At 43.8% G+C, this 220,737-nt stretch overlaps 3 protein-coding genes across 5 annotated transcripts; 1 reads left to right on the forward strand and 2 right to left on the reverse strand.

Moving 5' to 3' along the window:
- Positions 1-16,977: 16,977 nt before the first annotated feature.
- LOC115202090 (RING finger protein 24) lies at positions 16,978-85,970 on the forward strand. Of its 3 annotated transcripts, XM_029765974.1 has the most exons (7): positions 16,978-17,468; positions 45,844-45,993; positions 53,770-53,812; positions 54,498-54,539; positions 63,351-63,430; positions 65,772-65,965; positions 85,933-85,970. In XM_029765974.1, exons 2-6 carry the CDS (start codon positions 45,851-45,853, stop codon positions 65,914-65,916), a joined length of 453 nt encoding a protein of 150 aa, XP_029621834.1. In that variant the 5' UTR covers positions 16,978-17,468; positions 45,844-45,850; the 3' UTR covers positions 65,917-65,965; positions 85,933-85,970. The 3 variants fall into 3 exon arrangements, with proteins under 3 accessions (XP_029621834.1, XP_029621833.1, XP_029621835.1); XM_029765973.1 differs by lacking the exon at positions 85,933-85,970 and having other exon boundaries at positions 65,772-71,164; XM_029765975.1 differs by lacking the exons at positions 16,978-17,468; positions 85,933-85,970 and adding an exon at positions 28,770-28,960 and having other exon boundaries at positions 65,772-71,164.
- Positions 84,774-184,932, reverse strand: LOC115202089 (F-box only protein 41). The gene is made up of 14 exons (XM_029765972.1): positions 184,592-184,932; positions 150,870-151,737; positions 150,209-150,438; positions 116,952-117,168; positions 107,842-107,915; positions 101,904-102,301; positions 99,134-99,381; positions 98,671-98,786; positions 97,565-97,717; positions 92,239-92,334; positions 92,033-92,151; positions 87,718-87,876; positions 87,231-87,346; positions 84,774-85,894 (listed from the first exon to the last, which is right to left on the reverse strand). The coding sequence occupies exons 2-14, from the start codon at positions 151,461-151,463 to the stop codon at positions 85,832-85,834; spliced, it is 2,583 nt and encodes an 860-aa protein (XP_029621832.1). The 5' UTR covers positions 151,464-151,737; positions 184,592-184,932; the 3' UTR covers positions 84,774-85,831.
- Positions 184,933-207,083: 22,151 nt separating this feature from the next.
- On the reverse strand, positions 207,084-210,851 carry LOC115202093 (early growth response protein 2b-like). The gene is made up of 2 exons (XM_029765977.1): positions 210,275-210,851; positions 207,084-210,033 (listed from the first exon to the last, which is right to left on the reverse strand). The coding sequence occupies exons 1-2, from the start codon at positions 210,429-210,431 to the stop codon at positions 208,718-208,720; spliced, it is 1,473 nt and encodes a 490-aa protein (XP_029621837.1). The 5' UTR covers positions 210,432-210,851; the 3' UTR covers positions 207,084-208,717.
- Between the last annotated feature and the right edge of the window lie 9,886 nt (positions 210,852-220,737).

Consider the following 220,737-nt stretch of genomic DNA (forward strand, 5'->3'; position numbering starts at 1 on the left):
CCATTTTCGGGTGTTTTGTGGCTGTTACCCATAGACAGGCTAGAAATATTTTAACAATTAAAGGTTTTTGTTAAGCTTGTTTTAAATTGTCACCCTGTGTTGCACACAACAAGCTTGTCACAGGTGGATTTATGGATGATTTATTAAGATGAATTCGTCAACCTTGTTACACAGGTTGACGTTTATTGTCATGAATCTTCCCCTGGAGGCAGAACTGAGCGATTTCCACTAGCTGGGCCAGCTGCAAAGTCAAAATTGGTTTAAAAATGTTTTTATATCATTATTGTACAAATTAATGAAAACAAAAATGTGCTTTTTGGTATTAATTTAAGGTTAGGATTAGGCTTTTGGGTTAGCAGAGTGGTTAAGGTTAGGGTTAAGGTTAGGGTTAGGTTTAAAATCAGATTTTATAATTTTGGGGCTGTGCCAGCTAGTGACAACTCTGCAGAGATGCCTTCAGGGCAAGATTCATGACAACAAATTCCAACCTGCCACTGTTAAGGTCAACCCTGTTTCTTTATTTGGCGCTTAATAGGCACTTACTATAGTCATTTTTTTACTTTACCTCTTGAGATGGTCAAACAAAAAATATTAAGTTGAACATGTGCCCTTTATGACATAATATTTTTCACCAAGTTGCGCTACTCAAAAGACACCTAATTGGGAATCTGTAACTTTCTCCCTCATCGTTATTGACGATTCTTTCATGATGATCCATAATCATGGTAGCATCCACATTAATGTAGAAGTGTTCAGAAACATAATCTATTCTTATTTACAGTAAATGTGACTCCAAAATGACACAATACATTATTTACCATTCATTTCTATTGGGATCAACATAATCCGAAACATCCAACAAGTTTGAAGAGTCACAAACTTGTGCTAGGAGTATGGGACCTACTAAACGTTTGACTAAATGTAATACACTATAAATGTTTTTCTAGAGTTTGGGACTCTAATGTTCTATCTCTCAGAAATGTTCATCTTGTATTCTTTTGAACTTAACAACATGAATTTGTGAATTTAGAGTACTATATAGGTAGAGAGCATTGAACAGAACAAGACTATGTCAATAACAACATTTGGACAAAAATGCAGATACAACCTTACTCTAGATTTGTCCAAATACTTATGGCACCTTCAAATGGGGGCTATAGTAGATACATAAAGTGTCTTCATTTCTAAATAGTAAAACAGATATTATGTATGAAAATAGCCTTGAATAAAAAGGTGATATTCTGTACTTTCGCCTCATACAAAACAAAATGCTGGAGTATAGAGCCAATTTAAAAGTTTAAGCTTCACTGTCTGAATAAATACGTAGACGGTTGTATGTATTGTGATCATTGATGCATTACAAAAAAAAAGTATAATAATAGAACTAGAGTCAAGGTTGGTCGTCTCGCTTTTGTAGTGTGTGGTTTTTACACTTGTTTTTCAGTACTAGAATAGTATTTATTTATGAGTGCATCGATATGAATTCTTTATGCTATATTCCAATTAGCTGACGCCATGAGACAGCATTCAATTGTACTTCAAAGCCCATATGCATTTAAAGGTAATTAATACAGAATACAGATATTACAATGAAAACATTCAAATAATTGCATGCCTTTACCAATTTTTTTATTTTATTTTTTTTACCAGATAAGTTGACTGACAACATGTTCTAATTTACAGCAATGACCTGGGGAATTCATCCTTTGTCAAGATAATCCATCCACCTGACAGGTGTGGCATATCAAGAAGCTGATTAAACAGCATGATCATTACACAGCTGTACCTTGTGCTGGGGGCAATAAAAGGACACTCTAAAATGTGCAGTTTTGTCACACAATACAATGCCACTGTGTATCAAGTTTTGAGGGAGCATGCAATTGGCATGCTGACTGCAGAAATGTCCACCAGAAGTGTGCTCTTCACAGATGAATCCCGGTTTCAACTGTGCCAGGCAGATGGCAGACAGCATGGTGTTGTGTGGGCGGGCGGTTTGCTGATGTCAACATTGTGAACAGTGCCCTATGGTGGTGGTGGGGTTATGGTATGGGCAGGCATAAGCTACGGACAACGAACACAATTGAGGCCCATTGTCATGCCATTCATTCGCCGCCATCACCCATGTTTCAGCATGATAATGCACGGCCCCATGACGCAAGGATGTGTACACAATTCCTGGAAGCTGAAAATATCCCAGTTCTTCCATGGCCTGCATACTCACCAGACATGTCACCCATTGAGCATGTTTGGGAGGCTCTGGATCGACGTGTACGACAGCGTGTTCCAGTTCCCACCAATATCCAGCAACTTTGCACAACCATTGAAGAGGAGTGGGACAACATTCCACGGGCCACAATCAACAGCCTTTATATCTGTATCATGTGAAATCCATAGATTAAGGCCTAATAAATGTATTTCAGTTGAATGATTTCCTTATATGAACTGTAACTCAGTAAAATCTTTGAAATTGTTGCATGTTGCGTTTATATTCACGCCTGCTACATTAGGTTAGTGTCCTGGCCTGCTCTCTAAATGAATCCAAAATTGCATCATATTCCCTATGTAGTGCACTACTTTTGACCAGGACCAAAAAGAGTGCACTATATAGGGAATAGGGTACCGGTGGGATCAAACCATTTGGCTTTCTTATCTTTTGCACTACTCTGTAAACCTGCCTCTCTCGCACAGGACATTTCTGATCCCTAGGCCCATGGGCACCCCTACAATTAACACATACCACTACTTTCCCCAATGCTACACATTCCTTTGTCTTATGTCCTTCTGCACACTTCTCACACCTAGGAACCTCCCTCCTACACACTGCTGCCACATGCCCATAAGCTCGACACCTGTAACAACGTAATGTATTCGACACAAAATCTCGTACAGGATAACTTATATATCCTAACATCACTTTGTCGGGCAAAGACTCAACTTCAAAACTCAAAAGAACAGACAATGACTCTTCTGTTTCTCCACTCATACCACCCTGTCTGCGTCTCACCAAACAACGAGCATCACAAACACCGGGAATCTTCCCCTTTAATTGGTCAGCTTTCCCATTTGCCGCTACTCCAGTAATCACTCCTTTCAACGGCGCCCTTTCTTGAGAGCAAAACTATTCACATGTCCTGCCTCTGGTGAAAGCACTGCAGCTTTCCTCCTGGCACTGCAGCCTTCCTCCTGGTTCACTGAGCTTGTGCAGCAGGCATGTGCACAGATAGGGGTAATACATGGACTGTTGTCAAACACATTAAACATATGGAAACAACGTTTGACTCCGTTCCATTTATTCCATTCCAGCCATTACAATGAGTCAGTCCTCCTATAGCTACTCCCACCAGCCACCTCTGGTATATATATCTTTTTTTTTTATACTGTTTTCGTCATTGTTGTTCTGAACCCCCTGCTCGCAAGTCATTGTGACTTCATCAAGTTCGCCACCCCCCACCCACATTGGTTGCGCATGCTGGTCTGCCCTGTCTAACCACCAAATACTAAATATCCTCACGAGCCATTAGCCAGCCAGACATATACAGTATCATAAGTTAGAAGACTATGAATATTATATTATTGAAAAGCGTTGAAGATAAATCATCAATGTCAATGATCAGCTGATAGCCCACCCTCTTTTCCCGATGTCAGTCATGTCTTGAGGAGGCACTGTAAACTAGCTTGCTTGTAATTTGTGATGCTGAGTGAGTGTGTTGTTGCAGAAATAACAGGCCTACGCTATGTTACATTTTTTTTAATTTTTTTTTAACATTTTGAGCACCTGCCCCTTGAAAGGTCTGTACACCGCACTGGTGTGAAAGCTGCACAGTGGGGGGCACAAGCTACGTAACACTGCGGCACTGTCCCTTTCAGAGCGAAGGACAATGAGGAGTTGGTATGCACATGACAGGCCGACAGGCTGACTACTGCCTCTTAGAAAACACATCCCTTACATCTTTTACAATTTACAGGAAGCAGAACGAGAGATGCATTCATATTTGAATCGTGCATACAGAAATGGGCTGTATAATACTATAGCTGTGAATACTATTTATTCTAAACTGTGCTTTGCTATATCATCTTTCTGTTGTGAGTGTGTTGTTGTGGGTTTGTTTTTGTTTTCCCCAATTATTTTAGAAGATGCTGAGTATACTGTAACTTATGACACATTACCGGAATTACAATTGCATTAAAACCTGACCTGTGAGGTACGGTTTTCAACAGTAGAGGGCAATAGAGATTCATATATGGTGGAAACCACTAACTCGTCAATTATTTTGCTGTCTCTCAAGACAAGGGACAGACTATGGAAACATAACTCAACACTAAATATCCAGGCGTATTTGATGGAATGCATTGTAAAGGTTGGCGGTAAGTTCCCTAAACGAGACAAGAAATGCTTCTCTAGAAGGCAACGATTGAGCACACATTCCAAAAGAGCACCAAGGTTACAGCAAAGTAAGTAAACAGAGAGAAAAAACACACATAGAATGATTGATATTTGCGTCGACCTCTGACCTTAATAAAAAAAAAAGAGTAATTAATATGAAATACATTTTATGGCTTAGGGGCATACACTTGTGGTGGTTTCTTAATAAGTGCTATGAATCCTTGTCGGTAATCAGCTCCATAGCAGAAGTTGGGTCTTCCGTGACCTTTTGACTCTCTGGAGGGCTGATGTGTATGCATGTTTAGTTAGATCAGATGAGATTGTGCTGAGCTGGAACAAAACATGTACATACACCAAGGTTATTAAGCTTAAACTAAAACTGAAACTGAAACTAATCATGAAAAAACAATTGAGTAAACTAAACTAAAATTATTAATAATAATTTGCTTGTGCATCACTATCCCTTGCTATCCCTAGCTAACAGGGAAAAAACGGCTAAGTAGCTAACTTGATTCTTCTTACATGTACTACTAAAGTTAAAAAGCTTTAGATTGGTGTAAACATGGGTGAGAGAGAGTTTCCTTCCACCATATTTTTTTTACACCAGTCTCTGCGCCGTTCCTTTTAAATCCAAGTCACATTGAGATTGACTTTATATAATTTAAACCTAACCTATGACCTGACCCTGACCTTTTGTATTACTGCCCGCCAATTGCACACTGACCCCTGAGGAATAACAAAGACTGTCTTGGAGATACCAAGTAACCTACCCAGGGAACACAACATGTATTTTCAGCATCTTTTCAACCAAAAATGATGATTGTCAACGTCTTTTGCTCATAGGGAACAAGTTCTGACGTTCATTGTGAAATGCGCTAGTTATGTGTGTTCTGTTCTCTAGACTGCGTTCTGTAGTGTTATGTAGCCTGGCTGTGAATGTGATGCAGAGCAATGTCGACTGGACTTTGTTATCTAATTGATCGCCCGAGCCAAGAGGGAGTTACACTGAGTATACAAAACATGAAGAACTTACTCCATGACATAGACTGACCAGGTGAATCCAGGTGAAAGGTATTATCCCTTGTTGATGTCACTTGTTAAATATACTTCAGTCAGTGTAGATGAAGGGGAGGAGACAGGTTAAAGAAGGATTTTTAAGCCTTGAGACAAGTGAGACATGGATTGTGTATGTGTGCCATTCAGAGGGTGAATGGGCATGACAAAAGGTAGTATGGTAGTAGGTGCCAGGCACACCGGTCTGTGTCAAGAACTGCAACGTTGCTGGGTTTTCACGCTCAACAGTTTCCTGTGTGCATTAAGAATGGCCCAGCACCCAAAGGCCATCCAGCCAACTTGACACAACCGGGGGAAGCATTGGAGTCAAAATGAGCCAGCATCCCTGTGGAACGCTTTCGACGCCTTGTAGAGTCCATGCCCCGACGAATTGAGGCTGTTCAATATTAAGGTGTTCCTAATGTTTGATAAGTGAAATAGTTTTGCTTCCAAACCATTTAATTTAATATATTAAAAAGCAGCTTGTCTGCGGTTGAAATGGTGTGGGCATACCACAAGAGCAGAATGATGTGGGCGTGTTCCAATCATAAAAAATATGAATGCGCGTAGGCCACTGATTGGCCAGCTCATCCCTATGGAGATCACTGCTTACTCAAAACAGGCCTGAAAAGAATTCCTTACTGTCACATCCTGACCAGCAGAGGGAGCAATTGGATTAGTTTTGGTCAGGATGTGGCAGGGTTTTTGTGTGTGTGAATGGTTGTGTTGGTGATTTGGACTCCCAATTGAAGGCAGGTATGTTGAGTTGCCTTTGATTGGGAGTCCTATATAGGAGTGTGTGTTTTTCTTTGGGGTTGTGGGTAATTGTTGCTTGTTTAGTGTGGTTGCACCTGACAGGACTGTTGGCTGTCAGTTTCCTTGTTTTTGTTCTTGTATAGTGTTCGTTCTGATTAAATTGAAGGATGAATACTAACTCTGCTGCATTTTGGTCCATTTCTGAAGACAGCTGTGACACTTACTTACTTTGAATCTAGTATACATTGCTAGTACACTTCCATCAGCCCAGTGAGTGATGTCACACGTTCTTTCTTAAAGTAAGTGTAAAGTGAAAATCTCCTTTTTAAAAGTTAATGTTCTGTTGACTCATACCCAGATAATGTAGTTGACTCATCCTATACTAGTCTTTGTGTCCAAAGGGTCCAAATATGGTTTGTTTACTAAATGTACTTCATGGCCAAGTAGTCCTAGGGATGAGTATCATGTGAACATCACCCTTACCAGATATGCGTGTTTATCTAGAACAAACCTATTTTGGGCTAAGTGTGTGTGTACGTGTCCCTCCTCTGTGTGTGTATGTGCGTGTGTACATGTGCATGCGTGTGTCATGCATCATAAATTTGCCAAATGTCTTTTTCACCTCTCTGCACAAGATGCACATTTTGGGGAGTAAAACACTGATATAGCCTGTTCTATTGTTTTATTAACATTTTATAATGTTTGGGCCGTGTATGTGCAAACTTCTCGAATAAAAGCCAGATGGGAAAAACACAGAGTAGATGTCAACAATACACTTCTATGAAAAAAATGGGACATAATAGCTAACATTAGCCTGGAATGATGAAGTGCAAAATGCTCTCCTATTCTAGCTGGAAGAATCCTTCTATTAAGCCTGTACCAGGTAGCAGGCTTCCTCTTCGCCCGCCCCACTCATGCCCGGTTATGTCAGGGGGGCCGGTGCCAGTCTAGCACCCAGTGTGCCACACTCAATGGGCCTTTGTGGACACTGCCATCCTTCCCTCCTGACCAACCCCCGCTGTCCATTCAGGACGGTCACATCGCACGCCCATTCCGTGCCTGCCGTGCTTCGTCTCACAATGTGTCCCTGTCACGGGCGCCTCGTTGGCATGCACAGGCCGTGGTGTTCGTCTGGAACGGGCGCGCTCCTTGACGCATGTCACAGGATGAGGGAAACAAGGGATACAGGGTGGTGATGACTGCTTCCTGAATCTGTTGGGAACTCATTCAAATCCTCTTATCAGAGTCTGGGAAGATTCCTCACTACGGAAGTTAGCGGGAAATTCAATGACATCATCCCCTTAATAACGATGAGGTGAGATGAGATAAGATGAGATGGTAAACAAAAATAAGACCCTCAAGAAAATCCACAAATTCACAATTGAGAGCATCCTGTCGGGCTGTATCACCGTCTGGTACGGCAACTGCACTGTCCGCAACCAGCCGCAGGGCTCTCCAGAGGGTGGTGCCGATGCCGTCAGCGCAGTACATCACCAGGGGAACACTGCCTGCCCTCCAGGACATCAACATCACCTGGTGTCACAGGAAGGCCAAGAAGATCATCAACGACCTCAGCCACCCGAGCCACGACCTGTTCACCCTGCTACCATCTAGAGGGCGGAGACAGTACAGGTGCATCAAAGCTGTGACCGAGAGACTGAAAAACAGCTTTTATCTCCAGGCCATCAGTCTGTTAAATAGTCACCACATGCCGGCCTCCGACCTGTACCCTGCCTTGACACTTAGTCTTTTACTTGTAATATTTTTATATTTAACCTTTATTTAAATAGGCAAGTCAGTTAAGAACAAATTCTTATTTACATTGACAGCCGACCAAAAGGCAAAAGGCCTCCTGCGGGGATGGGACAAAACACACATCACGACAAGAGAGACACCACAACACTACATAAAGAGAGACCTAAGACAACAACATAGCATGGCAGCAACAGATGACAACACAGCATGGTAGCAACATGACAACAACATGGTAGCAACACAACATGGCAGCAACACATGACAACACAGCATGTTAGCAACATGACAACAACATGGTAGCAACACAACATGGCAACAACACATGACAACACAGCATGTTAGCAACACAACATGACAACAACATGGTATCAACACAACATGGCAGCAGCCCAACATGGTAGCAGCACAAAACATGGTACAAACATTACAGGGCACATACAACAGCACAAAGGGAAAGAAGGTAGAGGCCGGCATGTGGTGACTATTTAACAGACTGATGGCCTGGAGATAAAAGCTGTTTTTCAGTCTCTCGGTCACAGCTTTGATGCACCTGTACTGTCTCCGCCCTCTAGATGGTAGCAGGGTGAACAGGTCGTGGCTCGGGTGGCTGAGGTCGTTGATGATCTTCTTGGCCTTCCTGTGACACCAGGTGATGTTGATGTCCTGGAGGGCAGGCAGTGTTCCCCTGGTGATGTACTGCGCTGACGGCATCGGCACCACCCTCTAGAGACAACAACACATCACACAAAGCAGCCTCAACTGTCAGTAAGAGTGTCCATGATTGAGTCTTTGAATGAAGAGATAAAACTGTCCTGTTTGAGTGTTTGTTGCAGCTCGTTCCAGTCGCTAGCTGCAGCGAACTGAAAAGAGGAGCGACCCAGGGATGTGTGTGCTTTGGGGACCTTTAACAGAATGTGACTGGCAGAACGAGTGTTGTATGTGGAGGATGAGGGCTGCAGTAGGTATTTCAGATAGGGGGTGTGAGGCCTAAGAGTGTTTTATAAATCAGCATCAACCAGTGGGTCTTGTGACGGGTATACGGAGATGATCAGTTTACAGAGGAGTATAGACAGGCAGTGGCTGCTGTCTCAGCCATTGCCTGTCACCAAGGGTGTACCTAAAGGCTCAATCCTAGGCCCCACGCTCTTCTCAATTTACATCAACAACATAGCTCCTATAACATCAACAACATGTTACCTATAAGGAGCATCTGTGGCAAATCTGATGGCCGAATGATAAAGAACATCTAGCCGCTTGAGAGCACCCTTACCTACCGATCTGTAAATTACGTCTCCGTAATCTAGCATGGGTAAGATGGTCATCTGAATCAGGGTTAGTTTGGCAGCTGGGGTAAAAGAGGAGCGATTACAATAGAGGAAACAGGCAGAAGGTAGCCTAGGGGTTAGAGAATTGGGCCAGTAACCAAAAGGTTGCTAGATTGAATCCCCGAGCTGACAAGGTAAAAATCAGTCGTTCTGCCCCTGAACAAGGCAGTTAACCCACTGTTCCTAGACCGTCATTGTAAATAAGAATTTGTTCTTAACTGACTTGCCTGGTTAACTTAAATAAATAAATAAAAAAACAAGTCTAGATTTAACCTTAGCCTGCAGCTTTGATGTGTACTGAGAGAAGGACAGTGTACCGTCTAGCCATACACCCAAGTACTTGTACGAGGTAACAACCTCAAGCTCTAAACCCTCAGAGGTAGTAATCACACCTGTGGAGAGAGAGGCATTATTCTTACCAAACCACATGACCTTTGTTTTGGAGGTGTTCAGAACACGGTTAAAGGCTAAGGGCAGATAAAGCTTGTTGGACACAAAGTAATCTTTGTTGTAGAGTGTTTAACACAAAATCCGGGGAGGGGCCAGCTGAGTATAAGACTGTAACATCTGCATATAAATAGATGAGAGAGCTTCTTACCGCCTGAGCTATGTTGTTGATGTAAATTGAGAAGAGCATGGGGCCTAGGATCGAACCTTGGGGTACTACCTTGGTAACAGGCAGTGGCTGAGACAGCAGATGTTCTGACTTTATACACTGCACTCTTTGAGAGAGGAAGTTAGCAAACCAGGCCAAAGATCCCTCAGAGACACCAATACTCCTTAGCGTCCCACAAGAATGGAATGGTTTACCGTATCAAAGGCTTTGGCCAAGTCAATAAAAACAGCAGCACAACATTGCTTAGAATCAAGGGCAATTGTGGCATCATTGATGATCTTTAAGGAAATCAGATTGCATACCGGAGAGAATACTATAGACATCAAGAAAGCCAGTCAGTTGATTATTGACAATTTTTTTCCAACACTTTTGATAAAAAGGGCAAAATAGAAATTGGCCTATAACAGTTAGGATCAGCTTGATCTCCCCCTTTAAATAAAGGACGCACCATGGCTGCTTTCCAAGCAATGGGAACCTCCCCAGAGAGGAGAGACAGGTTATAAAGGTCATAGATAGGCTTGGCGATGATAGGGGCAACAACCTCGAAGAAGAAAGGGTCTAAACCATCTGACAGATGTTTTTTGGGGGGGGTCAAGTTTAAGGAGCTCTTTTAGCACCTCGGACTCAGTGACCGCCTGCAGGGAGAAACTTTGTAGCAGGGCAGGGGAAAAAGAGGGAGGGGCATCAGGCTAGTCGCATTAGAAGGGGTGGGAGATGAGGAAATGTTGGATGGGCAAGGAGGCATGGCTGAGTCAAATAGGAATCCTGACTTAATGAAGTGGTGATTAAAGAGCTCAGCCATGTTTTCCTTGTCAGTAACAATCACATCATCAACATTAAGGGACATGGGAAGCTGTGAGGAGGAGGGTTTATTCTCCAGGTCTTTAACCGTTTTCAAGGACTTCTTGGGGTTAGACCCATAGAGAGACAACTGCTCCTTAAAGTAACTAACTTTTGCCTTATTTTTCATTTGGCTGAACGAGAGCCAGTCAGCCTGAGTATGCGTGTGCCGAGCCTTTCGCCAAATGGAATTCTTGAGGTGGAGTAATTCTGCAAGATCACGGTCAAACCAGGGTCTGAACCTGTTTTTAATTCTCATTTTCTTTATGGGGGCGTGTTTGTTAACAATACCACTGAAAATATACCTTGTCACTGTTACTAGCTGGCTATCATCCTGTACTCTACCCTGCACCTTAGAGACTGCTGCCCTATGTACATAGTCATTGAACACTGGTCACTTTAATAATGTTTACATACTGTTTTACCCACTTCATATGTATATACTGTATTCTAGTCAAGGATCATCCTAAATATCTACTGCTGTACAAACCTTTCTTTTCTATTCATATACTGTCCTTACACACCATTATATACATATACACATACACATACATACACACACATACATACACATACACATACACACACCCACACATACACATACAGTGCATTTGGAAAGTATTCAGATCACTTCTTTTTCCACATTTTGTTACATTACAGCCTTATTCTAAAATTGATTTAAAAAAATTATTTCCTCTTTAATCTACATACAATACCCCAAAATGACAAAGCAAAAACTGTTTTTTAGACATTTTTGCAAATGTATTTAAAAAAAAAATAAAAAAACTTTACTCAGTAGTTTGTTGAAGCACCTTTGGCATCGATTACAGCCTCAAGTCTTCTTGGGTTTGACGCTACAAGCTTGGCACACCTGTATTTGGGAAGTTTCTCCCATTCTTCTCTGCAGATCCTCTCAAGCTCTGTCAGGTTGGAGGGGAGCGTCACTGCACAGCTATTTTCAGGTTTCTCCTGAGAAGTTCGATTGGGTTCAAGTCCCGGCTCTGGCTGGGCCACTCAAGGACATTTCAGAAACTTGATGACGAAGCCACTCCTGCGTTGTCTTGGCTGTGTGCTTAGGGTCATTGTCCTGTTGGAAGGTAAAACTAGCCCAAGTCTGAGGTCCTGAGCGCTCTGGAGCAGGTTTCCATCAAGGATCTCTCTGTACTTTGCTCCGTTCATCTTTCCCTCGATCCTGACCAGTCCCTGCCGCTGAAAAACATCCCCACAGCATGATTCTGCCACCACCATGCTTCACCGTAGGGGTGGTGCAAGTTTTACTCCAGATGTGACGCTCGGCATTCAGGCCAAAGAGTTTCATCACACCAGAGAATCTTGCTTCTCATGGTCTGAGAGTCCTTTCGGTGGTTTTTGGCAAACCCCAAGCGGGTTGTCATGTGCCTCTTGCCGTCTGGCCACTCTACCATAAAGGCCTGATTGGTGGAGTGCTGTAGAGATGGTTGTCCTTCTGTAAGGTTCTCCCATCTCCACAGAGGAACTCTGGAGCTCTGTCAGAGTGACCATCGGGTTTTTGGTCACCTCCCTGACCAAGCCTCTTCTCCCCCGAATGCTCAGTTTGGCCAGGCGACCAGCTCTAGGAAAAGTCTTGGTGGTTCCAAACTTCTTCCCTTTAAGAATGATGGAGGCCACTGTGTTCTTGGGAATCTTCAATGCTGCAGACATTTTTTGCTACCCTTCCCCAGATCTGTGCCTCAACACAATCCTGTCTCGGAGCTCAATGGACAATTCCTTCGACCTCATGGCTTCGTTTTTGCTCTGACATGCACTGTCAACAGTGGGACCTTATACAGACAGGTGTGCGCCTTTCCACATAATGTCCTATTCATTGAATTTACCACAGGTGGATTCCAATCAAGTTGTAGAAACATCTCAAGGATGATCAGTGGAAACAGGATGCACCTGAGCTCAATTTTGAGACTCATAACAAAGGGTCTGAATACTTATGGAAATAAGGTATTTCTGTTTTTTATTTTTAATACATTTGCAAAAATATCTAAACATGTTTTTGCTTTGTCCTTTTGAGGTATTGCGTGGAGAATGATGAGGAAAATTATATAATTTAATCAATTTTAGACTAAGGCTGTAATGTAACAACATGTGGAAAAAGTCAAGGGGTCTGAATACTTTCCGAATGCACCGGACTCTAACATTGCTCATTCTGGTATTTCTTAATTTCATTATTAAATATTTTGGGGTTTGTGTGTATTGTTTTCTATTGTTAGGTATTACTGCACTGTTCGAGCTAGAAACAAAAGCAAGATTTCGCTGCACCTGCGATAACATCTGCAAAACATGTGTACGAGACCAATACCATCTGATTTGATTTGAAAAATAGTTTTGTTTCCTTTTGGTCCAGTTTTGCTTTTTATTGTTCTAGAATCTAGACTAGTCATCATCACCAGACAGTGTTTGACTGTAGAGAAATATCAGGTTGTGATATCTTAACCACTATCTCAGCTCATTCACTGAGACTGAGATCCCAATGATGACATTGTTAATGTGCAGTCAATAAGTGGGTGACTAAATAAATAATGCTCAATAGAATCTCAATAGAATTATTTCTTGCCAAGTATGTTGCATCAACTTCTATAGGCATATAAATGTAAATAACAAACATACTATGATCGATTAATCTCTATAATAAAATAGTCTGCATGTGAATGCATGCATTTTTTTTTTTTTAAATGGCGCCGGAGGGGAGGGCTGCCGTTTTATTGGCTCAGAACCAACTATGCTATTTTGTTTGTTTTTTCGCATTGGTCGTAAATTGTTTTGTACATAATGTTGCTGCTACTGTCTCTTATGACCGAAAAGAGCTTCTGGACATCAGAACTGGGATTGCTCACCTCAAATTGGACGAAGAGTTCTTCTTCAATGAGTCGGACGGGAGGGATATACTACTACAGACCCAGATCCCCGTGATTCGCTCGAAAAAGAAATGGCGGTTTCGCGGAAAGAGATCAGGGTGCCTTGTGAGGATCAGGCGATGAGTGGCTTATCTTCCCTTTCCTTCCATCCTGCTAGCTAACGTTCAATGGCTGGAAAATAAATGGGATTAACTGAAAACACATATCCTACCAACAGGACATTAAAAACGGTAATATCTTATGTTTCACAGAGTCGTGGCTGAACGACGACATCAAGAACATACAGCTGGCGGGTTATACACACTATCGGCAGGACAGAACAGCAGCCTCTGGTAAGACACGGGCGGGGGCCTTTGCATATATGTAAACAATAGCTGGTGCACAAAATCTAAGGAAGTCTCAAGGTTTTGCTCGTCTGAGGTAGAGTATCTCATGATAAGCTGTAGACCACACAATCTACCAAGAGAGTTTTCATCTGTATTTTTCGTAGTTGTCGACATACCACCACAGACCGAGGCTGGCACGAAAACCACACTCAATGAGCTTTATTCCGCCATAAGCAAACAGGAAAACGCTCATCCAGAGGCGTCCTAGTGGCCGGGGACTTTAATGCAGGGAAACTTAAATCAGTTTTACCTAATTTCTATCAGCATGTTAAATGTCCACACACAGAAACGCGTACAGCTTTCAAGGAGCGGCACTCTAACCCTGAAGCTTATAGGAAATCCTGCTATGCCCTCCGACAAACCATCAAACAGGCAAAACGTCAATACAGGACTAAGATAGAATCATACTACACTGGCTCTGATGCTCGTCGGATGTGGCAGGGCTTGCAAACTATTACAGACTACAAAGGGAAGCACAGCCGAGGGCTGCCCAGTGACACGAGCCTACCAGACGAGCTAAATAACTTCTATGCTCGCTTCGAGGCAAGTAACACTGAAACATGCATATGAGCATCAGCTGTTCCAGACGACTGTGTGATCACGCTCTCTGCAGCCGATGTGAGTAAGACCTTTAAACAGGTCAACATTCACAAGGTCGCTGGGCCAGGCGGATTACCAGGACGTGTACTCCGACCATGCTCTGACCAACTGGCAAGTGTCTTCACAGACATTTTCAACTTCTCCCTGTCTGAGTCTGTAATACCTACATGTTTCAAGCAGACCACCATAGTCCCTGTGCCCAAGAACACTAAGGTAGCCTGCCTAAATGACTACCGACCCGTAGCACTCATGTATGTAGCCATGAAATGCTTTGAAAGGCTGGTCATAGCTCACATCAACACCATTATCCCAGAAACCCTAGACCCACTCCAATTTGCATACTGCACCAACAGATCCACAGATGATGCAATCTCTATTGCACTCCACACTGCCCTTTCCCACCTGGACAAAAGGAACACCTATGTGAGAATGCTATTCATTGACTACAGCTCAGCGTTCAACACCATAGTGCCCTCAAAGCTCATCACTAAGCTAAGGACCCTGGGACTAAACACCTCCCTCTGTAACTGGATCCTGGACTTTCTGACGGACCGGCGCCAAGGTGGTAAGGGTAGGTAACAACATATCTGCCACGCTAATCCTCAACAGGTGGGCCTCTCAGGGGTGCGTGCTCAGTCCACTCCTGTACTCCCTGTTCACTCATGACTGCACGGCCTGGCACGACTTCAACACCATCATTAAGTTTGCTGATGACACAACAGTGGCAGGCCTGATCACCGACAACAATGAGACAGCCTGTAGGGAGATCAGAGACCTGACCGTGTGGTGCATGGATAACAACCTCTCCCTCAACGTGATGAAGACAAAGGAGATGATTGTGGACTAGAGGAAAGGGAAGACCGAGCACACCCCCATTCTCATCGACGGGGTTGTAGTGGAGCAGGTTGAGAGCTTTAAGTTCCTTGGCGTCCACATCACCAACAAACTAACATGGTCCAAGCACACCAAGACAGTCGTGAAGAGGGCATGACAAAACCTATTCCCCCTCAGGAGACTGAAAAGATTTGGCATGGGTCCTCAGATCCTCAAAAGGTTTAACAGCTGCACCATCTAGAGCATCCTGACGGGTTGCATCACTGCCTGGTATGGCAACTGCTCGGCCTCCGATCGCAAGGCACTACAGAGTACATCACCGGGGCCAAGCTTCCTGCCATCCAGGACCTCTATACCAGGCGGTGTCAGAGGAAGGCCATAAAAATGGTCAAAGACTCCAGCACCCCTAGTCATAGACTGTTCTATCTGCTACTGCACGGCAAGCGGTACCAGAGCACCAAGTCTATGTCCAAGAAGCTTCTAAACAGCTTCTACCCCCAAGCTATAAGAATCCTGAACAGCTAATCAAATGGCTACCCAGACTATTGGATTAGTTGCATACCTATACCCCCTGTATATAGCCCCGCTATTGTTATTTACTGCTGCTCTTTAATGATTTGTTATTCTTATCTCTTACTTTTTGGAAGGTATTTTCTTAAAACTGTATTGTTGGTTAGGGGCTTGTAAGTAAGCATTTCACTCTACATCTGTTGTATTTGGCGCATGTGACAAATACAATTTGATTTCCACCCAGGTGGTAATACCATTATTATCATCATCATCATAATGTCAAAAATGTTCAATCCCGACGCCAGCCAGGCAGACTCTATACTCCTCTGTAAACTGGTCATCTCTGTATACCCGTCGCAAGACCCACTGGTTGATGTTTATTTAAAACACCCTCTTAGGCCTCACACCCCCCTATCTGAGATATCTACTGCAGCCCTCATCCTCCACATAACACCCGTTCTGCCAGTCACATTCTGTTAAAGGTCCCCAAAGCACACACATCCCTGGGTCGCTCCTCTTTTCAGTTCGCTGTAGCTAGTGACTGGAATGAGCTACAACAAACACTCAAACTGGACAGTTTTATCTCCATCTCTTCATTCAAAGACTCAATCATGGACACTCTTACTGACAGTTGTGGCTGCTTTGTGTGATGTATTGTTGTCTCTACCTTCTTGCCCTTTGTGCTGTGCCCAATAATGTTTGTACCATGTTTTGTGCCGCTACCATGTTGTTATGTTGTGTTGACATGTGTTGCTGCCTTGCTATGTTGTTGTCTTAGGTCTCTCTTTGTGTAGTGTTGTCTCTCTTATTGTGATGTGTGTTTTGTCCTTTATCTATATTGTATTTATTTTTAATCCCAGGCCCCGTCCCCGCATGAGGCCTTTAGCCTTTTGGTAAGCCTTATTTTGGTAAATAAGAATTTGTTCATAACTGACTTGCCTAGTTAAATAAAGCTTTAATAACAAAAAGGGGGGAAGAGTTCTCCCATCTCTGATGCCAGCCAGGAAAAACACAGCAAACTACGTGAGCAATGCATCAATTCCTCCTTCCAACCAGAACACAGAAACCCCCCGTATACACTGTACACGACTCTGTCTCCGTTAAACGGGCTAAGAGGAGGGACTACGAGCACTACGTGCTTGAAGAACCGTTCAAAATTGACCACGAGAATATTGTACACCTGGAAATCAACACGTATAGTCGTCTGAGGAGCAGCGGTTGCCTTTAAAAAAAAAAATCGGTTTCATTTATCGTGATGTCCGCTTCGCAGTTTTTTGTCTGTTACAGTGTTGATAAATATTGCTACATAGCTAGCCAGCGAGACCATACCGAGCAAACCGGAGTCAACCACCAACATTTCGAGTTGAATGAAGACGCTTTGCACGGGCTGTAGCCTATCCCGTGTAGATAACACATTGTTGTAGCTAGTTATCTGAAGGGCAGCGTCTTTGTTTGTTTTATTGGCCTGCTATTTCTCTCATTGGTATTGGTGAAGAAGAGAGGTATCGAGGACGGTATTGATTGGTAAGTGTCCTAATATTTGTGTTGCTTTGCAGCGTCAAACGTGACTGTATACGGGCTTGTATGTTAATAGGCGTGGTTGCAGTTGGGATATCGTTGTAAAAATCGAGCTAGTTTATTTGTCTGATGTGTGTGTGTGTATATATATATATATATATAAATATGATGGGGATTATTAAACCTTGACCATTTAATCGGTTTCTGAAAATCCCCCCCTTCCGCTGACGATGGACGAGCAAAAATGCATTTAGGCCCTTTATTATCAGCTGTGCTTTGGCGTACGTCTCGTTGGCAAAAAGATGTGATCATATTTTCAGAACAACAGTAAAATGTGAAACTCAAGTCAATATTGTATAAGTCGATACAGTCAACGTTGTTGATAAGCAGGTGTAGTAGTCGTTAGGCCTAGCTCGTGATAAACTGCTTATTCAATTATTTTGTACATCAGACAGACTGATTTAGCGAATTGTGCATTTTCTATGCAGTTTCACTTTTAAAACGCATTGGCTCTTGGTTCAGCAAACCTGAAAGTGAAGTTACAAATTTTTCACACGCAATAGAACGTTCTAGACCTGCTCCTATTCGAAGTGCTGCTGGCTGGCGTTTTCTCGACCATGCATGTGCTTAGTAAAGTGCTAACGTTATATAAACAAAATAGTAACGACAGACAACACCCTAACCAAAAGCGAAAAAAATCTCTACCCTGTTGACGTAGACTAAGTTGTTAAACAGAATTGCATATTATTACAGGGTTGGTGTCATCAGTGGATGGGAAGAAAGGGTTTAGGTAATGCATTAACCCTTACCTGCCGGCACAGACTGCTGTTTAGTTTTTATTTTATGTAACCTTTATTTAACTAGGGGAGTCAGTTAAGAACACGTTCTTATTTACAATGACGGCCTACCCCGGCCAAACCTAAACGATGCTGGCCCAATTGTGCGCCGCACAATGGGACTCCCAATCACGGCCGGATGTGATACAGCCTGGAATCGAACCAGGGACTGTATTGACGCCTCTTGCACTGAGATGCAGTAACTTAGACCGCTGCGCCTCTCGGGAGCCCACTCGGGAGTTTGAGGATCGCCTTTAGCTATTGCACATTCAGCATCTACTCTTCCTGGGGTCCACATACAACTGTTATGGCTATAAACCTGCTATAGACCTCACTGGCTTCTGACTCAAGATGCTCTGCATGTGTCATGCCATGTGCACACAGATTGTTGAATAGCTAAAGGCTTAACTCTGTATTCTCTGTGCCTCAGATTCAGTCCCTTGTGAAAATGTAGTTTTTTTACAGTTCCACTGTAAACCAAGTGTTTCACAGTGCCCCACCCCCCTCCCCTTATGGGAAAGGCTATTAAGAAGTAATCCGATACTTTTTTATTGTGCGCAATGTTCAAAGATGTCAGTTAGCCTTTTCTACATCTTGGCTGCTGAGGGACGAATGAACAATAGAAAGAACACCCACCCTCGGAGAGTCAGAGTGGAGAGCCAACTGCATAATTTCTCTCAAGGACCTCAAATATGAAATCAAAGGTGTCATGTTCATTAGGGCACAGAACGGAAAAAGGTTTGAAAACGTTTTGGAACGAAAAATGATTGTTTCTCATTGGACAACTCCTGTTTCATTCTGTTTCCATCCGTTTGGTGCCTAATGAACATGACTAAGGACTCTAAAGCCATAGGAAGGTGACGCCCCCCAAATGCATACCCCGTTTTCCAAACCTGTCAGTCACTGGAGCGGTACAGTAGATGACCGGCCTCATGCTGCGCTCGCTAATCCCAAATTACGTAATTCTGCTATTAGGAGCAGGGGTGAAAGTAAGGCAGTTTAAATAAATAGTTTGGGTATGCCATACCGGTCAAATATGAGCCTATCAAAATTAATACAACATGTCTAAAAAAAACTATAGGCTATTACACCATTATTTAACATGACTGCATGTCAGCCGCATGAAAAAATGTGCGAATTGACCTGAAACTGGGGCGTATACGCTGACCGAGGCGCGCATGGACAACGGTGGATGGATGATGCGTCAGTTCAGGCTACAAGTGTAGGCCTATTGACAATCGCAGCGTTTCATTACACGTAGGTGTTTTGTGACTGTCTCTTTCCATTCATTAAATAGCGGGTGCGCCGCGCGTTATTGGCGTTTAGATGCTGAAATTATTTTTTGAGTGAACGAATGATCGATTGTTTGACAATCGGATGAAAACGTCATGACTGGTTGTGTTTATGCCACATTAAAAGGCATAGGCGGCGTGCCCATAAGGCTAGGGAAATTCAAGTTTTCCCTAAAGTAAATTTAATTAAATTGCCAAAATGTATATAATTACCATACTCCTGTCTATACAGAAATAAATAAAAATCATTCAAAATAGGCTACCACACCAGAAAGCATGATTTGGCCACAGAGGATCACTAGCTTTTTTTAAAACAACCTGTGGATTGTTTTAAATCGCGTATCCTACCGTCGGAAGGGCCCGCAATTTGGGCAGCGTGCGCTGCAAATACCAAATAGGGGATTGTTACGTTGCAACTGTCAGTGAAAAGCAGAGAGAAACAGCCAGGCATATTGCAATATTTTAAAATACAATCGCCGGGAAAAATGTTTGGAAAGCAAATGGCTATTGCTGTAAAGAAATGACAATGAAAAGACTCCTATCTTTTAGTTCTAAAAATGATGAATTGAGCGAACAGTAGCCTATCTTATTGGCACCAGCGGAGAACATCGGCCATATCCCCGGTAAGTGCGCATATTCACTGTCTTTGTCATTGGGTCAGTGCCACTTTTGGACAATAGTTTCCTCCAGGTTAGCTGGACGTCATATTGTATTTGTTTCCCCTTTTCGTAGGCCGATTTATATGGATCCGACATCGTTTTTATTGATCTGTTTGTCAGTGTCAGCAGAGAAGGCCACCCTGTCATTTTTGTAGTATTATCACCACTGGTTAGGCTTAACAACTCGGCATCTGACCGTAATTGAACATTACATGAGACTTTCTTGAGGTCTGTCACTGTAAGGGTAAATGCTCCTGCAACCTATTACATAACTGATTGTGAATGTAGTGAAGTTTCATGATGGTCCGTTGGACCATGTACATGCTAAAAGAATGTAGATATTTAGTCAAACTCTAGCCATAATAAGCTACTTAGCTATTGCTCTCAAAATCAAGGTAGCCAAAGCCTGTTTGTTTTAAATAAAAGTAATTGCAGTAGGCTTGGGCGATACCCCGGTATATGATATATTTTGAAATACTGGTATGATTTTAAATACCGTTTAAAAATAACATTTGGGTTGGGGGCACCTGGGGGCTGCAGGGGTGCGTGCTACGCCACCGCTTATAACATATATTAAGTATAACTATAAGAAATCTAAGATATGTCAACTAAATTAGATCCAGCTCAGGGCTCCAGCTTTGCATTTAGTTTGCGAAGTGCCCTAATGTCATGATCAAGCTTCTTGCTTACAGCAGAGACATTCTTGCCTGAGTACCAGTCTCTTTAACTAACGTTCCGCTCCTTGCCTATCCTTGTCATTGCCAAAGAGACTGGCCTTTCTGTCATCTTCAGATATGAACATTATATCATTAATGAGCTCGAGGAGAACAGAGTTATTGATACTGATTCGATAAACCTCACAGCTATCCTCCAAATATTGGATGATAAGCAACTGTTTTTTATTTGTACAAGTCTGTCAAAAGTCGCTAGCTCATGTAAAATTCTCAAAGTAAATATATACTGCAATTCCAATCACACAACCTCTTTGCTTTGATTTTAAGACTCAAAGTGCAACAACTTGCCTAGCTAGCAGCTAAATGTTTTATTTTTGACTTTGTTATAATTCAAATTCTATTTGAGGCGCCACATGTTGTCATGGAAAATATTAATGTTATTTCTAACAACCAATGATCAACTATGCCATAACTCCAGCTGCATATTGAATGTTGAGATTGCCAAAAGGCCTGTATCTTTGGCAATGACATGGAGTGGTCGTGGCCGGCTGCGACACAGCCTAGGATCGAACCCGGGTCTGTAGTGACACCTCAAGAACTGTGATACAGTGCCTTATACTGCTGCGCTACTCGGGAGGCCCTTTATTTTATAAAATGTCGCCCCGTGTGATGGTTAACTTTGCTATTATGCTCATAGCAACATAGGGAAAGGCGGCAATTCTACGGTGCACTGAAGATTGTTTCAGAACCGAGGACAGCGACCGTATTCAACGTGGGAGAAATAATATTAGATTTATTGGAATATCTACATAGAATATCTACATAGGTAGAATATCTACATAGGTGTAAAGAGGGCCATTATCTGTCCAGTGTCTGTTCTTTTGCCCATCTTAATCTTTTCTTTTTATTGGTCAGTCTGAAATATGGCTTTTTCTTTGCAACTCTGCCTAGAAGGCCAGCATCCCGGAGTCACCTCTTCACTGTTGATGTTGAGACTGGTGTTTTGCGGGTACTATTTAATGAAGCTGCCAATTGAGGACTTGTGAAGAGTCTGTTTCTCAAACTAGACACTCTAATGTACTTGTCTTCTTGCTCAGTTGTGCACCGGGGCCTCCCACTCCTCTTTCTGTTCTGGTTAGAGCCAGTTTGCCCTGTTCTGTGAAGGGAGTAGTACACAGCGTTGTACGAGATCTTCAGTTTCTTGGCAATTTCTCGCATGGAATAGCCATAATTTCTCAGAACAAGAATAGACTGACGAGTTTCAGAAGAAAGGTCTTTGTTTCTAGCCATTTTGAGCCTGTAATCAAACCCACAAATGCTGATGCTCCAGATACTCAACTAGTCTAAAGAAGGCATGTTTTATTGCTTCTTTAAATCAGAACAACAGTTTTCAGATGTGCTAACATAATTGCAAAAGGGTTTTCTAATGATCAATTAGCCTTTTAAAATGATAAACTTGGATTAGCTAACACAACGTGCCATTGGAACACAGGCCCATTATCAGCAACCATCACACCGATGTCGAAATCTGCCATTTCCAGCTACAATAGTCATTTACAACATTAACAATGTCTACACTATCTTTGATTAGTTTGATGTTATTTTAATGGACAAAAAATGTGCTTTTCTTTCAAAAACATGGACCTTTCTAAATGACCCCAAACTTTTGAACGGTAGAACGCCGCAGCCCGTCTGGTGTTCAACCTTCCCAAGTTCTCTCACGTCACCCCGCTCCTCCGCTCTCTCCACTGGCTTCCAGTTGAAGCTCGCATCCGCTACAAGACCATGGTGCTTGCCTACGGAGCTGTGAGGGGAACGGCACCTCCGTACCGTCAGGCTCTGATCAGGCCCTACACCCAAACAAGGGCACTGCGTTCATCCACCTCTGGCCTGCTCGCCTCCCTACCTCTGAGGAAGCACAGTTCCCGCTCAGCCCAGTCAAAACTGTTCGCCGCTCTGGCACCCCAATGGTGGAACAAGCTCCCTCACGATGCCAGGACAGCGGAGTCAATCACCACCTTCCGGAGACACCTGAAACCCCACCTCTTTAAGGAATACCTGGGATAGGATAAAGTAATCCTTCTAACCCCCCCCCCTTTAAAAGATTTAGATGCACTATTGTAAAGTGGTTGTTCTACTGGATATTATAGGTGAATGCACCAATTTGTAAGTCGCTCTGGATAAGAGCGTCTGCTAAATGACTTAAATGTAAATGTATATATATTTTTTTATCTCTGGTTAAAAATGTAGCTTTGACGTTAGTTCTAGTACGCGATTACTCATGCCCATCCCTAATCTTGACTGTTCCAAATCAACGGAGTGGAGAAACAATAGACACAACATCATTCAGTTGGGTAACCCCATTCTCCAGTCGTAATCAAGGAAGTTGGGCAGCAGCTTAATAACAGTGTTACCATTTAGCATCCTATCGTACACATGATGCACCGCTGTCATCACAGCGATTTTACAATTCCCTTTTTTGATGCAACCAAGCTTACTTAACGGTTAAGCAGCCACAGATGTGAGGCAGTCATCTCATAGGCCTTTTATAGCAGTTGGACGATGAAATCAGCCCCAAGGAATGAATGGTCTTCCTCTCTAACACACACACACACACATCCCCTGGCTTGGCTTAGTGCTGGGTAGTATTGCCCAATGAACGTGCAATAGTATTATGCCACGTGCCTCAGATGCAATTTCTGTTCTGAGACACAGTTTTGTCTAATGTCGTCAGTCTCTTGTCATTCGTCTGTCTTGTCAGGGCGGCAGGTAGCCTAGTGGTTAAGAGCGTTGGGCCAGTAACCGAATGCCGACTAGGTGAAAAATATGTTGCTGTGCCCCTGAGCCAGGCACTTAACCCTAATTGCTCCTGTAAGTCGCTCTGGATAAGAGCGTCTGCTAAATTATTAAAATGTCAAACGTATTTCAGGAAGTACTAGCCTTAACTTATTTGACATGTTGGAATGTCTTCTTTGTGATGGAATTGTAGCGAGGAGGTCCCGTAATGGGCAAGCACAAACACAATTAGGGCCTTGGTCAAAAGGCCTACATCAAAACATTAATTTCCTCAGTGTTGACTTGTAGTCTAATCCTGATTTAAGCCTGGTTTGAAAATGTGAACATTTTAATTAATTTCCATTTTAGCTTTCTTAGGGCTCGTTTTTGAGGTCATTTGTGCCAGCCAGTGGCTTGCTGTGTATGCCAACATCTGGACGATGCTCAAGGACAAGGTGGTCGTGCCTTTGAGAGTGCTGCTGAGCCAGGGCTTTGCTTCATTAGACATTGTGTCATGTTCAGTCCCATCTGTCCACCACGGGTAATCAATTAGGCATCTTTATCCCACGAGTTCGGTGGAGTGTGTGCGCGTGCACATGTGCAACTATTCTTAGGTGTAGAGATGTTGATGCCTTGTTTATATCCGTTCTTGTCTCGCTCTTTGTATTTGTATAGTAGGCGCTTGACTCGTCCGATCACGTTAATGCTATGCTATATATATATTCAGAAGTTCAGCCAACAAAAGCATTGATATTGAGTCGTTGTGTTGGATTTGTGTTTGTGTTTTGGCTTTGCCAAGCATTGCCAAGTTGTTGTCGGGCCTTGGTCTGCCCACTCACTCGTCACATGACCACAGGTTTTATTTAGCGACACGGACTCTGTTTTCAGCAGGGCAGGGCTCTTGTTTCTATCATCTGATTGAAATAAAATGCAAGTAGACCATTAGCAGAACATCTACATAAGCCTAGTATTGTGTTTACTGAATCTGACCCACGTGATTTGGTCAATTATATCCTCAAACGAAAAGCCTATGTCTAAGAACTAACATAGTAGGCTAATTGGGATGAAAAGTAGCCCACGTTTAGCCTAAAGTTAGAAAATGTTCAATTATAGCGAAAAGGTGGCTGGGTTGCGGCCTGAGTGACCGTTTAAACTCCCATTTAGAAACATAGGAGAGTTTGATCCCCTGGCTTTGAACAAGTCACCCAATAGTCAGTCAATTATTATGTGTGCGTATGCAAGTGGGCAGATGCCCAAACAGGACGTGTAAACCATGTGTATGGGTGTAAGGTGCGAAACTAGGGGCAACCACCAAAAAGTAGGGCTGTTTTAAAAATGGCCCATGTTTATGAGACGACACAGAGAGAGAGGCCTAAGAAGAGAGCAATTCCTCCCTGAAAATGTAGGCCTAGTGCTGGATTGCAGGAGTGAGGAGGAAGAGGGGGGGCTACATGTGACAGCTGCGCGTGTCAGTTCCCCGCTTGTTTGTACCAGCTTGTGTTACTGTCTGAGCCCACCGAAGAAGAACGAGCAAAGCGAAGAGGGAGAGGTGGAGAGAAGTGTTTGACTGCTGGCCATAGACAGGAGGGAGAGTGTGAAAAATAAATGCCGAAAGGTATGAAAAAACACCTTATTTTCGTTTTTGAAGATGACAAATATGGGCCTTATGGCTCTATATCCCTTGTCATTATCGGTGTCTCACAAAACTACAGATATGAAAGCCAACGTCAGTCATGAAGGTGGGTTATATGCCATTTTTTTGCGTCTCAACTGCCTCTAATAAAAGTCACTGCCATTGTCGGTCTTGCATCCAGGTCAGTGTCCCACCTTAAGACGGGCCTCAGTCTCTTGCCCATCTGGCTCTAAAGCCATTGAATCTGAGTTGGTGTCAGTGAGGCTGATCCCACTGCACAGCCCAAGATCAGTCCTCTGGGTAAAGTGGATTAATTAGCCGCAGGAGCAACACTGTTGCCCTGGGTCAGGGGTTAGAAGATTAATCCTGCTGCCCGGCTCACACGCAGGGAATTTAGACTGTCTGCCATGCAGTTCTGGTCTCGTATTCATAAAGCATCTCAGAGTAGGAGTGCTGATCTAGGATCAGTTTTGCCTTCCATTCTAATGAATAGGATCTGATCCATGATCATGGGTCCTAGTGATGGGGGGGAAAAAATAGATTGTTTCGTATCGGGATATTATTTTTGATGTAACATTTTGACAATAGTGCAATATTATGTTTGCGGTAGTTGGCTGTACCTGCATCAGAACGCAGTATATTTCGTTTTCAGCACTGATCAAAACTTGTTTTCTCATGTCTCTCTCTTGTCCCTCTGCAGCAGACATATGGTGAGCAATATGTTTGGGACATCGAGTCGCAATAAGATCACAGTATTGAATCGCAATACATATAGAATTGTGAGAATTGGAATATTTATCGGATCGGCACCGAAGTATCATGATAATATTGTATCTTTAGGTCCCTGGCAATTCCCAACCCTAAAGGGTCCTGATCCTAGATCAGCACTCCTAATCTGAGATGCTCAAGAAGGCCCCTGAAGAACACAGTACAGTGGTCTATGGTTTCAACAGCCTCGGTTCTGTTGTTGCAAGGTTTCTACTAAAAGTCACTCTAGCAATGTTTTCCCAAAACCAACTGACCTTTGCGATCTCTAAGAATGCATTGGTCTGTTGATGTGACCCACTTGGCATGTCCCCTGGTTTCATTCTGGGAAATAAGGCATCTGCCCTCCGTATCCTGACATTTGATACCAGATACCAAAGGACATGGCATACGAGGGTGCAGTGAGATACCCGATGGGTTGGACGATACTTTTCTTGTCGATCATCTTGGAACGGGGACATGGCAATGGGCACAGTCGACATGGCTGAATTTTAGAGAACATTTTTAGAGGCCCCCATCTTGGCGGTGTAGAGACACTTTTTTTTCTCCCCCCGCCAATTTCCTGTCGTTCTAATACTTTCTCCATGGAGCTGAGAACTTTTTGCAGTTTTAAAGCACATTTTCAGTAATTCTGGACATTTTGCCATTGATATGACAGAAAATGTTGCCATTTTAAAGCAAGTTTCCTGAAATTCTATACACTTTGCCATGGCTAATTGTGTGTTATTTTGCTCAAACATAATAACAAAATCAATACTGCTAAATTCATTGTTTTCCTCATTTTCAATTCTCCCTGTCTAGTTTTTATTTAGGTGATTTGTTAGTTCTCAAAGATTATAGTATAAAAAATATATATATACTGTATATAGATCCATCATTGTTTCTACATACTTTATCTAGTTTGTCATTTAAGTTTACACTGAAACATATTTTTTAATTTTATTTTTTAATACAGCGGCCCGAAAAAACGCTGGCAAAAAAAATTATAATAATTGCCAGGAACATCCCTGAGGTTGACCTTGTTCGCTCCTATCGAAGATCATTCTCTACCCACCGACCACCACATCTACATCTCTGGAACTAAAGTTACTGTCTGACCTAGTTTATTGCAGAACTTGGCATCAACTGTGCAGAAAAACAAGCATTCTTTTTTTCGCAACACCCATTTCAGCACCTGAGGGAACAGCACTGTTCTGCTTCCTCCCCGGATCACTGTGACGCCTATTTATCTCTATTGCGCTGTCTCTCCCCCTCGGTGAACAAAACCAACCACTCATATTGTCCCGCTGGCTAAAAGAGAACAAAGTGGAGTTTTTCTAAGGTTTCCACTTTAGAAAGGGCCTAAATGACAGATGTATAGGATGTGTCCCCAGGTAAGCTTTGTGAGTCTTCTGCATTAGGGCTGACTTGACTGGGTCGGTTCGCAGATTAGCTCACCACTGTTGTCACAATGACTAGGAACAATTACATATACTTTTAGCCTAAGCTGTAATGATTCCAACTACTTCTAAAGCCCTGATAATGCTACTGCCCCCATGTTGGGATTTTGTGCTACAAGCTCAATTAAACAATAGCTGACTGATATGTGTGTGTGGTTGTGGTGAGTCATGACGGGCAGTGTTTTGAACAGCCCCAAGTCTGACTGCTGCCGCGTATGGAGCTCTGCCTTCTGCCCGAGGCCTCTGGTTTGGTGTTGCCTTTTGGCATATTATGTTTCAAATGTGCAAATCATGGCTGGCTGTAGCTGCCAGTGGAAATTTCCACTTCAGAATCAGATAGCGGCCTTTGTTTCGGGTGCAGGGGGCTTGCCACACGCCCTCTGTAAATTGGCTGGTGGTGTTGCGAAACACTGCAAACAGTCAGCTATTTTAATACAAAAGGGGGGGGGGGGGATGTCATACAAAAGCATGTGTTCTGAACCAAAACTATAAAACTGGAGTTTGTATAACTGCTTTTTAAACTTGATTTCTCAAGGAAGATGTAATCCTCAACAAAGAGGGTGAAAGCCTGATTTAGTGTGAACATGTTACACTACTGTCTATGACAGTTAGTGAACTACTGTAGTGACTTTTTGATTGCTGATGTTCCTTCATAATGTTTCAACTTACCATGTTTGGTGAATCTCTTCCTCCATTGAGCGTAATCTAACCACCATGAAGACCTTTTACAATAGGATACCTTAACAAATACAAATGAAAACATTTTGTGATCTTGTGCTTCCTAGTCATGCAGTAGTGACTGTCAGTTTCCCTTAAATCCCGGATAATGGTGTTGCGACGGAGAAGAATTCCTCAAATGAATCTGTGGGTGGAGGTTCAAAGGTTAAGTTGATCATCAGGACATGTGATTTGTCCGCTAGCAACACTAGTATTGATCAAACATTCTGTAAGAGATCTTCAGGGAAAAACCCCAGCTCAATGTGTTTTGTCTGAATGTCACATTCAGGTTATTGACGATGGGGGGTTGGAAAATGGATGTTGTGTCTAGATAAGCCACTGACTTACCCCCCTTTGGACCATTCCTGTCTCTTAGTATTAGACCCTGTCCAATGCAATGGAAAATTACTGGAATGATGCAAAGAGGATTCTTCTTTCACTTTCTGACTATCTACTTGGCTGCTATCTGGTGGGAGGGACTTCCAGGCAACACTAATTTTAGGTCCAGTGTAAGGCAATGTGCTCTGCTCTGGGGTTCCTTAGTTTGCTGGAACAGCACGGCTCAGAGTGGATATGGTATTACGGCCCCATGCCGGCTTGTAATGTGATTTGAGAAAGCCACAGGCTATTCAAGGGAGAAAATGAGGGTAATTTTGTTAGAGCCTTTCAAAGGGTATCTCGGCTTGTGGAGTATTCAGACAGATTGAGGTATGAAAGCAATGATTTTAACACTTGTGTCAAATTTAGCCATTACATTTATTGCTGGGGTGGAGACAGGCAACCAGGAATGCGCACTTAAGATAGCTCCTTCATGGCTGTATGAATTGAATACCTGTAATGTGGAGATAACCAACAGTTTAAATGGTACAGCTTGCCAGTAAACCCCACGTATACCACCACTACCCTCCAAAAATAAGGACATTAACTTGCACAATAATCCCCAGGCTACCCACATGGTACCTAACATCCTACCATTTGGGCGGTTACTCTGGTGCAATCCAGGAACCAGCGGGCAGATCCATGTGACAGACGCATGGAGGCAACGAGGGGAAAACTACTGAGGCCTCACCCTGAGGTCACCCAGTCCCAGCCAGGGTAATCAGATCCCTTATCACTGGGCAGACTCTAGTCAAGTGTTTCTCATACTAGTCCTTGTCCTGGGAGCCTCAGGCGATCCACATATGCAATCTATTCCAGTACGAACACACCTGATTCAGCTGGTCAACAAGCCATCATCATCAAGCCCTTCACTAGTTGGATCATGTGTGCAAGCGGTGGAATCGATCACATGTGGGAAACTGTCAAAGCGCCCAAGGACATGTTTAAGAAACACTACTTTAACTAGAGAAACTGCCTTCCCTCAGTGGTGGTATTATTAAGGTTCTTGTTTCCCCGCACCCAAAACATGTCTGACTGGGACTGTGTGTTCAGTCTGTGATATAAGAAACGCACCGTCTTTGCATGTGTATTTGTGTAGGCAAACCACTGTGTGAATATTGGAACTTTTGCTCAGGTCAAGGCTTTGGGATTGGTCATATCCTTCAGTGTTGTCTGACTAGACTAAATTGTGATCAATAGAGCAGGCTAGTTTTATTGAAAAACAATTTGATATTAACTAGGCTTTGGCTACTGTATGTGTTGGCATTAGCTAGGCTAGGCATTGTTTAGGTTAACCTCTCTGGGATATGTGGGACGGTAGCGTCCCACTCGACAACAGCCAGTGAAATTGCAGGGCGCCAAATTCAAAACAACAAATCTCATAATTAAAATTCCTCAAACATATAAGTATTATACACCATTTTAAAGATAAACTTCTCGTTAATCCAACCACAGTGTCCGATTTCAAAAAGGCTTTACAGCGAAAGCACACCAAACGATTGTTAGGTCAGCGCCTAGTCACAAAAAAACATACAGCCATTTTCCAGCCAAAGAGAGGAGTCACTAAAAGCAGAAATAGAGATAAAATGAATCACTAACCTTTGATGATCTTCATCAGATGGCACTCATAGGACTTCATGTTACACAATACATGTATGTTTTGCTCGATTAAGTTCATATTTATATCCAAAAATCTCAGTTTACATTGGCGCGTTATGTTCAGTAATGTTTTGCCTCTAAAAAACATCCGGTGATTTTGCAGAGAGCCACATCAATTTACAGAAATACTCATCATAAACTTTGACTAAAGATACAAGTGTTATACATAGGATTATAGATACACTTCTCCTTAATGCAACCGCTGTGTCAGATTTCAAAGTCCAGACGAAAAGTCCAGACGAAAAGTAAAAAAAGTTCTATTACAGTTTGTAGAAACATGTCAAACGATGTGTATATAATCAATCTTTAGGATGTTTTATCAAAAATCTTCAGTAATATTCCAACCGGACAATTCCTTTGTCTTCAGAAAGGAAAGACAACAGAGCTCGTGCTCACTGCTGTGCGCGTGACAGAGCTCATGGCCTACTGCCAGACACCTGATACAATCAGCTCTCATTCTCTCCCCATTCACAGTAGAAGCCTGAAACAACATTCTAAAGACTGTTGACATCTAGTGGAAGCCTTAGAAAGTGCAATACGACCCCATAGACACTGTATATTGGATAGGCAATCACTTGAAAAACTACAAACCTCAGATTTCCCACTTCCTGGTTGGATTTTTTCTCAGGTTTTTGCCTGCCATATGAGTTCTGTTATACTCACAGACGTCATTCAAACAGTTTTAGAAACTTCAGAGTGTTTTCTATCCAAATCTACTAATTATATGCATATTCCAGCTTTTGGGCCTGAGTAGCAGGCAGTTTACTCTGGGCACGCTTTTCATCCGGACGTGAAAATACTGCCCCCTACCCCAAAGAAGTTAAGAAATGTTTTGGCCCATCTGTTTCCTCTTTAGATGATTTGTGAGGGTCCTGTGGATTGGCTGCTGGTTGGTGGCTGCTGGGCAATGGCTGAGAGGCACTCCAGAGTGCTTTGAGTGTGTGTGCAAACAAGGCATGTTTCACTTCCTATGGTGCTTAGCCAAATACATCTGAATCATTTGAGCATTCGTTTAGACTATATCCTTGAAACAAATCGGTTCAGTAACCCCATACTGACTAGATGCTCCCCATACTTTGGGGCGGCAGGTAGCCTAGTGGTTAGAGTGTTGGGCCAGTAACCGAAGGGTTGCTAGATCGAATCCCCGAGCTGACATGGTAAGGATCTGTTGTTCTGCCCCTGAACAAGGCAGTTCAGAGATGAGAAGAAGTAGGAGCAAGGGAATTTTCAGGCCCTTTTTGTAGGATATTTTAGGTACTTTTCTGTGACGGGATCTGATGACTTTTAGGTGCTTCCTTTGAGGGCAGTGGTGTGCGAGCGGTAGATTCTGTAATTTATATGGTCAATAGTCCTGTCTCTCTGACTGTCAGTTCAATTGGCTTTGTTCTGGCACTATGTGAGGCAAGAGAAGTGTACATTGGATTTTTCCCCTCAAAGTGGCCTGATTCAGTACAAACAAGGGAAATGTGAATAAAGGTTCACGTTGTGAGGTTGCATGATCCCTGGAGTGAGTTTGTGTGTGTGCGTTTTTATTTGTAGGCATTTGTGTGTTCCAGCCCCACAGAGTAGCTGGCTGTAGATCGTAGACTCCCTACCTGTCAGTGCCCATTTCAGAGTTTCTGTCTGTCTCTGTGCCCACTTCAGAGTTTCTGTCTGTCTGTCTGTCTCTGTGCCCACTTCAGAGTTTCTGTCTGTCTGTCTCTGTGCCCACTTCAGAGTTTCTGTCTGTCTGTCTCTGTGCCCACTTCAGAGTTTCTGTCTGTCTGTCTGTCTGTCTGTCTGTCTGTCTCTGTGCCCACTTCAGAGTTTCTGTCTGTCTCTGTGCCCACTTCAGAGTTTCTGTCTGTCTGTCTGTCTGTCTGTCTGTCTGTCTGTCTGTCTGTCTGTCTGTCTGTCTGTCTGTCTGTCTGTCTGTCTGTCTGTCTGTCTGTCTGTCTGTCTGTCTGTCTGTCTGTCTGTCTGTCTGTCTGTCTGTCTGTCTGTCTGTCTGTCTGTCTGTCTGTCTGTCTAGTGAATGACCTACCTGTCAGTGCTGAGAGGCACAGGCTCTGGACCAGTTACTCCACTTCCTCTGCTTCTTCGACCTCCTGCAAGTATGTGCTTAGAGACATGGAGACATCCTGCTGTATAGACCTAAATAGAAACCCCAGTGACGAAAGAAGAAAAAGTCTTTCAGAAAGCAGTCGGTGTCAGAATTTTAAAAGGGATGAATTAGGACTCCCAATAGTGTATTTTCTTCAAATGTTTCTTGATCCATTCAATAGTGGGACAACATACAGCCCTGAGTGACACCTGAATCACGCCTCTGTGGATGTCGGTTGTTTACCGTGACAGGGTAGGGTTACTGGGATGACAGGGTGTACCCGGGACCATCTAGCTAAGCGTATCCTGATACTTTCCATTAGCAGGGGGGCGATGGTCGACAGCGGCCTGCAACACAACGAGGGGAGGAAGGGGTTCTGGGAGGGATTCTATAATTCACCTTGGACGTGATCCCAAGAGAGACGTTTTAAAATCCTCTTTTCCCTGCCCGTTCCCCAACCCCCCCCTCCTTACCCCACTCTACTTCAACAGCAGCTAGGCTACTTTGCTGCTACGTTGGCATTTAGGCCTAGACCTGCACTCCCAGATCTTACATCAATTGGATCAAAGCCGTGTCCTGTACGTCCTCTGTGTGTCAACACACGTGCTGTGAAAACGTAACTATTTAAATCAGCTTAACATCAAACATAAATCGTGCCTTACTGTAATAGGCTCGATGTTGGGGAATGTAGTGGTAAGTTGTCCACCATTTTTTGAGATGATAGCCAGGGGCAGAGGACAGTTTGTCAGGGACTGAAATGGTCTATGTGATTCAAGTCCTCTTGTAGCTAATCAAATCACATTTTATTTGTCACGCGCCGAATACAACAGGTGTAGACCTTACCGTGAAATGCTTACTTACAAGCCCTTAACCAACAATGCAGTTTTAAGAAAAATACCTTAAAAAAAAGAAAAAAAGAAGTCAAAGTAACAAATAATTAAAGAGCAGCAGTAAAATAACAATAGCGAGGCTATATTGCAGGGGCTCTGGTTAGTCGAGTTAATTTAGGTAATAAATACATGTAGGTTGAGTTATTAAAGTGACTATGCTTAAATAATAACGGAGTAGCAGCAGTGTAGAAGGGGGGGTGCAAATAGTCTTGGTAGCCATTTGATTAGATGTTCAGGAGTCTCATGGCTTGGGGGTAGAAGCTGTTTAGAAGCCTCTTGGACCTAGACTTGGAGCTCCGGTGCCGCTTGCTGTGCGGTAGCAGAGAAAACATTCTATGACTTGGGTGACTGGAGTCGCTGACAATTTTATGGGCTTTCCTCTGACACCGCCTAATATATAGGTCCTGAATTTCAGGAAGCTTGGCCCCAGTGATGTACTGGGCCGTACACACTACCCTCTGTAGCGCCTTACGGTCAGATGCCGAGCAGTTTCAATACCAGGGGCTGATGCAACCGGTCATGATGCTCTCGATGGTGCAGCTGTAGACATTTTTGAGAATCTGAGGACCCATGCCAAATGTCTTGGTGTTTGGACCATGATAGATCGTTGATGTGGACACCAAGGAACTTGAAACTCTCGACCCGCTCCACTACAGCCCCATTGATGTTAATGGGGGCCTGTCCAGCCCGCCTTTTCCTGTAATCCACAATCAACTCCTTTGTCTTGCTCACATTGAGGGAGAGGTTGTTGTCCTGGCACCACACTGCCAGTTCTCTGACCTCCTCCCTATAGGCTGTCTCATTGTTGTCGGTGATCAGGCCTACAACTGTTGTCGTCAGCAAACTTAATGATGGTGTTTGGCCACGCAGTCGTGGCCAAACAGGGGACTAAGTACACACCCCTGAGGAGGGGACTAAGTAGTACACACCCCTCAGGAGGGGACTAAGTACACACCCCTGAGGGGCCCCAGTGTTGAGGATCAGCGTGGCAGACGTGTTGTTGCCTACCCTTACCACCTGGGGGTGGCCCGTCAGGAAGTCCAGGATCCAGTTGCAGAGGGAGGTGTTTAGTCCCAGGCTCCTTAGTCCTCGGCCACTAGGAGCACCGCTTCTGGGTGAGCATTTTCTTGTTTGCTTATGGCCTTTATAGAGTTGGTTGAGTGTGGTCTTAGTGCCAGCATCGGTCTGTGGTGGTAAATAGACGGCTACGAGTAATATAGATGAGAACTCTCTTGGTAGATAGTGCAGTCTACAGCTTCTCATAAGGTACTCTACCTCAGGCGAGCAATACCTCGAGACTTCTTTTAATATTGGACATCGCGCACCAGCTGTTATTGACAAAAAGACACACACCCACCCCTCGTCTTACCAGACGTAGCTTCTCTGTTCAGCCGGTGCATTGAAAATCCCTCCTGCTCTATATTATCCGTGTCGTCGTTTATTCACGACTCAGTGAAACATAAGATATTACTGTTCTTAATGTTCCGTTGGTAGGATAACCGTAGGTCATCGATTTTATTTTCCAATGATTGCATGTTAGCAAGCAGAATTGGATGGCAGTGGGAGTTTACTCGATCACCTAAGGATTCTCAAAAGGCAGCCCGATCCGCGTCGTCCTCTTTTCCTCTGTCTTCACACAAATTACGGGGATCTGGGCCTGTTCCCGGGAGAGCAGTATATCTTTCTCGTCGGACTCATTAAAGGAAAAAGCTTCTTCCAGTTCGTGGTGAGTAATCCCAGTTCTGATGTCCAGAAGTTATTTTAAGAGACTAGCAGTAACATTATGTACAAAATAAGTTACAAACAACGCAAAAGAACGAACAAAATAGCATAATTGGTTACGGGCATGTAAAACGTCAGCCATCCTCTTCGGGCCGTCTTAACATTGTTTGGAGGGAGAGATTTCCACTGCCGGATCCAGCTAGAGCCACCACAGAACTAGTCACTGCAGGAAAAAAGGCAGTTAGGCTTTTTGTTTGTTTCTGTATCAAGTCAGAGTGACTTGTCCTCATACTGTGGCATATTTTGGAGGTTAAGATAGTATCTATGAAACTGAAATTAAATATGCCCTGTTACAGAAATAGAATGTCTTCTCTGTCCAAAGAATTTGGTATTTGGTATTTTATTAGGATCCCCGTTAGCTGTTGCGAAAGCAGCAGCTACTCTTCCTGGGGTCCACACAAAACATGACATAGTACAGAACCATTTAATAGACAATAACATCAAGGACAGAACTACATACTTTTTTAAAACGGCACACACAGCCTACATATCAATAAATATACACAATATCTACACAATATGTAGGTCAAATAGGGGAGAGGCGTTGTGCCAAGAAGTGTTCCTTTTTATCTTTTTTTGTTTGGGCCATTCATTGCACCCAGACCAAGAACTACACTACTAAAGCAAGTTTGGGTGGTTGGAGGAGATGGTAGAAGATTGTCAAAAAAAGACAGTGTTGTTTAGGTTCCTCCCTTTGCGGAGTAGATCCTCCCAGCTCCTTGTGAGGAATTCTGAGAATTTCCGCAATGCACAGATCTTAGACCTGCCAGCCAGCCTCCCTGACCCCTTTAGGCATCCTACATTAAGTAGTGAAAGAGTTAGCCCCCACCCCCTTAACTATGGAGCAACAGGCACAGGTCTCAGACCTGTCTGTTAGGCTGCCCTGTGGAAGTACTGCTGTAATAAGCCTGCTCACAGATCTCAGAACTGTCAACCTGCCTCCTTAGGCATCCTTCATTAGTAGTACAATAGTAATGTCTCCCTCAGCTGTGGATCAAGAAGCTGTTTAGATAAACCAGAATAGGGAGTCGTCTAATGAGGTCATATTGAGGTCAAATTTGCCTGTAGATGTAGATCTATAATCAGCTTACCAATTATACTAACCTAACCTCTGAGGGTTATATGTAAAAAAGAGCTTGGATCCGCACTTGAGGGCAGCTGTCAGAGGAGACTGGTGTTTTTTTCAGAGTGAGAGGACGGCAGGTTAGGTGAAACACTGCACTTAGCCTACTGTAGAATACCACAGACAGCTGGTGGGTCCTTAGAGCCTTCTGGGAGGGAAGGGTTAATCCTATAACCCCCCCCCCCCCCCGCATGCACTACATACATACATACATACATACATACATACATACATACATACATACATACATACATACATACATACATACATACATACATACATACTTTTGTATATATAGTGTATACGTACAGTATGTGGACACCCCTTCAAATTTGTGGATTCGGCTATTTCAGCCACACATGTTAACAGGTGTATAAAATCGAGCACACAGCCATGCAATCTCCATAGACAAACATTGGCAGTAGAATTGCCTTACTGAAGAGCTCAGTGACTTTCAACGTGGCACCATAATAGGATACCACCTTTCCAACAAGTCAGTTCAAATTTCTGCTCTGCCCCAGTCAACTGTAAGTGCTGTTATTGTGAAATGGAAACGTCTAGGAGCAACAACGGCTCAGCCGCAAAGTGGCAGGCCACCCAAGCTCACAGAACGGGATCGCCGAGTGCTGAAGCGCGTAGCACATAAAAATCGCCTGTCTTCGGTTACAACACTCACCACCGAGTTTCAAACTGCCTCGGGAAGCAACGTCAGCACAATAACTGTTCGTCGGGAGCTTCATGAAATTGTTTTCCATGGCCGTGCAGCCGCACACAAGCCTACTATCACCATGCGCAATGCCAATGGCGCAAATCTCGCCACCATTGGAGCAGTGGAAACGCGTTCTGTGGAATGATGAATCAAGCTTCACCATCTGGCAGTCCAACAGATGAATCTGGTTTGGCGGATGCTAGGAGAACGCCACCTGCCCAAATACATCGTCCAACTGTAAAGTTTAGTGGAGGAGGAATAATGGTCTAGGGCTGTTTTTCATGGTTCGGGCAAGGCCCCTTTAGTTCCATTGAAGGAATATTTGAACGCTACAGCATTCTAGATGATTCTGTGCTTCCAACTTTGTTGCAACAGTTTGGGAAAGGCCCTTTTCTGTTTCAGCATGTAACGAAGCGAGGTCCAAACTGAAATGGTTTGTCAAGATCAGTGTGGAAGAACTTGACTGGCCTGCACAGAGCCCTGACCTCAACCCCATAAATTTGAACGCCGACTGCGGGCCTAATCGCCCAGCATCAGTGCTGACCTCACTAATGCTATTGTGGCTGAATGGAAGCAAGTTCCCAACGTATAGTGGAAAGCCTTCCCAGAAGAGTGGAGGCTGTTATAGTAGCAAAGGGGGTCAAACTCCATATTAATCCCCGTGATTTTGGAATGAGATGTTCGACGAGCATTCTTTTGGTCATGTAGTGTACAAACATACAGTGCAATCGGAAAATAATTCAGACCCCTTGACTTTTCCCACATTTTTGTTATGTGCAAATGTATAAAAAATAAAAAAACAGAAATATCATATTTACATAAGTATTCAGACCCTTTACTCAATACTTTGTTGAAGCACTTTTGGCAGAGATTACAGCCTCAAGTATTCTTGGGTATGACGCTACAAGCTTGGTAAACCTGTATTTGGGGAGTTTCTCCCATTCTTCTCTGCAGATCCTCTCAAGCTCTGTCAGGTTGCATGGGGAGCACAGCTATTTTCACGTCTCTCCAGAGATGTTTGGTCGGGTTCAAGTCCGGGCTCTGGCTGGGCCACTCAAGAACATTCAGAGACTTGTCCCGAAGCCACTCCTGCGTTGTCCTGGCTGTGTACTTATGGTTTTCCTGTTGGAAGGTGAACCTTCGCCCCAGTCTGAGGTCCTGAGCGCTCTGGAGAAGGTTTTCATCAAGGATCTCTGTATTTTGCTCCGTTCAGCTTTCTCTCGATCCTGACTAGTCTCTCAGTCCCTGCCACTGAAAAACATCCCCACAGCATGATGCTGCCACTACCATGCTTCACAGTAGAGATGGTGTCAGGTTTCCTACAGATGTGACGCTTGGCATTCAGGCCAAGGAGTTCAATCTTGGTCTCATCAGACCAGAGAATCGTGTTTCTCATGGTCTGAGAGTCCTTTAGTTGCCTTTTGGCAAATTCCAAGTGGTCTGTCATGTGCCTTTTACTGAGTTTCTTCCATCTGGCCACTCTACCATAAAGGCCTGATTGGTGGAGTGTTGCAGAGATGGTTGTCCTTCTGGACAGTTCTCCCATCTCCACAGAGGAACTCTGGAGCTCTGTCAGAGTGACCATCGGGTTCTTGGTCACCTCCCTGACCAAGGCTCTTCTCCCCCGAATGCTCAGTTTGGCCTGGAGGCCAGCTTTAGGAAGAGTCTTGGTGGTTCCAAACTTCTTCCCACAGTGGAGGCCACTGTGTTCTTGGGGATCTTCAATGCTGCAGAGATATTTTAGTACCCTTCCCTAGATCTGTCCCTCAACACAATCCTGTCTCGGAGCTCTACGGACAATTCCTTCGACCTCATGGCTTGGTTTTTGCTCTGACATGCACTGTCAACTGTGGGACCTTTATATAGACAGGTGTGCGCCTTTCCAAATCATGTTCAATCAATTAAATTTACCACAGGTGGAGTCCAAGTTGTAGAAACATCTCAAGGATGATCAATGGAAACAGGATGCATCTGACTCAATTTCGAGTGTCATAGCAAAGGGTCTGAATACTTATGTATCTTTTTTTTAAACGTTTGCAGAAATGTGTAAACCTGTTTTCATTTTGTCTTTATGGGCTATTGTGTGAAGATCTGTGAGGAAAAAATGTAATTTAATACATTTTTTGAATAAGGCTGTAACATAACAAGATATGGATTAAATGTCCATGGGTCTGCTTTCCGAAAGCACTGTATTTGCGCACACACACACACGTAACCGCACACTACATACAAATATACACACACATACTATAGGTCTTCTACATGCCCTTGAACTGTAAGGCCCCTCCCCTTAACACTTACATTGGACTGTATACACGGAATGGAATGTCTTAACCAGGGCCTAAAACGATCACCCGCCGGGTCAGGGCTCCACAGTGCCAGCATTTCACTTGCATTTGTGAATATAAATAGTGTAGCTGCAGTAGCTGTTTTTAAAAGTATTTCTGCCGTTTTGTTTCATAGCTGGTAAATGAATTTCACAAAGTCAAAGAACTACGAATCCTATCCCACCTTGCGCTGCTGAGTGAATGATGTACATTTTTAAACGGGTCTAATTTACTTGAAACGAAAGTCTACTGAAGTGATACTTTGTCCATCTTTTCTTGGCTTTAGCTTTTCTTTACATTGTTTTGTTGACAAGCTAGGTTGTTTTTCAATGTTTGAGTTTCAACTGTTCGGGAAGAGAAGACAATGCGGTTACTAGTCAGACTCAATCTCTAGGCACAAACATGTTCTTGAGTCGCATTACCACGTTAACCTCCTGGCACATGAACATTTGTCTCATCTGTGATCTTTTGGTAAAAAATGAAATTGGACAATATACCACGTTACTTCTTACTAGTAATATGTTTGTTTTAGAAATATTACTAAGCATGTTCATCTGTTTTTTGTGTGTTTTGTTGGTGTAATTTTAGGGAGATTTTTTTTTTTTAGCTGGTAAAAAATCTGGGTGGCTGGTAGATTTATTTCTTTATTTTTATCTACCTGCCACAGTGGATGCTGGACCAAAAAGTACAGTTTAGGCCCTGGTCTGAACATATGGGTTTCATGTTACCCCAGAGTTTGTGTGTGCTTGTGTGTGTTTAGCCCCTGGAATGTGTAAGTCAAAGGGCCATGTGGACCCAGTGTGTTTGGGAGCCCCGCTAAGTGGCGATAACCGGGCTTTTTCCAGTCGTGGCCTTGTTTTGATAGATAGAGAGGTTGGCGTGGAGCCACTGCATACTGGCAGAGCAGGGGGCAGATTCGAGCCCAACCGAGAGGGCAGCAGTGTTTATGACCACATACCAGCCTAGCAGCTAAGCTAGGGAGACTGAGGGTGTTAAATTGTGATGGTGTTATTACTACCATTCGTGGTGTGTGTGTGGCAAGGGAAAAAGGAAAATGAACAAAGGCTGAGCTTTCTCATCTTCCCAGCGCTGCCGTTCTCAGAGTTCTAGATTTAAAGATTGGGTTCCGCTCAACAGTGGAAGACTTCACACTGTTTACTTCCAGAAGACACACACTCATTAACCCACATGCACTCACCCGCGTGGTGCCTTCATAGTGTTGAGCGGAACCCAATCTTTAAATCTAGAACTCTGAGAACGGCAGCGCTGGGAAGATGAGAAAGCTCAGCCTTTGTTCATTTTCCTTTTTCCCTTGCCACACACACACCACGAATGGTAGTAATAACACCATCACAATTTAACACCCTCTGTGTTTAACCCCCTATGGATTATTTTGTCTGTTGGCTTGGCTGTATAGGGAGGAATAACTGTAAACTGTGTGTGTGTGTTAGGGTTGGGCGGTATCCAGATTTCCTACATTCTTACCGTTCCTGTGACATCCCGGGATAGACGGTATTACCGGTAGTGCTCACAAGGGACACTGTTTTTTCACATGTAAAAAAAAGAAGTCCCAAAAACATTATTTACCAGAATGCTAACTTTATGCTAACAAATACTAAGGAATCCCCATAGTGGATGCTAGGTAAACGCTAACGAGCGCCTGCAAACATTTTCTACTAAGACCACTCATAAAGTCATGCAAGCATCTCAAAACACAGTTTGCAGCATGCACAAAACAAATATTTGACCGGAGGGATCTTAATCTAGGAGGGGAGTATCTCTGCTGCTGTCACCAAGAAGCTTGATCTTGCTAGCTAACATTAGCCATTTGGCAATAGCCAGCTGGAGTGAGTTGATTTGGTACATCTTAGATAGTTAACTTAATAGTTATATAATATATTGCTTGCAAACATCAGTTTTTGAATTTCATACAAATGTAACTTGTTCATCTCACTTAAGTTGCGCTGCAGGAGTGACTCACCTCAAGAAGCTCCCGTTTTGATTGTTGTGCATCTTGGTAAACACACACACTTGACTGGCTCAAACAGCTGTTTTGGGAAACTAGTGCCAGTAAGCTTCATAATGAAAAATGATCTAACAGGCGAACTGATGAACACGATCTGCTTTGTCCATTTCCTAGTGCACAACTTGACTGTAGGCATTTATTTAAAATGTAAAAATATTCAAAAAAACGTATTGGAAAATCCATACCGAGGATTTTTCTAAATTCACAGGATACGGTATAAATGGTATACCACCCAACTTTTCATTCTTAGGCATGTCCAGTCATGTCCCTCTGTGGAGAATGGGAATTTTCAGTTGTAAACCACACAAACACATACTCACTCAGGAATTGTATTCTCTTCATTTTCTTCAGTAGTAGTAGGGTGTGTGTGTGTGTGTGTGTGTGGACACATTTCAATATACTTGTTAGTACCAAAATTCCACACAAGAATAGTAAACCGACTAAAACTGTGAGGACATTTTGCCGGTCCTCACTATTTTACGGTTGGTCATTAAGTTTAGGGTTAGGGAAAATAGGATTTTAAATGGGAATCAATTGTTGGACCCCAAAAAGTGTGTGTGTAAAAATGTTTATGGTGTATGTAAGCACCTGAGCTGAGACTGGGCTTCTACCACCACACTATCAGATTAGAGCAGCAATGTATGTTAAAAAAAACAATATGAATTTACCATCACCCACTAATTAACTTGTCATTCTTGCAAATTAAAAGTGTTTGAGCTAGTAATGCATTTATTTAAATGAGCTATGGTATAAGATGTGTGCGGGCGTGCGTGCGTGCGCAACATTGGAATTCACCCCAACTTTTTGGGCTACCTGACCAAATTGAATACTTGACCAAAAGTATGTGCTTTGTGCACGGGGGAATTGTCATGCAGAAACAGGAAAGGGCCTTACCCAAACTGTTGCCACAAAGTTGGAAGCACAGAATTGTCTAAAATGTAATTGTGTGCTGTAGCATTGTAGGCCTAGCCCAAACCATGAAAAACAGCCACAGACCATTAATCCTCCTCCACCAAAGTTTACAGTTGGCACTATGCGTTCGGGCAGATGGCGTTCTCCTGGCAGCCGCCAAACCCAGATTTGTGTGTTGGACTGCCAGATGGTGAAGCGTGATTCATCATTCCAGAGAACGCGTTTCCATTGCTCCAATGGCGAGCTTTACACCACTCCAGCCGACTATTGGCATTGCGCGTGGTGACCTTTGGCTTGTGTGTGGCTGCTCGGCCATGGAAACCTATTTCAGGAAGCTCCTGACGAAGAGTTCTTACATTGCTTCCAGAGGCAGTTTGGAACTCAGTAGTGAGTGTTGCAACCGAGGACAGGCGATTTTTACACTCTTCGCGCTTCAGCACTCAGCGGTCTCGTTCTGTGAGCTTGTGTGCCCTACCACTTCGCGGCTGAGCCGTTGTTGCTCCACTTCCCAATAACAGCACTTAGAGTTGACCAGGGCAGTTCTAGCAGTGCAGAAATTTGACTAACTGACATGTTGGAAAGGTGACGGTGTCACATTGAAAGTCACTGAGCTCTTCAGTAAGGCCATTCTACTGACAATGTTTGTCTATGGAGATTGCATGGATGTGTGCTAGATTTTATACACTTGTCATCAACGGGTGTGGCTAAAATAGGAGTCCACTAATTTGAAGGGGTGTCCACATAATTTGGTGTGTGTGTGTGTATAAATGTGAGTTGCAGCTCTGTCATTTGCATGGAAAGCAAGTCTAAGAATCGGTATGTGCGCTATTTCTATGCTTCCCGTTATTTATTTGTTTGCGTCTTTTGATTTTGTACGTTAGCTTCAAACAACTGAAAATACAATATTTTTGTTTACTGAAAAGATATTTCACAGCGATTTTAGATGGTACAATGATTCTCTACACCCCCTCAAACTCTTAAGGACCAAGTGGCGCAGCGGTCTAAGGCACTGCATCGAAGTGCTAGAGGCGTCACTCTGTCCCTAACACGTAACCCAAACCGGCTGCGTGCTTGCCCCATCGTGCATACATTTATTTTGTCCCCCCACACCAAACACAATCACGACACGCAGGTTAAAATATCAAAACCAACTCTGAACCAATTATATTAATTTGGGGACAGGTTGAAAAGCATTAAACATTTATGCCAATTTAGCTAGCTAGCTAGCTTGCACTTGCTAGCTAATTTGTCCTATTTAGCTAGCTTGCTGTTGCTAGCTCATTTGTCCTGGGATATAAACATTGAGTTTTTATTTTACCTGAAATGCCCACGGTCCTCTACTCCGCCAATTAATCCACACATAAAACGGTCAACTGAATCGTTTCTAGTCATCTCTCCTCCTTCCAGGCTTTTTCTTCTCTTGACTCTATTTTGCAATTGTCAACTTTCATAAATTAGGTGCATTACCGCCACTGACCTCGTTCATCTTTCAGTCACCCACGTGGGTATAACCAATGAGGAGATGGCACGTGGGTACCTGCTTCTATAAACCAATGAGGAGATGGGAGAGGCAGGACTTGCAGCGCGATCTGCGTCAGAAATGGAACTGATTTCTCTTTTAGCCCTTTGCTACCCAGATGCTAATTGGCACACGTGAGCAGTGTGGGTGCAATAATTGAATAACATAGATTTCAAAATGTATTTTGCAACGCTCGCGCACACGACGCGAGTGGTGTGGTCAGCCTGTAAGAGTTTGAGGGGTGTAGAGAATCATTGTACCATCTAAATTGCTGTGAAATGTCTTTTGTCTGGCGCAGCGGTCTAAGGCACTGCATCACCTTGCTAGAGGTGTCACTACAGACCCGGGTTCAATCCCGGGCTGGATCACAACCGGCCGTGATCGGGAGCCCCATAGGGCGGCACACAATTGGCCCGGCGTCGTCCGGGTTAGGGGAGGGTTTGACCGGTGTAGGCCTTCACTGTAAATAAGAATTTGTTCTTAACTGACTTGCCTAGTTAAATACAAAGGGGGGAAAAAAACTCTGGACCTCCAAAGCCAGTTCCACTGCATTTTTTACATTGTTCCCCTCTAATCAGGACCTAATTTAGACCTGGGACACCAGGTGGGTGCAATTATTTATCAGGTAGAACATAAAACCAGCAGGCTCCGGACCTTGTAGGATAAGAGTCGAAATACCCCTGCTCTACGCTTTTTGTTTTGTCACATAAATTAGGTGAACTATTAGAATTTTAGCAACCAGGAAATTGCGGAGCAATTTCTACGTATTGCACCTTTTTTATTTATTTTTTTATCGAGTGGTTTTGACAAGTTTTACAGCGTGAGCTTATCTTCATGGTCCCGCTTCGACATGCAGTGCTGTTATGAAATTAACAACTTTAACCCTACCCTTTATAACAATCACCATATATACTGATTGTTTAAAGCAAAACTATTGCTGATGATGATCATGAACAATAAAATCGAATGTAAGCCCCGATCAGCGGGTATATAGCCAGATGAGTTGTCTCCGGTAGCTTACTTTTATTCAGGTAAAATACAATTTTCAACAGCGCATTTGTCAACAATAACCTAGCAAATTACATTGGTTGTCGTTTTACTAATAAAGCCGAATATTGCGCTAGCCATTTTACAAGCATTCGAATGCTGAAGATGCCGCACAGATGTGCAAGATCAGGAATAGGCCTACCTAACAGTGCACAGTTTGACTAAAGCTACTGATATTGCCTTGGGTTGTTTGGCCGGCAAAATGACTTTTAGATCAATGACCGTCAACGGAGTAACAGGCTAGTTCAACACTGAAGGAGAGGAAACGGACACACGTTCTCACAAAATATGCTACTGTCGGTATTTTCAGGAAGTAGAAAGAAATGAATATGAGCAACAACAACAAAATGTGAACCGGCAATTCGTAACATTTGAATCGTTTTTTTCCTGACCGATGCATGCTACGTTTGGATCGATCTGGGCTCTCGTGGATCGATGCACGTGTATCTTAATCATTTGAACCCGGGGACCAATGCGTAGTTGTTACATCCCTTATAGGCCTACATGTTTTTTTTTGTGTGTGTCTAGTTTTCTGAGCGTTCTGTCAAGGATGTTATTTAGATGGGTAATGTAGGCTATATGTATGTCAAATCCATGTAAACAAATCAGTACATAAACAAAGGGAAACCTGCTGCTTAATCCCAGTGGTAGCCTAAAGCTACAATAACAATCTAGGCCTATATTCCATAGTCTAGAGACGTAGGAACAGACACAAGAAGTCGGCACAGATTTTCATGGGGACCAATGTTCCCAGGCCACTGTGTGGGTAGCTTGCAATACAAGGCTCACAATGCTCAAACTATATTATTGGACAGATTTGCTCACTGATTTAACAACCCCAATTTAGGCTAATATGTTGCCATTGGCTGTTATGCAGACACCCGTAAGAGTCAGACTGAATCAAATGTTTTGCATGTGACATTACGCAACTAACAAATTGATATGATATTGGTGGCCTATTGTCGTCATTTCTCACTATACCTATTGTCATTATGTGGCAGGCTGGAAGCCATATCAAAGCTTTCTGCTGGCTATGAGAAATTGTCCAGCACTCTCTCAGCCCTGTAGTCACATATAGTCCTGCGGTCAATCTATCACTTCATCACACCCCCTAATCCGTCTCTCTCTCGTTGCAGGATATCCATGAGCTCTGATTTCCAGCACTACAGTTTCAGGATGCCTAATATCGGGTTCCAAAACCTTCCCCTCAACATCTACATTGTGGTGTTTGGGACCGCCATCTTTGTCTTCATCCTCAGCCTTCTCTTCTGCTGCTACTTGATAAGGTATGATCGCCACTGCTACGTCCTAGTTGATGTAGGCTAGTTCCTCATTTCTATAGTCTCCTTTGGAAATCTTGATTTGTGTTTAGGTTTCCTTGCCACCGGTGCCAGACAGTGTAGATTCTTACAGTGTAGAGTTATTACATTTGTTTGTGACCCCATATTTGACCCCATTCATTTAATTTTTTTTTTTTTTAATTGAAATCAGCAATACTTTTTTGTTGTTCACATCAACAAAGCCTCACTTCAACGTTTACGGTGAATGCTAGCACACTGAAGTGTTCGTCCAATAAACCACAGATTCTTCAAAGCTGATTGACGTAGGCTTAATCCATTGCCTCGAGAATGACTTGGCATGCAATTATGATACGGCAGTGTTTTTGATCTCAACCCCAGTGGTCAAGTAAATTACTTTGTTTATCCCATTTGAGATGCAGCATTTTCACTGTAACCACACTGGTTATTGATAAATTCATACCACTGAGTTAATGTTAAATCCATCCAGACTGTGAGTGAATTCAGTCATACACTAAAAAGGCATTGCTCGGGTGTCATTACTCTGCCAATACTTTGGCACCGGTCTTATGTTGGATTCCATTCGAGCGTCGTACTCAAGGCCCCCCTCCCTGTTTCGCCTCCCAGGATGGTATGTCCCACCATGTGATGGTCTGCTCTGTTTACAGCAACACTGTGTGTCCCAAATGGCACCCTATTCCCTACATAGTGCAATACTTTTGTCCAGAGCCCCATAGCGGCTGCCTATGAACGTGGTTCAGGCTTTCTCCCAAACACGAGTAGCCTAGCCGTGCTGTTTTACAAGAACTCGGTGTACTAGAGGGACTGTTTGTGTCCTTCAGTCCAAGCAGCGCACATTTCTCTCTCTGCTGTAGTTTGTGGAACTAGGGGGACAACATAATTCCCCTATAAAAACGGGTGATGCTTTTAATACAGCTTTAAGCCAGTATAACGTGAGAACAGAAGGATAAACAGCATGAGAGAGGAGAGGAACACAGACAGATGGTACAGCTCGGGAGAGAAGGAAACTTCTTTCATCCTTCTCTCCACCATGTCAGTGACAATATGTCCCAAATGGCACCCTATTCCCAATATAGGACACTACTTTTGGCCAAAGCCCTATTGGCACTGGTCAAAAATAGTGCACTATATAGGGGATTGGGAGTAATTTAGGAAGCAGCCACAGGCTTTTCACCATTCACACTAGTTTACTTTCAAGACCTGCTTTGAGCACGGGTAGAAACAGAGAGTTAGCGGAAACGAAGAACATTTAGGCTACTTTAAAACGAGCAAAGGCGCTCATGGTGTAGGATTTGCTAAACTGTGTTGCCAGCCTGCTATCATCAGATGTGATGATGAGACTAGAAAGTGTGCATTTTCAGGCTCCCAGCATGCAACACTCAGCAGGGGTACCAGACAATCCGGTAGTTCATCAGCTGCATATACATTTTTAAACTTGTATCGTGTCCGCAGCAAATAAGGCTGGATTTGAATCTGAAGTGTAAGCGCTGTTACCTAATGTGTTCAGGCAACAGGGTTTTGAACTCAAACTATGACCTAGCCTAACCTTTGCGGCTCCGAACAAAGCTTCCAACTGCAGCAGTGTTTTTAAAGTAGTTGAGTGCACAGATGGACAGAAAAGTGTCAGGTCTGTCTTACGCTTAATGAATGCCTTAAGTAACTGAAGCGAGGCTCGTGTTAGTCCAATTATTAGCCAAACGGTCAAATTATTACAGTCTGCTTCGGTCTTTTAACAAACCAAAATCCACTTTAGTTTGTTAAAAGCTCAGTAAATGCATGTTATCCAAGACAGGTCAATCTTATTTGCTGTCATTAGGCCTAAACAACTCCTTTCTTGGTGGTCTGGATTTAATGAAACTGTATGGCACATTGGGTCTAAATTCAATTTGGTTTTTTTTAATTTCTTTTGGTGTGTGTTATCATGTTCTTTTCAAATTAACCGTTTTTCATAAAGGCTTATAAAAAAAGATTCAACAGCACAGTTTGGAGAAGGTATCGCTGACTTGATCATCTGAACTGGAAAAAATCCCACCAGAAAAATGATATCCAGGCTTATTCTCCCTTGCTGAAACATTTATTCAAAGCTGCTTAGCTGCATAATCACGACCACCTTGAAGAGGCTTGTGTCGTGCTTCTCATGTTGAGTCCTTAGGCATCCTCTCTTCTCTTAGATGGAAATCCAAGGGCATCTGTATAGATGTTGGTATAAATCCAGCACCGTTTATGCATGCTTCCAATTGGCATCTTATTCACTATATAATGCATTACTTTTGACCAGGGCCCATAGGGCTCTTAGCTCTGAGTGGTTAACCAGCGCTCGACATGGCTGAACCTTGGACAACTAAATTAGTATTATCTTCTTAAAGAATGGCCCCTTCCCTTCAGCACATTTGAAGTCCCAGACCTGGCTGTATTATATTGCTTAGCAATAAGATTTGTTTTTACTGGAGATCTTATTGGCCCTCCACTTTAGCCCCTCTGGTCTAATCATGGTGGTCATTGGCCAATAACGTTGGAACTCTGTAGCATTTCTTACCTAAAGCAGCGAGAAGCAGCGTGTCTCAACCCAAATTCACCCTGCCCTGTACCTAACCCAGTGGGGGGGAGATGGTAAGTGTGTTTCTGCTTTTGTTTCGATGTTTTGCCCCCTTCAAGACAAACTATGAAATTGATGCAGTGTCATGATCAAATTCAGGGAGGAAAAAGAAAAGGGGAAAAAAAGGTGGACTGATTTACCAATTAATTTATATAAAAATGAAAGATGGTGGTTTTGTCCCAAATGGCACCCTATTCCCTATATAGTGCACTACTTTTGAGCCGAGCCCTATGGGCCCTGGTCAAAAGTAATGCACTGTGTAGGGAATAGGATGCCATTTGGGACGTAAACAGTTTTTACTCTGAAAGGCTTCTAAAGATGCAGTCTCCCTTTCTAACACCTGTGGCCCCCATGGTTCCCTAAATCACAATAACCACCCAGCCAACCACACCCACACACACCACAAAACGACAAGGCCTCACTGGATAGGCTACATTTCCCATTTATATTAACACAGAAACAGTTTGATTAGCCTTGACCAAGTTTCATTTCCTTTAGAGACAGATGGACGAAACACTGAGCCCAGTCTTAACTTCAGCCCCCTTCACATCATACCAAGGCTCCAGTGTGAAGTTTCCCCTAGGTACAGATCTAGGATCAGCTTCCCCCAATCCTAACCTTAACCATTAGTGGGGGAAAATGCAAAACTGACCCATAGACGCTCATCTTGCGTCAACTTCACCCTACTCCTCACACCCAGTCCACAGATGACCCTCTAAAAGCTGGACAAATACGGGACAAGGAGAGGGGAACGAGGCCTGTCGGGCTCTGGAGCGGACGTGCGAGCGCTCGCTCTCGCGGTGTGGCCCAAGCAAACACAGCTCGGACAGCTTGACGTGAGGCTGAACGTCACAGCTAGACTCTACTCCCTCCTCTTGGTCAGTCCCGAGGTCCACACACATACGTGAAATAAGCCTGTGGCTGGCGACACATACATACATACATACATACATACATACATACAGCAGTGTTTATCTTGCCCATTTCTGTTTTAGAAGTCAGTTACATTATTTTTGTATAGGAGTCCATGGAAAGATCACATTCTTAAGCACCACGTGGCCCTTCTGTGGGCCCTTGTACTAAATGCTAGCGAAACTTTAACCTCGCCCCCCCTCACTACCATGCTAACAGGGCCACTCATCAAATCACCCCCTGCCCCTCACCTTTGACAACCCCTCACCTCTGACCTCTGCCCCTTGCCCAATGGGAGTCTCTGCACCTTTACCCGCTGCTCTCTTTCAGAAGGTGTCAGTCTCTCTCCTAGAACTGTGCTGCTGTGTGTTACAGATCCCTCAGCCTCTCGCTCTGCTCCGAGAGGTTAAGGTTACTAGTAACGGAGGTAAATCTTCAACACCTATGTATCTCAATCTCTTTCTCTTTTTCTCCCTCCCTCCCTCTTTTTTTTTTTTTTTTTTTACACACTGAGTGTACAAAACATTAGGAACACCTTCCTAATATTGAGTTGCACCCCCTTTTGCCCTCAGAACAGCCTCAATTCGTTGGGGCATGGACTATATGGTGTCAAGCGTTCCACAGGGATGCTGGCCCATGTTGACTCCAATGCTTCCTTAAGTTGTGTCAAGTTGGCTGGATGTCCTTTGGGCGGTGGACCATTCTTGGTAGACACGGGAAACTGTTGAGTGTGAAAAACCCAGCAGTGTTGCAGTTCTTGACACCCTCAAACTGGTGTGCCTGGCACCGCCTACCATACCCTGTTCAAAGGCACTTAAATCTTTTGACTTGCCCAGTCACCTTTTCATTGGCACACACATACACACAATCCATGTCTCACTTGTCTCAAGGCTTTAAATTCCTTCTTTAACCAGTCTCCTCCCCATCATCTACACTGATTTGAAGTGGATTTAACAGGTTACATCCATAAGGGATCACAGCTTTTACTTGGATTCACCTGATCAGTCTGTCATGGAAAGAGCAGGTGTTCCTAATGTTTTGTACACTCTGTGTATATCCCTCCTACTACTGTCTTTCGATTCTGTTTTTCATTGAACATGTTTTATTTTTGTCCATTGATTTGTGTTAAAGTGAATGGCTGGTGTCTGATAATACAAACCTACCACTGGTGTTATCTATGATGTTCCTTTTTACTTCAGGTGATGGAAAAATGTGTAAACAGGAGTTACCAAAATAGTTTATAAATGTCTGTTAATATCCAAGCTAGTGTCATGTTAATGTACTACATATATTGACTGTTCATAGTAAAAATGTTCACAGGGTGGTGTGTGTGTATATACTCACTGTTTTCATAATATTTGTGGATCTATTTAGATTGTTTTGTGCTTGTCAGCTAGGCCTATCTAATGGCTGACTTCAAGTTAGGTGTCATTTTCCATTCACGACACACATGCGCACACACACACTTTTTTCAAAGGGTTATTTATCTTAAGAATGTGGACTTGAACTTCCTTCCCTATGCTTGGCTGCCTCTCTCTTGAGTTGACCTAAATCCTCCTCTCCCATTTTGTTAACATTATCAAGCCCTCTTAAAGGGCTTTAGCTGCCCCACTAAAGATAAAGGTTAATGTGCCCAGTCGTTTCCTTTCCTTGTCTTCTATCCCCTTGATCGCTGATCTAAGAGGACTTTAAAGGTGAAAACAAAATGTCCGAGCCCTATCCAGTCCTATCACCCATCGTCGCTTGCTGAAGGTCCAGGCTGCGTCACATCCGGCCGTGATTGGGAGTCCCATAGGGCGGCGCACAATTGGCTAAGCGGCATCCAGGTTTGGCCGGGATAGGCAATCATTGTAAATAAGAATTTGATCTTAACGGACTTGCCTAGTTAAATACATTTTTTTTTAAAGGTCAAGGGACGAAGATCAAGAAAGGAAGCTGTTTAGTTTTATTGGGATATGTACTGTAGTAAAGTAAAGCTCCCATTTCTCCCCCACAAATGACCCATCAGTCTCTCCTGAAAAAAGAGAAACGCACACCTATAAAGGCGAGGTGCTGGCTAGTGGAGTAGAACACTAGAAAATAAAGGAGAGCCGCACACTAAGAGCTCAGATGCAAAAATTGAATAACCAACGTTTCGACAGCGAAGCTGTCTTCATCAGGGTATGATCAAACACTGCGAGATGAGTCATTTATATAGTGTCGAAACACACAGGTGTTTGTAATCATGGCCAAGTATGGCCTAATATCATTGGTTAGTCTCTCCTATCTAGCCTAGTCAGCAGTAACGAAGGCCATTACGATAAAGTCAGGAGCTCTGGTTAGCTAGGCACTCTCACGTGGAAAGCATCCCTGCTGCATTCAAATGAATGATGGTGATAAAACCATGCTGGCAGAAACTGTCCGTGGGGGGTGCTGAAGAGTTACTAATGTAACAGAGATGAATGGTTTAAAGAAGATGTATCCTAGGCTATAACCACCTCAACCACCTTTTAACGCTTTAGAGATAAAGTATTAGTCTCTTGACCTGGCGGACATTTTGTCTAAGCAGTCCAGTCCGGACCAGACCAGACCATTCATCATTCAGTACTGGGGTAGGCCCACATTAAATTTAGTTGTGTCAAGGCGTGGAATTCCCACGAGTTGTGGCAGAGGAGCTGTAACACAGCGCGACTGCTGACCAGTGCTGCGTCAAAGTCGTCACAAGGTCGTCCGGGTGAGGTTGGAGTGAGATTGCGTTCGGTACTGATAGGTGGGAAGTAGGTTATGTTTTGGTTTGGTGGGGGTCAGTGGGGGAGGTGTATAACCGTGTCATCAGGGTCAGAAGCAGCCAAAGCAATTGGGGTTCAATGTCACAGGTGCACAGCTGTGAGATGGGTGTTATATCACATGGTATGTGTCCCAAATGACACCCTATTTCCTATATAGTGCACTACTTTTGGACAAGAGCACGTAGGGAATAGGGTGCCATTTGGGATACACCCATTACGAAATAAAATGGGTCTGTGGGCAGAACGGGTGACCTGCCCAACGTCGGGGTCATTCCATTATTGACCATAAGATGGCAGATACAATCCTTTTTCGAAAGCCATTTTGAAATGCCAAGTGGAACCACTTACGATGACAGACAGAATTTACTGTGTGTGTGTATAAAGGCTTCATAGGGAAAGGCCTGGATTCAATTCAGTGGTTATTACAATGACCGTAGCTTTTATCTTCCATCAACTCATCTGGATTGATTTATGACTTCATAACTAAAGATAAAAAATAAAAAAAACGGAAGGTTAAGATTGAATCCAGGCTGCGATAGTCAAGATAATGTACAGGGGTGAGTTTCAAGAACGTTTCGTAGAACTAAAAACATTTTTAATCCAATGTAGGCTAGTTCAAAACTGCAGCATTGTCATCAATGTCTGTTTCTACCAGGGGTGGAAAAAGTACCCAATTGTCATACTTGAGTAAAAGTAAAGATACCTTAATAGAAAAGGACTCAAGTAAAAGTGAAAGTCACCCTACTTGAGTAAAAGTCTAAAAGTATTTGTTTTTAAATATACTTGATACTTAAGTATCAAAAGTAAACATGTAAATCTTTTCAAATTCCTTATATTAAGCAAACTAGGTGGCACAATTTGCTTTTCTTTTTTTATTTACGGATAGCCGGGGCACACTTCAGTCAGACATAATTAACAAACAAAGTATTTGTGTTTAATGAATCTTGACAGATCAGAGGCAGTAAGGATGACCAGGGATGTTCTCTTGATAAGTGCGTGAATTAGACCATTTTCCTGTTCTGCTAAGCATTCGAATTGTAACGAGTACTTTTGGGTGTCAGGGAAAATGTAAGGAGTAAAAAGTACACTATTTTCTTTAGGAATGTAGTGGAGTAAAAGTAAGTTGTCAAAAATATAAATAGTAAAGGTACAGATACCCCCCAAAAACTACTTAAGTAGTACTTTAAAGTATTTTTACTTAAGGACTTTACACCACTGGTTTCTACAGCGTCTAAACAGTTGAATTTGACTTGCTTTTATTTCAGTGCTGGAGATTTGAATGGAAGTTGTTAAATCAGCCATGCTTTTCTGCCCTGAATGCTCTCTATCTATGCAGTTGCTCACTTCCTGTTTCAGGGTCTATTGACTTGTCACTGTATCTGAATGTGCAGTGAGTGCAACTGGCGAGTTGTAGCGGCTCCTTTACTAATTGAAGAGATGCTGTGTTTCTCTGCGTTGTCCCTGCAGGTTAAGGCACCAGGCGCACAAGGAGCTGTATGCGTACAAACAAGTAAGAGACCCGTCGTCTACACACACACACACACACGCACACGCACAAAATACTATGAACATGGTTTATGTTTCTCAGTATGTCACTGTAGTCTATAAATCCTCTGTTGCTGAAGATACACGTTATATAATACACACCCATAATATACATACTATAGAAGGCAACCGCGTTGGATGGTGGTTTATTTTGGGCTGTTTTCAGTGTAAGTGAGGGACTCGCCCTTTATCAAATGTACGGCCAGTTTTAGCCAGCCAGGCCTGGTCAGCAGGGCGGTTGTGACTAGCTAACCCGTACCCTTTTCCTAACCTTAACCTAAGTCTCCTAACATGCCACGTCACTGATCCTAACCTGCTGCGTAAATTCTCCTAACCTGCTATGAAAAAGTCACTTCCGGTCGTAGCTGTACTCCGTCCTGTCAGAACACATTTCCAGATGCTCTGCGTGAAATTGCAGCAGAACGCATAGATTTTTGTTGATGCGCCTTTGATCCCTTGAAGTGAGTGGTGAGGGCTTGGGCCTGAGCCACACAGGACTATAACTGCCTGCAACTGAACTGAACTCTACTGTCCATTCATACGTCACCATTCTTCTGTATTGGATTCACTTCTGGATGTTTCCTTTGAGGAAAAAGTGTGTTTATGTTGTCAGTTCTAATTGTATGCCTTTTTTTTTTATTTCCACTCAGGTTATACAGAAGGAAAAGGTCAAAGAGCTAAATTTGCATGAGGTAAGCGCTTACGTTTTTTTCTTGTTCTATTGTTTTGATACTGGTTACATGGGCTTTGAGTTGATATTGTTTAGCATTGCACCAAGTGTTGAAACTTTTATTGGACCGGACGGGGACATTCTGTAATACAACTGACAAGCTTAGCTGATGTACTTCCCTAATGTAACCTATCAGTAACTGTGTTTGGTCGTTGTACTGAACTTTATAGTTCTCTCAAACGCAACATTTCAGACAGGAAACGCCATGTATAAGTTTAACCATTATTTATAAAAATGTTGCAATAAGTTAGGCTCTGCTCCTTCGAGGTAACACAAACCCTATCTCACTGCCAGAGAGTGCATCATGTTAAAGCTGTAATATGTAACTTTTTGGGCAACCCTGACCAAATTCGCATAGAAATAGGAGTTATAGATCTGTCACTCATTGAAAGCAAGTCTAAGAAGCCGTAGATATGTTCTATGTGAGCTATTTCTATGCTTCCCGTTCTTAAGTTTCGTTTTTGCGTCTTTTACTTTCGGTTTTGTACACCAGCTTCAAACAGCTGAAAATAAATGTTTTTGGTTATGGGAAATCTATTTCACAGTGATTCAGATGGTACAATGATTCTCTACACTATACTTGCTTGTTTTGTCACACAAACTGAAATTAGGCAAACTATTCAAATTTTTGCAACCAGGATATGGCGGAGCAATTTTTGCATAGTGCACCTTTTTTAAGATCCTAATAATTATAGGCAGTGAACAACAAAAATGCAACCGCAAACGATCGAGTAACCAACAGCAGTAGAGGCAGAAGAGAATGTGAGTAAAACTGATCAGCTTAAATATACCACCATATTAAGGTAGGAAGTGTTTGTGGAATATGATTGGTGCGGCGTCAGCTTATGCATATACTCTGGTTTCCTGTCTGAACCGGCTGCGCTTGATAAACTGTAAAGTCGCCATTGGTCTGGTATTTACATTGATTGGTTTGTTGATTACTGCTGTGTTACTGTATATGGGTCCCATGACATACATTTAGGCTACTTATTGATTTAGAAACGTGTGATATTGATGAAGCAGATTTATCAATGTCATCTGAAGCGAACTGGTTGTTCAGTAGCCACAACCTCCCTTAGGTTTCTCTTGAAAAAATAGATTTGTGTCTCAACTAGACTAACCTGGTTAAATCCCAAAAATATATTAAATAACATTTTGTTTAAATGGCGAGGGAACCCAGTTATGCAAAGTGGACCTGTCGAGACCGATTTAGTTCAGCAGACTGTCGTTGTTGTCTCTATCATGTTTAGGATATCCATGTCAGAAGAGGCACATTGTGTGTGTGTGTGTGTGTGCATCCTGTCCTCTCATTATGCATGTCTGTACTGTCTCCGGAGCTTGTTACAGTCCATCTGTTGCGTCGGACAATGTGTTTAGAAGTCCTGTCAGCCCAGCTGTACAGCTAGCAGCGTTAGCCCCTTTTCCACAGATCCCATCCATAGCCTCAGCCCTGGCCCCTGTTAAACTGGGTCCAAGTGGCCCTACTAGCCTCTCGCTAGCCCCTGCTACTCCCTTTAGCACGTTCATGCTAATGAAAAGGCTAGCGCTGGCACCCGTGTGTAAGGAGCGAAAGCGCTACGTCGCTAACGCTAACCGACCGGCTCACCGGCAGGGCAAGAATTTCCCATAGTGCAGAGCTCTAGTTATGTAGCCATTATTGAGTCATTCTATGTCATTAAAAGTGAGAGAGCGCTAGTGTGTGTGTGTGTGTGTGTGTGTGTGTGTGTGATTGTTGGACAGCCAAGTTGTTATGTATTGCTGAAAAACAATAACACTCACCAACGCTGGCCGGGGGAATGACCCATTTTATTGAGAGGGCCCTGTCCAAATGAAAATGTTTTGGGAAAAGTGTATAGGTTGCGCCTCTTGCAGCTGTATACATCTAACCTCCATTTGACACAGAGCATGGCTACAACAGCTGTGAATAATACATTCATCGTATCCAGATGTAAATACACATAGGTCTACACACTTGCGCACACACAGCGGCACATCACGTCGTGTCCTTGGCTGTGTATGATGGATGGGGGGGGGGGGGGGGGGGGTTGTATTGTGTGAGGAAGCGCAGCAGCTCAATATTGTGGCAGTTCAGTTTTACAGTGTCCTTGATAGTACTCAGCCAACGGGCTTAACACCCTGTCAGATAGTGTTGCTGTGACGTTGCACTGTACAGCCGCAGCAATGTACCGTTCAAAGAACATTGGGGGAACATCATAAGCCAGTCTCTAACATTCAAAGAACATTTAAGGAACATTGTATGCCTAAACCTTGTGACAAAGAAGGCTGATCAAAATGTAGGACTATTATATGTGGCTGTTGCGCTGACGAGTGTTGTCATTATCAAGCTTCGGCTTTGACTTTGGCTTCAATGAGCTCTCAGCTCTGTTTGACTTGCCGTATTTTCACATGCGCTCCTTCCCATAGCAAACAGAGGCCTACTTTTTTTGAATTAATCAGCCGTTATCGTTTTGATAAGATAAGCCTAACTCTGGCGCTGCGTCACAAATGGCACCCTATTTCCTACATAGTGCACTACTTTTGTTCAGAGCCCTATGGGGACACAGACGAGGTTTATGTTCACAGCACTACTGATAATATCAGGAGCATGAATTACATATCATTACAAGGGCATGGTTTGGTAGGAGCAGCAATGCTCCCTGTTTGCCAATAATTGCATATAGATTGATTGTAGGTTTTTCAGTTTGAACACACACACTGCTTTTTATGAGCGTCGTAATGGACATCTGTGGTGACCAAGGGACTGTGGCCCTCAACAGTAGTTTTGAATGGGCCCCTGGGGGTGATCCACTGTCCCCGTTCAGGTCTCCATTACGCCCCCTCATCTCCCCACATTGTCTCCATCAACTCAAAAGCTCTTTGTCCCCGGTTGTGTTTCATTCCAGAAATATCTCCGCTTCACAGTTCAAATCGACCCTTGGTCACTAAGGCTATTGGACTGATATAGCCTAACCGATAGCTTCACTTTTGCCTAGTTTCCTTGCTTCAGGATAGAGAAGAGGCAACTGGTCATCTGGAATGAAACACAGCCCCTCACCTCTAGTTCAGTGCAGTTGTAGAGGGGAGGAGGGCAACTTGTCAGGAATGAGATGCAGCCCATCTCTCCTCTAGCTCAGTGCAGTTGTACTCAGAATGGAAAACACCCACTAGCCTCAGCCTGGGTCTCTGGTGACCCCATTTCCTGCCCAAGGTAGAGCTGCTTACCCTAACCCATAGTTAGCCTGCCTGGGGGCACACACACACACACTGACCAGTACACATTCTGATATACACACATGCACCTCACGTACAATACCCACTTAACAAACTGCTCATTAAACCAAAGGGTTTTAACAGGGTTTCTTAAGTGGCTACGTGGGATTAGAACTACGCAGAACGGTACAAGGAGAACTTGATTGTTTGGTTAATAGGAATTTTATCTCACAAACTGGCCTAGCCTGAACCAGCGCAAGAGAGACGTTTTTTGCTGATCTTGGGTCAGTTTAGCATTTTCTCGACTAATGGTTAAGTATAGGATTGGGGAGGGGAAACTAGGTCTGTAGCCAGGGGAAACTTCAGACGGAACACAAGCCAAGCAACCTTTAGGTTGAACGGTAATAGTAGAGCCAGACTGAATAAATGAATGTGCTGTCGTTAATTTTCATGAGGCCGTTGGCATTTGGAGCAGAGCGGTTGCTTTTCAATCAGACGCAGGCCGTCTGGCTTTGTGTAAATGCTAGCTTTGTGGACTGTGGTCTGTGTTGCGGGTTATTGCTCAGTTTTACGAGAGCAAGGAAAGTCTTATGTAAGCTGGGATGCGGACCAAGATGAGCAATGGGTGGCCAGTTGACAGGGCCAGTATTCATAAAGCGTTCTGAGCTAGGATCAGGTCCCCTCTAATCTCGTGGACAGATCTACATAAACATAACCGGTGCTGTAGAATCTGTCGGGACTGAACGGGATGCGTAGGATAACGAGCAGCGGTTATTTGGGGAAAAAAATCATGTTGTTTTAGCGTCTTTTGAATTTCGGAATGGGGGGGGGACTTTCGTCCATAACTTACAAAGAGAGAAGGTGGAGCTCCTCATTCTAGCATTTCTTGATCCCTTGTTTTAACATGTATGGACCCAGAACTTTATCGAGCAGCTGACCAATTAAGCAATACTTTAGTTCAGGGTTAACCGATTAGGTCCCCTCTGTCCATATATTTGTATTCATTATCATCTAAAAGGCAAACCTGATACTAGATCAGCACTCCTACTGAGACGCTTTATCAATATGGGCTGAGCTGGAAGCAAAAGTTAAAGAGACACGAAATAGCCTAGTACTTATTATTATTGTATAACTGCTGTACATCTTGTATCAAAAGCGACAACTTCTTTACAATGCGATGATTGAGATTGATTTTATTTTAGCATCTCTCGTGAGTGCTCTCTCTCTCCCTTTCCCCCTCAATCTCGCCCACCCCCCCTCCTCGAGTGGAGCGACAATTTTTTTCAAAGATGTATTCCAGGGTTTGCGGTGGTTGGAATAAATCCCAGGATTTTTTCCCCGTGGCGACAGAGATAAAGAGAGCGAGAGATCAGTGGTCTCATAAATAGTCATGTGATTACCGCTATCTCCAGTGTCCCTATGTCCTGACTCTTGAATCAATGAAATGTATTTATAAAGCCCTTTTTACATCAGCAGATGTTGTACAGAAACCCAGCCTAAAACCCCAAACAGCAAGCAATGCAGATGTAGAAGCACGGTGGCTAGGAAAAATTCCTTGGAACCTAGAAAGAAACCAGGCTCTGAGGGGTGGCCAGTCCTCTTCTGGCTGTGCTGGGTGGAGATAGCACATGGCCATTAAGGTCAGGTTGTTCTTCAAGATGTTCAGACGTCCATGACCAGCAGGGTCATTCAGAGGTTGAGACAGCAGGTTCAGGGGAGAGAGAGAGACAAAACCAGCAGGTCCCGGGACAAGGTAGCACATCCGGTGAACAGGTCAGAGTTCCATAGCCGCAGGCAGAACAGTTGAAACTGAAGCAGCAGCAGGACCAGGTGGACTGTGGACAGCCAGGAGTCATCAGGCCAGGGAGTCCTGAGGCATGGTCCTAGGGCTCAGATCCTCTGGGAGGGGGGGAATAACACTATGCTAACTTTAACTGTATGTAGGCAGGCTCCTTAGACTATTTTCAGTGCAGGTTGATCTTGTAACCCTGGCTACACCCAAAGAGACTGCTTTCCAGTTGAGCACAGCAGCACACCAATTTATTCTAGTGATAGTAATACATCTACATGCCCTCCACACTCACACACGCTGTGAGACCTGGGTGTGTGCTGTACTGAGCCCAGCGGGAGGTGGTGCTGAGATGTGCTGTTTGGTCCATATCGCGCACACAACTGTCAGATCATGTAGATGAGCAGTGCATTAAATCTAACGCTGACTTGCACAGATACCACACACACAGGAGGAGGTGGTGCTGAGACGTGCAGTTTTGGGCCGTATGGAACATCACGCCTCTCCTCCCATTAGTGTACCAACATGGTTTAAGAGCGGGCACTGAAAAGAACAGACACCGTCGATCTAGTGGATGAGAAGGATCCAGGGTTTAGTGTTCAATGGAGCTCAACAGAGAGGATGGCGTCTTGTCTCGAACTACACCCTAGACTAGAGAGAAACCTTAGAGGGCTAAGCCGGCAGTACCTCTTTTCAACCCCAGCCCCAAGCTAGTCTGTTTTTAAAAGGGGGAAGTGGGGGAGAAGTATGCCTTTTGTCCTTGAAGTGTAGCACTCCAAAGTAGGTCCTGCCCCGGCGTAATACTGTAGCCAAATGGCCGCAGGTAAAAAGATGGGCACATAGAGTTGGATAGAGGACACGCTTGCCACAAATCCTATTTGCAAAGATGTGCCCTCTATCCAACTCTAGCAGTTATTCTGTATTGCGGGAATGTTACACGAATTCTTGAATTTGACCTAGTAATTTGCGTCACTGTGTAGTGAGCCTCCTGGGCCGTTGTCCCAAGACAAGATGTCACGCGTTGTACTGATATGGATTTGAAAGTACCCTTGGATATAGTGACGCGCTTAATGATGCAGTGGTAATGTTCCGATTTCAATGTCTGGGGTACAACATTACTAGCTTTGTCTGGTTAGAGCTGGAGTTACAAGGATGATTCGCCATGAACGTTGTGGAACCACCACTGGCAGTGATGTATACACACACACACAATAGTGCCGATAGGTCAGTGAATGGGGTGTGTGTGTACAGCAGCACTGACAAGCTAGTGAGTAGATGAGCTCTATCCAGTCTGCCGGTCTCCATCCTGCCTCTGTCAGCAGCGTTGTCTTGTACCTTCTCCATTGTGTCCACAGACAGACACACACACACACACACACACACACACTCCGATCTCCCAGTTAAATGGGTTAAATGCTTCATCACAGAACGCGACACACACGCAAACCACACACTTCTTCTTCTCGCAGCCCACACAGAAAACAATTGTGACAGTAGGGCTAGTGCTTCATCAGTCAGCCATAAACGCACTACCTCAGCCTCTCTAGCTCCCAGTCATTGTCAACACATTGTCACACACACACACACACACACACACCAACCACTGCCTCTCAGCACGCTGTTCAATCGAACGTGCACTGCAGTACAAACAGGCTGCTTCCCAAATGGCACCCTATTCCCTACTTTGTGCACTGCTTTTGCCCAGGGTCCATGAGGCTCTAGTCAAATGTAGTGCCCTATAACATTGCCGATTTTGGCTTTGGGCGACTAAGGTGAATGCTTACAGGTTTTCAGAATAAGGCCAGTAGTTGTTTACAACAACGGTCCCTGCATCAATATTGCTAAAGCAGGATTGATTGAATCCAGCCCTCCACAAAAAAGTGACTTTAAATACGCAGTCAAGTGTCCCTCTCTCTCCATGAGTGGTGTTCTCTTGTCTTACTACACAGCTAGTGTTTGCTTCAGCTTGGCCAAACTTGGCTATAAACCAGCTTTACTGGTCTTAGTTAGGCCTATTTGCCTAGCTGCCTGGGCTGGCACCCTAACGCAGAGAGGTACACACGGTACACCACACACGGTACACCACACCCAGCTGGGCCAGACTGGTTTGGGCTGAGACCCTTACCGGATCTAGTTTCAACTGGTTTTTAATGGCTTGTGTGGCGTTGAGGGCGCAATCAACATCATCGTTGGTGTGTGTGTGATGCTGGCTATCAGTAGCTGTGCGTGCGACTGTTTGTGTCTCAGTGGTGTGTACAGTGTGTAATTTCTGGATTTAGTCAGGAGGCTATGATGAATCGATCATGCCCCTGTGTGTATGTGTTACCTAAGTTTAATTTCTACAACCCTCCAGGTGCAGTGGCCTTTTCTGTTTCCACTGTCCAGAATGCTTCCTCTGTACCATCAGTTTAATTAAAGCATTCTACTGTTTGAGGGAGAGGCTTCTTTCTCCAGCCCGAGGAGTCTAATCTCGAGGTGTGTCGCCACACTTTCTAGGCCTGAGAAATCACATATTGGGTCTGGCATGAGAAGTGGTGTATATATCCAGGTGATTGCTTATATCGTCGACATTCCTCTGGGCTCCAGGGCCCATAATTCATAAAGCATCTAGTAGGAGTGCTGATCTAGGATCAGGTCCCAATGTCCATGTAGTCTTATTCATTATGATTTAAAAGGCAAAACTAACTGATCCTAGATCAGCACTCTCTGAGACGATTCATGAATATAGGCCCAGAAGTGTACAAATTATATATGAAGGCGTGTTGACGCTCCCTCCTCTGGCTATGCCCAGACATGTTTTAGTTTGAGATACTGACGTCTTGTCATCCTTGATGCGTTGTCATAACGGTACATACAAAACCCGCTATCTCGAAGCTACATTCCAGGAAAAGACTGGGTGTGCTTCCTCTATCTGTCATTTGTGAAGTCTTTGTAGATTTGGGAAAAAAATAAAACACACGAGTCTTAAAATAGGCCCGTGAGCGCTTCCCTTCAGTGGGTCAAGTCTATTCGGTCAGTTTTTTTGGAGGTCAGTTTTGAGTCCATGTTTGATTTTTTTTCCATCTAGAGTTCAACCAATGAGTGGTTATCTACCCACAGAGCATGCTTGTTTTTAGTTGATCCGTTGAGCTGACCGCGATGGCGCCAACGACCGGAGTATAGCAGTTGGCCTTTTTGTGTCCGAACCAATTCATCTCAACTTGAGGGTCTGCCGTACTGTTTCCGAGTCAGCGAGAGGAGAACAGCCCAACTCACTATGAAATAAGACGCCCAACTCAAACGAATTGGGTGCGGAAGAATGTCGCTAAACCACAATATATAAACTCCTCCGTCTCTGTTCATGTAGTCTTTTGGAAACGCTGAACAACAAGATACAACCTCTTAGTGTGTTTCTGTTTGTATATTTGTACTGCTGAACGACAAATGTCCTCGACAAGGATAATGAGGCCTTGTCTGCATCCCAAATAGCACCATATTCCCAACATAGGGCTCTGGCCAAAAGCAGTGCACTATGGGTAGTACACTATATAGGGAATAAGGTGCTGTTTTGGTTGCAGCCCTTTTCTACAGGACAGTAGCAGTGGTTGGCTGTTTACGTTATTCTGTTTTTCTGCCCTCCTAGTGCTAACAGCCCTGTTTTTCCCTCTGTCTTAGTCTCTCTTCTTGTCTCAATCTCGCTCTCTCAGTGGACCTCAACTACTGTAGCTGTGGTTGTTTTGCTGCCTTGCTAACCCCCCCCCCCCGCCCCTTCTCTCTCTCTGTCTGTGTCAACAGATATGTGCGGTGTGCTTGGAGGAGTTCAAACAGAAAGACGAGCTGGGGATTTGCCCGTGCAAACATGCCTTTCACAGGAAGTAAGTACGCCAGAGGACTGGCTGATGCCCACACACTGTACACAGAGCCTGTGGATGGGGCCTGGCCCAGCTAAACCTAGGCTGTCTTCCAGACTCACTCAGCCCCAGTCTCTCAATAACATTAAACAGTGCTGTTGAGCACCATCTACATAACCCAATGTAATCGCCACACCCTGTACACAGAGCCCCTTTTCCCACCCAAACTGCGATTCCAAAGGATCACCCAGTTGCACAATAGGTTCTGTTGATGATGAGCGTGTGGGGCTAAGTGGACCCAAAATGGTGCATCCTGCCTCCTCACACAGTCACATCCACACAGTGACTCCAGCTCACTCAGCCCAGTCCAATACACACACACACACACACACACACACACACACACACACACACACACACACAGTATGCAGCCCCATTTGCACAACAACAAGTTCTATTAATGATGAGCATGTGGGTCAAACTGGACCCAAAATGGTACACAGAACCCTTCCCATCCAAACTGTGATTCCAACTCACTCATCCAAGTGTAATTCACACACACACACACACACACTGTACTCAGCCCAGTCGCACAATAACAATAATATTGGTCTGTTGTTGATGAGCTTGAGGGGCAAAGTGGGTCCAAAATGGTGGACCTCCTCTTCACACAAAGCGCTTATCATCAACAGTTAGTCCAGTGATTCCAGCGCACTCAGCCCCAGTTGCACAATAACAGTAACTTCTGTTGAGGGGCAAAGTGGACCCAATATTGTGAACCGGACCCCTCCTCACACCAAGTCAAACATGTTACGATTCGGCTGCAAAAGTGATGGTCCCCTTACTACTATTTCTTCACCGCTATCTACAGTACCCAACCCCTCCAAGTAGAGTAACCCGACACATGGCAACACAGAGAGAGACTGAAGAAATCCGTGAAAGTAGAGGGGGGGGGGGGCGATGAAGAGGGAGAGAGAGAGATTACAGGGAAAGGAAACGACCGGCCGCGAGCAAAGTGTGAAGGAACACAATGCAGCGCTTGATGGATTGGAAGTCTCTGATGGCCTGGGGCCAAATTAGTTTCCTCCCCCCCCAGCATGACAATTTAAATTGGTCTGTTTACGTCGAGCCTTGGCTGAGTTTTTACCACACGTCAGGAGCAGGGGCGGGGCCCACTCCATCACAACACACTGACATGCATGTCAACACACCACTGATCGTGTGTGTGTGGCCCTCTGGGACAGTGCCGAGAACTAGATGGCGCCAGAGAGCAGAAGATTTATGAACTACCCCCACCTCCCTCTGTCCCCTCATATGCACCCCTCTAGTAGGTGACCGTGAGAAGGAAGCACAGTGGCACAGTCCCTCTCCCCCTTCACGCCTATGTGTGAATCCCTTCCCAGCCCTGTGGGACCAGAGTGTACCAAAATAGAACTGCCAGCCCCACTGTGAATAATTCAGTAGCAACGAACACGCCACGCCGCCCCCGCTCACTTCTGACTGAGTCATGGGCAGAAGCTCTGGTTTAGCGTCCCAAATGGCACTCTGTTCCCTATTTAGTGCAGACATTTTTGCAACCTGTTCCCTATTTAGTGCACAGTAAACAGTGCCATTTGGGACGCGCCCCTAGTCTATGCCCCATCAAGCAACTGTACTGTCTCACGCAGTAGTCTCACTCTCTGTTCAGTTAACCATGCATAGCATAAAGCATCCTTATTCAGTAGGGCTGAACATGTGGGGATGGTAGATGGCTGCAGATAGAAATGGAACACACAGAACGGGTAGACATAGAACACACACATTGGAGAATGATGAGTCTATTTACAGTTACTGAGCTATTTCTAGCTGCTATGCGGAACAGTCTGCCCTGTGGAATAAGCCCCCTGGTCTTCTAGTGCTAGCTCTTTGTGAGCAGTCAGAAATAGATCAGCTGGATGCAGCAGTCGAGGAGCTGAACTGAGAGGGCTAGTGTTTAGAGAGACAGCACTAGAAACACACGCGTACACGTCTAGTCGATGTTGGTGTCACCCACATTTGCAAGTGATGATTTAAGCCTAGGGGTTAAGGGAGTTGGGTTAGTAACTAAAAGGTTGCTGGTTTGACTCCCTGAGCCGACTAGGTAAAAAATCTGCCGATGTGCCCCTCGAGCAAGGCACTTACCCATAATTGCTCCTGTAATTCGCTCTGGATAAGAGCGCCTGCTATATAACCCTAAAGATTAACCATCTTGTTTCTCTCTATCCCTCACTATCCCTCACCATCCTCTATCTCCCTTCCCTATCCCTCCTTTCTCTCCCTGTCCTTTTGCCTCCCTCTCCTTACTTCCTCCCTCCTCCGCCCACCCCTCTCTCTCTCTCTCTGGCAGGTGCCTCATTAAGTGGCTGGAGGTGAGGAAGGTGTGCCCGCTGTGCAACATGCCTGTTCTGCAGCTCGCCCAACAGGCCGGCGTCACCATCGACGTCACCGTGCCCATACAGCAGCACCTGCCAGGCGTGGAAAATCTTGTGTAGCGCAAACCGCAGTGCTCACACACACACACACACACACACACACACACACAGACTACACACACATGTACAGATACACTTATGCCTCGATCAGACCGACAGCATCATTGCATTTTTGGTACACCAGAAGGACATTCATTTCCAATGGAACGCTGTGTTTACCTTGCAGCATCGAACGTATGCATCAAACTGTATGCGCAGACGGCTTGACAGAAATGGTAGCAGAAGGTGAACGCTGAACTTTTTGTTGCACACATATCCAGATGACGCCGTGCACCATTTTGCGCAATGTCTCTGTAGGTGCGATCGAGGCGTTTTCTACATGATTAAAAGACAGGGCAGACAATGGAGAAACAACAGTGTTACGATGCGGACAGAGACTCACGGCGATGAAGTGAATCTGCTGCCTCCTCCTCCTCCTCTCATCTCTCTGCCTTGGTGGATTCACATAAGGATTTTTTTTTATAATAACGGTTCATTTATTGACAATTTAAAAAAAATTCTTGTGGACACAGCCGTGGTCACTATTCTGACCGTTTCACAACCAAAGCACTTTTCTGGTGACACCAGCGTGTGACGAATGAGAGACATAAAAACCAACAACTACCACACGTTGATATGAAAATGGCTTCATCGTTTCGTTTTCTTTTTAACGACTAAACTTGTATTTTTTTATTTTTTTGCTACAAGCACTTTAAACATTTTACTCAAACTTAAATTGCTTGTGAGGAGGTTGTAGTAGCAACAAGGTTATTTTATTATTACGATGAACTTTTTTTGTGTGTACATACAGAGCCACATGAGTTCATTTTTTAGTTGAGTGGAGATTTTTTGGGGGGGCGGCATACTATCTTAAAGGGACAGTAGCCTCCAAATGAATTGACGTCAGGATACTCGTGGGATGATCAAGGAACCGCAGAATTCTGTGGCCTAATCCTCCCTCTCTCTCACACATGCAAAAAAGGATATTGGAGGTGTGTGTATGAAGGGAGGGTCACCCCAACCTCAGTACTTGGTGTTTAAACAACTTAATGTGAATTAAGAGGGCATGGGTTCGAATGTGGGGTTGTGACTAGGATGTGATTCACCGGTGCATCCGACTCTGCGTCCCCTCTTGCATATGAAGGTGGTACAGTTTGTTACTCACTGCACACCTCGGCGTCTGCGTTCCCAAATGGCACCCTATTCTCTAAAAAAGTGCCCTATTTAGGGAATAGGGTGCCATTTGGGACACAGGCTGTGTGTGTTTTTTACATCAAGGCTTTTCTGTGGCCACTTTCACGGTCTGCATCTGTCATTTCAGAAAAAAACAATAGTTACTATTCTGTTTGTGAATTAATTGTTAAAACGCAACAATGCCGAGGTCGTATTTTCATTGAAAGATTTTTCAATAAGAGGTTTTATAAGGGTCGAATCAAATTAAAATAGTAGAATTCCCCAGACACACACTCCCAACTGTGGAGGGGTCCTGGCCTCAGTCACTTCCTGTGGACAAGCGACCAGGAAGTAAGAGTAACCCAACACCCCGAGCCCATTGCACCCCTAGAGCTAACATCCAATCATATGCCTCTGTTCTTGTTACATAAGAACCCCACCCCCCCATCCCGCAGCGCTCCCAAAGCATTACTCATTCAGCTTGTGGCAACGGAGTGCTATGAAAACACATAGCTGGAAGACTCCTCTGGTTTTCTACGTTTAAAAATACATCCCTCTCTTGCCGTCCTCTGGTTTGAGTTTGAATGAGGTTTAGCCAGATGGAAGTCTAAAACAACTATCCCAATCTACACACTAAATAGTAAACAAGAGTACTTCATATAACGACAAGATGATTTATATTCCATATTGTCTGTGACGTGATCGTGTCTAGAATCATATATTCTATAGGCTAATCTTTATGAAACCTAGAACATTACTGGTCCACTAAGGCAGGGGGTCTTAAACTTTTCCACTTCCAGACCCAAATTAGAAATTGAACATCCTCCTCTGACCCAAATGGTTCTCCAACAACCCAAATGAAGAAGAACTAGTGCGTGATTATATTTTCACATGCCCAGAGCCCACTTTGGGTCCCGACCCATAGTTTAAGAAACCCTGCACTAAGGCGTTGTTGCATTTTGACTGCTATACATAAACCTATAAAAAACAGACAAGTTTGCTCAGTTAATTGCATTTCCATTTCCAACTTTTGACACAGAATGATGGTAGTGAACGCTACAAGGTGACTGCCTTGGAACGTGAAAGGCTTGGTGACATGTATCAAGTTGTGACACTATGCAAACTAAGCAACAAACCTTGTCTCTTGTTTGCTAGCCGTTACTGACGTCGTAACAGGAGCACCGGGGCATTCACTTCTCAATTCAGCCAACGATTCAAAGCTGCTTCTGTGATTTAGTAAATTACTAAACGCTATTTAGCTTTAGCTTAGCATTAGTCTAATAAGGCTATGAGGGATGTAGGCTAAGCATCTAGTTCAAATTCTGGCAGCACTCAGCATATCGGTCAACACACATACGTACGTTCCCAGTAAATGTCATTGAGCTGGTATAGGCCCTGGTCAGCAGTCGTAGAGAATAGCAGTGTTTTAGCAGGCTCATTCTAGCGCTTTCCCCCAATCGCTCTCTCCACACTGGTGTTTTGTTCACCGCTACACACACACACGCGCACACACACCAATCCCTCTACCCTGGTGCTTTGTTCCACCACCTTTTGTGGGATCACTGTAGTAAAAGTGCTGTGTGATAGTTTGGAACAGAGGGGGAAACAGGGTCCCATAGGTCAGGGGTCAGCTGGTGTCAAAGGTCACAGACTAGATCTAGGTGATGGGTCATAATAATGCCGTTCAATACAACTTTATTTATAAGACAGCCTGGTCTGTTCTAACAGGGTCGATTTTGGTTCTTCCCTCTTATTAAGTGTTTGCAACTTTTCAGGACCCCGGCTTTTTCAGTGCTGAGCATCAGGCCCAGCTCCAGAACCACTGCGCTTGTGTCTCCTAAAAATTGAATGGTATTCTTAGAATTCTAGTCATTCTATGAACCGTCTTCCGTTTTGAAGTGTTAAGACCACCGAGTCAACCACCCAGCGAAATGTACTGTGTCCATTGCTGTACTTTCGAACAACAACCGAGGGGAATGTTAGCCTACTGTAGCTAGCTGGTGAAAAGAATAGTATAACATTTGTTGCCAATATCAGGAACAATGTCTCCCCCCGCCCCACCCAATAATATCTAGTGTATTGGAGGAGGATGACGATTGTGATTTATGATATTTTTTTAACTTGTGCTTTACTTACGATGTGTGTTTTATTTTGGCCATTTGTTTGAAGAGACACTAGTCTGGTTGAATGTGGAATGAGGAAAAACCATAACCTTTTTATTGAAGGTGCCCGCCGTTGCTAGCATGTGCAGATCGCTTCGGTACCCGTTTGACTCTTCTGGGTTCTTCGGTGTGGCTACACACAAACATTTGCCTTGCAGGAACCAATGGAGGTGTCACCCTTTCTGTATATCACTCAAATATAAGTATATAACGCGCCTCTTTGTACAAAGAGAATTTAGACTCGGATATTCATCTCAAAACTCCCAAGTTTGACTGGTCCAAAGTCATCTTTTGACAACTAGCCCCACCACTTTCTTATTCCCCTAAGACTCCTATATTGTAACCCATAGCCAACATGAAACACAGCCAGACTTGAAGCTTCATCCTCTACTATGTGTGGCTGTCTCTGAATTTACGGTTTAGAGGGAGAAATAACATAGGACTGGGCGAGACCTATAATGTGAAAGCATGCGATGAAATGGCGACTGCACCTGCAGCCAATTTTACCATTGTAATTGTACATAGAGTAGTAGTAGTGTTGGTAGAAAGACATACTGCATACACTTTTTACCGTGAGGGCTTGTGCATTGTGCACTGATAATTCTTCCATCGAAAACACTGCATCTGCGCACTTATAACTGCCATTTGCCCATCCGAGAATTGTGACAATGCCACCCCATCATTTCTTCCTGTGTAACTCCCTAATCCTTCCCCCACCAGACAACATGGTTCTAGGTTCTCTCCGAGTCCTGGAAAGTAGCCACGGTCAAGTGCCAGAACAGCAGGCAGTTTATAGGCCCTTATGCAAGAGGAAGGAATAATGTGTATATTCATAGTGACCTATCGTCTAACTAGTTATTACTGCACAAGGTACCAGGCCAAATCTATTTGAGAAACATTGGGAGTTTGGACTGTTGATGAATTTAGTGATGAGTCACCCCACTGTAATCTCCATGGACGTCAGCACTGTTCCAGAGAAAGCCAGGCTATTGGTCTGTAATATTAAAGGACTATGATGTACTTGCTTCAATATCATGAATTACTGAGAGGAGAGGGAGGCTCTTTGTCACGACAGCAACCAAATTACGTAATAACGGACCCCTTATCGTGTGTCCTTTCTATAAGGTGCTTTTATCTCAGAAAGTATACCCAGAGACAGAAGAGGAAGTGGGACATCCCACTCCCTAATTTTATTTTCTGTTTCAATGGAAGCCAAATGAACTAAGTAGACCAGACCAAACTGCTATCGCATTGGTGTCTATAGTAGAGCCATCCCCTTAAGTAGACATTTTTTTTTCAATGGTAAACGGCCTGAGTGAACCATCTTTTGTATACCTAGCTGTTGGCAGCCATTTTGTGGGCCAGGCCTCAAGGTCAAAGCTGTGTAATTGGCCGCTTGGGCCTCTAACACGTCACTGCCTCACTGAAAACTCTCAATGTTGTGTATGGTGTGCATTTATTCAGTGTATAGTTCTTGTAGTGCCCCCCCCCCCCCCCTTTAAGTATATCCCCCGTCTCGCCCCTACCCCACTTTATCCCAACCTCCCACTATGTCCAATAGCCACCACCAACTTCTCTCAACCTACCCCACCCTGTGATAACCTCCCCCACCATCTTACCCCAACCTCCCACTTTATCCACCAGCCCACACTTTCTTCCCTTGATGGGTGAACCCTACCCCACCCTCATTGGGGGGTCCACCCATTCTACCCTGTGATATAACATTGTTTATAAAATTAAGAATTCTGCAGCAGAATATTTTTGAAGAAATTTGCTGTACAGTATTTGTAAGCTCTATTTTTGTATATTTAATTGCCATTTTGGAAAGAAAAAATAATGAATGCATTTCTTTTGCTAATTCTGTTTTATTCATAATGTTTTTTTGCATGTGACTGACTTGAACTGTAAATAAAATGACCACGTTTTGGAAATAATGACTGCTTGTTAAGTTCCTTTACATGGTTGTAGCAGCATCTTTAAAGGGGCAATACGAGATTCAAACAGCTGTGGCTCACCGCCTCATTTTTTTGTAAACGGATGGGGCTGGTGAAATGTAACCACTCCAATCCCAGACTGCGCCTTTACATTGTACTGCAGCGGAAGGTAATTGTTTACCATAGTAGTTAGCCAGATCTCGTGATCCTGAAGGTGTGGTAACACTCCTGAGGGCATACTACGAAGGAAGCTATACTGAACAAAAATATAAACAATTTCTAAAGTAGGGGTGTGGATCAGAAAACCAGTCAGTGACCACCATTTGCCTTATGCAGCGTGACATCTCCTTCGCATAGAGTTGTGGCCTGTGGAATGTTGTCCAAAGTTGCTGGATATTGTCGGGAACTGGAACACGCTGTCGTAAACATCGATCCAGAGCATCCCAAACATGCTCAATAGTGACATGTCTGGTGAGTATGCAGGCCATGGAAGAACTGACATTTTCAGATTCCAGGAATTGTGTACACCTTGTGACATGGGGCCGTACATTATCATGCTGAAACGTGATGGCGGCGGATAAATGGCACGACAACGGGCCTCAGGATCTCGTCACGGTATCTCTGTGCATTCAAATGCAGTTGTGTTTATTGTCCGTAGATATGGTGTGAGATAGGCTTTTAGAAGTGCCGTTTTTATTTTATTACTCATCGTCATGCCATCTTTGTACACAAGTATCTTTTTCCCCCCCAATCTTATTTAAATAATTGTATTAAGTCATACAAAAATGTTACTGTGCATCAGTGGCGTTAATCTCAAGAACATGGCAGCGCTGTTCTTGGCGAGAGTAGTGCGGGCAGGAGCGAGAATTGCCACTGACCTCTCACACCCACTCAACCAGGAATACCAGCTCTTACCATCAAGCTGCCGATACAGAATTCATCTTTACAAAACCACCAGATCCCAGAAATCATTCTTTCCCACCAGTCAGTGGAGGCTGCTGAGGGGAGGACGACGCATAATAATGGCTGGAAAGGAGTCGATGGAATGGTATCGACCACATGGAAACCCCATCGTTGTGTTTGATACCATTCCATTGACTCCATTCAAGCCATTATTATGAGCCATCCTCCCCTCAGCAGCCTCCACTGCCCCCAGTATAAGTCAATTGAATAAATAGCTGGTCAACCCTTCCCAGAATTTGCAAACTGAATTACGGACTGTATCCACGTGTTCTCTGCTGTAGTTATTGCTTGTGACTTATGTATTTATGCACCTATTGGTGATGCTGTGCTGTTTGTTGAGATGCAATACATTTCCTGAAAGGGACACACAGTAAATACTTATGAATTGTTATGACACCATCAATGCGAGAGGGAGGGCATCTGATTTCATTAGCCCTCAACTCGCAGCTCAGACACTTCATTCAGAATAAATGGAGTTAGCCCGCCCCGGAGCAAGATAGTTCTGAAGGATTCGTTGCCATAGAAATTTACCTGGCTAAAAGGTGAGACACTTTGGTGGTACTGGTTACCCTGTGTTGAACTCAGTTTACCAAAGATACCTCGGTGATGCCTCAAACCTGATTTGTAGTATAGGACCTTGGTATGACGTACATAATACCAATGGTGGAAATGTATTCCAATGGCTGATCAAGACTCTTGGCTCACATACTGCATCACTAGTTGCGAAACACCAACTTGTACAGCTGCAGACCCACCCCAAACAAACAGCAACACTCCATATTACATAAATGAGCTCGTGGCCAAACTTGGCAGGTAAATGCATGGTGTCAGTGTGAACTTCCACTGTCAGTACACTGGTATTCAGTCGCTGCCGTATCATCCCTGTTACAATAACAGTAAAAAGTGGAAGGGTGGTTTGTCTAATAAATGGCAACAAGCCTAACCTCACACCAAAGATTGTTGATAAATAAGAGTTTACGCAGGCCGTTTGCCATCGGACATTTTTTTTCCCAAGGTTCCCGTCTGTAAGTGGGCGTTTCCTCTTTTGCGTGAGCACGCTTTTCCCGCGTGAACTCACAGCTCCTTCATATTGGTCACGTTCCACTGCTCAGACGTTGCATGCCTCAACCAATGGTTGCGTGCCACGTCGTCGACTGACAGATTGCTATAACATGTGGTTAGCTGATAAGTAAAATACCTATCCAGGCGTTGTAAGATCTAGCAGGCATCAACAACGCCTCGGCAGAGGAATGCGCCCAATATCTGGCATGTTCATGTGAGAGAGGGGACAGTTGGCTCTGGTCTACTTATTGTCCCCTCCCGCACGCCCAGAATTATCTGGGCAGTGAGATGTCTTGCCGTGGGGCACCCCCAAAATGAGTGGCGTGTCATGCTTTCTCTACTGTCTCTGCTCACACCTTCCTTACCTCAGAGCTCCACAGCAACAACAGGCCTCAGAGTGTCTGTACTGTTCTCTCTCTCAACATGCTTTGGCCAATCAGAACGTCTGTAATGTTCCCTCTCGACATGCTTCAGCCAATTAGAGCCTCTGTACTGTTCCCTTCTCTGGTGTTGAGTGAAATGAAGGATTGGCTGGTTTAGATCCCTCAAACTCAACTCTGGGCCTCGAAGCCAGTTCCACTGCAATTTTTCATTGTTCCCCTCTAATTAGGGACTGATCTAGACCTGGGAGACCAGGTGTGTGCAATTCATTATCAGGTAGAACAGAAAACCAGCAGGGTAAGAGTTGAGTACTCCTGGTTTAGATTGAGTCTCATAATCATGTTGTACAGGATAAACTGTGATTGACTAAGAATATCATGAGAAAATCAGCCAAAATCATTTCTCTTCTGGTTTGGGACAAACATTCTCAGGTTCAAACCAATTTACAGCAGGTCTCCTTTTCTCTGATCTCCTGGGGCCCCTGAGGTATCGAGCATCTCAGAGCAGGATTACTGATTTAGGATCAGTTTTGGAAGACATGATTCTAGATCAGCACTGCTACTCTGAGATGCTTTATAAAATACGGACCGATTAGTGCGTAAAGTGGCACCACTAACTTACTACCAGTTGATCTAAACATGAGTTTGGTGCTTGATTGACCATTATAAAGAATCCACAGAGGTTTACTGTAGGTTTTAAGGATATGGGACCCAGAAAGTTAGCCTGGATAAACCAGACTAAACACTGCACTCACCATTGTGCATCCCATCTTTCAGTATGGTGTAACCAGGCTACCACGAAGTGGCCTGCATCTGCACTCTAAGGCTGCGTTTACACAGGCAGCCTATTCCGATTATTTTCCCAAATATTAGCAAAAGACCAATAATTTGGCAAAAGAAGTAGAAGTAGCCTAAGAGTAGCCTGTTGAAGTAGCCTAAGAGTAGCCTGTAGAAGTAGCCCAAGAGTAGCCTGTAGAAGTAGCCCAAGAGTAGCCTGTAGAAGTAGCCTAAGAGTAGCCTGTAAAAGTAGCCTAAGAGTAGCCTGTAGAAGTAGCCTAAGAGTAGCCGGTAAAAGTAGCCTAAGAGTAGCCGGTAAAAGTAGCCTAAGAGCTGTACCACACTAAAATACTTTTCAATGTAAGACAGATGTGAATCGGCCACAAGAGGAAATGAAAAGTAGTGCCTGGTTGGAAAGCGCCTTCAGTTTGCTAAAATAAAGTAAATTCCCTTGCCACTTTACTCCTGCGTTCTGTTTTCAGACCAATTTGTCGATGCCTGTCGAGTTTCTGTAATCACAGGCAAGCGAAAGCGTCTCACTTCGACTCCCCACTCCAAATATCCACATACACCCCACACGCATCCCATTGAGCAAAATGACATTGAAAAGTTGAAGACATCTTAAATAACTGAAAATAAAAGGGATCTTGTTCAGCCAGCAACTTACATGAGGCAAACACAAAAATCCAGAGAGAATAAAAATGAGTTAACTGTCTGAAGCAATGGAGGACGAAAAAAAATCACATATTACAAATGTCTTATTTTGATTGGCTAATTGCCTGGTAGAAATTTCAACCCATGTTTACGTTCGGTCATGACATTGTACACAGGAGGGCGGTGGGTGCTCACATTGGGCTCAGTCTACGTTAAATCATAACATCTCCATTTTGTGTAATGACAACTCATCTATGTCAACATTTGGCAATGAAACCAATGTGTTTACCTGGGTGGCGAGAGGAAGAAAGGCTCCATTGTCAAAGTATATGAATAGAGACACGGGCTCTGTTGCTCAGTCCACTTTTACAGCAGCGGGAAACGCAAGTAATAGTAGCATCAGGGCTTGATCTATTCCACACACTGGTCAGCAGTGATGACAATCAATAGGACATCCTGTTCCAGTGTTGTGTGTCCCAAATGTCACTCTATCCATTTATAGTGTACTACTTTTGACCGGGACTCTGGTCAACAAAAAAAAGTGCAATATGTAGGGAATAGGTGACATTTGAGGCATATTTGGTTGGCCTTCACCGGAGCCCTCTGGGCCACAAATCAAATAGTACGGCCGTTCCTGACGACTTCTCTGTACAGCTGGAGCAAAGATGGTGTCCATTTTGTCTTGTCGCGTGATGGGGTTGACGTGTGTGTAAGGGGGGGGTTTCTAGTTTAGTGTGTCGGTCTGAAAGGTGACGAATATATCAAAAGCAGACCAGGGGCCACACATCAAGTGCAACCTCTGAACCATGGGTGGGCGCCTAACTACCTCGACCAGTCTCAGCCAGCATTTGAGGGCCACGGTTAAAAGTTGTACACTAAACAGGGACAAGGGTGCCAGTAAGGATGTAGCCCGTGTTGTTGTTTCCCTTTCCCCTACTGACCTACTGACCTCTCCCAGTCCATACTGTGTTGCGTCTACTCTGGATTGTCTCGAGAGGTGAGACGATAAGACTAAATCAGCCTCTTGACTTCCACCTACTTTCCCCTGCAGTCAGAAAAGAGGATTGGTTCTTATGACCCGGTCAAAGGTCAAATGAAGAGTGGTGTGGTCTGGCTGGGTTGTCCTTTAGTTTATAGCCTTTGGTCCTGTCCAGAAACGACCCCTAACGTAGACCAGGGGGATTCCCAAACTCTTTTGCTTTGTGACCCACCATAACGGTTGAGTGGTGAAAAAAACATGCTCAGACCAAAGAATAAGTGAATCATTTATTAATAATACCCTCTTCTTCAAAGCATGTAGCTGAATGTAGATTAGAGTATGGCGTCTTAAGGAATTGACTGTATAACAATACAAAAATATTTGTAACAATGCACAAAAGTCATCCCGTGACCCGTCCGGACCCCTGCCGCAACCCAAAAGTCATCCCGTGACCCGTCCGGACCCCTGCCGCAACCCAAAAGTCATCCCGTGACCCGTCCGGACCCCTGCCGCAACCCAAAAGTCAGTCCCAACCCACAGTTTGGGAGCAACTGTCCTAGACTATGATGGAAGGATTGGACAGGTGTGGCACATAGGCTAGATGGAATTCAAGGTTAGACATGTAGCAGACTATATGTGTGTAGTCCACATTAATCGTCGTGACATGCATGTTCTAGAATCTCAAAAACAACAGCAATAGTACTGTAATGCTTTGTCGATACAGATTTAATAGAGCCCATATACTTTCCTAGAGTAGGTACAGTGCAGTGAGTAAGTGACCTGTTCACAATGTTCAGTATGTGAAGTTTCACAGGTGTTTATTTGGAAAAATGTCAAATAACTCCGTTTGCATACATCTGTGAAGGGTGATGATACTCTTGACTAGATGGGCCCGTTTTACCGGTTTGAGTTGTGTTAGCCAATAGAGAAAGGAAGGAATAAGGTGAACTACCATAGGCATAGCCCTAGGCCCAACATTATGCAACTGTGCTTGTAAATGGAACAACACTGCCCTCTTGTGGACAACTGAGATGTTTCAAGTCACTTTATTGGGCACTGATCTTAGGTCAGTTTAGTATTTTCTTTCACTAATGGTTAAGGATAGGATTGGAGGAAGCGATAGCTGATTCTAGATCTGTACCTAGGGGAAACAGTCTGTCAGGAGTACATAAGAGTTTTTAAAGAGAACCCACTTCTTTTAGGCTTGGTTTTTGACATCTGCTGTTGTAAAAAGGGCTCTATAAATAAACGTCTAATTGATCGTACAAAAAAATCAAATAATGATTTGATTTTCAAACAGGTCAATGTATTTAAGCCATTTTATTGATGAAAAGAACGTGATGATTTTGACTATGAATGGGAAAATAACACCTCGTTTATTGCAATGGTCTTAGGATGATGAACGGCATAACATTGATGTGGGAATGACTGTTTGGGGTTTGAATAAACCTGGTCATACCAACAAGACATACCTAGATTCGATATAGTACATTAAAATGAGCATAATATCAACGACTGTCCAAAATAATAATTGAAGAATGTGCACACTTAGTTGCCCAGATAAGTGTTGAGGTAATGAGTTCAAATACAATTCAGACAAATGGGCAAGAGAATGCAATCATCCATACAGGGAATATGTGCAGAAGATGTAAAAAGAAGCTAGCCTGAGTCCTGGAACTGTTTGTGCTATCTTGCCATGTCAATGACCAAAGGGATTGGCAAGATGTACCAACAGATCTGGATCCAGGCTAATTAATTACACACGAATTGATCCAGTGTTTCTAAAATGGCACCCTATTCCCTATAAAGCGCACTACTTTTGATCAGGGCCCATAGGATTCTGGTCAAAAGCAGTGCACTATATAGGGGATAGGGTGCCATTTGGGACGAAAGAGACATACCGTAGATAGAACATAAAATCTTGGCACAAAGCTGGTCTTAGGGAAAAATCGAGGTTTCAAATGCACTCAACTGCCTGACACAGTAGAATAGTTTGTTTTACAGACAAAAATATAAAATTGTCCATGTCCCAAACAACCTTATTCCATGAATCACAATTGGGCTGTGAAAGAGAAAAAAATGTAAATACTTAAAAAAAAAATCTAATCAACAGAAAACAATAGCCAGGGTTCTTTCTAGTGAAAGCATCATGTACCAACTTATTACAATAAATGAATCAAATAAAATAGCGACAAGGAATCTTGATCATTAAATTATTTCATATTCAGAATGACTAAGTTACCAAAACAAGTCATAAAAACATTAAATGGATAGTTCATCAAATTACAAACTGCTTATGAGGTAAGGAAACCAATATAACAGTCTATGGCAGTGGCCAGATTAACAAAACCAAAGCATGGACTTACCTTGTCAATAGACTGCTTATAGGGTACGGACAATTGTGTAATTTGGGGGGATTATCCCTTTAACAACAGACACACAGAATCTTAGCTATGGATAAGGTCCTAGTAGAACATACAGCAGGGATCATCAACTAAAAACAGCCGCCGGCGGATTTCTTTCTTGAGCGGATGGTCAGGGAGACAGAACATAATAACAAATCATTTACCGCAAGAAGCCCAGCAGATGCAGTACCAGTCAAAAGTTTGGACACACCTACTCATTTAAGGGTTTTTCTTTGTTTTTACTATTTTCTACATTGTAGAATAATAGTGAAGACAAACTATGAAATTACACATATGGAATCATGTAGTAACCAAAAAAGTTTTCAACAAATCAAAATATATTTGAGATTCTTCAAAGTAGCCACCCGTTGCCTTGATGACAGCGTTGTACACTCTTGGCATTCTCTCAACCAGCTTCTTGAGGTAGTCACATGGAATACATTTCAATTAACAGGTGTGCCTTGTTAAAAGTAAAATTTCGGAAATTTCTTTTTCTTAATGCGTTCGAGCCAATCAGTTGTGTTGTGACAAGGTAGGGTTGGTATACAGAAGATAGCCCTATTTGGTAAAATACCATATTATGGCAAAAACACTGATCCTGTTAAGACATGAAGGTCAGTCAATCTGGAATATTTCAAAAATGTTGAAAGTGTCTTCAAGTGCAGTTGCAAAAAACATCAAGCAATATGATGAAACTGGCTCTCATGAGGACCACCAAAAGGAAAGGAAGGCCCAGAGTTCATTAGTTACCAGCCTCAGAAATTGCAGCCCAGATAAATGCTTCAGAGTTCAAGTAACAGACACATCTCAACATCAACTGTTCAGAGGAGACTGCGTGAATCACGCCTTCGTGGTCAAATTGCTGCAAAGTAACCACTACTAAAAAGGACACAAATAAGAAGACTTGCTTTGGCCAAGAAACACAAGAAATAGACATTAGACCGGTGGAAATCTATCCTTTGGTCTAATGAGTCCAAATCTGCGATTTTTGGTTTCAACCGCCGTGTCTTTGTGAGACGCAGAGTAGGTGAACGGATGATCTCCGCATGTGTGGTTCCCACCGTGGAGCATGGAGGAGGTGTTATGGTGTGGGGGTGCTTCGCTGGTGACACTATCTGTGACGTATTTAGAATTCAAGGCACACTAAACCAGCATGGCTACCACAGCATTCTGCAGCGATACGCCGTCCCATCTGGTTTGCGCTTAGTGGGACTATAATTTGTTTTTCAACAGGACAATGACCCAACACACCTCCAGACTGTGTAAGGACTATTTGACCATGAAGGAGAGTGATGGAGTGCTGCATCAGACGACCTGGCCCCCACAATCACCCGACCTCAACCCAATTGAGATGGTTTGAGAAGAGTTGGACTGCAGAGTGAAGGAAAAGCAGCCAACAAGTGCTCAGCATATGTGGGAACTCCTTCAAGACTGTTGGAAAAGCATTCCAGGTGAAGCTGGTTGAGAGAATGCCAAGAGTGCGCAAAGCTGTCATTAAGGCAATGGGTGGCTACTTTGAAGAAACTAAGATATATTGATTTGTTTAACACATTTTGGTTACTACATGATTCCATATGTGTTATTTCATAGTTTTGATGTCTTCACTATTATTCTACAATGTAGAAAATAGTAAAAATAAAGAAAAACCCTTGAATGAGTATGTGTCCAAACTTTTGACTGGTACTGTATATTTGACTAAAACAATCATTTCAAACCTTACATTTGTACACCATCACATATCTCTCTCTATTATGCGTGGGAATACTTCGGAACAGGTTTCCAAAATGAAAATCAATTGGAGCTGATTTGCTGTTGTTTTTACAGTATTATGTACAACCACTTAAAAATAATTGTCAAAAAGTGTATTTTTGTTGCTCAGAAATAAAATAAAATGCAAATAAAATCACTGCACGGGGCTGCCAGTTGGGGAACCCTGACATGCGGTATGTTTTTGTCAGAATGACTCCTCTTCAACTCTTAATCTCATTCTCTTATTCGATTCAGTTTTCAGGACATGTTCTAAAACAATTTCAGCAGGACTTCTGTCACACAATGAATCTGGTTAAGAAGCTTTAAAGCAAACCAACACAAAACACAGAGTACACAAACGTAGTTACATTGCCTTTCGAAAGTATTCACCCCCTTGGCGTTTTACCTATTGTGTTGCCTTACAGCCTGGAATTAAAATAGATTTGGGGGGGGGGGGGTTGTATCATTTGAATTACACAACATGCCTACCACTTTGAAGATACTAAATATTTTTGGGGGTGAAACAAACAAGAAATAAGACAACAAAATAGAAAACTTGAGCGTGCATTACTATTCACCTCCCCAAAGTCAATACTTTGTAGAGCTACCTTTTGCAGCAATTACAGCTATAAGTCTCTTGGGATATGTCTATATAAGCTTGGCACATCTAGCCACTGGGATTGTTGCCCATTCAAGGAAAAACTGCTCCAGCTCCTTCAAGTTGGATGGGTTCCTGCTGGTGTACAGCAATCTTTAAGTCATACCACAGATTCTCAATTGGATTGAGGTCTGGGATTTGACTAGGCCATTCCAATACATTTAAGTGTTTCCCCTCAAACCACTCAAGTGTTGCTTTAGGAGTATGCTTAGGGTTGTTGTCCTGCTGGAAGGTGAACCTCCGTCCCAATCTCAAATCTCTGGAAGACTGAAACAGGTTTCCCTCAACAATTTCCCTGTATTTAGCGCCATCCATCATTCCTTCCATTCTGACCAGTTTCCGAGTCCCTGGCGATGAAAAACATCCCCACAGCATGATGCTGCCACCACCATGCTTCACTATGGGGATGGAGTTCTCGGGGTGATGAGAGGTGTTGGGTTTGTGCCAGACATAGCGTTTTCCTTAATGGCCAAAAAGCTACATTTTAGTCTCATCTGACCAGAGTACCTTCTTCCATATAATTGAGTCTCCCACATGCCTTTTGGCAAACACCAAACGTGTTAGCTTACTTTTTTCTTTAAGCAAAGGCTTTTTTCTGGCCACTCTTCCGTAAAGCCCAGCTCTGTGGAGTGTACGGCTTAAAGTGGTCAGATACTCCAATCTCCGCTGTGGAGCTTTGCAGCTCCTTCAGGGTTATCTTTGGTCTCTTTGTTGCCTCTCTGATTAATGCCCTCCTTGCCTGGTCCGTGAGTTTTGGTGGGCGGCCCTCTCTTGGCAGGTTTGTTGTGGTGCCATATTCTTTACATTTTTTAATAATGGATTTAAAATGGTGCTCCGTGGGATGTTCAAAGTTTAGGATATTTTTTTTATAACCCAACCCTGATCTGTACTTCTCCACAACTTTGTCCCTGACCTGTTTGGAGAGCTCCTTGGTCTTCATGGTGCCACTTGCTTGGTGGTGTCCCGTGCTTAGTGGTATTACAGACTCTAGGGCCCCTTCAAGACAGGTGTATATATACTGAGATCATGTGACACTTAGATTGCACACAGGTGGGCTTTATTTAACTAAATATGTGACTTCTGAAGGTAATTGGTTGCACCAGAACTTATTTAGGGGCTTCATAGCAAAAGGGGTGAATACATATGCACGAACCACTTTTCAGTTTTTTTTTAATTTTTAAATGTTATTTTTTGAAACAAGTTATTTTTTTTCATTTCACTTCACCAATTTCGACTATTTTGTGTATGTACATTACATGAAATTCAAATAAAAATTCATTTAAATTACAGGTTGTAATGCAACAAAATAGGAAAAACGCCAAGGGGGTGAATACTTTTGCAAGGCACTGTATTCTCGCCATTACCTGGTAATGATCATGATTGTGAGCATAAGGTCATGTTGGTGTAAAATGAACCTCGAAAGCACTTGAAATGCAGTTGAACCAGGTTGGCCATGGTTCAACCATAAACTTCAACAGCCAATGAGAGAGAGGTATGACAGATATAGGCGATAAAATAGGGTCTGCATTGTGTGACATTTTAAACTCTCCATTGGCTACTGGTCAAGAAGTAATCTACCTTCTTGCCCCTCATTGGCCACCATTCAGTTTAAACCAATCTTCATCACATGACTATCTATGTAGGAGAGCAACCAACCTATCGCTCACACGACAGAGGAAACCATGGAAACAGCATGACAATGTTGACTGACTGAAAAGTGTGATTTCTTAATCCTAAAGAACCACCATGGACCTCTAAAAGCGCGCTAGAAAAAAAGTGCATCATAATATGTCAAATACTGAGAAAGCGTTTTAAACATTAAAAAACAGCACTAATACTAAATATCAGTATTCTTATTTTTCCCACTAGTGCAACAGACGTATTAAAAATGAAATACAGCATAAACCTTTGCAAGCAATCTTAATCTTTTTGAACATTAATATATAGCTACAGCCACTACAGCAGAATATGTCAAAGGCAACATGATGATTGATGCATGAACACAAACATGCCAACATTATAGACCTCTCTTTTTATAGAAATAAATAGCTCAAATAATCTTTATCCTCTTTCTTAAATAATGTCCATCTCTATAGCACATTTATCATGAACATTGAATATAAAGTATCTATAGTACACAACTGCAAATTTCAACACTACCGTTTATACATAATATAGCTGAATCTTTCCTTTCGACTTTGGAGAGAAAATGTTTCAGAATCGACACCTGTAGTAGACTCTTAATCGTTATCATTTTTTTCATCATGAAGATCCTTATGCTTATGACCTTAATTTTATAACACCAAATGCAGTCATCTTTTTATATTATAAACAACATTATGTACAGTGTTTAATGTCTTAAAGAAGACAAGATTGTCAGGAACTGAAAACCCCCTAATGTTGCATCCCGAGTGGCACCCTACTCCCCGTATAGTGCGCCACGTTTGACCGGAGCCCTATGGGCCCTCGTCTAAAGTACAGTAGTTCAATATACAGGGAAAACGGTGCCGTTTGGACCACAGCCTAAATAAACAAGTGCATTGGGTTTTCCTCTATTGTGACAGCGACTTTAAAAACACCTTTTCAATCGGAGGGGCAAGTCTTTCAACCCCTTCTAGTCTTTTCCCGGCCACCACGGCAGTACAATATTCAGTATTGGAAAAGAACATGGAGATGAGAAACCACAACTGTAGTGTGTATGTTCATGTCAGGCTAGCACTACTAAAACAAAGCAGCACATAACTTAGAACAGAACTCGGTGCTCAACTTTACTAAACATCTCTCCATTTAAAAAAATAAATTAAAAAAACTAACGGGGAAGCAAAGGATTGCCCCGCATCCTTTCCTCTCCGGCACACGGGCTGCATCTCAAAAGTCTAAAATGGCTCTCTCATTTCCTTGATCTACAATGACGTACAAACAAAGGGTAAGTCAAAGCCTACCAGAGGATCAGCTTTCCAACTGTTGTCTTCTGTCAGAAGGAGTCCACATTAGACTTGAGACGCTTCCCTGGGGTGGATGCATGGTTTGGGTCGGGGTGCACTGTTGCCTGAGCTCGACGACTTGCATGAATGCCTGAAGCAATAATGGTAGAGTATTGTGAGTGGATACATACAGGCTATCTTTCTCAATTGTCTAACAACTCTGTCCTCTTCTCCCGTCATTGCACTGAACGAAAATAACTGGTCAGGTGAAAGACAGCCTAATGATGAGCTTCCACCATTTTGTTTTCACTTGACAAGGCAATCAGTGCAGCAGAGGAAACAAGAGGAGGCTTTTTAGGCAATTGAGATCAAGACTGCATCCCAAATGTCCCCCTATTCCAGACCTGGGCAATTCCAGTCCTCGGGGGCTGATTGGTGTCACACTTCCCCCCCCAATCCCTAGCGAACACAGCTGATTTAAACTAATTGCATTCTAAACTGAAGAGCATGATTAGTTGGTTATTGGAGTCAGGTGTGTTAGCTTGGACTGGGGCAAAAGTGTGACACTAAATCAGGCCCCTGAGGACTGGAGCCTTATGAGCCCTGGTTAAAAGTATGACACTACTGTACATAGGGAATAGGGTGCATTTGGGATGTAGTTCACTGTAGCTTACAGAGCTAGTGGCTAGTTATTTGAATAGGGTGAACGACTGCCTTACAACGCTCCTATAGATTAGTGGCACATCGGAGAAAACACTTTACGAAATGAAGATAGAACACACACAGCGATGAACGTCATCAATTCTGAAATAAAAGGCAAAAGGAATCCATTTGCAACCCTGTTTAAAAACAAAGAAACAGTAGCTGCCTTATGGACCAGCCGGCCTACAGATACTGTAAGAGTTCCACAGACAAAAGTAATTGACAGCTGAAAATCCAAGGGTGTGCGAGAGAGACTGTGTTCCGCTGATGATCCTGCTGAGGATGGAGGACCAAGTGTTCAATACTGCACTGTTCCCATGGCGACCACACCATGGAGCGGCTGATAGGCCGATATCTTTTTCTTCTAAAAGGTGACAAGATATCTTCTCGTTTTATGTTCGACCAAGTCTGAAGCTGGTATGTCATGCATTTCACGCACGCACGCACACACACACGTTGGGAGTTGAGGGTCTATTTTAACTTGCTCCTCTGGCTCAGGACAGGGTCAAAAATCACACACTGTCCATCCCTACATCTGCTTTACTACTCATGTGCATTTCCACAGAATATGTGCTGTTGAGCATCTTGATTAAAAAAAAAGCATCCTAGACACATTCTCTGCAAATGCTCTAGGTGAATAGAGAACGAGAGCCTGCTCCTTCATGACATCCATCCCCCAGCTTACAGCTCTTTTCTCAGTTGAAATCAAAATGCCCGCCAAGATTACGGCATCTACAAAGTCCAATAGAGTTTATGTTTCAAATCTGTTTGGAAGGTCAGCAAGTCACAAGCAGGGTCCCTGTTCGTTTTCGCGGAGACTTAGGGGCCCCTGGTCTTGTTACCTGCCTGATGATGTCTTTACTACACTTTACCCCATCATAAAGTTGGATAGAGGACACACAAAATGTAGTACTTTAAAAATAGAGATAACCCTCAATGGTGCTGTCCATTTGGTCAAAAAAGCAGCCATTGAAAAGATAGGAGATGAGCTCTCTAGTACATCTATGGTAAAGGAGAGTTTGGTCCCTTTATGAGAATCTCCACTGGGTTTGTATGCTCCAGGGTAAGGTGTTGACCTGACCTATCCAGGCATCTTGTCTTGTCTATCCTCTGTTCTGTACTGCGTTGCATCTCTCCATTGTAGAGGTCTATGGAGCGTCTATCTGTCTGTGGTGTCTGTGTCTGTCTTTTAGTCAAGGCTAAGGGCCAAAAACACTTTTATTTTGAACAATAAAGAAGCATGTTGCTGAATTTCCTCTTCAGTTACGTGTGTGTGTTGTCTGACTGGTACTTCAGGCTGTTTCGTCCTCGTGACGCGTCAAGGGGTTACAAATGACTAGGTCGGTTGTGTTGGTGTGGCTGGAAACAAAATGGCCGACCCTTCTTCTTTGGGGGTCCTGGTTGGCGGATGGGGTTAGCAGAGGATGTCCGCCTTCACGTGCAGAATTTTGGAGAAGCCCGGTCTCTTCTTCAAGCCCTGGAGGGTAAAGAGGGGTTAGACCGGTACACTCATTTACACACACACACACACACACACACACACACACACACACTCTGAGTGAGTGCATTTAAGCATTAGGGCCGGGACGATACCAGCGTCGCGATACTCGTTAGTATCGTGGCAAGGAAGCAAAACACAAAACGGCTTCAACTTCTTTAAGAAAACAGCCTTAATGCTGGAAACAAACATCATTACGTAGTCATCCAGTCACATTTATTTATTTCCCAAACTATAGCACACTATATTTTACATACAGCAGGTTTTTAAAGGACTAAAGAGTTCGGTCTGCTTCGCGTTCTTATTTTCTCCATGGGAAAAATATTGCGACTCTAGTATCGTCACAGCCCTATTAAGCATGTGTGAATCTAAAATATGCTTAGTGTGTGTCTCAGGGAGAAGCTGTGTTTATAACCAGAAAAGTAAGCATATAACTAAGTTTGTAGACCATTGCGCTCACACACACACATGTACATACGTAAGAAATGAATAACTGTGCTGGTTCCTAGGCTTGGAATAGCGGTTTTCACTGACTGTACAGTATACATATAACTCACAGGTTTCTCCCCCTCGAGGGTTCATTGAGTTTGATTAAATGTTTGCTTTGTTTCTCCGCCGTCTGGCTACGGCCGTGACAAATGAACAGGGCCCGAAATTACAAACACACTTTCAGCTCTCTGGAGTTCGTTACTTAACAGCTATGAGCAATCTAGCACAGCATCCGCCAGAGAGAAAGGGACACCTTCCTCACTGACTCACAGAAGAAGGGAAGGCTCACACGCCAACCCTATTCCCTATTTAGTGCACTACTTTTGACCAGGGCCCATAGATAAAAATTCAGAGTGCGAATATCGACGCGTTCTTCCTCTTAACCTCTGAGCGGCGCCCGTGGTGGGCGTGCGACCGCCCTCAACGCCACACTTCCTCTTTCCAGGATTCCTCAGACGATCAGCTGAACTGGGGATCTTGGTTTTGAGTCATGTACGGTTCAGTATGGTTGAGTTGTAATGATAGACCACTCTCGCTCACCCACCTAACCATCGCTAAAGGATACTACAGAGTTAGTCATATAAATTATACGTATACTGTGGGCAGGAGAACCCAAAGACAGGAAATTATTTGGACTGGCATAGTCAGGAGTTGCCCTCAGAGCACTGATCCAGAGTAAGTTTTAATAGTATTGGGTTTCGTCCCCTTTTATAAGTGTATTGAGATGCACCCCCTTTGTAAATGTTATTAGATTATTCAAATGCAATCCTTTATAAGAGCATTGGGATTCAATGGGATGTGGAAGTTAAAGCTCTGTTATAATTACCTGCAGTTTGTTCACCATCTCGTCAAAGAGCTTCCTAGCCTCAGGGCTGTTGGGGTCCTCAAAGTAGTCCTCTACACCGATCTGCACCACGATGGACTTCAGGTTACGACACACACCTGGAGGGGCGAGATTGTGTACAGCCCTCACACGAAAGGAGCAGACTCGCACCCAATTCCAAATAGACCCCTAGCCCCTATGCCCTAGCCACTTGTGTAGATCTGAAATGATTGACTGGATGAGAAAAGTGCAGACCTGGATTCAAAATGGTGCTTACGCAACACTTTGAGCCGTTGCTTGAGCAATGGAAAACTAAAAATGGGCAGGGGTTGCAGTTTTGGGATTGTTCTACTGGTTCCTTTGTGAAAATCAAGCTCAATAAAGCACATCTTTATTTGAACCTGGGTCTGGTGTACGGTGCACTCACTGTTGAAGTATAGCAGTGCCTTGGGGGTGGTAGTGTACTATGTAGGGTGTAGGGTGTACTCACTGTTGAAGTGTAGCAGGGCCTTAGGGGTGACCGGGGTGGAGGTGAGGACCAGCATCTCAAGGCCCTTCAGACCCTCCCTGCATACCTCAGCTGCCACTTCCTGGTTGACCTCACTCACATGGTCCAGCTCCAACACCTGCAGACGCATGCAGTTCCTCGCTATAGGGGGAAAGACGGAGGAGGGGAGAAGACGGTTGAGATGCCTTTGATACCAACAACTTAGTCAGTAGTATGTAAGTAAGAAGCATTGACCGCACCAGAACAGCCCATAGGGCAGGTGAATATATTTTGTTTCTGTAGAGTGAGGCAGCTAGATGCACATGTACACCCCCTGGACAGGACGCTTGGTATTTGCTCATCCATTATTTTTCAAGTGCTGGGTAAGATATCTAAATAAGATATCTAGATATCTAGAGTCTAAAGCAGTCATATACACCTGGCCAGCGCACATTGATATACGTTTGTTCATTGGTCGAAGTGTTAGCAGTGCTTACATTAAAATAAAAAACTTAACAATGCTACCTAAATAAGTTTAAAAGAGATGGTCATGGCGAAAACGCACATAACCAGCCTACATAACCAAACAGTATGTTCACTGTGTTTCTACCATTTGTATGATCATTTTTGAGATGATTCAATTCAACAGCTTGGGGATAGTGTTTCATCATGTTTCGCTCTAGATGGTAGGATGAGAGAGAACTGATCAGAATGGCTGATTTCCAAATGGCATCCTATTCCCTTAATAGTGCACTACCTTTGACCAGGGCACATAGTGCCTTCAGAAGGTATTCATACCCCTTGATTTATTCCACATTGTGTTGTGTTACCAGTCTGAATTCAAAATGGATTAAAACAAATGCTCTCACCCATCATCAAACAATACCCCATAACGACAAAGTGAAAACATGTTTTTTGAAATGTTTGCAATTTCATTGAAAATGAAATACTGAAATATCTAATTTACATAAGTATTCACACCCCTGAGTCAATACATGTTCAAATCACCTTTGGCAGCAATTACATTGTGTCTGGGGAGGACTAAGAGCTCTGCACACCTGGATTGCACAATATTTCCACATTATTCTTGAAAAAACGTATTCAAGCTCTGTAAAGTTGGTTGTTGATCATTGCCAGACAGCCATTTTCAAGTCTTGCCATAGATTTTCAAGCCAATTTATGTCAAAACTAACTAGGCCACTCAGGAACATTCAACATCGTCTTGGTAAGCAACTCAAGTGTATATCTGGCCTCTGTTTTAGGTTATTGTCCTGCTGAAAGGTGAATTTGTCTACCAGTGTCTGTTGAAAAGTAGACAAATCAGGTTTTCCTCTATGATTTTGCCTGTGCTTAGCACTATTCCATTTATTTTAATCCTGAAAAACTCCCTTGACGATGACATGCATACCCATAACATGATGCAGCCACCACCGTGCTTGAAAATATTATGAGTGGTACTAAGTGATGCGTTGTGTTTGCCCCAAACATAAAGCTTTGTATTCAGGACAAAGTAAAAAAAAAAAAAAACGTTTTACTTTAGTGCCTTGTTGCAAACGGGATACATGTTTTAGAATATTTTTGATTCTGTACAGGCTTCCTTCTTTTCACGCTGTTAATTAGGTTCGTATTGTGGAGTAACTACAATGTTATTGATCCATCCTCAATTCTCCTACACAGACATTGAACTCTAACTGTTTATGTCACCATTGGCATCATGGTGAAATCCCCAAGCGGTTTCCTTCAACTCCGTCAACTGAGTTAGGAAGGACGCCAGTATCTTTGTAGTGACTGGGTGTATTGATACACCATCTAAAGTGTAATTAATAACTTCACCATGCTCAAAGGGATTTTTCTTTTCTATCTACCATTAGGGGCCCTTCTTTGCGAAGCATTGGAAACCTTCCTGGTTTTGTGGTTGAATCTACACTATATATACACAAAAAGTATGTGGACACCACTTCAAATTAGTGGATTTGGCTATTTCAGCCACACCCGTTGCTGACAGGTGTATCGAGCACACAGCCATGCAAACATTGGCAGTAGAATGGCCTTACTGAAGAGCTCAATGACTTTCAACGTGGCACTGTCATAGGATGCCACCTTTCCAACAAGTCAGTTCGTCAAATTCCTGCCCTGCTAGAGCTGCCCCGGTCAACTAAGTGCTGTTATTGTGAAATGGAAACATCTAGGAGCAACAATGGCTCAGCCGCGAAGTGGTAGGCCACACAAGCTCACAGAACAGGACTGTTGAGTGCTGAAGCGCGTACAAATCGTTTGTCCTTGGTTGCAACACTCACTACCGAGTTCCAAACTGCCTCTGGAAGCAACGTCAGCACAAGAACTGTTCGTCAGGAGCTTCATCAAATGGGTTTTCGTGGCCGAGCAGCTTCACACAAGCCTACGCCTAAGACCATGCGCAATGCCAGGCGTCAGATGGCAGTCCGACGGACGAATATGGGTTTGGCGGATTCCAGGAGAACGCTACCTGCCCCAATGCATAGTGCCAACTGTAAAGTTTGATGGAGGAGGAATAATGGTCTGGAGCTGTTTTTCATGGTTCAGGCTAGGCCCCTTAGTTCCAGTGAAGGGAAATCTTAACGCTATAGCATACAATGACATACTAGACGATTCTGTGCTTCCAACTTTGTGGCAACAGTTTGGGGAAGGCCCTTTCCTGTTTCAGCATGACAATGCCCCTGTGCACAAAACGAGGTCCATACAGAAATGGTTCCTCAAGATCGGTGTAGAGCAACTTGACTTGCCTGTAAAGAGCCCTGACCTCAACCCCATCAAACACCTTTGGGATAAATTGGAACGCTGACTGCGAGCCAGTTCTAAATCACCCAACATCAGTGCCCAACCTCACCATTGCTCGTGCCTGAATGGAAGCAAGTCTCCGCATCTAGTGGAAAGCCTTCCCAGAAGAGTGGAGGCTGTTTTAGCAGCAAAGGGGGGACCAACTACATATTAATACCCATGATTTTGGAATGAGGTGTTTGATGAGCAGGTGTCCATATACTTTTGGTCATGTAGTGTATGTTTGAAGTTCACTGCTCAACTTGAGGGATCTTACAGATAATGGTATGTGTGGGGTACAGAGATGAGGTAGTCATTAAAAAATCATATTAAACATCTAGAGATTCTAGGTTCGAGTCCAGGCTCTGTCGCAGCCGGCCGGATTTGGCCGGCAGGAATGTCCTTGTCCCATCGCGCACTAGCGACTCCTGTGGCGGGCCGGGCGCAGTGCACGCTGACACAGTGACCAGGTCTACGGTGTTTCCTCCGACACATTGGTACGGCTGGCTTCCGGGTTGGATGGGCATTGTGTCAAGAAGCAGTGCGGCTTGGTTGGGTTGTGTTTTAGACGACGCACGGCTCTCGACCTTCGCCTCTCCCGAGTCCGTACGGGAGTTGCAGCTGAGCTTGCAGATGAGACAAGACTGTAACTATTAATTGGATACCACGAAATTGGGGAGAAAAAGAGGTATAAAATAAAGATCATATTAAACACTACCATTGTAGACAGAGTGTAACTTAGTGTGACTTGATAAGCAACTTTTGACTCCTGAACTTATTTAGGCTTTCCAATAAAAAAAAGGGTTGAATACCTATTGACGCAAGACATTTAAGCTTTTCATTTTTAATTAATTAGTAAACATTTCTAAAAACATAATTCCACTTTGACATTATGTAGGCCAGTGACCTAAAATCTAAATGTATTCATTTTTAAATTCAGGCTGTAACACAATAAAATGTGGAAAAATTCAAGGGGTGTGAATACTTTCTGAATGCACTGTAGGGCTCTGGCCAAGAGTAGTGCACTATATAGGGAATAGGGTGCCATTTGAGAGGCACTCAATATCCTTTCCTATTGCCACCCCTCATCCTCACTCAGCCCATGTACTGATAAACAGAAAGGCCACCAAGACAACCGTTTCTCAACTAGCCACAAAAGTAATTTCCTCCCTCTGTTCCTGCATGCTGTGAATCGTAGGAACTCAATAGCTGGGTTACATTTCCTTCTGACTGGGAGGGTATTTGCAGTCGCACGCTTCCCCCTTTCCATCTGTGTGGATGGGACAGAAATAAATCTGAATGTTTTGTTCCTAAGAAAAAGAAGAAATATTTCTAAATGTGACAAATAACCCCTTGAAGGACAAAGTTCTATCAATCAACAGACCTCATATAAACCATACAAAGCACTTCAATCCAAAATGTTTATTTTTTCTGAAAGAATAGTCCCTATATCAGTTTATTTATTAAATTACCAATGAGATTAAATATTCATGAGATATTTATCCAAATTAAATTTACTCACCCAATGAGGCTAGCCCCTGAATGCCACACCCTGCCCCGCCCACGCCCAGGGCTCTGAGGTGTGGCCAGCATCGGCCAATGGTCTGCAGGCATCGGTTGCTGAAGCGAGCCGGTTGTTGGCTGGAGGAGAAAGAGCGAGGTACGTTACAATAGATGTGTTAACGGTATTCATAAAAAGAAATGTGTGCTAAGAGAGTTGCCTCTCACCATGGATGTAGTGGTGCCACCTGGAGAGAGATTATGTCTCTACAGCCTGCTCCGAGAGCCCAGATCACCTCCTGTCCTACAGGGTCTGTGGCACTCCTAGAACAAAAAACACCAATTCACTATACTTCATGGTATAATCATCTAGACACCCATTCATAATATATATCAGGGGTCTCAAACTGTATGTGATAAAGTTAAAATCTTGGGCCTGCAGAGACAGGCCTAAGTTTCTGCTTATAATTTCCCACATTTTGGTACGCTATTTGTTAGTCAACTTTTCTATAATTAGATACATACAGCTTCTGTCATTAATTGTTGCCCTAGAATACTAAATAAACCCTTGGTCACCAGAGTGTCATAAATCGATGTAATCATTTATTCTATCTAGTTGACGTCGTTAAAGTTCTTTCATCTCTGCTTTTCTTGCACAGCAAAGACGTTTAGGGATGCAAGATTTTCTGTGCAAAATTTCCGTTTGACCGGTTTTAAGGAAATTAAAAAAAGGTATGAATATTACCCAACATATTTCTGATAAGATTTCAGTTCCACTTGAATGCATATTTTATGTGGTTGAAATACAATCAGCTTTTATGATGCTGATAAAAATAGCACCTTTATAGATGGTCCCTAACTGTCAAATTTGTATAGCGCCTCGCAATCATCACATAACACTGTCATCATCCTCTTCACCAAATCTTTCCCGAACATTAGGCTATTGTCCTGGTCCTCCCTTCTATTGATTTTCAACTCTCCGTTTTGCAGCTTTTCTCTTATAGAATTCAACACCGACATTGTTCTTTTTGCCTCAGTGGATAGACAATAACCTTTTCTGCCCAATTGGAGCATAGTTCGGCCCTAAAGCTTAGGCTTATATGCTGACCACACCACTCGCGTCGCGTGCGCGAGCGTTGCAAAATAAATGTTGAAATCTATGTTATTCAATTATTGCACCCATACTGCTTGCGAGGGCCAACGAGCGTCTGCGTTGCCAAGGGCTAAAATAGAAGTCCTTTCTATTTCTGACGCAGATTGCGCTGCAAGTCCTGCCTCTCCCATCTCCTCATTGGTTTATAGAAGCAGGTACCCACGTGCCATCTCCTCATTGGTTATACCCACGTGGGTAATTGAAAGACGAACTGTGTTGCCGGTCGAGTGTAGTAATACTATGAAAGTGTAGATGCCAATCACCATATAAGTTCAAAGATGAAAAAGCCTGGAAGTAGGAGAGATGACTAGAAACGATTAGGTTGACCGTTTTATGTGTGGATTAATTGACAAAGTAGAGGACCTTGTGCATTTCAGGTAAAATAACAACTCAACGTTTATATCCCAGGACAAATGAGCTAGCAACAGCAAGCTAGCTAAATAGGACAAATTAGCTAGCAACAGCAAGCTAGCTAAATAGGACAAATTAGCTAGCAAGTGCAAGCTAACTAGCTAAATTGTCATAAATGTTTAATGCTTTTCGACCTGTCACCAAATTAATGTAATTGGTCCAGAGTTTGTTTTGATATTTTAACCTGCGTGTCGAGATCGTGTTTGGTGTAGGGGGACAAAATAAATGTATGCACGATGGCACACGCACGCAGCCTGTTTGGGTTCCGTGTTAGGCTACACATTAACAGCAGAAAAAACTAATGAAATAAATATAGAAATGTCCTAAAGCAAAAATATACCTCATGTGATGAAATTTCTTTAGAAAGGGGCACAAGACAGGGATGTCCCCCCCCTCCTTTTTGCACTGGCAATTGAACCACTTGCAGAAAGAATTAGACAGGACCCACATGTAACAGGTATCAGTAAACAGGAATATACACTAAACTTATTTGCAGCTGATCTCCTGATATACCTGACCAATATTTATTTCAAAATATATTTTCTGAATACTCATGGAAAAACGTGGAAAAACAAAATAAATGCAATAAACATATATATATATATATATATAAATATATAAATATATATATATATATATATATATATATATATATATATATATATATATATATATATACTCATGATTTACAGCAATCTTTTAGTGGACTACAAAAAATATGAAATACTTAATACGTGACAACAAATAGAAAGATAACTTTATTCCATTACTGAACAGTATGAAAACAGATCTAATTAAATGGAATAATCTTCCCATAAATCTTACAGGTAGAATAAACCTCTTCAAAGGCTTTGTATTTATTTTTGGTAACACTAATTCATGGAATAAAAAGGAAAGTTTTACATCTTCCCATGTCTGAGAGTGGTTTTAACCTTCCAGACTTGGAATGGTATCAAATCGCCACCCAAGGCTTTTACTTGCGACATATAGTCAAATTCACTAAAGAGGAACAATAGGTAACTATTGAAGATGCTCAGCTCATCCCCAGAATCTTTTTACGTGTCTATTTTCAAAAGGAGAAAGGTAAGAACGTGAATAACTTAACAATTAAGAACACTATAACAATATGGAATAAAACTAAACGTATTCTACAAGAACCAATATCACTTCCTAAAAACACAACCTTGTGGAACAATCCTTGGATAGCTTTCCAGAATTCACTGATAAATTGGTCCACATGGGAAAAAAACTAAAAGGCATAGAAACCATAAATGACTTAGTAATAGGGAATACATTTATTTCCATGACAGCTTTAAAAAGTTATTTTGGATTGACCAATGTAGATATGTTCAAATACATACAACTTAAAAATTTATATTACAACATTTGGATTTGAAATCTTTTGGATATCAGAGTAATCTTGAGGGAATCCTATTGGAGTCAGAAAAGGATATTTGTATGATAGGTAAACTACACAAAACCTTGCAGAGAGCCTATCCAACTGATAATCTCTTAGAAAAATATATAAACTATTGGAACCAAGATTTAAAAAGAACTGACATTGGCACAAGATGGAGGGAATGTTGGAACATAACTAACAAGACTACAGTTAACACAAATGTACATTTAATTCAGTATAAAATAATGCTTCTTGTATAAAATGTCTGTTGTATAATTCGTTATACAAGAGACAATTCTACTCTACAGCACAACGGAAGAGTCATGTCTAAAGTGTAAAACTAATAATGACTAATTAATTCAAGCCTTCTGGGAATGTTATAAAGTCCAAAAGTTAGAATGTTGGCTGTCACAAGTATTACAATGTAAATGTACTTTTAGTCCGTCTGTCTGCTTATTTCAAGACGTGACATATGAGGGTGGCGTGAGATACCCGATGGTTTGGACGATACTTTAAGTCAATCCCCAAAAAATTTTAAAAATAAAATATATATATATATACACAAAAAAAAATGGAAATGAACCAATCCTCCATCATTAATGCAATGGAAAGGTCAAATTATTTATAATAAAAAAAATGTCATGTGTATGGGCTAGGAGAGAAACAAAATGGTGCCGTTTGAGGCCACATGGCGCTAGAAATGGGGGTGTGTGCTAGCGGGTCTGGGCAGGGTTAATGTTGTGGATGTTTGTATGATGTTGTCATTTGTATATGTATTGTAAAATAACGAATAAAAATAAAACCTCAAATGTAGCCTATAGATATGAATTGTACGATGTCACCTAACCTGACTGTGTGACGGCCTGCAGGACAAGGCACTAGCAGCTAGCCAGCCACAGGGAGTGATGAGTACTGTATTGTATATAATGAAAAGGGAAGCGGTCTGAATACTTTCCAAATGCATTATACAGTGCATTCAGAAAGTATTCAGACCCCTTCCCTTTTCCACATTTTGTTACGTTACAGGCTTATTCTAAAATGGATGAAACAAAACATTTCCCTCATCAATCTACACACAATACCCCATATTGACGAACCAAAAACAGGTTTTTAAACATTTTTGCAAATGTATTAAAAAAAAGAAACATTTACATAAGTATTCAGACCCTTTGCTTTGAGAATCGAAATTGAGCTCAGGTGCATCCTGTTTCCATTGATCATCCTTGAGATGTTCCGACAAATTGATTGGAGTCCACCTGTGGTAAATTCAATTGATTGGACATGATTTGGAAAGGCACACACCAGTCTATATAAGGTCCCACAGTTGACTGTGCATGTCAGATCAAAAACCAAGCCATGAGGTTGAAGGAATTGTCCGTAGAGCTCCGAGACAGGATTGTGTCGAAGCACAGATCTGGGGAAGGGTACCAAAAACTGTCTGCAGCATTGATGGTCCCCAAGAACACAGTGGCCTCCATAATTCTTAAATAGATTTGGAAAGTTTGGAACCGCCAAGACTCTTCCAAGAGCTGGCCGCCCGGCCAAACTGAGCAATTAGGGGAGAAGGGCCTTGGTCAGGGAGGTGACCAAGATCCCGATGGTCACTCTGACAGAGCTCCAGTTCCTCTGTGGAGATGGGAGAACCTTCCAGAAGGACAACCATCTCTGCAGCACTCCACCAAAAAGGCCAGACAGAAGCCACTCCTCAGTAAAAAGGCACATGACAGCCCGCTTGGAGTTTGCCAAAAGCCACCGAAAGGACTCTCAGACTATGAGAAACAAAATTCTCTGGTCTGATGAAAGCAAGATTTAACTCTTTGGCCTAAATGCCAAGCGTCACGTTTGGAGGAAACCTGGCACCATCCCTACAGTGAAGCATGGTGGTGGGGATGTTTTTCAGCGGCAGAGACTGGGAGACTAGTCAGGATCGAGGGAAAGATGAACAGAGCAAAGTACAGAGAGATCCTTGATGAAAACCTGCTCAGGACCTAAGACTGGGGCGAAGGTTCACCTTCCAACAGGACAATGATCCTAAGCAGACAGCCAGGACAACGCAGGAGTGGCTTCTGGACAAGTCTCAATGTCCTTGAGTGGCCCAGCCAGAGCCCGGACTTGAGCCCGATCTAACATCTCTGGAGAGACCTGAAAATAGCTATGCAGTAACGCTCCCCAGCCAACCTGACAGAGCTTGAGAGGATCTGCAGAGAAGAATGGGAGAAACTCCCCAAATACACGTGTGCCAAGCTTGTAGCGTCATACCCAAGAAGACTCAATGCTGTAATTGCTGCCAAAAGTGCTTCAACAAAATATTGAGTAAAGAGTCTGCAACCTTATGTAAAATCTGTTTTTATTGTTGATACATTTACAAAAATGTCTAAAAACCTGTTTTTGGGTATTGTGTGTAGATCGATGAGGGGAAAAAAACAATTTAATCAATTTCAGAATAAGGCTGTAACAATATGTGGAAAAAGTCAAGGAGTCTGAATACTTTCCAAATCCACTGTAAACTGTACTATATTGTATGTATACTGTACTGTAGTATATATACACACTGTACTATACTATGTGTGATCGCCCCCTGGTGGTAGTACCTGTATGTGACGGCCTGCAGGGCTCGGCAGTAGCAGCTGGCGAGCCACAGGGAGCGGTCAGTTAGCAGGTTGGGACAATGAGACACCTTGAGGATCAACAGGTTCCCTCCTGTAGCCTTCAGCATGGACTCCAGACCCTCCTCCAGACAACCACTGGAGAGGGAGAAAAAGCAAGAGGAGAAAGAGAGAGAGACGGACAGGCAGACATACAACAAACAAGTTAATAAGGAACAACCACTGTTGCTGAATAACCAATTACTCAGTGCGGAATGAGTATTGTCCTTGAGTTGAACAAGGCACTGCAGCAATGTATGCCTCTGTATTTGTCTGTCTAAGCAGTAGAGTGTTAATAATGCATGGCATTATCCTGCGCTGAACAAGAGAGTTAAGAAAAATGATGTACTAAAACGTATTCAATCTGTTTGTGGAAAGCATCATCGAACAGAATAAGAGCCATTTTGTATTCATAAGGCTATGGAGGGATAACACGAGCAAGCATGTAATTACAGTGTGCGCACACTCATACAAGGCAGTGCATACACACATTCACAAACACACACAATGTCAGGAATGAGATCGAGCCTGGGGCTTTCTCACACATTCTCAACCTGCTACGGTATATAGACTAGGAAGGAGAGATGATGGGGAGAGGGGAAGGAGAGATGATGGGGAGATGATGGGGAGAGGGGAAGGAGAGATGATGGGGAGAGGGGAAGGAGAGATGATGGGGAGATGATGGGGAGAGGGGAAGGAGAGATGATGGAGAGAGGGGAAGGAGAGATGATGGGGAGATGGGAAGGAGAGATGATGAGAGATGATGGGGAGAGGGGAAGGAGAGATGATGGAGAGATAATGGGGAGAGGGGAAGGAGAGATGGAGAGAGGGCAAGGAGAGATGATGGAGAGATGATGGGGAGAGGGGAAGGAGAGATGGAGAGAGGGCAAGGAGAGATGATGAGAGATGATGGGGAGAGGGGAAGGAGAGATGATGGGGAGAGGGCAAGGAGAGAATGAAAAAAAAGAGAAAGAGGCAGAGTACTGCAGACCCCTGCTGTTCGCTGTACAGAGGGAAATCAGTCCATGACACACACACGCCTCTCCTCTCACCGCGTGCTCTTGAGGTACTCCTCCTTGATCTCCTTCTTGCCCCTCTGTCGTGGTTTCAGGTTCTGGAGGATGAGGGAATGGGTCTGGGTGCACCACTGGGACAGTGTACTCAGGAACTGGGACGAAGAAATGACAGTTACATTTTAGTCATTTAGCAGACGCTCGAAGCACTTACTGTAACACATATCACAATTATTGCAAGTAAACCATCAGCAGAATCGTTGCGCGTGTGTGCAGGTGCATAATGTGTGTGTACCACAGGAGGTTGGTGGCACCTTAATTGGGGAGAACAGGCTTGTGGTAATGACTGGAGCGGAATCAGTGGAATGGTATCAAATACATCATCATATGGTTCCCAGGTGTTTGATGCCGTTCCCTTCGCTCCGTTCTCCCCTCAGCAGCCTCCTGTGGTGTGTACGTGTGTTTGGTCTGTCGTGCCGCATGTACGATCCGTGTCCTCTACCTTGGAGGAGATGCGGGCGTTCTCCAGCAGCACCCGGGTCCACACGGCAGGGTGGCGGGCCACGAACCTCCAGTCCCTGCAGACCTCCGCGGCCCTCAACAGGGTCTTGGTATCCAGGTAGGTAAAGATGCAGAACAGAGCCGCCCTCATCTTCAGTATCTCCGGGCTGATCACCTCGCTGTTGGACCGGGACGGGCTCTTGTCGTGGCGACACGGCTTGTTGTGGCGGTAGCCCCCCTCGGACCGGCCTGCGGGGTCAGGAAGAGAGAAAGAGAGAAGAGGATAGAGGTTAGGTGAAGAAAGAGAGGTGGAGAGGGGAAAAGAGAGTGGAGGGATAGGGATATTAGTCAGGTAGGTAGAGAAAGAGGGAGGGGGAGAGGGGGTTGAAGACAAAGGATGGGGATGGTGAGAAGGAGGGTAGGTAAAGAAAGAGATAAGTGCAGAAGGCAAGGAGAGAAGAGAGGATGAGGAGAGAGGAAGATGAGGAGGCAGGGAGTTTAGTCAGAGAAAGAAAAAAGAGGAGAAAGAGACGGAGGTTAGTTAGAAACGCAAAAATATATTAGTGGCATTCTACAAAATATCCACAATGTGGTGCAAGCGATCCACTTGAGACTTATTGCATTCACCCTTAAACACAGACCTGAGCATTAAAATATCTGCCATTGAAGACATGTACTGTATTGGCCCATACCACGTGACCAAACCAACTCTAGCACATTTCCATTTCTCCCAGCAGGCATCAATCCATGTGATGAGTCATCGCCCGTGTCATCCCTGTTGGCCTTGGAAAAGAAGAAGCGAAGGAGGCTTTTGAAGCAACAGGCCTCGCGGCAAGAGGCACACCGCCTACGCCAGCTAGCGATCTACCAATGCACGCTAACAGTCATACCGTGTGATACGTTGATATGTGCCATTTCAAACTCAACCCTGGCAAACGCTTTGAGAATCTTATACGGAGGACAACGTCAGAGCATGAAATGTCACTTACATGACAAGTAATATTATGTCATGTTGGTGGTGCCAATTTGAATCCTCATACGAGACATTCTGAGCTGTGTCAAAAATGACAGCTTTATTGCCTGTTTGGGTTTATAGTAGCTCCTTTGCCAAGTAGCTGTAACCAAAAGGACCCACGGGGAATAGGGTAGGCCTTTCTTTTGCCCAAAAATGTGTCCATTTAAGGCAAAATGGGCATGTTTCAATGTTTCTGTCCTAGTTAAGACCACATCCCAAAAGGCCCCCTATTCCCTTTATAGTGCACTACTTTTGACCAGGGCGCATATATGGAATAGGGTGCCATTTGGGAAGTATCCTTACTCTCTCCTATGATGCACCTGGTAGAAAAGCAGGGCACCAAATCGGGAATAGGGATGCCACTTGAGACGCAACCAAGGTGCTCCTAAATAAAATGGAGGTCGCCAGTCAGGAATCGTGGGATCTTGGCTGGAGAAGGCAACTAACGGAGAGAGACGCTTGCTGTGTTTGAACCAGGAGTGTTGGAGGTAAAGAATAGTTTATCCATTGGTTCTCTCATCAACACGGTCAACGTCTGCGGCCCAAACGGCACACCATTCCCTATGTAGTGCACAACTTTTGAAGAGAGCCCTATGGTTCTATCAACATGAGAAAGTTCAGCCATACTGTCGCATAACTGTATAAAACCCTGGGAATGGTACAGTACACAAACACACACACACACACACACCATCCCCTGGAGGTTGTTCATGCGTGATCTATCTGGGTGGTGTGTGTGTGTGAGAGTAGAGCAGTCTGGTGAAAATTCATTCCTCTATGACGGGCGCCCTGGGCTGATTCAGAATCAGTTTGTGGAGCGCTCTGGTCATTAGTCGTCCCTCACTGTTCTCTGGACAGCCTTACCCAGGAACACCTGGGACTAGAACTGCCGTGACCCAGTTTCACACCAGCCACCGTCCTTCTGCCCTTCTCTGACAGACCTGACTACTGTTAGCCTGGGCCGCGGGACAGTGCGTGTGTGAGTGTGAGTGAAGGAGGGGATACTGTCCGTCCGTCTGTCTGTGTGTGTGTGTGCGCTGCAGGTGCCATTGGCAAGATGGCAGGCAGGCTCAGGGTCATACGGTGTGCCAGACGTGACAGCTGTTCCCTTTAGAAATGACTGATTCTTTCTGTAAATCAACAGTACATTACAAGTATCTGCTGAGTAACAATTAAGCAATCAATCAACGGATAAATCAGGATAAAAAAAATGCCTCCTCCCCGGCTAAATAAAGGCCAGTCAACAAAGATTAAGATTAGCAACGTACCGTAGCCTAGCCTTCTACCATACTGTACCTGTGACTAAGCAAGGTAAAGATGCGCAACGTAGCCTAGCCTTCTACCGTACTGTACCTGTGACTAAGCAAGGTAAAGATGAGCAACGTAGCCTAGCCTAGCCTTCTACCGTACTGTACCTGTGACTAAGCAAGGTAAAGATGAGCAATGTAGCCTAGCCTAGCCTTCTACCATACTGTACCTGTGACTAAGCAAGGTAAAGATGAGCAACGTAGCCTAGCCTAGCCTTCTACCATACTGTACCTGTGACTAAGCAAGGTAAAGATGAGCAACGTAGCCTAGCCTAGCCTTCTACCATACTGTACCTGTGACTAAGCAAGGTAAAGATGAGCAACGTAGCCTAGCCTAGCCTTCTACCGTACTGTAGCTGTGACTAAGCAAGGTAAAGATGAGCAACGTAGCCTAGCCTTCCCTCTTACTAAAGATTAGCGGCCTAGCTTAGCCTCCTATCCATTCCTACCTGTGCCTAGGCGGTGCCCAGATTGTCTCGGTGCTCCAGACTGCTGCGTCTCAGCCATGGTGGCCCTCCTCTCCTGCTGCTCCCACATCTCCGCCTCCGACTCGGTAGTCCTGGAGCCCACGTCCGACACGTCACCCTCCTCCCCCTCCGTACTGTTCCGGTAGGGCCGCCGCTGCCAGTTCTGGATGGCCTGCTTGCGGAGCCCCCAGCTCCGGGACACCCCAGCCCTCTCGTAGCACTGTCCGCCCCCTCCCTGTCCGCCCCCTTCCCCCAGACGACACTGGACGTGGTAGTACTGGCCCTCGGGGCACACTTCCATGGGGTGCATCTCCACGCTGTCGCCGCTGTCGTAGCCCCCGCCCGAGCCCTGGGAGCAGGACTTGACCCGGCCCGACGCTCTGGGGGGGGGGGGACGGACGGAAGAGAGGGGATGAGTTATACTCAGAGGTACCACTTCAAAAAAAACTTAATCAAAGCAACTTTTGTGGACACCTTACATAACTAACAGACAGAAACCACTGAAACGTATACAGTATTAGATTTCTCTACACAGGTTCCATCAGATAGGTCATCTGGGTTACTGTAGCCTGGTCCCAGATCTGTTTTGTCAGGTCAGTGATCGGCTGAGATGAGGAGAAGTGGCAGTGGAGCCACCACACGTTGTCACTTCCTGACACCACATGATTCTACAGCCCAAAAAGTGTGTTGCCATGGTTTCCACGGCTCAGTACAGACCAATACTTACTGAGACCTTTGTAAGATTAACGACTTCCAAAACGAAGAATATGAAACGCATCTTAAAACCTTGTAGTAACTGCACAGGGTTGGGTGTGACACTTGTCTAGGGGTGTTTTGAAGGTGTCCCTTCACTTAAACTAAGTTTGTGTAGACATACTTGACTCGTGATGTGGTGTGTCCCTTTAAGTTTGTAGACACATATTTGACTAATGTCTTGGCAGTGATTAAGATTCTGGCCATAGTCCCAGCTGGAACACTGTGCCCCTCAAGGACAGCTCTTTTTACCCAGAATGCATTTCACGAACTTGCTGCCTTCTGGCAGTGGCTACATGTCCCTCCCTGTAGCATTGAGAATATAAAAGGTATTTTGACACTTTCCCCTTTGACTGACACATACACACACACGCCGAAAACATGTGTCCGCGATTGTCAATCAATGCACCTACAGAGACTTTTTTAAATTATATATTTTACCAAAGGTAATTAAGTTTAATCAACTACAACATACTGTAGTGCTTTAAAGTCAGCCTGAAAAACAGGAGGAATTATTCCCTTACCAGTAATATAAACCATGAAAAAAGTAGGGGGAAAACAAATGCAGATTTTATACTAGTGGCCATTTTCATGGATATTCATATTAATACCCAGCTCCTGTGCTCTGGATTATTACTGGGTTAAGTGGAGACCTCAGGCATTTGTACAACAGAAACTTTCAACTGCATGGAAAATTAGAACCCCCACAAAAAAAAGGGTGTCCACTCACGACCGAGTTCCAAACTGCCTCTGGAAGCAACGTCAGCACAGTAACTGTTCGTCAGGAGCTTCGTGAAATGGGTTCCCGTGGCCGAACAGCCATGCACAAGCCTAAGATCAGCAATGCCAAACGTCGGCTGGAGTGGTGTAAAGCTCGCCATCATTGGACTCTGGAGCAGTGGAAACGTGTTCTCTGGAGTGAAGAATCACACTTCACCATCTGGCAGTCGGACGGACGAATCGGAGTTTGGCGGATGCCAGGAGAACGCTACCTGCCCCAATGCATAGTGCCAACTGTAAAGTTTGGTGGAGGAGGAATAATGGTCTGGGGCTGTTTTTCATGGTTCAGGCTAGGCCCCTTAGTTCCAGTGAAGGGAAATCTTAATGCTATAGCATACAATGACATTCTAGACGATTCTGTGCTTTCAACTTTGTGGCAAAAGTTTGGCGAATACCCTTTCCTGTTTCAGCATGACGATGCCCCCGTGCACAAACCGAGGTCCATACAGAAATGGTTTGTCGAGATCGGTGTGGTAGAACTTGACTGGCCTGCACAGAGCCCTGACCTCAACCCCATCGAACACCTTTGGGATGAATTGGAACGCCGACTGAGACCCAGGCTTAATCGCCCAACATCAGTGCCCGACCTCACTAATGCTTTTGTGGCTGAATGGAATCAAGTCCCCCAGCAATGTTCCAACATCTAGCGGAAAGCCTTCCCAAGAAGAGTGGAGGCTGTTATTGCAGCAAAGGGGGGCCCAACTCCATGTTAATTGCCATGATTTTGGAATGAGATGTTCAATGAGCAGGTGTAGACATATTTTTGGTTGTGTAGTGTATGTAGGGGAAGGAGACTTTTTAATAGGTTGGTATATCATTACATATTCTTTGAGATAGATACTGTAGATATATACTGTAGCTAGATACTGTAGATATGAGTGTGGTACATTCCCTTCCCTCAGCATTTCAATATAACCAATTGCTTTAATACATGTATGCCTACGTGTAAAGCACTTTTCGATTTTGAAAAATCTGCTCCACTATATAAAATGTATCATTAACATTATCGTCTACTACTATCCCTTTTTCAGAAATCATTTCTGATATTGACATTTTAGTCAACTGAGGGAGATGTTCTGGAGTTCATAAGCCAAGCTGTAAACACATTCCCTCTTCATCACGCATGGACAAAGACTAACCCTTGGTGCTGACAAGACGCTTTAACTACGCAACAACAACTATCTTAGACTGTATCTCAAAATGTAGAATAACATCAGTGGAGAGCGAAGATACTACTTCAGCATAAAAGTGCTTGAAGCTCTGATGAAATATGAAGTAGACCAATTTAGATCATGAGGAGGGAGGGAGGGAGGGATTGCTTTGGGGAAAAATTGACTACAGTGACTGCTTCTGGAAACAGCAGTTTTTCAAAGGCAGCCAGTGCGCACACATGCGCACACACACACACACACACACACACACACACACACACACACACACACACACACACACACACACACACACACACACACAGAGAGACAGACAGACAGACAGAGAGCGAGCGAGCGAACAAAGATGCTGTTGTACACTGACATGTACACACGCTACATGACTTTGACATCAAACACAGCCGTCCTGCGGTTTAGCTAGCTAATTAGCGACCGTAGCTAACGCATCCTGAATTCAGAGTGAATGTAAAACAGTCTAGGCGATTATATCAGGCTGCTGTACGACTCCTGCAGTGTAATAATTACAAGTTGATATGAAGATAGCAATTTGAGGTGCTCCTGGTAAACCCACACCAGAACTGGATTCAAACAGTACTGTGCTCGATTGAGCTTGCCTGGCACCATGGAACCAATGGAATACTCCCAAATGTGCATGTGTTCACCTCATCTCCACTACGGTAGAACATGCATACATAGACCCTAGTGACACCGCTTAAGAAGCAGAGGAGAGGCCACTTGGCAGTGTGACTTTGGTTGCATCCCAAATGGCACCCTATTCCCTATACAATGCCCTACTTTTGACGAAGGCAGATAGGGCTCTAGTCAAAAGTAGCACACTGTATAGGGAATAAGGTGGTACTTGGTACACAACCTATATTGGAGTGGTGGCTTTAGCAATAAAAGCCACAGGTTGGATCAATATTGTGGAATCAATCAGCAGAGCTGGCTAATTGGGTACAGATCATTATTCAAGTGTATAACAGGGAAGTACAGTTTCCTGACCAGTAATGCACAGTGGGGCTCAGGATGGGCGACAGAGTAGCCATCTCGGTGCAAAATAAAGTCGATGATTTCAGTGCGAATTATCCAGACCACGTCAATAAAGCAACCAAATAAGATATTTTTAAAACCCAAATATGCAAAGTGTCAAATATCTATTTCTCAAACAAGCACCTAAATAGCATCTTCCGTCACTGCATTTGGAACAAATAAATCATACTCATCTCTGGGAGACCGAGGGCATTAATGGAATGTTCTAATCTAGGAAGTGAAATGGTCACTTAATGACTAACTACCATCATGATTCACTGTACTCGGGAAGGCTTGGGAGAAGTGTGTGTGTGTGTGACTTCACGGTTGTCTCGCCAAAAACGAAGGCCGAAGAGGGATGATGTCATCGTCTGAGGTACGAGGAAGTTGTGTGACAGAAGGTCGATAAAATCATGATCATGAGTTACACACATGCGCTCACAGAAGCACGCAGGCGCACGTACACAAACACACAGAGTCACATAACGATGCAGAAAAGGTCTACCTTTAAAAATACACAATGTTCTGTGTGGATATGATACTATGGTGATATGGAGCTTGATCATCACACAAGGGCTCCAGGGCTGCATACCAAAAGGCGCCCTATTCTATTTTTATTTACAAAAGTAGGTGCGCTAATTAGGGAATAGGATGCCATTTGGGATGCAACCCAGTGTGGGTGGGTGGGGATCAGCAGTGAAGGAAAGTGAATGAAATGGGTGTCTCAAAATGCATGAGATTGGGGGGGGGGGGCGAATTTGGACCATTTAGTGAGTCACTCAAATCAAAATACACATGAAGATGCATCACTGCACAAAGATGAGGAGCTCAGTCGGTGACGATCTGAAAACCATACGGGATGAATCATATCCTTGGTTAGAATGACTTCAGTGTCAGTGAGTCGAAACGTTGACATTTAGAATTGAGGAATTAATAGGGCGAAAACCACCTGTAACTTACTATTTCCTCCCAATCTAATGTTTGCTTGTTTATTCATACCCAACATAATCACATAGTTCACTAATCTGAGTAGGGGGTGAACCAAATATGACAAGTTATCCATGAACACACCGAAACAAAATTGCACATCAACAGACAGCTTTTTAAAAAATAAACAGATTCTCCCTCTGTCTTTCTGTATCGCTCCCCCTCGCTCTCTCTGCCCTGTGCCCACAGAGGCAGCCAGGCCTGAGAAAGCAGGACTGACACTTTAAGTCCTTACTGTCAGTGACCGCCGTCGTTTACAAGCATGTGTCAAAGAGCAGTGGCGATGCCCCTCGGCTGGTATTGTGTGTGTGTATGTGTGTGCCATGTTCGCTTGTGTGCGTTTGGTGTGAGTGGGAATGCAGAGTGGCGGGAGGCAAAAGCTAGGACAGAACATTCCCCTACTGTTTCTGCATGGCTGACAGATTCGGTCTCACTTCAGCGCCCGGCAGGAAAACAGGATGTTGTGTTTTGTGAGGCTGTCAAAGGGCCAGGGCACAGTACTGGACAAACACTACCTGACTGGTGCCCTCTGATACCTTCCCACGCTGGGGGAGGGCGTCCAGTTCGGTCTGAGTCATTGTTTCCACAGTCAGATGCACACCGGCTCACTTCAGGCCACGGTCTGGTGCTCAGAATCCATCTACTGGACCACTGGCCCCCAAGCATAGGGCCCCACATCAAGTCACTGTACCTAAGTGCACCAGGGGGGTTGCATTGCATTGCATCTTACCTTTAACAGATGCTCTTATCGAAAGCCACTTACAATGCAGAGAGTGAAGGGTGAAGATGGGATGTGGAAGTCAACCATAGGCACAGATCTAGAAATCAGCTCATCTCCCTCTATTCCAACCTCAACCATGGGAAGGGGACACAACTCTGGGATCCCGAGTGGCGCGGCGGTCTAAGGCATTGCATCTCAGAGCTGGAGGCGTCACTCCAGACCCTGGTTTGATTCTAGGCTGTATCACAACCGGCCGTGATTGCGAGTCCCATAGGGCGGCGCACAATTGGCCCAGCGTTGTTAGGGTTTGGCCGTCATTGTAAATAAGAATTTGTTCTTAACTGACTTACCTAGTTAAATAAAGGTTAAATACATTTTTTTTAACTGGCCTTAGATCAGTGTGTACGGGCAAGTTTATGCTACTTTGTTTGTGTGGCGGAGAGCAGTGCAGTGTGGGATAGCGTGTGGAGGACAGGCTTACCCGGTGCTGGGAGAGGATCGTCGGTCAGACACTTGGTACATGCCCCTAGACGTCCCAGAGATACTGGAGTTCCTCTGAGAGAAAGAAGGAAGGAAGGAAAGAAGAAAAAAGAAAAGAAAGAAGGAAAAAAAGAGAGGAGAGATGGGGCGGAGAGCGACAGGTGTGTCAATACATGAAACTGTTTCCTTGAATTCTGATACTTCTCAAAAAAAAAAAAAAAAACAGGACTTTACACATTGTAGTGAAAATACTCCTCTGTTTGTGTTCTATAATTCAAAGTGAATGTTGAATAGACCTAAATATTCTATTGGTGTGCCCTGCAACTAATGTACTGCTGTGTAATATTCAGAGGATAGTTTGTTTGTCAAGGGTCAACAACACATCCCACTGTTACATGCTGACCAGACCTGCACGTCGTGTGCGTGAGCATTGCAAAATAAATTTAGAAATCCATGTTATTCAATTATTGCACCCACACTGCTCGCGCGCGCCAACGAGCGTCTGCGTTGCCAAGGGCTAAAATAGAAGTCCTTTCTATTTCTGACACAGATCGCGCTGCAAGTCCTGCCTCTCCCATCTCCTCATTGGTTTATAGAAGCAGGTACCCACGTGCCATCTCCTCATTGGTTATACCCATGTGGGTGACTGAAAGACGAAATGTTTTGCCGGTTGTCTTGGTAAAAGTGTAGATGCCAATCACCATATAAGTTCAAAGATGAAAAAGCCTGGAAGGAGGAGAGATGACTAGAAACGATTCGGTTGGCCGTTTTATGTGTGGATTAATTGTCGGAGTAGAGGAGCTTGTACATTTCAGGTAAAATAACAACTCAATGTTTATATCCCAGGACAAATGAGCTAGCAACAGCAAGCTAGCTAAATAGGAGAAATTAGCTAGCAAGTGCAAGCTAACTAGCTAAATTGCCATACATGTTTAATGCTTTTCGACCTGTCCCCAAATTAATGTCATTTGTTCAGAGTTTGTTTTGATATTTTAACCTGCATGTCATGATCGCGTTTGGTGTAGGGGGACAAAGTAAATGTATGCACGATAGCGCACGCGCGCAGCCTGTTTGGGTTCCGTGTTAGTGTTTCTCTTCAATCTACTCTGTTTCAAATAAATACCACACACACACACACACTAAAACTGAAGCACATAAAACAGACTTACTTCAAATGCTGGTGTATAGGTGTGATACCTTTTTAAATACGACCCACAACGACTACTCTCATTCCAAGAGGTGATTGGTTTCAAGCAGCTTCTCATTCAATGGAGGTGGTGATTGGCTAAAACACTCACCTTCCCAAATGAAATAATAAACAACATACTGCGTGAAGTTAATCAAAGAATGAGCATCAACTTCTCTTCTTTAGATAGAAATGTTCTCGTCTCTTTCCCTTCATCTAAACTGATTTGAGAATGTTATATAGGTGAAAACATTGTGATGGAGGTGCATCAATGGAGGACTTTTCTATCCAGCACAACCTTATCTACAAGTGCCTTCAGAGAGTATTCGCACCTAGGGCTGTTGAGGTGACCCTAATACCGGCCACACGAGCGGTCATGAGTCATTACCGCGGTAATCTCCATTTATGCACCCTGGTAGTACCCAACTCGCTAACGACCGTCGGGTCACTAAGGGCCTGGAACTCAGGGCTCTATTGTCCCTCTAACCACTCGGACATCAATGCAAATGAAATCGAAAATCACATCAAACACTTATCGTCAAAAGAGTATCGTGCTTTTCAAACTCACCTCACTGGGACTGATGAGTTTGAGGAAAGAAACGGCGTTGAAAACATGGTCGTTGTGGATGTTGTTTCAAAGCATAACAATGAAATGGACAGCGCTTTCTAAAGGTGATGATTAAACCCACAAGCCCATACTGTATATGAGCCCTGAAAAAAAATACGATTGTGCCGTTAAACTGATTTGAGATATCTTTGTGTAACCAATGTGAAATGGCTAGTTAGTTAGCGGTGGTGCGCGCTAGTAGCATTTCAATCAGTGACGTCACTCGCTCTGAGACCTGAAGTAGGGTTTCCCCCTACCTGAAGTAGGGTTTCCGCGGCTTTTGTGGCGCGATGGGTAACGATGCTTCGTGGGGTGTCAGTTGTTGATGTGTGCAAGGGTCCCTGGTTCGAGCCCAGGTTGGGGCGAAGAGAGGGACGGAACCTACACTGTTACATTTGGCACATAATTGGTCTAGCCTATACTGCAAAATGAAACAAATTCTAGTAAATCGTCCTTTGAGTGTGGACTGTATTATTATGGATCCTGGTACTCCTGCTCCGCTTTCTAATCCATGAGTCTGGGAGAGAACTACAGGCCTTGGCGATGCGGTTGGTTCATTGATTGTGCAGGGCGGTTTACAGAGTTAGCCTACGGTATAGCAGATTTTGAACAGCCTAGTAATAGGGCATTTAAAAAATCATAATTAAATAGGCTGACACATTACCTTTAGTTAAAGAATACCTTACCACCGTGAGTTTCCATCTCCTCTCCCTCAATTCTTTCTCGAGCGTGCAGAGATGGGGGGGCTGTCATCAGTTTATTTAAATATGTGTTGTGGAAACATGTTACCATCGATGTTCCCGAACGGATTTCACTTGGTTTCCCAAATTAAGCACTGGGTAGCTGCAGGAACAGGGTTGGAGAGCCTATGGCATACAGAGTTTGGGCGGAATATCACACGTTCCGCAGCGAGAAGCTGCATGCTCCTCAAACAGTGGTTTATGCATGTCAAATAACCGGAGTAGCCTATTCCGGCACAGGCGGAAAAATGACCTCCATTCGCTATTCGAGTGCATACGGATGACACTTTTACCATGCCCATTTGATAAATGGGCCATTCTAAATTAAACTAATGAGAGAACAGTGTGCACAGCCTGAAGCAAGCATTTTTTGTGACTTCCTTAAAATCATCAATAGCCTATCGTCACACCATGCAGCCCATATAAAGTGAGGGAAAAAAGTATTCGATCCGCTGCTGATTTTGTACGTTTGCCCACTGACAAAGAAATGATCAGTCTATAATTTCAATCGTAGGTTTATTTGAACAGTGAGAGACAGAATAACAACCACAACAAAAATCCAGAAAAACGCATGTCAAAAATGTTATAAATTGATTTGCATTTTAATGAGGGAAAAATAAGTATTTGACCCCTCTGCAAAACATTACTTGGTGGCAAAACCCTTGTTGGCAATCACAGAGGTCAGATGTTTCTTGTAGTTGGCCACCAGGTTTGCACACATCTCAGGAGGGATTTTGTCCCACTCCTCTTTGCAGATCTTCTCCAAGTCATTAAGGTTTCGAGGCTGACGTTTGGCAACTCGACCCTTCAGCTCCCTCCACAGATTTTCTATAGGATTAAGGTCTGGAGACTGGCTAGGCCACTCCAGGACCTTAATGTGCTCCTTCTTGAGCCATTCCTTTGTTGCCTTGGCCGTGTGTTTTGGGTCATTGTCATGCTGGAATACCCATCCACGACCCATTTTCAATGCCCGGGCTGAGGGAAGGAGGTTCTCACCCAAGATTTGACGGTACATGGCCCCGTCCATCGTCCCTTTGATGCGGTGAAGTTGTCATGTCCCCTTGGCAGAAAAACACCCCCAAAGCATAATGTTTCCACCTCCATGTTTGACGGTGGGGATGGTATTCTTGGGGTCATAGGCAGCATTCCTCCTCCTCCTCCAAACACGGCGAGTTGAGTTGATGCCAAGGAGCTCCATTTTGGTCTCATCTGACCACAACACTTTCACCCAGTTGTCCTCTGAATCATTCAGATGTTCATTGGCAAACTTCAGACGGGCATGTATATGTGCTTTCTTGAGCAGGGGGACCTTGCGGGCGCTGCAGGATTTCAGTTCTTCAAGGTCCCAGCTGCCTTTAGATCATTGACAAGATCCTCCCGTGTAGTTCTGGGCTGATTCCTCACCGTTCTCATGATCATTGCAACTCCACGAGGTGAGATCTTGCATGGAGCCCCAGGCCGAGGGAGATTTGCAAATAATCGCACCAACTGTTGTCACCTTCTCACCAAGCTGCTTGGCGATGGTCTTGTAGCCCATTCCAGCCTTGTGTAGGTCTACAATCTTGTCCCTGACATCCTTGGAGAGCTCTTTGGTCTTGGCCATGGTGGAGAGTTTGGAATCTGATTGATTGATTGCTTCTGTGGACAGGTGTCTCTTATACAGGTAACAAACTGAGATTAGGAGCACTCCCATTAAGAGTGTGCTCCTAATCTCAGCTCGTTACCTGTATAAAAGACACCTGGGAGCCAGAAATCTTTCTGATTGAGAGGGGGTCAAATACTTATTTCCCTCATTAAAATGCAAATCAATTTATAACATTTTTGACATGCGTTTTTTCTGATTTTTTGTTGTTGTTATTCTGTCTCTTACTGTTCAAATAAACCTACCATTAAAATTATAGACTGATCATTTCTTTATCAGTGGGAAAACGTACAAAATCAGCAGGGGATCTAACACTTTTTTCCCCTCACTGTATGTTTTGATTCTAAGACATTCTAAGGTTTGGATCATTCACAATTAAAGTTGCCAAATAACTCAATCTAGCATTTAGGACCTGTTTAAAATTAGCACTTTTAATGCTCAACATAGCCACTTCATTTGCGCACTCGCTATGGAATGTGAAAAATATCCTTTCGATCTTATTCAGCGAAGTTCAATTACATTTTTCTTAAATCATATAATATAAAATAATGGCACAGGACTGGCACAGCTAAATGAACAAGCCTACAACATGACACATAGCCAGATAACATACCGTAGAACCCATGTTCTGTTCTTCTGAAATACATTTTTCTTCATATCATAATGTTTCTTTAGACCTGCCTAAAATAAATCATGGATTTATTGTGATGGTGTGTATTCAATTGATTTATTAGACTTTTTTCAATGGAGATGTTACAAAGGCACGCGTCAGCGGCTTGTGTTTATGTTAATTAACGGTAAATTACATTGAGCCCGGCGTACTTTTACATGACAATAACCGTCTGACAAAGGAAACCCCTTAACACTATTGAGATCCATCCCCAATGGAGTATCAACAAGGGGCTGCACCAGCAAGAGGGAACTTGACAATCAATAAATCATAGTGGTACATCCATGTCATGTCCATCATGATCAAATAGTTCTAATTTATATTTTTTACTAGCCCATCCACCGCCACCCCCCTCTGAGGACACATATCCTTTTTTTGTTTTTACAGCTTTTCAGCTATATATATATATATGTAACAGTATAGCTCCCGTCCCTCTCCTTGCCCCAACCTGGGCTTGAACCAGGGACCCTCTGCACACATCAACAACTGACACCCACGAAGCGTCGTTACCCATCGCACCACAAAAGCCGCGGTCCTTGCAGAGCAAGGGGAACAACTACTTAAGGTCGCAGAGCGAGTGACGTCACCCGATTGAAACGCTATTAGCGCGCACCACCGCTAACTAACTAGCCATTTCACATCGGTTACATATACATACATTTTACATACATGGTACTTTATATACCGCAATCACATAAGAATAACACATTACCGAACATAAGCTCTTTAATCCCACCCCTCAGCCACTCTTAGCCCATCCCACCAATCACCATATACCACCCTCGTTTGGTTTCCATCATGATCAAATGTTACCGTCATGTTCGACACGGCAGCAGAATCCCCCTCGCTCAACATTGGCTGTCCACCATTTTGAAAATGGCACTATGCATGTCAACTTCGCAAAACGATACAATACCATAGAGGCCAATTAGTTAGCCAAACAAACGACTGAAATGAGTGGGAGTGGATCAGAGTGACTTTCAAAAAGGCTTTGCTTGATAAAATGTTGAATTCACCATTTCAACAACAAAAGGAAAAACAGTCATTCTGCTATCATGAAAGGTATTGACGAATGAAGAAAAAAAGAGAGAACTTGAAAACGTGGGAGTCCAGTCTATAGCTTCAACACACATACTCACTTCGCACGCACGCACGCACGCACACAGGAGGAAACTACAAAGCTCCTGTATGCGAGTGATGTCTGAGGTTCAGGGATAATTAACTGCGATTGGCTGAGGCTCTAAAAACATGGCAGCTAGTTGGCAGACATTAAGGAAGTGTAATCACAGCTATCTGAAAGAGAGCGACTACGTCCCAAAGGGCACCCTAGTCTCTATATATTGCACTACTTTTGACCACCCTGGTCAGACAGAGTGTGAAAAGGGAGGGAGAGTTGGCAATCCCCATCTTTTACACAAGGAGCCAAAGGTATTCAGGAGGCTTTGGGCGTGGGCCTGCCACGTTTCCCTTTATCTTCCTTCCCTCTGTTTTTTTTCCATGTCTCTTCCCCTCCCTTCATCTACCGTATAGGAACTCACACAGTCTCTCGTCTCTCTACTGTACCTCTCGCCCAATACCACTCCCATTTTCTCACTACCCTCTGTAGATTCTCTCTCTCTGAGAGGAGAGAGAGAGAGAGAGAGAGAGAGAGAGAGAGAGAGAGAGAGAGAGAGGAGAGAGAGAGAGAGAGAGAGAGAGAGAGAGAGAGAGAGAGAGAGAGAGAGAGGAGAGAGAGGAGAGAGAGAGAGAGAGAGAGAGAGAGAGAGAGAGAGAGAGAGAGAGAGAGAGAGAGAGAGAAAGAGAAAATATCCTGTCTGGGTCGAGCACCAGTAGAAACAGACAAGGGAGGAAGCAGGCAAACACCCATCCATCTCACTCACTACCCAAACAGAACCGGAGGGAGGGAGGAATGGCAGAGAGAGGGGCATCCGTGGATGGCCAATGTGCCGGTGCGCCAGCATGCAGTATTTTCTGGTGTCCATAGCATGCCAAATGTCCTATAATATAATAATATCCTAGCCACAGACACAAGAACGCTGAAAACAACGACTCATAAGCACAAGAAGACAAACAAGATGACTACTGTGGATGCAAATCAAGCCTCAAAAGCATCATAACAACATCGCTGCACACCACTGACTGTCTAACAGCCTCTTAAAACACAGGTTAAGTGCAAACCCTGTAAAATGTTGACAACCTAGCCACTTAATAGAGCACTAACGGAGACTAGGTAGCACATCCCAAATGGCGCCCTATTCCCTATATAGAGCACTAGTTTGGACCAGATACATCTGATCTGATCAAAAGTAGTGCACTACATAGAGAACAGGGTGCCAGTTGGGACACAAGCCTAGCTAGGCTACATCAGGCTGGGTAATGAATGAGCTTGATGGGATGCAGGTTGCGCATGGTCAAGGGTGGGGAATCTGGGCGGGGCGGGAAACACACATTCACTTAACTCCGTCAACTGTGGGAGAGGTCAGAGATGGGGGAGATAACAGGGAGGGAGAGTAGAATATGTGGTATCTAGGACGAATCAGAGACAAACTACTGCGCTGTCACCTGACCTGGACGACTAGAACAAGTAGAGCCACTGGTGTCTCCATGGAAACGATAGATGGAAGGAAAATGGATAGAAACTGGCCCCTTCTTTCTCACTAACAAGACTTGGATAAATTACACTTTAGAATTGGAAACGGCAGGGGAGAGCTTAGTAAAATGTATCACAATGTCTACCTTGTTTTGGTCTATAATATGGGAACATATTATCATTACCTCTACTGTAAGTTTTCTGCACGTAATCAATACCAATACAATACCAATACAATATTTTAGGTTTCAGATCATATCTAATGGCATGAGGAAATTCTAAAACGTCCCCACAGAATTTCCTCATGCCTCAAGGGTAACCCTGATATCAAGTGAGTCAGAAACTACTGATTCCTGTAATCAACATACCTGATCATTAGCTGAAACCTATTTAGCATTTCAATTAAAGCTGTGTGCATCTCTATCCCAAAAAACAGTAATGACTAACACCTATTATAGTAATAGTAATGTAGTAATAACTAACACCTAGACAACCAATTATACCTCTGAAGGAAAATGAAGAAATAGAGTTGTGACATAACCAGCGGCCAGACACACACACACACACACACACACACACACACACACACACACACAACTTCTCCATCACTGTCCAATTCCGCTAGTCACAGTCCAGCGCTCTGCCATTCTGTTTAATAAATATTTAACACACTCACTATCGTCCCAGATCAAATTAAAAGCAAAATTGTGGTGAGTCGACACGCATCACAACACGCCCGCCTTGCCTGTTTCTAATATCCCAAGTGATAAGATGCAACCCATTCCCTATATGGTGCACTACTTTTGACAAGGACCCATAGAGCTCTGGTCAAAAGTAGTGCACTATGTAGGGAATAAGTTGCCATTTGGGTCTCAGACAGACATTCACATGCTAGGTTAGATTATCAAACTGCTTGTTTTCATGTCGCTCCATCAATTATTTATTTTCGTCACCGATCATTTAAAAGATACCAATATCACCCCAAAAAATGACCCCATTTATTTGGACTGGAAGTAACATATGCAGTTGTAGAACCAATTATATAACTGACTTATGTAATGTTGACTAATTATGCATGGACTATATTAAAAGGAATGTACAACACAGGAGGGTGGTGGAAACTTAATTGGGGAGGACGGACTCGTGGTAATGGCTTGGGTGGAATGGTATCAAATACTTCCAACATGGTTTCCATGTGTTTGATGCCATTCCATTCGCTCCGTTCCAGCCATTGTTATGTGCTGTCCTCCCCTCAGCAGCCTCCTGTGACGTACAACTACAACTATTCTATTCAGTAAACACACACACACACGCTCGCAGTACATGCACACGCACGTGCGCACACAGTCTATTAATCAGCTTACCTTTCCAATCTTAACCATTATGTTCCCACACACAAATCTGACCTCAGATCAGTATCTAGGGCAACTTCTTCTCCACTCCAGATCACCAGACACAGATCTAGGATCAGCTTACTTTTCCCAACACTTAACCATTAGGCTGCCCTCACACAAATCTGACTTTTGTCTGTCTACTATACGGTCAACTTCCTCTCTCAACTCCAGATCACTTGGCATTTGTTGCCTTTTTGGAGCCTGGCAGGCTACAGATCTAGAGTCAGCTTACCTTAACCATTTGTGTAACCAAAAGCAAAAACTGGTCTTAGATCAGCTCACCTGGCGTCCATTGTTGGAGCCCTTGTTGGAGCCGGGCAGGCTGCAGCGTCCCATGCTGCCGTTGGGCGTGGTCCCGCAGCTGCTGATGATCTGCAGCTGTTTCTCGGCACGGTCGGCACGGTCCAGGAGCTCCTCGATGAACTGCTGCAGGCGCACCTTGGCATTGGCCTCCCGCACCGCCGTCTCCTGGAGGAACTGGTCTATCTGGGTTACCTCCCTGGTGAAACAGGAGGAGAGGAGACAGATGGTTACTGGTGTGCATAAGCACACATAGGTTACATCCCAAAAAGCAACGTATTTCCTACACACACACACTGAACAAATATAAAGTGTTGGTCGTGTAAAGTTGGTCCCATGTTTTATGAGCTGAGATAAAAGATCCCAGAAATGTTCCATGTTCCACAAATATGTCCACATCCCTGTTATTTCTTCTTTGCCAAAATAATCCATCCACATGAAAGGTGTGGCATGTCAAGAAGCTGATTAAACAGCAGGATCATTACACAGGTGTACCTTGTGCTGGGCACCATAAAATGCCACTAAAATGTGCACTTATCACACAGAGATGTCTAAAGTTGAGGTAGCATGCAATTGGCATGCTGACTGCAGGAATGTCCACCAGAACTGTTGCCAGAGAATTTAATGTACATTTCTCTACCATAAGCCACATTGTTTTAGAGAATTTGGCTGTGCGTCCAACCAGACCACGTGTAACCACGCCAGCCCAAGACCTCCAAATCAGGCTTCTTCACCTGCGGGATCGTCTGAGACCAGCCACCTGGACAGCTGATGAAACTGAGGAGTATTTCTGTCTGTAATAAAGCCCTTTTTGTGGGGGGGAAAAACCTATTCTGATTGGCTGGGCCTGGCTCCCCAGTGGGTGCACCCCTGCCCAGTCACGTGAAATCCATAGATTAGGGCCTAATTCATTAATTTATATTGACTGATTTCCCTTATAAGAACTGTAACTGTTCAGTATAGTACACTAAATCTGACCAGAGACATATGGGCTCGGCAGTCATGGACTGGTCTATCTGGGTCATCTCCCTGGTAGAGAGAGACGAGAAGAGAGACAGAATGGTTTGAGGAGTGCATACACACACACACACGGGAGTTGGGCTAACAGTGCAACCTCATGACATTTAGATAGATACCTGTACACTGATGAATGGTCCTGCAGTTTATTGGGCAACAATAAGCAATATTAACTGCTATATTAACGCCAACATTAACTGTTGCAGCATTCATCAGCGCACAGGCATTTACGTGACAATGACAGAGAAGCCAGTATTTGGAGGATATATTGGTATGATGTTATTTTTATGAATGTATTCATACTATTTCATCCTTCCACGAGATATGTTCCCGACACAAATCTAGGGTTGCTACCCAAGGTGGCTAGTCGTTCATTCTATCGGTTCGGTTGCCAAAGACGCGACCCAATCCTGAAGTATTTTATTCTGTATCTATGTTTAAGTCGTTTGTTCTAATGTTCCGTTGCCATGCTGCCTGGCAACGTTCATATCCCTTGGTTGCTAGCTAGCCAACTACGGCTAACACAGTCATGTCAAATAGTGCAGACAGAATAACAGCAAAGTAGCTGCATTTGCATTTGTTCAAGCTGTTTTCTAGTGACATTTATTTGTAGTGACATTTACAATGAGCTAATGACGAGCGATTTCGCCTGGCATAGAAAATGTGCTCTTTCGTCAGGACACTGTTCAGAGGTGCTAGCCAACTACACAGCTAACACAATCCCTTGAAACTGAAAATACAGCAAACTAGCTGTTTTGTTTGACCTGTTTTTCTATTGACATTTCTTTGTATGTATCCATAAATATTATGCTTATTCATGATTTCAACTGGCTGAGAAAAGAGGTCTCATCCTGACACGTTAATCTTCAAATGGGACAGTGGAGATCAAGTTTATAAATTGCCTGGTTGGGCTGATGAGAGTATATTGTATCAATAGCCTTAGCTGGTGGTAACTTGTGGAATAGACAACGACTGGAATGCGGTTTTAACCAATCAGCAACCAGGATTAGACCCACCCGTTGCATAATTCATTCATTTACAAGCTTCAGGTTAGTGGATGAGAGTACACTACGTTTGAAACTAACTGGGCGACCTAACTCCCTGGGAACATATGGGAAGAATGGGTGGTTTGGGGCATACAAAAAAACACAAACACCACAAAACACACACCCATTCTAACGGGAGGACAGAAACCAGATGGTTAGGTGCACGCGTACCAGACCTGGGTCAAACACAAACATGTAAAATACTGCACTTGATTTACAATGGACCCAATAGAACATACAGTACAGAGGAGCTGGACATGAAGATTTGTGCCATCTTTAACACACAGACAGACAGAAGACAGTTGAATGTCACGGAATCTCCTGCTGAGGTGCCACAGACATTGATTACATTTACATTACATTTAAGTCATTTAGCAGATATCACCCCCCCGTAATTTCAACAAGGTGACCTATCGGTAGAATAATTTACTCCCGCAATAGTGCTATATGGACACTGATGGATACAAGTATAGGATCATATCAAGTACCGTACCTGAGACCTTCTGGGCACATCTTTGTACTCAACACACACACACACCTACCAGGGGGTAATGTTGACCCTAAGGTACTGTATATAGCAGATGTATATATACAGATTAGTGATATACTGTATCTGCAGGCACAAGGAATCCATCTCTTCAAAACACACACATTCCTACACAAACACACAGGAGCAGAATGATTAATGCTATCGCACTAGCTGTCCCAGTTTTATACATACATTACGTTTCATTTCCACACAGATACTGTTTCACAGCTGAATCTTTTTCATATTCGCTTCTCTTCTCTGTCTTTTTTCTCTCCCCCTTACTTCTCTCTCTCTCGGACAGGTTTGGTTTGTTTTTTATGCTTGTTTATGTGGACTTGCATTCTGCAAGACTTCACTGAGGCTGGGAGTGAAACAGGACATTTCCCCTTCCCTTATCTCTGTGGTGTGTGGATCTGTGTGCGTGCGTGCACATACCACGTCTCTGTCCTTTTAAACACCAGCAGCCGCTCCTGTCCAAACAATCTCCTCAGAAAATCCAAACAAGGCACACACACACGCGCAAGGTCCTACTACCGCTGGCTTGTTGTTGGTTTTCCGGGAGCAAAGTACCTACTGACTGAAGGTTAACGTTGCACGCTCGAGTTATGACTGCATCCCAAATGGCACTTTAACCCATTATAGAGCACTACTTTTGACCAGGGCCCATAGGGCTGAATAGGGTATCGTGTTCTATAAAAAAGGCTAGACTTGAGAGATGTTTGGCATCTGGTGAAATGAAGTGTCTGTCTTGGGGGCAAAGACATTCCAAAATGAGATTCTTCAGATTAGGATTAGAAGAAGTGTTTGATCAACGTGAAAAGATGTGGTTATCAAACGGTTGTGTAAATAAATGAACTGGAGTCGTGATGACTCCACACACACGCAGTCACACACACACACACTGGACTTTAGAGGGTTTGCGCAGCAGTTTGAGGTTTGACAATAACATCATAATGATATGGGGTTAGAGCTCATCTCAGGGTAGTTGTATATTTTAATACACTTCTAACCCTCTTTTGAGACTATTTCTACTCATCTCATTCATGCTGAGTAGGATAGAAAAGCTAATGAGTGAATCTTCAACTAGCCCAGAGAGGGTTTCATTTTCCCTGTTGCTAAAATGGCTCCAGTCACATATGAGCTTCTCTCTCCCTCTCTTCATCTCTCTCCCTCTCTCCTTTTCACTCTTCCTCTCCCTCTGAAATCAACAGGCACCAAAACAAATCTCACACCTGCCTATTTGTATACCTATGGTTTGTGGAGGAGTGTGCATTGATTCATCTTCGCTCCCATCCTCCTTGCCAGTGATTGTGTTCACACTGTCTGTTTCTGTTTTCAGTGTTACAACTAGAGATCAGGAGTCAGGCTTGCCACCACAGTCACCGCCACATTGTCCCTTACCTCCAGGCAGTGGGAGGACGTGTCAATAAGGGCACACACACACACACACAGGATTTCAGCAGCCACCCTCAAAACATCAAAGAGAGGTCAATATCAACACATAACTGATACAGGAGTCTGGAAGTGGCTGGAGCATATTTTCCTCTATATTATGGGATGTGACGGGCGTCAAAGGAAAAGAGAAAGTGCACTACTGTTAACAGGGCACAGGGCAAAAGTAGTGTGCTATGAAAGGAATAGGGTGCAATTTGGGACGCACACAGAGAACAGAGGGTGATCGAGAGGTTGCTAAATACATACCAATATATAATATATGTTGTAATGAATAAGCTGGTTTACACTGAGAATTTAATCAAATTATATTGGTCACATACACATGGTTAGCAGATGTTAATGCGAGTGTAGCGAAATGCTTGTGCTTCTAATCAGACAGTGCAGTAATATCTAACAAATTCACAACAACCTTACACACACAAGGGGATGGAATAAGAATATGTACATATAAATATATGGATGTGCGAATGCCGGTGGGCATAGGCAAGACGCAATAGATGGTATAAAATACAGTATATACATATGAGATGAGTAATGTAGGATATGTAAACATTATTAAAGTGGCATTGTTTAAAGTGACTAGTGTTACCTTTATTAAATCCATTTATTAAAGTGGCCAGAGATTTGAGTCTGTATGTTGGCAGCAGCCTCTCTATGTTAGTGATGGCTGTTTAACAGTCTGATGGCCTTGAGATAGAAGCTGTTTTTCAGTCTCTCGATCCCAGCTTTGATGCACCTGTACTGACCTCGCCTTCTGGATAGTAGCGGGGTGAACAGGCAGTGGCTTGGGTGGTTGTTGTCCTTGATGAGCTTTTTTGCCTTCCAGTGACATCGGGTGCTGTAGGTGTCCTGGAGGGCAGGTAGTTTGCCCCTGGTGATGTGTGGTGCAGACCGCACTACCCTCTGGAGAGACTTGCGCTTGAGGGCGATGCAGTTGCCGTACCAGACGGTGATACAGCCCGACAGGATGCTCTCGATTGTGCATCTGTAGAAGTTTGTGAGGATTTTAGGTGACATGCCAAATTTCTTCAGCATCCTAAGGTTGAAGAGGAGCTGTTCCGCCTCTTCATCACGCTGTCTGTGTGGGTGGACCATTTCAGTTTGTCCGTGATGTGTACGCCGAGGAACTTAAAACTTTCCACCTTCTCCATTGCTGTCCCTTCGATGTGGATAGGGGATGCTCCCTCTGCTGTTTCCAGAAGTCCACAATCATCTCCTTTGTTTTGTTGACGTTGAGTGAGAGGTTATTTTCCTGACACCACACTCCGAGGGCCCTCACCTCCTCCCTGTAGGCTGTCTCGTCGTTGTTGGTAATCAAGCCTACCACTGTAGTGTTGTCTGCAAACTTGATGATTGAGTTGGAGGCGTGCATGGCCACGCAGTCATGGGTGAACAGGGAGTACAGGAGAGGGCTGAGAACGCACCCTTGTGGGGCCCCAGTGTTGAGGATCAGCGCGGTGGGGATGTTGTTTCCTACTTTCACCACCTGGGGGCGGCCCGTCAGAGAGTCCAGGACCCAGTTGCACAGGGCGGGGTTGAGACCCAGGGCCTCAAGCTTAATGGTGAGTTTGGAGGGTACTATGGTGTTAAATGCTGAGCTGTAGTCAATGAACAGCATTCTTACATAGGTATTCCTCTTGTCCAGATGGGTTAGGGCAGTGTGCATTGTGATGGCGATTGCATCGTCTGTGGACCTATTAGGGCGGTAAGCAAATTGGAGTGGGTCTAGGGTGTCAGGTAGGGTGGAGGTGATATGATCCTTGACTAGTCTCTCAAAGCACTTCATGATGACGGAAGTGAGTGCTATGGAGCGCTAGTCATTTAGTTCAGTTATCTTTGCTTTCTTGGGAACAGGAACAATGGTGGCCATCTTGAAGCATGTGGGGACAGCAGACTGGGATAGGGAGAGATTGAATATGTCCGTAAACACAGCAGCCAGCCTGCGCATGCTCTGAGGACGAGGCTAGGGATGCCGTCTAGGTTAACACATTTAAATGTTTTACTCACGTTGGCCACGTTGAAGGAGAGCGTGTCGGTGGCTCTGTACTGTCCTCAAAGCGCGCAAAGAAGTTGTTTCATTTGTCTGGGAGCGAGACGTCAATATCCGCGATGGGACAGGTTTTCTTTTCGTAATCCGTAATTGTCTGTAGACCCTGCCACATACGTCTCGTGTTTGAGCCGTTGAATTGCGAGTCTACTTTTCTCTATACTTGCCTTGCGGAGGGAATAGCTACACTGAATCCTCTCTTAGAAAGTGCTGTAGGATTGTGGGTAGCCTTCAAATCCAAGAGGATTGTGGGCTACCTTGTCAGCTTTGAATAAGAGATGAGGGAAGGGTATGTGTTCAATAAAATGTGAATGGCAAATTGAATGTGCAAAGGAAAAGCACACGTGTCACAAATGCCACCCCATTCCGTATATAGTGTACTACTTTTGCACTACGTAGGGAATAGGGTGCCATTTTGTCACGGAGACAGACTGGTAGTAGAGTTGGATTATACTGTTAAAGAATAATTGGTATTCATGATACATTTATCCAAAGGTGATAGGTGTTACAATATATATATATTTTTTAATCTGCCTTTTTGAGTACCTTTTCTATGCACTTCATCTGGCTATTCAAATAAAGCTTTTATATACACTAGGCTGTGATGAGAAGAAAAAAAAAGTAAAAATGACTGTCATTTCAATGAAAAGAAAAATCTCCTTTGCTTGGGGGTAAAAGATACCGGTGTTGAATGGTTGCAGTGAATACTTATTTGTAGTGGTCTGGCAGGTTGGAGGGGCTTTGGAGGGGCTAGCACGCACGCACGCACACACCACACAGTCTAGAGTGAGTGACCACAGATTGGATTAGAGGTGTGCGTTCGACTGATTGTACGAGTGCGTATGTGTGTTCAACATGTACAGTATGTGCACTACACCGCTGACTCAAATAATCAACTCCTCATCAAGTGTTGATCGTTTGAACCAGCTGTGTAGTGCTAGGGCAAAATATATATATAATATGCGCCCCCCTTGGGGTTCCGAGGATTGAGTTTGGGAAACGCCGATCTAACGGGTGTGTGCTCAGGCAACCCTGCCTCTGCAGCTGACCCACCAGATGGGTTTCCAAAGAGCAGCAGAGCATTCACCCATGACAGATCCACACTCCAGGAGTAGGTACATGTGTGTATCAAAGGTCTCAGATGACTCAGCATATCAGAATGATTCATTTCACTGTATTTCACATTGCTGATGGCTCCTGGTTATGCACTAGCTACGTCAATACAGAGAAGCACTAGTGAAGTCTTAAGGTGTAGCCATGTAAGGGAAGAAATGTGTTTGAAAATGTAATACTGAAGGATATGATACAGTACAGTAAAGCTGGATGAGGTCGAGGTTTACCTAAAGCATTGTTTTTGACAGTGATGAAGATAAAAGGATAGAAAGCGAGACCACAATGTAACTCTTCTGCCCAGCTCAATGTTATATGCATCTCAGTCCATGCTTGACCAAACTGACAAGGCTCAAATAAGACCTTGGGCTAGAAAGATAGATACTCCAATCCTCTGGGAGTGTCGGGCTAAGGGCAAAACTGAAAAGCCTCTCTTCTCCCTCTCTCCCCAGAAGTGTTGCATTAATGCACTATACCGCCTGGCTGGCTGGCTGACGGACGGACGGACGGGCCGACAGACGGACGGGCTGACGGACGGACGGACCGGCGGACGGGCCGACGGACGGACGGACGGGCCGACAGACGGACGGGCTGACGGACGGACGGACCGGCGGACGGGCCGACAGACGGACGGACGGGCCGACAGACGGACGGACGGGCCGACAGACGGACGGACGGGCCGACAGACGGACGGACGGGCCGACGGACGGACGGGCCGACAGACGGACGGGCGAACTGGCTGCTCACTCTACATAGCTGAAACAAAGTTTGAATCAGAGAGAGGGGAAGCGGGTGGGTTTAAAGAGACAAACAGACATGCATATACACCGAAACGCAAACACTCAAAAAGAGAACAAGACAGACAAGACAAGACATACCAAAAAGAGACATACCAAGAGATCGAAAGAGCCAAAGGGAAGAAGCAAGAGAGGAGACAGACAGACCGACACACAGAGAGCCAGAGGAGGTGACAGATGGACAGACAGACACACAGAGAGACAGAGGAGGTGACAGATGGACAGACAGACACCGAGATGTGTTGGTTTCCTGTTGTCAACCTTAATTAAAACACACCTCTCTCTCTAGGCGTGACTCATCGTCTCCTTCCAAAACTAGCGCCTCCAGACAGGGGGAACAAGTCAACAAATAAGCCCACATGTTCACACCGGCACTGGGGGAGTTGAAAACAAGTTCTCCTACAGTCTTCCCTGGGACTTACTGTACTGGGACACTAGGGCGGGCGTGTGTGTGTGTGTGTGTGTGTGTGTGTGTACACACATTTTACTATAATTGCGAGTACCAGAAGTCCTCACAAGAAAAGTAAACCAACTAAAATGCACAAGTATAATAAGACATAGCTGTCTGTGTGTGTGTGTGTGTGTGTCAGAGCGTGTGTGTTATTAGGAAACATATATCTGACTGGCACAGACCTAGACAAGACATTGGGGGTGAAGTAGTGTCAGTGTGTGGCACGGTGCTGTGGCACGGTGCTGTGGCACAGCTGGTCAAGGCCACCTGTTTACAGGTTGGTAGGATGGAACTACAAAGGAGAGCGCTTCCGTGAACCCACGCTCTCTGTTCCTCACCTGTCCTCTCCTCTTCCATATGCTTTACCCTTTTTTTATCTCTATCTCTCGGTCTCTCTCACTCCAATATACACCCCACACACACACCTACCTCCCACACTCAGTTGCACCATACAGTATATACACACCATATAATAGACTTCCATAAGGAACACAGTGTCTCAGATGGCAAGTCCTCTAGTGATAACCTCTCTGGTTATCCACACTACAGGGCAGATAAAAGGGCATGTTAGAGACATTAGTACGGAGTGGAACTGAAAGTGTATTTAATTGCATCTCTACAGTGTTCGCACCCCAAATGATACCATTATTCCCTTCATAATGCATTACTTTTGAATAGGGCCCATAGTAGTGCACTATGAATGGAATAATGGCGCCATAGAGTACCACAGTATGAATCATAATACCCATAAAATCTAGCGGTAAAACAGGGAAATGGTTTTTCCACCATACATTTTTCCCCATTGGGGATTTTAGAAACACTTCAAACAAGGGCTGTGTTTCGCGTAGGTTCACCCTGACGTGACATTTTCATAACCACGGAAAATCTCTCTCGGACAAGGTGACTTATCAATATACTTGGCTCTATTTACTATCAGATTTGAAAATGCTCATTAGCATAAAAGTAGACATCATGGAAGAATACAAATCCCTGCGAGCTCCTGCACGTTATCTCTAGCACCTTTTGACCGCTAGGTTTTATGGGTACTATGACACCTCCACTGTGGGGCTCTATTTAGGATGCAGACCCAATGAATAGTATCCATCTGTCTCACCATGCCAAGATGAAAGGGCGCTGTGTGCCCTTTCAAAAACTGAGTTTAAATGTATTTGGCCAAGGTGTATGTATGTAAACTTATTCATGAATAAACTTGGTTGAAGCTTTTGTAGTATCCGTCGAGTTCTTACTGATATTTAGAAGCACAGCCAGATACAGACCAATTTCATGTTGCCTTTAATACACTAGAGGTGCAAATCTCGACTGCAGAAGTCAATGTGCTTTAACAAGAGAGAATGATTGAATAAAATGAGAAGAATATGAATGTGAAGTATGTAGTGCAATACAGTTGGTAGAGCATGGCGCTTGCAACGCCAGGGATGTGGGTTCGATTCCCATGGGTTACCAGTAGAAAAAGTACAGAAATGTATGCACTCATTCACTCGCTCTGTATAAGAGCGTCCGCAAAATGACTAAAATGTAAATGTAATTAGGGAATAAGGTTGCCATTTGGGATGCATCCTGATTATCTATAAATAAATGGAAGGTCTTTTAAATGGAAATACAATTTGCACGATTTGCTTTCTTCACATGTACAATAAAATACTGAGTGCACAAACCATTAGGAACACCTGCTCTTTCCATGACAGACTGACCAGGTGAAAGCTATGCTCCCTTATTGATGTCACCTGTTAAATACATTTCAATCCATGTAGATAAAGGGGATGAGACAGGTTAAATAAGCCTGGAGACAATTGAGACATGGATTGTATGTGTGTGCCATTCAGAAGGTGAATAAGCAAAACTAAATATTTAAGTGCCTTTGAACAGGGTATGGTAGTAGGTGCTAGGGCGCACCTGTTTAAATGTGTCAAGAACGGCAAAATTCAGGGGTTTTCACGCTCAACAGTTTCCCCGTGTGTATCAAGAACGGTCCACCACCCAAAGGACACCCAGCCAACTTGACAACTGTGGGAAGCATTGGAGTCAACATGGGCCAGCATCCCTGTGGAACGCTTTCGACACCTTGAAGAGTCCATGCCCCGACGAATTGAGGCTGTTCGGAAGGCAAAAAAGGGGGAGCAACTCAATATTCCTAAATGTTTTGTACACTCAGTGTATCTATTGAACTACTATGTGTTTAGCATTGCAGGGACCAAAATGAAAATGATATGTATCTGAAAGGATCGAATGGGAGTATGTCACATGCTAATGTAAAGGACGTCACAATGCTTCCTTAGCAAGTACCACTTCCTCCCGATTCGGCTCACACTGAGGCTCAAGCCCAGGACATCTGACCTCCTAGCGCACGTGACCGACCTCCTGAAGCGTCTTAGCATTGGGAGCTAAACGAAAAGCTACCTATTCATCGGCGCAAACGGCAACACTTACGGCAGAGGAGTACGTGTCAAACATCCCCATGTGCTACTAACAGGATGATTTCAGACAAGGTACAAATGCCTAATTAGTAATCATAGGATGTAAATGAATGTTTTGGTAATCAATGAGGTGAGCAGAGGACCAGGGACTAATGAGATTAGACTTAGCTCATAAATCTGCTGCTAAATCCACTCAGGTTAAGTTGATGGGCGTCCAGTAGCGTTCAAGCCAGGCACCCTCACTGAATGCTAATCATTCCCCTTGTTGACCTACAGAAGGCAATATGCTAATGCTACAGAAGGCTAATATGCTAATGCTACAATTCAGGCTAACGATGCTAGCCTGAACAGCAGCGCATTCTATTGGGAAATGCTAATCATTATGCTGACACACAATGATGGAATGGGAGGCAACAGGATATTCCAGGGTGTGTATTCAACGGTGTTTTCAAAAGGAGATCATGTTATCCTTTGGCGTTGTGACATGAAAAGAGTGTCATGTTGACTGAAGAATAATGATGTGTCCCGAGGAAGAGGGGAAGCAGGGAGGAACAAAAAGGACAAAGGGATAAAAGCAGATAGAAATGTAAAAGCCGCCAAATGACAATGATTTAAACTGCAATTGTTCGTGGATATAAAGACAAGGGAAATAAATATAAACTCAGCAAAAAAAGAAACGGCCCTTTTTCAGGAAACTGTCTTTCAAAGATAATTCGTAAAAATCCAAATAACTTCACAGATCGTCATTGTAAAGGGTTTAAACACTGTTTCCCATGCTTGTTCAATGAACCATAAACAATTCATGAACATGCACCTGTGGAACGGTCGTTAAGGCACTAACAGCTTACAGAGGGTAGACAATTAAGGTCACAGTTATGAAAACGTAGGACACTAAAGAGGCCTTTCTACTGACTCTGAGAAACACCAAAAGAAAGATGCCCAGGGTCCCAGCTCATCAGTGTGAACATGCCTTAGGAATGCTGCAAGGAGGCATGAGGACAGCAAATGTGGCCAGGGAAATAAATTGCAATGTCCGTACTGTGAGAAGCCTAATACAGCGCTACAGGGAGACAGGATGTAGGCCTGTTGTAAGGCAGGTCCTTACCAGACATCACCGGCAACAACACAAACCCACCGTCGCCCGACCAGACAGGACTGGCAAAAAGTGTTCTTCACTGACGAGTCACGGTTTTGTCTCACCAGGGGTGATGGTCGGATTCGCGCTTATCGTCGAGGGAATGAGCGTTACACCAAGGCCTGTACTCTGAAGCGGGATTGATTTGGAGGTGGAGGATCCGTCATGGTCTGGGGCGGTGTGTCACAGCGTCATCGGACTGAGCTTGTTATCATTGTAGGAAATCTCAACACTGTGCGTTACAGGGAAGACATCCTCCTCCCTCATGTGGTACCCTTCCTGCAGGCTCATCCTGACATGACCCTCCAGCATGACAATGCCACCAGCCATACTGCTCGTTCTGTGCGTGATTTCCTGCAAGACAGGAATGTCAGTATTCTGCCATGGCCAGCGAAGAGCCCGGATCTCAATCCCATTGAGCACGTCTGAGACCTGTTGGATCGGAAGGTGAGGGCTAGGGCCATTCCCCCCAGAAATGTCTGGGAACTTGCAGGTGCCTTGGTGGAAGAGTGGGGCAACATCTCACAACAATAACTGGCAAATCTGGTGCAGTCCATGAGGACGAGATGCACTGCAGTACTTAATGCTGCTGGTGGCCACACCAGATACTGACTGTTACTTTTGATTTTAACCCCCCCCCCCTTTGTTCAGGGACACATTATTCAATTTCTGTTAGTCACATGTCTGTGGAACTTGTTCAGTTTATGTCTCAGTTGTTGAATCTTGTCATGTTCATACAAATATTTACACATGTTACGTTTGCTGAAAATAAACGCAGTTGACAGTGAGAGGACGTTTCTTTTTTTTCTGAGTTTACATGAACAGGATCTAGTATATATTAATCTAGGGCTAATGACCATGATAAGAGGAGCTAATGAATAGTCACGCTAGCTTGCAGACAGCCACTGTCACTTAAGTAGAGACAGACAAAGGGGCCATGTCCCAAATTACACCCTATTCCCTATTTAGTGCACTATTTTTGACCAGGTCCCTTGGGAGTCTGGTCAAAAGTAGTGCAGTACATAGGGAATAGGATGCCATTTGGGACACAACCCGACTCGCTATGTACACCCAAGGGTCCAACAAGCCACAACAGCCTTGATGAATAAGACATGGTCGGCATTCCAAATGGCACCCTATTCCCTATATATTGCACTACTTTTGACCAGACCCCTAAGGACCAAAAATAGTGCCCTTAATAGGGTGCCATTTATGGACGCTGCCATGATCTTCTAAAGTGATCCTGTTTATATGTTAATTATCACTGGTCAGTCCGTCATAATCACCGGTTATTAATTCAATATTATACTGCATTAATATTCATGGGGTGAAATAATTCATTAAAAGGCATGCATGACGGACAGATAGAAAATACCTTTTATAGATAGTGGCTTTGTGTCGCTCAGACAAGTGACAAGCGCCTATTATGGATTCTACTTAGTCACCTGGATGGGACTAAGTAGATGTGGGTTTTTTTAATGTACACACACACACACACACACCTGATCTATTGAATGATACTGAACTGTGAGAGAGAACATGTTGTACAGAGGGAAGGAGGGAGGGAGGAGGGGGGAGAGAGAGACAAAGAAAGAGAAGCAGCAGCCTGTCGAGGATGAGGTGAGAAGAGAGCAATAGAATAAAGGAGAGGCAGTGAAAGAGAGAGTGAGCGACAGATGGAGAATACAGACAAGCTGGAGAATATAGAGTGCGCATGAGGAAGGACAACAACAACAAAAAAGTCAGTATGCCTTGATCATGTTGATGAAGCTCATCGACCCATTTACAAAGCCTTCTCTCCCTGAGGTTCTTGCTTTCCAAGAAACCCTAATCCAGGTGCTCTGCTATTGGTGCTCCCATGCTCCGAAAATGTTAAGAACAAAACACATCGTGCCGACAAACGGTTAAAAGCAACGGTTAGCTGTCTTATCGCCTCTGAGAAGAAATATCTGCCATCATTTTCTATTCATTTCCCATCGATACAACATGTAGAGTCATCACTGTACGTCGACACCCAGCAGGTTATTGATAACACACAGCGGCCACCTGCTGCTTTTAGCAGTTAGTCTTTGCGGTGTGTTTTGCCGTATATAATGTAGTCCTACGGTCAATTGTAGGGCCAGGACAATACCAGTATCACGATACTCATTAGTATCGTGGCAAGGAAACAAAATAAGAATCGGATTTAACTTCTTTAGGAAACCAGCCATAATGTTGGAAACAAACATTTATGTTGTCATTCAGAGTCAAATGTATTTATTTATTTTCCAATCTATAGCACACAGTATTTTATATACAGCAGGTTTTTAAAAGGTTTTGTCTGCTTCGTGTTTTCATTTTTGCCATGGAATCTTTTTTGCTATATTGGTATGGTCACAGCCCTAGTCAATAGAATGACTCATCTCATTTGACAGATAATTGTCAATGCAATGACAAAATCAAGATTCTCCTTTCAACAGATCCATTATATTCTCGAATGCAAAAAACAGCCTCTCCTACCCTCCCAGTCTCTCTCTGCCTCCCAGCCTCTCTCTGCCTCCCAGCCTCTCCAGCTTCAAGGACCTGCAAATCAAACCCTCCATCGTCATTATCGACCCTCTACCTTCCTGGTTTCTCCATATCTATGCTCAGGGCTGTAACATGCAGTCATTTCTCATAAGTGACTTCATATTGTTTATGTCAGTGCCTTCAGTTGAGGTTTAAATTATTCATCTTTAAAAGGTTTCTGTTAAAAGGGCAATCTAGGACTGGAACATCAATTTTGCGACTTTTTAACCTTTAAAGTTGAAAGGCGCATAAGGTGAAACAGCGCCACTGACCGAAGCCAGTACATTTGTTATTGCTTTTGTTTTCTTGATGAAACAGAAGAGAGGAGCATCCAGCATTGTGGTATAGCAAAATCGCAGTACATTCTTTGCTGTTCTATCGTGCGTGCAATGATGTATTGTCATTCACATAGCATAGGTTCCATTTACACACTTAACTTTAATGCCTCCCTTTTCTCCATGCCATTAAGGAAAGCTTTCACATCTCCTGTCAGTTTCGTATTAACCTTGGTTGAGAGTGTGTGTGTGTGTGTGTGTGTGTGGCTTATGTGTGTGTGTGTGTGTGTGTGTGCGCGAACCCACCGCTCTAAGACACTGGTTCCTCCCTACTCTGACAGTCAGTAACGCTTTGCATTCTGGGAATGCTGCCTCGCTTGGCACACTGTTTCCACGGTAGCAGCAGCTTCACATCGTTGAGACATATTGTAAGTCGCCCCTCCTCCCTCCCTCTCCATGTGTGTGTCTTGAGGGAATGAGCATGAAATACCTTAGATGAAATACTGTACTGAAATTGCACCGCATTGAGAGTGGCTTTTTGACGTTCTCACTAGGGGCTTGGTCATTCCACTCAGTCCACCCTGGCTGGGTGTGGGGCATAAATCAAACCTGGGGAGTTACTGAGGCCTACTGCAGCGAATGTGGGTAGAGAAAGGTAAGGTGAGAAACAGGGACAGTAGTGCTCACCATGTATGTATGTATGCATGCATGCATGTATGTATGTATGTATCAGTAGCGGATATTGGGTGACTGTCATTTATATTCTGTTCACCCAGTAAAATGTAACAGCGATAGGTTTAGGCTACTTGAATTGATAATCAAATGTTCCCTATAACCATCATGAGGTTGCGACAACCTAGCCTATGAATGAAGGTTTACAACGTAGGTGCAAATTTAATCGAGAGATAAATTTGAGGTTTAAATTATTTGCAAGTCTTCGCTTGTGGACTTCAATGCACAACACATCAGCTGTGTGTGACCAGGCGAAAAACAACATGCAAAAACCATATCATAAACTTTACAAACAGCCTACATCGTTGCCACCATATTAGCTAAAGTAACATCATAGTCAACATAGCTAACGCGTTAGTAAACCCGCTACAATCATGGAGTAACAGTGTACAGTCGGTAAGCAGTTTAGCACTTACACAACAGTTTACCTTTACCACTGTTGTATTGGATAGTCATAGCCAGCTAGCTAACATAGCATCCCTCTGTTTGAGCAGGGTGTTTGAGTAAGCTAAACTAGCTAGCCGCATTTGCTAGCTAAGTCCCTGATCCTTTGACTGGGTGGACAACATGTCAGTTCATGCTGCAAGTTGTCATAATTACTGTGCAAGTCTATCGAAGAGGGTGAGAACCATGAGCCTCCTAGGTTTTGTCAATTTACCCAGAGGAGGACTGAAGCTAGCTGTCCTCCAGCAACACCATTGTGCTACCCTACAGAGTGCTGATGAGGCTACTGTAGCCCTTCATTGCAAAAAAGTGTGTTTTAATCAATTATTTGGTGAAGTGATTATATTTAGTATAGTTTTATCTTAAAAGAGTAACTTTTTAACTTTTATTTATTTTTTTCACTGAGGAGGATGATCCTCCCCTTCCTCCTCTGAGGAGCCTCCACTGGTATGTATGTATGTATGTATGTATGTATGTATGTATGTATGTATGTATGTATGTATGTATGTATGTATGTATGTATGCATGTATGTATGCATGTACAGTTGAAGTCGGAAGTTTACATACACTTATGTTGGACTCATTAAAACTAGTTTTTCAACCACTCCACAAATTTGATGTAAGCAAACTATAGTTTTGGCAAGTCGGTTAGGACATCTACTTCGTGCATGACACAAGTAATTTTTCAAACAATTGTTTACAGACAGATTATTTCACTTATGATTCACTGTATCACAATTCCAGTGGGTCAGAAGTTTACATACACTAAGTTGACTGTGCCGTTAAAGAGCTTGGGAAATTCCAGAAAATGATGTCATGGCATTAGAAGCTTCTGATAGGGTAATTGACATCATTTTAGTCAATTGGAGGTGTACCTGTGGATGTATTTCAAGGCCTACCTTCAAACTCAGTGCCTCTTTGCTTGACATAATGGGGAAATCAAAATAGATCAGGCAAGATCTCAGAAAAATTTTCAAAACACCTGTAGGTGTCACAATCATCTGTACAAACAATAGTATGCAAGTATAAACACAATGGGACCACGCAGCCATCATACCGCTCAGGAAGGAGACGCATTCTGTCTCCTAGAGATGAACGTACTTTAGTGCGAAAAGTGCAAATCAATCCCAGAACAGCAGCAAAGGACCTTGTGAAGATGCTGGAGGAAACAGGTACAAAAGTATCTATATCCACAGTAAAACGAGTTCTATATCGACATAACCTGAAAGGCCACACAGCAAGGAGGAGGCCACTGCTCCAAAACCGCCATAAAAAAGCCAGACTACGGTTTGCAACTGCACATGGGGACAAACATCGTACTTTTTGGAGAAATGTCCTCTGGTCTGATGAAATAAAAATAGAACTGTTTGGCCATAATGACCATTGTTATGTTTGGAGGAAAAAGGGGAACGCTTGCAAGCCGAAGAACACCATCCCAACCGTGAAGCACAGGGGTGGCAGCATCATGTTGTGGGGGTGCTTTGCTGCAGGAGGGACTGGTGTACTTCACAAAATAGAAGGCATCACGAGGATGGAAAATTATGTGGATACATTGAAGCAACATCTCAAGACATCAGTCAGGAAGTTAAAGCTTGGTCGCAAATGGATCTTCCAAATGGACAATGACCCCAAGCATACTTCCAAAGTTGTGGCAAAATGGCTTAAGGACTACAAGGTCAAAGGTATTGGAGTGGCCATCACAAAGCCCTGACCTCAATCCTATAGAAAATTTGTGGGCAGAACTGAAAAAGTGTGTGCGAGCAAGGAGGTCTACAAACCTGACTCAAACCTGACCAGCTCTGTCAGGAGGAATGAGCCAAAATTCACCCAACTTTTTTTAAGTCTACAAAACGTAGTCTACTCTGTTGGTAACAAATTTTAGTTTTGGAAATAGAAAACTGAGATCAAATGTTTCCTTTTTTTTAAGTACCTTTATTTATACAGGTTTTTCTCATTGAGATAACATCTCTTTTCCAAGAGAGACCTGGTCCAATAGCAGCAGGGGGAACAATGTTTCAGACAAAACAACTTACATACACTAACACAACATTAAACAAAACTATAAACACATACAGTACAACAAAAACATCTTACGTAATCATTAAATACAAACCATTAAAATCCAGACGTAAAATATTTTCACAAGAAGCAGCCTAATATCACACAGTCAACCCTAGTCATTTAGTAAGTTCACCATTCTGCGATTCTGACTTTTAAACATTGCAATGCTCTTATGTCATTCATTGATGAGAAAATGTGTAGAAAGTCACCCAGAATCCATCTCGCTCCACAGCAGCCTCTGGGAAGACAAAGGGTGGCAGACTATGAATATTTGTAAACAACAGCTGGTGCACGACATCTAAGGAAGTCTCAAGGTTTTGCTCGCCTGAGGTAGAGTATCTCATGATAAGCTGTAGACCACACTATGAACCTAGAGTTTTCATCTGTATTTTTCGTAGCTGTCTTTATAACACTCCAGACCGATGCTGGCACTAAGACCGCACTCAATGAGCTGAATACCGCAATGAGCTGAATACCGCAAACAGGAAAACGCTCATCCAGAGGTGGCGCTCCTAGTAGCCGGGGACTTTAAAGCAGGGAAACTTAAATCAGTTTTACCTAATATCTATCAGCATGTTAAATGTGCAACCAGAGGGGGTGAAAAACAACCTCTAGACCACCTTTACTCCACACACAGACGCGTACAAAGCTCTCCCTTGCCCTCCATTTGCCAAATCTGACAATAATTCTATCCTCCTGATTCCTGCTTACAAGCTAAATTTATGCAGGAAGCACCAGTGACTTGGTCAATAAAAAAAAGTGGTCAGATGAAGCAGATACTAAACTACAGCACTGTTTTGCAAGCACAGACTGGAATTCCATCGGGATTCTTCCGATGGCATTGAAGAGTACACCACATCAGTCACTGGCTTCACAATAAGTGCATCGAGGACGTCGTTCCCACAGTGACTGTACGTACATACCCCAACCAGAAGCCATGGATTACAGGCAACATCAGCACTGAGCTAAAGGGTAGAGCTGCTGTTTTCAAGGAGCGGGACTCTAACTCGGAAGCTTATAAGAAATCCCGCTATGCCCTCCAACGAACCATCAAACAGGCAAAGGGTCAATACAGGACTAAGATCAAATCGTACTACACCGGCTCCAACACTCGTTGGATGTGGCAGGGCTTGCAAACTATTACAGACAAATGGAAGCACAGCCGAGAGCTGCCCAATGACAAGCCTACCAGACGAGCTAAATAACTTATATGCTCGCATCGAGGCAAGTAACACTGAAACATGCATGAGAGCATCAGCCGTTCTGGATGACTGTGTGATCACGCTCTCCACAGCCGATGTGAGTAAGACCATTAAACACGTCAACATTCACAAGGCTGCAGGGCAAGACAGATTACCAGGACGTGTACTGACCAACTGGCAAGTGTCTTCACATTTTCAACGTCTCTCTGTGAGTCTGTAATACCTACATGTTTCAAGCAAACGACCATAGTCCCTGTGCCCAAGAACACTAAGGTAACCTGTCTAAATGACTACTGACCCGTAGCACTCACATCTGTAGCCATGAAGTGCTTTGAAAGGCTGGTCATGGCTCACATCAACACCATCATCCCAGAAACCCTAGACCCACTCCAACTTGCGTACCGCCCCAACAGATGATGCAATCTCTATTGCACTCCACACTGCTCTTTCCCACCTGGACAAAAGGAACACCTATGTGAGAATGCTATTCATTGACTACAGATCAGCATTCAACACCATAGTGCCCTCAAAGCTCATCACTACGCTAAGGACCCTGGGACTAAACACCTCCCTCTGCAACTGGATCCTGGACTTCCTGATGGACCGCCCCCAGGTGGTAAGGGTAGGTAACAACACATCCGCCACACTGATCCTCACCACGGGGGCCCCTCAGGGATGTGTGCCCAGTCCCCTCCTGTACTCCCTGTTCACTCATGACTGCACGGCCAGGCACAACTCCAACACCATCAAGTTTCCTGATGACACAACAGTGGTAGGCCTGATCACCGACAACGACGAGACAGCCTATAGGGAGGAGGTCAGAGACCTGATCATGTGGTTCAAGGACAACAACCTCTCCCTCAACGTGATCAAGACAAAGGAGATGATTATGGACTAGAGGTCGACCGATTAAATCATAATGGCCGATTAATTTGGGCCGATTTCAAGTTTTCATAACAATCGGTAATCGGTATTTTTGGCCACCGATTTGCCGCCTTTTTTTTCTCTTTTTTATAAATATTTTTTAACTAGGCAAGTCAGTTAAAACCTGTTAGGGACAGATGTCCCGCTAGCGGAACGCCTCACCAATATCCAATGGTAGAGCGTGGCGCGAAATACAAACACCTCAAAAATGCTATAACTTCAATTTCTCAAACATATGACTATTTTACACCATTTTAAAGACAAGACTCTTGTTAATCTAACCACATTGTCCGATTTCAAAAAGGTTTTACAGCGAAAGCAAAACATTAGATTATGTCAGGTGTTACGAACCGGCTCAGATTTCGCAACAAAAGGGAGACAACGTGGAGACAAGGAGTATCAAAAATATATATTTATTAGATGCCATAACTATCACAACCAAAAACAAGGTGTCTGCATGGAGAGAGTCTCCCCAATGACTGTGGAAGAGTTGTCTTTATCCTGGGACACACCCGAGCCCAGGTGTTTCCCATCTAGCTGACGACCCTTCCAACTCCGCCCACTGGCATCCTAATAAGGAACAAGAGCAAAGAGAGAAAATACAGCAGACAGAGTGGGAGGGTCGTCACACACCCCCCCCATAAAACCGGGGACCAACAAGGGCCCCGGAACAACGTACCAGCCTCTGCGTCCCTAATTGACACAGGCCTCTGCGTCCCTAATTGACACAGGCCTCTGCGTCCCTAATTGACACAGGCCTCTGCGTCCCAAATTGATGAGAGGTTACATGTTCACCTTCCACTTGCCCCAGCCAACCTCCTTCTCCCCAGACCTCAGCAACCTTTGCGCACAGGAAGCAACGTTTAAGAGGAAAGGAGAACACAAGACCAGGAGGGAACAGACAGGAAAGTTAGAACATGACAAAACCAACCAATGGTCAGTCACATAACACTCAGGAACAGGGCACACAAGAGACCGTATCTCCCAACGGTTCATAGTCACTTCTCAACGGTTCATAGTCACTTCTCAACGGTTCAGTCATTTCCCAACGATTCATAGTCACTCCAACGATTCATAGTCACTCCAACGATTCATAGTCACTCCAACGATTCATAGTCACTCCAACGATTCATAGTCACTCCAACGATTCATAGTCACTCCAACGATTCTGCTGAGCACACCAGATCACAACAAGAGAAAATACAATCACACCGGGCACCACAGAAAAGAGATGAGAAATGGAGCTTCCCCAAAACCTACAATAACTCAACCCTAGTCTTCATGCAGATTTGCGGTGGGTAATTATGCACTGTAGCCCGCTGGCGAGGAAGTAACCCCCCAGCACGCTGGTAGATTCCACCAAGCCACGGATGTGCTCCCAAGACAACTGCTCAGTCCACAGACACCACACAAAAATAACAAACATTAACAATGCCCAACATATTCCAAAAATGAAACACGTCGCTAAGCCTATCAGGGGAAAAAGGCTATAGCTCCGGGTAGTAAGTTTCACTACCCTATCCAAATCTCCCACCAAGGTACACAGCTGATTGTACTCACCTCAGACCAATGTTCCAACAGCGAGTAGAACAAGCGTTTCCAGGGTGGGCAGGGCCTGGAAACTAACCAATGTACTCTCTCCAACACAGCACACAAACAAAGGCAACCAGTACTGAGCACCAAACTCAAACTAACAAAATATACAAACAAAGCACCTCAATTTAACATACCTCCACGTTTTCTCCCAAACACAAGTTCAAGATCCCGGATGAGCTCCCACTTGTTATGAACCGGCTCAGATTTCGCAACAAAAGGGAGACAACGTGGAGACAAGGAGTATCAAAAATATATATTTATTAGATACCATAACTATCACAACCAAAAACAAGGTGTCTGCATGGAGAGAGTCTCCCCAATGACTGTGGAAGAGTTGTCTTTATCCTGGGACACACCCGAGCCCAGGTGTTTCCCATCTAGCTGACGACCCTTCCAACTCCGCCCACCGGCATCCTAATAAGGAACAAGAGCAAAGAGAGAAATACAGCAGACAGAGTGGGAGGGTCGTCACACAGGAGAGTACCCTGCCAAAAATAATCACGCAGCCATTGTCAAAGCAAGCATATATGTCACAAAATACAAAACCACAGCTAAATGCAGCACTAACCTTTGATGATCTTCATCAGATGACACTCCTAGGACATTATGTTATACAATACATGCATGTTTTGTTCAATCAAGTTCATATTTATATGAAAAACCAGCTTTTTACATTAGCATGTGATGTTCAGAACTAGCATACCCACCGAAAACTTCCGGTGAATTTACTAAATTACTCATGAATAACGTTCACAAAATACAAAATTATTTTAAGAATTATAGATACAGAACTCCTTTATGCAATCGCGGTTTCAGATTTTAAAATAGCTTTTCGGCGAAAGCACATTTTGCAATATTCTGAGTACATAGCCCGGCCATCACGGCTAGCTAATTTGACACCCACCAAGTTTGGCCCTCACCAAACTCAGATTTACTATAAGAAAAATTGGATTACCTTTGCTGTTCTTCGTCAGAATGCACTCCCAGGACTTCTACTTCAACAACAAATGTTGTTTTGGTTCCAAATAATCCATAGTTATATCCAAATAGCTCCGTTTTGTTCGTGGGTTCCAGTCACTATCCGAAGGGTGAAGCGCGAGCGCATTTCGTGACAAAAAATGTCAAAATATTCCATTACCGTACTTCGAAGCATGTCAAACGCTGTTTAAAATACATTTTTATGCTATTTTTCTCGTAAAATAGAGATAATATTCCAACCGGGCGACGTTGTATTCATTCAAAGGCTGAAAGAAAAAAATGGAGTCGTCTCGTGGATGCGCATCTCCAGTGTCACTGTTCCCAGCCTGACCACTCACAAAAACTCCTGCTGTTTTTCGCCCAGAGACTGCAGACACCCCATTACACTTTCTGGCACCTTCTGAGAGCCAATGGAAGCCTTAGAAAATGTCACGTTAAAGCACAGATGCTGTATTTTCGATAGAGATGCCACAGAAGGAGAACAAATTGTCAGACAGGGCACTTCCCATATAGAATCTTCTCAGGTTTTGGCCTGCCATATGAGTTCTGTTATACTCACAGACACCATTCAAACAGTTTAAGAAACTTTAGGGTGTTTTCTATCCAAATCTACAAATTATATGCATATTCTAGTTTCTGGGCAGGAGTAGTAACCAGATAAAATCGGGTACGTTTTTTATCCGGCTGTGAAAATACTGCCCCCTATCCCAAACAGGTTTTAAGAACACATTCTTATTTTCAATGATGGCCTAGGAACGGTGGGTTAACTGCCTTGTTCAGGGGCAGAACAACAGATTTTTACCTTGTCAGCTTGGGGATTCAATCTTGCAACCTTACGGTTAACTAGTCCAACGCTCTGACCACCTGCTTTACATTGCACTCCACGAGGAGTCTGCCTGTTACGCGAATGCAGTAAGAAGCTAAGGTAAGTTGCTAGCTAGCATTAACTTATCTTATAAAAAAACAATCAATCATAATCACTAGTTAACTACACATGGTTGATGATATTACTAGTTTATCTAGCCTGTCCTGCGTTGTATATAATCGATGCGGTGCGCATTCGCGAAAAAGGACTGTCGTTGCTCCAACTTGTACCTAACCATAAACATCAATGTCTTTCTTAAAATCAATACACAAGTATATATTTTTAAACCTGCATATTTAGTTAATATTGCCTGCTAAAATGAATTTCTTTTAACTAGGGAAAATGTGTCACCTCTGCAACAGAGTCAGGGTATATGCAGCAGTTTGGGCCGCCTGGTTCGTTGCAAACTGTGTGAATAACTGGATATCATAAGGTGAATGGACCAATTTGTAAGTCGCTCTGGATAAGAGCATCTGCTAAATGACGTAAATGTAATGTAAAAATGAATTTCTTCCTAACAAAGACAGCCAACTTCGCCAAACGGGGGATGATTTAACAAAAGCGCATTTGCGAAAAAAGCACAATCGTTGCACGACTGTACCTAACCATAAACATCAATGAGTTTCTTAAAATCAATACACAGAAGTATATATTTTTAAACCTGCATATTTAGCTAAAAGAAATCCAGGTTAGCAGGCAATATTAACCAGGTGAAATTGTGTCACTTCTCTTCCGTTCATTGCACGCAGAGTCAGGGTATATGGAACAGTTTGGGCCGCCTGGCTCATTGCGAACTAATTTGCCAGAATTTTACATAATTATGACATAACATTGAAGGTTGTGCAATGTAACAGGAATATTTAGACTTATGGATGCCACCCGTTAGATAAAATACGGAACGGTTCCGTATTTCACAGAAAGAATAAACATGATAGTTTCCGGATTTGACCATATTAATGACCTAAGGCTTGTGTTTCTGTGTGTTATTATGTTATAATTAAGTCTATGATTTGATAGAGCAGTCTGACTGAGCGATGGTAGGCAGCAGCAGGCTCGTAAGCGTTCATTCAAACAGCACTTTCGTGCGTTTTGCCAGCAGCTCTTCGCAATGCATTGCGCTGTTTATGACTTCAAGCCTATCAACTCCCAAGATTAGGCTGGTGTAACCGATATGAAATGGCTAGCTAGTTAGCGGGTGCGCGCTAATAGCGTTTCAAACGTCACTCGCTCTGAGACTTGGAGTAGTTGTTTCCCTTGCTCTACATGGGTAACGCTGCTTCGAGGGTTGCTGTTGTCGATGTGTTCCTGGTTTGAGCCCAGGTAGGAGCGAGGAGAGGGACAGAAGCTATACTGTTACACTGGCAATACTAAAGTGCCTATAAGAACATCCAATAGTCAAAGGTATATGAAATACAAATCGTATAGAGAGAAATAGTCCTATAATTCCTATAATAACTACAACCTAAAACTTCTTACCTGGGAATATCGAAGACTGATGTTAAAAGGAACCACCAGCTTTCATATGTTCTCATGTTCTGAGCAAGGAACTTAAATGTTAGCTTTTTTACATGGCACATATTGCACTTTTACTTTCTTCTCCAACACTTTGTTTTTGCATTATTTAAACCAAATTGAACATGTTTCATTATTTATTTGAGGCTAAATTGATTTTATTGATGTATTATATTAAGTTAAATAAGTGTTCATTCAGTATTGTTGTAATTGTCATTATTACAAATAAATAAAATCGGCCGATTAATCGGCAGCGGCGGTTTTTGGTCCCCCAATAATCGGTATCGGCGTTGAAAAATCATAATCGGTCAACCTCTATTATGGACTACAGGAAAAGGAGGATCAAGCACACCCCCTTCTCATCGACGAGGCTGTAGTGGAGCAGGTTAACAGCTTCAAGTTCCTTGGCGTCCACATCACCAACAAACTAACATGGTCCAAGCACACCAAGACAGTCGTGAAGAGGGCACGACAAAACCTATTCCCCCTCAGGAGACTGAAAAGACTTGGCATGGGTCCTCAGATCCTCAAAAGGTTCTACAGCTGCACCATCGAGAGCATCCAGATGGGTTGCATCACTGCCTGTTATGGCAACTGCTCGGCCTCCGACCGCAAGGCACTACAGAGGGTAGTGCGTACGGTCCAGTACATCTCCGAGGCCAAGCTTCCTGCCATCCAGGACCTCTATACCAGGCGGTGTCAGAGGAAGGCCCTAAAAATGGTCAAAGACTCCAGCCACCCTAGTCATAGACTGCTCTCTCTGCTACCGCACGGCAAGCGGTACCGTGGTGCCAAGTCTAGGTGCAAGAGGCTTTTAAACAGCTTCTACCCCCAAGCCATAAGACTCCTGAACATCTAATCAAATGGCTACCCAAACTATTTGCATTGCATCCCCCCCCTTCTATGCTGCTGCTACTCTCTGTTATTATCTATGCATAGTCACTTTAATAACTCTACCTACATGTACATATTACCTCAATTAACCAGTGCCCCCGCACATTGACTCTGTCACCGTTACCCCCTGTATATTTTGCCTCGCTATTGTTATTGTACCGCTGCGCTTTAATCATTTCTTACTTTTTCTTAAAATTGCGTTGTTGTTTAAGGGCTTTTAAGTAAGCATTTCACTGTAAGGTTGTATTCGGCGTGTGACAAATCAAATTTGATTCGATTTTCTCCCACTGGGCTTCCTCTCACCACCATTTATACATCCGGTGAAATATCTGGCTCATTGTTCCATCCTTGCTAGTAGTAGTACGTGAGGAGGATGCAGACGTTTTGTTTAGCTTGCTAGCTATCTCTGTGTAATATGAATGACGCCGTATGATAACGTTACTGTACTTTTACATTCGTCTGAGAAGGGTAAAAGTACACTTTTGCCATGCTCAAGTTATTTGATGAAGGAAATGTTAGCAGTAGCTCCACCACCGGCTGTTGTCTTGCAGCTAAAATTCATGAGTGTATAGACAAATAAATAAACCATTTAAAATGTCTGTACATGCTTGTGAATGGTTGCATTAGTCGAGAGTGTAATATGCGAGATGAAAAGTTGCTTGCGTAGTTTGCATGTTTACTGGCTAAAGGCCATGATGATATTCATGGAAGATTTAACCCGTAGAGCTGGAACAGCAGGTCACTATGTTCCCGATCCCCTCTCTCAGCATGGGACATTCCGTTGCTAATGGAAATGGAAATGTTAATGTACATGTAATGTCATTTGAAATGACATTGTTTTCAACGCTCTTCAGTCTGAATAAGCCCCTAGTTGCCCTGCTATCTACTACTAAAACAAAACCCTGTGGCTTTCCTCTCATGTCTTTTGACCTTCATGTCAGATCACAGCAAAAAGAGTTTAATGACTCTCCCATCCAATCAACTGCGTAAACACTGCATGAACAGCCAATCATCACTGCTCACACTGACAAGGCCCAGGCTATTATTGGACCACTTTCATTTACCCAATCAAAGCCCAGAGCTGGCATTACCATGCAAATGACTTGGGCAATCTTCTGCCTTTACTTGATAAGATCATAGTGTGTTATAAAAAGAACATCCCTCTTCCTGATTTCCTGGCACAATGAGTTAGCTTAATGAGTTGCGAAGCACATACACACACACACACACATACATACATACATACATACATACATACATACATACATACATACATACATACATACATACATACATACATACATACATACATACATACATACATACATACATACATACATACATACATACATACATACATACATACATACATACATACATATACATATATATATGAATAAATAAATAGTAATTATGGCAGGGAGCATCTTAAGAGAAAAAAAATGCCTAGGTTTTCAATTCCGATCTGTGAGTCTATAGTGCACGCACACGCACACACACACACACACACACTATGAGAACCGTGATGAAACATTGACATTACTGGGATGGCTTAGCTTAACTACATATCACATTTCATCTTTGTCCTGAGGCAAAACTGTAGTTGCGTAACCCTGAAATTATTTATTTACATTTTTTACATTTTAGTCATTTAGCAGACGCTCTTATCCAGAGCGACTAACAGTAGTGAATACATTTCATACATTCTCCCCCCCATACTGGTCCCCCGTGGGAATCGAACCCACAACCCTGGCGTTGCAAACACCATGCTCTACCAACTGAGCCACACGGGACACATGTTATCGCAAATGAGTCTAAAATACCCTATTTTAGGCCTATAGTGGCTGACTGTGTTGAGCAAATAAAGAGGTTGTTGCTCTGCTTGCCTATTCTATAATGGTTGAGTTTTGATTGAATACAACCATAGCATTCGTGGTTGCTAGAAAATGACACCTTCCCTTAACAAGGAGACCTAATAACAACACTTATATTAGGCCTATATATTTTATTATTTTATGTGGAAACCACGTGCAAAAGCTAAATTTACAATGCACTAAAATGATCATTTAATACGACAACTTGTACACCTCCCATCACGCTGAGAAGAAGCAGCTTTTCATTAGCCGTGGTCAACTACACTGCGGAGTCATCTTTGCGGCTTACCCTGAACATTCAGTCTGTGATACGCTTTTTCCATCTCTGCAGCTAGACTACGTTTCAGTCAGAAAGACCTCACTGTTGCGTTGCCAGCTTTTCTCCCAAGCAAGAGGCTTGCATCCCAAATGGCACCCTACGCCCTTTGTAGTGCACTACTTTTGAACCAAGGATCATAAGGGCTCTGGTCAAAAAAGCAGTGCATTTTGTATGAAATAGGGGCCCTTGTCAAAAGTAGTTCAGTACATAGGGAATAGGGTACACCACCAATGTCTTTGGCATAGCTGAGTAAGTCAAAACAATTCAGACAAATGGTAGTTGTGTCTATGACCTTTGCAGAGGGTGCCTTAGCGACAGGATATTCATCCCTCTTACAACGACGACATAGTCATTTGGCAGACACACACACTTTATCCAAAGCAAGTTAATGCATGCATCAAAATAAAGAGGCTGAAACAACAAGATCTTGAAAAAGAGATAGAGGTAGTATATCAACCAAGATAAACCAAGGGAAGACATTTTGTTTTAAAATACAAAAAAACGGTAAAACCTTTTCAAATTTGAGTCTCAGTACCACTGTGTTGGGATAGTCTCATAATGCCTAAGATGTTGGACTTGGGCCTCCTCTCTCATACTGACACTGGCAGGCTGTGTGTGTGTGTGTGTGTGTGTGTGTGTGTGTGTGTGTGTGTGTGTGTGTGTGTGTGTGTGTGTGTGTGTTTTTACTATCTTTGTGTGGACCAGAAGTCCTCACAAGCATAGTAAAATAAGGAAAATTCAGACAAGTGGAGACATTTTGCCAGTCCCAAAAAGGAAAAAGTATATTTTAGGCTTAGGGGTTAGGTTTAGGGAAAATAGGATTTTGAACGGGAATCAGTTGTTTGGTCCCCACATTAAAGCTGTGTGCATGTGCTGATTGGTATGTCCGGTGCTATGGCAGTAATGTGGCCCTGATGCCATCCCAGGCCTTGCCGTCCGCCCGCAGACAGCCAACATATTATCTAGCCCTGATAAGCAGACTAACTGCTGAGTCAGAGGAGGGAGTGGTAAGGATAAGGACAGACAGAAAGAGAAAAGGGTTGCTTTAACATCCTACACTGTGCAATGATGCTCTGTGTGCCTCTTCTATTAACGTTCCAATGCATCACTAATGCTAGCTGAGCTAAACTTACAATGCCAATCCTTTTCATTTACCTTCATTTAAAAATCAGGGAGTCGCCATTGAGCCCGGTGTCTCTTACGAGGTAGCCCTGCGTGTACAATTTCATAAAAATACATCAACAATCAAATAAAATACAGCGCAACACATATTGGACAAACATAAATACACCCAAAAACGTCAACAAAAACAAACACATTCTTCATGATAAGAATCCTCTGTTCACTGCCTGAACTGCCCTAGGGACACTAAAGTATCTATTCAAAATGTATTTTGGAGATCATTCCGAACATGTCGTTGGATTGGACATTTTGAATATTGAGACATTAAATAAATGACAGAGAAGAAGCATAGAATAGTGAAAGAGACTGGTTTTTATGTCAGTAGTTAATGGTTCTCTGTTGAAAGACAGATGGCTGTGGAATGTGTTGGGTGGACGGGAGGAGAGTAACGTGTTGAGATAGGGGAGGCAGATGGACATCTGGGGATTAGGTGAAGGAGGGGTTGAGGTCAGGAGGTGAGGTCAGATCCCCTGAAGGGAGTAATAAGGGTTTAGTATCCTGTTACTCTTTTCCTGTAGAACCATAAGATGTAAGGATTGGAGAGAAGGAGTGTCTTAGGTGGGATATATATATATATATATATATATCTGTGATGGGAGAAATGTTGGGTTGTCTGAATTACAGCTGTACAGAACCTTCGGGAAGAATTAAACTTGGTTAAAGCTTGTCTAGTGTCTGTGAGTTATTTACTCTGAAAAATAAGAACCTGACAAATGGCGTTGTCGGCAGGATTCACCATAGAGTGTAGATCAGTGTCACCATAGAGTCCAGATCAGTGGAGCAGAGCTGGCAACAAACAAGGTAGGCTAGTTCCTATATCTAATATAAGTGAAGGGTAGGTTCCATATAGGATAGGTCCCTAGTGAGGATATTCCCCTGCGAGATCTGCAAAAAGGACAAAAGTCACAGTTAGTGAGTTTTTTGTTTAAGACGAGAGTTCTAGAAGACGGTGAGTTAAAAAACAAAAAAGATAGGATATTCGAACACTTTGATTTACATGTAGTAGCAGTATCAATACGGAGAGAGGTTGGTTTATGCCCTATGGGGAGAGGGCACGATGAGAGATGAGGTGGGTTATCAATAATAGTGATATTTGAGGAAGTACTGGAATAGGACATAAAGTCCTGTCCGTATTCTCCAGTAATAAATTCGCAGACGCTATGGCATCGGTTCTAATACAAAGTATTAAGTGCCGTGACCAATTAATTATTACCCGGGGAAGTGTGGAGTGCTATCTTAGAACATAGTTAATAAAAGGTGTGTATTATAGACGGGAGTGAAGAAATCTAAAATACCCTGAACACGGTCGGGAGTGTTTAGAGAATAATAACTATTGATAGGGCGACAAACGGACCAGTTGGCAGAGTTTAATAAAGCCATGGAAGCACTGAAAGAAGCGCATGAGCATTCTACCAATTCGGCCAGAAAACTAAAGGCTGACTTACTTAACTCTGTAGATACCAAAGGAGTCTCCAGAGTTCTCAAACCCGTTCACAGGGTTGGTTAACTTGTCATTTTAAATCTTAACAGTGAAGTTAGGTAAGTCGGAAGCTTGTAAACAAAAAGAGTAATGACGTGATCGACGTAACCTCAAAGAAGTCCAGCCAAACTTTTGGTGAAGAATACAGTGATGAGTAATTAAACTGTCTCTGCGATAAAACAAAGAGCGCTATGAAAAACGACATCCAGGGGTTTAAAAGTAGAGGCAGGTGTACTTTGATAAATAGTTTCACCCTAATTAAGAACAGGTTGAAAGGTTGACGGCACAATCTGCTTCCTGCCGACTTAAGAGGCAATATCTGTGTCTGTAAAAATAGCCCACTTTAAGTCTTAGTTTAACAAGCTCATTCGTATGTTTTATAAACTAGAAATCATTATAGAACATCCGATGAGTGAGGAAGTAATCCACCTAAGTGAGAAAATCTTACTTACAAACAAACCCTAAACTGAACCACCTCAATAAAGTGTGCCAGCTATTCTCATATTCCCTATTCCACCTGAATAAATGAAGTGTAATGACCATGCCTTGCTGAAGCTGCCCCAAACACAATAGGCCAGGTGGTTTGAGCCTAAGTGATACTGGTCCAGATTGTCTCCTATTGGACAGATGTTGCTGTCCAAGCCACCCTTCAGCCTGACTGGCCAATGAGCATGCTGAGGCACTGAGTGACATGGAGACAGCAGCCAATAGGCACGCTTCAGGCACAGAGTTATGGAGACGGCAGCAAGGCCACATCTGGAGGACTGGACGTCCACAGAGAATCACACCATCAAAAGAGAGAGACAGCGTGTGTGGATGGACAGGGAGAGCTAGAGGGGGAGAGAGAGGGAAAGAGAGAGAGCCAGAGAAGAGGGTAAGAGAGAGAGGGAGAGGGAAAGAGAAAGGAGGATAAGAGAGAGCGTCATACCATCCATGTCAGGGTCACTGTTCAGTTTACCCTCAGAGTTCAGCCATGCATCAGTAACACTGACACAGCTGTCTGAATGGGGAGAGAGACCAAAGCACCCAGCAGCCTTCATCAGCTGTGAGTTATCCACAAGGGTCCGGGCAAACACACATGGAGTTATGGACACAAACATCACAAAATTAAAGTCAAACAATGTGATGCCTCCTGACTGTTTGGCAGGAAAACCAGGTTCCAAACCTGGTCGGTATGTGGCACCAGCAACAGCTTCTGTATATTGGCTCACTTACCCACAAGGGTCCAGATAAACACAAACTCACACATGGATATCACAGCCACTAAGAATATACTGTAAAGCTAAACCTGTACAGTATATTGTCTGACTCACTTGCAACAGTAAAGAGCTACTGTAGGTATATACATGAAAGGTTTAGAGTAGGCCTCTCTCATCAAACTCACTGTTTCTGGGTGAGCTCATACTGCTAACAGTAAAGCAACAGTAGGCCTCTATCATCAAACTCACTGTTTCTGGGTGAGCTCATACTGCTAACAGTAAAGCAACAGTAGGCCTCTATCATCAAACTCACTGTTTCTGGGTGAGCTCATACTGCTAACAGTAAAGCAACAGTAGGCCTCTATCATCAGACTCACTGTTGTTTGTGGGTAAGCCCGTAGGGGTGTGCCGAGTAGTTGGACAAAACAAGCATCTTAACAGATATAGGCAATTTTCCTACGATTATGATCCAAGTATTTTTTGTAAAAAAAATATTTTTCCGGGTGGCAGCGCGCAACTTTCAATCAAGTGCACGGTGCTACATGGTCTAAATAACTCAACTGGCTAGTTAGCCTGTCTGTAAATAGAAAGGCGGGCTGTACGTTGATCCTGCTGCACTGATTCAATAGAGTGAAGCTGTATTTCTCCGTCCACATGCTTCACTTGCATGTTGTTTTCGGTCTGATCATTTAGATCGCTGCTGCCTCCTGTTCGCCTACTACTATGATCAATCAAATGGTGAGGATGTTTGCTAGCTAGCAAGCATAATATCTGACAAGCAGGCCGAGGGTAAGGAAAAAATATGAACCGCCCATGCACATTCTGAGTAACAGCAAACTTTTCTTCCCGGCCCGCTGCAAGTTGAGGGAGGGACGGACAGACGGACAGACACTAGCCTTTTTGGTCTGTAAACCTGCAGGGAGATGAGGTATTTTGCCAACATCTACTTAGGAATATAAAAACAATTCTGTTTTTTACGATCACGAGTATCATCTGATCCAACTATCAACTGCCAATTTACGGATACGATTACAAGTATGGCCAGATTGGCACACCCCTATCCTACTGGTAGCAACAGAACAGCTACACAAGGCCTATATAGTAAAGGTAAACCGCCATATTGTCTGACTCACTGTTGTTTGTGGGTGAGCTCCTCCTCCTTGCTGACCAGGTCCTGCTTGAGGTTGGCCAGCATCTCCACGGAAACATCCACCTGGCGGGAGAGCTCCGATGCCTTGTCCTCCAGGTCCTGTTTCTCCTGGCCCAGCCGCTCACTCTCATGCTTGGCCCGCTCCAGCTCGCCGCTCTTCCTCTCCAGCTCTGTCTGCAGCCTGCCTACGCGTGCAGCTATCTTCTGCTCCACCTGCAATGGAGGAGGGATTTTGGTTCCAGTCCAGTGGTGGGGATGGGAAGTACTTTTTATTTTAGTTTGTTGGCACATATGTAAAATACAGAAGATAAAAATATTCTGAAAAAAGGGGAGAAAATACAAAAAATATATACTTTTTTAAACTTTTCTCTTCCAAAGAAGGGTAGTGATGGGAAGAAATGAAATAAATCAGTGTTTCCCAAACCTCTTCTTGAGTATTCTCATATTAGTATTCCACATATTAGCATTCCAGAACAAGCCCGAGTCAATTAATGAGCTTAGTGGGCTTGGTGATAAATTCACCAAATGAATTAGGTGTGGTAGTACTGGTATACATTATACATTGAATAATTGGAATGGCTCGGGGTACTCAAGGAGAGGTTTGGGAAAAACTGAAATAAATAAACTTAGATGATTACCATTACCTCCTCTGAGAGTTTCTCCAGCCTCTCGTCCAGCTCCAAACGCTCAAAGGCCCTTGCCTTCAGCCTGGCCAGGCCCTCCTCATAGGCCGCCTCCACCGCGCTCGCCGCCACATTCGCCGCCACTGCCACGGCCGTGCTTTGGTTGCTGTGCGGACTGTGATGGTCACCGGCTGCACTCATGGCTTTCTTCACAAAGATCTCCCCCAGGGGGAACTCTACATTAGGGATGTAACGAGCCGCGGCGTTGGACGTTGTGGACAAACCGCCGAGGTCGTCCGGACAGGGAAGCTCGCGGCACGGGAAGCGCCGCTCCTTGAAGTCCCTGAAGGCGGAAGACCGGAGTTGAAGTCCGTCGAAGGGGTCGTTGTTGCTGCTGCGGTTGCCGCCGGGGACAGAAGGAGCGAGGAGAAGGTCTCCGTCGGCCACCAGGGGGAGTAGCGTAGCGGCGTCACACACGCTGTTGGACTTGGAGAGCACGTAGAGCGTCTCGTAGGTATGGTTGTACTCCAGGTGGGCGCGGAGGGAGGACAACGACCGGAAGCGTTTGTGATCCCCGCAACGAGGACAGCGGTAGGGCAGGTCCAAAGAAGCCATTCCGCGAAAGGCCGGCGGGGGGCCCTCACGCGGCACAGCGGCGCCGACACGCCGCGGGCTTACTACTCACCGAGTACTGGGCGGATCCTCTCATGGCACAAAAATGGTGGTGGTGAGAGGAAGAGGGATGTCTGAGGGAGGCGAGAACTAGACCAAAGGCCATTCACGCCATCACACATACTGGAAGTCTGACACACACAAACCCGCAGATTCTTCTTAGGTTGTTGATTTGTTCCTCGTCACCGTTACTTCTGCCTCACCATGACCTTTGACCCTGAAAGAAACAGCGAAAGAGAGTTTAGACATAATTTGCATTTCTTACAGTTGAATAAGTCGGAAGTTTACATACACTTAGGTTGGAGTCATTAAAACTCGTTCAACCACTCCACAAATTTCTTGTTAACAAACTATAGTTTTGACAAGTCAGAAATGGAACGTGCTCAATGGGATTGAGATTCGGGCTCTTTGCTGGCCTTGGCAGAACACTGACATTCCTGTCTTGAAGGAAATTACACACAGAACGAGCAGTATGGCTGGTGGCATTGTCATGCTGGAGGGTCATGATGCTGGCCTTCTAGGCAGAGTTCCTCTGTCCAGTGTCTGTGTTCTTTTGCCCATCTCCATCTTTTCTTTTTATTGGCCAGTCTGAGATATGGCTTTTTCTTTGCAACTCTGCCTAGTAGGCCAGCAGCCTCTTCACTGTTGGCGTTGAGACTGGTGTTTTACGGGTACTATTTAATGAAGCTGCCAGTTGAGGACTTGTGAGGCGCCTGTTTCTCAAACTAGACACTCTAATGTACTTGTCCTCTTGCTCAGTTGTGCACCGGGGCCTCCCACTATTTCTATTCTGGTTAGAGACAGTTTGCGCCGTGCTGCGAAGGGTGTAGTACACAGCGTTGTACGAGATCTTCAGTTTCTTGGCAATTTCTCGCATGGAATAGCCTTCGTTTCTCAGAACAAGAATAGACTGACAAGTTTCAGAAGAAAGTGCTTTGTTTCTGGCCATTTTGAGCCTGTAATCGAACCCACAAATGCTGATGCTCCAGATACTTAACTAGTCTAAAGAAGGCCAGTTTTATTGCTTCTTTAAATCAGAACAACAGTTTTCAGCTGTGCTAACTTTATTGCAAAAGGGTTTTGTAATGATCAATTAGCCTTTTAAATTGATAAACTTGGATTAGCTAACACAACCTGCCATTGGAACACAGGAGTGATGGTTGCTGATAATGGGGCTCTGTACCCAGATGTAGATATTCCATTACAAACCAGCCAATTCCAGCTACAATAGTCATTTACAACATTAGCAATGTTTACACTGTATTTCTGATCAATTTGATGGTATTTTAATAGACAAAAGAAATTGCTTTTCTTTCAAAAACAAGTACATTTCTAAGTGACCCCAAACTTTTGAACGGTAGTGTATGTTTTTTCAACAACAGGTTATGGTCAATTATATGAAAGGCTGTACTGAAATCTAACAGTACAGCTCCCACAATCTTCTTATTATCAATTTATGTTAACCAATCATCAGTCATTTGTGTCAGTGCAGTACATGTTGAGTGCCCTTCTCTATAAGCATGCTGAAAGTCTGTTGTTCATTTGTTTAGAAAGAAATAGCATTGTATTTGGTCAAACACATTTTTTTCCAACAGTTTGCTAAGAGCTGGCAGCAAGTTTATAGGTCTGCTGTTAAAACCATTAAAGGCCGCTTTACCACTCTTGGGTAGCGGAATTACTTTGGCTTCCCTCCAGGCCTGAGGACAAAGACTTTCCTCTAGGCTCAGAATAAAGATATGACAGATAGGAGTGGCTATAGAGTGGCTATAGAGTCCGCCACCATCCTCAGTAGCTTTCCATCTAAGTTGGCAATGCCAGGAGGTTTGTCATTATTGATCATAACAATATTTTTTCCACCTCTCCCACACTAACTTCACAAAATCCAAACTTGCACTGCTTTTCTTTCATTATTAGTTTTTCTTTATGCATGAATACAATTTCTCACTGTTCGTTGTTGGCATTTCCTGCCTAAGTTTGCCCAATTTGCCAATTAAGTAATCATTAAAATAATTGGCAACATCAAATGGTTTTGTAAAGAATATGCCATCTGATTCGATGAAAGATAGAGTTGAATTTGTCTTTCTGCCCATTATTGAGAAGGTTTTGTGGAAAGTATTTCTGTCAACCCACAAGACAATCATCACATCGACTGCTAGAGATGGGCATTACGAGTCTTTTCTGTGAGCAGGGTCATTTGGCTCCATTCACCTAAAAGAGCCGTTCATTTGGCTCTCAAACGGCTCTTGGTTCAGTAACGCTTAGAAAGTGAACTAAAACCATGAAAAAAATTGTCAATCTCCAATTTAAAGCCTAAAACAATGAGGCTCTCTTCTCACCAGATGTTAATTCCTCAGTGCAGAAACAATCTTCAGATAATGTTTTATAATTTATCTGCAGATGAGATGTCTGGAGCTCAAACAACAATAGTAAAAGTACGCAAATCAGAGAGTCAAATTAACATCTTTCACGTATGGGATTTGACGTTCACCAAAAAGAGCCGTTCAAAGAGAGCAGTTTGTGAACAAACGACTCATCACTACCGGCTACACACGGAGTGATAGCCAAACGCCCGCACCACACAGACAAAAAGGGGCAATATTGCTGGAAATTAATTGGCAGATAGTGTTAGGTTTGGCTTTTTAAGCCAATAGTGACTAGATAGGTGGGAGCTTGCAGTGTCTGATACTTGTGACATTTGTTTATGACAGTTTGCGGTGGAACACGTGAAAATTGCATGTACTTTGGGAAATATTTGGCGAGCTACGAGCTACTGGTAGCTTGCGATCGACCTGTTGGAGACCCCTGATCTACTGAATCATTGTAGTACAATTCATTTGAGTTTTGTATAGTTAAGATCTAGCTAAAGCGGTGGTCACCAACATTTGAGTCAAGATCGCTTTGAGTAGAAACGCAAACTGAGATCTACCGCACAGATTATTTTTTTTACAGGACAAAAACGTAAGCCTATGCAACATTAACCAACTAGAAACAGCTTTGTGCAGTAAGCCGATAAGCCCAGTACATTATCACTGCATATTGGCTATGCTTGAATTGCCCTGCCATTGTTGTTCTTCTCAGACCATTTTAATTGTAGGTATTGGAGACTGGTAAAAGCATCGGTTGGTCAGTCTGAGGGCAGGGAGGGGAGTAGCGGTGAGGCTACATCTCACCCGACTCACCCTTCCTCTCTCCCTCCCTCCCTCCCTCCCTCCCTCCCTCCGCTGAGAAAAGGGGACACAGCCTTCCAGCTGACGGCGAAACTCAAGTCGCACTGCATTATTTCTGCCTCATGCTTCAATTCATGTTGTTACTCTTATGACCAGAGAAAGTGAAATACTCCTCAATATAAAAAAGACAAGCCTATTATAATAATAATAATAATGATGCAAGCTTATCAGAACCCTGCTCGTTCATTGCAGCTGGTTGAAGTGTGAGTGGAATTAGGGAGAATGTGCATTTTATGGTTTATAAAAGTGTTGACGGTGCTGAATAACAACTTCAACATGAACTTACTCAAACAGCAGCTCTTTGCTGTATTTGTTGAGTCTCTCCCGTCATGGTTTTAAACGTTTTGTAATCTCACAGCATCAACTTTACTTTGCGTTCGAGGCTTCTTTTTACAGTCTATGACTCAAGGAAACTGTGCAGATTCGGTGATCTGAGCTATCCGATTGGCCAGCTGTAGGCCTATAGGTGCAGTCGATTTGCTCTCTGGGCATGCCGGGTAGGCGGAGTTCTACCTTCAGACACATAAAATGGGAACACTTTGCCGTCCTGGCGCCAGGGCTGCAGAATCAAGTGCATCTACTGCAAACACGAAACAAATTTAAAAAAAATAGGAATGAAAAGCTTTGTTTTTTTTTTTTACATAAATGTTTGGTGATCGACTAGGAATGCCTTAGAGATTGACCAGCCGACCATTCACAGGTCTCCTAAATAACAAATCTACATCTCAGCCCACAAAGGGTGCTTGTTTGAGTATGATGTTTGTTGATGTAATGTGCTGCAGAGTCAATGCTGGAAACAAGAACAGGCAGCACAGCCTTGTGTCCCAAATGGCACCCTATAGGTCCTGGTCAAAAGTAGTGCACTATATAGCGAATAGGGTGCCATTTGGGACAAACATAGTTTTAGAGGGGACAACTGACAGGCTGAGCTCATTTTTAGAAACATCTGACATTTCAGTGACAAGGTCGAGACACTGCCGAGGATGTAAATTGCTGCTGAAAGCCCTTCTCTTCCCCTTCAATGCATTGGCTTATCAGTTGAATTATTACCTTTTTGGTTAGCAATAAAATATAGAACGATAGACATCTTTCGATCCTATCATCCCCAAATATAGATCAGAACGATTAAAACGATCAGAATATGATTTTGTTAAAGCTGTTTCACTAGACAAGCCTTATCCAATTCATCTCCATTCAACTAATAGCCTACAGGGCTAATTTGATTATTCCTATACACATCAACATCAATGGATAATGGTTTTATAACAGCTAAGTGAGCCCAGAAACACACAGACCAGATGGACACTGCCCGTTATAACAGACTCAAGTAGTGGAGAGCAGAGGGAAAAAAACTCAAAAACAAACAAATGAAAAACAGAAAAAAAGATACAAATTTAAATAATTTGATAAACAAATTTTTTTTTAAAGTACACTGCTCAAAAAAATAAAGGGAACACTTAAGCAACACAATGTAACTCCAAGTCAATCACACTTCTGTGAAATCAAACTGTCCACTTAGGAAGCAACACTGATTGACAATAAATTTCACATGCTGTTGTGCAAATGGAATAGGCAACAGGTGGATATTATAGGCAATTAGCAAGACACCCCCAATAAAGGAGTGGTTCGGCAGGTGGGGACCACAGACCACTTCTCAGTTCCTATGCTTCCTGGCTGATGTTTTGGTCACTTTTGAATGCTGGCGGTGCTTTCACTCTAGTGGTAGCATGAGACGGAGTCTACAACCCACACAAGTGGCTCAGGTAGTGCAGCTCATCCAGGATGGCACATCAATGTGAGCTGTGGCAAGAAGGTTTGCTGTGTCTGTCAGCGTAGTGTCCAGAGCATGGAGGCGCTACCAGGAGACAGGCCAGTACATCAGGAGACATGGAGGAGGCCGTAGGAGGGCAACAACCCAGCAGCAGGACCGCTACCTCCGCCTTTGTGCAAGGAGGAGCAGGAGAAGCACTGCCAGAGCCCTGCAAAATGACCTCCAGCAGGCCACAAATGTGCATGTGTCTGCTCAAACGGTCAGAAACAGACTCCATGAGGGTGGTATGAGGGCCCAACGTCCACAGGTGGGGATTGTGCTTACAGCCCAACACCGTGCAGGACGTTTGGCATTTGCCAGAGAACACCAAGATTGGCAAATTCGCCACTGGCGCCCTGTGCTCTTCACAGATGAAAGCAGGTTCACACTGAGCACGTGACAGACGTGACAGAGTCTGGAGACGCCGTGGAGAACGTTCTGCTGCCTGCAACATCCACCAGTATGACCGGTTTGGCGGTGGGTCAGTCATGGTGTGGGGTGGCATTTCTTTGGGGGGCCGCACAGCCCTCCATGTGCTCGCCAGAGGTAGCCTGACTGCCATTAGGTACCGAGATGAGATCCTCAGACCCCTTGTGAGACCATATGCTGGTGTGGTTGGCCTTGGGTTCCTCCTAATGCAAGACAATGCTAGACCTCATGTGGCTGGAGTATGTCAGCAGTTCCTGCAAGAGGAAGGCATTGATGCTATGGACTGGCCCGCCCGTTCCCCAGACCTGAATCCAATTGAGCACATCTGGGACATCATGTCTCGCTCCATCCACCAACGCCACGTTGCACCACAGACTGTCCAGGAGTTGGCGGATGCTTTAGTCCAGGTCTGGGAGGAGATCCCACAGGAGACCATCCGCCACCTCATCAGGAGCATGCCCAGGCATTGTAGGGAGGTCATACAGGCACGTGGAGGCCACACACACTACTGAGCCTCATTTTGACTTGTTTTAAGGACATTACATCAAAGTTGGATCAGCCTGTAGTGTGGTTTTCCACTTTAATTTTGAGTGTGACTCCAAATCCAGACCTCCATGGGTTGATAAATTGGATTTCCATTGATTATTTTTGTGTGATTTTGTTGTCAGCACATTCAACTATGTAAAGAAAAAAGTATTTAATAAGATAATTTATTTCATTCAGATCTAGGATGTGTTGTTTAAGTGTTCCCTTTATTTTTTTGAGCAGTATATTTCTCTGCCCCCTTCCCCTGGGCGCATTCCCTTGCGCTATCCCTCACGTTCTCTTGCTCTGTCACTCCCTCACCATCTCTTGCTTCCTCTCTCCCCCTTTGTACGGTGCATTCCGAATGGATAGACATCGGGAGTGGAGAGTTAAACATTGAGCCTATTAAGTCTGTTTACCACCGTCCTCGCTCGCTACATCTTCAGGGCAACCATGCTAAGTCGCTAACAATGAAGTCTAGAGGGTCGACCCAGGCTGCATGTCTGGCATAGTGGACCCGCCTTACCCCTGGCGCCACGGTCAAAGCCTCACAATTCTGCTCACGTTGTGGACACCTCACTCTACCCGTTTTTTTTTTTCTTCTTCCATCTGCCCTTCCCTTCCCTTGCAGGCCTTTGATTCAGGATTCTGCCTGTCAAAGTCATCCCAAAACTAGCCAGGTCCACTTGACAACGACCATAGGATTTGGCCAGACAAAACAAACAGAGCTGGGACCCGGCTTATTCCAGACAACGAGTGTTGATGAACACAGCACCTAAAATGTCAAAAACAATTCTGACCAAGCACGTCAAATCTGATCCCTCTTCCTATTTAAATGAATTCATTTCGGTCTGAATATCAGTCAGTGTGACAACAGCAGGCTACAACAGTACGGTCCATGTTAATGGAATTTAACAGTCCAGTGAGTCCACCCAGCCATCTGCCAATTAGAGTTCGGGCGCAGAGCGCGAGCTGGGCCGCTGCGGTGAACATCACAACGCCGTAGCCCGCCGTCGTCAGGGCAATTAACCTGAAAGTGGCCTCCCGAGTGGCGCAGTGGTCTAAGGCACTGCATTGCAGTGCTAGATGTGCCACTAGAGATTCTGGGTTCGAGTCCAGGCTCTGTCGCAGCCGGCCGCGACCGGAAGGCCCATGGGGCGGTGCACAATTGTCCCAGCGTCGTCCGGGTAAGGGGAGGGTTTGGCCGGCAGGGATATCCTTGTCTCATCGCGCACTAGTGACTCCTGTGGCGGGCTGGGTGCAGTGCACGCTGACACGGTCGCCAGGTGTACGGTGTTTCCTCCGACACATTGGTGCGGCTGGCTTCTGGGTTGGATGGGCGTTGTGTCAAGAAGCAGTGCGGCTTGGTTGGATTGTGTTTCGGAGGACGCATGACTCTTGACCTTTGCCTCTCCCGAGTCTGTACGGGAGTTGCAGCGATGAGACAAGACTGTAACTACTACCAATTGGATACCTCGAAATTGGGGGGAAAAAAATAAGAAAAAAAAACTGAAAGTGATGCCCCTCGCTTAATTGAATCCAATTAATTCTGCATGGCATTTGGTTGGTTTTCCAGCAACTATTGTGGCGTCCCCTGTATCGTCCGATCTAATTAGTGAAGCACATTTAGCTTCAGCGCAGAGAGAGATTGTCTGCTGGGCTAAAAAGGTCCAGCATGTGAGACATTGAGGTCAGATACAGGTAGTGGGTACTTGTACGGAGTAACAACGAGAGACTGATGAGTTGGGGTTTCAGCTAAGTCAGACCTGACAATATTGATTGTGGAATTGACTGGTGGCCTAACATTACTGTCCTGACTCATGACAAAACTGAGTGAAACAGTGTTGCTTCCGTCCCTCTCCTCGCCCCTACCTGGGCTTGAACCAGGGACCCTCTGAACACATCAACAACTGACACCCACGAAGCATCATTACCCATCGCTCCACAAAAGCGGTGGCCCTTGCAGAGCAACTACTTCAAGGTCTCCGAGCGAGTGACGTCACCGATTGAAACGCTATTAGCGCGCACCTCGCTAACTAGCTAGCCATTTCACACCGGTTACATGAGCACTGTTAAAACCACATTTAGCTCAAGTACATTTTTTAAACAAACCTAAGAATTGATGCTAAATCTATTAAGCTTATAATAGAGATGTTGGAACACTTAAAATCCTTTAATTGTGTTGGCCACATCTTTCTTGTTATCATTTGGATAAATGCCACTGCAAACTACCATCATCCCTAATTTCAATACATGGTTTAAAAAAAATACAAAGAAATACTCAGACACATTACAAAAAGTCTTATGAGGATCTGTTAATAGGAGAGAGCAGCATTAGCTGCTTGCACATTAGTGTGCTGCTACCATAGAGATGAGCTCTCCCCCACACAACCCCCCTGAAGCGCTGCTAAACTTTAACTCACATATTACAGCACTGCCAAATCTTCATGATTCGTGACTCTGAAAATATTGTGGGCAGCACAGCCGACCTCTAACCTCACCCTAGCAAAATAGCTCACGGTGATGGCATGTTTATTTCCCCTTGAACAAATCGCTTTCGTTACGATTAGCATGTTAGCTTGTGCTGCTTTAGTGGCTCTGCCACAGATGAGCATGACGAGTTGGACAACAAAAAAAATCCCATCAGCGTGACTCCCTATTCAATAGACATGTCTTCCAGACACTGATCCGGTGCGTTACAGGTCTGAGACCCAGCGAATTAGGCAGAGTAGGCTTTTAGGCATTCAGTGGAGGGGGATTAGGCATGAGGGTCTACAATGCCTATTAACATGCCAAGCAGGCATGATAGTAAACATAATAGCCTGGCACAGACACATGCTTACTCAGTTTGTTGTCTTTCAAAATCTTTGAGTGTTCATCTAAGCTTACCTGGACTGCCAGATGAACCGGGTTTGCATTTTGGGGACTATTCTATTAGTTCCATTGCTGCCAGGTAAGCGCAAATCAATATCAAACGTTTTTGAAAGAAGAAAAAATACACTTTGAGGTAGTGTGCACTTTCTCGCATGGATTTAACAAAATAGTGGAAACTCCCACCTTCCAATGCACACCATTTCCTATGCTTTTAAATCCATGAAAGGGAGCGCTCAAGGGCACACTTCTGGAAAAAGAGTGGAAAATCAGCAAGAATGGGAAGAGCACTGCCAGAGTATACCCGCTCATTAAACCAGGAAGGCCGTGGTCAGAGACGATAAAAGACACAACCCAGAGAGATTTAATTTGGCCAATTGAACGGGAAGGAAGTGAAGCGGCTTGTCAGTCACGTGCTTTGACTGGAATGTATTGGCGTCCCACTGGCCTGCTCTCACAGTATGAACTGCTGTAGAGCACATACACACGTGCCACACACGCACACCCACACAAACACACTTTTGCTTGACAAAAATAGCCCCTCTAAAGCATTCTCCTCAATAACTGACTGTGTACACATCCAGTTCCAAACAGAACAGGAGACAGAAGACAGCACATCAGATGGCTTCATCTCTAATGACACCACAGGGAGATCTTGTCGATGCAGCGTTTACCTCAGTCAAGCATAAACACACTCAAGCTGTAGCCCACTCACTGCCTGCACTATCCCCCACCTGCCTGCCTACAGTACATGCAATAGTCATATACACACACACACCTGGGTTCAAAGAGTATTCACTATCTTTCATATACTTTAGCGTCAACAGGTGTCTCCAGTTTTGTTGACATTTTGCTGTTGGTAATGTATCGATCGCCTTTCCAAGCACATTGAGTTTGCCTTGTGCAACTGAATCAATGGAACAGTCCCAAAAGTGCAAACCTCACTTGGCACTTCAGGCAGGTTAAATACGGTATATGAAATAAAACAAATACTATTCCTACCCAGGTCTGGCTGAATGGTATACTACTGTTAGGGCTGTGATGTAATTGAATAACCGTGTACCTGACGGTTATGGATGAAGAGATTGTCATGAAAATAAAATAACCGCAAAAAAAAAAAACATTTAAATAGGCCTATATTAATTTTTGTTATTTATTTTTTATTAACTTTATTTTCATGAAGATAAACTCTACCTAATAGCGTGCGTTTTTACTAATGATTATAAGCAATTGTTTGGCCAATACCTGGCATGGTATAGTTTGATACAGAATTACTTTTTAGACTAATCAAAGCTGATCAGGCCCGTACCAGGCCGATATGCTGCCACAGGCAAAGAAAAAAGAAATACGTGCTCCCTGCCATTCCCGCAAAGTCGAATAGTAGCCTAGGCTATTACAGTGTCGGCCCGCAATGCATTGTTATGAATGCCCAGGTGGTAAACTACAGTTTGTAAAACATGCAATTTACCATTAATCCCTGTAATTTGGTTACATTTATTTCTGCTAACGCATGTATTAATTACGGTAATTTACCGTTGCATTCTCTGAGTTGAAATGTTATTTGCAGAGTTCACAACTTGCTACACTTGTGAGAAACAAGTATTGGTTTATTTCATATCATTTACACGCTCCATGTGAACAATTAGCGTGTGTCCGGTTTCTCTGTCCTGTTAATGTTGACGGAGCGCACACGCCTGAACACGCATAGAAGTACCTGGCCTGCTTCTCGCAAATGTAGGGAAAGTGCCCAACTGGGATTCTCAGTGTTTTTTCTTCACCTCACAAATTACAATAGTTCCTCACAGTACTTGAAAATGATCATCAGCGTTGCAGATAAATAGGCTATGGACATGTTGCGTGTATTTATTTCTATTTGACTGATTGTCAACTTCCATCTTCATACTATAGCATAGCTGTCCCCTTCATACTTTCCTGGTTAATTATCTTATAGCCTACTTTCAGGAAATACTAAAAAAAAGGTAGGCCTACGTTTAATACATTTAAGGAAACGAGAAATATTTGCTTTGATTGACTGGTGCTTTTACTAGGATGTGTGAGTTTGCGGATTCTCAATAGGCCTATAAGTCCATTCAGAAAGTTTCCTAACGTAGCCTGGCTGAACCCCATCTCTTTAATAAGAATCGAACGCTGCTGTCATGATTTAATCTTGTAAAAGGCCTCTCGGTAGCTTAGATAACATTATTTCTTTCATTACGGCGTCCTCTTGTTGAAGAAAATGTTAACGCGACTGCCATCGAATGACCGCAGCAGCAGCGTGTGTGACGTTATGGGAATATTCTAGTAAAAGGTAGAGAAACACCCTTCAGACTTCATTTCAATGGTTTTGTGTCAAAATAGGATCTGTGTTAAAAACAATTATATGCAGAAAAGCCAACAGACAAGGTAGGCATATATCTTTAGTTTGACTCTATTGATGTTGTGTCACTACAAAAATGTGACAGATCCTCTCCAAACTGGCATTTCTTCATTTGTTGATTACTGTTTGTAAGTAATAACCTGAATAATAATAAAATACCAAGATCATAACGAAGTGTAATGGCTAGTTTCAAATAGGTTTTATTAAGAAGCATATCCATGTAAACACGGTTGTCGGTGACCATGTACATTGGCCTGGCAAATTACCTTAACCTCAAATTCCAAGACCGTCACAGCCTTAACTACTGTATGCCACACACACACACACACACACACACACACACACACACACACACCTCTTCACCGCACCTGGGGCTTCCACTGTGTTCTCAGAATCATGCAAGCCTGCAGGGGGTAAGTCTTGTGCAAGGCAGTACAGTACAGCATTGATCTACAAAGATATTTACTGTATCAGACGTTACTGTATTTTATTGTAAACTATAAAAATAGAGACACACACTCCATATATAAACTCCCAGTAATGTTGGTGATTTTCCCAATAAATTACTGGGAGTTTATATATGGCGTGTGCGACTCTTTATTTTTATAGTTAAGTCCCCGTTAGTACACAAAATAATTTTTCTGAGTGTGCTGCCAGCTCGTGTTTTTTTATTGTATCACTTATCCTCATGTCTACACAGCATTGAAACTGTTTTGTTCTAACTGACGACATTCAGTTTTGTTTCCGTGCCTGTCCTGCATGACCCTACTGTGCCTAAACTCAGCTCTTCAAGTCTGGACTAGGCCTTCAAAACAACGAAGGGGACCTTTAAAACAGAGATATAAAGTTTAAAAGAGCTTTCCCTGGCTGGCAGGCAAACTGTAACGGTCTCACAAAACGTCTTTATTGGCGTCCGTTTCTATTCAGGCTTCCAGACGAGAAGGAAGCAAAATGTTAATGAGACAGGATTAACGCCAGGTCAATTACGCCATAAGTGTCCCGGTGAAATAGAGCAACACAGTTATTCGACTAAAATGGTTTCAGCCAAGGTTGAGCGATTAACGTTCAGATTGATTGAATCCCAAACTACTCCCTATATCGTAGTGCATTCGGCTTGGGTGGTATACCATATACCAGGGTATTTTGAAATACCCATGGTATGATTTCTAAAACCGTCAATATTAACAGGGATTTGTTTTTCCCTTTAGTCTTATCAGACTGAAACTTTCAGAGTTGAAAGTATACATAAATACAACATATTGTATTACAAGTTTTATATATTTTAAGATTCAAATGAGACAAAACCTCATTTTAACATGCGCTAATTTGCATATTACAAGAATCTGTTTTTCAACACAGATTTAAAAATATATATATATATATTGTGATAAGAGACACTCAAATGGTCAGACTACAGATCAGTTTATCAAAACATTGTATTTTCATGGAATTATAAAAAAAAATAAACACTTCACATGTATGACGGATGCATGTACAGACAAAATGACACTTAAAATCAAAACACAAAATATTTTTAAAAAGCCTGTAAAAGTCTGACTATAAGACCTAAGAACCTGCGTGTGGAATAATGTGAATGTACATCCTTGGAAGACTGAAAAAATGTATTGGTGCATGGGGAACATGTCATTTTGAGAAAATGGCCGCTAAAAATAAGCTAATGCAATTAAAATGTACTTTCCATAAATTAATCACATTAAACTCTTATTCATAAACTCAGCAAAAGAAAACGTACTCTGTCAATTGTATTTATTTTCAGCAAACTTAACATGTGTAAATATTTGTATGAACATAAGATTCAACAACAGACATAAACTGAACAAGTTCCACAGACATGTGACTAACAGAAATTGAATAATGTGTCCCTGAACAAAGAGGGGGTCAAAATCAAAAGTAACAGTCCGTTTCTGGTGTGGCGACCAGCTGCATTAAGTAATTAAGTACTGAAGTGCATCTCCTCCTCATGGACTGCACCAGATTTGGCCGTTCTTGTTGTGAGATGTTACCCCACTCTCCCACCAAGGCACCTGCAAGTTCCCAGACATTTCTGGGGGGAATGGCCCTAGCCCTCACCCTCCGATCCAACAGGTCCCAGACTTGCTCAATGGGATTGAGATCCGGGCCCTCTTTGCTGGCCATGGCAGAACACTGACATTCCTGTCTTGCAGGAAATCACGCACAGAATGAGCAGTATGGCTGGTGGCATTGTCATGCTGGAGGGTCATGTCAGGATGAGCCTGCAGGAAGGGTACCACATGAGGGAAGAGGATGTCTTCCCTGTAACGCACAGCGTTGAGATTGCTGGCAATGACAAAAAGCTCAGTCCAATTATGCTGTGACACACCGCCCCAGACCATGACGGACCCTCCACCTTCAAATCGATCTCGCGCCAGAGTACAGGCCTCGATGTAACGCTCATTCCTTCAACGATAAACGCGAATCCGACCATCACCCCTGGTGAGACAAAACCGCGACTCGTCAGTGAAGAGCACTTTTTGCCAGTCCTGTCTGGTCCAGCGACGGTGGGTTTGTGCCCATAGGCGACGTTGTTGCCGGTGATGTCTGGTGAGGACCTGCCTTACAACAGGCCTAAAAGCCCTCTGTCCAGCCTCTCTCAGCCTATTGCAGACAGTCTGAGCACTGATGGAGGGATTGTGCGTTCGTGCTGTAACTCAGGCAGTTGTTGTTGCCATCCTGTACCTGTCCCGTGTAACAGTGTAGGTTGCGTCCCTCTCTTCGCCCCAATCCGGGCTCAGAGCGAGTGACGTCACTGATTGAAACGCTATTAGCGCGCACCACCGCTAACTAACTAGCCATTTCCCATCGGTTACACCCGCAGGTGTGATGTTCGGATGTACCGATCCTGTGCAGGTGTTGTTACACGTGGTCTGCCACTGCGAGGACGATCGGCTGTCCGTCCTGTCTCCCTGTAGCGTCTCACAGTACAGACATTGCAATTTATTGCCCTGGCCACATCTGCAGTCCTCATGCCTCCTTGCAACATGCCTAAGACATGTTCACACAGATGAGCAGGGACCCTGGGTATCTTTCTTTTGGTGTTTCTCAGAGTCAGTAGAAATGCCTCTTTAGTGTCCTAAGTTTTCATAACTGTGATCTTAATTGCCTACTGTCTTTAAGCTGTTAGTGCCTTAACGACCGTTCCACAAGTGCATGTTCATTCATTGTTTATGGTTCATTGAACAAGCATGGGAAACAGTGTTCAAACCCTTTACAATGAAGATCTGTGAAGTTACTTGGATTTTTACGAATCATCTTTGAAAGACAGGGCCCTGAAAAAGGGCCGTTTCTTTTTTTTGCTGAGTTTATATCACTTCTAAACTGACAAATAAACATAAAATATACCTTTTACAAATACATTAGCATGTTTAATACATTTGTTTCAAGCAATAGAGCATATGCTTTGAATACTGGTCTGTTGGACAAATATGTAGTTTTGGGCAAATTCTCATATCACTTTGCTCAATTAGTCACATACAATGATTTTGTATGGCTGCTAAAATGTGCAGAACATTAAATCAGCTATGCCTGGCCCATATGTAAGGCCCTCTTTGAGTTGTTGCTGGTGCCGCTTTACTGTCTTGACTGTGTCATTGGACCTGCGCCTACGCTTGTCACACTCCGTTGAAGCAGCATCAGCTCTCACAACACGCCTCACATCCTCCTCTCTGATTGCTTCCAGTGTCACCAAAGTGCAGTCAAGCCACAATTTGTCCATCACATTTGATATAGCAGCGTCTCCCTTATTGAAGGTGGTTACTGCCATACTGGCTGCTGCGTCAATGAGGCTTTTGCCCACGAAGACAGTTTTGGGCCATCATGACCATTTTACAGAGTTCAGACATTCATTTGCATTCTGGGTTCCTCCGTGCTGCATTCTTTTGAGGAGGTTATCATTTGACATCCTATGATATAGGAGGTACCCTTTTCTGTGCAACCTCTCTATTCAAAAATGTATGGCCTCCATGGTTTTTGTGACTGGGTGGATCTTCACCATTTTCTAGGGCTCGCTGGTACCAGCACCAAGATGACAAGCATCTACCGTGATTAGGGATTTCGTCTGTTTACATGGAATGGACAAGACAAGCCCAGATAACATTCTTCATGCCCTCTACATCACCCTCGTTATCAAGAATCGCACCCCTGTAATAGTTATGCAGACTCTTACATTTTTTTGTGCAGTGTGTTTCCTCTGCCCCCAAGGAGTTTCTCTGAAGTAAGTTTATGAAGCTCTGTTCCCATCCTCTTGTGGGCATGATTGATGCATTCTAGTTTCCGTATCTCAATGCCTGGGTAGGGATCTAATTTGACAACTGCTTGTATGCAGTACTGTCACCATCTGAGAGCATCTCGTTGTAACGAAAGTGGTGGCGACTGACTGACCTGGCCCACATGCGTTTAGCTGCGTCCTGCTCCACTGCTTTGCTCGAACCTGAGAAGTTTGGAGCACAGTCATCTGCATGGGAATCCTTCCATTCCCTGAACTCCTCCTCACTAATTCCAGTACGAAGACAACACCTCATAGTCCATCACTAGACCTGTTACAATGTCTATGCACACACCTATCCCGTAGTTGGAAGTGAATCCTCTCTTGTGCCATCAAAGGATACATGAATGTCTATGATGGCATCCTCATCCAGCAACTCTGCTATGTCTGGGTCTATATCTGCATATACTCTACTAATTATCTTTGTGGCACTCTCCATTGACTGTAGCCCTCAAATCAAATCAAATGTATTTATATAGCCCTTCTTACATCAGCTGATATCACAAAGTGCTGTACAGAAACCCAGCCTAAAACAACAAACAGCAAGCAATGCAGCTGTAGAAGCACGGTGGCTAGGAAAAACTCTCAAAAGCCCTCTCTGAATCTCTGCAACTAAAGTGGGGGGAAAGTACTTAATCATGGTGTCTGTCGACATTAGTCATAACTGCATGACTAAATAGCAGCATGTTACCCCATGTAAGTATTAGCATATCAGCATGTATTTACTTTATGTAAAGCTAATTTGTCAATAATCACAGTAGGCTACAGCCATAGGACACTGTAGGCCTATGTGACAGTCTCATTATATAGTTGTTTTCTGATCACTCCGTTTATTCACTTTGAATACATTCGCTGGAGCAAGGAAACCTATACACAGCAAGTTACCTGACAATGATGGGCTACTCTCCCCTTTATTTACCTGTCACTCTCCTGTCATGTCTCTGATATGAGCTGAGACTCAAGGAAGGAATCTCTAGGATTTTGCTTATTTTCTTAAGTGCTGCATAACCAAGTCCAAGTTCGTGGGCTAGAAGACCCATCCTCACATTTATGTCAAATGCCACATCTCCCGTGAAGCACTCCTGCAGCCTGGAGGAAGTGTAAACACTCCTCCTAAATGCATCACGATCACCTTCACAGTGTGTACATTCTGTCATGACAGAATCCCTGGTTGGTGGGGTCTATAGTGATTTTCAGTCCAGTGTGTAGACACTTAGGGCAAATTAAATCATGTACAAGTTGGTTTATTTGTGACATGTGGAATAAAAGCCACTGTTGGCTGCTGGCTGGTTGATCGCTGCTAGCTGTCATCTTCGTCTCAACCAATTTGCATCTCGACGCGCTGCTTGCTACCTCCTTTTCCTCCATCTACCTGTACTGCCACTGCCTCGATCGGCTGATCAACCTCATTTTTTCTTTCATTCAGTGCTTTTCTCGCATTGACTAACTGAGATCGGCTATTTTTATTCACATACTGTTGGTATATTCCTGGAGATTTGCTCATTTTGTCTCTCTTTACGTAGATTCTTCGCGGGAGACATTTTCAAACAAGGAAGCGCTGCGCGGCACGTGAGGCATTTTAACCAATCAGGTTGCTGGAAAGGGCCGTTAAATGCCAGTAACCAATCGGATGTCAGGAAATTACTAATATTTCAGCATGAAGCACTACGTCTACAAAGCATATCGCCATGTATGGACCATCTAACAATATGCTCCGGAAAACAAGCTTTTGAATGATTTAACATGAAGTTTTAAAAATAGTGGTTGAATATCTACATGAAACATGCTAAGAACAACAAAAAGGTATGCTAGGTGTAGTTGACGGAGTTGGGATAAAATTATACAAATCAAGTATTTATATACTGTAATGACCTGACTAGATCACGAAGGAACAATTGTCCAGACAGAGGATGGAGTTAACGAATGGACGGTTTATTAACCAAACTTAAGACAGGCTACAGTTTGGCCGTAGCCCACGGCAAATAAATGAAAGGTACACTACAAACCAACTGTGACCTTCTCTTGTGAAGCCCAGACGTAACAGAGAGAACAATGGCTAAACCCGGTCTTAACTTCCAATGCTCCATCCCCCTGCCCAACCCCCCTCCACGCCACTCCGCCAACCACCAGGCTGCCCGGTATCAGAACATTCCAGGCATTCCCGTGATTGGCAGATAGCAGGTTGATTGGCATGACCCCGCGAACACTGGTAAGTACAACACAACCCACTAATAGCCTAACACATAACCCACAACTGTCTGTGCGGGTCACTACAATACGCAGTCAACTTGTGCAATAGCTCGGTTAATAGATAAAGCAGTTCGCATTCTTAATTTCGCCTGTTGCGTTATTTTTTCATTATGAAGCCGTTTCCCAAAGCAGCCGATTGTAAACAAACATACCGTGACTGGCTCAGAGAGCACACGGAAGCTTTCGTGTCATGATGATCCAATGTTGTGCAGCTCAAAGAGAGGTGATCAGGTTACTTGAAATTAACTACTAAATGTTTGCCAGCTAAATACAGTAACTATAAGTTTAGCAAATAAATTATCTTCAGCTCAGGGTTCCAGCTATGCATTTGGTTTGCTAACTTGCAAGATCAAGCTTCTTGGTTACATCGTTTACAGTGTGCCTTTGAACGGGGTATGGTAGTAGGTGCCAGGTTGCACCAATTTGAGTGTGTCAAGAACTGCAATGCTGCTGGGTTTCACGCTGAACAGTTTCCCCGTTTATCAATAAATGCTCTACCACCCAAAGGACATCCAGCCAACTTGGCACAACTGCGGGAAGCATTGGAGTCAACAAGGGCCAGCATCCCTGTGGAACGCTTTCAACAACTTGTAGACACCATGCCCCGACGAATTGAGGGTGTTCTGAGGGAAAAAGGGGGGCAAGACTGAGAAGAAGAACGTTGAAACAATGTTTCGCCTACGGGTCTGCAGAAGCTAGCAGGTCTAAAAATGGAAGCCAGGGATACTAGCTAACTCCCAGAATCCTGTTCTGCTGTGATGAAAGGATCTGTGGCATGCTAACAGGAAGTTGAAATTACTTGTCAGTGAAAGGTCACAGAGAGAGAGATCAAGACAAGGTGATGACAGCAGAGAGAGGGAATGTAAAAAAACAAGTGAGGGCAAGCGGCACAGACAGCCGAGGGGTTGAGCTGTGGGCGTTGGGAGGGAAGGGACACAGATGGTAGAGGAAACAAAGAAGTGACATGGTAACAAGGGACTGCAGCAGTAGACAGGCCAGGAGGGCCCCAGCCACTGTGAATAACACCTCTGACTTATATTAAGAGGGAGAGGGTGGGAAGAAGATGAGATCGCTGGTGTCACTATTATCAAGCTGTGCAGTGCGTGTGATTTAGTTAGCCAGCGTCCTAGGAAAGAGATGGTGTATCGTTCCCAGTGAGGGTTAAGGATGTTTTGCATTTTTGCTTTGTTTTGAGTGAGATTATACATGATTGCTTTAGCGTTCCTGCCTTGACTGCAAGTCTGCATTGACTGGCCAAGCAGGGACAATAATGTAGTGTTTTGAATAATCTTTCTGTTGTATGGCTGAGTCTAAAATAGAACCCTATTCCCAACGACACAGTGTGCTAGTGTTGACAAGAACACTCAAAAATAGAAGCCTACAATATATAACACCCCCCTTTCAGACAAACAGATCCACAGACCCTCACGGACAAACTGATTGACCTCTTTGAGCTAATAACACAATGAGATTTCCCGTTCCATCAGTATCATCTCACCGGGTGAATGCAGAGAAGCTGACCTTTAATTAGACCCAGACGGACTCCGAGGGAGACGACCCATCGTGTGCCCATCACCAAGTGGCTTTTAAACAACAATCCATACTGCTGGCCCATAATAGATACCTAATCACCCAAATCAGAGGTATTTCTGAAATAATCGGAAGCGCTGAAATCAGTGCTGAATTGCGTCCCATTATCGGTAAGCACTGTACAGTTGAAAAGAGATGCATCACGTCATCGTCCTGATCTTAGTGTTGTTCAGATCGTTCAAGGGTTTTATTCTGAAGATGTGAACGAGAAAGTTTACGAGTGAGAGGAATTAAATGTATACATTTTATAGAGGCACGTAATTACAAACATATTGGCGAACGTTATGACAAGGATATTAACTAACATGCCCCTGTGTTTTACGGTGTTCCCGTTGGCTACACAGATTCCCATATCTCCTTACTGTGTAAGGGTTTCTGCTAAGATTGTAAAGTTCCAGTAACTTTCCCAAAATTCCCAGGTTTTCAAGAAATCACAGTTAAAACCGATTCCACAAATCAGGAGGGAATAAGCAGGAAATACAGAATCCTCCAACCAGGATTTCTGGAAAGGTTACCAGAGGTTAGCTACCCTAGCTTTTGCCTTACCTCTAACACTGGTTTACTGAAACCCCCGATGTCAGCTAGGCTTTTGCATGAGCATGTCAGTGTTAGCCCTGAGTAAGCTACTGGCTCTCCCAAGACAGACAAATCACACAGCCAAGGGCTACCCACATGACAGCAGAGGGCCAATCACATAGCCAGCCAATTGAACAGAATGTCAACAAAGTCCCATTCTATTCAAATGGGTTGGACCGTGTCACACAACGGTCTACCTTTCCTTCATGACAGTTGATAGGTGAAAGCCACGGTGGGACGTGGAAACCTGTCCACTCCTTTCATGTATACGTGGTTATGAAGGACAGGAGATAAGGAGACCGTTTAAGAAGATTGGGGCACAGATGCTGTGTGAAGGAAAAGAGACAGGAAAAGGTGGGAATTTTTAGAGTAGATACACTGGATGCAGCTGTTGATGACTGAGGAGACACTACGATTATTGTCCTAGCCTCACAGTACAGTCGCGTAATCGACAATAACTGAAATAAAAAATATATATAAATTGTCATGAGCGTCTTAAAGTAGTTTTAGAAGCGGAGTATTCAACTTTAATTTTCAAGTAGACATAGTTTACCCAGGTGGCACCACAAGGAGGCCTGACAATAAACAACAGTAACACAGTGAGCGTATTGTGTCGGGTCACATTCTCCGTGGTAACACGGTGCGACTGTCACGGTTCTGGATAAGCCACCCAGTGAGAAGCTACAGCAGGGCTACGTCCCGATTCTTCTCCCTTTTCCAGAAGTGTGCACGTGTAAGCATTTGCTGGAGGGAGTTTCCACAATTGTCAAATGCATGCGAGAAAGTGTGCAAGTGCAGGAGAAGGGTGGAGAATTGGGGCTGAGAGCTGGGAGGAGATGGGATGGCTGTGGCTGCATAGCACTGCACAGCGTAAGGACACTGGGTCTTTGAGGAAACTCGCACAGAGTCGGTTGACCGTAATTAATTTACCAGAATTTTACATAATTATGACATAACATTGAAGGTTGTGCAATGTAACAGCAATATTTAGACTTAGGGATGCCACCCGTTCGATAAAATACAGAACGGTTCCATATTTCACTGAAAGAATAAACGTTTTCAAAATGATAGTTTCCGGATTTGACCATATTAATGACCTAAGGCTCGTATTTGTGTGTGTTATAATTAAGTCTATGATTTGATATTTGTTAGAGCAGTCTGACTGAACGGTGGGAGGCAGCAGCAGGCTCGTAAGCATTCATTCAAACAGCACTTTACTGCGTTTGCCAGCAGCTCGTAGTAATGCTTTTGAAGCACAGCGCTGTTTATGACTTCAAGACTATCAACTCCCGAGTTTAAGCTGGCAATACTAAAGTGCCTATAAGAACATCCAAAAGTCAAAGGTATATGAAATACAAATGGTATAGAGAGAAATAGTCGACGCGTCATAATTCCTACAACCTAAAACTTCTTAACTGGGAATATTGAAGACTCGTGTTAAAAGGAACCACCAGCTTTCATATGTTCTCATGTTCTGAGCAAGGAACTTAAACATTAGCTTTCTTACATGGCACATATTGCACTTTTACTTTCTTCTGCAACACTGTGTTTTTGCATTATTTAAACCAAGTTGAACAGGTTTCATTATTTGAGACTAAATTTATTTTATTTATGTATTATATTAAGATAACACTTATTTTAATTGTTCATTCAGTATTGTTGTAAAAGAAAAAAGAAATTGGTCCGATTAATCGGTATCGGCTTTTTTTAGTCCTCCAAAAATCGGTATCTGCGTTGAAAAATCATAAATCGGTCCTCCTCTAATTCGCAACCCAAACTCCCTGACCAACCGCCCTCCTATCGTTTCTGTCATCAGTAACCTTAACAGTAATCTTAAATACGTGATTGTTCCTGTGTTACTCAGTTGGTAGAGCATGTCGCTTGCAATGCCAGGGTTGTAGGTTCAATTCCCATGGGGACCAGTATGAAAAAAAGTATAAAAATGTATGCACTCACTACTGTAAGTCGTTCTGGATAAGAGCGTCTGCTAAATGACTGAAATGTAAATCATTGAGATGGACTGTATACAAAATAGCGTATATTCCAATACTTTGTGTGCCTTTCACGAATTTCCAATAGGTAATTTGTGTCCATTTCACAAAAATCTGTGATAGTGGGTTATGTGTGCTTGCTTTAAATCGCTGGCATCACGGCCGTTATTATGTTATCTAACCCAAGGGCTCTGCCTTATTGTCGAGCTGTCAGTGCCTTCCCAAAGCCCAGATTGAATGGGCGCTAAACCATTTCACAGCCTTTTCCCTATAGCCTCCCTATAAACACTTGTGCACATACAGCCTTGTGTGTTTGCAAATAGAATGAGGCTTAGACTTTTCATTTTATAGAGGGCAGATCTTCTATAGAGGGAAACTGTGAGGAAAATGGCCTCAGGAGCAGAGCAAGAAATCACAGACGGTCTCTCAGGTTGCGACCCAAATGGCACCATATTCCCTATATAGTGCAGTGGTCAAAAGAAATCAAATCAAATTGTATTTGTCACATGCGCCGAATACAATAGGTTATTAATACAACCTTACTGCAATTCCATTCTGCTGTGAGATTTCTAAACACAATATAAGGTCTTTGATTTTTGGGGTGGCAAAGCAACGTGCATTGATGTGTGTCCACAATCCATACATCTAACCTATGTTAGGGGAGACAGAGGGACACCAATTAGTACTGTGCAAATATCCATCAAGGATACATGTAATATTTCAATTGATTCAGACCCTGGAGTGCCAGATGGGTGGGGTTTGCACTTTAGGGACTATTTCATTGGTTCCATTGCGCCAGGCAAGTTCAGTCAAGAACTGCTTGAAAGTATTATGAACAATTTGATCACAGGTCTGAATATGTAGTGTATCTTCATAGTGACTGACTCTGCACAGCTGTCACCAAGTACTGTATGTGTGGCGAGACTCCCAAATCCTGGCCGGAGAATTTCTGCTGCCCCATTGGGATTCCTCTCCACCTCCCAGTAATTCACCACTACAGATCTCACACTCACTCAAACTAGACCACTCACTAGTGGGAAAATAGAGTTACTTTGATTAAGGAGGGAACTGGTAGATTGGTGAAGGGGCAGCTCTTGGCAGGGGATGAAGTGCAAAAGCAAGTGTAGGAAAAGCAGGCAAAGAAAGGCTGGGAGGTTGACCGTGTCCCAAATGGCACCCATTTCCCTATAAAGTGCACTACTTTTGACCTGAGCACCACATAGGGAATAGGGTGTAATTTGGGACGCAGATGGCGTAAGCATTTCACTGTAAGGTTGTATTCGGCACATGCAACAAATATAATTTTATGATATTCCCCTTCTGACTGGGGATGGCCTTTATTCAGGGTGCAGGCCAGGCAGCAGGCTGTTAGCCAGTTTAGTGGAGTCTGCCACTAGCACAGTCAGTGTAGTCAGCTCAGCTTTCCCCATTGAGACCGTGTCTGTGCCTCGATCTAGGTTGGGCAAAATTAAAGATGGGGGAGTTAGCTTTAGCAATCTCACTAGAATAAAGACCTCCTCCATTCCTGCCATTATTGAAAGAGATTGTGATACCTCACATCTCAAAATTGGGTTACTTAATGTTAGATCCCTCACTTCCAAGGCAGTTATAGTCAATGAACTAATCACTGATCATAATCTTGATGTGATTGGCCTGACTGAAACATGGCTTAAGCATGATGAATTTACTGTGTTAAATGAGGCCTCACCCCCTGGTTACACTAGTGACCATACCCCCGGTGCATCCGGCAAAGGTGTTGCTAACATTTATGATAGCAAATTTCAATTTACAAAAAAAAAAACAATGACGTTTTCGTCTTTTGAGCTTCTAGTCATGAAATCTATGCAGCCTACTCAATCACTTTTTATAGCTACTGTTTACAGGCCTCCTGGGCCATATGCAGTGTTCCTCACTGAGTTCCCTGAATTCCTATCGGATCTTGTAGTCATAGCAGATAATATTCTAATTTTTGGTGACTTTAACATTCACATGGAAAAGTCCACAGATCCACTCCAAAAGGCTTTCGGAGCCATCATCGACTCAGTGGGTTTTGTCTAACATGTCTCTGGACCTACTCACTGCCACAGTCATACTCTGGACCTAGTTTTGTCCCATGGAATAAATGTTGTGGATCTTAATGTTTTTCCTCATAATCCTGGATTATCGGGCCACCATTTTATTGCGTTTGCAATTGCAAATAATAATCTGCTCAGACCCCAACCAAGGAGCATTAAAAGTCGTGCTATAAATTCTCAACCCAAAGATTCCTTGATGCCCTTCCAGACTCCCTCTGCCTACCCAAGGACGTCAGAGGACAAAAATCAGTTAACCATCTAACCGAGGAACTCAATTTAACCTTGCGCAATACCCTAGATGCAGTTTCACCCCTAAAAACATCTGTCATAAGAAACTAGCTCCCTGGTATACAGAAAATACACGAGCTCTGAAGCAAGCTTCCAGAAAATTGGAACGGAAATGGCGCCACACCAAACTGGAAGTCTTCCGACTAGCTTGGAAAGACAGTACCGTGCAGTATCGAAGAGCCCTCACTGCTGCTCGATCATCCTATTTTTCCAACTTAATTGAGGAAAATAAGAACAATCCGAAATTTCTTTTTGATACTGTCGCAAAGCTAACTAAAAAGCAGCATTCGCAAATGGAGGATGGCTTTCACTTCAGCAGTAATACATTTATGAACTTCTTTGAGGAAAGATCATGATCATTAGAAAGTAAATTACGGACTCCTCTTTAAATCTGCGTATTCCTCCAAAGCTCCATTGTCCTGAGTCTGCACAACTCTGCCAGGACCTAGGATCAAGGGAGATACTAAAGTGTTTTAGTACTATATCTCTTGACACAATGATGAAAATAATCATGGCCTCTAAACCCTCAAGCTGCATACTGGACCCTATTCCAACTAAACTACTGAAAGAGCTGCATCCTGTGCTTGGCCCTCCTATGTTGAACATAATAAACGGCTCTCTATCCACCGGATGTGTACCAAGCTCACTAAAAGTGGCAGTAATAAAGCCTCTCTTGAAAAAGCCGAATCTTGACCCAGAAATTATAAAAAAACTATCGGCCTATATCGAATCTTCCATTCCTCTCAAAAATTTTAGAAAAAGCTGTTGCGTAGCAACTCACTGCCTTCCTGAAGACAAACAATGTATACGAAACGCTTCAGTCTGGTTTTAGACCCCATCATAGCACTGAGACTGCACTTGTGAAGGTGGTAAATTACCTTCTAATGACGTCAGACCGAGGCTCTGCATCTGTCCTCGTGCTCCTAGATCTTAGTGCTGCTTTTGATACCATCGATCACCACATTCTTTTGGATAGATTGGAAACCCAAATTGGTCTACATGGACAAGTTCTGGCCTGGTTTAGATCTTATCTGTCGGAAAGATATCAGTTTGTCTCTGTGAATGGTTTGTCCTCTGACAAATCAATTGTAAATTTCGGTGTTCCTCAAGGTTCCGTTTTAGGACCACTATTGTTTTCACTATATATTTTACCTCTTGGGGATGTCATTCGAAAACATAATGTTAAATTTCACTGCTATGCGGACGACACACAGCTGTACATTTCAATGAAACAAGGTGAAGCCCCAAAATTGCCCTCGCTAGAAGCCTGTGTTTCAGACATAAGGAAGTGGATGGTTGCAAACTTTCTACTTTTAAACTCGGACAAAACAGAGATGCTTGTTCTAGGTCCCAAGAAACAAAGAGATCTTCTGTTGAATCTGACAATTAATCTGGATGGTTGTACAGTCGTCTCAAATAAAACTGTGAAGGACCTCGGCGTTACTCTGGACCCTGATCTCTCTTTTGAAGAACATATCAAGACTGTTTCAATGACAGCTTTTTTCCATCTACGTAACATTGCAAAAATCAGAAACTTTCTGTCCAAAAATGATGCAGATTAATTAATCCATGCTTTTGTTACTTCTAGGCTGGACTACTGCAATGCTCTACTTTCCGGCTACCCGGATAAACGCACTAAACAAACTTCAGTTAGTGCTAAATACGGCTGCTAGAATCCTGACTAGAACCAAAAAAATTTGATCATATTACTCCAGTGCTAGCCTCACTACACTGGCTTCCTGTTAAGGCAAGGGCTGATTTCAAGGTTTTACTGCTAACCTACAAAGCATTACATGGGCTTGCTCCTACCTATCTTTCCGATTTGGTCCTGCCGTACATACCTACACGTACGCTACGGTCACAAGACGCAGGCCTCCTAATTGTCCCCAGAATTTCTAAGCAAACAGCTGGAGGTAGGGCTTTCTCCTATAGAGCTCAATTTTTATGGAATGGTCTGCCTACCCATGTGAGAGACGCAGACTCAGTCTCAACCTTTAAGTCTTTACTGAAGACTTATCTCTTCAGTAGGTCCTATGATTAAGTATAGTCTGGCCCAGGAGTGTGAAGGTGAACGGAAAGGCTGGAGCAACGAACCGCCCTTGCTGTCTCTGCCTTGCCGGTTCCCCTCTCTCCACTGGGATTCTCTGCCTCTAACCCTATTACAGGGGCTGAGTCACTGGCTTACTGGTGTTCTTCCATGCCGTCCATGGGAGGGGTGCGTCACTTGAGTGGGCTGAGTCACTGACGTGGTCTTCCTGTCTGGGTTGGCGCCCCCCCTTGGGTTGTGCCGTGGCGGAGATCTTTGTGGGCTATACTCGGCCTTGTCTTAGGACGGTAAGTTGGTGGTTGGAGACATCCCTCTAGTGGTGTGGGGGCTGTGCTTTGGCAAAGTGGGTGGGGTTATATCCTGCCTGTTTGGCCCTGTCCGGGGGTATCATCGGATGGGGCCACAGTGTCTTCTGATCCCTCCTGTCTCAGCCTCCAGTATTTATGCTGCAGTAGTTTGTGTCGGGGGGCTAGGGTCAGTCTGTTACATCTGAAGTATTTCTCTTGTCTTATCCGGTGTCCTGTGTGAATTTAAATATGCTCTCTCTAATTCTCTCTTTCTCTCGGAGGACCTGAGCCCTAGGACCATGCCTCAGGACTACCTGGCATGATGACTCCTTGCTGTCCCCAGTCCACCTGGCCGTGCTGCTGCTCCAGTTTCAACTGTTCTGCCTGCGGCTATGGAACCCTGACCTGTTCACCGGACGTGCTTGTTGCACCCTCGACAACTACTATGATTATTATTATTTGACCATGCTGGTCATTTATGAACATTTTAACATCTTGACCATGTTCTGTTATAATATCCACCCGGCACAGCCAGAAGAGGACTGGCCACCCCTCATAGCCTGGTTCCTCTCTAGGTTTCTTCCTAGGTTTTTGGCCTTTCTAGGGAGTTTTTCCTAGGGAGTTTTTCCTAGCCACCGTGCTTCTTTCACATGCATTGCTTGCTGTTTGGGGTTTTAGGCTGGGTTTCTGTACAGCACTTTGAGATATCAGCTGATGTACGAAGGGCTATATAAATAAATTTGATTTGATTCACACAACGGCAAAGGTCTGATTGATCCGATTCACTATTATTGGAAAAAGAGTGAAAACAAAATGAAATATATACATGTCATGCTGATTGCAGAGTCAGGATTTGGCGTAAGTCCATGGCCCCATCCTGATACCAATTGAGCAACGGTCTCATTCCCCGAAGAATTCAGGATGTTCTGGATACAAAGCGTGTCCGATCTGATACTTGATGGGTGTACCTTATAAACTGGCCACTGAGTGTATACATGGTGCTGTATCGAATCTCCGTTCAAGATTGATGGGGAGATCAGAGGCAGTCGACAACTGAGGTCTCTAATGTAAACAAAAACAAGCTCTCGTTACAGTTCCATAGCGGCAGTCATAGATAGTGTAGTGGCGCTATGGGACAGGAGGAGTACAATCAATGTTGTTTTGCCAGAGGTGATGCGATACTGTATGTCTACTTGAGGAAAATTACTATGGAATTGGGACGCTCCGCTGTCACTGTAGAGAATAGTTGGCACCTACACAATAAAAAATGTCTATGGGAAGATCCACTGTCACAGACACACACAGTTGGGAATACTTGACACTCAACTGTCTGCACGACAGACAGTAAAACATTCTGCATGAGAATGAAATTTCACTGAATATGCAGCATTCCTCTGAGGTAACTAGTTGTTAAAGGAGTGCAGTAGTTGACAGAGAGTGCTCATCGGTCACCATTGTCAAGGAGATTTTCTTGAATCGTTTTGGGAATGTTTTCCACCTGGGCCACTGTGTAAAAAGTGAACAAAAATGTCCCATGAATTTCTACTCGAAACTCAATACAAAGAAGAAATAGGTCTAGGCTTGAGGAACAATTGTCTGCAAAAGAAACTAAATGAAAAGCCTCTGGGTCAATTGGGAAGTAAAAATCTTATCAGAGCTTAATATATTTATACTGAACAAAAATATAAAACGCAACATGTTGGTCCCATGTTTCATGAGCTGAAATAAAAGACCCCAGAAATGTTCCATACGTACAAAAAGCTTGTCTCTCAAATTGTGCGCAAATTTGTTTACATCCCTGTTAGTGAGCATTACTCCTTTCCAAGATAATCCATCCACCTGACAGGTGTGGCATGTCAAGAAGTTGATTAAACAGCATGATCATTACACAAGGTGAACTTTGTGCTGGGGACAATAAAATGCCACTAAAATGTGTAGTTATCACACAATGCCAGAGATGTCTAAAGTTGAGGTAGCATGCAATTGGCATGCTGACTGCAGGAATGTCCACCAGAACTGTTGCCAGAGAATTGAATGTACATTTCTCTACCATAAGCCACATCTTTTTAAAGAATTTGGCTGTACGTCCAACCGACTTCCCAACCGCAGACCATGTGTAACCACGCCAGCCCAAGACCTCCACATCTGGCTTCTTCACCTGTGGAATCGTCTGAGACCAGCCACCCAGACAGCCGATAAAACTGTGGGTTTGCACAACTAAAGAATTTCTGCACAAACTGTTACAAACCATCTCAGGGAAGGTCATGTGAGTGCTCGTCGTCCTCACCAGTGTCTTGATCTGACTGCAGTTTGGCGTTGTAACCAACTTCAGTGGGAAAATGCTCACCTTCGATGGACCACTGGCACGCTGGAGAAGTGTGCTCTTCTCAGATGAATCCAGGTTTCAACTGTACCGAACAGATGGCAGACAGTGTGTATGGCGTCGTGTGGGCGAGCGGTTTGCTGATGTCAATGTTGTGAACAGAGTGCCCCATGGCGGTGGGGTTATGGTATGGGCAGGCATACGCTACAGACAAACAATTACATTTTATTGATGGTCATTTGAATGCACAGAGATACCTTGATGAGATCCTGATGCCCATTGTCGTGCCATTCATCTGCCGCCATCACCTCATGTTTCAGCATGATGATGCACAGCCACGTCGCAAGGATATGTACACAATTCCTGGATGCTGAAAATGTCCCAGTTCTTCCATGGCCAGCAAACTCAGACATGTCACCCATTGAGCATGTTTGGGATGCTCTGGATCGATGTGTACGACAGCGTGTTCCAGTTCCCGACAATATCCAAGAACTTCGCACATCCATTGAAGAGGAGCGGGAAAACATTCCACAGGCCACAATCAACAGCCTGATTAACTCTATGTGAAGGAGATGTGTTGCCTGCATGAGGCCAACTTATTATTTGACCCTGCTGGTCATCTATGAATGTTTGAACATCTTGGCCATGTACTGTTATAATCTCCACCCGGCACAATCAGAAGAGGACTGGCCACCCCTCAGAGCCTGGTTCCTCTCTAGGTTTCTTCCTAGGTTCCTGACTTTCTAGGGAGTTTTTCCTAGCCACCGCGCTTCTACATCTGCATTGCTTGCTGTTTGGGGTTTTAGGCTGGGTTTCTGTATAGCACTTTGTGACATCGGCTGATGTAAAAAGGGCTTTATAAAATACATTTGATTGAAATGGTGGTCACAGATGCTGACCAGTTTTCTGATCCACGCCCCTCGTTTTTTTTAAAGGTATCTGTGACCAACAGATGCATACCTGTATTCCCAGTCATGTGAAATCCATAGATTAGGGCCAAATTAATGTATTTTAATTGACCGATTTCCTTATATCAGTGGTCACCAACCTTTTGAGTCAAGATCACTTTTGCAGTTAAAAAGCAAGCCGAGATCTAACGCTCAGAATTTCTTTTTTAAACATGACTTAACATGAACCTAATAAAAACAGTTATGTAGGAATGATGTTTGGGCAGTAGGCCTAATACATTATCACAGAATATTGGCTTCATGCATGGCCTGCTAATATTATTATTCTCAGACCATATCATCTTTCAAAACTCAAGCTTTGATAACAAAATAGATCAGTTGGTGTAGCACTTGAGGCACTGCGGACCATAAATTGAAATAATTAGCTTTTTTATTTTACTGGACTGATTGTACCTGCATCTAATGGCCACCGTGCGTTGAAGACAACCGGGAACACAGTAAAAAATGAAATAGTCAAAATAATTAAGTCCGTGATCTTCAGGTCGGTAGGTCAGAGCTCTAGAAAGATGCCAGAGTTTCCGACTTGGAATTCCGAGTTGGATGATCATTCAAAATGATTTTTTCCCCAGTCGGATCTTCTTTTTTTTGCCCAGAGTTCCCAGTTGTCTTGAACACGGCATTAGTCTCAGCAGAGGGAGGGAGAGACTGACCAGAGAGGGGACAGTCTTCCACCTGATCTGCATCAGTCATGCACAGATTCATGTTGTTCCTATGACCAGAGAAAGTGAAATGTTCCTCTATATTAAAGTATGCACGACGGGCTGCTAATAATAATACAAACGTAGAGCTGTCGATACACTTGGCTACTTATTCATTGCAGCAGCGCGAGTGGAAGTACGGAGAAAAGCCTTTTATGTTTTGCAATCTTGTTGAATAAAAAAAAAAGTGTTGACAGTGATGAATTAAAAACAATCATGAACCCACTCATAAAAGCAGCAGCTCTTTGCTGTATTCTGACAGTCTCTCTGTGGCCATGGTTTTAAAAGCTTTTAAATCTTACTTAGGTTAGTATCAAACTTTGCTCTGGCCCGGGTCGTGGAACCTCTGTAGGCACTGAGCCTACAGAAACGTTTGGCGATCAACTAGGAATGCCTTGAAGATCGACCAGTTGGCGGACATTGCCTTATAAGAACCGTAACTCAGTAAAATCTTTGAAATTGTTGCACGTTACGTTTATATTTTTTGTTCAGTGTAAATATGTTACTGAGACCCGTTATGTGATTGTGACCTACATTATCCTCATATTGGCTAACTTATTTGCAGTGGTAATTGACTGGGAAGTGAAATCCCCTGTGATAGTAAGACTGAATGACCAGCTTATTCTAGTACAGGCAGAGAGATTTCTGTGAAGGGCTGACTGTCTTTACCTTTAAAATGAGAGGAAACAATATCTTTCTTCTCGAGCGATGTACATGCAAATGTATTTAAATTGACTAAACGTGTGTGCGGTTTTTTCAGAAAAAAAAATGCAGTGTGTGGGGGGGGTCTGTGCATGCAAGAGTGCGCTTGTGTATTTGATGGTTTGTTTGCGTGCATGCGTGTATGCAATTTCATCTTGTATTTAGCCCTAAAAGTAAATAATATGTGCAATCTTACTTGTTTCCCCTAATAATCGGTCTGCTAATACAGGACTAGTAAAGCCCCAGTGCACTACTTTTGAAAAAAAAAAAAAAATGTCAATGAATGAAAATCGAGTAAATATTGTAAAGTACACTCACTAAAGCATAGCAGTGAGAAGTCGGGTTGCTGAGGGTACAGGGGGTGCCATAGCACCCTCAACACCTGTACTTCCTGCGGCTACGCTTTAGAGTGTACTTTACTGCATTTATACTTGGGATATCACTTTTGAACAGGAAAAGTTCAAAAATGACTGGAGGACATCTTTAAAGCTTGACTTCAGTCACATCGGATGGGTGCCCAACAGAGCAGCAAGGGCGCAGCAACAGCGAGCCAGTATTTCCCACAGTAGTCAGCCAGTCACACACAAACTGTAAATGAGTATTTCCCCACCGGTCACACACAGCACTATTTCCCACACTAGAGTAGCCTTGTCTGTCACTTTAGGCAAAGTGCTGCTTTGGCTTCAAGAGCTGTGGGGGCAGATCTGGGAAGTTTTCTAAGTGGCCAAGCAGGAGCAGTGCATAATGACAAGTCATGATTTCCTTTGAGACCTTCCCCTTGAGCTCAAGTATATTTAGTGGGACAGCTGGCGGCACTATGGGGCTCATAGCTGAGTAGTGGGCTCTTTCAAATATAAACACATATTTAAAGTGAATGATGATATGACGTGTTATTGTCCTTAAATCATATTGCTTTGATGTTTGGACATTATGCCCAAATAAAATGTCATTTCACTGAATAAAAACACATGGATATACTGGAATGAGAAAGTGTTTCTTGACTGTTAAAAAGCTTCAAATAAAGGTCTTATTATATACAAAAATAGGCTACATTACACGTTATCATCTGAAAAAGGATTCCACCGAATAGATGATACCCTGTTTTGACGGGCATGGGCCAGATGTTTACTAACCTTCACGTTGCCTATGAGCAGCAAATTAGGCCGGTGTCATGACATTATGGATTCCGAATGATTCGATTGACAACTGATTGATTAAGTGACAATTACACACGTGCAATGAACGGCTATACATATTGATTGCAGCAATCGCACTGACTGAACGTTATCAGTTTTTTATTGGGTGTGAAGACCCAAAGACAAGTGGCATAAGGTAGTCTACCGCAGCAGGAACATGCGGCTTGACTGTAACCTATCATTCATCGATTTGAATAAGCGGAGGAAAACATCACGTTTTTATTAAATAACATAACATTGACAAATATCAATGCGGTCGTGTCGATACGGATGACAACGTGCAGAAGGCGGCGTGTGTCCGGCGCGGGTAGTAACGTAGCACTAGCAGCATGCCCTGATTTTCCTGCCTACCATTTTCGACAGTGCACAGACCATCACTGGTGTCCTGCCTGCTTGCTCTAATTTTGAGTTATTTTCAGCCATTCCCTCGTACGTGGTGTCAACGGCATTGTTCGACTGATACATTCACACAAACACTAAGCACTGTCATCCCCCCCCCCAAAAAAAACATTATGTAGGGTAAAAAAGCGCTTCTCACCTCGCAATTTTCTCCCCATTTGTCGTTCGAGCCAAGGTACCGCTCCAGCATTCGTTGACGTCACACGCCCCACTCTGCAGCAGAAATACAGTAGGCTTGCTCTGGAGCGGGAGGGCGCACAGGGAGAGCGAAGGAGAGAAAACAAGGCTGCTCGAGCTCCAATAAAGATTTCTGCCGGCCGAAATCTAGAAGATGAAAGGCATCCCTCTACCTGTGTGATTCCCAAGGAGCTTTCATTCCTGTGAACACAGGACAGAAAAACACTGGATCGTTCCCTGGAGAACTAGGCCTTCAGATGAATGCGTGCGTACAGAGAAGAATTCTACAAAAAATCTTTTTTTTTTTGAAAGCATGTCCAAGTAGGGCTAGTCACTGCAACTGCATGTACACCAGTGATAATGACCTCCTGTCATGTCATCTATAATGGGCTCAACACTTTATTCCAACCAATCAATCAGTAATAAATGTATCAATCAATGAGATTCTCTGTTCAATAAAAAAAGTGCTGGTATAAACGGGTAGACAACATCCCAGGCTTATCCACCATAAAAATCAGCAGCAAGAGGTCTAGGAGTCCTTGTGTGTGTTTGTGCGTGTGTGTGCAGAGGCGTCATGCTCATAGGGGACACAGGGCCACGTGCCCCCTCAGATGTCCTGGTAACAAAATATAGAATGATGATTATGGCTCTAGATTGCAGGAAAAGGTGTTTTCACCTTTGTAAAATTCTCAAACGTTTCCACCGGGTGCCTAGTGTATGTGTGCGTGTGTGTCATGTGTGTGTGTTGTGCATGCGTGGGTATCTGCCTGTCTGTCACTGTGTGCAAGTGGCCCATTAGCAAATTGCTACATGGTTAGGGAGGGTGACAGACAGGAATCTGTAAAAGAAAAGGGCAATGGAGAAGTTAAACTACTTCAATATAGCCTACACATTTTTTTTGTTATATACAAGCCCAATCCAATTGTCTATCAAGATAGAGGAAATTCTCAAGGATTAATCCTATGCTACCCTTCTTGTCATTTCTCATCATTACTATCATTTTCCTTTAGATATCAAAAAAAGCTCTAATGCTGGGTGGCATTCATTAGTGTACATTAGTGTAATGTAATGTAAACAAGCGTTACTCAGGTAGTCCCTTCCTGTTTCAGTCTGTTTTATTCCATGTGGTGCCTAGTGAATGCAACCCTGGTGTTTATTGTTCCCAATACAGGTTCAGCCAGGACACAGTGTGCAATACAATGCATGGGTGATACTGCAGGTCCTGCCTGTCAGTGTGCAGTCTGATGTTTTGATTAGGGGGGCTAAAGTACCACCTTGTGGCCAAATGAGAAGACTGCACGCCATCGTTCTCCAAATTAAAGGGCAACACCACCACTTTTCAACCTCATTTTCATTATATCCAGCACAATACCAGTGTCAATATGTGAAAACGGCTCATTTCTGTTTTGTAAAAAAAAAATTAAGTAAAAAAGTTCTACCTGATGACATCTTCAAAAGTTAACATTTCAAAAATGGATTCTCAAATACTGAGATTTGCTGTGACTTTGTGAGCAAGGAACTGGATGCAGGGTTTGAAAATCACTGGGGTTTTTTTACTTTTAATCCTACCTTGTGATATCACAGAGAAGCATTTTTTTAGTACCTTTCTTTATAACAACAGATCATAGAAAGACTCTGTTTCCACATAAGAGACACTGGTTTGGTGCTGGAGATTTTGAATATGAGGTTAACAGTCAAAAACACTGCCTGGAGCCCTTCAGAGATCGGTCCTATTCAGGAATGAAATGGAAGCAAATGGGCCGAAACGTTGCAAAACATTTTGCCACGCTGTACACCAATTAATATTATCTTGTGCACTCAAAAATACATGAATTACTTTTAGGGGATTTTAATAGTATATTGTTTGTTCCGATACAAATCGAACACTATATTTCTCAAGGATGTCCTATGCACTATGTATGGAATAGGGTGGCATTTGGGATGCAGCCAAGAAGAAAATCCTGGTGGTGTTCAAGTGGCAGTTAGCCAGAAGATTCTGACCGTACCGTTACGCTTGTTTACACTGAGCTGCACCGGGGTCGGAACGCCATCATGGTTAGATTAAGAAACTGTGGAGCCGGCGTGAGATCAAAGCAGGGAGGGGATATGCCACTGTAATCCAAATTGTACCTTTATCCAAACTGATACATCGAGAAGATTGAACTACTGCTAGTTTTTCCAGAAAACAGTCATTTTTTGTCCTCATGCTAGCTAGCAGTAGCCACCGCAGCCATTTTGCAATGGCAGTGTCAGCCAATCAGCTCTTTTGTTGTTCAATGCAACATGCCATTCCATAACACATCCTTGTCGGTGTTAGAATAAAACCTTAATTGCTTGGATTAAATTAAGATGATACTGTACCAAAGTTCCAAGACGATGATGTCAAAGTACTGTGACAGATTTAGATCAGCCACTTCTCCCATCCGTTCCTTTCATTCAGTTTTTTTATTAGAAGGGACGGCCCCATTGGCTGCTGTGTAATAGTAGGGCTGTGAACCTTTATTGTCTCTTGATTGGCTGATTGAGACATGCTGTGCTTTGGTCTGCTTTCATCATTGAGCAAACACCCTCCACTGGTGTAGACATTATTAATATCCGTTTGCATAGCAACCATAATAATAAATAATATATGCCATAACACATGCTTGACATTTCAATACAATAAAGTCGTTTTTTTCTCTTTCCAAGAGTGTATTTTAATGCTGGTTGGCCGTGAGGATGGAGGGAGGAATGAGAAAAGAAAAGAATGGAGGAAGGAAGGAAAAATGTCAAGAATGAGATTTGGAGTCAACCTCTCGTCTAGCCTTTTCTTTGTACCTTGTACCATGTAATTCAAAAGACCTTGAATGACAGAGGACGTTGAATGATGCCAGTGCATGTCACAGATAATACAGTACAGTACAGACAGTACAGATAATAAGATACACACAGATCCAGAAAAGGGCACAGAACATTTCAGAGACAGTATCTACGCCCCAAATGGCACCCTATTCCCTACATAGCGTACTACTTTTGGTCCAGAGCCCATGAGGAATAGGAAAAGGTATCATCTGAGACGGATCTAGTATTCAGCATACTAGTATTGCTCCCCAATGCAGTGATTATCTCAGCGAAGAATCTCTTTTCGATCATATTGGGCTGTGTGACTGTGTCAATACCAACATGAAGTCAATAGACTTATGTAAAAAAAATACACACAGTGGCTTGTTAAAGTATTCACCCCCCTTGGCGTTTTACCTATTTTGTTGCCTTACAACCTGGAATTAAAATAGATTTTGGGGGGGGTTGTATCATTTGATTTACACAACATGCCTACCACTTTGAAGATGCTAAATATTTTTTCTTGTGAAACAAACAAGAAATAAGACAAAAAAACGTAAAACTTGAGCGTGCATAACTATTCACCCTTCAAAGTCAATACTTTGTAGAGACACCTTTTGCAGCAATTACAGCTGCAAGTCTCTTGGGGTATGTCTCTATAAACTTGGCACATCTAGCCACTGGGATTTTTGTCCATTCTTCAAGGCAAACCTGCTCCAGCTCCCTCAAGTTGGATTTGGTTCAGCTGGTGTACAACAATCTTTAAGTCATACCACAGATTCTCAATTGGATTGATGTCTGGGCTTTGACTAGGCCATTCCAAGACATTTAAATGTTTCCCCTTAAACCACTCGAGTGTTGCTTTAGCAGTGTGCTTCGGGACATTGTCCTGCTGGAAGGTGAACCTCCGTCCCAGTCTCAAATCTCTGGAAGACTGAAACAGGTTTCCATCAAGAATTTCCCTGTATTTAGCGCCATCCATCATTCCTTCAATTCTGACCAGTTTCTCAGTCCCTGCCAATGAAAAACATCCCCACAGCAGGATGCTGCCACCACCATGCTTTACTGTGGGGAAGATGTTCTCGGGGTGATGAGAGGTGTTGGGTTTGTGCCAGACATAGCATTTTCCTTGATGGCCAAAAAGCTTAATTTTATTCTCATCTGACCAGAGTACCTTCTTCCATATGTTTGGGGAGTCTCCCACATGCCTTTTGGCGAACACAAACGTGTTTGATAATTTTTTTCTTTAAGCAATGGCTTTTTTTCTGGCCACTCTTAAAGCCCAGCTCTGTGGAGTGTACAGCTTAAAGTGGTCCTATGGACAGAAACTCCAATCTCCGCTGTGGAGCTTTGCAGCTCCTTCAGGGTTATCTTTGGTCTCTTCTTAATGCCCTCCTTGCCTGGTCCTTGAGTTTTGGTGAGCGGCCCTCTCTTGGCAGGTTTGTTGTGGTGCCATATTCCTTCCATTTTTTAATAATGGATTTACTGGTGCTCCGCGGGATGTTCAAAGTTTCAGATATTTTTTAATAACCCAACCCTGATCTGTATTTCTCCACAACTTTGTCCCTGACCTGTTTGGAGAGCTCCTTGGTCTTCATGGTGCCGCTTGCTTGGTGGTGCCCCTTGCTTAGTGGTGTTGCAGACTCTGGGGCCTTTCGGAACAGGTGTGTATATACTGAGATCATGTGACACTTAGATTGCACACAGGTGGATTTTATTTAACTAATGCACCTGATCTTATTTTGGGGCTTCATAGTAAAGGAGGGGAATACATATGCACACACCACTTTTCAGTTTTGTTTTTCTTCACTTCATCAATTTGGACTATTTTGTGTATGTCCATTACATGAAATCCAAATAAAATCCATTTAAATTACAGGTTCTAATGCAACAAAATAGGAAAAAACGCCAAAGGGGATGAATACTTTTGCAAGGTACTGTACACTACCATGGTTCAATTCATCTATATCACATACAGTACACTGCATTTCGTTTCTGGGGGGAATCAATGAAACCACATATTTTTTATTCAGATATTATCAGTGTGGAAATGTACCAAATTGTCATACTTGAGTAAAAGTAAAGATACCTTAATAGAAAATGACTCAAGTAAAAGTGAAAGTCGCCCAGTAAAATACTTCTTGAGTAAAAATATTTGGTATTAAATACACTTAAGTATCAAAAGTAACATCATAAATCATTTCAAATTCTTTATATTAAGCAAACCAGATGACATTTATTTACAGATAGCCGGGGGCACACTCCAACGCTCAGACATCATTTACAAATGAAGCATGTGTGTTTAGTGAGTCCACCAGATCAGAGGCAGTAGGGATGACAAGAGATGTTAACTTGATGCGTGAATAGGACCATTTTCCTGTCCTGCTAGGCATCCAAATGTAACTAGTACTTTTGGGTGTAAGGGAAAATGTATTGAGTAAAAAGTGCATTAATGTACTGAAGTAAAAGTAGTCAAAAATATAAGTAGTAATGTCAAGTAGAGAGAGACCCCAAAAAACAACTTAAGTAGTACTTTAAAGTACACTGCTCAAAAAAATAAAGGGAACACTTAAACAACACAATGTAACTCCAAGTCAATCACACTTCTGTGAAATCAAACTGTCCACTTAGGAAGCAACACTGATTGACAATAAATTTCACATGCTGTTGTGCAAATGGAATAGACAACAGGTGGAAATTATAGGCAATTAGCAAGACACCCCCAATAAAGGAGTGGTTCTGCAGGTGGGGACCACAGACCACTTCTCAATTCCTATGCTTCCTGGCTGATGTTTTGGTCACTTTTGAATGCTGGCGGTGCTTTCACTCTAGTGGTAGCATGAGACGGAGTCTACAACCCACACAAGTGGCTCAGGTAGTGCAGCTCATCCAGGATGGCACATCAATGTGAGCTGTGGCAAGAAGGTTTGCTGTGTCTGTCAGCGTAGTGTCCAGAGCATGGAGGCGCTACCAGGAGACAGGCCAGTACATCAGGAGACGTGGAGGAGGCCGTAGGAGGGCAACAACCCAGCAGCAGGACCGCTACCTCCGCCTTTGTGCAAGGAGGAGCAGGAGAAGCACTGCCAGAGCCCTGCAAAATGACCTCCAGCAGGCCACAAATGTGCATGTGTCTGCTCAAACGGTCAGAAACAAACTCCATGAGGGTGGTATGAGGGCCCAACGTCCACAGGTGGGGGTTGTGCTTACAGCCCAACACCGTGCAGGACGTTTGGCATTTGCCAGAGAACACCAAGATTGGCAAATTTGCCACTGGCGCCCTGTGCTCTTCACAGATGAAAGCAGGTTCACACTGAGCACGTGACAGACGTGACATAGTCTGGAGACGCCGTGGAGAACGTTCTGCTGCCTGCAACATCCTCCAGCATGACCGGTTTGGCGGTGGGTCAGTCATGGTGTGGGGTGGCATTTCTTTGGGGGGGCCGCACAGCCCTCCATGTGCTCGCCAGAGGTAGCCTGACTGCCATTAGGTACCGAGATGAGATCCTCAGACCCCTTGTGAGACCATATGCTGGTGCGGTTGGCCCTGGGTTCCTCCTAATGCAAGACAATGCACCTCATGTGGCTGGAGTGTCAGCAGTTCCTGCAAGAGGAAGGCATTGATGCTATGGACTGGCCCGCCCATGTCTCGCTCCATCCACCAACGCCACGTTGCACCACAGACTGTCCAGGAGTTGGCGGATGCTTTAGTCCAGGTCTGGGAGGATATCCCTCAGGAGACCATCCGCCACCTCATCAGGAGCATGCCCAGGCGTTGTAGGGAGGTCATACAGGCACGTGGAGGCCACACACACTACTGAGCCTCATTTTGACTTGTTTTAAGGACATTACATCAACGTTGGATCAGCCTGTAGTGTGGTTTTCCACTTTAATTTTGAGTGTGACTCCAAATCCAGACCTCCATGGGTTGATAAATTGGATTTCCAATGATTATTTTTGTGTGATTTTGTTGTCAGCACATTCAACTATGTAAAGAAAAAAGTATTTAATAAGATTATTTCTTTCATTCAGATCTAGGATGTGTTGTTTAAGTGTTCCCTTTATTTTTTGAGCAGTATATTTTATAAGTAGTATTTTAAAGTATTTTTACTTAAGTACTTTACACCACTGGATATTATCTTAAAGGAAAACTCCACCTGTCACGGCTGTTTGAAAGAGCGGACCAAGATGCAGCGTTTTCGTAGTTCCACATGTTTTATTTAAATCAGTGAAACCGAATGCAACAATTAACACTTTAAGTAAATACAAAAACAACAAACCGTGACGCTGGAGGAACATAAACCTCACGAAGAACAATCACCCACCAACACCTGTGGGACAAACCTAAACTTAAATAGGACCTCCAATTAGAGACAATGACAACCTGCTGCCTCTAATTGGAGGTCGTGCCAAATAACACCAACATAGAAATACAAACCTAGAACCAAAACATAGACATACAAAAACCAGACAAACACCCCCCTGTCACGCCCCGACCTAATCTACCATAGAAAATAACACTCACTATGGTCAGGACGTGACACCACCCAGAAATGATATTTTGGTATTTATTTCATTAGTCTATTGTTGACATCGTCATCAAAATGTTTTGCTTGTCAGCAATCAACTTTTCAAGATATGTAACTTTCAAAATACAGAAATCATCATATGGTGCTGCATTTTGCATCATATGATGCTGCGTTTTGCATCAATTGATGCAAAATGTATCATAGGGGGATGATTTCTGTATTTTGAAAGTTACATATCTTGAAAACTTGATTTCTGACAAGAAAAACATTTGGACGAATGAAACAAATACCAAAATATAGTTTTTGGTTGGAATTGTCCTTTAAGATGGCAGAATAATAAACAGAAAAGAGACAGAAACATCCAACCTGCAGGGGATGTTTCTGGACAGCAGAGGGCAGCAGTAGTGTACAAATAATAACAGTGTCAACACATACTACGGTAAGAACTAATTGTGATCGTGATAGTACCTCATAAATCAGGTTAAACTAAAAACAGCTCCATTTTCAAAATGATTTGGTACTGCTGCTCACTCTTAAGTGAATAGGAAATATTGGACAATGCACATATTATGATATACGGACGTTTAGTCCCAAATGGCACCCTTTTCCACATTTCGAGCACTACGTTTCACCAGAGCCCTACGTGTGTCCAAGCAGAGTTTCTCCAGGTTGATGAGTGCTGGAGGTGAACTGGATATGGCATTGATGAGGGTGACTCAATGGTTCTTGTACACTGACATGGTTATAGACAATGAGAAAATGGAGGACAAAACCAACAAAACAACAAAAAGTCAAAGGGATCACTGGTTTGTACTAATGTATTACGTCAAGTGCCAATTAAACACAATAAGTGAATGAAATGTAATAAGTTGCAGGTGAAAGGCTTCATAACGATAGAAGCATTCTATGAATACTGATGTAGATCAGGCACGACGATACCATATGGACCGTGGTGTATAGAGAAGCTCCAACGAGATACGGTCCGTGGAATTACATATATAATCCCTATAGATACTAGATATAAATAATAATGTAGAAGTCAATTATCTCTATGGTGTAGTAGTCTAACAGATCAATGTAGCAGTGCGGTGCACACAGTACCATGATGTATACAGACGATCCAACAAGTTGAAAGATCAATGGAACAGTTTACATGAAGGTACGTATATCTCTACTACAACTTACAATAAAAGGAAACATCTTGTCTACAACATAGGCCCCCCTACACACTCGGGTTGTAATTGAATTACAACGCATTAGACACAACGGTTGTGATACAACTGATATTTGTGACAGAATGGAGAGTTTGTCTGCACAAAAATGCCTACTCAACCCTTGTTCTCTCCACAACGCAAGTCTTCTAATTTTTGTGCAGAAAAACTCTCCATTATGTCACAACAATTGTGCCAAATGCATTGTTCATCAGGTGTACAATTGAGTTTGCAAGGGACCGTGGATGAGTCCTTCTGCACGAAGAATAATTCGATTTTTCTGGCAATATTGAAAGCTCCCTAATTACGACCGGTTGAAACCAGATTTCTTCTATCCCATTGATGAGAACGATACATGGGTCTGGTAGCAAAATCCATGTACACAATGACAATGATTATACAGACCTCTGCATTTTTAGCTTGAGCCATACTGTCGATGCTGCCATGGTAACAGAGTATGTCCTATCAAGTAAGGCTCTTGTGTAGATTTTTTTTCCCCCCAGTGGAACTTATTTTGGGCTGGCTTTCAGTGGTGTAGGTATGACAACAGGCTGGTGAGTTGCATTCATTTGCATATTAATACTGCTACCAGCCATTGTGTGTTAGTTTAACCCCTGCCCGAGGGACCTCGTCAAATCACTGTCACATTACCTAGAACTTGGGCTATATATAGAGGCTTTTACGTAAATGGTGTTAAACACTTGGAAACTATAAATAGGTGGTCATTCAGATACGGATGGTGATATCAACACATTTTGTTTTCCTGTTCTGCTTCAGTAAGGTTCATGGAGGGTTCCTATTTATCACAAACCACGTTGAAGACCATGTCTTCTTCACACAGTATATCTAACATAAGGGTGTAACTACTTCATAGCAGAATTACGCAAATCCCAAAACTGTACAGAAGCAGAGGGGAGACACAGCAGGAAGGGGCAGACATGGGGACTGAACCTGTACAGTATATATGCTACCACTAGACTACAGGCTCTGCAACAGTATTTTCTGTGTTAATAATAACTACTTTTATCTCCACTGACAGTCTTTGCTCTCTGCCTATAGAGATGGGTGGCCTGTCGATATAGCGTGCATAGCATAACCACAAAGTTCAGATATTATTTGAACTTTAGTCACTTTGTAGCCCCCGCTCGTCATCCCTGTGTACTTTGCGTTTCCTCCCTTGTTGAAAATAATGAGCAGGTTTGATGTAGGGCTACTATAGCCGGTAATGAGAGGAGTGTTGCTGTTCAGACGACTTGAAAGCTCTTCAGTCTATCTGGTCCCACAAGCGGCGGCCATTATGGAGCCGCATAGAGCGGTTAAAGCCACCATAGAGGTCTAGTTGCAGACATTATAGTGTGGGACAGCAGAAAGTGACCGAGGCTACAGCTGGGAACATGACCCCTTTTAAACTTTACTGGAGGGATGGAGCCGTAAGGCTCAAATCAGGTTATACTAGGAATTCCCACCTAATTCAAGTGTACAGTCAGAAGGGACATCAGAATACAAGCTGTATCGCAGCCGGCCGCGACCGGGAGACCCATGGGGCGGCGCACAATTGGCCCAGCGTCGTCCGGGTTAGGGAGGGTTTGGCCTGCAGGGATGTCCTTGTCCCATCGCGCACTAGCGACTCCTGTGGCGGGCCGGGCGCAGTGCACGCTGACACAGTCACCAGGTGCATGGTGTTTCCTCCGACACATTGGTGCGGCTGGCTTCCGGGTTAAGTGGGCATTGTGTCAAGAAGCAGTGTGGCTTGGTTGGGTTGTGTTTCGGAGGACGCACGGCTTTGATCTTCGCCTCTCCCGAGTCCGTACGGGAGTTGCAGCTGAGCTTGCAGATGAGACAAGACTAACTACTAATTGGACACCAGGAAATTGTGGAGAAAAAGTGCTATTTTTAATTAATTTTTTTAAGACAAAAAATAAAATAACAATGCAAGCTGTATTGTAGGCTTAATAAAGTGGTTGTCTTGTGTACACAGACTTTGCAGAGTGAGAGTGGGGGTTGTCATTCATAGGAGTATGTGTGCTTTCGCTATGCGGAGCTTATCATAAAATACAAAATGTATAGCTTTGAAAATAACACATCCACTCAAAGCCATGTCTAAAAGATGTATATTGTGGTACTCTTAAAACTATATGGTAACATTTATGGTAACATATATAAATGATATGGTGACAACTGCTTAACAATCATAAAATGACGGTGCGGCAGGCAGCCTAGTGGTTCGAGTGTTGGGCCAATAACCGAAAGGTCGCTGGATCGAATCCCCGAGCTGACAAGGAAAAAATCTGTCATTCTGCCCCTGAACAAGGCACTGTTGTTTTCCCTTGATGTGTGTGCCTTAACAATTCCATCACGCTCTATAGAGTGAGAACGACGAGTCCATAAATTCTTCAGCCGTGTAGAGTAACAGGAAACAGCACGTTCGTCAGCTGTCAGATCAATCTAACCGTTTATCCTCATCATTCACGCGTAGGGGGACGCAACTGTCCTCTGTGATGAATGAATGAAAGAGGGATGAACGAATAAAGAGGAGGAGGGATGGTGATGGAGGGATCAGGGATCCCTCTCTATCTGTCTACGGGACGAGATGAAGGCCCCGGCGGTGACACGGTTAACGGTTAACCACCTCGTCCTGGGGACCGTGTGATCTATCACCCCCTAGAGCAGCCCAGGAAACTGGCTCCCCTGCCCCAGTGTCCTGTACCTGGTTAATGATTAAACCCAGCATCCTGACACCAGCCGTCATTTTGGATCCATAACAATAGAGGGTGCCTAGACCTGGACGGATCTACTGTGGAGGAATGGAATTCTCTCGTTGTCTGTCTCCCCTTGGCACGCAATGGCTGTTCGGTTAATGGTTAATGGGGGTACGCATGGATCAATCGGATGGACTGTCAGAGGGCACGAATACACACACGGGATACTGAGGATCGACTCATCTGATTGTACACGGATCATCCGAATAGTTTGTTAACAGGAAGTGGACCCTATGCCACCTGAGAGTTGATTGACAGTTGAGATGACTGATGCTATTGGTCTTTGTGTAGTTTTGCATTTGCCTTGACCTCGATCCTTTCCAGTTGTAATATGTGTTCTCTTTCAAAAAAACTTCAGTTCCATGAATCACATAACCAATTAATCTTATAAAACTTGCTTACGGTTGTACTTATAGTCATGAATCATCAACATGTCATTACGTCTCGACCTTTCTAGGTTTTGTCACACCATGATCTGTTTCACTTGTCTTTGTGCTTGTCTCCGCCCCCCCTCCAGGTGTCGCTCATCTTCCCCATTATCCCGTGTATTTATACCTGTGTTCTATGTTCGTCTGTTGCCAGTTCGTCTCGTCTTGTCAGGTCTTACCAGCGTTCTTTCCCGCCTTCCTCTTTCTCTAGTTCTGTTTGCTAGTTTTTCCCGGTTCTGACCATTCTGCCTGCTCTGACCCCGAGCCTGCCTGCAGTCCTGTACCTGCCTGACTCTGACCTGATCACAAACCTTTGCCTGCCCTGACCCCGAGCCTGCCTGCAGTCCTGTACCTACCTGACTCTGACCTGATCACAAACCTCTGCCTGCCCTGACCCCGAGCCTGCCTGCAGTCCTGTACCTGCCTGACTCTGACCTGATTACGAACCTCTGCCTGCTCTGACCCCGAGCCTGCCTGCAGTCCTGTACCTGCCTGACTCTGACCTGATTACGAACCTCTGCCTGCTCTGACCCCGAGCCTGCCTGCAGTCCTGTACCTGCCTGACTCTGACCTGATTACGAACCTCTGCCTGCTCTGACCCCGAGCCTGCCTGCAGTCCTGTACCTGCCTGACTCTGACCTGATCACAAACTTCTGCCTGCCCTCGACCTGCCCTTAGCCTGCCCCGTGTTTCTAATAAATCATCTGAGAACTGTACTATCCATCTCCCGTGACTGCATCTGGGTCATATCCTGAGTTGTGATAGGTTTTGTGAATCAGATAAATCATTGGCCTGCACACGGACACTGTGAACTAGATTGTATAGTTGAACTATATTGTAAAGTTATATTGTACCAATGCCATGTATTATTTAAACTAGGGAGGAAGGATAATGCTTATTCAACTTTGGCTCTTCAAACAGCCTTGCGGCTCTTAAAGTACAGTCTGTTATTCAACAGAAACATTACTTTTTTAACACATTTTAAAGCACACATTTAAAAATACACATTCTCCTTTTTAGAATTTAGAAACCGGTTTAATTGCCCCTTTTTATATCATTTTCACCTAAGTTTATCTCATAATCACCTTAGCCACAAAATTAATTACCCAACCGAGCATTAATTCACATTGTCCCATGATCCATGGGAGTGCTATTAGAGCAGCCCAAGACAAGGGAATTAGCGGCTATAACAAGAGAAAGTGTTTAGATTTTCAAATGGCCAGCGATGCTCTGAGTCACTCACACGAAACCCCATTTAAAAAGAACAAAGCAAATAACCGCTAAACGTCTCTTTAGGGGCTCAAAACACTCCAAGGGGATCACATCCAGCGACAGTTTCCGTCTGTGATACTGCCACGGTCTGGGCTCTGGGTCAACTGAGGCCTTTTGAGGGGCCCCTGTGTGGCCCCAGCATGGCGTCAATACACTCAGAACAGAGAGAGACGTCACTCTCCCCTTCCTCCCCCAGGTGAGGGTGACAATCCATCACCCGCCCAAAGGCCACGACACTGGGGGAGCGGGGAGGGAGGAGGGAGGAGAAGGTCTATTATGCGTCATTGAGGGGAGGAGAGGAGTGAGGGGGTTGTGACTTTGTGTGATGCTATACTTTTAACCAGGGGGGGGGGGGGGGGGGGTAAAACAGCAGGTACAAGCCAGGCTTGGAGGAACAGAACAGGGGATTCTCTAGCTAGCTACTACTACTCCACAACAGCCTGCTACTGTTCTCCTACGGAGGTATGTGTTGATGCTGGCTGAGGATGCGTTCTAAATGGCACACAATTCCCTATATGGGGCATTTGGTACACAGCCACAGTGTTTCCATATGGAGGTGTGTTTGTGTGCCGCTAGCTGAGACTGGAGCAAGCCACATGTGATGTTACACTATTGCCTGGCGGCTGCAATGTGGTGTTTCGACTGGACGGGTTATAATATGTGGTGTATCGATATGACAGACAGGTGACGTCATACTGTGTAGCCTACCTTCGTGCCCTGAGCACGATCAACTTGAATTACTCCGCTTTGTCTCAACGACTGATTGGGTCCCATCAACTCCTATCAAACTGAGTATGAGATTATGAAAAAAATGTAAATTCCCTATATCGTGCACTACTTTTGACCAGGACCCATAGGGCTCGGGTCAAATGTAGTGCACTATGTAGGGAATATGGTGCCAAGACGCAAGCAATATAATTTGGCATGTTTGCCTCTGAGCAATTAGTAGATGACAATAATTCAGAGAACATAATCTAAGAATGGATAATTTGGTCCTTTGTAGTCGGTGGAGAATACCAGCATAGTGGGTTCAATTACCAGGACCACCCATACAGTGCATTCGGAAAGTATTCGATCGGGTTCAAGTCTGGGCTCTGGCTGGGCCACTCAAGGACATTCAGAGATTGTCCCGAAGCCACTCTTGCATTGTCTTGGCTTTGTGCTTAGGGTCGTTGTCCTGTTGGAAGGTGAACCTTCACCCAGTCTGAGGTGCTGAGCGCTCTGGAGCAGGTTTTCATCAAGGATCTTTCCCTCGATCCTGACTAGTCCCCTAGTCCCTGCCGCAGAAAAACATCCCCACAGCATGATGCTGCCACTACCATGCTTCACCGTAGGGATGGTACCAGGTTTTCTCCAGACGTGACGCTTGGCATTCAGGCTAAAGAGTTCAATCTTGGTTTCATCAGACCAGAGAATCTTGTATGTGCTTTTTGGCAAACTCCAAGCAGGCTGTCATGTGCCTTTTGCTGAGGAGTGGCTTCCGTCTAGCCACTCTACCATAAAGGCCTGATTGGTGGAGTGCTGCAGAGGTGGTTGTCCTTCTTGAAGGTTCTCCTATCTCCACAGAAGAACTCTTGAGCTTTGTCAGAGTGTCCATCGGGTTCTTGGTCACCTCCCTGACAAAGGCCCTTCTCTCCCGATTGCTCAGTTTGGCTGGGCGGCCAGCTCTAGGAAGAGTCTTGGTGGTTCCAAACTTCTTCCATTTAAGAATGTGTGTTCTTGGGGACCACTGTGTTCTTGGGGACCTTCAATGCTGCAGAAGTGTTGGTACCCTTCCCCAGATCTGTGCCTTGACACAATCCTGTCTCGGAGCTCTACGGACAATTCCTTCGACCTCATGGCTTAGTTTTTGCTCTGACATGCACTGTCAACTGTGGGACCTTATATAGACAGGTGTGTGCCTTTCCAAATAATTTCCAATTAATTAAATTTACCACAGGTGGACTCCAATCAAGTTGTATAAACATCTCAAGGATGATCAATGGTAACTGGATGCACCTGAGCTCAATTTCGAGTCTCATAGCAAAGGGTCTGAATACTTATGTAAATACGGTATTTCTGTTTTGTTTTTTATAAATTTGCACAACTTTCTAAAAACCTGTTTTCGCTTTGTCATTATGGGGTATTGTGTACAGATTGATGAGGAACATGTTTATTTAATCAATTTTAGAATAAGGCTGTAACATCAAAAAATGTGGAAAAAGTCAAGGGGTCTGAATACTTTCCGAATACACTGTACATAAAAAAATGTATGCACGCATGACTGTAAGTCGCTTTGAATAAAAGTGTCTACTAAATTGCATTTATTATCGTTATACTGTCAAGCCACAAAAGAGAATTACTATGTTTACATGGTTAGATTTTTCAAAGTCCCCCAGCTAATGGTTATAATTCACTGCTATAGCAACACAGTATTTGACATGCACACCATATCCCCTGCTAGATGATCGATGCTGTTACTACTGTAGTAGGTACGTTTTGCATACATTTCATGCGGCTCAGATGTACGATGCTTGATTTGATGTTTAATTCAGATGCAGGAAACAGAGAGCTGCGTTGAGCCTGGTAAGCAAATGCAAATCCTCACCCTGCTCAAGCTGAAGGTTCAGTGTACTAGCAGAGCCCGCGTTCCGTTCAGCCCACTCATTTTATACTGCTATTCTTCATGGCTCAGGCTTCTCTCTCTCGCTCTCCCTCCCTCTTGCTCTCTCTCTCTTTCAGGCTCTCTGATTCCATCTTGCCCGTGACAGAGGGGTTATCATTAACACACATGCACATGCACTGACACACACACACAAAAATGCAAGCACAAATGCACACACACACACACACGCAAACACACGCAAACACACACACACACACACACACCGAGTATTCTCCAGGCCTCTGCCATTTGCAGTGATGCTCGGTGGGTGAGCCATCGTTAGAGGAGAGCGGTGCACCGGTGCCATCGCTTGGCCACAGTACATCTCCTTCCCCAGTGTTCATCTGAATAGCGACAGTACAGTAAGACTGTAAACAGACGGCTCGTAGTGACACAGCTGTCACAAGACATGCCTCATTAATGCTCCTCAAATGTCATCCCCTAAAGTCATCGCTCAACGCACACACTGATCTGCCGGGCCTGAACATACGCGGCGCTTCATTTTAGGAGAGGACTTTGTGTGATTGGGTTTATAAGGCATGAATATTTGTAGATGTTTATTAAATTGGAGAACTTGAAACAGGCTGCCATAAAGCTGGATGCTTTGAGAGCCAGTTGGAAGAAAAAAAACGGGTCTCTGGCCAATAAAGTGTGGCTAAATGTAGTCGCATATCTATGATATGGTTGAAGTCCAACTCCAACATCCTGGTACAACACTTCGCTATTGTAATTTGTTTTCACTAAGAACAATGTATTGCAAGGTGTGAACTACGCACACACACACTGAAATTTCTACTCTTCAGACACTAGGAGTGCATTGCTGAATCAGCAGAGTGGTGGAGCCAATCCATCCATCACTGGGCGTGGCAGGAACCAGCCATCGCAGGGGCCCCAGTGCACTACAGCTCAGCCCAATCTGGGGAAAACAGGGGCGGTATCCCGTAGACTCTATACACAATGTCGGCCATCGCAGACTGATCCATCACACTAGACTAGAGGAAGTTGAGCCGCTGAGAGTCGCTGAGCCTGTTGCTGTGCTGCCGGTGCCATCGGCTGGACCAGGTTAATGGTTAACCCATTGCATCCTGTCATCCATCTTGGATCTGCTGGATGCCATCCCATGCAGGCGGAGCCACTGTCAGGGGCATTGTTATGGCCAGGGGGGCTGATAAAGTTCCAATGCAAGCTAAGGCGACAATGAGAGAGAGTGAGGGGGGAGGGGGGGTTGTTGTCGTAACAGAGTGCTCTTGTCTTGGGTTCTCGCTTTGGGGTTTTCCTTGCCATTTCTTTGTTTCTAGTCTCATTGAGTTCCGAATCAAAGATCTTCTTGAGTCATCGACATGTCGACGACTCAGGGCTATCAATACAACTGTAAGCATTTATAATCCAGTGAGTATCAACTGTAATAGAATTGATTTAGATATTCCTCAAAATCAATCAGTTTGACATCTGGCAAGAAGCCACAGGTATATACAGTGAGTAATCTCACATTTAGTCATTTAGCAGATGCTCTTATCCAGAGCGACAACTGGTGCAGTAGAGTACACCTAAGATATAATTTACATTGGTACAGTACATGATGGTACTGTACATTGGTAGAGTACATTGGTCATTTCCTGGTAATTCGTTCACATTTCCATTAGAGCTGTGAATCAATAAATTCGCAATAAATTAATCCCACCAGAAATGCTAGGAAACGGCATTATCACCCTGTGTTAACATGATGTGTGTCCAAAATGGCACCCTATTCCCTTTATTTGTTTGATTTGTTTTATTTATTTATTTGACCATTTTAAACACAATACAACCACACATGGGGCTCTGGTCAAAGGTAATGCATTATATAGGGCAGGGATGGGCTCCCCTTTTGAAGGCACTGGGATCAATTTCCACAAGAAATCTCAGTCGGGGGTTCAATTTACCGTGGCGAGTTAGAATAGTAGAATACACAAGGTGCAATTTAGACATTTGGTTGTTCATCAGCAGTTTTTCTCTTACTATGTCAGTCACTGATAATCAGTCAATTAGCCCATGTTAGCTAACATTTTTTCGATTGCTAAGTTAGCTGGCCGCTAAACTATCGAAACGTGTTATCATGGTGGAATTACCGGGTGAGGGCCCCCACTGGTTTTGTTAGTCAGTCTAACTCCAAAATCATATTAAAAACTGCAAACATTCCTCTCCAACCCATGACAAAATGAGTAGAATTGCATGTTATAAAATTGCTAAATATTCTCTCAGTCCCATGGCAAAATGTGTAGAATTCCAGTAAACGTGCTTTAAAACTGCAACATTTTCACTACACCCCATGGCAAAATGTGTAGAATTGCACGAAATGAACTCTGAAACTTGAAAAATGGTGCTCTCAGCTGTCAAGAGGGAGGCCACTAAAATGTTTTGCATGCAGACCTGGGAGCAACTGCGGTGAGTTCAGATTTTTTCTGAGTTGCACATCCCTGATTTAGGGAATAGGGTGCCATTTGGGACTAAACAATGGTAAAAGTAGAGAAGACGCAAGGATCTTTACGAAATATTTTTCTCCAAGAATGCCTGTCATGGCAGATGCACAGTATACTAACGATCCAGGGTTATTGAGGGCCTTTGCTTTTGACGGTGGCATCAAGGACAGCGGTGAATTGTCCAGCAGTGATTGAATTGCCTTGAAGTAATTTACCTCGCGCCAAGAAATATTCACCTTTCCATTGCCGTGCACTTTTGACTGAGTTACCAAGGAGATGTTGTGTGCGGGAATAGAACAGCAAACGAAGACTCCTTGACCCTTTGGTTTGACACGCAATTTGTCAGGGAAGAGATAAGAGAAATAAGTACAGTGAGTTTTCCCTCCCATCCATCCGCTATAGTGCCTCGCCTGATCACTCATATTAATGAAGAAATTTGGCGCCTCCGGAACAATGGGAAAGAATTAGACACTTGGAGAACATGTTTGCATAACGAGCTCCTTCGCCGTTTTCAACAGTTTCTAGTCTTAATCACCTGGCGCTCTCCAGAACACCTACACCCTTCTTCAGGATCAGATATGGGGACCCACCGGACCGGGAAATGATCTGAGCCGCGGCATTAATCCGCTAAGCCTGATTGCTATTACCGCGGTGTGATTATGCAGCTTGATTACCGAGCCCACCCGAAGGACCATGGCGCGCCTGCTTCTACGCGTTCTCTAGGTGCGAATCAAATTACACAGTGATTACCTTGTAACGGATCAATCGAGACGCGGCGGCCGGTGTGGTCATACACCATGTAGACGTGCGTCTGAAGAAGGGTGACTGTGATTATTAATGGGCACTTGAGGTGGCCTGAACGCTGTCGACTTGAACCGTTAAATCGGACCCTGATGCGTAATATAACCAAATGCATTCATAATACGTTTCAGAAGAGTGATTATTGGATTATTGCCGTAGACAGAAATGTTTGGAGTTCAAGCAGAGACAATGGGGTTGTTTTGTGCTGTTGAGAGGCCCAGGGCAGTAACTACTTATATAGGCGTTCCCTAACTCATTTCAGCCCCACGGTAGTGGACAGCTTGCACAGCGGATGGAGTGCAACTTTTCATCCCTTATAGGCATTTTAGTAGTGAATGCTTTTTATTATGGAGCTGTCTGTACCTAAATAATACCCTGACCTTAACCACACAGGGGTTATTATCTAACCGTAGCCCTTCTAGGTTCTTGCATCCTTCAAGTCATAATGTTTGCAGATGTTGGATAAATGACAAGAACAGACGTGTGCTTGTGAGATGAAGTTGGGCTGCAACTAACCAAATGTACATGGAATTCTTTGACATTCCATTAGACCTAGTGCACAAGGCCAGAAAAGGGGATGGTAACCCTAACCCGAATTCGTAACGTGGGTGTCAGAGGTGGGCTGGCAGCCGTGGGGATAGGTGTGTACACGAGAGTGACTTGGTGTAGAGAAGCATGCGGACACGCTCTCCCAAAGGAAGGGGTAATGTAGCGAACTTAACCCAACACCTACCAACCTCATCAACAAGGCATAACTGGCATAAAGGATAAGGTGTTGGCTTGACAGTCGTTGGAACCGGGGGTAGCCCCGACCGGGACTTGAACCCGGTTCCAGCGACTGTCAAGCCAACACCTTATCCTTTAGTAGGTTTCATTCCCGCGTCAGGGTTTTTCATGTAACCTTCAACCAAAACACAAATAGGGTTCAGGCAGATAAATAGCCAGGTTGACTTCATATCCTGTTGGAATGCGATTCAATGGAAAACACAACAGACAAGCGGGCTACGTTTTTTTTGTCTCACTGGCCCCTTAGAAAGCATCAATCACACAGAAATGGTAGGGGATAGTCTCGACATATGAATTGAATTATTAAAACGCATTACCCATCACAGAACATTGACTTGAATGGGGATTTCCGTTGTAGTAATTCTACTTTTATGACTCTCCCTTTCTCCTGTAGTTGTTGTTTGAGCTTCATGTCAACCCTATGCATGACGGAGCTGACGGCTGGGGTCTGATTGACACAATGAGTTGTCATCACCGTCGTGCAGGGCCTACCCCTGTGAAAACAGGTCTCCGCGGGGTTCGCCAGCTTTCCCGACAGGACTACTTAATGGCCTTCATATAATTATTAACAACCACCGTGTGGCTACAGCTCCATAAATGTCAACCTGAAAGTGGAGCTGATGCATTGTGGACTGGACTCTCATCTCCATGAAATATACATGGTTTGAAACAACATTAACATATATCTGAGGGCAATTCGTGACAGGCTATTTAGGGGGGTTTGGTAATTACAGCCGAGATGGTTGAGGCTGCAGTCATGGGGTTCACACCGGAGTCATGTTCTAGATCTGAATGCGGAAAAGAATACCAGTTTAAGCTGCTCGGTGCAGAATTCCATCAGTGGCACAGTTCAACAACTCTTCAGACTTCAAGTGTCTGGATAATGAATCACTGTAACTGCACAGCTATGCAATTCAGATTTCAACCATCCTCCACTGGACATGTTGGCTACTTAAACACTGTGCTACACCACTGAATATTCCCCCGTCCCCCTGTGCTTTTGGAAGTGGTGAGGATGGATTGAAGAGAACTGTTGCCGTCCATAAGTGATGATGGACAGGAGTTGGTGATATACGTTGAGCTCCCCGTGGTGTGGGTCACATGTTTCACGCTGCCTGGTATGGTGCGGTGTGTCGTCAGAGAGAATGCAGGCTCTTACACACTGGTGTGGGCAAGGGGCAATGTTCTTCCAGGCAGCCACGTCACAGGCACACAGGGGGTTCTAAATTGCCTGTCTGTCTGTGTTTTTGTTTGCCTGCCTGCCTGCCGATACACTATCAACGACAGATTGCCTGGAGAGAGTCCAAGCGAGTTGCCTACAGAAGGAAGTGTGCTGAAGATCTCGACTGTTTCTCCAGTGTTATCCCGATATAACTCTCTTTGTCTCCTCTCTTGGTAATCCCTACTCCCCTTCCATGGGGGACACAACGGGCTGAGTTGCCTTAACCACAGTCAGGTTAGATCCTGCTCTACTCTGCTCTGTGGACCAACAGCCAGAAAGACCATGCATAGAATAAAATAACTTTTTGGAGTTGTTAATGTAGGCCTTTTCACATGCCATTGTTGGGAATTGAACTTTCAGGACACAACACTCAACACTATATGATGTGCCTGTGATACAGTATAAAGTATTGTTGTTAAAACCTCAAGTATAGCATAATTATGAGCATAATAATGGGCAATAATGATACATGGAAAATGCTTGTTTCTGTTTGGACAACCTTATCAAGTCTGATCTAACTCATGAGTGACCAATGAGATAACTGATTGCCAGCTCAAGAGTACAACAGCCCGATGAGAGTGCAATCTGTCGTTTGCATAGAAATAACGTTAGACATTGAAATATGCTAGTCTCTTTCCTTTTTTTTCCATATACCTCTGACACATTGATTCAAATGGACTCGGTTGCATTTAGTAGACCTACTGCCTACTTGTAAAGGAGCAGCACCACACAAAAGTCACAGTACCATTGAATTAGCAGGATGTGATTTCCTGGAAATTGCATTTCCTTTGTGCATATTCCCTTTGACAAGTGATATGAAGGATATGAATGATGAGCGAGTCAGAGCAACAACTGTCAATAGGTGGCATTCTCTCGACACAGCCAGTATGAAAAGGAGGTCAAAAGAGACGATTGCAGTGCTACTGGGTCACAAAGAGCCAACTAGAGAGAAACAAACATCATTGATCTCTTATCTATCAGCATTGTGGGAATGGATGACAGGTTAGACAGAGGAGAGGCTAACAAGTATCTCTATGGGTCCATTTCAGGCTAACAACATACAACAGGCCATAGACCTCCATGGAAAGAGGAAGTATTGTTAAGGTCTCTTTCTGATGAAGGTCTGTTTAGACTGAAACATCTGCAGCCGAGGTTATACCAAATAAATACCAATTATAATGGTGTCATCCCTCACCTAATGTGAGTATCTCATCTCCACTTTTGGTAGCTATAAACCCGTGATCTTTTTCATGTCAGATGGACCAGAATCACAACACTGAGTAATCGGGTATTCACTTTAATGAGTTGGAGTCCAAAGCCTTGTGAGTCAACATTACATAGAACTGTGATGTCAAATGTTAGGATTCCACTATCTGCTGCTGCTAGGATGCCTCGTTAGAACGTGTATTTTTAGGAACAGCCGCAATAGTCATCCATATGAGTGTGTTACTTACATAAAGGAAGTTGTCAGCATAGGGAGAAAGGACTGAGGAACTTCTATGCATGGACAAATGACTCTTGCAATGTTTCCAGAAAACCAAACATTTTATTCATAAACATTTGTCATAAAAATAACAACATCAATATTCAATTTATCGAAAGTATTTTTCATATAAACTGTGTATATATACAAAATTCATTATATACCCAAGCAGTTAATATAACTTAAGGCGAGTTAAAAGTTTTTTTTTTACAGTACCCTGACTGATTGGTGACATTCTCGCCAAGCCATAACCATTGTTTTTTTGTTTGTTGCTAGAGTGAATAGCTTCCTCATCAGTAATGCCTTGTCAAGTCTTAAATCATCTCATCTGAAAAGTACATAAAACTCGCAGCAATGTGTGCTACCTGATTACTCAACAGCAATGTTTTAGTGTTGTGCTGCTAGTCAATTCTGGCTTGACAGTACAATGCAGTACATCGTACTGTACCAGGGCCATGTATAATGACTTACTAGTTTAACACTATAGTCCTCATCACGAACTGATTAGCAGTGTGATCAAATGATATTTTGAGTCACTATTATACGAACAGTTAGGTCATCTTTTACTTGTCTTAGAAATATATTTGATATCAAATGACAATCTCTCGAAAAACACTGTTTTGCTACCAGCCCTCCAAAAGTACACGTAAAACATTGTGAGTATGTTTAAAAAAAAGCCTTTTTCCACTTTAACAATTCAAGGTTAACAGTGGTCTTTTGAAATATGTATATACACAGCTATAAAAATACAAAGTACAGTCATACAAATATATTTATTTTCCATTTATGGTATAACTTTCACGATTTAATAATTCAACCATTTTTCTTTAAATACAACACAAAGACCAATCAATAGAATATTAATAGCAAAGCAAAATAAATTCTCAAAACCTTGGCACAAAATGGACTGCTTTGTGACTAAAGCCAAGAATAATGTGTTACATTCATGTCATAAAACGAAGTCTATTTCACTTCCATTCGGTAAGTGGAGGACTAAGTTATTTGTTGGCTATATTCAATAATACCACATGAACATAAACATGCATTTGAAGAACCACTATCTGACTGGCTGCAGTGTTAGTGGTATAAAAGCCCTGAAAGCAAAAAATATACGACTTTCTAGTGGATAGAGGATATCTCGAATTAGATGTAAGTGCAATATAGCCCAGCAATTTCGATGCAGTTCGTTGTCTTAATGGTATATTTCTTCGTCGAGGTTTTGACGTTGGAGCTGTCCAGACGAAAGGGTACTGAACTGGTGCAGGCATTTGTTATGACGCCTTGGTGTTTGGTTTGAAATGATCAAATTGGTTGATTGTAACAGAGAAACACAATAAGTGTCTGTTGAGCTGTCAACTCGGGAAGGTTTTACAATCAAGTTATGCATGTCTTGCATAGAGTCAGCAGCAGCAAGTAAACGAGGGTCGAAAGAGCAGACCCTTTTCACAATTCGCTCCCCGATATAGCACTATGCAAATCTAACTCGCAAAACATCCTTATTCTAAGACTCCCTATAGAGACGTTCACAGTCAAACCAATTTCACTCGACCTATATGTCACACCGCAAACGTTGATAGTCGACCTGTAATCAGCAATGAACTGTTAAGCGTTTTATCTTCGACGGAAAGATTGTAATGTTGTGTGGACAGAGCTACTCGTGTGCGTAATGGTGTCTCTTCAAATTCCCTCGGGAAGAGTAAATGGCCATGCACTGATCACTTGTGGCTTCAGCTCCATCTTTTCTTTCTGTTTCAGGTGCACGCGACCGTGCCGTTTCCTCTCGTCGCTCCGAGCGAACCTTTTGCCGCATACGTCGCAGGAGAACGGCTTCTCTCCCGTGTGAGTCCGGGTGTGGGTGGTGAGGTGGTCGCTACGGCTGAAACTGCGCAGACAGATGCGGCACTGAAAGGGTTTGTGTCCCGTGTGGATGCGGATGTGCCTGTTGAGTTCATCCGAGCGGGAGAAGCGCCGGTCGCAGTTCTCCATGGGACAGGTGAAGGGTTTCTCTTTGGCAGGCCCGGTGGAGGCGGCGGGGCTTTTCCTGACACGCGGTGCCTTTTGCGCGCGCGGCGTGTAACTTTGGGAAAAGGAGTCTGGCAACAAGGAAGAGTAAAGAATTGAGTCTATAGTACTGGGTAAAGCGGGTGAGGTAAGCTGGCAAGACGAATCGCACTGATTAGATAATGGCGGAAGTTCAATGTTGGGAAACATAGCTGGCTTGAGGAGGTTGTTGGTTGAGAGGTCCATGACTGGCACTGGGTAGTTGGGGTAAAGAGAACTGCAGAAACTCTGAGAGCAGGTGTCAGAATAGCACTGCTCCTGCTTGATTCCACCTTCAACTTTGAACTCAATCTCTGGGTTAGGACACATGGGTGAAAATGAGTCCAAAAGTTCCTTTACATCCACTTGTTGGTCAGACGGAAAGTCACTGGACATCGGGAACGTTTCTGATGATTGGAAGCTCGTTTCCAAATAGGCGTCCGATTTATTGAACGTGCCCCATTCGTAACAGCTGCTCTCGAATTCATTCTTGACCACCACTGGAAAAGACGCAGCTTCTGACTGCGGGACGGTGGTGCTATTTTGGTTTCGGACTTGAGCGGGGGAGCCGAAGCTCACCTGGGGAGAGAATGAATCTTGAGCTTGGCCGCCGGACTGACCGTCGGGGTAGCTGGGGCATGTCTGCCCCGGCGAGTACAGGGGCGGGGTGGCGCTGCAGGTGGAGGATTGCCTCTGGACGCTCGCGTCGCCGAAGCTGCTGCTGTCCATGGTGCTCAGTTGAACTTCGGAGATCGGTAACGTGGAAATACCGACAATTTCTGTGATCATGTTGAGCAATGTCTCAGTGCTGCACGTGCCCCCCTGAGTCGCCTCGACATAGAATCTGCCTGAGTAGGCGAGGGAGGAGGAGGAGGTGCCTTTGGGCCCCTCGCAGGGATTAAAGGCGAAATCTGAGTTGGAGGCCTCGGTTTTCAGGGTTACAGGTGCTCCCTCTGAAAAAGAAAGAGGGAAAGTTTGTCATTACAAAGGTTGATTGTAGTCTGATAATTGCACATAAAGTAAAGTCGTTATGTAATCAATAAGCATACATGCGTAACATGTACCGCTGCAAATGGGCCAAATTAAATCCATGGGATGTTTTTAATAAATCACAATGTGCAACCACAAACAATCAATGCATGCATATTGATTTATCATATTATGCAATGCAGCAAGAGGCTACTGCGAATTTACCAGGGGTAAAATGGGCAGGTGCTCCTCTCTCTGCGTCCGAAAACATCTCCTGGGTATCTTTCCGAGCGCTATTTTCCATCCCCAGGGAAGAACCGTTACAATTCTCAAACTGTGGGTAGAAGGAATCTTTAGAGTTCAAATCCATGTTGTTCAGCATGATTGCGAGATTGATTTCAAGTCTGTCAATCCAGGTAAGTGTCGGTAGATAAAAAAATAAAACAAAGCAGATGCAAATTATGTGTCCTTTTCCCTCTGATGCACGGGGTCGTCGATTATCCCCGAAAATGTGCAGGTGGTCGTTTGAGAAAAATGGTGTCAATAAATAATTCGAAATGTCCTTTTTGTCCAGACGACTGCGTGCTGTATCGATTTGTAGCTGTTCGGCTATCTGTTGCTGTGGGTATGTTTCACACCAGTGGCTTCCCTTGCCTCTCCTTATATACACTCCGGCGGGTCGCTAGAGCCCTCCCCCCATTCATCGGCTCCAGTGAGAGGATTCCCTGCTGCGTGTAAACTTCATGCCCATACATGGGCAGAGGATGTGACGGGCTTCCCCCAAAAAAGGAGAGTTACGATTCTAACGTTGCAACAAGTCTCTTGGATCTGCGAGAGAGACTGCCATTGATATGCCATCGGGTATGTTTATGTTATGTATGATAATAAACGCTTGAGTTATCAAATCATGATAACAAGATATCATGGCAGTGGCATGGCAAGTGTTCTTACGTTTAACTCGGTCGACTAGTAAACATCGTAGCATGTAGACAGTCATTCGATGCCGTGTGGAGATGTCCCATGTCTTCTGCCACCAACCAACACACTTAACTTAATTTCTCATCAATTAAACAAATTAAGATTAGGAAGGCTTTAGGGCATAATACGTTGTGTTTAGGATACTAAGCGAGACGAATCAATTTCACTTGTCTGTATGATTCATAGAAGAGGGATTATACAAATCAAGTTAACTGTGATGTAGACAAAGAAGAAGCAATCCCCCCCTAATTAGAACTTTCCATTGTGGCAGCTGAAGTTACTAAACACATCAACATTTAACTGGTTCTGAAAGTTTGACCACGGGCTTGTATAACATAAAAAACGAACAGTTGTAGGCACAGTTTCCTTTGTAGTGCACTGCTTTTGACCGGGGCCCATTGGGAATCGGGTGCCCTTTGGGATGCAACCTGTAGGTTATCTAAGCTATGCACTTGCTCACATCAAAAGATGACAGATCTTAAACTCAAAAGAGAGGCATTGGATCACCTGATAACAAAGGGGCAATAGGCCTAATCTTTGAAACATTTGATATTTTTGTTGTACACTTCATGACCAAAGGTATGTGGACACCTGCTCGTCAGACATCTCATTCCAAAATCATGGGCATTAATATGGATTTGGTAACCCCTTTGCTACAGCCTCCACTCTTCTGGGAAGGCTTTCCACTAGATGTTGGAATATTGCTGCGGGGACTTGCTTTCATTCAGCCATAAGAGCATTAGTGAGGTCGGGCACTGATATTGGGCGATTAGGCCTGGCTCGCAGTCGGCGTTCCAATTCATCCTAAAGGTGTTTGAAGGGGTTGAGGTCAGGGCTCTGTGCGGAGTTGAGGTCTGGTCTCTGTGCAGGCCAATCAAGTTCTTCCACACCGATCTTGACAAACCATTTCTGTATGGACCTCACTTTGTGCACGGGGGCGTTGTCATGCTGAAACAGGAAAGGGCCTTGACCAAACTGTTGCCACAAAGTTGGAAGCACAGAATCATCAAGAACAGGGGTGGGCAATTCCAGTCCTCTGGGGCCTGATTGGTGTCACAGTTTTGCCCCAGCCCCAGCTAACACACCTGACTCCAATAATCACCTAAACATGATCTTCAGTTTAGAATGCAATTTGATTCATCAACTGTGTTTGCTAGGGGTGGAGAAAAAGTGTGACACCAATCATGCCCCCAAGGACTGGAGTTGCCCACCCCGATCTAGAATGTCATTGTATGCTGTAGCGTTAGGAATTCCCTTCACTCGGACTGCCAGGTGGTGAAGCGTGATTCATCACTCCAGAGAATGCGTTTCCACTGCTCCAGAGTCCAATGGCGGCAAGCTTTACACCACTCCCGTCAACGCTTAGCGTTGTGCGTAGTGATCTTAAGCTTGTGTGCAGCTGCTCGTCCATGGAAACCCATTTCATGAAGCTCCCGACTAACAGTTATTGGGCAGACGTTGCTTCCAGAGGCAGTTTGGAACTCAGTAGTGAGTGTTGCAATGTGTGTCGCTATGCACTTCAGCACTCGGCGGTCCTGTTCGGTGAGCTTGTGCAGTCTACCACTTCGCGGGTGAGCTGTTGTTGCTCCTAGACACTTCACAATAACAGCATTTACAGTTGACCGGGGCAGCTCTAGCAGGGCAGACATTTGACGAACTGACTTGTTGGGAAGGTGGCATCCTATGACGGTGCCACGTTGAACGTCATTGAGCTCTCCAGTAAGACCATTCTACTGCCAATGTTTGTCTATGAAGATTGCATGGCTGTGTGCTCAATTGTATACAACTGTCAGCAACGGGTGTGGCTGAAATAGCCGAATCCACTAATTTGAAGGGGTGTCCACATACCTTTTTATATATAGTGTAGCTGCTGCTACTTCAAACTCGATCAGTTCTAACGTCGTGGCCCCACTGAGCACATGTGGGCGACAGAAAGGTAGGCCTGGATGCTGTTTTCTTTTATAAATGCAACTCAGGAAAAGTCCTTGCTGGTAATTGCTTCCTACACGCTGCTGCTGCTCAGCACTGAACTGTTTTCACTCATTCACTTCCATCGTTGTCTAATAGCAAACGTGACCGCTGTGGTGGCGTTGTCACTGTGCTGCGAGCCTAAACTACAAAACACTAGGCTATCTAAAGGGTTGGCCTTTCAGGTATGCGGGGGAAATCGATCATACCCCGAAGTGTTCAGTGGTTGAGCCAACCTGTTCACACAGACGTTGACATTTCAAACAATAAAAAAGGCGTTTTATTTTCACTATCTGATGCTGGGTCCATAGAGGCGATGTAGCACATGTCCCTATGGGGAAAGTTGTTTAAATCGAGTGGACAAACTGTTATGTGCATGAGTTTTCTTTCCATGATATCAAAAAGTCGATAAACACTGAGTGTACAAAACCTTCCTAATATTGAGTTTCACCTGGTTAGTCTATGTCATGGAAAGAGCAGGCGTTCTTAATGTTTTCTACACTTTAAGCAGCGGAAATCAGTCGTCGCGCTGTCCATGGTCCTGAAAGGACCCACGTATAGCCACACTCCGTTGCGCTGATAGGGGTGAGTTGAGGAACACGGACAGCGCCAGTAATTGATTTTAACACTGTCACCATATAAACGCTATGGAAGCTTCATTACATCATATTCCCTTCTTAATTTCACATGTAATCTATATTATTGCACAAGTGTGTTGAAAACGATAGTCTAGGCTACGTATTGCAATATGATGACAATTGGTAATGGTATAGCCTACCTAAACGCGCTAAAGAGGGGGGACCTCTTTCTAGGACTTATTTGAACTGTATTTCTCATGGTTTGCTATCTCTGTTGTGTTCTCCTAGCTCGCAAATGACACCGATTTGGAGAGCAAGAATGGATCTTCAAAATCGTTGCCATAACTGCATACGGAGAGAGGAGCACTACCCGTCCACTTTTTAAGTTATGATAATATCCTAATGCGCTACTGGTCGCGCCAGCCAGCGAGGGGTTTGACATTCTCTGGAACAAATCGTTTTCACCTTAGTGACGTGCCTCTAGCTGCTCTAATTCTAGGGCCTCGAAATGTTTCGTCTCTCGGATATGTCTTCAAGTAAACCCCTTGAAGTCTATTAAAACAGATCTGATCACACAGAGGTATCCGTCCCAAATGGCACCATATAGTGCACTACTTTTGACCAGGCCCTGGGTCGAAGCTAGTGCACTAGATCGGGAATAGTGTGCCATTTAGAGCCACGGAGTTTAGAACGCTGTTAAGATAACTGCAGAGTGCGCGCTAACCTCTCTGCTCCCCGGCGAAATACCACAGGGCCAAGAAGCCTAATGGATTTGCGTAATGTCAGCACTTACCGAGATTATTGCACGGAGCCCAACTTAGTGCCTGTAAAAGTTTAATGAGACACAGGTGTTATTGTATTCTGTGTAAAAGAAGTCTCATTTCTCTTATGGAATTTGGTAGGCTAGTTTTAGGATTGGATGTTCGTTCTAGATCTTAGCATGGGTGTTGACATCAAAGAATGATGTTCAAAGTGTTTGCTAGTGCTAAAATATGAAATATGGCTGGAATGAAAGGATATCTTCCCAGGCTCATGAGGCACACCTTGACTAAGGTTTGTCCCAAATGGCACCCTATTTCCTATATAGTGCACTACTTTTGACCATGGCACATGGTCAAAAGTAATGCACTATGTAGGGAAATGGGTGCCATTTGGGCACACTCTAAATGAATCCAGCTTTAATTAAAGTAGAAGTACAAGATAATTACTTCTACATCACTATTAATAAAGTTACAGATGTTGAAACACACTTCCTTTACCAGGACAATAATGACCTACATATTGAATAATGACCTTTGAAAACTGTCCTAGCCTGGTCAACCCCTATGGTCATTGTCAAGTTGGCGAGACAGCACAAACAGATCTGGGACCAGGCTATCTTTTTATTAAACTGGGTGTGATTTTTATGCAAAAACTGGGCTGTTTACAAAATGGTACCCTATTTCATTTACAGCAATTTTTTTTTAACCAGAAGCCCTTGTCAAAAGTATTGCACTATGTAGGGAATAGGGTGCCAGTTGAGACATATCCTGGATGACCTACAGTAAACATTGGGCCTATCCCATTGCTGAAAGAGGACGCAAAGCAGGATGCTTGAGGGAAATTACAGAGCATGCTGAAAGGCCTAAAATACCTATATAAGGATATAGGATAAGGGTTAAGGATACGCTCTCTCTTTAGCCTATTGAAGGTGCTAATTAACTCTCATCAAAGCATAACATCTGTGGTCATTGGAAGCTCCCCATGGGATATATTTTTAGTTCCTGGTAGAGAACAGAGAGAATAGTTTAGATACAATTCCTTATAGAGGGAATACTGGATACAGAGCATAGAGAATCCTCTCCTGAAACCATCCACATGGTAATGATATGATATCATACTGTATAATGCAGGACTGCGTCCTAAAATGGCAACCTATTCCGTATTTAGTCCCCTACTTTTGACCAGGGTCCATAGGGCTTTGGTCAAAAGTAGTGCACTATAGGGAACACAGCCATAATAATTTATATCCAGTATCTAGGCTTGAGCTCAAGAGCAAGATAGGCACTTTATTCACCGATACATCTGAATTTATATACCTAGATACAACAGGTTTTTGGAGGCAATAACACAAAAAGAGAAGGAGAAATCCTATACGCAACCCATTTCTGACAAGAAAGTCCCCCACATTAAAATATGAAATAACCCCGTAGGCAACGGATGAGAGAACATCTCCGTCTAAGCCTGGATGGATGTACAATAGGGCTTCTGAAGAGAACTGAAAAAAATGGATTGGGAGTGCTAACAACGGAGAAACCTCTGCCGGAAACACGACTCGCTATAAATACAAGATGCTCGCCTCGGCTGCCAAGTTTTTTTTTTCTCCTTCTCTCTATCTCTCTCTCGTTGGGCCACGCACAGTTACATATACCAACATTCAAACACCGGGCGACGGAGAGCGCAGAGAAAGAGGGAGAGAGAGAACGAGAGAGAAAGAGAGGGAGGAGCGGAAGCGTGGTTTTTCTTTTGAAGGAGCAGCTCTTTCTCTCTTTCTCTGTGGGAGTGATGGGTTAGGGAAGCCCGGGTAACTAGGCCCCTGTCTGTTGGTCAGTGTGGCAGGTTTCCCTTGTGTTCTTAAAATACACCCCATCCACTCGCCCACCTCTGCCCCTGCCCGCCCGCCCGCCCCTTGCCTCTCTTTTCCTCTCCTCTCCGGCAGCGATGGGATTAGAGCCTGCACTTCTTTCTCCAATCAGTGACTGCAGATGGTGGCTCCAGCTCCAGCAGTTCACCCAGCCCTCCCCCACCCCAAACACCCCGCACTCATCCGGGCCCCTACCCTACCCTGCACTCCTCTCACCACAGGATCCCCGCTCGAGTAGCACTCTGACAGGCCAACTTGCTGGTCCCATGCCAGCTACCTGCCGTTACCTAACTACTCAGTTGCTTGGAAGTTAAAGCGGCGTAATGGAACGCAGAGTGAAATTATAACAGTGAAATGATACCCATTGTGGTCGACGTTGAGGGTCAGGGCAATACTTAGCTTGGTTGGAAGTTACTTAGGGTGAAATAGAACCTGAAGTGCTAGGCTGTCGTTGTGATGTGAGCGACAGAGGGCCTTGAACAGTGGAAATCAGATGTACAGTAGGGTGATGATTATACAGTTAAAACAAAGCTTAGGAAAGCTGTATGATTTTCTCTGCAAGATGCAACAACTACCTCCAACGGCCACACAAAATCTATACCCCACTTAAAAACCATCTGTACTATTCAAAATCAATAGGGACCAAAATTCTTCATATTGGTGACTGCCTTCGACTGCCATTTGAGAGGTATTCTACAAGCATATATTGACTGTAAAGTTTGAAGCAGGCTTGCTTATTTGATACATCGACAATATGCAACAGGGAGAATGGGTTACGATGACAATTCAAGCTGGAAATAAAGGATATCTGATAGCACAAATGGTGATTCAATCACCTTTTTGACGCACAATCGATCGAGAGAGAGAGAGAGAGAGAGAGAGAAAGAGAGATAGCTAGGTAGAGCGATAGATAGCAAGAGAGAACACTGAATTCAAATAACTTGCAGCTGTTCTGAGGCAACAAGACTGAGAGAAAGCTAAGCCTTGGTCGGCTAACAAAAGTAACTATGGTTACGGCCGCTCGGCATGGCACTAGATTTCCACCGCTTCACTCCAGAAATAAAACTGTTGGGCTAAGAGCGAAGAGCAGGTAAAGACAAAAGATCCTGGGCGAGCACTATTTATAGCGTCCAGGCTTTACATAACCAGCACAGAGGGCAGTGTTGGTACTATAGAGCTACTGGGTGGAGCGGCTGCTGCTGGGTGCTTCTGGTTGCTGGAATGCACTGCAGGTTTCTGAAAGGGGCAGAGGTGCTGGGCATGAGGGAGGGGAGAGGGCCACGGAGAGAGGCGAGAGCCAGTCCTGGGGTGAGAGAAGGAAGGGAGGGGGTGAGTGAGTGAGTGTGGTGGCATACCAGGGGAGCTCTACGTTGAAAGACAAGAAAGTGGGGAGGGCATTTGTTGTTGTTGGTGGTGATGATAATAGTCCTAACTAGTGAGGGGAGGAGAGAGGGGGTACTACGCAGGAAGAGGATGTTGTTTTGTTTTGCTGACGGACGGACACACAACACTCTACTCTTGCGTCTATCGACATCCCATGCTCCCCTGGGAGAGGCCGTGACGTCAGCGGCGAGGCACCACCAGAATGTCCGCCCGCCGTTTGGCGTCAACATCAGCATTTACATCATCGGGCGACGCGTTAACGAGTGTTTGAGAGTTGGGAGTGAGAGAAATACATTAGCCGAGCTCAGAGGGGCCAGCTTAGCCACGGGTTGTGATGTAGAATCCACACACACACACACACACACACACACACACACACACACACACACACACACACACACACACAAAACTTAAACGTCATAGCGTGAGCTCATAGACAAAGCCAGAGGCAGCGGAGAGTTAGGTGATTCCCCCCACATTATCATCTCACCCCAGGACAAAGCCCTTACAAGTCTCCCCTGTTATCCATGAGAACGTTCTCTTTGGGCTCTAATGTACGTGCCAGTGTGAAACGACGAACTAGGATCTACGCAGCCAGTGAACTGCCTAGAGATACTCTTCATGACCACATCTCACACAAATTGAACTATTAGCATAATTACCCATTTATATGGCTCTAACGTACCGCACTTCTCAATTGTAAGTGTAAAGCGATAGTCAAACTGTATTCAAAAATAGCTTTTCTCCAACGCCAGAAAAGCTTGATTAATTGGAATGGTGCTTGATTTTGTATGGTGCCTGACGTCGGTCAGACTTAATCATATGCCTAACCAAATCAAATCAACATTTAATTAGTGTATTTTACGAAAAAAGTGTCACAATACTCATTACACACAAAAAAAAGAAAGAGGGAGAAGAAAAAAAAATGACAAAGGGCAAAAGGTAAGGGAAAACAGTCAAATGTGACCACAACTTTTACCCTCAGCCCCATTAACCTAACTCTAACCTTTAACCCCAAACATATCCTTAACATCCCTATGTACAAATCTACCAGCTGTACAATGTTCAATTACAAATGGACCCTTTATCCTACAGTAGACACTCCTGTAGATCCGAAAGGATTGGATAAGCAAAACTTCACCCAACCTATCAGAGGTTAAGGTAAAGCTATTAAGCATATTGCTTACATTTATCCAAGCCTTCCATGTGGACAGGAATTCCTAAGGGGTAGGAGGTAGGGGATTAGGGTCTATTTGGAAGAAAGAAACACACTTGGTTATTAATCAGCTCCCTCTAGCATAACTTTCTAGTCATTGCATTCTAGATAGCTGTGCTGAAAGAGAGGTTATTCATTTCTATCTCAAACCAGCATTACTTTAATGCTCTCCATATGTAATTAGCTTTTTTAAAGGCAAACTATACAATCATTGAAATGTGAGATTTTGCCCAACACATTGCTTCCTTCTAACAGGGTATTGGGCAGTCACCAATTCTCTAGAGGACGCTCACATATTGTTTGGCTGTAAATCCATACAGAGAAAACGCACCAATGAATTGGCCGACACCATGGGCCTGACTCATCTGTTTATTATGCAGTCACATTAGTGAGCTCCGATGCCATTTGGCTATTATCCCATTTCAGCGTGAAAAAAAGGGGTCTTCGGAACAGGGTGGATGCTCTGTGAATGCTTTAGTCACACTGATGGGTCGCTCTCTTCAAAGGAATTCATGCATTTTTTTTCTGACTGACTGCCATTGCTTTGCGGGGATGTGGAAATGTGGAATACATTTCCTCAGTGTGTGTGTGTGAGTGAGAGAGAGAGAGAGAGAGAGAGAAAGAGAGAGCGTGGTGTGTGTTTATGGGTCTACCATATGTATCATTTACTCAGACCCAAGGCCCATGATGACCAGATTTGCATTATCTGGTCAAGGGGTAAAATTCTAAGGCAACAATATATTACCTACGCACATTAACCCAGCAGTACTGCACTAAACCAGTGGTATTCAAAGTCGGGGTCACGTGGGAACTGCAGTGGTTTCACCAAAATGTAATACAAATATATATATAATAATTAAGAGTACAGGTTATTGTATGGGACAATATAGATATGTTTTTTTAGGAAGATAATCTGAAAGATACAATGTTAGAGTAAATTAACTTATTAGTTTCTTTTCACTTTGATAAGAGATGAAAATGCAATGAATTGAAGGTTATTTGTTGATGTAAAAATCTAAATTTAGCGAATTTAATGACGTGTCATTTGGGGTGGGGTGCGGTGGGGTCGCAACAAATTCTTGGGGACAAAAAATGGGGTCCCCCCCAAAAAAAGTTGGGTTACCACTGTGCTCCGCTGAAAAAGTGTGAACACCACTGTGCTCCGCTGAAAAAGTGTGAACACCACTGTGCTCCGCTGAAAAAGTGTGAACACCACTGTGCTCCGTTGAAAAAGTGTGAACACCACTGTGCTCCGCTGAAAAAGTGTGAACACCACTGTGCTCCGCTGAAAAAGTGTGAACACCACTGTGCTCCGCTGAAAAAGTGTGAACACCACTGTGCTAAACCCTCTGCACTGTCGGCCTCTCCTGTGGAACCTCGGACACAGCAGAGAGGCAGGTAGCCTAGTGGTTAGAGCGTTGGACTAGTAACCGAAAGGTTGTAAGATTCAATCCCCGAGCTGACAAGGTAAAAATCTGTCGTTCTGCCCGTGAACAAGGCAGTTAACCCACTGTTCCTAGGCCGTCATTGAAAATAAGAATTTGTTCTTAACTGACTTGCCTAGTTAAGAAAAGGTTAAATAAACATCTCCTCCCTACTGGACAACAGAGTGAGCTATCACTTCCACACTCAACTGTTGGCTGCTAAAATTCCCAGGGTTTCTAGATTAGAAATTACATTTGGAAGATTTCAGGAGGCTGGAAAATCTGGGGACTGTTACAGGAATTTTATTGTACATTGGAACTGTTCTGGGCTAACGACGATGAACAATGAATGTCTCTGTAGATCAATAAAAAGGATAATTCACCATTGGCAGAATGTGAAATAAAGACAACGGCAGTTGTGCTTATGTTTTTTAATAAAACATTTCCAGTAGCCTACTTCCCAAAAGTGAGGCAAATTACATGAACACATAAAAGACGTCTGCTTTATGTTGGTGATG

The sequence above is a fragment of the Salmo trutta genome, chromosome 11 (assembly GCF_901001165.1).
Source record: "Salmo trutta chromosome 11, fSalTru1.1, whole genome shotgun sequence".
NCBI lineage: Eukaryota > Metazoa > Chordata > Actinopteri > Salmoniformes > Salmonidae > Salmo > Salmo trutta.

Excerpts from the sequence above, each read along its gene's own strand:
- LOC115202090 (XM_029765974.1), top strand. The coding sequence starts at position 45,851 with ATGAGCTCTGATTTCCAGCACTACAGTTTCAGGATGCCTAATATCGGG. Across the intron at positions 53,813-54,497 it reads AGCTGTATGCGTACAAACAA|GTTATACAGAAGGAAAAGGT; the intron begins GTAAGAGACCCG and ends ATTTCCACTCAG. Across the intron at positions 54,540-63,350 it reads AAGAGCTAAATTTGCATGAG|ATATGTGCGGTGTGCTTGGA; the intron begins GTAAGCGCTTAC and ends CTGTGTCAACAG.
- LOC115202089 (XM_029765972.1), bottom strand. The coding sequence starts at position 151,463 with ATGGCTTCTTTGGACCTGCCCTACCGCTGTCCTCGTTGCGGGGATCAC. Across the intron at positions 99,382-101,903 it reads TGGGCACCGCCTAGGCACAG|GCCGGTCCGAGGGGGGCTAC; the intron begins GTAGGAATGGAT and ends CTGACCCCGCAG. Across the intron at positions 92,335-97,564 it reads CTGCAGGCCGTCACATACAG|GAGTGCCACAGACCCTGTAG; the intron begins GTACTACCACCA and ends TTTTTGTTCTAG.
- LOC115202093 (XM_029765977.1), bottom strand. The coding sequence starts at position 210,431 with ATGCTGAACAACATGGATTTGAACTCTAAAGATTCCTTCTACCCACAG. Across the intron at positions 210,034-210,274 it reads ACCTGCCCATTTTACCCCTG|AGGGAGCACCTGTAACCCTG; the intron begins GTAAATTCGCAG and ends TTTCTTTTTCAG.